Source organism: Petromyzon marinus, unplaced genomic scaffold (genome assembly GCF_048934315.1).
Source record: "Petromyzon marinus isolate PM22_M1 ecotype Great Lakes invasive population unplaced genomic scaffold, UKy_Petmar_22M1.pri1.0 PM_G_Scaffold_25, whole genome shotgun sequence".
NCBI classification, from domain to species: Eukaryota; Metazoa; Chordata; class Hyperoartia; order Petromyzontiformes; family Petromyzontidae; genus Petromyzon; species Petromyzon marinus.
Genome location: NW_027422817.1, coordinates 1,403,126 through 1,686,247, shown reverse-complemented (window position 1 = coordinate 1,686,247; position 283,122 = coordinate 1,403,126). Strand labels below are relative to the sequence as shown.

Genomic DNA, 283,122 nt, shown 5'->3' with positions numbered 1-283,122 from the left:
GCTGGCCAATGTGTACTGACCATACTTCACCACGATGGTCAATGCGTGCTGACCATACTTCACCACGCTGGTCAATGTGTACTGACCATACTTCACCACGCTGGTCAATGTGTACTGACCATACTTCACCACTCTGGTCAATGTGTACTGACCATACTTCACCACCCTGGTCAATGTGTACTGACCATACTTCACAACGCTGGTCAATGTGACCTGACCATACTTCACCACCCTGGTCAATGTGACCTGACCATACTTCACCACCCTGGTCAATGTGTACTCACCATACTTCACCACACTGGTCAATGTGAACTGACCATACTTCACCACGCTGGTCAATGTGTACTGACCATACTTCACCACTCTGGTCAATGTGTACTGACCATACTTCATCACGCTGGTCAATGTGTACTGACCATACTTCACCACGCTGGTCAATGTGTACTGACCATACTTCACCACGCTGGTCAATGTGTACTGACCATACTTCACCACGCTGGTCAATGTGTACTGACCATACTTCACCACGCTGGTCAATGTGTACTGACCATACTTCACCACGCTGGTCAATGTGTACTGACCATACTTCACCACGCTGGTCAATGTGTACTGACCATACTTCGCCACGCTGGTCAATGTGTACTGACCATACTTCACCACTCTGGTCAATGTGTACTGACCATACTTCACCACGCTGGTCAATGTGACCTGACCATACTTCACCACGCTGGTCAATGTGACCTGACCATACTTCACCACGCTGGTCAATGTGAACTGACCATACTTCACCACCCTGGTCAATGTGACCTGACCATACTTCACCACGCTGGTCAATGTGTACTGACCATACTTCACCACCCTGGTCAATGTGTACTCACCATACTTCACCACACTGGTCAATGTGAACTGACCATACTTCACCACGCTGGTCAATGTGTACTGACCATACTTCACCACTCTGGTCAATGTGTACTGACCATACTTCATCACGCTGGTCAATGTGTACTGACCATACTTCACCACGCTGGTCAATGTGTACTGACCATACTTCACCACGCTGGTCAATGTGTACTGACCATACTTCACCACGCTGGTCAATGTGTACTGACCATACTTCACCACGCTGGTCAATGTGTACTGACCATACTTCACCACGCTGGTCAATGTGTACTGACCATACTTCACCACGCTGGTCAATGTGTACTGACCATACTTCGCCACGCTGGTCAATGTGTACTGACCATACTTCACCACTCTGGTCAATGTGTACTGACCATACTTCACCACGCTGGTCAATGTGACCTGACCATACTTCACCACGCTGGTCAATGTGACCTGACCATACTTCACCACGCTGGTCAATGTGAACTGACCATACTTCACCACCCTGGTCAATGTGACCTGACCATACTTCACCACGCTGGTCAATGTGTACTGACCATACTTCACCACCCTGGTCAATGTGACCTGACCATACTTCACCACGCTGGTCAATGTGTACTGACCATACTTCACCATGCTGGTCAATGTGTACTGACCATACTTCACCACGCTGGTCAATGTGTACTGACCATACTTCACCACGCTGGTCAATGTGTACTGACCATACTTCACCACGCTGGTAAATGTGGACTGACCATACTTCACCACGCTGGTCAATGTGTACTGACCATACTTCACCACCCTGGTCGATGTGTACTGACCATACTTCACCACCCTGGTCAATGTGTACTGACCATACTTCACCACCCTGGTCAATGTGTACTGACCATACTTCACCACGCTGGTCAATGTGTACTGACCATACTTCACCACCCTGGTCAATGTGTACTGACCATACTTCACCACTCTGGTCAATGTGTACTGACCATACTTCACCACGCTGGTCAATGTGCACTGACCATACTTCACCACCCTGGTCAATGTGACCTGACCATACTTCACCACGCTGGTCAATGTGGACTGACCATACTTCACCACCCTGGTCAATGTGTACTGACCATACTTCACCACCCTGGTCAATGTGTACTGACCCTACTTCACCACTCTGGTCAATGTGTACTGACCATACTTCACCACTCTGGTCAATGTGACCTGACCATACTTCACCACGCTGGTCAATGTGTACTGACCATACTTCACCACCCTGGTCAATGTGGACTGACCATACTTCACCACTCTGGTCAATGTGTACTGACCATACTTCACCACCCTGGTCAATGTGTACTGACCATACTTCACCATGCTGGTCAATGTGTACTGACCATACTTCACCACGATGGTCAATGCGTGCTGACCATACTTCACCACGCCGGTCAATGTGGACTGACCATACTTCACCACCCTGGTCAATGTGTACTGACCATACTTCACCACGCTGGTCAATGTGGACTGACCATACTTCACCACCCTGGTCAATGTGTACTGACCATACTTCACCACCCTGGTCAATGTGTACTGACCATACTTCACCACTCTGGTCAATGTGTACTGACCATACTTCACCACTCTGGTCAATGTGACCTGACCATACTTCACCACGCTTGTCAATGTGTACTGACCATACTTCACCACCCTGGTCAATGTGTACTGACCATACTTCACCACGCTGGTCAATGTGTACTGACCATACTTCACCACGCTGGTCAATGTGTACTGACCATACTTCACCACTCTGGTCAATGTGTACTGACCATACTTCACCACCCTGGTCAATGTGTACTGACCATACTTCACAACGCTGGTCAATGTGACCTGACCATACTTCACCACCCTGGTCAATGTGACCTGACCATACTTCACCACCCTGGTCAATGTGTACTCACCATACTTCACCACACTGGTCAATGTGAACTGACCATACTTCACCACGCTGGTCAATGTGTACTGACCATACTTCACCACTCTGGTCAATGTGTACTGACCATACTTCACCACGCTGGTCAATGTGTACTGACCATACTTCACCACGCTGGTCAATGTGTACTGACCATACTTCACCACGCTGGTCAATGTGTACTGACCATACTTCACCACGCTGGTCAATGTGGACTGACCATACTTCACCACGCTGGTCAATGTGTACTGACCATACTTCACCACACTGGTCAATGTGTACTGACCATACTTCACCACGCTGGTCAATGTGTACTGACCATACTTCACCACTCTGGTCAATGTGTACTGACCATACTTCACCACGCTGGTTAATGTGACCTGACCATACTTCACCACGCTGGTCAATGTGTACTGACCATACTTCACCACGCTGGTCAATGTGACCTGACCATACTTCACCACGCTGGTCAATGTGAAATGACCATACTTCACTACCCTGGTCAATGTGACCTGACCATACTTCACCACGCTGGTCAATGTGTACTGACCATACTTCACCACCCTGGTCAATGTGACCTGACCATACTTCACCACGCTGGTCAATGTGTACTGACCATACTTCACCACCCTGGTCAATGTGACCTGACCATACTTCACCACGCTGGTCAATGTGGACTGACCATACTTCACCACGCTGGTCAATGTGTACTGACCATACTTCACCACCCTGGTCAATGTGGACTGACCATACTTCACCACTCTGGTCAATGTGTACTGACCATACTTCACCACCCTGGTCAATGTGTACTGACCATACTTCACCATGCTGGTCAATGTGTACTGACCATACTTCACCACGATGGTCAATGCGTGCTGACCATACTTCACAACGCTGGTCAATGTGTACTGACCATACTTCACCACCCTGGTCAATGTGACCTGACCATACTTCACCACGCTGGTCAATGTGGACTGACCATACTTCACCACGCTGGTCAATGTGTACTGACCATACTTCACCACCCTGGTCAATGTGGACTGACCATACTTCACCACTCTGGTCAATGTGTACTGACCATACTTCACCACCCTGGTCAATGTGTACTGACCATACTTCACCATGCTGGTCAATGTGTACTGACCATACTTCACCACGATGGTCAATGCGTGCTGACCATACTTCACCACGCCGGTCAATGTGGACTGACCATACTTCACCACCCTGGTCAATGTGACCTGACCATACTTCACCACGCTGGTCAATGTGTACTGACCATACTTCACCACGCTGGCCAATGTGTACTGACCATACTTCACCACGATGGTCAATGCGTGCTGACCATACTTCACCACGCTGGTCAATGTGTACTGACCATACTTCACCACGCTGGTCAATGTGTACTGACCATACTTCACCACTCTGGTCAATGTGTACTGACCATACTTCACCACCCTGGTCAATGTGTACTGACCATACTTCACCACTCTGGTCAATGTGTACTGACCATACTTCACCACTCTGGTCAATGTGTACTGACCATACTTCACCACGCTGGTCAATGTGCACTGACCATACTTCACCACGCTGGTCAATGTGTACTGACCATACTTCACCACTCTGGTCAATGTGTACTGACCATACTTCACCACGCTGGTCAATGTGCACTGACCATACTTCACCACCCTGGTCAATGTGACCTGACCATACTTCACCACGCTGGTCAATGTGGACTGACCATACTTCACCACCCTGGTCAATGTGTACTGACCATACTTCACCACCCTGGTCAATGTGTACTGACCATACTTCACCACTCTGGTCAATGTGTACTGACCATACTTCACCACTCTGGTCAATGTGACCTGACCATACTTCACCACGCTGGTCAATGTGTACTGACCATACTTCACCACCCTGGTCAATGTGTACTGACCATACTTCACCAGGCTGGTCAATGTGTACTGACCATACTTCACCACGCTGGTCAATGTGTACTGACCATACTTCACCACGCTGGTCAATGTGTACTGACCATACTTCACCACTCTGGTCAATGTGTACTGACCATACTTCACCACTCTGGTCAATGTGTACTGACCATACTTCACCACGCTGGTCAATGTGACCTGACCATACTTCACCACGCTGATCAATGTGTACTGACCATACTTCACCACGCTGGTCAATGTGACCTGACCATACTTCACCACGCTGGTCAATGTGAACTGACCATACTTCACCACCCTGGTCAATGTGACCTGACCATACTTCACCACGCTGGTCAATGTGTACTGACCATACTTCACCACCCTGGTCAATGTGACCTGACCATACTTCACCACGCTGGTCAATGTGTACTGACCATACTTCACCATGCTGGTCAATGTGTACTGACCATACTTCACCACGCTGGTCAATGTGTACTGACCATACTTCACCACGCTGGTCAATGTGTACTGACCATACTTCACCACGCTGGTCAATGTGACCTGACCATACTTCACCACGCTGGTCAATGTGGACTGACCATACTTCACCACGCTGGTCAATGTGTACTGACCATACTTCACCACCCTGGTCGATGTGTACTGACCATACTTCACCACCCTGGTCAATGTGACCTGACCATACTTCACCACGCTGGTCAATGTGGACTGACCATACTTCACCACCCTGGTCAATGTGTACTGACCATACTTCACCACCCTGGTCAATGTGTACTGACCATACTTCACCACTCTGGTCAATGTGTACTGACCATACTTCCCCACTCTGGTCAATGTGACCTGACCATACTTCACCACGCTGGTCAATGTGTACTGACCATACTTCACCACCCTGGTCAATGTGGACTGACCATACTTCACCACTCTGGTCAATGTGTACTGACCATACTTCACCACCCTGGTCAATGTGTACTGACCATACTTCACCATGCTGGTCAATGTGTACTGACCATACTTCACCACGATGGTCAATGCGTGCTGACCATACTTCACCACGCCGGTCAATGTGGACTGACCATACTTCACCACCCTGGTCAATGTGTACTGACCATACTTCACCACTCTGGTCAATGTGTACTGACCATACTTCACCACGCTGGTCAATGTGCACTGACCATACTTCACCACGCTGGTCAATGTGTACTGACCATACTTCACCACTCTGGTCAATGTGTACTGACCATACTTCACCACGCTGGTCAATGTGCACTGACCATACTTCACCACTCTGGTCAATGTGACCTGACCATACTTCACCACGCTGGTCAATGTGTACTGACCATACTTCACCACCCTGGTCAATGTGGACTGACCATACTTCACCACTCTGGTCAATGTGTACTGACCATACTTCACCACCCTGGTCAATGTGGACTGACCATACTTCACCACGCTGGTCAATGTGTACTGACCATACTTCACCACACTGGTCAATGTGTACTGACCATACTTCACCACTCTGGTCAATGTGTACTGACCATAGTTCACCACTCTGGTCAATGTGACCTGACCATACTTCACCACGCTGGTCAATGTGTACTGACCATACTTCACCACCCTGGTCAATGTGGACTGACCATACTTCACCACTCTGGTCAATGTGTACTGACCATACTTCACCACCCTGGTCAATGTGTACTGACCATACTTCACCATGCTGGTCAATGTGTACTGACCATACTTCACCACGATGGTCAATGCGTGCTGACCATACTTCACCACGCTGGTCAATGTGTACTGACCATACTTCACCACGCTGGTCAATGTGTACTGACCATACTTCACCACTCTGGTCAATGTGTACTGACCATACTTCACCACGCTGGTTAATGTGACCTGACCATACTTCACCACGCTGGTCAATGTGTACTGACCATACTTCACCACGCTGGTCAATGTGACCTGACCATACTTCACCACGCTGGTCAATGTGAAATGACCATACTTCACTACCCTGGTCAATGTGACCTGACCATACTTCACCACGCTGGTCAATGTGTACTGACCATACTTCACCACCCTGGTCAATGTGACCTGACCATACTTCACCACGCTGGTCAATGTGTACTGACCATACTTCACCACCCTGGTCAATGTGACCTGACCATACTTCACCACGCTGGTCAATGTGGACTGACCATACTTCACCACGCTGGTCAATGTGTACTGACCATACTTCACCACCCTGGTCAATGTGGACTGACCATACTTCACCACTCTGGTCAATGTGTACTGACCATACTTCACCACCCTGGTCAATGTGTACTGACCATACTTCACCATGCTGGTCAATGTGTACTGACCATACTTCACCACGATGGTCAATGCGTGCTGACCATACTTCACAACGCTGGTCAATGTGTACTGACCATACTTCACCACCCTGGTCAATGTGACCTGACCATACTTCACCACGCTGGTCAATGTGGACTGACCATACTTCACCACGCTGGTCAATGTGTACTGACCATACTTCATCACGCTGGTCAATGTGTACTGACCATACTTCACCACGCTGGTCAATGTGTACTGACCATACTTCACCACGCTGGTCAATGTGTACTGACCATACTTCACCACGCTGGTCAATGTGTACTGACCATACTTCACCACGCTGGTCAATGTGTACTGACCATACTTCACCACGCTGGTCAATGTGTACTGACCATACTTCACCACGCTGGTCAATGTGTACTGACCATACTTCGCCACGCTGGTCAATGTGTACTGACCATACTTCACCACTCTGGTCAATGTGTACTGACCATACTTCACCACGCTGGTCAATGTGACCTGACCATACTTCACCACGCTGGTCAATGTGACCTGACCATACTTCACCACGCTGGTCAATGTGAACTGACCATACTTCACCACCCTGGTCAATGTGACCTGACCATACTTCACCACGCTGGTCAATGTGTACTGACCATACTTCACCACCCTGGTCAATGTGACCTGACCATACTTCACCACGCTGGTCAATGTGTACTGACCATACTTCACCATGCTGGTCAATGTGTACTGACCATACTTCACCACGCTGGTCAATGTGTACTGACCATACTTCACCACGCTGGTCAATGTGTACTGACCATACTTCACCACGCTGGTAAATGTGGACTGACCATACTTCACCACGCTGGTCAATGTGTACTGACCATACTTCACCACCCTGGTCGATGTGTACTGACCATACTTCACCACCCTGGTCAATGTGTACTGACCATACTTCACCACCCTGGTCAATGTGTACTGACCATACTTCACCACGCTGGTCAATGTGTACTGACCATACTTCACCACCCTGGTCAATGTGTACTGACCATACTTCACCACTCTGGTCAATGTGTACTGACCATACTTCACCACGCTGGTCAATGTGCACTGACCATACTTCACCACCCTGGTCAATGTGACCTGACCATACTTCACCACGCTGGTCAATGTGGACTGACCATACTTCACCACCCTGGTCAATGTGTACTGACCATACTTCACCACCCTGGTCAATGTGTACTGACCCTACTTCACCACTCTGGTCAATGTGTACTGACCATACTTCACCACTCTGGTCAATGTGACCTGACCATACTTCACCACGCTGGTCAATGTGTACTGACCATACTTCACCACCCTGGTCAATGTGGACTGACCATACTTCACCACTCTGGTCAATGTGTACTGACCATACTTCACCACCCTGGTCAATGTGTACTGACCATACTTCACCATGCTGGTCAATGTGTACTGACCATACTTCACCACGATGGTCAATGCGTGCTGACCATACTTCACCACGCCGGTCAATGTGGACTGACCATACTTCACCACCCTGGTCAATGTGTACTGACCATACTTCACCACGCTGGTCAATGTGGACTGACCATACTTCACCACCCTGGTCAATGTGTACTGACCATACTTCACCACCCTGGTCAATGTGTACTGACCATACTTCACCACTCTGGTCAATGTGTACTGACCATACTTCACCACTCTGGTCAATGTGACCTGACCATACTTCACCACGCTTGTCAATGTGTACTGACCATACTTCACCACCCTGGTCAATGTGTACTGACCATACTTCACCACGCTGGTCAATGTGTACTGACCATACTTCACCACGCTGGTCAATGTGTACTGACCATACTTCACCACTCTGGTCAATGTGTACTGACCATACTTCACCACCCTGGTCAATGTGTACTGACCATACTTCACAACGCTGGTCAATGTGACCTGACCATACTTCACCACCCTGGTCAATGTGACCTGACCATACTTCACCACCCTGGTCAATGTGTACTCACCATACTTCACCACACTGGTCAATGTGAACTGACCATACTTCACCACGCTGGTCAATGTGTACTGACCATACTTCACCACTCTGGTCAATGTGTACTGACCATACTTCACCACGCTGGTCAATGTGTACTGACCATACTTCACCACGCTGGTCAATGTGTACTGACCATACTTCACCACGCTGGTCAATGTGTACTGACCATACTTCACCACGCTGGTCAATGTGGACTGACCATACTTCACCACGCTGGTCAATGTGTACTGACCATACTTCACCACACTGGTCAATGTGTACTGACCATACTTCACCACGCTGGTCAATGTGTACTGACCATACTTCACCACTCTGGTCAATGTGTACTGACCATACTTCACCACGCTGGTTAATGTGACCTGACCATACTTCACCACGCTGGTCAATGTGTACTGACCATACTTCACCACGCTGGTCAATGTGACCTGACCATACTTCACCACGCTGGTCAATGTGAAATGACCATACTTCACTACCCTGGTCAATGTGACCTGACCATACTTCACCACGCTGGTCAATGTGTACTGACCATACTTCACCACCCTGGTCAATGTGACCTGACCATACTTCACCACGCTGGTCAATGTGTACTGACCATACTTCACCACCCTGGTCAATGTGACCTGACCATACTTCACCACGCTGGTCAATGTGGACTGACCATACTTCACCACGCTGGTCAATGTGTACTGACCATACTTCACCACCCTGGTCAATGTGGACTGACCATACTTCACCACTCTGGTCAATGTGTACTGACCATACTTCACCACCCTGGTCAATGTGTACTGACCATACTTCACCATGCTGGTCAATGTGTACTGACCATACTTCACCACGATGGTCAATGCGTGCTGACCATACTTCACAACACTGGTCAATGTGTACTGACCATACTTCACCACCCTGGTCAATGTGACCTGACCATACTTCACCACGCTGGTCAATGTGGACTGACCATACTTCACCACGCTGGTCAATGTGTACTGACCATACTTCACCACCCTGGTCAATGTGGACTGACCATACTTCACCACTCTGGTCAATGTGTACTGACCATACTTCACCACCCTGGTCAATGTGTACTGACCATACTTCACCATGCTGGTCAATGTGTACTGACCATACTTCACCACGATGGTCAATGCGTGCTGACCATACTTCACCACGCCGGTCAATGTGGACTGACCATACTTCACCACCCTGGTCAATGTGACCTGACCATACTTCACCACGCTGGTCAATGTGTACTGACCATACTTCACCACGCTGGCCAATGTGTACTGACCATACTTCACCACGATGGTCAATGCGTGCTGACCATACTTCACCACGCTGGTCAATGTGTACTGACCATACTTCACCACGCTGGTCAATGTGTACTGACCATACTTCACCACTCTGGTCAATGTGTACTGACCATACTTCACCACCCTGGTCAATGTGTACTGACCATACTTCACCACTCTGGTCAATGTGTACTGACCATACTTCACCACTCTGGTCAATGTGTACTGACCATACTTCACCACGCTGGTCAATGTGCACTGACCATACTTCACCACGCTGGTCAATGTGTACTGACCATACTTCACCACTCTGGTCAATGTGTACTGACCATACTTCACCACGCTGGTCAATGTGCACTGACCATACTTCACCACCCTGGTCAATGTGACCTGACCATACTTCACCACGCTGGTCAATGTGGACTGACCATACTTCACCACCCTGGTCAATGTGTACTGACCATACTTCACCACCCTGGTCAATGTGTACTGACCATACTTCACCACTCTGGTCAATGTGTACTGACCATACTTCACCACTCTGGTCAATGTGACCTGACCATACTTCACCACGCTGGTCAATGTGTACTGACCATACTTCACCACCCTGGTCAATGTGTACTGACCATACTTCACCAGGCTGGTCAATGTGTACTGACCATACTTCACCACGCTGGTCAATGTGTACTGACCATACTTCACCACGCTGGTCAATGTGTACTGACCATACTTCACCACTCTGGTCAATGTGTACTGACCATACTTCACCACTCTGGTCAATGTGTACTGACCATACTTCACCACGCTGGTCAATGTGACCTGACCATACTTCACCACGCTGATCAATGTGTACTGACCATACTTCACCACGCTGGTCAATGTGACCTGACCATACTTCACCACGCTGGTCAATGTGAACTGACCATACTTCACCACCCTGGTCAATGTGACCTGACCATACTTCACCACGCTGGTCAATGTGTACTGACCATACTTCACCACCCTGGTCAATGTGACCTGACCATACTTCACCACGCTGGTCAATGTGTACTGACCATACTTCACCATGCTGGTCAATGTGTACTGACCATACTTCACCACGCTGGTCAATGTGTACTGACCATACTTCACCACGCTGGTCAATGTGTACTGACCATACTTCACCACGCTGGTCAATGTGACCTGACCATACTTCACCACGCTGGTCAATGTGGACTGACCATACTTCACCACGCTGGTCAATGTGTACTGACCATACTTCACCACCCTGGTCGATGTGTACTGACCATACTTCACCACCCTGGTCAATGTGACCTGACCATACTTCACCACGCTGGTCAATGTGGACTGACCATACTTCACCACCCTGGTCAATGTGTACTGACCATACTTCACCACCCTGGTCAATGTGTACTGACCATACTTCACCACTCTGGTCAATGTGTACTGACCATACTTCCCCACTCTGGTCAATGTGACCTGACCATACTTCACCACGCTGGTCAATGTGTACTGACCATACTTCACCACCCTGGTCAATGTGGACTGACCATACTTCACCACTCTGGTCAATGTGTACTGACCATACTTCACCACCCTGGTCAATGTGTACTGACCATACTTCACCATGCTGGTCAATGTGTACTGACCATACTTCACCACGATGGTCAATGCGTGCTGACCATACTTCACCACGCCGGTCAATGTGGACTGACCATACTTCACCACCCTGGTCAATGTGTACTGACCATACTTCACCACTCTGGTCAATGTGTACTGACCATACTTCACCACGCTGGTCAATGTGCACTGACCATACTTCACCACGCTGGTCAATGTGTACTGACCATACTTCACCACTCTGGTCAATGTGTACTGACCATACTTCACCACGCTGGTCAATGTGCACTGACCATACTTCACCACTCTGGTCAATGTGACCTGACCATACTTCACCACGCTGGTCAATGTGTACTGACCATACTTCACCACCCTGGTCAATGTGGACTGACCATACTTCACCACTCTGGTCAATGTGTACTGACCATACTTCACCACCCTGGTCAATGTGGACTGACCATACTTCACCACGCTGGTCAATGTGTACTGACCATACTTCACCACACTGGTCAATGTGTACTGACCATACTTCACCACTCTGGTCAATGTGTACTGACCATAGTTCACCACTCTGGTCAATGTGACCTGACCATACTTCACCACGCTGGTCAATGTGTACTGACCATACTTCACCACCCTGGTCAATGTGGACTGACCATACTTCACCACTCTGGTCAATGTGTACTGACCATACTTCACCACCCTGGTCAATGTGTACTGACCATACTTCACCATGCTGGTCAATGTGTACTGACCATACTTCACCACGATGGTCAATGCGTGCTGACCATACTTCACCACGCTGGTCAATGTGTACTGACCATACTTCACCACGCTGGTCAATGTGTACTGACCATACTTCACCACTCTGGTCAATGTGTACTGACCATACTTCACCACGCTGGTTAATGTGACCTGACCATACTTCACCACGCTGGTCAATGTGTACTGACCATACTTCACCACGCTGGTCAATGTGACCTGACCATACTTCACCACGCTGGTCAATGTGAAATGACCATACTTCACTACCCTGGTCAATGTGACCTGACCATACTTCACCACGCTGGTCAATGTGTACTGACCATACTTCACCACCCTGGTCAATGTGACCTGACCATACTTCACCACGCTGGTCAATGTGTACTGACCATACTTCACCACCCTGGTCAATGTGACCTGACCATACTTCACCACGCTGGTCAATGTGGACTGACCATACTTCACCACGCTGGTCAATGTGTACTGACCATACTTCACCACCCTGGTCAATGTGGACTGACCATACTTCACCACTCTGGTCAATGTGTACTGACCATACTTCACCACCCTGGTCAATGTGTACTGACCATACTTCACCATGCTGGTCAATGTGTACTGACCATACTTCACCACGATGGTCAATGCGTGCTGACCATACTTCACAACGCTGGTCAATGTGTACTGACCATACTTCACCACCCTGGTCAATGTGACCTGACCATACTTCACCACGCTGGTCAATGTGGACTGACCATACTTCACCACGCTGGTCAATGTGTACTGACCATACTTCACCACCCTGGTCAATGTGGACTGACCATACTTCACCACTCTGGTCAATGTGTACTGACCATACTTCACCACCCTGGTCAATGTGTACTGACCATACTTCACCATGCTGGTCAATGTGTACTGACCATACTTCACCACGATGGTCAATGCGTGCTGACCATACTTCACCACGCCGGTCAATGTGGACTGACCATACTTCACCACCCTGGTCAATGTGACCTGACCATACTTCACCACGCTGGTCAATGTGTACTGACCATACTTCACCACGCTGGCCAATGTGTACTGACCATACTTCACCACGATGGTCAATGCGTGCTGACCATACTTCACCACGCTGGTCAATGTGTACTGACCATACTTCACCACGCTGGTCAATGTGTACTGACCATACTTCACCACTCTGGTCAATGTGTACTGACCATACTTCACCACCCTGGTCAATGTGTACTGACCATACTTCACCACTCTGGTCAATGTGTACTGACCATACTTCACCACTCTGGTCAATGTGTACTGACCATACTTCACCACGCTGGTCAATGTGCACTGACCATACTTCACCACGCTGGTCAATGTGTACTGACCATACTTCACCACTCTGGTCAATGTGTACTGACCATACTTCACCACGCTGGTCAATGTGCACTGACCATACTTCACCACCCTGGTCAATGTGACCTGACCATACTTCACCACGCTGGTCAATGTGGACTGACCATACTTCACCACCCTGGTCAATGTGTACTGACCATACTTCACCACCCTGGTCAATGTGTACTGACCATACTTCACCACTCTGGTCAATGTGTACTGACCATACTTCACCACTCTGGTCAATGTGACCTGACCATACTTCACCACGCTGGTCAATGTGTACTGACCATACTTCACCACCCTCGTCAATGTGTACTGACCATACTTCACCAGGCTGGTCAATGTGTACTGACCATACTTCACCACGCTGGTCAATGTGTACTGACCATACTTCACCACGCTGGTCAATGTGTACTGACCATACTTCACCACTCTGGTCAATGTGTACTGACCATACTTCACCACTCTGGTCAATGTGTACTGACCATACTTCACCACGCTGGTCAATGTGACCTGACCATACTTCACCACGCTGATCAATGTGTACTGACCATACTTCACCACGCTGGTCAATGTGACCTGACCATACTTCACCACGCTGGTCAATGTGAACTGACCATACTTCACCACCCTGGTCAATGTGACCTGACCATACTTCACCACGCTGGTCAATGTGTACTGACCATACTTCACCACCCTGGTCAATGTGACCTGACCATACTTCACCACGCTGGTCAATGTGTACTGACCATACTTCACCATGCTGGTCAATGTGTACTGACCATACTTCACCACGCTGGTCAATGTGTACTGACCATACTTCACCACGCTGGTCAATGTGTACTGACCATACTTCACCACGCTGGTCAATGTGACCTGACCATACTTCACCACGCTGGTCAATGTGGACTGACCATACTTCACCACGCTGGTCAATGTGTACTGACCATACTTCACCACCCTGGTCGATGTGTACTGACCATACTTCACCACCCTGGTCAATGTGACCTGACCATACTTCACCACGCTGGTCAATGTGGACTGACCATACTTCACCACCCTGGTCAATGTGTACTGACCATACTTCACCACCCTGGTCAATGTGTACTGACCATACTTCACCACTCTGGTCAATGTGTACTGACCATACTTCCCCACTCTGGTCAATGTGACCTGACCATACTTCACCACGCTGGTCAATGTGTACTGACCATACTTCACCACCCTGGTCAATGTGGACTGACCATACTTCACCAATCTGGTCAATGTGTACTGACCATACTTCACCACCCTGGTCAATGTGTACTGACCATACTTCACCATGCTGGTCAATGTGTACTGACCATACTTCACCACGATGGTCAATGCTTGCTGACCATACTTCACCACGCCGGTCAATGTGGACTGACCATACTTCACCACCCTGGTCAATGTGTACTGACCATACTTCACCACTCTGGTCAATGTGTACTGACCATACTTCACCACGCTGGTCAATGTGCACTGACCATACTTCACCACGCTGGTCAATGTGTACTGACCATACTTCACCACTCTGGTCAATGTGTACTGACCATACTTCACCACGCTGGTCAATGTGCACTGACCATACTTCACCACTCTGGTCAATGTGACCTGACCATACTTCACCACGCTGGTCAATGTGTACTGACCATACTTCACCACCCTGGTCAATGTGGACTGACCATACTTCACCACTCTGGTCAATGTGTACTGACCATACTTCACCACCCTGGTCAATGTGGACTGACCATACTTCACCACGCTGGTCAATGTGTACTGACCATACTTCACCACACTGGTCAATGTGTACTGACCATACTTCACCACTCTGGTCAATGTGTACTGACCATACTTCACCACTCTGGTCAATGTGACCTGACCATACTTCACCACGCTGGTCAATGTGTACTGACCATACTTCACCACCCTGGTCAATGTGGACTGACCATACTTCACCACTCTGGTCAATGTGTACTGACCATACTTCACCACCCTGGTCAATGTGTACTGACCATACTTCACCATGCTGGTCAATGTGTACTGACCATACTTCACCACGATGGTCAATGCGTGCTGACCATACTTCACCACGCCGGTCAATGTGGACTGACCATACTTCACCACCCTGGTCAATGTGTACTGACCATACTTCACCACTCTGGTCAATGTGTACTGACCATACTTCACCACGCTGGTCAATGTGCACTGACCATACTTCACCACGCTGGTCAATGTGTACTGACCATACTTCACCACTCTGGTCAATGTGTACTGACCATACTTCACCACGCTGGTCAATGTGCACTGACCATACTTCACCACGCTGGTCAATGTGTACTGACCATACTTCACCACTCTGGTCAATGTGTACTGACCATACTTCACCACGCTGGTCAATGTGCACTGACCATACTTAACCACCCTGGTCAATGTGACCTGACCATACTTCACCACGCTGGTCAATGTGGACTGACCATACTTCACCACCCTGGTCAATGTGTACTGACCATACTTCACCACCCTGGTCAATGTGTACTGACCATACTTCACCACTCTGGTCAATGTGTACTGACCATACTTCACCACTCTGGTCAATGTGACCTGACCATACTTCACCACGCTGGTCAATGTGTACTGACCATACTTCACCACCCTGGTCAATGTGTACTGACCATACTTCACCAGGCTGGTCAATGTGTACTGACCATACTTCACCACGCTGGTCAATGTGTACTGACCATACTTCACCACGCTGGTCAATGTGTACTGACCATACTTCACCACTCTGGTCAATGTGTACTGACCATACTTCACCACTCTGGTCAATGTGTACTGACCATACTTCACCACCCTGGTCAATGTGTACTGACCATACTTCACAACGCTGGTCAATGTGACCTGACCATACTTCACCACCCTGGTCAATGTGACCTGACCATACTTCACCACCCTGGTCAATGTGTACTCACCATACTTCACCACACTGGTCAATGTGAACTGACCATACTTCACCACGCTGGTCAATGTGTACTGACCATACTTCACCACTCTGGTCAATGTGTACTGACCATACTTCACCACGCTGGTCAATGTGTACTGACCACACTTCACCACGCTGGTCAATGTGTACTGACCATACTTCACCACGCTGGTCAATGTGTACTGACCATACTTCACCACGCTGGTCAATGTGGACGAACCATACTTCACCACGCTGGTCAATGTGTAGTGACCATACTTCACCACGCTGGTCAATGTGTACTGACCATACTTCGCCACGCTGGTCAATGTGTACTGACCATACTTCACCACTCTGGTCAATGTGTACTGACCATACTTCACCACGCTGGTCAATGTGACCTGACCATACTTCACCACGCTGGTCAATGTGTACTGACCATACTTCACCACGCTGGTCAATGTGACCTGACCATACTTCACCACGCTGGTCAATGTGAACTGACCATACTTCACCACCCTGGTCAATGTGACCTGACCATACTTCACCACGCTGGTCAATGTGTACTGACCATACTTCACCACCCTGGTCAATGTGACCTGACCATACTTCACCACGCTGGTCAATGTGTACTGACCATACTTCACCATGCTGGTCAATGTGTACTGACCATACTTCACCACGCTGGTCAATGTGTACTGACCATACTTCACCACGCTGGTCAATGTGTACTGACCATACTTCACCACGCTGGTCAATGTGTACTGACCATACTTCACCACGCTGGTCAATGTGACCTGACCATACTTCACCACGCTGGTCAATGTGGACTGACCATACTTCACCACGCTGGTCAATGTGTACTGACCATACTTCACCACCCTGGTCGATGTGTACTGACCATACTTCACCACCCTGGTCAATGTGTACTGACCATACTTCACCACCCTGGTCAATGTGTACTGACCATACTTCACCACGCTGGTCAATGTGTACTGACCATACTTCACCACCCTGGTCAATGTGTACTGACCATACTTCACCACTCTGGTCAATGTGTACTGACCATACTTCACCACGCTGGTCAATGTGCACTGACCATACTTCACCACCCTGGTCAATGTGACCTGACCATACTTCACCACGCTGGTCAATGTGTACTGACCATACTTCACAACGCTGGTCAATGTGACCTGACCATACTTCACAACGCTGGTCAATGTGACCTGACCATACTTCACCACCCTGGTCAATGTGACCTGACCATACTTCACCACGCTGGTCAATGTGTACTGACCATACTTCACCACTCTGGTCAATGTGTACTGACCATACTTCACCACGCTGGTCAATGTGTACTGACCATACCATACTTCACCACGCTGGTCAATGTGTACTGACCATACTTCACCACGCTGGTCAATGTGTACTGACCATACTTCACCACGCTGGTCAATGTGGACTGACCATACTTCACCACGCTGGTCAATGTGTACTGACCATACTTCACCACGCTGGTCAATGTGTACTGACCATACTTCGCCACGCTGGTCAATGTGTACTGACCATACTTCACCACTCTGGTCAATGTGTACTGACCATACTTCACCATGCTGGTCAATGTGTACTGACCATACTTCACCACGCTGGTCAATGTGTACTGACCATACTTCACCACGCTGGTCAATGTGACCTGACCATACTTCACCACGCTGGTCAATGTGAACTGACCATACTTCACCACCCTGGTCAATGTGACCTGACCATACTTCACCACGCTGGTCAATGTGTACTGACCATACTTCACCACCCTGGTCAATGTGACCTGACCATACTTCACCACGCTGGTCAATGTGTACTGACCATACTTCACCATGCTGGTCAATGTGTACTGACCATACTTCACCACGCTGGTCAATGTGTACTGACCATACTTCACCACGCTGGTCAATGTGACCTGACCATACTTCACCACGCTGGTCAATGTGGACTGACCATACTTCACCACGCTGGTCAATGTGCACTGACCATACTTCACCACCCTGGTCAATGTGACCTGACCATACTTCACCACGCTGGTCAATGTGGACTGACCATACTTCACCACCCTGGTCAATGTGTACTGACCATACTTCACCACCCTGGTCAATGTGTACTGACCATACTTCACCACTCTGGTCAATGTGTACTGACCATACTTCACCACTCTGGTCAATGTGACCTGACCATACTTCACCACGCTGGTCAATGTGTACTGACCATACTTCACCACCCTGGTCAATGTGTACTGACCACACTTCACCACGCTGGTCAATGTGTACTGACCATACTTCACCACCCTGGTCAATGTGTACTGACCATACTTCACCACTCTGGTCAATGTGTACTGACCATACTTCACCACGCTGGTCAATGTGCACTGACCATACTTCACCACCCTGGTCAATGTGACCTGACCATACTTCACCACGCTGGTCAATGTGTACTGACCATACTTCACAACGCTGGTCAATGTGACCTGACCATACTTCACCACCCTGGTCAATGTGACCTGACCATACTTCACCACCCTGGTCAATGTGTACTCACCATACTTTACCACACTGGTCAATGTGAACTGACCATACTTCACCACGCTGGTCAATGTGTACTGACCATACTTCACCACTCTGGTCAATGTGTACTGACCATACTTCACCACGCTGGTCAATGTGTACTGACCATACTTCACCACGCTGGTCAATGTGTACTGACCATACTTCACCACGCTGGTCAATGTGTACTGACCATACTTCACCACGCTGGTCAATGTGGACTGACCATACTTCACCACGCTGGTCAATGTGTACTGACCATACTTCACCACGCTGGTCAATGTGTACTGACCATACTTCGCCACGCTGGTCAATGTGTACTGACCATACTTCACCACTCTGGTCAATGTGTACTGACCATACTTCACCACGCTGGTCAATGTGACCTGACCATACTTCACCACGCTGGTCAATGTGTACTGACCATACTTCACCACGCTGGTCAATGTGACCTGACCATACTTCACCACGCTGGTCAATGTGAACTGACCATACTTCACCACCCTGGTCAATGTGACCTGACCATACTTCACCACGCTGGTCAATGTGTACTGACCATACTTCACCACCCTGGTCAATGTGACCTGACCATACTTCACCACGCTGGTCAATGTGTACTGACCATACTTCACCATGCTGGTCAATGTGTACTGACCATACTTCACCACGCTGGTCAATGTGTACTGACCATACTTCACCACGCTGGTCAATGTGACCTGACCATACTTCACCACGCTGGTCAATGTGGACTGACCATACTTCACCACGCTGGTCAATGTGCACTGACCATACTTCACCACCCTGGTCAATGTGACCTGACCATACTTCACCACGCTGGTCAATGTGGACTGACCATACTTCACCACCCTGGTCAATGTGTACTGACCATACTTCACCACCCTGGTCAATGTGTACTGACCATACTTCACCACTCTGGTCAATGTGTACTGACCATACTTCACCACTCTGGTCAATGTGACCTGACCATACTTCACCACGTTGGTCAATGTGTACTGACCATACTTCACCACCCTGGTCAATGTGTACTGACCATACTTCACCAGGCTGGTCAATGTGTACTGACCATACTTCACCACGCTGGTCAATGTGTACTGACCATACTTCACCACGCTGGTCAATGTGTACTGACCATACTTCACCACTCTGGTCAATGTGTACTGACCATACTTCACCACTCTGGTCAATGTGTACTGACCATACTTCACCACCCTGGTCAATGTGTACTGACCATACTTCACAACGCTGGTCAATGTGACCTGACCATACTTCACCACCCTGGTCAATGTGACCTGACCATACTTCACCACCCTGGTCAATGTGTACTCACCATACTTCACCACACTGGTCAATGTGAACTGACCATACTTCACCACGCTGGTCAATGTGTACTGACCATACTTCACCACTCTGGTCAATGTGTACTGACCATACTTCACCACGCTGGTCAATGTGTACTGACCATACTTCACCACGCTGGTCAATGTGTACTGACCATACTTCACCACGCTGGTCAATGTGTACTGACCATACTTCACCACGCTGGTCAATGTGGACTGACCATACTTCACCACGCTGGTCAATGTGTACCGACCATACTTCACCACGCTGGTCAATGTGTACTGACCATACTTCGCCACGCTGGTCAATGTGTACTGACCATACTTCACCACTCTGGTCAATGTGTACTGACCATACTTCACCACGCTGGTCAATGTGACCTGACCATACTTCACCACGCTGGTCAATGTTTACTGACCATACTTCACCACGCTGGTCAATGTGACCTGACCATACTTCAGCACGCTGGTCAATGTGAACTGACCATACTTCACCACCCTGGTCAATGTGACCTGACCATACTTCACCACGCTGGTCAATGTGTACTGACCATACTTCACCACCCTGGTCAATGTGACCTGACCATACTTCACCACGCTGGTCAATGTGTACTACATACTTCACCACGCTGGTCAATGTGTACTGACCATACTTCACCACGCTGGTCAATGTGTACTGACCATACTTCACCATGCTGGTCAATGTGTACTGACCATACTTCACCACGCTGGTCAATGTGTACTACATACTTCACCACGCTGGTCAATGTGTACTGACCATACTTCACCACGCTGGTCAATGTGTACTGACCATACTTCACCACGCTGGTCAATGTGTACTGACCATACTTCACCACGCTGGTCAATGTGTACTGACCATACTTCACCACGCTGGTCAATGTGACCTGACCATACTTCACCACGCTGGTCAATGTGGACTGACCATACTTCACCACGCTGGTCAATGTGTACTGACCATACTTCACCACCCTGGTCGATGTGTACTGACCATACTTCACCACCCTGGTCAATGTGTACTGACCATACTTCACCACCCTGGTCAATGTGTACTGACCATACTTCACCAGGCTGGTCAATGTGTACTGACCATACTTCACCACCCTGGTCAATGTGTACTGACCATACTTCACCACTCTGGTCAATGTGTACTGACCATACTTCACCACGCTGGTCAATGTGCACTGACCATACTTCACCACCCTGGTCAATGTGACCTGACCATACTTCACCACGCTGGTCAATGTGGACTGACCATACTTCACCACCCTGGTCAATGTGTACTGACCAAACTTCACCACCCTGGTCAATGTGTACTGACCATACTTCACCACTCTGGTCAATGTGTACTGACCATACTTCACCACTCTGGTCAATGTGACCTGACCATACTTCACCACGCTGGTCAATGTGTACTGACCATACTTCACCACCCTGGTCAATGTGTACTGACCATACTTCACCAGGCTGGTCAATGTGTACTGACCATACTTCACCACGCTGGTCAATGTGTACTGACCATACTTCACCACGCTGGTCAATGTGTACTGACCATACTTCACCACGCTGGTCAATGTGTACTGACCATACTTCACCACTCTGGTCAATGTGTACTGACCATACTTCACCACGCTGGTCAATGTGTACTGACCATACTTCACCACGCTGGTCAATGTGTACTGACCATACTTCACCACGCTGGTCAATGTGTACTGACCATACTTCACCACGCTGGTCAATGTGTACTGACCATACTTCACCACCCTGGTCAATGTGTACTGACCATACTTCACCACCCTGGTCAATGTGTACTGACCATACTTCACCACCCTGGTCAATGTGTACTGACCATACTTCACCACGCTGGTCAATGTGTACTGACCATACTTCACCACCCTGGTCAATGTGTACTGACCATACTTCACCACTCTGGTCAATGTGTACTGACCATACTTCACCACGCTGGTCAATGTGCACTGACCATACTTCACCACCCTGGTCAATGTGACCTGACCATACTTCACCACGCTGGTCAATTTGGACTGACCATACTTCACCACCCTGGTCAATGTGTACTGACCATACTTCACCACTCTGGTCAATGTGTACTGACCATACTTCACCACTCTGGTCAATGTGACCTGACCATACTTCACCACGCTGGTCAATGTGTACTGACCATACTTCACCACCCTGGTCAATGTGTACTGACCATACTTCACCAGGCTGGTCAATGTGTACTGACCATACTTCACCACGCTGGTCAATGTGTACTGACCATACTTCACCACGCTGGTCAATGTGTACTGACCATACTTCACCACTCTGGTCAATGTGTACTGACCATACTTCACCACCCTGGTCAATGTGACCTGACCATACTTCACCACGCTGGTCAATGTGGACTGACCATACTTCACCACGCTGGTCAATGTGTACTGACCATACTTCACCACCCTGGTCAATGTGGACTGACCATACTTCACCACTCTGGTCAATGTGTACTGACCATACTTCACCACCCTGGTCAATGTGTACTGACCATACTTCACCACTCTGGTCAATGTGTACTGACCATACTTCACCACTCTGGTCAATGTGACCTGACCATACTTCACCACGTTGGTCAATGTGTACTGACCATACTTCACCACCCTGGTCAATGTGTACTGACCATACTTCACCAGGCTGGTCAATGTGTACTGACCATACTTCACCACGCTGGTCAATGTGTACTGACCATACTTCACCACGCTGGTCAATGTGTACTGACCATACTTCACCACTCTGGTCAATGTGTACTGACCATACTTCACCACTCTGGTCAATGTGTACTGACCATACTTCACCACCCTGGTCAATGTGACCTGACCATACTTCACCACCCTGGTCAATGTGTACTCACCATACTTCACCACACTGGTCAATGTGAACTGACCATACTTCACCACGCTGGTCAATGTGTACTGACCATACTTCACCACTCTGGTCAATGTGTACTGACCATACTTCACCACGCTGGTCAATGTGTACTGACCATACTTCACCACGCTGGTCAATGTGTACTGACCATACTTCACCACGCTGGTCAATGTGTACTGACCATACTTCACCACGCTGGTCAATGTGGACTGACCATACTTCACCACGCTGGTCAATGTGTACCGACCATACTTCACCACGCTGGTCAATGTGTACTGACCATACTTCGCCACGCTGGTCAATGTGTACTGACCATACTTCACCACTCTGGTCAATGTGTACTGACCATACTTCACCACGCTGGTCAATGTGACCTGACCATACTTCACCACGCTGGTCAATGTGTACTGACCATACTTCACCACGCTGGTCAATGTGAACTGACCATACTTCACCACCCTGGTCAATGTGAACTGACCATACTTCACCACCCTGGTCAATGTGACCTGACCATACTTCACCACGCTGGTCAATGTGTACTGACCATACTTCACCACCCTGGTCAATGTGACCTGACCATACTTCACCACGCTGGTCAATGTGTACTACATACTTCACCACGCTGGTCAATGTGTACTGACCATACTTCACCACGCTGGTCAATGTGTACTGACCATACTTCACCATGCTGGTCAATGTGTACTGACCATACTTCACCACGCTGGTCAATGTGTACTACATACTTCACCACGCTGGTCAATGTGTACTGACCATACTTCACCACGCTGGTCAATGTGTACTGACCATACTTCACCACGCTGGTCAATGTGTACTGACCATACTTCACCACGCTGGTCAATGTGACCTGACCATACTTCACCACGCTGGTCAATGTGGACTGACCATACTTCACCACGCTGGTCAATGTGTACTGACCATACTTCACCACCCTGGTCGATGTGTACTGACCATACTTCACCACCCTGATCAATGTGTACTGACCATACTTCACCACCCTGGTCAATGTGTACTGACCATACTTCACCAGGCTGGTCAATGTGTACTGACCATACTTCACCACCCTGGTCAATGTGTACTGACCATACTTCACCACTCTGGTCAATGTGTACTGACCATACTTCACCACGCTGGTCAATGTGCACTGACCATACTTCACCACCCTGGTCAATGTGACCTGACCATACTTCACCACGCTGGTCAATGTGGACTGACCATACTTCACCACCCTGGTCAATGTGTACTGACCATACTTCACCACCCTGGTCAATGTGTACTGACCATACTTCACCACTCTGGTCAATGTGTACTGACCATACTTCACCACTCTGGTCAATGTGACCTGACCATACTTCACCACGCTGGTCAATGTGTACTGACCATACTTCACCACCCTGGTCAATGTGTACTGACCATACTTCACCAGGCTGGTCAATGTGTACTGACCATACTTCACCACGCTGGTCAATGTGTACTGACCATACTTCACCACGCTGGTCAATGTGTACTGACCATACTTCACCACGCTGGTCAATGTGTACTGACCATACTTCACCACTCTGGTCAATGTGTACTGACCATACTTCACCACGCTGGTCAATGTGTACTGACCATACTTCACCACGCTGGTCAATGTGTACTGACCATACTTCACCACGCTGGTCAATGTGTACTGACCATACTTCACCACGCTGGTCAATGTGTACTGACCATACTTCACCACCCTGGTCGATGTGTACTGACCATACTTCACCACCCTGGTCAATGTGTACTGACCATACTTCACCACCCTGGTCAATGTGTACTGACCATACTTCACCACGCTGGTCAATGTGTACTGACCATACTTCACCACCCTGGTCAATGTGTACTGACCATACTTCACCACTCTGGTCAATGTGTACTGACCATACTTCACCACGCTGGTCAATGTGCACTGACCATACTTCACCACCCTGGTCAATGTGACCTGACCATACTTCACCACGCTGGTCAATGTGGACTGACCATACTTCACCACCCTGGTCAATGTGTACTGACCATACTTCACCACTCTGGTCAATGTGTACTGACCATACTTCACCACTCTGGTCAATGTGACCTGACCATACTTCACCACTCTGGTCAATGTGTACTGACCATACTTCACCACCCTGGTCAATGTGTACTGACCATACTTCACCAGGCTGGTCAATGTGTACTGACCATACTTCACCACGCTGGTCAATGTGTACTGACCATACTTCACCACGCTGGTCAATGTGTACTGACCATACTTCACCACTCTGGTCAATGTGTACTGACCATACTTCACCACCCTGGTCAATGTGACCTGACCATACTTCACCACGCTGGTCAATGTGGACTGACCATACTTCACCACGCTGGTCAATGTGTACTGACCATACTTCACCACCCTGGTCAATGTGGACTGACCATACTTCACCACTCTGGTCAATGTGTACTGACCATACTTCACCACCCTGGTCAATGTGTACTGACCATACTTCACCATGCTGGTCAATGTGTACTGACCATACTTCACCACGATGGTCAATGCGTGCTGACCATACTTCACCACGCCGGTCAATGTGGACTGACCATACTTCACCACCCTGGTCAATGTGACCTGACCATACTTCACCACGCTGGTCAATGTGTACTGACCATACTTCACCACGCTGGCCAATGTGTACTGACCATACTTCACCACGATGGTCAATGCGTGCTGACCATACTTCACCACGCTGGTCAATGTGTACTGACCATACTTCACCACGCTGGTCAATGTGTACTGACCATACTTCACCACTCTGGTCAATGTGTACTGACCATACTTCACCACCCTGGTCAATGTGTACTGACCATACTTCACCACTCTGGTCAATGTGTACTGACCATACTTCACCACTCTGGTCAATGTGTACTGACCATACTTCACCACGCTGGTCAATGTGCACTGACCATACTTCACCACGCTGGTCAATGTGTACTGACCATACTTCACCACTCTGGTCAATGTGTACTGACCATACTTCACCACGCTGGTCAATGTGCACTGACCATACTTCACCACCCTGGTCAATGTGACCTGACCATACTTCACCACGCTGGTCAATGTGGACTGACCATACTTCACCACCCTGGTCAATGTGTACTGACCATACTTCACCACCCTGGTCAATGTGTACTGACCATACTTCACCACTCTGGTCAATGTGTACTGACCATACTTCACCACTCTGGTCAATGTGACCTGACCATACTTCACCACGCTGGTCAATGTGTACTGACCATACTTCACCACCCTGGTCAATGTGTACTGACCATACTTCACCAGGCTGGTCAATGTGTACTGACCATACTTCACCACGCTGGTCAATGTGTACTGACCATACTTCACCACGCTGGTCAATGTGTACTGACCATACTTCACCACTCTGGTCAATGTGTACTGACCATACTTCACCACTCTGGTCAATGTGTACTGACCATACTTCACCACCCTGGTCAATGTGTACTGACCATACTTCACAACGCTGGTCAATGTGACCTGACCATACTTCACCACCCTGGTCAATGTGACCTGACCATACTTCACCACCCTGGTCAATGTGTACTCACCATACTTCACCACACTGGTCAATGTGAACTGACCATACTTCACCACGCTGGTCAATGTGTACTGACCATACTTCACCACTCTGGTCAATGTGTACTGACCATACTTCACCACGCTGGTCAATGTGTACTGACCATACTTCACCACGCTGGTCAATGTGTACTGACCATACTTCACCACGCTGGTCAATGTGTACTGACCATACTTCACCACGCTGGTCAATGTGTACTGACCATACTTCACCACGCTGGTCAATGTGTACTGACCATACTTCACCACGCTGGTCAATGTGTACTGACCATACTTCGCCACGCTGGTCAATGTGTACTGACCATACTTCACCACTCTGGTCAATGTGTACTGACCATACTTCACCACGCTGGTCAATGTGACCTGACCATACTTCACCACGCTGATCAATGTGTACTGACCATACTTCACCACGCTGGTCAATGTGACCTGACCATACTTCACACTGACCATACTTCACCACCCTGGTCAATGTGACCTGACCATACTTCACCACGCTGGTCAATGTGTACTGACCATACTTCACCACCCTGGTCAATGTGACCTGACCATACTTCACCACGCTGGTCAATGTGTACTGACCATACTTCACCATGCTGGTCAATGTGTACTGACCATACTTCACCACGCTGGTCAATGTGTACTGACCATACTTCACCACGCTGGTCAATGTGTACTGACCATACTTCACCACGCTGGTCAATGTGACCTGACCATACTTCACCACGCTGGTCAATGTGGACTGACCATACTTCACCACGCTGGTCAATGTGTACTGACCATACTTCACCACCCTGGTCAATGTGTACTGACCATACTTCACCAGGCTGGTCAATGTGTACTGACCATACTTCACCACGCTGGTCAATGTGTACTGACCATACTTCACCACGCTGGTCAATGTGTACTGACCATACTTCACCACTCTGGTCAATGTGTACTGACCATACTTCACCACCCTGGTCAATGTGACCTGACCATACTTCACCACGCTGGTCAATGTGGACTGACCATACTTCACCACGCTGGTCAATGTGTACTGACCATACTTCACCACCCTGGTCAATGTGGACTGACCATACTTCACCACTCTGGTCAATGTGTACTGACCATACTTCACCACCCTGGTCAATGTGTACTGACCATACTTCACCACTCTGGTCAATGTGTACTGACCATACTTCACCACTCTGGTCAATGTGACCTGACCATACTTCACCACGCTGGTCAATGTGTACTGACCATACTTCACCACCCTGGTCAATGTGTACTGACCATACTTCACCAGGCTGGTCAATGTGTACTGACCATACTTCACCACGCTGGTCAATGTGTACTGACCATACTTCACCACGCTGGTCAATGTGTACTGACCATACTTCACCACTCTGGTCAATGTGTACTGACCATACTTCACCACTCTGGTCAATGTGTACTGACCATACTTCACCACCCTGGTCAATGTGTACTGACCATACTTCACAACGCTGGTCAATGTGACCTGACCATACTTCACCACCCTGGTCAATGTGACCTGACCATACTTCACCACCCTGGTCAATGTGTACTCACCATACTTCACCACACTGGTCAATGTGAACTGACCATACTTCACCACGCTGGTCAATGTGTACTGACCATACTTCACCACTCTGGTCAATGTGTACTGACCATACTTCACCACGCTGGTCAATGTGTACTGACCATACTTCACCACGCTGGTCAATGTGTACTGACCATACTTCACCACGCTGGTCAATGTGTACTGACCATACTTCACCACGCTGGTCAATGTGTACTGACCATACTTCACCACGCTGGTCAATGTGTACTGACCATACTTCACCACGCTGGTCAATGTGTACTGACCATACTTCGCCACGCTGGTCAATGTGTACTGACCATACTTCACCACTCTGGTCAATGTGTACTGACCATACTTCACCACGCTGGTCAATGTGACCTGACCATACTTCACCACGCTGATCAATGTGTACTGACCATACTTCACCACGCTGGTCAATGTGACCTGACCATACTTCACCACGCTGGTCAATGTGAACTGACCATACTTCACCACCCTGGTCAATGTGACCTGACCATACTTCACCACGCTGGTCAATGTGTACTGACCATACTTCACCACCCTGGTCAATGTGACCTGACCATACTTCACCACGCTGGTCAATGTGTACTGACCATACTTCACCATGCTGGTCAATGTGTACTGACCATACTTCACCACGCTGGTCAATGTGTACTGACCATACTTCACCACGCTGGTCAATGTGTACTGACCATACTTCACCACGCTGGTCAATGTGACCTGACCATACTTCACCACGCTGGTCAATGTGGACTGACCATACTTCACCACGCTGGTCAATGTGTACTGACCATACTTCACCACCCTGGTCGATGTGTACTGACCATACTTCACCACCCTGGTCAATGTGTACTGACCATACTTCACCACCCTGGTCAATGTGTACTGACCATACTTCACCACGCTGGTCAATGTGTACTGACCATACTTCACCACCCTGGTCAATGTGTACTGACCATACTTCACCACTCTGGTCAATGTGTACTGACCATACTTCACCACGCTGGTCAATGTGCACTGACCATACTTCACCACCCTGGTCAATGTGACCTGACCATACTTCACCACGCTGGTCAATGTGGACTGACCATACTTCACCACCCTGGTCAATGTGTACTGACCATACTTCACCACCCTGGTCAATGTGTACTGACCATACTTCACCACTCTGCTCAATGTGTACTGACCATACTTCACCACTCTGGTCAATGTGACCTGACCATACTTCACCACGCTGGTCAATGTGTACTGACCATACTTCACCACCCTGGTCAATGTGGACTGACCATACTTCACCACTCTGGTCAATGTGTACTGACCATACTTCACCACCCTGGTCAATGTGTACTGACCATACTTCACCATGCTGGTCAATGTGTACTGACCATACTTCACCACGATGGTCAATGCGTGCTGACCATACTTCACCACGCCGGTCAATGTGGACTGACCATACTTCACCACCCTGGTCAATGTGTACTGACCATACTTCACCACTCTGGTCAATGTGTACTGACCATACTTCACCACGCTGGTCAATGTGCACTGACCATACTTCACCACGCTGGTCAATGTGTACTGACCATACTTCACCACTCTGGTCAATGTGGACTGACCATACTTCACCACGCTGGTCAATGTGTACTGACCATACTTCACCACCCTGGTCAATGTGTACTGACCATACTTCACCACTCTGGTCAATGTGTACTGACCATACTTCACCACTCTGGTCAATGTGACCTGACCATACTTCACCACGCTGGTCAATGTGTACTGACCATACTTCACCACCCTGGTCAATGTGGACTGACCATACTTCACCACTCTGGTCAATGTGTACTGACCATACTTCACCACCCTGGTCAATGTGTACTGACCATACTTCACCATGCTGGTCAATGTGTACTGACCATACTTCACCACGATGGTCAATGCGTGCTGACCATACTTCACCACGCCGGTCAATGTGGACTGACCATACTTCACCACCCTGGTCAATGTGTACTGACCATACTTCACCACTCTGGTCAATGTGTACTGACCATACTTCACCACGCTGGTCAATGTGCACTGACCATACTTCACCACGCTGGTCAATGTGTACTGACCATACTTCACCACTCTGGTCAATGTGTACTGACCATACTTCACCACGCTGGTCAATGTGCACTGACCATACTTCACCACGCTGGTCAATGTGTACTGACCATACTTCACCACTCTGGTCAATGTGTACTGACCATACTTCACCACGCTGGTCAATGTGCACTGACCATACTTAACCACCCTGGTCAATGTGACCTGACCATACTTCACCACGCTGGTCAATGTGGACTGACCATACTTCACCACCCTGGTCAATGTGTACTGACCATACTTCACCACCCTGGTCAATGTGTACTGACCATACTTCACCACTCTGGTCAATGTGTACTGACCATACTTCACCACTCTGGTCAATGTGACCTGACCATACTTCACCACGCTGGTCAATGTGTACTGACCATACTTCACCACCCTGGTCAATGTGTACTGACCATACTTCACCAGGCTGGTCAATGTGTACTGACCATACTTCACCACGCTGGTCAATGTGTACTGACCATACTTCACCACGCTGGTCAATGTGTACTGACCATACTTCACCACTCTGGTCAATGTGTACTGACCATACTTCACCACTCTGGTCAATGTGTACTGACCATACTTCACCACCCTGGTCAATGTGTACTGACCATACTTCACAACGCTGGTCAATGTGACCTGACCATACTTCACCACCCTGGTCAATGTGACCTGACCATACTTCACCACCCTGGTCAATGTGTACTCACCATACTTCACCACACTGGTCAATGTGAACTGACCATACTTCACCACGCTGGTCAATGTGTACTGACCATACTTCACCACTCTGGTCAATGTGTACTGACCATACTTCACCACGCTGGTCAATGTGTACTGACCACACTTCACCATGCTGGTCAATGTGTACTGACCATACTTCACCACGCTGGTCAATGTGTACTGACCATACTTCACCACGCTGGTCAATGTGGACGAACCATACTTCACCACGCTGGTCAATGTGTACTGACCATACTTCACCACGCTGGTCAATGTGTACTGACCATACTTCGCCACGCTGGTCAATGTGTACTGACCATACTTCACCACTCTGGTCAATGTGTACTGACCATACTTCACCACGCTGGTCAATGTGACCTGACCATACTTCACCACGCTGGTCAATGTGTACTGACCATACTTCACCACGCTGGTCAATGTGACCTGACCATACTTCACCACGCTGGTCAATGTGAACTGACCATACTTCACCACCCTGGTCAATGTGACCTGACCATACTTCACCACGCTGGTCAATGTGTACTGACCATACTTCACCACCCTGGTCAATGTGACCTGACCATACTTCACCACGCTGGTCAATGTGTACTGACCATACTTCACCATGCTGGTCAATGTGTACTGACCATACTTCACCACGCTGGTCAATGTGTACTGACCATACTTCACCACGCTGGTCAATGTGTACTGACCATACTTCACCACGCTGGTCAATGTGACCTGACCATACTTCACCACGCTGGTCAATGTGGACTGACCATACTTCACCACGCTGGTCAATGTGTACTGACCATACTTCACCACCCTGGTCGATGTGTACTGACCATACTTCACCACCCTGGTCAATGTGTACTGACCATACTTCACCACCCTGGTCAATGTGTACTGACCATACTTCACCACGCTGGTCAATGTGTACTGACCATACTTCACCACCCTGGTCAATGTGTACTGACCATACTTCACCACTCTGGTCAATGTGTACTGACCATACTTCACCACGCTGGTCAATGTGCACTGACCATACTTCACCACCCTGGTCAATGTGACCTGACCATACTTCACCACGCTGGTCAATGTGTACTGACCATACTTCACAACGCTGGTCAATGTGACCTGACCATACTTCACCACCCTGGTCAATGTGACCTGACCATACTTCACCACCCTGGTCAATGTGTACTCACCATACTTTACCACACTGGTCAATGTGAACTGACCATACTTCACCACGCTGGTCAATGTGTACTGACCATACTTCACCACTCTGGTCAATGTGTACTGACCATACTTCACCACGCTGGTCAATGTGTACTGACCATACTTCACCACGCTGGTCAATGTGTACTGACCATACTTCACCACGCTGGTCAATGTGTACTGACCATACTTCACCACGCTGGTCAATGTGGACTGACCATACTTCACCACGCTGGTCAATGTGTACTGACCATACTTCACCACGCTGGTCAATGTGTACTGACCATACTTCGCCACGCTGGTCAATGTGTACTGACCATACTTCACCACTCTGGTCAATGTGTACTGACCATACTTCACCATGCTGGTCAATGTGTACTGACCATACTTCACCACGCTGGTCAATGTGTACTGACCATACTTCACCACGCTGGTCAATGTGACCTGACCATACTTCACCACGCTGGTCAATGTGAACTGACCATACTTCACCACCCTGGTCAATGTGACCTGACCATACTTCACCACGCTGGTCAATGTGTACTGACCATACTTCACCACCCTGGTCAATGTGACCTGACCATACTTCACCACACTGGTCAATGTGTACTGACCATACTTCACCATGCTGGTCAATGTGTACTGACCATACTTCACCACGCTGGTCAATGTGTACTGACCATACTTCACCACGCTGGTCAATGTGACCTGACCATACTTCACCACGCTGGTCAATGTGGACTGACCATACTTCACCACGCTGGTCAATGTGCACTGACCATACTTCACCACCCTGGTCAATGTGACCTGACCATACTTCACCACGCTGGTCAATGTGGACTGACCATACTTCACCACCCTGGTCAATGTGTACTGACCATACTTCACCACCCTGGTCAATGTGTACTGACCATACTTCACCACTCTGGTCAATGTGTACTGACCATACTTCACCACTCTGGTCAATGTGACCTGACCATACTTCACCACGCTGGTCAATGTGTACTGACCATACTTCACCACCCTGGTCAATGTGTACTGACCAAACTTCACCACGCTGGTCAATGTGTACTGACCATACTTCACCACCCTGGTCAATGTGTACTGACCATACTTCACCACTCTGGTCAATGTGTACTGACCATACTTCACCACGCTGGTCAATGTGCACTGACCATACTTCACCACCCTGGTCAATGTGTACTGACCATACTTCACCACGCTGGTCAATGTGTACTGACCATACTTCACCACGCTGGTCAATGTGTACTGACCATACTTCACCACGCTGGTCAATGTGTACTGACCATACTTCACCACGCTGGTCAATGTGTACTGACCATACTTCACCACGCTGGTCAATGTGTACTGACCATACTTCACCACCCTGGTCAATGTGTACTGACCATACTTCACCAGGCTGGTCAATGTGTACTGACCATACTTCACCACGCTGGTCAATGTGTACTGACCATACTTCACCACGCTGGTCAATGTGTACTGACCATACTTCACCACTCTGGTCAATGTGTACTGACCATACTTCACCACTCTGGTCAATGTGTACTGACCATACTTCACCACCCTGGTCAATGTGTACTGACCATACTTCACAACGCTGGTCAATGTGACCTGACCATACTTCACCACCCTGGTCAATGTGACCTGACCATACTTCACCACCCTGGTCAATGTGTACTCACCATACTTCACCACACTGGTCAATGTGAACTGACCATACTTCACCACGCTGGTCAATGTGTACTGACCATACTTCACCACTCTGGTCAATGTGTACTGACCATACTTCACCACGCTGGTCAATGTGTACTGACCACACTTCACCACGCTGGTCAATGTGTACTGACCATACTTCACCACGCTGGTCAATGTGTACTGACCATACTTCACCACGCTGGTCAATGTGGACGAACCATACTTCACCACGCTGGTCAATGTGTACTGACCATACTTCACCACGCTGGTCAATGTGTACTGACCATACTTCGCCACGCTGGTCAATGTGTACTGACCATACTTCACCACTCTGGTCAATGTGTACTGACCATACTTCACCACGCTGGTCAATGTGACCTGACCATACTTCACCACGCTGGTCAATGTGTACTGACCATACTTCACCACGCTGGTCAATGTGACCTGACCATACTTCACCACGCTGGTCAATGTGAACTGACCATACTTCACCACCCTGGTCAATGTGACCTGACCATACTTCACCACGCTGGTCAATGTGTACTGACCATACTTCACCACCCTGGTCAATGTGACCTGACCATACTTCACCACGCTGGTCAATGTGTACTGACCATACTTCACCATGCTGGTCAATGTGTACTGACCATACTTCACCACGCTGGTCAATGTGTACTGACCATACTTCACCACGCTGGTCAATGTGTACTGACCATACTTCACCACGCTGGTCAATGTGACCTGACCATACTTCACCACGCTGGTCAATGTGGACTGACCATACTTCACCACGCTGGTCAATGTGTACTGACCATACTTCACCACCCTGGTCGATGTGTACTGACCATACTTCACCACCCTGGTCAATGTGTACTGACCATACTTCACCACCCTGGTCAATGTGTACTGACCATACTTCACCACGCTGGTCAATGTGTACTGACCATACTTCACCACCCTGGTCAATGTGTACTGACCATACTTCACCACTCTGGTCAATGTGTACTGACCATACTTCACCACGCTGGTCAATGTGCACTGACCATACTTCACCACCCTGGTCAATGTGACCTGACCATACTTCACCACGCTGGTCAATGTGTACTGACCATACTTCACAACGCTGGTCAATGTGACCTGACCATACTTCACCACCCTGGTCAATATGACCTGACCATACTTCACCACCCTGGTCAATGTGTACTCACCATACTTTACCACACTGGTCAATGTGAACTGACCATACTTCACCACGCTGGTCAATGTGTACTGACCATACTTCACCACTCTGGTCAATGTGTACTGACCATACTTCACCACGCTGGTCAATGTGTACTGACCATACTTCACCACGCTGGTCAATGTGTACTGACCATACTTCACCACGCTGGTCAATGTGTACTGACCATACTTCACCACGCTGGTCAATGTGGACTGACCATACTTCACCACGCTGGTCAATGTGTACTGACCATACTTCACCACGCTGGTCAATGTGTACTGACCATACTTCGCCACGCTGGTCAATGTGTACTGACCATACTTCACCACTCTGGTCAATGTGTACTGACCATACTTCACCATGCTGGTCAATGTGTACTGACCATACTTCACCACGCTGGTCAATGTGTACTGACCATACTTCACCACGCTCGTCAATGTGACCTGACCATACTTCACCACGCTGGTCAATGTGAACTGACCATACTTCACCACCCTGGTCAATGTGACCTGACCATACTTCACCACGCTGGTCAATGTGTACTGACCATACTTCACCACCCTGGTCAATGTGACCTGACCATACTTCACCACGCTGGTCAATGTGTACTGACCATACTTCACCATGCTGGTCAATGTGTACTGACCATACTTCACCACGCTGGTCAATGTGTACTGACCATACTTCACCACGCTGGTCAATGTGACCTGACCATACTTCACCACGCTGGTCAATGTGGACTGACCATACTTCACCACGCTGGTCAATGTGTACTGACCATACTTCACCACCCTGGTCAATGTGTACTGACCATACTTCACCACTCTGGTCAATGTGTACTGACCATACTTCACCACTCTGGTCAATGTGACCTGACCATACTTCACCACGCTGGTCAATGTGTACTGACCATACTTCACCACCCTGGTCAATGTGTACTGACCATACTTCACCAGGCTGGTCAATGTGTACTGACCATACTTCACCACGCTGGTCAATGTGTACTGACCATACTTCACCACGCTGGTCAATGTGTACTGACCATACTTCACCACGCTGGTCAATGTGTACTGACCATACTTCACCACTCTGGTCAATGTGTACTGACCATACTTCACCAGGCTGGTCAATGTGTACTGACCATACTTCACCAGGCTGGTCAATGTGTACTGACCATACTTCACCACGCTGGTCAATGTGTACTGACCATACTTCACCACGCTGGTCAATGTGTACTGACCATACTTCACCACCCTGGTCAATGTGTACTGACCATACTTCACCAGGCTGGTCAATGTGTACTGACCATACTTCACCACGCTGGTCAATGTGTACTGACCATACTTCACCACGCTGGTCAATGTGTACTGACCATACTTCACCACGCTGGTCAATGTGTACTGACCATACTTCACCACTCTGGTCAATGTGTACTGACCATACTTCACCAGGCTGGTCAATGTGTACTGACCATACTTCACCAGGCTGGTCAATGTGTACTGACCATACTTCACCACGCTGGTCAATGTGTACTGACCATACTTCACCACGCTGGTCAATGTGTACTGACCATACTTCACCACGCTGGTCAATGTGTACTGACCATACTTCACCACTCTGGTCAATGTGTACTGACCATACTTCACCACGCTGGTCAATGTGTACTGACCATACTTCACCACGCTGGTCAATGTGTACTGACCATACTTCACCACGCTGGTCAATGTGTACTGACCATACTTCACCACCCTGGTCAATGTGACCTGACCATACTTCACCACGCTGGTCAATGTGTACTGACCATACTTCACCACCCTGGTCGATGTGTACTGACCATACTTCACCACCCTGGTCAATGTGTACTGACCATACTTCACCACCCTGGTCAATGTGTACTGACCATACTTCACCACGCTGGTCAATGTGCACTGACCATACTTCACCACCCTGGTCAATGTGACCTGACCATACTTCACCACGCTGGTCAATGTGGACTGACCATACTTCACCACCCTGGTCAATGTGTACTGACCATACTTCACCACCCTGGTCAATGTGTACTGACCATACTTCACCACTCTGGTCAATGTGTACTGACCATACTTCACCACTCTGGTCAATGTGACCTGACCATACTTCACCACGCTGGTCAATGTGTACTGACCATACTTCACCACCCTGGTCAATGTGTACTGACCATACTTCACCAGGCTGGTCAATGTGTACTGACCATACTTCACCACGCTGGTCAATGTGTACTGACCATACTTCACCAGGCTGGTCAATGTGTACTGACCATACTTCACCACGCTGGTCAATGTGTACTGACCATACTTCACCACGCTGGTCAATGTGTACTGACCATACTTCACCACGCTGGTCAATGTGTACTGACCATACTTCACCACGCTGGTCAATGTGTACTGACCATACTTCACCACTCTGGTCAATGTGTACTGACCATACTTCACCACTCTGGTCAATGTGTACTGACCATACTTCACCAGGCTGGTCAATGTGTACTGACCATACTTCACCAGGCTGGTCAATGTGTACTGACCATACTTCACCACGCTGGTCAATGTGTACTGACCATACTTCACCACGCTGGTCAATGTGTACTGACCATACTTCACCACGCTGGTCAATGTGTACTGACCATACTTCACCACTCTGGTCAATGTGTACTGACCATACTTCACCACCCTGGTCAATGTGTACTGACCATACTTCACCACCCTGGTCAATGTGTACTGACCATACTTCACCACGCTGGTCAATGTGTACTGACCATACTTCACCACCCTGGTCAATGTGTACTGACCATACTTCACCACTCTGGTCAATGTGTACTGACCATACTTCACCACGCTGGTCAATGTGCACTGACCATACTTCACCACCCTGGTCAATGTGACCTGACCATACTTCACCACGCTGGTCAATGTGGACTGACCATACTTCACCACCCTGGTCAATGTGTACTGACCATACTTCACCACCCTGGTCAATGTGTACTGACCATACTTCACCACTCTGGTCAATGTGTACTGACCATACTTCACCACTCTGGTCAATGTGACCTGACCATACTTCACCACGCTGGTCAATGTGTACTGACCATACTTCACCACCCTGGTCAATGTGTACTGACCATACTTCACCAGGCTGGTCAATGTGTACTGACCATACTTCACCACGCTGGTCAATGTGTACTGACCATACTTCACCACGCTGGTCAATGTGTACTGACCATACTTCACCACGCTGGTCAATGTGTACTGACCATACTTCACCACTCTGGTCAATGTGTACTGACCATACTTCACCAGGCTGGTCAATGTGTACTGACCATACTTCACCAGGCTGGTCAATGTGTACTGACCATACTTCACCACGCTGGTCAATGTGTACTGACCATACTTCACCACGCTGGTCAATGTGTACTGACCATACTTCACCACCCTGGTCAATGTGTACTGACCATACTTCACCAGGCTGGTCAATGTGTACTGACCATACTTCACCACGCTGGTCAATGTGTACTGACCATACTTCACCACGCTGGTCAATGTGTACTGACCATACTTCACCACGCTGGTCAATGTGTACTGACCATACTTCACCACTCTGGTCAATGTGTACTGACCATACTTCACCAGGCTGGTCAATGTGTACTGACCATACTTCACCAGGCTGGTCAATGTGTACTGACCATACTTCACCACGCTGGTCAATGTGTACTGACCATACTTCACCACGCTGGTCAATGTGTACTGACCATACTTCACCACGCTGGTCAATGTGTACTGACCATACTTCACCACTCTGGTCAATGTGTACTGACCATACTTCACCACGCTGGTCAATGTGTACTGACCATACTTCACCACGCTGGTCAATGTGTACTGACCATACTTCACCACGCTGGTCAATGTGTACTGACCATACTTCACCACCCTGGTCAATGTGACCTGACCATACTTCACCACGCTGGTCAATGTGTACTGACCATACTTCACCACCCTGGTCAATGTGTACTGACCATACTTCACCAGGCTGGTCAATGTGTACTGACCATACTTCACCACGCTGGTCAATGTGTACTGACCATACTTCACCACGCTGGTCAATGTGTACTGACCATACTTCACCACGCTGGTCAATGTGTACTGACCATACTTCACCACTCTGGTCAATGTGTACTGACCATACTTCACCAGGCTGGTCAATGTGTACTGACCATACTTCACCAGGCTGGTCAATGTGTACTGACCATACTTCACCACGCTGGTCAATGTGTACTGACCATACTTCACCACCCTGGTCAATGTGTACTGACCATACTTCACCACTCTGGTCAATGTGTACTGACCATACTTCACCACTCTGGTCAATGTGACCTGACCATACTTCACCACGCTGGTCAATGTGTACTGACCATACTTCACCACCCTGGTCAATGTGTACTGACCATACTTCACCAGGCTGGTCAATGTGTACTGACCATACTTCACCACGCTGGTCAATGTGTACTGACCATACTTCACCACGCTGGTCAATGTGTACTGACCATACTTCACCACGCTGGTCAATGTGTACTGACCATACTTCACCACTCTGGTCAATGTGTACTGACCATACTTCACCAGGCTGGTCAATGTGTACTGACCATACTTCACCAGGCTGGTCAATGTGTACTGACCATACTTCACCACGCTGGTCAATGTGTACTGACCATACTTCACCACGCTGGTCAATGTGTACTGACCATACTTCACCACCCTGGTCAATGTGTACTGACCATACTTCACCAGGCTGGTCAATGTGTACTGACCATACTTCACCACGCTGGTCAATGTGTACTGACCATACTTCACCACGCTGGTCAATGTGTACTGACCATACTTCACCACCCTGGTCAATGTGACCTGACCATACTTCACCACGCTGGTCAATGTGTACTGACCATACTTCACCACCCTGGTCGATGTGTACTGACCATACTTCACCACCCTGGTCAATGTGTACTGACCATACTTCACCACCCTGGTCAATGTGTACTGACCATACTTCACCACGCTGGTCAATGTGTACTGACCATACTTCACCACCCTGGTCAATGTGTACTGACCATACTTCACCACTCTGGTCAATGTGTACTGACCATACTTCACCACGCTGGTCAATGTGCACTGACCATACTTCACCACCCTGGTCAATGTGACCTGACCATACTTCACCACGCTGGTCAATGTGGACTGACCATACTTCACCACCCTGGTCAATGTGTACTGACCATACTTCACCACCCTGGTCAATGTGTACTGACCATACTTCACCACTCTGGTCAATGTGTACTGACCATACTTCACCACTCTGGTCAATGTGACCTGACCATACTTCACCACGCTGGTCAATGTGTACTGACCATACTTCACCACCCTGGTCAATGTGTACTGACCATACTTCACCAGGCTGGTCAATGTGTACTGACCATACTTCACCACGCTGGTCAATGTGTACTGACCATACTTCACCACGCTGGTCAATGTGTACTGACCATACTTCACCACGCTGGTCAATGTGTACTGACCATACTTCACCACTCTGGTCAATGTGTACTGACCATACTTCACCAGGCTGGTCAATGTGTACTGACCATACTTCACCAGGCTGGTCAATGTGTACTGACCATACTTCACCACGCTGATCAATGTGTACTGACCATACTTCACCACGCTGGTCAATGTGACCTGACCATACTTCACCACGCTGGTCAATGTGAACTGACCATACTTCACCACCCTGGTCAATGTGACCTGACCATACTTCACCACGCTGGTCAATGTGTACTGACCATACTTCACCACCCTGGTCAATGTGACCTGACCATACTTCACCACGCTGGTCAATGTGTACTGACCATACTTCACCACCCTGGTCGATGTGTACTGACCATACTTCACCACCCTGGTCAATGTGTACTGACCATACTTCACCACCCTGGTCAATGTGTACTGACCATACTTCACCACGCTGGTCAATGTGTACTGACCATACTTCACCACCCTGGTCAATGTGTACTGACCATACTTCACCACTCTGGTCAATGTGTACTGACCATACTTCACCACGCTGGTCAATGTGCACTGACCATACTTCACCACCCTGGTCAATGTGACCTGACCATACTTCACCACGCTGGTCAATGTGGACTGACCATACTTCACCACCCTGGTCAATGTGTACTGACCATACTTCACCACCCTGGTCAATGTGTACTGACCATACTTCACCACTCTGGTCAATGTGTACTGACCATACTTCACCACTCTGGTCAATGTGACATGACCATACTTCACCACGCTGGTCAATGTGTACTGACCATACTTCACCACCCTGGTCAATGTGTACTGACCATACTTCACCAGGCTGGTCAATGTGTACTGACCATACTTCACCACGCTGGTCAATGTGTACTGACCATACTTCACCACGCTGGTCAATGTGTACTGACCATACTTCACCACGCTGGTCAATGTGTACTGACCATACTTCACCACTCTGGTCAATGTGTACTGACCATACTTCACCACTCTGGTCAATGTGTACTGACCATACTTCACCACGCTGGTCAATGTGTACTGACCATACTTCACCACGCTGGTCAATGTGTACTGACCATACTTCACCACGCTGGTCAATGTGTACTGACCATACTTCACCACGCTGGTCAATGTGTACTGACCATACTTCACCACCCTGGTCGATGTGTACTGACCATACTTCACCACCCTGGTCAATGTGTACTGACCATACTTCACCACCCTGGTCAATGTGTACTGACCATACTTCACCACGCTGGTCAATGTGTACTGACCATACTTCACCACCCTGGTCAATGTGTACTGACCATACTTCACCACTCTGGTCAATGTGTACTGACCATACTTCACCACGCTGGTCAATGTGCACTGACCATACTTCACCACCCTGGTCAATGTGACCTGACCATACTTCACCACGCTGGTCAATGTGTACTGACCATACTTCACCACCCTGGTCAATGTGTACTGACCATACTTCACCAGGCTGGTCAATGTGTACTGACCATACTTCACCACGCTGGTCAATGTGTACTGACCATACTTCACCACGCTGGTCAATGTGTACTGACCATACTTCACCACTCTGGTCAATGTGTACTGACCATACTTCACCACTCTGGTCAATGTGTACTGACCATACTTCACCACCCTGGTCAATGTGTACTGACCATACTTCACAACGCTGGTCAATGTGACCTGGCCATACTTCACCACCCTGGTCAATGTGACCTGACCATACTTCACCACCCTGGTCAATGTGTACTCACCATACTTCACCACGCTGGTCAATGTGTACTGACCATACTTCACCACTCTGGTCAATGTGTACTGACCATACTTCACCACGCTGGTCAATGTGTACTGACCATACTTCACCACGCTGGTCAATGTGTACTGACCATACTTCACCACGCTGGTCAATGTGGACTGACCATACTTCACCACGCTGGTCAATGTGTACTGACCATACTTCACCACGCTGGTCAATGTGTACTGACCATACTTCGCCACGCTGGTCAATGTGTACTGACCATACTTCACCACTCTGGTCAATGTGTACTGACCATACTTCACCACGCTGGTCAATGTGACCTGACCATACTTCACCACGCTGGTCAATGTGTACTGACCATACTTCACCACGCTGGTCAATGTGACCTGACCATACTTCACCACGCTGGTCAATGTGAACTGACCATACTTCACCACCCTGGTCAATGTGACCTGGCCATACTTCACCACGCTGGTCAATGTGTACTGACCATACTTCACCACCCTGGTCAATGTGACCTGACCATACTTCACCACGCTGGTCAATGTGTACTGACCATACTTCACTACGCTGGTCAATGTGTACTGACCATACTTCACCACGCTGGTCAATTTGTACTGACCATACTTCACCACGCTGGTCAATGTGTACTGACCATACTTCACCACGCTGGTCAATGTGACCTGACCATACTTCACCACGCTGGTCAATGTGGACTGACCATACTTCACCACGCTGGTCAATGTGTACTGACCATACTTCACCACCCTGGTCGATGTGTACTGACCATACTTCACCACCCTGGTCAATGTGTACTGACCATACTTCACCACCCTGGTCAATGTGACCTGACCATACTTCACCACGCTGGTCAATGTGGACTGACCATACTTCACCACCCTGGTCAATGTGTACTGACCATACTTCACCACCCTGGTCAATGTGTACTGACCATACTTCACCACTCTGGTCAATGTGTACTGACCATACTTGACCACTCTGGTCAATGTGACCTGACCATACTTCACCACGCTGGTCAATGTGTACTGACCATACTTCACCACCCTGGTCAATGTGTACTGACCATACTTCACCAGGCTGGTCAATGTGTACTGACCATACTTCACCACGCTGGTCAATGTGTACTGACCATACTTCACCACGCTGGTCAATGTGTACTGACCATACTTCACCACTCTGGTCAATGTGTACTGACCATACTTCACCACTCTGGTCAATGTGTACTGACCATACTTCACCACCCTGGTCAATGTGTACTGACCATACTTCACAACGCTGGTCAATGTGACCTGACCATACTTCACCACCCTGGTCAATGTGACCTGACCATACTTCACCACCCTGGTCAATGTGTACTCACCATACTTCACCACACTGGTCAATGTGAACTGACCATACTTCACCACGCTGGTCAATGTGTACTGACCATACTTCACCACTCTGGTCAATGTGTACTGACCATACTTCACCACGCTGGTCAATGTGTACTGACCATACTTCACCACGCTGGTCAATGTGTACTGACCATACTTCACCACGCTGGTCAATGTGTACTGACCATACTTCACCACGCTGGTCAATGTGGACTGACCATACTTCACCACGCTGGTCAATGTGTACTGACCATACTTCACCACGCTGGTCAATGTGTACTGACCATACTTCGCCACGCTGGTCAATGTGTACTGACCATACTTCACCACTCTGGTCAATGTGTACTGACCATACTTCACCACACTGGTCAATGTGACCTGACCATACTTCACCACGCTGGTCAATGTGTACTGACCATACTTCACCACGCTGGTCAATGTGACCTGACCATACTTCACCACGCTGGTCAATGTGAACTGACCATACTTCACCACCCTGGTCAATGTGACCTGACCATACTTCACCACGCTGGTCAATGTGTACTGACCATACTTCACCACCCTGGTCAATGTGACCTGACCATACTTCACCACGCTGGTCAATGTGTACTGACCATACTTCACCACGCTGGTCAATGTGTACTGACCATACTTCACCACGCTGGTCAATGTGTACTGACCATACTTCACCACGCTGGTCAATGTGTACTGACCATACTTCACCACCCTGGTCAATGTGTACTGACCATACTTCACCACGCTGGTCAATGTGTACTGACCATACTTCACCACGCTGGTCAATGTGACCTGACCATACTTCACCACGCTGGTCAATGTGTACTGACCATACTTCACCACCCTGGTCAATGTGTACTGACCATACTTCACCACCCTGGTCAATGTGTACTGACCATACTTCACCACGCTGGTCAATGTGTACTGACCATACTTCACCACCCTGGTCAATGTGTACTGACCATACTTCACCACGCTGGTCAATGTGACCTGACCATACTTCACCACGCTGGTCAATGTGTACTGACCATACTTCACCACGCTGGTCAATGTGTACTGACCATACTTCACCACCCTGGTCAATGTGTACTGACCATACTTCACCACTCTGGTCAATGTGTACTGACCATACTTCACCACGCTGGTCAATGTAGACTGACCATACTTAACCACCCTGGTCAATGTGTACTGACCATACTTCACCACGCTGGTCAATGTGTACTGACCATACTTCACCACCCTGGTCAATGTGACCTGACCATACTTCACCACTCTGGTCAATGTGTACTGACCATACTTCACCACCCTGGTCAATGTGACCTGACCATACTTCACCACGCTGGTCAATGTGACCTGACCATACTTCACCACTCTGGTCAATGTGGACTGACCATGCTTCACCACGCTGGTCAATGTGTACTGACCATACTTCACCACCCTGGTCGATGTGTACTGACCATACTTCACCACCCTGGTCAATGTGTACTGACCATACTTCACCACCCTGGTCAATGTGTACTGACCATACTTCACCACCCTGGTCAATGTGTACTGACCATACTTCACCACTCTGGTCAATGTGTACTGACCATACTTCACCACGCTGGTCAATGTGACCTGACCATACTTCACCACCCTGGTCAATGTGTACTGACCATACTTCACCACGCTGGTCAATGTGACCTGACCATACTTCACCACCCTGGTCAATGTGACCTGACCATACTTCACCACGCTGGTCAATGTGTACTGACCATACTTCACCACGCTGGTCAATGTGTACTGACCATACTTCACCACCCTGGTCAATGTGTACTGACCATACTTCACCACGCTGGTCAATGTGTACTGACCATACTTCACCACGCTGGTCAATGTGACCTGACCATACTTCACCACGCTGGTCAATGTGAACTGACCATACTTCACCACCCTGGTCAATGTGACCTGACCATACTTCACCACGCTGGTCAATGTGTACTGACCATACTTCACCACCCTGGTCAATGTGACCTGACCATACTTCACCACGCTGGTCAATGTGTACTGACCATACTTCACCACGCTGGTCAATGTGTACTGACCATACTTCACCACGCTGGTCAATGTGTACTGACCATACTTCACCACGCTGGTCAATGTGTACTGACCATACTTCACCACCCTGGTCAATGTGTACTGACCATACTTCACCACGCTGGTCAATGTGTACTGACCATACTTCACCACGCTGGTCAATGTGACCTGACCATACTTCACCACGCTGGTCAATGTGTACTGACCATACTTCACCACCCTGGTCAATGTGTACTGACCATACTTCACCACCCTGGTCAATGTGTACTGACCATACTTCACCACGCTGGTCAATGTGTACTGACCATACTTCACCACCCTGGTCAATGTGTACTGACCATACTTCACCACGCTGGTCAATGTGACCTGACCATACTTCACCACGCTGGTCAATGTGTACTGACCATACTTCACCACGCTGGTCAATGTGTACTGACCATACTTCACCACCCTGGTCAATGTGTACTGACCATACTTCACCACTCTGGTCAATGTGTACTGACCATACTTCACCACGCTGGTCAATGTAGACTGACCATACTTAACCACCCTGGTCAATGTGTACTGACCATACTTCACCACGCTGGTCAATGTGTACTGACCATACTTCACCACCCTGGTCAATGTGACCTGACCATACTTCACCACTCTGGTCAATGTGTACTGACCATACTTCACCACCCTGGTCAATGTGACCTGACCATACTTCACCACGCTGGTCAATGTGACCTGACCATACTTCACCACTCTGGTCAATGTGGACTGACCATACTTCACCACGCTGGTCAATGTGTACTGACCATACTTCACCACCCTGGTCGATGTGTACTGACCATACTTCACCACCCTGGTCAATGTGTACTGACCATACTTCACCACGCTGGTCAATGTGACCTGACCATACTTCACCACGCTGTTCAATGTGTACCGACCATACTTCACCACGCTGGTCAATGTGTACTGACCATACTTCACCACGCTGGTCAATGTGACCTGACCATACTTCACCACGCTGGTCAATGTGGACTGACCATACTTCACCACGCTGGTCAATGTATACTGACCATACTTCACCACCCTGGTCAATGTGACCTGACCATACTTCACCACGCTGGTCAATGTGTACTGACCATACTTCACCACGCTGGTCAATGTGTACTGACCATACTTCACCACGCTGGTCAATGTGTACTGACCATACTTCACCACGCTGGTCAATGTGTACTGACCATACTTCACCATGCTGGTCAATGTGACCTGACCATACTTCACCACGCTGGTCAATGTGGACTGACCATACTTCACCACGCTGGTCAATGTGTACTGACCATACTTCACCACCCTGGTCGATGTGTACTGACCATACTTCACCACCCTGGTCAATGTGTACTGACCATACTTCACCACCCTGGTCAATGTGTACTGACCATACTTCACCACCCTGGTCAATGTGTACTGACCATACTTCACCACCCTGGTCAATGTGTACTGACCATACTTCACCACTCTGGTCAATGTGTACTGACCATACTTCACCACGCTGGTCAATGTGCACTGACCATACTTCACCACCCTGGTCAATGTGACCTGACCATACTTCACCACGCTGGTCAATGTGGACTGACCATACTTCACCACCCTGGTCAATGTGTACTGACCATACTTCACCACCCTGGTCAATGTGTACTGACCATACTTCACCAGGCTGGTCAATGTGTACTGACCATACTTCACCACGCTGGTCAATGTGTACTGACCATACTTCACCACGCTGGTCAATGTGTACTGACCATACTTCACCACTCTGGTCAATGTGTACTGACCATACTTCACCACTCTGGTCAATGTGTACTGACCATACTTCACCACGCTGGTCAATGTGTACTGACCATACTTCACCACGCTGGTCAATGTGTACTGACCATACTTCACCACCCTGGTCAATGCGTGCTAACCATACTTCACCACGCTGGTCAATGTGACCTGACCATACTTCACCACGCTGGTCAATGCGTGCTAACCATTGTGCCACCGCTCCCCCCGTTGCCCTAAACGTGCTCAACCTGCGCAAATATTAAACGCCGTGTATATTACGATGATAAAATAAACATTAGGCGAGTAATTTAAGAGTTGTGTTTAATTAAAAGTTTACCTCACGCGAGCCCCCAGCGCAGCCGTTTCCACTTTTCCCGCCAAAAACAAACCGTCACCAAAACCAACACAGCAAACTCTTCACGTTCCCACTTGGACGACTAACTTCAGCTTAATTATTAATTATCTATCACTCGTGACTCACTCTCTCTATACACACGCGCGCGTGTGTACATTTACACGATGAGGAGATTATTTACTTTGTTAACAAAACAACCTCGCGGTGGCCTTCAGGGACTGAGAGGCGCTGCCGAGGGCGCGAGGGTGGGGGGAGGCAGCCGGGGCCATGTGACCCGGAGTCACAAAAAGCGCGGGAAATTTGAAAAACCTCGCCTGGTCTACAGGAGGTCGTAGTTCATAGTTTAATTTACTTGGTATAGCCCTGTGAGCCATTCGGCTCTTGAATCGGGTGCAACCACAACAAACGAAAAAACATGAACAAGAAAACATCTTAAAGTGATTATGTGACTGTGCAAACAGAAAATCCAGGGAAAAAAACATAAAAAATATTCCTGAAATAGCACCGTACACCAACGCTGTGTGCAAAAAATCCCAGTGGGATGCAAGTCAAAATAACAACAACAACAACCACAGGACAACTAAGATTAAGGATATCAGTCTAATTCCGTACTACAATAAACAAAAACATGGCCAAAACAAAAAAACTTTTCGAAATCACCAAAATAAAAGCCATACATGCAATGTAACAGTGATCATAGGGACTGTGACCGAATTTTTAACAATAAACTACATAAATAAATTATAACACCAAAATCTAGAGCCATATTTTAGGCCACTGAATAGCAGTGGCAGCTAGGGGTGTACAACTCCTCTAGAGCAGTTTTGATCTCATAGGTAGTGATTCAAGTTGCAGTTTATTGGCAATAGCATTCCAAACCCTGGGGGCATCAATAGCAAAGGCCCTTCCTCCGGTTTTTGTACGGCAATAGGGAATGTGAAGCTGGTAAATGAGCGACGACCTGAGGTCAAATTTGTTCTTTGAAACAGAGAGGAGATCCAGTAGGTAGTCTGCAGATTTTTTTGTAAGTACATCGTGAATAAATAAGATCTGGTGCACAAGCTGTCAAACATTAAGAGATGTTAAGTTTGACCCAATGTAGAGATCACAGTGGTGAGTCCTATATGGGCAGTTCAATGTAAATCTTAAGGCCGAGTGATAGATGGAATCAAGCTTCTTCAGTACAGTACTTGGGGCTGATTTATACACGATGTCACAGTAGTCAAGTAGAGGCAGTATGGTAGCTTTTATCAATTCCAAACGGAACATTGGGGGGAAGCAGTGCTTGTGTCGATACAGAAAACCAATTTTTACTTGTGTCTTTTTACCAATATAATCAATGTGATCTTCAAAACTAAGTTTTGAATCCAGGATGACCCCAAGATACTTATAGATATTAACATGCTCTATTTGATAATTATTCAAGGAATGTAATTGGGGAAAAATAACTTCCTGCTTTAGTCCCGGAGAGAAGCATAGCACCTTGGTTTTGGAGGTATTCAGGACTAGTTTAAGAGAAACTAGCTGATGTTGTAGTTTGTTGAAATCACCCTGGAGCTTAGCAATCACGTCATCCGGAGATGCCAGCAGTAATCAGTATCGTGTCATCTGCAAAAAGATTTACCCTGGAATTATCCAGTTCAGTGGCCAAGTCATTGACATACATACATACACACACAGATACACACACAGATACACACACACAGAGACACAGATACACACATACACACACATACACACAGATACACACACTATTACACTATTCAACTACAGACGAGAGACCTTCTGCAGTGATCTGTCAGTGCAGGAGCGGAGCTGCTGTGAGGCGAGGCGCTTGGAGCTCTCTGATTGGTCCAAGCGGCGACTTGGAGCCAATCAGATTTGGTTCCTCCCTAGCCACGTGACGCGGGATTTTTTTTTCCCGCCAAATTTTTGAGGCTCCTCCTCGGCCAGGCGCCATTTTGAGAGTCGTGAGGTGCGGATTTGAATTTTTTTTTTATTTCGGAGCAGAAATTAACGACGATGACGACCCCCCAGGGGTGCGAGATCGCCTCTCGTGAGGGAAAACGTGAGGTAAAAAGTGGCCTCAAATGTCCAGCCCGTGATTCGCAGATAGTTTAAATATGCACTGTTGAATTTATGGGCAGTGTTGGGTCTATGGGGCGGTGCTGAATCTATGGGGCAGTGTTGAGTCTATGGGCAGTGCTGAGTTTTTGGGGCAGTGCTGAGTCTATGGGGCAGTGTTGAGTCTATGGTGCAGTGCTGAGTCTATGGGACAGTGCTGAGTCTATGGGGCAGTGTTGAGTTTATGGGGCAGTGCTGAGTCTATGGGGCAGTGTTGAGTCTATGGGGCAGTGCTGAGTCTATGGGGCAGTGCTGAGTCTATGGGGCAGTGCTGAGTCTATGGTGTAGTGTTGAGTCTATGGGACAGTGCTGAGTCTATGGGACAGTGCTGAGTCTATGGGGCAGTGCTGAGTCTATGGGGCAGTGTTGTGTCTATGAGACAGTGCTGAGTCTATGGGGCGGTGCTGAGTCTATGGGACAGTGCTGAGTCTATGGTGCAGTGTTGAGTCTATGGTGCAGTGTTGAGTCTATGGGACAGTGCTGAGTCTATTGGGCAGTGCTGAGTTTATGGGGCAGTGCTGAGTCTATGGGGCAGTGCTGAGTCTATGGGGCAGTGTTGAGTTTATGGGGCAGTGCTGAGTCTATGGGGCAGTGCTGAGTCTATGGGACAGTGCTGAGTCTATGGGCAGTGCTGAGTCTATGGGGCAGTGCTGAGTCTATGGGACAGTGCTGAGTCTATGGGGCAGTGCTGAGTCTATGGGGCAGTGTTGAGTCTATGGGGCAGGGCTGAGTCTATGAGACAGTGCTGAGTCTATGGACAGTGCTGAGTCTATGGGGCAGTGCTGAGTCTATAGGACAGTGCTGAGTCTATGGGGCAGTGCTGAGTCTATGGGGCAGTGCTGAGTCTATGGGGCAGTGCTGAGTCTATGGGGCAGTGCTGAGTCTATGGGGCAGTGTTGAGTCTATGGCCATTGACAAAATACAAACGATTCAATTTGTGAATAATAATGTAGCCTGGTTATTAAGTATGGTGAGTGTACTGACAGTCTATAATGTAGACTGTAGTAATGGTTATTAAGCTGGGTGAGTGTACTGACAGTCTATAATGTAGACTGTAGTAATGGTTATTAAGTATGCTGAGTGTACTGACAGTCTATAATGTAGACTGTAGCCTGGTTATTAAGTATGGTGAGTGTACTGACAGTCTATAATGTAGACTGTAGTAATGGTTATTAAGTACGGTGAGTGTACTGACAGTCTATAATGTAGACTGTAGTAATGGTTATTAAGTATGGTGAGTGTACTGACAGTCTATAATGTAGACTGTAGTAATGGTTATTAAGTATGGTGAGTGTACTGACAGTCTATAATGTAGACTGTAGTAATGGTTATTAAGTATGGTGAGTGTACTGACAGTCTATAATGTAGATTGTAGTAATGGTTAAGTATGGTGAGTGTACTGACAGTCTATAATGTAGACTGTAGTAATGATTATTTAGTATGGCGAGTGTACTGACAGTCTATAATGTAGACTGTAGTAATGGTTATTAAGCTGAGTGAGTGTACTGACAGTCTATAATGTAGACTGTAGTAATGGTTATTAAGCTGAGTGAGTGTACTGACAGTCTATAATGTAGACTGTAGTAATGGTTATTAAGTATGGTGAGTGTACTGACAGTCTATAATGTAGACTGTAGTAATGGTTATTAAGTATGGTGAGTGTACTGACAGTCTATAATGTAGACTGTAGTAATGGTTAAGTATGGTGAGTGTACTGACAGTCTATAATGTAGACTGTAGTAATGGTTATTAAGTATGGTGAGTGTACTGACAGTCTATAATGTAGACTGTAGCCTGGTTATTAAGTATGGTGAGTGTACTGACAGTCTATAATGTAGACTGTAGTAATGGTTATTAAGTATGGTGAGTGTACTGACAGTCTATAATGTAGACTGTAGTAATGGTTATTAAGTATGGTGAGTGTACTGACAGTCTATAATGTAGACTGTAGTAATGGTTATTAAGTATGGTGAGTGTACTGACAGTCTATAATGTAGACTGTAGTAATTGTTATTAAGTATGGTGAGTGTACTGACAGTCTATAATGTAGACTGTAGTAATGGTTAAGTATGGTGAGTGTACTGACAGTCTATAATGTAGACTGTAGTAATGGTTATTAAGTATGGTGAGTGTACTGACAGTCTATAATGTAGACTGTAGCCTGGTTATTAAGTATGGTGAGTGTACTGACAGTCTATAATGTAGACTGTAGTAATGGTTATTAAGTATGGTGAGTGTACTGGCAGTCTATAATGTAGACTGTAGTAATGGTTATTAAGTATGGTGAGTGTACTGACAGTCTATAATGTAGACTGTAGTAATGGTTATTAAGTATGGTGAGTGTACTGACAGTCTATAATGTAGACTGTAGTAATGGTTAAGTATGGTGAGTGTACTGACAGTCTATAATGTAGACTGTAGTAATGGTTATTAAGTATGGTGAGTGTACTGACAGTCTATAATGTAGACTGTAGCCTGGTTATTAAGTATGGTGAGTGTACTGACAGTCTATAATGTAGACTGTAGTAATGGTTATTAAGTATGGTGAGTGTACTGACAGTCTATAATGTAGACTGTAGTAATGGTTATTAAGTATGGTGAGTGTACTGACAGTCTATAATGTAGACTGTAGTAATGGTTATTAAGTATGGTGAGTGTACTGACAGTCTATAATGTAGACTGTAGTAATTGTTATTAAGTATGGTGAGTGTACTGACAGTCTATAATGTAGACTGTAGTAATGGTTAAGTATGGTGAGTGTACTGACAGTCTATAATGTAGACTGTAGTAATGGTTATTAAGTATGGTGAGTGTACTGACAGTCTATAATGTAGACTGTAGCCTGGTTATTAAGTATGGTGAGTGTACTGACAGTCTATAATGTAGACTGTAGTAATGGTTATTAAGTATGGTGAGTGTACTGGCAGTCTATAATGTAGACTGTAGTAATGGTTATTAAGTATGGTGAGTGTACTGACAGTCTATAATGTAGACTGTAGTAATGGTTATTAAGTATGGTGAGTGTACTGACAGTCTATAATGTAGACTGTAGTAATGGTTAAGTATGGTGAGTGTACTGACAGTCTATAATGTAGACTGTAGTAATGGTTATTAAGTATGGTGAGTGTACTGACAGTCTATAATGTAGACTGTAGCCTGGTTATTAAGTATGGTGAGTGTACTGACAGTCTATAATGTAGACTGTAGCCTGGTTATTAAGCTGAGTGAGTGTACTGACAGTCTATAATGTAGACTGTAGTAATGGTTATTAAGTATGGTGAGTGTACTGACAGTCTATAATGTAGACTGTAGTAATGGTTAAGTATGGTGAGTGTACTGACAGTCTATAATGTAGACTGTAGTAATTGTTATTAAGTATGGTGAGTGTACTGACAGTCTATAATGTAGACTGTAGTAATGGTTAAGTATGGTGAGTGTACTGACAGTCTATAATGTAGACTGTAGTAATGGTTATTAAGTATGGTGAGTGTACTGACAGTCTATAATGTAGACTGTAGCCTGGTTATTAAGTATGGTGAGTGTACTGACAGTCTATAATGTAGACTGTAGTAATGGTTATTAAGTATGGTGAGTGTACTGGCAGTCTATAATGTAGACTGTAGTAATGGTTATTAAGTATGGTGAGTGTACTGACAGTCTATAATGTAGACTGTAGTAATGGTTATTAAGTATGGTGAGTGTACTGACAGTCTATAATGTAGACTGTAGTAATGGTTAAGTATGGTGAGTGTACTGACAGTCTATAATGTAGACTGTAGTAATGGTTATTAAGTATGGTGAGTGTACTGACAGTCTATAATGTAGACTGTAGCCTGGTTATTAAGTATGGTGAGTGTACTGACAGTCTATAATGTAGACTGTAGTAATGGTTATTAAGTATGGTGAGTGTACTGACAGTCTATAATGTAGACTGTAGTAATGGTTATTAAGTATGGTGAGTGTACTGACAGTCTATAATGTAGACTGTAGTAATGGTTATTAAGTATGGTGAGTGTACTGACAGTCTATAATGTAGACTGTAGTAATGGTTAAGTATGGTGAGTGTACTGACAGTCTATAATGTAGACTGTAGTAATGGTTATTAAGTATGGTGAGTGTACTGACAGTCTATAATGTAGACTGTAGCCTGGTTATTAAGTATGGTGAGTGTACTGACAGTCTATAATGTAGACTGTAGCCTGGTTATTAAGTATGGTGAGTGTACTGACAGTCTATAATGTAGACTGTAGTAATGGTTATTAAGTATAGTGAGTGTACTGACAGTCTATAATGTAGACTGTAGCCTGGTTATTAAGTATGGTGAGTGTACTGACAGTCTATAATGTAGACTGTAGCCTGGTTATTAAGCTGAGTGAGTGTACTGACAGTCTATAATGTAGACTGTAGTAATGGTTATTAAGTATGGTGAGTGTACTGACAGTCTATAATGTAGACTGTAGTAATGGTTAAGTATGGTGAGTGTACTGACAGTCTATAATGTAGACTGTAGTAATGATTATTTAGTATGGTGAGTGTACTGACAGTCTATAATGTAGACTGTAGTAATGGTTATTAAGCTGAGTGAGTGTACTGACAGTCTATAATGTAGACTGTAGTAATGGTTATTAAGTATGGTGAGTGTACTGACAGTCTATAATGTAGACTGTAGTAATGGTTATTAAGCTGAGTGAGTGTACTGACAGTCTATAATGTAGACTGTAGTAATGGTTATTAAGTATGGTGAGTGTACTGGCAGTCTATAATGTAGACTGTAGCCTGGTTATTAAGCTGAGTGAGTGTACTGACAGTCTATAATGTAGACTGTAGCGGTACGTAGCTAATCGTGCTAATTGTGTTCTGGTTGCATTTTGCACAATTATAATCGTACAATATGGCACCAATCTTTAGCACGAATGTTCAGTTTTATCCTGAACATTCATCTCTGACACTTTCAGTGAATACCTGAAATGATTTCCATGAGAATGTCAATCTCTTGACGCGTAAGGGGAAAATATCCCGGTGGGTTATGACCACGCGATGCCTCGCATTCACCAAGACAATGCAGTGAATGTGACCATAACGTACTCTTTGGCTTTTTCGGTGAAGTCACATAACGGCCAGCATGTTTTTTTCCCCTCCAAATGTTATTGTAATCTGTGCACATGACCTGATGAAACGAATAACCTTTTTTTTTAATAACCCACGTGACAGATCTAACTCATCTCTCTTCTTAAACTATAAACTAGTTTTTCTATTTTATTGTACAGCGTTGCCCGTCCGGCACCACAAGGAGGTAGGGGGTTGTTTTGCCGGACACCACCACCATTACCACCACTACTACCACCAACACTACCACCACCACTAGCATCATCACCACCACCACCACTTCCACCATTACCACCACTACCATACACTACCAACACTACCACCACCACCATTACCACCACCATTACCACCACTACCATACACTGCCATCACTACCACCACCACCACTACTACTATACACTACCATCACCATTACACCACCACTACTACCACCACCACTAGCACCATCACCACCATTACCACCACTACCATACACTGCCATCACTACCACCACCACCACTACTACTATACACTACCATCACTACCACCACCATTACCAACATCACTACAATCACTACCACCACCGCTACCACCAATACCACTACCGGGACGTTTGCGTGCTGAATGCTGGAATCTGATCCCGCGTCTCCTCCCTCTCCTCCGGCCCTCCCCCCTCACCAGCGGCCTCCCAGACGGCCTCCCCCAACCCGGGCCCCGACCCCGACCACGACCACGGCCACGGCCGCCCCCTCCTCGAGGGCTTGCTCCGCGGACGCCGGAGGAGAAGGAGCCGAGTCCCACGCGGCGCCCTCCAAGGTCGCTCGCCCGCTCAACGCCGGCGGCGGCGGCGATGACGACGCCGGGGGGCCGGGGCTCGCGCCGGGGCCTCCCCGCCGCGGCCGTCGTCTTCGTCGCCCCGTGACGTTCCGGGCTCTCGAGGGGGGGGGGCGGTGTCGCCGGGAGACTCCGGCGACGGCGCCCCCCCAGGAGAGCTCCCGCGGCAGCGGCGGCGGCGCCCGGCCGACGCCGCCGCCGGGAATCGGCCCGAAGGTCGCCCCGGAGCGTGGAGACGGCGGCGGAGAGTCGGGGCCGGCGCTCGGCGCCGACGAGGCGGCGGGCGCGGCGGAGGCGGATGCGGAGGAGGCGGAGAGACGCAGGGAGGCCGCGGTTGGACCGCGTGCGGTGCGGAAGAGACACTTCGACTTTTGGTGGCAGGGCATGGGCAGGAGGGGGAGCAGCAGGAGGGGCGGAGGAGGAGGAGGAGCGAGAGGAGGAGGAGGGGAAGAGGAGGCCGAGGCAGCGATGAAGGCGGAGGAGGAAGAGGAGGAGGAGGTTTTGGCCGGGCGGTCGCCGCTAAGCAAGCGGCGGGAGGCGGCGGCGGCGGATTGCCCGGCGGGACCGAATCCCGATCCCTGCCCGGGCTCCTCTACCTGCCGCGCTCCTCCGTCTCCTCCGTCTCCTCCGCCGCCGCTGGCGGCGGAGGAGACGGAGGAGACGGCCCCGCGTGGGGCGACGTTCCACTTCTGCTCGCTGATGCCGCGGCCGCTGGCTGAGCCGCCACCACCGCCCACCGGGAGGCGCCGGGGTTGCGCTCTGGAGAAGCAGCGGCAGCGACGGAGACAAATTCAGCAACAATACCGGCAGCAGAGAGCGTTGTCATCGTCGTCCAGCTGTTGGTCGTTCTCGGACGCATCGTCGTCATCGTCTTCATCGCCGGAGGAGGTGGTGGAGGGTGACGAGGCGAAGGAGCGGAGGGGCGAGGAGGAGGTGGTGGAGGGTAACGAGGTGAAGGAGCGGAGGGGCGAGAAGGAGGAGGTGGTGGAGTCTACGGGGGGCGTCCGCAGGCTGCTGCTGAAGTTTCGCGCCAGCCGCCTGCAGCCGAGCGTCGACAGAGCACGAGACGAGGAGGAGGCGGCGGACAACGAGGAGGAGGAGAACGAGGAGGAGGAGAGGAAGACGAGGAGGAGGAAGAAGAAGAAGAAGAGGACGAGGAGGAGGAGGAGGAGGGGACTACGGAGATCACGCAGTGCAGTCGATGATGGCGACTACAAGTCGGGCGACGAGGTGGAGGAGAAGGAGGAGGAGGAGGAGAGGGTGGCGAGTCTCAAGAGGGTGGAGGAGTGCCGGATTCTCAAGCAGATAGACGACATCATGGCTGAGATACCCCAGCTGGAGGGGAGATGCAGGGTGAGGAGGAGGAGATGAGGTGTAGGGTGGTGAGGAGGGGCTGGGTGGTGAGGTGTAGGGTGGTGAGGAGGGGCTGGGTGGTGAGGTGTAGGGTGGAGAGGAGGAGGGTGAGGAGACTACCGGGCAGCGGGTGAGGGCGTTGGGAGTGGCTCACTCAGTCACTCACTCACTCAGTCACTCACTCAGACACTCACTCAGTCACTCACTCAGTCACTCACTCAGACACTCACTCAGACACTCAGTCGCTCACTCAGTCACTCACTCAGTCACTCACTCAGTCACTCACTCAGACACTCACTCGCTCACTCAGTCACTCACTTAGACACTCACTCAGTCACTCACTCGCTCACTCGAACACTCAGTCACTCACTCAGTCACTCACTCAGTCACTCACTCATACACTTACTCAGTCACTCACTCAGTCACTCACTCAGACACTTACTTAGACACTCACTCAGACAGTCACTCACTCAGTCACTCACTCAGACACTCAGTCACTCACTCAGTCACTCACTCAGACACTCAGTCACTCACTCAGACACTCAGTCACTCACTTAGTCACTCACTCAGACACTCACTCAGACACTCAGTCACTCACTCAGTCACTCACTCAGACACTTACTCAGACAGTCACTCACTCAGTCACTCAGACACTCACTCAGATACTCAGTCACTCAGACACATACTCTGACACTCAGTCACTCACTCAGACATTCAGTCACTCACTCAGACACTCAGTCACTCACTCAGTCACTCACTCAGACACTCACTCAGACACTCACTCAGTCACTCACTCACTCAGACACTTACTTAGACACTCACTCAGTCACTCACTCAGTCACTCACTCAGACACTCAGTCACTCACTCAGTCACTCACTCAGACACGTACTCAGACACTCAGTCACTCACTCAGTCACTCAGTCACTCACTCAGACACTCAGTCACTCAGACACGTACTCAGACACTCAGTCACTCACTCAGACAGTCACTCAGTCACTCACTCAGACAATCAGTCACTCAGACACACACTGACACACTGACACACACACACTGACACACACACTGACACACACTGACAAAGCAAAAAACAAAGATCCCCCGTATAGCCTTAACAGACTGTAGGGGCAAGTGCTGTTAGCGAGCACCTACACACACTGACACACACACTGACACACACACCATGATACACACACTGACTGGAGGAGGTGGAGCGTGGTCAACACATCTACGCCTGAAACATTTTAGTAAGAAGCGGAGAATACGGAACAACCCACCTGTTGTCCATTTCGATTTCCGTGTTGCCTCTAATCTTCAGTCTTGCTGTGTATCCACCGTCTGCTGGAGCTCACCTTCTATAGCGAGGATATCCATCATCTCCAGTTTGTGTGTCTTTAATAAATTGTCTCGGATATTTCTTGCTGCTCTCTATGTCCTTCATACATGCTGCTGCATTGACATTAAGGTTTCCGCATGGTCCATGAATCATATTTGCGGTCACTACTGCAAACAGATTTTGGGTCTTCCTCTGGATTTGGAAACTCGGCAGATATAACATCGATTTGGATTGGATGATTTTATTCTTTCAGCCAGATTAAAATATGAGCGTGGGGAAGTCATCTACATCATTAGACCACCTTTGGCGGTACCAAAATATAATAATAGGGGTTTTTCCCCTTTTTTCTGGCAACAAAACTGAAACCTTTTTACAAGGATTCATGTTACTGCATTAACCACAATACCTGCAGTCAAAATGCAAACAAAACACACGCACTATGATAATATGTGGCATTGTCCTTGAAACCGATTGGTCCACACCAAGGGACGGCTTTCTTGAGAGCCTCGACCCAATTGGTGCTCGAGCAGAGGACGCCAAAAGGTTTCAGTTTTGTGGCCAGAAAAAATGGGGAAACCCCTATGATGTGTAAGTCCTCGTTTCTGCCACTCAGTTGAGTACATCCAGCATCTTGTTTCTCCAAAAAACACGACTCTCAGTGAATGCTCTCGATGAATTTGACTTGCTTTCGTCTGAACACCCTGGCTGTGAAGTCGTATCGACGGCTGGGTGTCTGGCCGAATGAAAGTTATTACTTTTTTGTTTTATCTGAGGCCAAGTTGGATTACATGTAAAGGTAATAAATAAGTCGGGGACATCCCTACGCTCGAACGTATGACATGGCACCTTGAGCATATTCGTGCATGCGTCTAGGGCTTCCTGTGAACGTAGCAGACGCCTGGATGCTACAAGGGGGGGGGGGGGATGATGTAGTGCCATTGTTGGGCTGTATGCGTATTACCACGGGAGCTGACCTGTAATAGCGGACATGCGTCAACGGGGTGGTATACAGACCAGGTGGGACTAACAGGGCCCCCAGACCCCAAGACCGTGGGGGGGGGGGGGGCGGGGCTGGGGGATGTTCCTGGGCCCCCTAGAGAGTTCCAGAAGGCTTGGCCAGGGGCGGAGAGACCCTGGAACAGGGATAAAAGCCGGACCCCTGAACGGGTTTGGTGGTCCTCGTCCACCTGAAGCTCTGAAGAAGACTCTGAGCGCTACCCTGAAGACCCTGAAGACCCTGAAGCGAAGAGCCCAGTGACCCTGGCTAGGGTCGAGTTCAGACATAACCAGTGTAGGGTTAGCGCTCGAACCAGAGTAAGGGCACCGTAGTGTGGAGGGACTGCCTCCTGAGGTTATCGGCTGTGAGGGGTCATCACCCCTCTGTGCTGTGGTTCCCTTGTTGAATAAACGTGTTTCCTCTAGCGAACCGTCTCGCCTCGTCTTGGACCCACTGCACGTGTCACCTATGGTAATGAAACCTCTTGTCGCAAAAAATTAGCGGCGTGCGAAAGTGAAAGGTGTTAACGAAGTAATAATCAATTTTGATTTAAAGCTTTCGTGACTGCGAGGAATTAATGTTCTTGGTTCTTTCGGTAAAGTCACCACCACGTAGAAGGGAAACAATAAAATAATAAAAATATAAAACAATAAAATTCTCACGACGTTTCGACTGCAACACGAGCAATCGTCATCAGGTGTGAAAACCACAGCAAGAAATTTTGAAAAAATTGGCGGGTTTTTTTTAACGTTAGCACCACGGAGAGCGATTTGACAGTTTGTTCAGATGGACGAGTCCATCTAAGTTCGGAATAGAGGAGGGGGGAGACGAAAATAATGGATGGTGTCTGAAAGCCACCATAAGCGTGAACAATCAATTAAGACCTGAAATGGTTTATCAAATCTTTCCAATGATTGCTAAGCCAGAATCCATCTTCCCAGCTGAAATTGTCTCTGTATATGTGGATAGCCTCATGAACGAATCTCTCATGGTAGCCAGATGGCTTACAAACAACCTCTGTCTTGGAGAAGTCAATGTCATGTAAGCCTACTGAATTATAACAATAATCTGCCACGGCCGGGGTGTTGGTTCTACAGTGTTTCAGGTCTGCTTTGTGTTCACGAATGCGGTCCGAGACATGGCGTTTGGTTTCTCCAATGTAACTACTACCACAGAGGCAACTTAGTTTGTAGACACCAGGGTACTGTATGTCCGGAATCACATCTTTTACAGACGGAACCAGATCACGGAGTTTATGTAATGTGTTGAATCGGACCTGGATCTTGTGTTTATTCAAGATTTTGGAGATCTTTTTTGTGATCCCCGCAATGTAGGGCAAAGTGATGGTTTTGAAAGGCTCCTCAAGAGGGTCCTTCATGGTTGGAGTGATAGCTTTGCGGATTGTAGTCGGAGTAACCATTAGCCTTAAGAGCTTGGTGTACGTGCTTGAGTTCACTGGCTATGTGTTCCTGGTCGGATATGTATTGGGCTCTATGGTTTAGAGTCTTGATGAGGGAATTCTGGGATGGATGGTGGTGGGAATCCGGTTTCAGCTAAGCATCCATATGGGTAGCTTTCCCGTAGACAGAGTGGCTCATTGAACCATCATTTTTTTTTACCAATTCCACTTTACAATAAAATTGTAGACACGGCACAATATATATTTCTGAATCTTTATTTTTACCAACATTAAAAAAAATATTCTCCGTTAAGGCAAAATTCTAAAATATTGGATTTTTTACAAAGCCTTGTGAATTCACCTTGTATCTGAACAAGTTAAATTTGTGCAAATATTTTTTTCCAAACGTAAAAATAAAAAAGACATTGCTTACAAATATCAGCTCTATGTTTTCAAGTCAATACAGTTTGGGTAGTGAATAAATTAGTCTAAATAAGCTACACATGACGAATTGTAGGCAATTATAGTTATAATCAAATACATTTTTAAACAATCACGTGGTCCCTGTAGTCGCCGTTAGAGACAAAATCTGCTTGAAAACAGTTTATCAACATATATGAATACATTGATTCGAATAAGCAGAGTTAATTTCCTATTTATGGCATGCCGGTTATGTGTCAGTTTTCCATATCAACATCACCTTATAAAAGAATAACATTTAAAATACGCACAGACAAGTATTCATTCGGAATTATTGACAGGCATATTAACAAAAATTACTGCAGTGAAATATACTGCATCAGGTTACATCGTATTAACAAGAAGCTATTTTTAAAATACGCACCGCCTGCTTAACAGTGTATGTACAACGTACTATTGTAGTGTCATTCAAAAGGAGTAGGCCATTGCATGCTGGCGTCCTGGTCAAAATGTAGCAAATTCTAAACATTAGCTACAAATAATAGATCACGGAGTTTAGATCGCAACACAAGCAATCGACATCAGGTGGGACAACCACAGCAGCAAGAAGACAAAACTGCTGGAGTAGGCGCCTACTTCAGCATCTTCTTGCTGTGGTTGTCCCACCTGATGACGATTGCTTGTGTTGTGATCTAAACGCCGTGGTCTGTTATGTTTCTACCCACGTGATGACTTTACCGAAATAACTAGACAGTGTGGATTCCTGCAGTCACAAAAGCTTCGAATCAAGATTGCCTACAAACTACACAACCGAGATGACGCATCAATCATCGCCCCCTACTGACAGGCTCTTGTCCACATGCAAGCTGGTGCAGGGCCACCACCTTGTGTCACACAGGAGCAGCTGCTACTTTGGGATGCTCTTCGAGTGTCTCAGACGAGATACGACACAAAACTCCGAGTTGCCGAGGCGATTAAGCGAGCAAAGCGTAAAAGCAATTATCATGAGAACATCGTGAATGCTTGGGAGCTTATTGGCTCTCGCTCCTGGTGAGAGATTGACCCAACCCACAGGTCCACAAAGACTGGCCGCTCTTACTCTGCAGGTTGAACCTAAGAACTGAGTGTTCAACTTCACATTCTTGTCATTAAAGGCCTGTGACAAAGGTGCATCTATTGTAGCGACATCGTCTCTGGCTTACACATCTACCGGTTCTCCACTTCACTTTGTATTGTCTAGGAAGTCCACCCACACCCCCACTTCCACAAACTGCTGGGAGTTGTCTCGCTCTGCCTCACAGTCAGAATTCTCCTCCTGCTTCACGTTGCCTCCATCGATGTGAAGGTCCGATTTTGGAGTTGAATCTTCATCTTCACATTTCACCTTCACTTCTTCGCTATTCACCATCACTTCTTCACATTTCACCTTCACTTCTTCGCTCTTCACCATCACTTCTTCCCTCTTCACCATCACCTCTTCATATTTCACCCCGATACCTTTAAAAGTGTCCAAGCTGGGATTTTCTTCCGATTCTTGTTTCATGAGGGATGGGCTCATGGTGGCACTTTGACTTTCACAAGCTGATTTCAGACTCCACTCCTTGTGGATCTTCTGATGCTTTTGTGTTCTCTGGTGTACTTGAAGTTGTTGTTGCTGTGCAAATGCTATCCCGCACGGAGTGCACCTGAAGGGTTTCTCTCCCGTGTGTGTTCTCCGGTGTGTTACAAGAGGAGATGACTGTGCAAACGCCTTCCCACACACACTGCACTTGAAGGGTTTCTCTCCTGTGTGAGTTCTCTGGTGTATTTTAAGAGCAGATGACTGTGCAAACGCCTTCCCACACACACTGCACTTGAAGGGTTTCTCTCCCGTGTGTGTTCTCTGGTATACTTGAAGATGTTATGAAAGTGCAAACGCCTTCACGCACACACTGCACTTGAAGGGTTTCTCTCCCGTGTGTGTTCTCTGGTGTTCTACAAGAGTAGATTAATGTGGAAACGCCTTCCCACACACACTGCACTTGAAGGGTTTCTCTCCCGTGTGTGTTCTCTGGTGTATTACAAGAGTAGATGAACGTGCAAACACCTTCCCACACACAGTGCACTTGAAGGGTTTCTCTCCCGTGTGTGTTCTATGGTGTATTTTAAGAGCAAATGACCGTGCAAATGCCTTGTTACACACACTGCACTTGAAGGGTTTCTCTCCTGTGTGTGTTCTCTGGTGCTGTGTCAAATTTCCAGTCCGATCCGTGCTGTATGCACGCTGGTCGCAATGTTGACTTGTCGTACCGAGCTGCGCTGAGTGCATTTGCTCCATCAGACCAATTCTGCAGAGGAAGCGTCAGAGGAAGCATCAGCTGCAGAGAGAAAAAAATAATATCCACATCATCTACACGTCAGTATCGAGGCACAGAGGAATGCATATATACAGTCACATGTGACTTACACGTCTATACTTATTCATATATTCATAAATTCATCACAGGGTTGTTATGGCACACAATGAGAGGGCAAATGTCATAAATATGCCTGGAAGTCCTCGTATCCTCAAAATGAATGTTCACCCAAAACTCTAAGCACACAATTTCGGCTGTCTGGCTACAAAAGGAATATTTATGAGAGCTAAATTCAGCTGACATAGCAAAGGGTGTTGAAAACAAAACTATTTGTGTTATGCAGAAATGCATAAATTAATGTTCAATCGCAACTTAGAGGTGTGAATCCAGGCTCAGATGTCCTTGAATGCTGGGGATGAACTGTTCCGACTTCAGCTGAATGTGTGTGCTGTGTTCACCTCCTGTTTCCATTCATATAAAGAGTTCCATAGGAAAACTAAAATAAACTATTGTTTTGATATAACCTCCGTGTTCAATAGAGTTGATAGACTTTACTGCAAATACAAACTTTGTCACTGTCACACACTGGCGGTGGCGTGTCTAGAATCATGCCTGGCCACCTTCATCTGCTTGGCATGAATGCTTCCTCACTACACCAAGTAATTAATTGAGGATCAACGAACATAGCCGAGGCTAACTGGAGTTTGCGTATCTCTCTCCGTGGTGAGATGTTAACTACCTCACCTGGTATACAGGAAGTTGTGGGTTCGATCCCGACCCTGACGCCTGCTGTATATTTGGAGTTTGCGCGTTTCTCCGTTTAGCGTCTTTGACCGATAGACATTGACACACGTATTCTTGTTTCTTTCGGTAAAGTTACGTAGATAGAAAATAACAATAACTGATAATACAATTACATTAAATAAAGACCATTTGTGTTGCGATCAAAACGACGTTTTTTTGCTTTATTTGGAATTATTCATTTATTTTATTGTTATTTTCATTTAATTTTCTATCTACGTGACTTTACCGAAAGAACCAAGAATATTAATTCCTGCAGTCACCAAAATTTTAAGTCAAAACATTCACACACACAGCCTCACCTTGTGTTGTTGTGGGCAGGTCGCTTCTGATAACAAGAGCGGTATAGCAGCTCAAGCGGGCTTGGCCTGGTGAAAGAAATAAAAACTGCGTGAATATTGACAATAAAACAAAGTTACAAAGTGGCGAGCCGGGTGAAGACAAATTAAACTTAAGCGAGATAATTAAAGTAAACGCAATCAGGCGAGGGCAAGAGGCAAGGCCCCATGTGGCTAGGCCCCGCGTTGTAAAGTTCCAACCTGGACATCGATTCCCATGCTCGCTGCTACTCAACTGACATCCCTACGAGAGAGAGGCTCTACCTTGGTAAACAACAACCACCACTACCACCACCACCATGAGAATTTCTCACCTCGGATTTCAGTGCAAGCGCGGATCGGCAGCCTCCTGTTACCTCGCGACGTCACGCGCGTAAATCAGGTAACATGACGTCACTTCCGGGTTAAGAGACACGCCCCTCCCATAAGGAGCGGCTCTGTAACAGAATAAATTATGTTAATGAGTTCGGGCCATATGTCCATGGGATGGGGCGTGGCTGCTGAACCCGTCGCAATGAACACTCGACGGTTTCAACGAATACATTATGTTAATGACCGCCAGTCACTGGGCGTACCTTTGGCCAAATAAGGATTGCCACTGGATTGATATCGGCAGTGACCCAAGCGGAGGTGACGTCACGCTCAAGAGCGCTGTGGACGGGGTTGGGGGTAGTGTGAATACCTTGGTGACATGACGTCACTAGCGAGGTACACCTCCCGCTAACACTTCATGGCGATGAGGTCATGCTGAGTGGTGACGTCACAGAGCGGGGATGGAGTTTAAGTTGATTTAGATTCATTTTCCATTGCCCCCTCCCTTGGGTGTGTGATCTCAGCAACCTGGACATTATTGTGTATACGTACACACTCACAGTGTGTACATACACACACAGTGTATGTACACACACACACAGTGTGTGTACGTACACACTGTGTGTGTGTAGTGGAGGGCAAAGGCGGAGCATTGGCCAGTCATCTCAGTCATTCGACCCATGGCATCTTCTCATCAATTTATTTTTTAAAATGTATTATTTTTATTTATTTGCATCTTTTTAATCTTTTATTGTTTATTTTTTGTATTCTCTTTACGTGGCTCTACCGAAAGAACCAGGAATATGGTAGCGCATTCTCTATTTGTTGCAGAGGTTCAAAGTTCAAATCCGACAGGCACACCTGGCTACCCCTGTAACATTCACCACAATATGCGCTGTTCTGCTTCACGGCGGATGTAAAACAGAGTATTGTGTCACTCACAACGCACAGGTCATTGCATGCTGGTGTCACAGTCAAAATTGTGGTTAATTCCAGACATTATCCAGAAACTCTACAACGGAAATGTTTGGCTACGTAAGGTTTGAAAGAAGTGTTAGTCAAACAGAATGTGTATTTGCGTGCGCGTGTTTAAACGTATCTTTGTACGAGCAGTAGGGCAGCGGTTAGCGCTACGCTGCGCTACGAACCCGGAGACCCGGGTTCGTTTCCCGCTCACGGCCAACACCGCCAGTGACGATTATCTGAACCGGTCCTGGGCCTTCCCTAGGTCGTCTCAGCCTAAAAATGAGTACTTCGTGTGATGTGAGCATCGCCACTCGGGATACAAAGGCGGCCGGGCGCGGTGCTGGCTACCCACCCCCCACGTGTGCCGTGCCATCCTTCATAGGTGCTCGCTAACAGCACTTGCCCCTAGAGTCTGCTAATGCTCTACCGGGGATCTTTGTTCTTGTCGTTGTGTACGAGTGGGGAGCGGTAATTTAGTGGCTATCGCACTGCACTCCGAAACTCGGTGACCCAAATTGGATTCCTGCTCATGACACACAACAGTGGCAGATATTTAAACCAGTCCTGGGTTTTCCCTACATCGATGTAGTCTTGAATGACTTCCTAGTGTGCTGTGTAAATATCAGGGGAGACAAAGGCGGCCCGGTGCGGTGTTGGCCACCCTCCCCCTCGAGTGCCGTGCGTGCCGGCGTTTATAGGAGCTCACCAACAGCACTTGCCCCAGCAGTCTGTTGAAGGCTGTACGGGGGCTCTTTGTGTGTGTGTGTGAGTACCTGGTACAGTGTAAACATTGCCACTAGGGAGAAAAGGCGGTCGGGCGTGGTGCTGGCCACCCACCACCTCGTGTACCGTTCTGGCCTTCATAGGTGCTCGCTAACAGCACTTGCTCCTACTGTCTGTTAAGGCTATATGGGGGATCTTTGTCTTTGTGTGAGTGCAAAAAGATCAGGCAACATGACTGGCAGAGAAAATTGCTTGAGAATGTTTTAAAAGCATGGGTTTAGGAAAGAGAACAAAGCATGTCTCTATTATGTGCATTACCATTGAAGGGTGCATTGGGTTCAAAACCATCCGCATAGCCTCAAATCTGCATTAATGCCAATTTGTCTCCGTATCTGGTAAGATCATAGTATTACAGGTCCTCTCACGCGCTAACCCAGACTGATGTGAGTGCACGATCTCTGTATTAGTTTTTTTATTGTCCTTAACTCAAATCAAACAATATGCAGTTCAGGTCAAATAAGACATTCCTTTTTAACGCTTTCCAACCAAGGTTGAGATGTTCATGCATTAGCTCTGTTCGTTCATATCTGCCCATCTGTCTGTTGCATGGCATTTCGATAACCCTCTTAAAGATGTATGGACTTATGCTGTACATAAAGATGTGGAGCTGAGTGGACTTGCCGATGACCGGTACCAGTGGTGTTAAGATAGGCCTCTGTGGAGGAGGCTCGTGAAGCACGCTGCTGGGCAGTTGGAGGCAGTCGCCCTCCAGTAACAACGGAGGGCGGATGAGCGACGCTCACGACGAGCGGAGCGTCTACCACACCAAGTCGGTGCAGTGGTGCCTGTCAGTCATCTTATTGAGCACATGGCAACTTGGGTCTGTCCTGTGAGCTGGCAGAGAGCCTTCGACATATCACGTGGCCTCAACACGTAAGACAAAACTATAATTCGTGTTGTAGAGAATGTACCTCCTCCTATACGTGTAACTTTCAAGTGGTATGCCTTGTAATTGATGAATGATCCGAGCGTGCTCCCTATTTCAAAGACAATGCGTTGCTCCAGATGCTTCGTGGAACACAAAAACACCGTTTGACCTGTATCACAAGAACAACGGGTCTCACCTGAGTTCTCTGTACAGGTTACTTTCAAACACACGCACACTTTGTCCTAACATCACTTATTCAATGTTTGACCCTTACAGATCAAATGTTACAAGTATGCACAAAATCAAATAAGTATTCATTCTAAATTATTGACAGGCATATTAACAAAATTTGATTACTGCAGTTAAATATACTGCATCACGTTACATCGTATTAACAAGAAGCTTTTAAAAAAAAGTTGCACAGTCTGCTTCAGTGTATGCAAACCATTATTGTGTCATTCAAAACGAGTAGGCCATTGCATGCTGGCATCTGAGTGAAAATGTAGCAAATTCTAAACATTACCTACAAACTACACAACTGAGATAACGCATCAATCATCGCCCCCTACTGACAGGCTCTTGTCCACATGCAAGCTGGTGCAGGGCCACCACCTTGTGCCACACAGGGGCAGCTGCTACTTGGGGTTGCTCTTCGAGTGTTTCAGACGAGACACTAAACTCCGAGTTGCTGAGGCGGTTAAGCAAGTACCGTGTAAATGCAATTATTATAACATAGTTAATGCTTGGGGGCTTATTGTCTCTCGCTCCTGGTTAAAGATCTACCCAACCCACAGGTCCACAAAGACTGGCCGCCCTTATTCTGCAGGTTGAACCTAGCAACTGAGTGTCCAACTTCACGTTCTTGTCATTAAAGGCCTGTGACAAAGGTGCATCCATTGTAGCGACATCATCTCAAGCTTACACATCTACCGGGTCTCCACTTGACTTTGTATTGTCTCGGAGGAAGTCCACCCACACCTCCACTTCCACAAACTGCTGGGAGTTGCCTCGCTCTGCCTCACAGTCAGAATTCTCCTCCTGCTTCACGTTGCCTCCATCGATGTGAAGGTCCCATTTTGGAGTTGAATATTCATCTTCACATTTCACCTTCACTTCTTCCCTCTTCACCATCACTTCTTCACATTTCACCTTCACTTCTTCACATTTCACCTTCACTTCTTCACATTTCACCATCACCTCTTCATATTTCACCTTCACTTCTTCACTCTTCACCGTCACTTCTTCCCTCTTCATCTTCACATCTTCCCTCTTCACCATCACTTCTTCATATTTCACCTCGATACCTTTAAAAGTGTCCAAGCTGGGATTTTCTTCCGGTTCGTGTTTCATGAGGGATGGGCTCATTGCGGCACATTGACTTTCACAAGCTGATTTCAGACTCCGCTCCTTGTGGATCTTCTGATGCTTCTGTGTTCTCTGGTGTACTTTAAGTTGTTGTTGCTGTGCAAACGCCTTCCCGCACGGAGTGCACCTGAAGGGTTTCTCTCCTGTGTGTGTTCTCTGGTGTACTTGAAGATTTGATGAATCTGCAAACGCCTTCCCACACACACTGCACTTGAAGGGTTTCTCTCCCGTGTGTGTTCTCTGGTGTACTTCAAGATTTGATGAACGTGCAAACGCCTTCCCGCACAGAGTGCACGTGAAAGGTTTCTCTCCCGTGTGTGTTCTCTGGTGTTTTTTAAGAGCAGATGACCGTGAAAATGCCTTCCCACAAACACTGCACTTGAAGGGTTTCTCTCCCGTGTGTGTTCTCTGGTGTTTTTTAAGAGCAGATGAATCAGAAAATGTCTTCCCACACACACTGCACAAGAAGGGTTTCTCTCCCGTGTGTGTTCTCTGGTGTTTTTTAAGAGCAGATGACCATGAAAATGTCTTCCCACAAACACTGCACTTGAAGGGTTTCTCTCCCGTGTGTGTTCTCTGGTGTTTTACAAGATCAGATGACTGTGCAAATGCCTTCACGCACACACTGCACTTGAAGGGTTTCTCTCCTGTGTGTGTTCTCTGGTGTTTTTTAAGAGTAGATAAATCTGAAAATGCCTTCCCACACACACTGCACTTGAAGGGTTTCTCTCCCGTGTGTGTTCTCTGGTGTTTTACAAGATCAGATGACTGTGCAAATGCCTTCACGCACACACTGCACTTGAAGGGTTTCTCTCCCGTGTGTGTTCTCTGGTGTGTTACAAGATTACATGACTGTGTAAACGCCATCCCGCACATCGTGCACCTGAAGGGTTTCTCTCCTGTGTGTGTTCTCTGGTGGTTCTGAAAAACTGATGGCAATGCAAATGCCTTGTTACACACAGTACATTTGAAGGGTTTCTCTCCTGTATGAGTTCTCTGGTGCCGTGTCAAATTTCCAGTCCGGTCTGTGCTGTATGCACGCTGGTCGCATTGTTGACTTGTCGTACCGAGCTGCGCTGACTGCCTTTGCTCCATCAGACCAAATCTGCAGAGGAAGCGTCAGCTGCAGACAGAAAAAAAGAATATCCACACCATCTACACGTCAGGCACAGAGGAATGCACACGTGACTTACACGTTTATACTTATTAATATATTCATGATGTAGTGAAAAAGTTTCCCAAATTCATCAGATTTGATGAACGTGCAAACGCCTTCCCACACAGAGTGCACCTGAAGGGTTTCTCTCCACGGGCTGTTATGGGACACAGTGAGAGGGAAAATGTCATGAATATGCCTGGAAGCCTTCATATCTTCAAGATGAATGTTAACCCAAAACTCTAAGCACACAATTTCGGCTGTCTGACTACAAAATGAATATTTATAAAAGCTAAATTCAGCTGACATAGCAAATGGTGTTGAAAACAATACTATTTGTGTTATGCAGAAATGCATAAATTAACGTTCAATCGCAACTTAGAGGTGTGAATCCAGGCTCAGATGTCCTTGAATGCTGGGGATGAACAGTTCCGACTTCAGCTGAATGTGTGTGCTGTGTTCACCTCCTGTTTCCATTCTTATAAAGAGTTCCAGAGGAAAACAAAAATAAACTATTGTTTTGATATAACCTCCGTGTTCAACAGAGTTAATAGACTTTACTGCAAACACAAACTTGACACTGTCACACACTGCCATGGGTAAACAGGTGGCGGTGTGACCAGAACCATGCCTGGCCACCTTCATCTGCTCAGCATTAATTCTTCCTCACTCCACCAAGTAATGAATCGAGGATCAATCAACATAGCCGAGGCTATCCGTGTCTCTGTCTCTCTCTCCCCGTGGTGAAGGTGTTCCCCTCCACACATTCAGAGTCAACAGCGGCACGCGCTTAGCGTCTTTGACCGATAGACATTGACGCACGTATTGTTGGTTCTTTCAGTAAAGTCACGTAGATAGAAAATAAAGATAACAGATCAAATTTAATAAATAAAGACCACTTGTGTTGCGATCAAAACGTCGTGGGTTTATTGCTTTATTTTAAAAAAAATATTTTTCATTTATTTGTATTATTTTATTTTCTATCTACGTGGCTTTACCGAATAAACCATGAATATTAATTAGCGAGTTACACCTCCCGCTGGCACTTCATGCAGTCACGAAAGTTTTAAGTCAAAACATTCACACACGTTGACAAAGCCTCACCTTGTGTTGTTGTGGGCAGGTCGCTTCTGATAACAAGAGCGGTATAGCAGCTCAAGCGGGATTGGCCTGCTAACAAAAGAACGAAAATAAAAACTGCGTGAATATTTACAATAAAACAAAGTTACAAAGTGGCGAGCCGGGTGAATACAAATTAAACTTAAGCGAGATAATTAAAGTGAATGCAATCAGGCGAGGGCAGGAGGCAAGGCCCCGCGTGGCTAGGCCCCGCGTTGTAAAGTTCCAACCTGGACATCGATTCCCATGCTCGCTGCTACTCAACTGACATCCCTGAGAGAGAGAGCGAAGCTCTACCTTGGTAAACAACAACAACCACCACAACCACAACAACCACCACCACAACAACCACAATCGCAATGAGAATTTCTCACCTCAGATTTCAGTGCAGGAAGCGATAGCTTCCTGTTACCTCGTGACGTCACGCGGTAGCAGGTGACGTGACGTCACTTCCGGGTCACGAGACGCGCTCCTCCCATGAGCTGCTCCGTAAATAAATAAATTATAGGGTAAATAAATTATGTTAATGTACCTCCCGTTATGTCGTGGGTGCTGAACCCGTCGCAATAAACTCGCGACGGCTTTAACGGATACATTATGTTAATGAGCCGCCAGTCACTGGGCGTAGCTTTGCCCAAATAAGGATTGGCACTGGACCGATATCGGCAGTGACCCAAGCGGAGGTGACGTCACGTTCAAGAGCGCGATGGACGGATGAATACCTTGGTGACATGACGTCACTAGCGAGGTACACCTCCCCCTGGCCTTTCACGCCGATGAAGTAATGCTGAGTGGTGACGTCACACAGCGGGATTGGAGTTTAAGTTGATTTAGATTCATTTTACATTGCTACCTCCCTTGGGTGCGTGGGCTCAGCTACAACAACGTGGACATTATTGTGTATACACTGTGTGTGTGTACACTGTGTGTGTGTGTACACTGTGTATATACACTGTGTGTGTGTGTACACTGTGTGTACGTATATACACTGTGGACATACACTGTGTATACACTGTGTGTGTGTACACTGTGTGTGTGCACACTGTGTGTGTACACTGTGTGTGTGTGTACACTGTGTACACTGTGTGTGTGTACACTGTGTGTACACTGTGTGTATGTATCTCCTGTACGTGTAACTTTCAAGTGGTATGCCTTGTAACTGATGAATGATCCGAGCGTGCTCCCTATTTCAAAGACAATGAGTTGCTCCAGAGGCAGACGCTTCGTGAAACACAAAAGTACCCTTTGACCTGTATCACAAGAACAACGGGTCTCACCTGAGTTCTCTGTACAGGTTACTTCCAAACACACACACACTTTGTCCTAACATCACTTATTCAATGTTTGACCCTTATAAATAAAATGATGCATGTACACACAAAATCAGACAAGTGTTTAATCGAAATAATTGACAGGCATTTTAACAAAATTTAATTACTGCAGTGAAATATACTGCATCAGATAACATCTGATTAAGAAGCTCTTTAAAAAAATATGCAGCATCTGCTTAACAGTGGATGTAAAACATACTATTGTAGTGTCATTCAAAACGAGTAGGCCATTGCACGCTGGCGAATTCTAAACATTACCGACAAATTACAGAGGGGTCAAATACTTATTTCCCTCATTAAAATGCAAATCAATTTATAACATTTTTAACATGCGTTTTTCCGGATTTTTTTGTTGTCATTCTGTCTCTCACTGTTCAAATAAACCTACCATTAAAATCCTAGACTGATCATTTCTTTGTCTGCGGGAAAACGTACAAAATCAGCAGGGGATCAAATACTTTTTTCCCTCACTGTACATACATACATTCCCTCACTGTACACACAGTGTGCAGGTTGACTGAATGAGGCAGTGTCCAGGTCTGGCTCAGGTGTCACTCTGCCACTTGACAGTTAGCCGTGACGGAGAATCAAACTCGGGCGGTGGAGTTCATCGCGCACCGCGCTCACCGCGGCAACAACCGCTCCACCCCACGCGTTATTGAAAGACGAAATTTTCACCGAAAACTTTCGCGGCTGCAGGAATTAAAATATTCCTCATTTGCCGTCTACGTCTACGTGACTTTACCGAAAGAACCGAGAATATCGATGTGAAACACAACACACGATTCGCAATAGCTAAACGGTTTGCGCCTCGGTACATGCTAATTTGTGTCCCATTGTCTCTGAAACCCAGTCCCTCCATCTCTGGCTATTTAAGGGCTCGGTACAGAGCTGCTTCACCTCTTAACTGTGTGCGTGTCTCCCCCCATAGGTCTCTCTATGGTATGTATTCTATCACTCGTAAATTTCACACTCAACTTACAGTTTAACAATCTTTGAAATAGCGTATTCAACTAGACCATGCGTTGTGTTTTAACTGACCGTCTGTGTTGCTTTACAAAGTTTCCAAATTTTGCTAAACCCTGTTTGATTTAGTGTGATGCTCCGTCTCTCTATATCCCCTGGTATATCTGTGTTAATTCCTTCTCCTTAAGGGCTGTATATATCTGCGGTTACGTGTGTCCTCTACCTAATGATGATTGCTTGTGTTGCAATCGAAAAGTCGTATATTATGTAATTATATTTTTTCTTATTTCTACGTAACTTTACCGAAAAAAACAAAGATTAATTCAGTGGATGTTTGTTCGATGCGACGGCGGTGTTGGCGCGTAGGGGGCTGCGTATTTGTGGAACGTCGTCGGTTCAGACTCAGAGTTTGCTGCCAGCGGTGGAGACCGCTGTGGCTCGCAGCTGTGGGCTTGTCGGAGCAAACCCGAAACTTGGGGGGGCTTGCCCCACTTCCTCCTCCCTCGGTGGCCGTACCAGACGAGAGCCGCTGACTTCTTTGCCAATGGAACCCATTTCAAAGCGTCTCTTCTTCTTCTGCTGCTGCTCACCCAAGCATTGCCGCCACCCTTCCCAGATCGGCAGCTGCGAGCTCGTCGTGAAGATCCCTCATTGCTGCGACGCGAAAGACGACCACGATTACAAACAGCGTCTTACGACGACAATGCAACTGAAGATGTGGACAGCGGCGACTGGACGCATTGGCAGCTCAGGCTGCGGTACGGGAGAGTTTGATGTGTGCACGACCGTAGTCTCGCGTTATATATTAATACACACGCCTACTCGGGATGTGTGTTTTAAGAGAGAAGGGCCTTTGTGGTGCTCGGTTTTTTTGTTATCGCCTCTGACGGATTATGGCCTAAGTCGACCTTCGACTTTCATTTGAATGTTCAACCTCTTGACCCCGAGGAAGGCTATACACAGTTAATACCGCTCAGCTTATACAACAATAGCCTCGCTTTTACAGTTGTGTTTGATCAACCTCTTGACCCCGAGTAAGACTATACGCAGTTAATACCGCTCAGCTTGTATAACAACACCTCGATTTTACAGTTGTATTTGATCAACCTCTTGACCCCGAGTAAGACTATACACAGTTAATCTTGCTCAGCTTAAACAACAACACCTCGCTTTTACAGTTGCATTTGATCAACCTCTTGACCCCGAGTAAGACTATACACAGTTAATCCCGCTCAGCTTAAACAACAATAGCCTCGCTTTTACAGTTGCATTTGATCAACCTCTTGACCCCGAGTAAGACTATACGCAGTTAATACGGCTCAGCTTATACAACAACACCTCGCTTTTACAGTTGTGTTTGATCAACCTCTTGACCCCGAGTAAGACTATACGCAGTTAATACCGCTCAGCTATACAACAACACCTCGCTTTTACATTTGTATTTGATCAACCTCTTGGCCCCGAGTAAGACAATACGAAGTTAATCCTGCTCAGCTTATACAACAATACCTCGCTTTTACAGTTGTATTTGATCAACCTCTGCGCACCTTATTCGTACGTAAATGGAATTGTAAATCCACATGAGGCAGGTAGGACTTGTGACAGCCTTTATTATGAACGAGCTTTACTACCCGGCTTCGCCGGGGACTTGGATTATCGTCTTGGATTAATTTAATATTCCCTTTTATTTCAGTGGAAAACCCTGAAAAAACATTGATGCCTGCAAGAAGGAAAAACATCCGAAACAAATCAATTATGTCTTTCACTCAAGGAAATTGAACCTTAACCAGGCAACTCGGAAGGGGAATGACGTGGCGAGCTGAAAATTGTCGCGTTCCCTTAGAAATTCCAGACGGCGTAAGCTGTGCAAATTTCATGACGATTTAAAGCTTTCGTGACTGCAAGGATTCATCTTCTTTGGTTCTTTCGGTAAAGTCACCACGTAGAATGAGAATAAAATAATAAAAAAATAACAATAAAATTCTCACGACGTTTCGGCCACAACACAAGTGGCCCTCTTCAGGTGAAAGGAACAGACCTGTCGTCCGACCTGAAGAGGGCCACTTGTGTTGTGGCCGAAACGTCGTGAGAATTTTATTGCGTTATTTTATTAATTTATTAATTTATTATCATTCTACGCGGTGACTTTACCGAAAGAACCAAAGAAGAAATTTAATGATGTCGGAGTGTCAGCGTTCGAGAGTTTTTGCCACTTCGCACAAACAGATGAATCTTTATTTTATTTCATGCAGGGCCACCACCTTGTGCCACACAGGGGCAGCTGCTACTTGGGGATGCTCTTCGAGCGTCTCAGACGAGATACAAAACTCCGAGTTGCTGAGGCGATTTATCAAGCACCGTGTAAAAGCAATTATCATGATAACATAGTGAATGCTTGGGGGCGTATTGGCTCTCGCTCCTGGTCAGAGATCTCCCCAACCCACAGGTCCACAAAGACTGGCCGCTCGCTCTTACTCTGCAGGTTGAACCTGTCTCAAGCTCTAGATTTAAAGCTTTCGTGACTGCTAGGATTCATACTCTTTGGTTCTATTGGGTAAAGTCACGTAGGTGAAAATAAAATAACAAAAAATCACGACGTTTCGGCCACAACACAAGCAGCCTTCATCAGGTGAAGGGACGAGACTGTCTGAAGGACAGCGCTGGAGTGGAAGAAGCCACGCTTAGATCACGACCTTTAAGCTATGTGAGAAGAAAAAGACCACGTGCCTTGACAAAGGAATTAGCATATAATTTAGCATTGAAATGGCTCATTGAAATAGCTAAGTTAAAGTATACACATCCGCAGAGGTACCCCTTTTCTCAGACAGGCATTAACATTTTCTCACATTTCTCTCTTATTTAAACACTCTCAAAGTTCAAACTTTTGCAGATTTAAAAAAATAAGTACAATATTAGTAAATGAAACCAAAGATCAAAACCTGTTTTCAAGCCCAAACATTTTTGTAAATCTGGCTAGCCGAACGCATTCTGTACTCCCTTAGCTAATCAGGACGCAGAACACATGTGCGGTTCTCCCTTAGCCAATCAGGACGCCGAACACAATGCGCGTTCATACTGTATGCAGGAAAAGAAAGCATGCAAAATTACACTAAAAAAAATCCGCGAAACAGCGAGGCCGTGAAAGGTGAACCGCGTTATAGTGAGGGACAACTGTACAGTACGATACACTATACACTACACACTATACACTACACGACTATACACTATACACTACACTATACACTACACTATACACTACACACTACATTATACACTATACACTACACTACTATATACTACACTACTATACACTACACTACTCTACACTACACTATACACTACACTACACTACTACACAATATACACTACACTACTATACACTACACTATACACTACTATACACTACACTATACACTACACTATGCACTACACTATACACTACACTACTATACACTACAGTACTATATACTACACTACTATACACTACACTATACACTACACTACTATACTATACACTACTACACTACACTATACACTACACACTATACACTACACTACACACTATACACTACTATACACTACACTACTATACACTACACTATACACTACACTATACACTACACTACTATACACTACACTATACACTACACTACACACTATACACTACACTACTATACACTACACTACTATTTACTACACTACTATACACTACACTATACACTACACACTATACACTACACTACTATACACTACACTACTATTTACTACACTACTATACACTACACTATACACTACACTACACACTATACACTACACTACTATACACTACACTACTATATACTACACTACTATACACTACACTATACACTACACTACTATCCACTACACTACTATACACTACACACTATACACTACTATACACACCACTATACACTACACTACTATCCACTACACTATACACTACACTACTATACACTACACTACACTCTACACTACTATACATGCCACTATACACTACACTATACACTACACTACTATACTCTACACTACTATACACACCACTATACACTAGACTACTATCCACTACACTATACTCTACACTACTATACACTACACTATATACTACACTACTATACACTACACTACTATACACTACACTATACTCTACACTACTATACACGCCACTATACACTACAATACTATACACTACACACTATACACTACACTATACACTACTATACACTACACTACTATATACACTACTATACACTATACATTACACTATACACTACACTATACTCTACACTACTATACGCTACACTACTATACACTACACTATACACTACTATACACTACACTATACACTACACTACACACTATACACTATACTATACACTACTATACACTACACTACTATATACACTACTATACACTATACATTACACTATACGCTACACTACTATACTCGTAACTACTTGGCGCGTTGTTTACGTGACAAACCTTACTGGCTGTGTCGGCTGGTGGAGGGTTATGACACAACATTTATACTTAATGCGCTCTGACCCCAAAAACCTTTGTGACATGTTTATGAACCACACGAGGTTGCACAACTGCACTGCCCCCCCCCGCCCAACCAACCGTGGCAGATACAAATACTTTACACGCGCACAAAATATGAACAGAGAAACATCTTAAAGTGACGACGTGCAACAGAAGCAACCTGGATAAACCCGCAAATCTTACAGAAAAAAACCCCACCGTATTACAACGCTGTGTGTAAAATTCCCAGTGTGATGCAAGTCAAACAATAACAACCATAAGACAATTTAGATTCAAGTTATCAGGCCCAACTCCGCACTTCCGCAAGAAACATGGCTTAACCATGTTTTCAAAATCACCAAAATAAAGATGTAAAATACAATCTAACAACAGCAATCAAAGTAACTGCGATTCAAATGTAACAATAAACGATATACATAACATGTATGTAACGGTCAACCTAGCTAATTGAGTCCTTGACATTTGCAGAGGTATCAAGATATGACATTTATTAGAACTATGGTCCTGGTAATAACTATCCATTATTGATGAGGAAGCCAATGAACGACAGAATGGCTGGCATGAATCAATGATCGTCGCAGCAATCAATTAAATTGCTTCGTGGTGAATCGACTGAGCTAGGTTTGGGGTAGGAATTAGGTTTTCATAGTTTCATAGTTTATTTATTTGGTATAGCCCTGTGAGCCATTCGGCTCTTGAATCGGGAAACCATAACAAAGAAAATTCTAACGTTTACCAAAAGGTATTTTGAACATCGATGCAATCATCGCTTTGCCTGTGTTTACAATACTGACCACTGTCCGTTTAATCTCTCTCCGCTGTCTCCCAGTGTCCCCTAGGAAGCTGTGCACGCAGACCAGCCACGAAAGCTTGAAATCAAAATGTAAATGATCTCTATTGAGATATTTACACGAATGTTAAAAATCCACGGGCGGATTAACAAACACAGTTTAGACCCCCTCAGCTATTCCACAAAGACGACAGGGGAATGGTGGGAGGGAGGGGGGGGTGGTACCAGCCCAGCCCAGCCCAGCCCCGGCAGGCCGGGCCATCTAGCCCAGGCCGGAGACACTCACCAGGACCAGGCCTCACTTACCGGCACAACGCTCCGTAGATGTCTGTGGGGGTGGGGGGGGGGGTCTTCAACTCTTTACCACGTCGTGGCGAGGTTACACACGAAACTATTCCCTCGTGTGGTGGTGAAGGAGGTCCGACGTTTCGTGCCGCTAACACGGGCGGGTGACTTGTCCGCTGTCGCGACCACGTGTGGCTTTAGCAGGGCGCGTTTATAAAACGTAGCGCGGATAGGCGACCACGTGACAGCGAGGCTAAAATTCCGTAGAACTGATAAGCACTGCCCATAGACTCAACACTGCCCATAGCCTCAACGCTGCACCATAGACTCAACACTGCCCATAGACTCAACACTGCCCATAGACTCAACACTGCACCATAGACTCAACACTCATAGTTCATAGTTCATTTATTTGGTATAGCCCTGTGAGCCATTCGGCTCTTGAATTGGGTGCAACCGCAACAAACAAAAAACATGAACAAGAAAACATCTTAAAGTGACTTTGTGTGACTGTGCAAACAGAAAATACAGGAAAAAAATATCAAAATATTCCTGAAATAGCACCGTACACCAACGCTGTGTGCAAAAATCCCAGTGGGATGCAAGCCAAATAACAACAACAACCACAAGACAACTAAGATTAAGGCCATCAGTCTAACTCCGTACTACAATAAACATTAACATGGCCAAAACAAACAAAAAAACTTTTCGAAATCACCAAAATAAAAGCCATAAATCCAATGTAACAGTGATCATATGTAACAGTGATCATAGGGACTGTGACCGAATTTTTAACAATAAACTACATAAATAAATTATAACACCAAAATCTAGAGCCATATTTTAGGCCACTGAATAGCAGTGGCAGTTAGGGTTGTACAACTCCTCTAGAGCAGTTTTGAGTGAAGATCTCATAGGTAGTGATTCAAGTTGCAGTTTATTGGCAATAGCATTCCAGACCCTGGGGGCATCAATAGCAAAGGCCCTTCATCCAGTTTTTGTACGGCAATAGGGAATGTGAAGCTGGTAAATGAGCGAAGACCTGAGGTCAAATTTGTTCTTTGAAACAGAGAGGAGATCCAGTAGGTAGTCTGCGGAATGTTTTGTAAGTACATCGTGAATAAATAAGATCTGGTGCACAAGCCGTCGAACATTAAGATATGTTAAGTTTGACCCAATGTAGAGATCATAGTGGTGAGTCCTATATGGGCAGTTCAATGCAAATCTTAAGGCCGAGTGATAGATGGAATCAAGCTTCTTCAGTACAGTACTTGGGGCTGATTTATACACGATGTCACAGTAGTCAAGTAGAGGCAGTATGGTAGCTTTTATCAATTCCAAACGGAACATTGGGGGGAAGCAATGCTTGTGTCAATACAGAAAAACATTTTTTGTCTTTTTACCAATATAATCAATGTGATCTTCAAAATTAAGTTTTGAATCCAGGATGACCCCAAGATACTTATAGATCTTAACTTGCTCTATTGGATAATTATTCAAGGAATGTAATTGGGGAAAAATAACTTCCTGCTTTAGTTCCGGTGAAAAGCATAGCACCTTGGTTTTGGAGGTATTCAAGACTAGTTTAAGAGAAACTAGCTGATGTTGTAGTTTGTTGAAATCACCCTGGAACTTAGCAATCACGTCATCTGGAGAGCGGCCAGCAATAATCAGTATCGTGTGATCTGCAAAAAGATTTACCCTGGAATGATCCAGGTCAGTGCCCAAGACATTGACATAAAGAGAGAACAAGAGGGGGCCGAGGATGGAACCCTGTGAAACCCCTTTTGTTATCTTAACACTGTTTGACCTCCAACCATCTGTGAATACAGTTTGTGTGCGAGAAAAGAGGTAATTTTTTAACCATTGTACTGTGTTCTCGGAAAAACCGAGGCAACTTAGTTTACTAAGCAGGGTGTTGTGGTCTACTGTATCAAAAGCTTTGGACAGGTCAAGAAAAAGACAGGCACAGTACTGCTTATTATCAAGGCTGTTGTGAATTTTATTCAAAGAGTCTAATGCAGCAGATGTGGTGCTGTATTTTTTTTAGGAACATGGATTGTTTTAGATGTAGTAGATTGTTGGTGGACAGGAAACTGATAATTTGGTAGTTCAATAATTTTTCAAAAATTTTCATCAATGGGGACAAAATTGAGATAGGTCGGTAGTTATTGGGATCATCTTTAGGGCCCCCTTTGTAAAGTGGACGGACATAGGAATCTTTCCATTCTAGAGGAACTGATGCTTATTTGATGGACAGGTTGAAAATATGGGCTATAGGTTTGTATATTAGGTGACCAACATTTAGTTGAGCAAATACGGGAAAAACTATCTGCTCCGGTAGAGGAGGACCCTCGTGGGTTAGATCATGTCTCTGAGAGATGTTAACTACCTCGCCTGGTATACAGGAGGTCGTGGGTTAGATCATGTCTCTGAAAGATGTTAACTACCTCGGCACCCCTCGGCACCCCTCGGCACCGCCCCTGGACCCGCCCCTCGGCATCCCTCGGCACGGCCCCTGGACCCGCCCCTCGGCACCCCTCGGCACCGCCCCTGGACCCGCCCCTCGGCACCCCTCGGCACCGCCCCTGGACCCACCCCTCGGAACCCCTCGGCACCGCCCCTGGACCCACCCCTCGGCACCCCTCGGCACCGCCCCTGGACCTACCCCCCGGCACCCCTCGGCACCGCCCCTGGACCCACCCCTCGGCACCCCTCGGCACCGCCCCTGGACCCACCCTTCGGAACCCCTCGGCACCGCCCCTGGACCCACCCCTCGGAACCCCTCGGCACCGCCCCTGGACCCACCCCTTGGAACCCCTCGGCACCGCCCCTGGACCCACCCCTCGGCACCGCCCCTGGACCCACCCCTCGGCACCCCTCGGCACCGCCCCTGGACCCACCCCTCGGCACCCCTATGCACTGCTCCTGGACCCACCCCTTGGCACCCCTCGGCACCGCCCCTGGACCCACCTCTGGACCCGCCCTGGACCCGCCCCTCGGCACCCCTCGGCACCGCCCCTGGACCCACCCCTCGGCACCCCTCGGCACCGCCCCTGGACCCACCCCTCGGCACCCCTCGGCACCGCCCCTGGACCCACCCCTCGGCACCCCTCGGCACCGCCCCTGGACCTACCCCCCGGCACCCCTCGGCACCGCCCCTGGACCCACCCCTCGGCACCCCTCGGCACCGCCCCTGGACCCACCCTTCGGAACCCCTCGGCACCGCCCCTGGACCCACCCCTCGGAACCCCTCGGCACCGCCCCTGGACCCACCCCTTGGAACCCCTCGGCACCGCCCCTGGACCCACCCCTCGGCACCGCCCCTGGACCCACCCCTCGGCACCCCTCGGCACCGCCCCTGGACCCACCCCTCGGCACCCCTATGCACTGCTCCTGGACCCACCCCTTGGCACCCCTCGGCACCGCCCCTGGACCCACCCCTCGGCACCCCTCGGCACCGCCCCTGGACCCACCCCTTGGCACCCCTCGGCACCGCCCCTGGACCCACCCCTGGACCCACCCCTCAGCACCCCTCGGAACCGCCCCTGGACCCACCCCTCGGCACCACCCCTAGACCCACCCCTCGGCACCGCCCCTGGAGCCACCCCTCGGCACCCCTTGGCACCGCCCCTGGACCCATCCCTCGGCACCCCTCGGCAGCGCCTCTGGACCCACTCCACGACACCGCCCCTGGACCCACCCCTCGGCACCGTCCCTGGACCCGCCCCTCGGCACCCCTCGGCACCGCCCCTGGACCCGCCCCTCGGCACCCCTCGGCACCGCCCCTGGACCCGCCCCTCGGCACCGCTCGGCACCCCTCGGCACCGCCGCTGGACCCGCCCCTCGGCACCCCTCGGCACCGCCCCTGGACCCGCCCCTCGGCACCCTTCGGCACCGCCCCTGGACCCGCCCCTCGGCACCCCTCGGCACCGCCCCTGGACCTCCCCCTCGGCACCCCTCGACACCGCCGCTGGACCCGCCCCTCGGCACCCCTCGGAACCGCCCTTGGACCCGCCCCTCGGCACCCCTCGGCACCGCCCCTGGACCCGCCCCTCGGCACCCCTCGGCACCGGCCCTGGACCTGCCCCTCGGCACCCCTCGGCATCGCCCCTGGACCCGCCCCTCGGCACCCCTCGGCACCGGCCCTGGACCCGCCCCTCGGCACCCCTCGGCACCGCCCCTGGACCGGCCCCTCGGCACCCGTCGGCACCGCCCCTGGACCCGCCCCTCGGCACCGCTCGGCACCCCTCGGCACCGCCGCTGGACCCGCCCCTCGGCACCCCTCGGCACCGCCCCTGGACCCACCCCTCGGCACCGCCCCTGGACCCACCCCTCGGCACCCCTCGACACCGCCCCTGGACCCACCCCTCGGCACCCCTCGGCACCGCCCCTGGACCCACCCCTTGGCACTGCCCCTGGACCCACCCCTCGGCACCCCTCGGCACCGTCCCTGGACCCACTCCTCGGCACCCCTCGGCACCGCCCCTGGACCCACCCCTCGGCACCCCTCGGCACCGCCCCTGGACCCACCCCTCGGCACCCCTCGGCACCGCCCCTGGACCCACCCCTCGGCACCGCCCCTGGACCCACCCCTCGGCACCCCTCGGCACCGCCCCTGGACCCACCCCTCGGCACCCCTCGGCACCGCCCCTGGACCCACCCCTTGGCACCCCTCGGCACTGCCCCTGGACCCACCCCTCGGCACCCCTCGGCACCGTCCCTGGACCCACTCCTCGGCACCCCTCGGCACCGCCCCTGGACCCACCCCTCGGCACCCCTCGGCAGTGCCCCTGGACCCACCCCTCGGCACCCCTCGGCACCTATCGGCACCGCCCCTGGACCCAGCCCTTGGCACCCCTCGGCACCGCCCCTGGACCCACCCCTCGGCACCCCTCGGCACCGCCCCTGGACCCACCCCTCGGCACCCCTCGGCACCGCCCCTGGACCCACCCCTCGGCACCTCTCGGCACCGCCCCTGGATCCACCCCTCGGCACCCCTCGGCACCACCCCTGGACCCACCCCTCGGCACCCCTCGACACCGCCCCTGGACCCACCCCTCGGCACCCCTCGGCACCGCCCCTGGACCCACCCCTCGGCACCCCTCGGCACCGCCCCTGGACCCACCCCTCGGCACCCCTCGGCACCGCCCCTGGACCTACCCCCCGGCACCCCTCGGCACCGCCCCTGTGACAATTATATTTAATTACGTTTATTTAAAGTTGCGCATTTTTACGTGACGTCACATTTCTCAAACCCCCCTCCTCCCGCCACCTCGTCACACATCGTCACAAATGTCTGACCCCCCTCCCCCCCCCCCCCATAGGTGCGTGACGTCATTTATGGACGGCCCCTGAACTTGACTTTCCAACATCGGAGGAAGCCCCCCAAACTCAATTGGGTAGCGCTCTAATCCCGTCGTCTGAAACGTGCCGCTGTTTTGCCGCTTGCACGAAGCTGGCCCGTGGTGAACACCGTGGCTGGACTCACCCACAACAACATTTGGGCTACTCGCGCTGCTAGTGGGGCAACGAGAAAAAGCATGTTGGCGCCAACAAAGTTACAGGCCATTGGCATGTTTGTACATGATGTGTATTTATTTAAAAAAAAAATATTAATATATCGTCGTAGGAAGGAGATATCACTTGATTAAAAACATTGCTCACGTATGTCTGGTAAGTACGCTGACGATGTACGGTGGCAGTTCAGTACTATGTTCTTGTATATATGGCTTCTGGTTCATGTATATATGGCTTCTGGTTCATGTATATATGGCTTCTGGTTCATGTATATATGGCTTCTGGTTCATGTATATATGGCTTCTGGTTCATGTATATATGGCTTCTGGATCATGTATATATGGCTTCTGGTTCATGTATATATGGCTTCTGGTTCATGTATATATATGGCTTCTGGTTCATGTATATATATGGCTTCTGGTTCATGTATATATGGCTTCTGGTTCATGTATATATGGCTTCTGGTTCATGTATATATGGCTTCTGGTTCATGTATATATGGCTTCTGGTTCATGTCTATATGGCTTCTGGTTCATGTCTATATGGCTTCTGGTTCATGTCTATATGGCTTCTGGTTCATGTATATATGGCTTCTGGTTCATGTATATATGGCTTCTGGTTCATGTGTATATGGCTTCTGGTTCATGTTTATATGGCTTCTGGTTCATGTCTATATGGCTTCTGGTTCATGTCTATATGGCTTCTGGTTCATGTATATATGGCTTCTGGTTCATGTATATATGGCTTCTGGTTCATGTCTAGATGGCTTCTGGTTCATGTTTATATGGCTTCTGGTTCATGTATATATGGCTTCTGGATCACGTATATATGGCTTCTGGTTCATGTATTTATGGCTTCTGGTTCATGTATATAAGGCTTCTGGTTCATGTATATATGGCTTCTGGTTCATGTATATTTGGCTTCTGGTTCATGTATATATGGCTTCTGGTTCATGTATATATGGCTTCTGGTTCATGTATATATGGCTTCTGGATCATGCAGAAACGGCGCATAACGAATTTGGTGCCTTCGAGTACTCTAACACGGTAATATGTCACTGCCTTGTGTACTGTATGAAGCACGTGGTTTTTATCCCATGTGGTTTTTAGTAAATGGTTCGCAGAAGCGATTGGTGGCCCGTGGCTGCACGTGCGCGTGGGATGAGGCTGTTGGTGGTACAGTTTTGAGGGGTGTGACCCCCGTTCAAGAGATAACTATACCATCTCCTTCCTCGCCCCAAGCCACGGCTAAACAACGAGTCGAGCCAGAGTCACGATCCAGACTTGGTCCTGCCACGCACCTAGCAGGGCGAAGTTGCACCACAGGTGAGCCTCGGTGCTGTAATCAAACCCTAGCTGCCACTGCTATTCAGTGGCCTAAAATATGGCTCTAGATTTTGGTGCTATAATTTATTTACGTAGTTTATTGTTAAAAATTCGGTCACAGTCCCTATGATCACTGTTACATTGGATTTTTGGATTTTATTTTGGTGATTTCGAAAAGTTTTTTTTTGTTTTGGCCATGTTTTTGTTTATTGTAGTACGGAGTTAGACTGATGGCTTTAATCTTAGTTGTCTTGTGGTTGTTGTTGTTGTTATTTGACTTGCATCCCACTGGGATTTTTTGCGCACAGCGTTGGTGTACGGTGCTATTTCAGGAATATTTTGATATTTTTTCCCTGTATTTTCTGTTTGCACAGTCACATAATCACTTTAAGATGTTTTCTTGTTCATGTATTTTGTTTGTTGCGGTTGCACCCGATTCAAGAGCCGAATGGCTCACAGGGCTATACCTAATAAATGAACTAACTATTAAATGAACTCAGCCCAGACCACTGGCTGCATGCCCAGGGAATCGCCAATCGTCAAGAAAAATGATTTGGGGGCATTGTGTTATGCTGGTGTGTTGGTTTCAGTTACATTTCTTTGGACGATTTACCATAAAAAAAACCATCGTTGTGTAGACTTGCCACTCACTACCAGTCTGAACGGATTGCTCTGCTGTGTTGGTCAACTTTGGTGATTTTATCTCCTGCATAACATTTCAAATGAACGTGTGTAATAAGTATGTTAAGATAAGCATTTACTCCTATGCTTATTTCATTTACTTATTTAGCATGTTGACATTTCTTTACAAACAGATTTTTTTTTAAAATTAATCGACCTATTGCTTATTTGGGTTAATAGTATTTCATTAAAAAGCATACTATTTTTTTTTTGCTGTGAATCACATTTTAAATATATGTATACACAATGCTGGGTATGTTATTGTTAGAATGTTTAATAATTGCACCACACAGTGGAATGCAAACCTATAATTTGTCAATACATAAAAAAAAAATATTTGTTACAAGTTAAAACGGAATGCATTTAAGAAAAAAAACACGAATGTAGTTTGCTTGGTAATAATGAATATTAATATATTTTTTTATTTAAAGCTTTCGTAACTGCAGGGATTCATATTGTTGGTTCTTTCGGTAAAGTCACCACGTAGAAGGGAAACAATAAAAAAATATAAAACAACAAAATTCTCACGACGTTTCGACTGCAACCACAAGCAATCATCATCAAGCGTGAAAAACCACAGCGGGAAAATTTTCATTTTATTGTTTCCCTTCTACGTGACTTTACCCAAAGAACCAAGAACGTGAATATTAATCGTATATTAAGGACACTCTTAATAATGCAGGGCTAGTAGATTAGACATCGCCCTGCATGTCAAACACCCCGTTTGTTGGGCTATGGAGACACCGAGTTAATGGAAGTACATTAAGTAGGTTGGGAGACCTACTATCTATACAGATGTTTGAGTATCAACCCTCTGTGTATTGCAATGGTAGTCTCTGTGTAATGGTTTTGTTTCTCATAAGCAACGAAACTAAGTAAAAAAAAAATTGGACAAATGTCCCAAGGCATTTGATAAAACACTCCCTGAGTGCTTGGGGAAAAGTGATGATGGGAAGGAATTTGAATGCTGACCAGTGTGAAGGAAGAAGCCGACATAGTTGTGTTGTGACTTGCAAAATGTTGGTTGAACGTTGCATGGATTAGACAAAACAGTCTGCTCAACTCAATCTTCCACATTGATGCGGAAACAGAGACAACAACACCAAGTTGGTCCTAAGTAGTTCAAGAAAAAAAACATTCAAGAGCCTTCACTTCAGTTTCATTTCGTTGTAAAGTTTAGTATTAGGTATGAGAAGAGGTTTTCCACTTCTTTTCTGGCAACACAAGATGCAAAGTCTATCGTGGAGGGAGGGGGAAATGGAAAGCTTGCACGCAGTGTACGCTAAGTCGATCCACGTTACGTCCACCCACATTAAACTAATTTCAATGGTACAGTATATTTTTCAAGTAGTGGTACCCCAAACTTTCGCAGCTCTTATAAATTCCCTTTTCACACCATCAATAGGTAAACTCCCCCCCCCCCCCCGCGCCAAACGGCAAGTCCACCGGCACGTACACCACCTCTTTTCTAAAATCGGCCAATCAAATGCTAATTTTTATGCTAATTTCTTTGTCAGGACACCTTGTTTGCTCGCACACAGTTTAAAGGTCCGCGGTCTGAGCGTGGTTGTGTTTCGCTAAATTCTCCTGTTTGATTTGTACTAGGTGCCTCGGTGAATGTATATGCTCTGACTTTAACATAGCTATTTCTGTGACCAATTACAAGCTAATCACTCAGCTATTTCAATGCTAAATTCTATGCTAATTCCTTTGTCAAGGGGTGCCTCTGCGGATGTGTATGCTTTAACTTAGCTATTTCAATGAGCCATTTCAATGCTAAATTCTATGCTAATTCTTTTGTCAAGGCACTTTGTTTCTTCTCACACAGCTTAAAGGTCGTGATCTGAGCGTGGCTTTTTTCACTCCAGCGCTGTCCTCCAGACAGTCTCGTCCCTTCACCTGATGAAGGCCGCTTGTGTTGTGGCCGAAACGTCGTGATTTTTGTTATTTTATTTTTTACCTACGTGACTTTACCAATAGAACCAAAGAGTATCGATCCACGTTGTCCAGAGTGCACACATCAGGTGGGGCTTACATGGTCCACTGAATGCCAATTGTCCATGGAGTTCGCTTTAACTCTTATTAACTACACCGGGGTTTGGCTACTGTGAAAAAAAACATTTTAGAATCGCTTGGCCTGATTGGAATGGACTTAAAATCACTTAGAAAATATAATATACAGTATGCGAAGTTCCCAGCCTAAAACAATATCGTCATCTATTTGTCCGTAGACCTGAAACGTGGATTACGCACGTGGGCAGGCTCAGCATGCGCTTGTTCCGCCCTTGTTTCAATCTAGTGATGGATGAGGGTCTCCTCATGGCATTCAGGGTCGTGGGGGCTTATTTCACTTTACTTCAACGCTGTTCAGCGAATGTTGGTGAAGGCAGGGAGCATAGACGCAGGAGCATAGTGCAGCACAACACTTTTTATGCAGTTGCTAAAACGCAAACCCCCGCATGTGGGGAATATTGACGTGTAAATGCACATTCTTCCGTCTACGTGTGGAGAATATTTATAAAGATTTTGAAAAACCTGATGCTCTATCGATGATCTCCGCGGGTAGGTGTCTACCGAGTTTTGTAAGGACCCAGGTGAGGAATATTTGCGTTTGTAATCTAAAGGTCACGGACTACCACGCACCATAGGTCACCAATTATGATGCTGAAGACGTGAGTATGGTGAGCTTGACGTACTGAGCTTTTAACAATTTCTGGCAAATGTAAAACCTCAGTACGAATTTGTACGAATTTGCATGTTGACATTTCTTGACAAACAGATTTTTTTTGTTAATTAATCGACCTATTGCTTATTTTGATTAATAGTATTTCATTAAAAAAGGAAAACTTTTTGGGGAAATTTTTTGTCGGCTGCGAATCACAATTGAAGTAAATACATGCATACACAATGCCGGACGTGTTATTGTAAGAACGTTAAATAATTGTGTCGTGACATGGGGGCATGTCACACCGCATGGTGCCGGGCCCGTGGCGTGTAGTTTGAACAACGTTACCGTCCTCTTGCCCCGACGTTATCTGCTCGCCACACAGAGTCGTGAGCAGCGATGACACCGGTACGGAGGGATATAAAGGGGGGCACGTCCATAAATGACGTCACACGATTTGGCCGATTTTTGACCCCCCCCCCCTCCTCCTCGTCACACGGCGTCACAAAAAGTCAGACCCCCCTTTCAAATATGACGTCACAAAGCTCTGCCCCTCCCCCCCTAAACCATATTTCCATTTTGAAAATAAAACACGCGGCAAATCACTTTAAACTATTGTCATTGTAGTGCGTATTTAATTATTTTATGGTCTGCCTACCAACGAGACGACTTTACCGACAGAACCAAAGAGTGTGGATTCCTGTAGTCACGAACGCTTCAACTCGAGATTGTTTGCTTCAACATTCTCCCATAGAGAAGCAACTCACTCACTCAACCACCCACTCACTCACCCACCCACTCACTCACCTACCCACTCACCTCACCCACCCACTACTCACCCACTCACTCACCTCACACACCCACTTACCCCACCCACCCACTACTCACTCACTCACCCACCCACTCACTCACCCACTCACTCACCCACCCACTCACCTCACCCACTCACTTACCCCACCCACCCACTACTCACTCACCCACTCACCCACCCACTCATCCACCCACTCATCCACCCACCCACTCAACCACCCACTCACTCAACCACCCACTCACTCAACCACCCACCCACTCACCCATTCACTCACTCACCCACCCACTCACCCACCCACTCACTCAACCACCCACTCAACCACTCACTCACCCATCCACTAAACCACCCACTCACCCATCCACTCACTCAACCACTCACCCACTCACCCATCCACTCACCCACCCACTCAACCACCCACTCACTCAACGACCCACTCACCCATTCTCCCATGGAGAAGCAAAATGCTCCTTCGTGGAAGAAATAAAAGATGGCCTTAGTCAATTTAAATAATCAAATAGTGAATAATGAATCAAAAGTAGCTGTGACAATTCTATTTAATTACGTTTATTTAAAGTTGCGCATTTTTACGTGACGTCACATTTCTCAAACCCCCCTCCTCCCTCCACCTCGTCACACATCGTCACAAATGTCTGACCTCCCCCCCCCCCCCATAGGTGCGTGACGTCATTTATGGACGGCCCCTGAACTTGACTTTCCAACATCGGAGGAAGCCCCCCAAACTCAATTGGGTAGCGCTCTAATCCCGTCGTCTGAAACGTGCCGCTGTTTTGCCGCTTGCACGAAGCTGGCCCGTGGTGAACACCGTGGCTGGACTCACCCACAACAACATTTGGGCTACTCGCGCTGCTAGTGGGGCAACGAGAAAAAGCATGTTGGCGCCAACAAAGTTACAGGCCATTGGCATGTTTGTACATGATGTGTATTTATTTAAAAAAAAAATATTAATATATCGTCGTAGGAAGGAGATATCACTTGATTAAAAACATTGCTCACGTATGTCTGGTAAGTACGCTGACGATGTACGGTGGCAGTTCAGTACTATGTTCTTGTATATATGGCTTCTGGTTCATGTATATATGGCTTCTGGTTCATGTATATATGACACTTTTGTGAGGAGCAATGTGGATGAGGTTGGTCTAGTTAATTGTGTGAACGTAGCTCCTTGAATTTAAACGTGCCCCATTTGTTGCAAAGTGTAAATCTATACAATTAATTGTGCAACCGCCAAAGGTTTTTACAGTGGGGAAAATTACCGGTAAAAACGATGTTGCAGAGTTTCACCCTTACCAAACCCCAACTCCCTGGAATTTTGACAATGCAATAATCTATGTCGCATTTGCATTGTCTGCATTGAATTACATTTTGCCCAAGTACGCAAAATGTATCGGCGTAACATTTGCGCGCATTTCAATTCCCACTGGCGCAATTCTACGCGTGCATTTTACACGTTAGAACTGGTTACAGTAATAATAATAATAATTGCGTTACTTGCTCTCAGTATTGAAAATACAGCGACACGTTCGCCGGCGTTGTTGGCGCTTTCAGCACCAGCTCCACGCCGTGGTTCTCACGGTGAAGTCGCACGGTGGGTAGAAACACAATAATAGATCACGTGACGTTTCCATCGCAACACGAGCAAGCGTCTTGTTCTTACCTGCTGTGCGACGACGTTGCCGAAAGAACCAGACGGCATGGATTCCTGCAGTCACGAAAGCTTAAAATCAAGAGTCATTACACGCTCGTTATGGAGACGCGTGCAATGATACTATTTTGTTCAATGTTTACTTTTCTAAGGCCGCCTTTCAGAACAAATTAACTATATGGATGCCTCTAAATTAAGGGAATATATTTACGTGATCAATAACTTCCCCCCACCCCCCATAAAAAAACGGCGGCCCAAACGGATCCATAGAATGTGGCCAAATTCCCTTTCCAGTTTACTAGACGAACAAATCTTTAATTTTTCCCGGTAATGCCGACCGAGCTAAATGACCGCTTTTTCAGAAGTTGACCGGGCGATCACAAGCGACAGTCTCAGTTCTCATCCTCCTGCTTTACGGCGACTACATCCACCAGGAGGTCGCCACCTGGAGTCGAACCCTGACCTTCACGCTCCACCGTTATCTCCTCTTCACACTCCACCATCACTCCGGGCCACGTAGCGAAGTTGTTATTTTCTTCCGGTTCTTGTTTCATGAGAGATGGGCTCATGGCAGCGGCGCTGTGGCAATCGCTTTTTGTGTGTCAATGAGTGCCGTTCCGTCCACAGGACACCGACTGTTGGGGTACCTCGACACCAAATCGGGCCGCATCTACCGCTTGCCTGTAAATTCCCCGCTTATCTTTAACTAGAATTGTTTAAAAAGACCAGTGGATACCTTCTGCGAGCACAGGCAAAGGTTTGTTAGGTATTGTGTTTACATGATGGATGTATTTGCAATGTTATAATGTGCGCCAGGTGTAAAAGTAATGCATGTTGGGCAATTATTTTTAAAAGTGCATAATTCCGGTGGCTTATCGGAAGTCAGAGCGTTCCAGACGGCCGCAAGGGCCCGCCAGAAGCCGCTGATGTGAGGATGACCACCGGAGTTTGCGTGACGGTGGTTTTTTGCTCTTTGACGAGACCAGCGAGGTTACTGCGGCTAATTCGTGGCAAAGCGCTTTGCGTGTTAAATGAGTGCCGTTCCGTCCACGGGATACCGACTGTCGGGGTAACTCGACACCAAATCGGGTAGCAACTACAGCCCGCGAAACACGGAGGGGATGCCACGGAACCCCCACGCGGAGAGGCGCGCCGGCCGAGCGCTTGGTCCGGGGCCGTGCGAGCGTGGCGTGGCTGGAATCTGGGGTGACCGCTTTGTACCCACGGATAACGCTACGGGTCTTCTCGGTTGACGCTCGCATTCCAACATCTATTTAACTCTTTACGCGCAATCTCTGTAAACTTATTATATATGCAGGGCTTGGTTTCTTTAGAGCGTATATGCTGTCAGTTTCCTGCCAAGTCAACTGCATTTTCATAAGTTTAGAACGGCCAGGTATAATTGTATTGGTATTAGTTTTTTTACAGGATCTGATTGGTTGTTTGTATGCACGTGGTGGATTGTAGAGAAACCTTTCCTAAACCCACTTGCTCACCCTGTGCTTGGTTGACATCTAAATTTACACCAATAAAATATACATGCAGTAAAACCTTGGATTGCGAGCATAATTCGTTCCGGAAACGTGTTTGTAATCCATCAATAAAATATACATATACTCGTATATCAAAGCACTCGTATATCAGTTGTGATCACGTGACGCTCCGCAGACAAAGCGTGTACTGTACGTACTGCTCGTATTGCAAGACCTCGCTCGTTTATCAAATTATTTACTTAAAATTTTTGCTCGTCTTGCAGACCAAGTTACTCGCAATCCAAGGTTTTACTCTGCTGTATGCAAAGGGGAGATAAAGGAGACAGTTTCTCCAACGTCAATCAGTGAAATGAACACGTGTTGCAGAGACAGCAATTCATTTGGTGGCAGATCTGGAGCAACTCTAAAGCAGTGTCTGTTGTGTCAATCAGTGGCCCCTCGCAGATAGAAAAAAAAACGAAATCCAGGCCCTCCATCGTTTCTCCAGGAATTGATCAGAGATCCCTCCAATCACAACTCAAAGCTTTTCATCACATAATAAACAAGGATCTATTTATATTCTTGGTTCTTTCGGTAAAGTCACGTATAAGGGAAACTTCTACGAGACTTTACCAAAAGACCAAGAATATGAATCCCTTCAGTCACGAAAGCTTTAAATCAAAATTTAAAGGCTCTATTTGACAATGTAAATCAAGTAGACGCCTTGTAGGTGCAATGGCCGAAGGGCTTTGTGAACCGATGTTTTTTCAGCAGCAAACTTTGGACCAATTTAGATTTTCGGATTCTCAACTGCAGGACGTGGCCCGTAAAAAAGGTCGCTGGGCTAATCAATGTTATGGGGTCAGCGGCATTCTCGAGCGAACCCCGCGGATGATCGCGGTCAGTGCTCGCTGCATGTCCTCGTGAAATGTTCTCAGGCACAAATCGCCTTGCTGCTCAATCCATCAGCGAGGCGGCGGCAGTAACAGGAGCACTTCACCCCCTACACTAACAAAGGCGGAACAAAGAAGTGGCGAGTAAACTTTGTTTAAATCAAGCCGACGCTTTATTTCTATCTCACCATCGTCGTCATCATCATCAAACAGCAGCAGCGGCCAACGCAAAGATCGTGATCGCAATCATCGCGATCATTTATCAGTCGCCGTATTTCACGTGCGACTGCGGCCTCTTCTGTCAACCCGTCTGTACCGATTTGAGCAACGCGATTTTTTTTGTTGCTCCGAAGTTTTCTGATGATTAAAAAAATGTCCCTGGCACCCCCACCCCCACCTGACAGCGTGAACCACCACCACCACGACAAGACTGCACGGGAGCAACTCCTCAGTGCCCAGGGGCACCGTAGCACTGCGCCCTTTCACCCCGGCCGCTGTGGGCCACCCTCAGTCTGCGGGAGTGAGTAGAGACACTGGAGTGTTCTAGATTTAAAGCTTTCGTGACTGCAAGGACCCACACTCTTTGGTTCTATTGGGTAAAGTCACGTAGGTAACAAAAATAAAATAACAAAAATCACGACGTTTCGGCCACAACACAAGCAGTCTCGTCCCTTCACCTGATGAAGGCCGCTTGTGTTGTGGCCGAAACGTCGTGATTTTTGTTATTTTATTTTTTACCTACGTGACTTTACCCAATAGAACCAAAGAGTTTAGAGACAGAGTGGTTCGATGTTCAATTGCAAATGCGGCCGTCATTCCTGTACAAAGTGGTGGAATGTTGACCACAATCGAAAATGAATTGGACCTTTTAATCGTCTGATTATCTTTTTAATGTAAAACAATTACAATTTTGGCATGACATCATTCACGTGTCTACATTGCTATTGTAAATAAAAGGCTACTCATCTTGTTTCAGAACAATACAGACAAGATGCAAAAAAGTGTTACCAAAACGGAATGCCGAATTTATATTCGTCGCGTTGACAGCTAACAAAATCCATTTAAGATGTTAGAGAAGTAAATTAACGTGTACAGCGGAAGAAATCTGGGATGCGAATCCCATGCGTGAAGATGAATTTCTAAATGATCTACCGTGTTCTTTCGTTGCTGTCATTCTGTCAATCGCAGGAAGCGCCTGCTACGTAAAATGAACGCGTTCGGTGGTTACACAAAACTAGTTAAACCCCACGTAAACTATTACAAACAAACTACATTCACGTCCATCACGCCGACTTTTGGTCAATGATGACCTGGACACAGGCCCAGGCACGGTCCACAAAACTACGATTCAGTTTAGCGGCAAGAGAAGCACGTGCGGGACGCGGCCTGCTCGGCATTCTGGGTAGCTGCGTGAAAAAACGAAGTTGTGCATGTCGCGCGGCGGTCTCTCCGGCACTGCGAGCTCGGCTCGTGATGGTGTCACTGTAGAGAGTGGAGCGTGATGGTGTCGCCGTGGAGGAGAGTGGAGCGTGATGGTGTCGCTGTAGAGAGTGGAGCGTGAGGGTGTCACTGTAGAGAGTGGAGCGTGATGGTGTCACTGTAGAGAGTGGAGCGTGATGGTGTCACTGTAGAGAGTGGAGCGTGAGGGTGTCACTGTAGAGAGTGGAGCGTGATGGTGTCACTGTAGAGAGTGGAGCGTGATGGTGTCACTGTAGAGAGTGGAGCGTGATGGTGTCGCTGTAGAGAGTGGAGCGTGATGGTGTCGCTGTAGGGAGTGGAGCGTGATGGTGTCACTGTAGAGAGTGGAGAGTGATGGTGTCACTGTAGAGAGTGGAGCGTGATGGTGTCGCTGTAGAGAGTGGAGCGTGAGGGTGTCGCTGTAGAGAGTGGAGCGTGATGGTGTCACTGTAGAGAGTGGAGCGTGATGGTGTCGCTGTAGAGAGTGGAGCGTGATGGTGTCACTGTAGAGAGTGGAGCGTGAGGGTGTCACTGTAGAGAGTGGAGCGTGATGGTGTCGCCGTGGAGGAGAGTGGAGCGTGATGGTGTCGCTGTAGAGAGTGGAGCGTGATGGTGTCACTGTAGAGAGTGGAGCGTGATGGTGTCACTGTAGAGAGTGGAGCGTGAGGGTGTCACTGTAGAGAGTGGAGCGTGATGGTGTCACTGTAGAGAGTGGAGTGTGATGGTGTCACTGTAGAGAGTGGAGCGTGATGGTGTCGCTGTAGAGAGTGGAGCGTGATGGTGTCGCTGTAGGGAGTGGAGCGTGATGGTGTCACTGTAGAGAGTGGAGAGTGATGGTGTCACTGTAGAGAGTGGAGCGTGATGGTGTCGCTGTAGAGAGTGGAGCGTGAGGGTGTCGCTGTAGAGAGTGGAGCGTGATGGTGTCACTGTAGAGAGTGGAGCGTGATGGTGTCGCTGTAGAGAGTGGAGCGTGATGGTGTCACTGTAGAGAGTGGAGCGTGATGGTGTCGCTGTAGAGAGTGGAGCGTGATGGTGTCGCTGTAGAGAGTGGAGCGTGATGGTGTCGCTGTAGAGAGTGGAGCGTGGTGGTGTCGCTGTAGAGAGTGGAGCGTGAGGGTGTCACTGTAGAGAGTGGAGCGTGATGGTGTCACTGTAGAGAGTGGAGCGTGATGGTGTCGCCATGGAGGAGAGTGGAGCGTGATGGTGTCGCTGTAGAGAGTGGAGCGTGAGGGTGTCACTGTAGAGAGTGGAGCGTGATGGTGTCGCCGTGGAGGAGAGTGGAGCGCTCGTTGATCACTGCACCGCGACACGAAGGAGATGCACCGTGCACGTTTTTCTCCGTTAGCCTGAATAACAAAAGCCAAACGCATTGGTCCGTACCAACCGTGGCCTTGAAATGCAAAATGTTATAAAGAACAGCTTTAAATTGGCATAGGAACTAGTTGCCTGTTGGTAAATATTAAGGTAACAGACAAACCCTTCAAAACGTACTAACACAAACTAATTTGTATTCAAATGTGAAATGTTGCAGGCACGTGGAATCCACGCACATTGCCTGGTCCGGAAGATGGTGTGTGTGTGTGTTGCGCTGGGGATGGTGTGTGTGTGTAGCTGGGGATAGTGAATGTGTGTAGATCTGGGGATGGTGTGTGTGTGTAGCTGGGGTTAGTGAATGTGTGTAGATCTGGGGATGGTGTGTGTGTGTGTGTAGCTGGGGATAGTGAATGTGTGTAGATCTGGGGATGGTGTGTGTGTGTAGCAGGGGATAGTGAATGTGTGTAGATCTGGGGATTGTGTGTGTGTGTAGCTGGGGTTAGTGAATGTGTGTAGATCTGGGGATGGTGTGTGTGTGTGTGTAGCTGGGGATAGTGAATGTGTGTAGATCTGGGGATGGTGTGTGTGTGTGTGTAGCTGGGGATAGTGAATGTGTGTAGATCTGGGGATGGTGTTTGTGTGTGTGTAGCTGGGGCTAGTGAATGTGTGTAGATCTGGGGATGGTGTGTGTGTGTGTAGCTGGGGTTAGTGAATGTGTGTAGATCTGGGGATGGTGTGTGTGTGTAGCTGGGATTAGTGAATGTGTGTAGATCTGGGGATGGTGTGTGTGTAGCTGGGGTTAGTGAATGTGTGTAGATCTGGGGATGGTGTGTGTGTGTAGCAGGGGTTAGTGAATGTGTGTAGATCTGGGGATGGTGTGTGTGTGTGTGTAGCTGGGGTTAGTGAATGTGTGTAGATCTGGGGATGGTGTGTGTGTGTGTGTAGCTGGGGCTAGTGAATGTGTGTAGATCTGTGGGTGGTGTGTGTGTGTGTGTAGCTGGGGTTAGTGAATGTGTGTAGATCTGGGGATGGTGTGTGTGTGTGTGTGTAGCTGGGGATAGTGAATGTGTGTAGATCTGGGGATGGTGTGTGTGTGTGTGTGTAGCTGGGGTTAGTGAATGTGTGTAGATCTGGGGATGGTGTGTGTGTGTGTGTGTAGCAGGAGTTAGTGAATGTGTGTAGATCTGGGGATGGTGTGTGTGTGTGTGTAGCAGGGGTTAGTGAATGTGTGTAGATCTGGGGATGGTGTGTGTGTGTGTAGCTGGGGTTAGTGAATGTGTGTAGATCTGGGGATGGTGTGTGTGTGTAGCTGGGGCTAGTGAATGTGTGTAGATCTGGGGGTGGTGTGTGTGTGTGTGTAGCTGGGGTTAGTGAATGTGTGTAGATCTGGTGGTGTGTGTGTGTGTGTAGCAGGGGCGGAGTCCCCGTTCAAAGCCTGAGTGCCGGAGCTTGGGGATAGTGAATGTGTGTAGATCTGGGGATGGTGTGTGTGTAGCTGGGGTTAGTGAATGTGTGTAGATCTGGGAATGGTGTGTGTGTGTGTAGCTGGGGTTAGTGAATGTGTGTAGATCTGGGGATGTTGTGTGTGTGTAGCAGGGGTTAGTGAATGTGTGTAGATCTGGTGGTGTGTGTGTGTGTAGCTGGGGTTAGTGAATGTGTGTAGATCTGGGGATGGTGTGTGTGTAGCAGGGGTTAGTGAATGTGTGTAGATCTGGTGGTGTGTGTGTGTGTGTAGCTGGGGTTAGTGAATGTGTGTAGATCTGGTGGTGTGTGTGTGTGTAGCTGGGGTTAGTGAATGTGTGTAGATCTGGGGATGGTGTGTGTGTGTGTGTAGCAGGGGTTAGTGAATGTGTGTAGATCTGGTGGTGTGTGTGTAGCAGGGGTTAGTGAATGTGTGTAGATCTGGTGGTGTGTGTGTGTGTGTAGCTGGGGCTAGTGAATGTGTGTAGATCTGGTGGTGTGTGTGTGTGTGTAGCTGGGGCTAGTGAATGTGTGTAGATCTGGTGGTGTGTGTGTGTGTGTGTATAGCTGGGGTTAGTGAATGTGTGTAGATCTGGTGGTGTGTGTGTGTGTGTGTAGCAGGGGCGGAGTCCCCGTTCAAAGCCCGAGTGCCGGAGCCGGGACTCCTCGGCGTCGCCGTGGCCCCGGCCTGCGCTCCGTCTTGTGCAGCGGGTCGAGCTCCTTGAAGGTCGCCGCCCCCTCTGGCTCTCCTTCATCCTCATGCACCTCGTCTGATGAACACCACCAGGGCCCGGTCAACCGCCCGCAACGGGCAAAACCACAGAGCGCGTCCCGCCAACAACGCAGGGCCCGCCGATCGACGCGCCGCCGAGCACGGGGGGCCCCACTCCTCCACCGGCCGCCTCCGCCGCGCACTCAAAATCCGACGCGGACGCCCCCGCGGGGCGGCCGAACACGAGACGGCGGAGCGAGGAATGTGGACTCAATGGGTCGTACACGGTCGCGCGTTGGCCATCTTTGTCCATGAGGGGTACGGGTGAAAGGAGAAACCCCCCCCCGTACGGCAAAACTGGTTCACGCGAGCTCACTTGGCCGACTCCAGCAGCAGACAGAGAGAGAGAGAGTTGACCGCCGTGAGCTCGTCACTCCGACCGGATGATTAAAAAACGACCTCGGGGTAAAATCGAGCGACAAACCTGCGTCGGCCGCTCCGCGGGCCACGATCGACTCCAGCTCCGTGGTGCACCTGTCCAAATGCTCCACCGCCGATCGCAGCTTCTCGCCGACTGCATGGTGAAATTCCCGACACGCACGCCAACACGCAAACACGCCCAGGCGGGGGATCATCAGGGATGCTCGTGGAATCGTCCTCCGCGGAGCCTGGAAGCCCGGAACGCCGTTTTCCCATCGCGACAAACCACCAATGCACCGGAACGAGACGAATTATTTGGCGATGCTGCGCAGAGCACAGCCTAACAAAGAAAAACCTCGCGTTAGTCACGGCCTCAAAACGTATCTACGTAACGCGACGTTTCAGGCAACGGCCCTCCTTCACAGCGCTGAGAAAGCGCCGGTAGAGGTCGCGTTAACAATTGCACGTCACCCTGCTGCGCACCGTGGCAAACCGGCCGTGTGGCTCAGTGTTGGAGAGAGGGGGGGGAGGCTCGCGATGGCTGCGAGTTCAAATCCTGGTTGGCGCTTCCTCTCCTCTCCCCGCGTGAACCGCCACCTCAAGGTGCTTGCGCCGACCTCTAAGGCCTCATCATTGCAAGCCTCCTCCGCGGAGGCAGAGCCGCGCGCGATGGCCCGCTCGGTCAATCCGAGGCCTCTAAGGTTGCGTTCGCATAAGCGGAGGGGATTGCCGAGAGGCGTCAGGGTCGGGATGTAACCCGCGACCTCCTGTATGCCGGGCGAGGTAGTTCACATCTCAAAGCCACCGAGGCGCCCCATCACGAGGCACCGCGACCGGGTCTGAGTGGCATCGCGGGTTTGGTGTTGCCCTGATGCGGTACTGGAGACCCGGCACCAAGGAGTCCGTGATCCGATGTGAAGATGCGGTGCTCTCACCATCTTCGGATTGACGACCACACGGATTAATTTGCTCTGTAAGGTTCCATCTGCCACAAGATGGGACCGCAAATCGCATTTATGTTAAGGGAGTTAATCAAGTAAACGGTGTTCAAAGTAATCTCTTTAAAAAGGAGTTAGGAGCCTTCACTCTGACAGGATACAGTTTTGATTACAAAGCGACGCTTCTCCAAGATCCATCATCAGCGGATGCGATTAATTAATAAACCGCATCCGCACAGAGCGGGGGCAGAAGCAGATACCTGATGCAGAAATGGAATATTAAAAACTCTCCTGGATGCGACTGTGGACACGTAACGACGCAATTCCCGATCATCCAACAAATACGCAGAAGACATCGTTACAGCGATACACCCGGTGTTCCTGACGCGATTGTCCGGCTTGACCCCCCATGCACGTCAAATTGTGCACGTTGCTCTGCATCCATATCGGCAGCCGTACGAATGGAAAATAAAAGATCGCCGTGATCAATCCACCGCCGAGTGAAGGCCTCCCGGGGCCACTGCCACCGCCCGCGCAATCCCGCGGTGCAACAATCTCGATCTCGTCGCTCCGGTGGACGCGACCTCTCTCTCTCTCTCTCGGACGCAATGTCCCTTCGCCGCTTGCTCCGTTATCGGCGTCGACCATCGGGTAACCGTCGTTCCTCCCGGTCCGTTGACGACGCGTCCTGCCCAAGCCCCCCAAGCTCGCTTCTCCTAGCAGCAGCACTTTGGATGTCTTTTGCTGGTGTTTTTTTAATACTTTGCCCAAGCTTTGATAAATACGAATACAAATCATCACTTTTGATTTAAAGCTTTCGTGATTGCAGGAATTCATATTCTTGGTTCTTTCGGTAAAGTCACCACGTAGAAGGGAAACAATAAAATAATAAAAATATAAAAAAAATATTCTCACGACGTTTCAACTGCAACACAAGCAATCATCGTCAGGTGTGAAAACCACAGCAAGAACATTTGAAAAAAAATTATTGCTGTGGTTTTCACACCTGATGATGATTGCTTCTTGTGTTGCAGTCGAAACGTCGGGAGAATTTTTAAAAAATATATTTTTATTGTTTCCCTTCTATGTGGTGACTTTACCGAAAGAACCAATAATACAAATGATCACTTATTTATATTTAGTGAATTGCTTAACCATCTTCTCAGTGTTGCACTCCTATCGGTTTTTATTGCATTGATTGCTGTTGTAACTGGCTGACCCAGCCCCCCCCCCCCCATTCTGGACATCCGCGGGAAAGAGCTTCACAGCTCACCGGATTCCTCCTTGCAGTCTAAATTAAGATTCCGATCGGACGCGGCGAGCAGGAAACCGAGGAGGACATCTTGGTAAAACAAATCAAGGCGAGCGGATATTTAAACCCCCGATAGCCGTGCACGCGACGAGGAGGAGCAGCGACCCTTACCATCCCAAAGCACGCCGGTGCGCTGCTCGCGCTCCAGCAGCTCCACGCGCTTCATCGCCTCCCTCAGCTCCTCCCGACGCATCTCCAACCGCGCGCCGGCGCGCCCCCGGCGGCGCGGCCCTTCAGACCGCCGGAGCCCCGCCGCCGCCTTCCGCGTCGCCGGATCTACCAGGCGACGGAACTCGACGACGTAGGCGTGATACCGCTCCGTCCCGGACGCGTGGCCCCGGGACCCGTAGTGGCCGCTCGCCGAGACGCCGGACGCGCCGGCGGCGGCGGCGGCGGCGTCGGCGTCGGCGTCCCGCTCCTCGGCGAAGCTCACGCCGCACACGCCGCAGCGCCCCTGGGTCAGCCGCGCGGGTCTGAGGACCGTCTGTCCCGTGGCTTCCTCCCTCAGCCCGGCGCTCAGGGCCACGGCAAACTGCAGGGCCCGCCGTGCCGCTCTCCACCTGCGCCGAGCCTTCAGCCGCGTCCGCTCCTCCGTCTCCCGCCGCGCAGCCAGATGACGCAGCAAGAGCAGCTCGCTCCGCTCCTCGTCCTCGTCCTCCTCCTCCTCCTCCTCCCCCCTCTCCTCGCCGCCGTCGCCGTTCGGGAACCGCCCCGGGCTCGAAGCGGAAATCCCCGGCTCCCCCGGGTCGCGCTCAAATCGCTCGGGGAATCGGGAGGCCGACGACCCGCGGTGGAGGAAGAAGCCGCGCCTCCGCGAGCTCCACACGCAGTCGTAGAGACGATCGCCATCCCTCTGCCGCAGAAGCGCGTCCAGGGCAGCCGCCACGTCGCCGGGTCCTTTGGCCGCGTCGGCCGCTTCCAGGCAGCGCAGGAGACGCGGCGGCAGCCTGTCCCGCCTCTCGGGCGGGAGGCCCTCGCCGGCGTTCCTGACGGCCGCGCGGATGCGGGACTGGAGCTTCGCCCTCCTCAGAATGTGGACGTTAACGAGCATGACCAGGCACAGCACGACCAGGCGCTCCGCTGCCCCCGACTCCACGCAGGGGTCATCGCCGCAGGCGTCGAGTAGGAACTCGTTGCGCTCGCCGCACACCATGAGGGCCAAGTGGTCGACGTGCCTCAGCACTCTGTCGTGGCCGGAAGGTTGCTGCTGGCCTCTGCCGAACTCATTAATAGCCTCGAAGACGTCACGGTGATGTTTCGCCTGAAGGGGGGAACGATGAAACAATCTTGATTTTAAGCTTTCGTGGCTGCAGGAATCCACACTCCTTGATTCTTTCGGTAAAAGCCCACGTGGTAGGTAGAAAATAAGACGAAATAAAACGAATCGCGACAACAGGTGGGACAACCACAGCAAGAAAGAATTGCTGAAGTGGGCGAGAGGTCTTCCGTGACAAGAGGTCATATAGGTAAGAGAGGGGGGAGGAGAGAGAAGCGCTAGGGGAAGAGAGGACCTGAGACCGGGGGGGAAGTGGGCAGGGCTGGGAGTGGGAGGCTGGGGAAGCTGGAGATGCGGATATGAAGGCAACAACCATGAAGCAGTTAAGTTTTTTACCTGGTTAATAACATCCTTCCAATGATTGCTCAATTTGTATCCAAACCTTAACTGCTTTATGGTTGTTGCCTTCATATCCGCATCTCCAGCTTCGCCAGCCTCCCACTCCCAACCCCGCCCACTCACCCCCCCCTCTCTCTCCCCCCTTACTCCTCCCCCCTCTCTTACCTATATAACCTCTTGTCACGGCAGGCCTCTCGCCCACTTCAGCAATTATTTCTTGCTGTGGTTGTCCCACCTGCTGACGGACGCCTGTTGTTGTTGCGCACGAAACGTCGTGATTTAATTTATTTTATTTTCTAACCACCACGTGGACTTTACCGAAAGAGCCACAGAGTGACAATTAAACGGCGTGAGAGAGCGAGCGTCCGGAGCATCGCGCTCACGTGCTCCGTCAGCGTGTGTCACGTTGCGAGAGCCGTACGATGATACAATCGCACCAAAACGCGTCGCCAACTCTGCGCCTGAGTTGCCGTGGCCAATCTCCTCGTTGAGTTTTGGGCTCGGAGGCGGTTGCTGAATTTGGTTGTTGCGGATTGTCCGTCAGCTTACCGGTGAGCCGCAACTTTAAAAGTTTGCGTGCCGCGCCCGACGTTCAATTTGTTTGGCCGTGTGCGGCGGGTGCGGTGTTTCTAATGACACGCAGTTGGCCAGATCAACAATCGATTACGATTCAATACACGCCAAGACTCCGTCCACACACACACACATACACACACACACATACACACACACACGTACACACACGTACACACATACACACACACGCGCCTATCTGCTTGGTGCCGGCTGTTATAGCCACATCGTGGGCGCTTAAACTTTTCGATCAACGGGGACGGTTTTCTCACGATCAAATTCCGTTCGTGTCGGATCATTCTCAGCAGGAGAGAGCCACCGCAACCCCCGCGTTACAGAGAGACGGACGGACGGACGGCCGGACAGAGTTGACGCATGACTAACTTTCACTCTCCGTTGGAAAAGCCTCACGGAAAAACGTCCGGGAGGTAAATATCCGCGAGGCGCCCCCCCCGGTCCGCGCGTGGCGCACCCACCCGCGGGTTGGGCGGATGCATCCAGCTCCACAGGTTCAGCGTGGCGAGGTAGCCCTGCGGCAGGCAGACCGTGTTCACGTCGGGGCGCGCGCTCGCGTGGACCGCGCAGACCAGCACCAACTGCAGCTCCGCCATCGCCGCCGCGTTGGCCACGCTGGGCGCGAGGCCGCCGCCGCCGCCGCGACGCTGCCGCCGCGTCCCGATCAGCTTGCGGAAGCGGCAGAAGGCGTGGATCGAGCCCAGCACGTCTCCCCGCGCGAACGCCTTCTCCGCCGATTCCGCGAAGAGGTTGAAAAAGCTGGCGTAGCGTCCATTGGGCAGGACGAGCATGCCGGTGGCGCCGCCCGGCCCCGACCTCTTCCGCTCGACGCGCCGGCGAAACGCTTCTTCTTCTTCTTCTTCTTCGGCGCGCAGGAGCCTGCCGGGCTCCGTCGGAGAATTGACGGCGCGCGCCGCGCGGTACGCCTCGAGCCAAAGGTCGGTCGATTCCCTCCGGCTCTCCTCGCCGCGGGAGGCGACTTCCCGCGCCACGAGCTCGCGCATCGCGGAGCCGACGTGAGGGTTGCTCCGTATCGGCGCCAGGATGTCCCCGCAGGACGCCGGGCTCTCCGACAGCCCTCGCGGGTGGAAACGGCTGGGGAACAGCAGGGCGAGGAGGTCCTCGCAGTCAGCCAGCTCTGGCTTGGGAAGGAGCGCCTCCACAAATTTTGCCGCTTCGGGGCTCCGGGACTCCAGTTGCGGGATCGCTTCCAGGAGAATTCCGGACAGCGTCACCAGGTGAACTTTGCTCGCCACCAACTTTTTCAATTCCGCCCCGCCGGCCGCGCCGCCGTGCGCGCCGCGGCAATCTCGGAGCGGGCACGCCCCTCCCGTCGGGTGGCGCCCGCAGACCCCCGGCGTCTGGCGCGCGCGGGACTCCGCCGCCCGGGCGAGGCGCTCGCAGCGACCCAGCAGGTGCCGCGCGAGGACGCGGTCCGCCTCGGGCGTGGGCACGCGCGGCGGCTCGCCGTCGCCGTGCCTCGGGCCGCCGGGGACGTCGAGGAACCTGGAGCCCTCCTGCGTCAACACCCTGCAGGTCCCCTCGCTCCGGCTCAAGCCGTAAAACTCGTAGCTCTGCGCCAGCCACTGCTCCCGATGAGCCGCGGCCTCCCCCGATCTCGCGCCGCCGCCGCCGAGGAAGCTCGCCACGAGCCGCAGCAGGGGCTGCAGCACCTCGAGTGTGATGGGGACGACGTGCGGCGACCCCCCGCCCTCGACGTCCAGCAAAGCCGCGGTCGCTTCGGCAGCGCCCACGACCACGTCGGCCTCGAGGAAGAGCGTGATTGCTTCACGCAGGAGGTCTTCGTCGCTTTCCAACTTCCCAAGCATGTAGCAGGCTTCGGCCTTCCCGCTCACAAAGTTGTTATTCTCGCACGTTTCCCTCACGCTCTGGAGTTCTGCTTTTATTTCGCGCAAAGCTTCCTCCTCCTCCGCCTCGTCTCGTCGGCTGGCGCGTGCCCGCAACGCCCGCAACGCCCGCAACGCGGCACGGGCCTTCGCCAGGAGGCACTCGCCAGCGAATTGGCTCCCGGGCCTGGCGAGCCGCAACGCGTCGGTAATCATCCCGTGTTCTCGAAGCATCTTCCCGGCTTCTTCGACCCTGCCCCTCTGCTCGAGGAGGGCGACGGCCTGGGCCAAAAAGTCGTTCATCCTGAGGAAGGCGAGCTGCTCCTCGAAGGCGACGCGGGACAGCGAGCTCATCATCGCGCCCTCGTCGCCCCGCTCCACGTGACGCCTGGCGGCCACGAAGCGGAGCTCGCGCCACTTCCACGGGAAGTCCACGGGGGCGAGGCCTCCGTCGGGGCTCTGCTCGGCCTCACACCTGGGCGCACCGCACCGTGGCACGGGGGGGGGGGGTCCAGAGTGACGGTGGCACCACGCCGTTCAACACTTTTAAACGTATGGCCGATCACGTTTTGATTCCATACAGCCCCTTCGCTAAGGTGCCCAATGGAGAATTGGCAATGATACATACAAGTGTTTTTTTGGGTTAGGTCGCTTAATTATAAACGTGTCCACGTTAAGCCGGCCACCACCTGACACAGCCAATTGGTAATGTTTGGCACGTGAACGGAACGTGGCAATTGGTTACTAGTACAGCACACCGGTGTGTTGGGAGAGTAAATCCAAAACAACATTCATTTACAATCTGACTACGATGTTTCGCCAGCAATTACAACTAGCATCATCAGGCGACAGCCAGATTTATGGAAAAATCCTGCTGTTTCGCCTGATGATGCTAGTTGTAATTAATGGCGAAACGTAATTTGGATTGTAAATGTGGATTTACTCTCCAACACACCACCGGTGTGCTGTACTAGTAACGAATTGGCGTGTTCTGTTTAACGACACATTTATATTTACGCGATTTAACCCCAAAAAACCCCTGTATTATGAACGATATTGGTCGTGAAAGCCTACGTGTTGGAAATCGAACGGTGCGATGAGTAGCCCGTGAATATGATGAGTGCAATAAACGATGATGAAAGTGACAATCAGTAGTTGATGATGAATGAGTGTGATGAATGGGTAGGGAAGTTGGGAAGAGAGATCGTGTAAAAGATGGGGAATGGATGGGGAAGGGGAGTTGAGGGTAAGCAAGGGGCCATTCGTGAGTTTTTAGAGAAGAGTGAAAAATAACGACGCTGATTGTTTGGCGATAATGCGCAAACCGTGGTTTCTCAATCATCCAGCTGTAAAAACACGCCAAACAATCTCTCAGAAACTTCACGAACTGTCTAACCGTTACAACAACTGATGCAGCGCCAAAATCGAAGCGTACCAGATCGCGCAGCGACACACGAGGACGACGACGACGGTGGGTTGTCGTACGACTTTAACATGCGAAGAGGGCAACCTGGTTGAGCGGATGAAAGTCGCGCGATTGAAATGCAACCCGGGGCACGGGCGGAGTACAAACCGTTCAATGAGCCTCGCGGCCTCGTCGTAGCACGAGCTCTTCATGTACCACCCGACTGCCTCTCGCACCTACTCGCACACCACGTGCAGCACGCGAGGTCAACACGAGATCAACACGAGGTCAACGCCGGGTCAACACGAGGCAGTCCGACAGCGCTGCTGCTGCTGCTGCTGTCCTCGCATCGCGACGTCATCGTTCGGTCACTGGGCGACCCATCGGCTCGCTAACACTTGAGAACCCGCATTATTCACAGGTGGCTGCAGCCCGGATTCGAATCCGGTTCTTCTCAGGGGTGGCCATCGCAGCGTTTGGGAACTCTTTGAGCCACCCGGCCACTTGGCCCCTAGCCCTGTATCATTAACGAGGCTCCAGCTCGTGCCAGGCAGCTCGGGATAGGCAACACTCGGTGAGCACGTGACACAAAGCCACGCCGTCCTTCAGGACGTGCCTCCTGCGTCGCTTGGCAATTGTCGCGATATCAATAATGGGGCAGGATCCAATGTCGTGGCTTATAATAACGGGCGACGTACTTAAGATGATGAATAACTTTTGATTTAAAGCTTTCATGACTGCAGGGATTCATATTCTTGGTTCTTTCGGTAAAGTCACCACGTAGAAGGGAAAAAATAAAATAGTAAAAATATAAAACAATAAAATTCTCACGACGTTTCGACTGCAACACAAGCAATCATCATCAGGTGTGAAAACCACAGCAATAATTTTTTTCCAAATTTTCTTGCTGTGGTTTTCACACCTGATGACGATTGCTTGCGTTGCAGTCGAAACGTCGTGAGAATTTTATTGTTTTATATTTTTATCATTTATTGTTTCCCTTCTACGTGGTGACTTTACCAAAAGAACCAAGAATATGATGAATAACGTTTACAGGCGTGGGATGAAAGATGGTAAGGGGGGGGGGGGGGTGGTGGTGGTGATGATGCCGGAGGCTCACCTTGCCGAGACGCTCGCACAGCCTGCCGCAGAGGGGGTAGCTCTTTGCGTTCTGCAGGCACTTGAGCGCCATGTGGGGCAGGCCACACTCGAGGTACGTTTTGGCCAGGGCAAGGTAGTCCTGGGCCTTGCTGCTCGCAACACGCGGGCAGCAGCAACAGCAGCAGAGGGGGAGCGTCGTTGCATACCGAGAAGCGGCGACGTTCTGTGGTGCTCAAGCCTGGCTCGGTATCCTTTAAAGCAGACGTGGGAAAAGTACGGCCCCCGGGCCCTATACGGCCCGTTGGGCTTTTTAATCCGGCCCGCCGAACTTGTCCAAATATTATTATTAAATTAAATTTTACCTTTCTCCTGTAATGCCCCCAGTTTCCCCATTAGATGGCGCACTTTGACCGGGAGTGTGGTGTATAGGCCCTATGTTCGTGCAATTTGTTAAACTGCCTTGCAAATAAATGCTTTGCTACCTGTTAAAGGCCAAATCATTTCACGTAATGATTTTTAACACGTAATTTTTATTCAGTTCACACAAACACTCCATCCATCTGTTCCTGGCCCGGCCCCTCTGTCAAATTTTAGAAACCATCGTGGCCCGCGAGTCAAAAAATTTGCCCACGCCCTGCTTTAAAGTCATGGGCAGTGACAAAGGCTCGTGAGTTAGAGTTACAGTGTTAATGTGCATCCCATTGTTTAAACAAAACTAAATATCATCGCCGGCTGTGTTCTATCAACCGTTAAATGAAGGCCTCCCCGAGCCGCCGCCATTCCTCATTGTCTAACAATTCAGCAATTAAATCAGCTTCTAGCACAAAAAGCCGGTAATCGTGGCTCCGTCTCCCACGGCGGTCGCCCTTCACCGGCGTTGCGTTCTACCCGGGACAATTTACTCTTTTCCGGTCAACTTGACGTCTCTGATTTCTGTCTCTTCTCTGATCCATGCGTTTTACCTTTTAGTCTCTCAGTGTAATTCCCCCCCCCCCCCCCCCCCCCACCCCCCACCCCCATGCACCTCTGCACACTTCTTTGCGCCTTTCGTAACAAAAAACATTCTCGGTCAGCGTCCTAACGACTTCCGATCCACATCACTGCCGCCGGCGATGCGGAGGATTGGGAAGCGTGGAACCGACTCGCGGGTGGCACGGAACCGGCTTTCCCGGGCGCTCTTCCCCCCCAGGCGCCGCCGACGCCGGCTTCCTCACTACCGAGCGCCGACCCCCCGCCCGGCCCTCCGCGAGGGAGCGGCGCAGGTGCGGCCGTACCCGGGGCTCCATCCGTTGCTCTGCACGCGCAGCGCCGCGTCGTGAGCCAGCGCCAGCTTCTCCTTCGCCGCAACCCCACCCTTGTGGTAGCACTTGGCTGCCACCTGGACACAAAGACAAAGATCTGTCGGGGCGAGCGCTGGTTGCGAGCGCGCTACGAAGCTCCGGCACGGCGCACGAGAGGCCGGTTGCCATCGCGCCGCCGTTTCCTTATCCTGGAGGAAACTTCCTTGCGTGGAAGCAAGCGCTTCTGTTTGTTTGCCTGCGTCATCACACGTGTGCGTGTGTGTGCGTGCGATTCCTCGCGTCTTATTTTGCGTTGCAAAATATGAACGCCTCCGGTATAATGCCAGCAAGGGTAAAACCTTTTTTTTTATCATCTCAAAACTGGCAAAAGGGTCGCCGTGGAAATGTTTTAGCTCTGCTATGTTCTGAGTGGGCCACCTCTGCCAAAGGCCTTGGGTTACAAGATGTTAAATACCTCGCCTGGGATACAGGAGGTTGTGGGTTCAATCGCGACCCTGATGCCTGGAGTTTGCATGTCTCCCTCCCTCTATCTCTCTCTCTTCGTGGACGCATGGAGGCACTCCGATTTTTCCCTCCACGTTGATCAATGTGCGTTAACAGGATTTGGCTGCTAGATTAGCCAGCGCATTGAGCTTTGATTTGTGGCCAGGTTGCTTCCAAAAAAGAGCTCTACAACTCAGTGGGCCTTGCCTGGTCAAATAAAAAAGCTCAGTTTAGTGAAATTGGTAACCGTGAATTCAATAACAAGCACTGGCAAGCGACGGCTGGACTGCCACGCTGAGGCCCAGGTGTCCAGACTGAGCTGTCTCGGCACTCACCTTCCAGCGACGATGCTTGAAAAAGAAATCTCCCTGAGCGTTCCACTCCTCCGGCGTGGAAGAGCGCACAAAGACACCATCATCCAGGCCTGCAGGGCATAAGACAAAGGTCTCCCGTATAGCCTTAACAGACTGTTGGGGAAAGTGCTGTTAAGCGAGCTAAATCTTACAATGAGAGGAGAGAGGCAGGAGAGAGCGTGGAGGGTGGTGGGGTGAGATGAGAGGGGAGAGGCGGGAGAGGACATGGAGGTGAGTATAGTGAGATGAGAGGGAGGAGAATGCATGGAGGTGAGTATGGTGAGATGAGAGGGGAGAGGCAGGAGAGGACATGGAGGTGAGTATGGTGAGATGAGAGGGAGAGGCAGGAGAGGACATGGAGGTGAGTATGGTGAGATGAGAGGGAGAGGCAGGAGAGGACATGGAGGTGAGTATGGTGAGATGAGAGGGAGAGGCAGGAGAGGACATGGAGGTGAGTATGGTGAGATGAGAGGGGAGAGGCAGGAGAGGACATGGAGATGATTATGGTGAGATGAGAGGGGAGAGGCAGGAGAGGACATGGAGGTGAGTATGGTGAGATGAGAGGGGAGAGGCAGGAGAGTGCCTGGAGGTGAGTGAGATGAGAGGGGAGAGGCAGGAGAGGACATGGAGGTGAGTATGGTGAGATGAGAGGGGAGAGGCAGGAGAGGACATGGAGGTGAGTATGGTGAGATGAGAGGGGAGAGGCAGGAGAGGACATGGAGGTGAGTATGGTAAGATGAGAGGCAGGAGAGGACATGGAGGTGAGTATGGTGAGATGAGAGGGGAGAGGCAGGAGAGGACATGGAGGTGAGTATGGTGAGATGAGAGGGGAGAGGCAGGAGAGGACATGGAGATGATTATGGTGAGATGAGAGGGAGAGGCAGGAGAGGACATGGAGGTGAGTATGGTGAGATGAGAGGGGAGAGGCAGGAGAGGACATGGAGATGATTATGGTGAGATGAGAGGGGAGAGGCAGGAGAGGACATGGAGGTGAGTATGGTGAGATGAGAGGGGAGAGGCAGGAGAGGACATGGAGATGATTATGGTGAGATGAGAGGGGAGAGGCAGGAGAGGACATGGAGGTGAGTATGGTGAGATGAGAGGGGAGAGGCAGGAGAGTGCCTGGAGGTGAGTGAGATGAGAGGGGAGAGGCAGGAGAGGACATGGAGGTGAGTATGGTGAGATGAGAGGGGAGAGGCAGGAGAATGGAGAGTGCCGTGGAGTGAGACGAGTGCTAGTCAGTGGCTGAATGGAGGCTCTTGGGACAAGCAGGATCGTGCGAGCGCAAGTTGGACGACCGATCGGCTCGGGAGCCGGCGGAGCGTTATCGCCGAAGCGGCGACGCGACTCCGCCACCCACCCTCCTCTTCGCCCGGGGTGGCACGGACGAGCGTGACGAGGTTCCTCCCGACGAGGTAGCGGAACATGGGCGTGCGCTTCTCCTCGTGGTCATCGAACACCCACAGGTTGACCCGGGCGCGCGTCACCGCCGTGTACAGGCGCTTGAGCTCGCCGACAAGCACCTGGGGGAATGGATACGGCGCGGTGAGCCGGCGCGCCGGCGTCGCCGCGTGACCTCGGTAAAACCCCCTTGGCAAGTGGAAACCCTGCCGCTCGGTGTAGCCGCCGCCCTCCGCAGCGTGTGTGTGTGTGTGTGCGTGTCTGTGTGTGTGTGTCTGTGTGTGTGTGTGTCTGTGTGTGTGTCTGTGCGTGTGTCTGTGTGTGTCTGTGTGTCTGTGTGTGTGTGTTTGTGTGTCTGTGTGTGTGTGTCTGTGTGTGTGTGTCTGTGTGTCTGTGTGTCTGTGTGTGTCTGTGTGTGTGTGTCTGTGTGTGTGTGTGTCTGTGTGTGTCTGTATGTGTGTGTCTGTGTGTCTGTGTGTGTGTGTCTGTGTGTGTGTGTGTCTGTGTGTGTGTCTGTGTGTGTGTGTCTGTGCGTGTCTGTGTCTGTCTGTGTGTGTCTGTGTGTGTGTGTCTGTGTGTGTGTGTCTGTGTGTGTGTGTCTGTGTGTGTGTCTGTGTGTCTGTGTGTGTGTGTGTCTGTGTTTGTGTGTCTGTGTGTGTGTGTGTGTCTGTGTGTCTGTGTGTGTGTGTCTGTGTGTGTGTGCGAGAGACGCGCCGAGTGTGCGGAGGCGCCCGGCGCGTAGCGTCGAACGTCTTTCACGCCGTACGTAGCCAACCGACCTTCGTAGGAGGCGCATGGGATGAAGAACAACGAAACTAAACAATGCGAGAAGCGGTCCTGAAGAAGGAGGGGCGTTTCAGAGAGCTGTGGAAGCGCACCCTGAAGGCGCGCGATGCGGCGGCCGTCTTTGTTCAACGGGCCAGCCAAAGGCCGCTGCAAGGGTGGGGCGGAGTTTGCGGCGATGGTTTGCGCTCGGTGACGAGATCAGCGATGGTTTTGACACAAACCGTTCCAGCTTGCCAATTTTCACGAGGGTACAAAAAAATGAAACCCCGCGCCAATTTTCACCCCGGGGGATTCTTCAAATGCCTTTTCATCGAACAATGTCGATGACGGCAACGGTTTGCGTTTGACAGAGTGCCACCTCCCTCCTGTACGCTGGGTCGTCCCAGAGTGCTGTACACCTTACATCTATCTATATTCTTGGTTCTTTCGGTAAAGTCACCACCACGTAGAAGGGAAACAATAAAATTATAAAAAAATAATTAAAATAAAATTCTCATGACGTTTCGACTGCAGCACAAGCAATCATCATCAGGTGTGAAAACCACAGCGAGAAAATTTGAAAAAAAGTGGTGCTAACGTTAAAAATAACCGCCACTTGTTTCAAATTTTCTTGCTGTGGTTTTCACACCTGATGGTGATTGCTTGTGTTGCAGTCGAAACGTCGTGAGAAATTTATTGTTTTATTTTTTTTATTGTTTCCCTTCTACGTGGTGACTTTACCGAAAGAACCAAGAATATGAATCCCTGCAGTCACGAAAGCTTTAAATAAAAAATCTTACATCTAATCTCAGATGAGGTCAAGCGCCAATTCACAAGGTGACTCGGCACTTGACCCGCCAACAGGCATGAGTCTGCCAGTCGCGGGCGATGATTACTGCCACGTGTAATCACCAACTGAGTAATCGCCTGGAATATTTGCTCAATATGCTCATCAGTTCTAAGAAGCTAAGCTGGTATTTGGGCCTGGCTAGTGCTTCCACGCGTGACCGCCATGCATAACACGTGCTGGAGGCCGCAGAGCTCCGTGATGAGCAGCAGTGGGAGAGGTGTAGCAACATCAAATTGTTATACTGCGCTTCCATGCTCACACGTCTAAGCTCCCCGACTTCGTCAACCGACGTTGACCGGCGTGGTGAAGTATGGTCAAATCACCCCCCCCCCCCCCACCACAGCCCGCCTGGCCAATGGGGAGGCCCTCATCCAGCAGCGGAGTGACGAGACGGCCGAATGTGCGCACGGGGTTCAAGCGCTGCTCCGAAGTCGACTCGGGTTTGTGAACGTCAGGTGGAGAGGCCCTGTGGGGGGGCGAGCGCTCGGCACGGTCAGCGGTGTCGGTGGAGCCGGCTTTGTGTGCGGCGGCAACGACGTCAATAACCGGACGACGCGTCCCGTTCAACCAGATCTGTTGCCGCCGTGTGAAAAATAAAGTCGCTTTTAAAAACTTCCTGTCTACCGCAAGGTACTCTGGGAATGCGCGATCTGAGAAGCGTTGCGTGACGAGGAATGTGAGAAGTGCTTTCACGTGGAGGACAGGGATGTGCGGGTGCCACAGTGGCGAGATGTTAACTATCTCGCGTGGTACAGAGAAGGTCACTGGTTCCATCCCCAAGCCTGGCACCTGTGTATTTGGAGTTTGCCTGTTTCTCCCCCGTGGGCACGTGGATTTCTCTCCGTTTCCACATTTAGAAACATGCATTTGGAGTATTTGGCTGAGGAAAAATGAAATCCACATCATAAGTTAATTCACTGAGCTATGATTTGTGGCCAGGCCACTTCTGAAAAAGAGCTGTGTAGCTCAGTGGGCCTTGCCTGGCATGATTTGCCACAAGTACTGTGTGTGGTGGTTAATGCAGACTTGATGCCTTGCAAAATGTTTCTATTTTTAAACCTCCTGTTTAATTTCCCAGAAAGGGTTAAAACCTTTTCTTATTTTTAATTATGTAAAAAAAACATCTTTAAAATATCAACGAAGGAGAGGTATCGTCCGCTTGCTTTGTGTTGTGCAGCGATAGCTGGCCAGACAAGCGAGCGACCGTTAGCGAGGAGCCGACCTTGTGGGCAATGGGGTCAAAGTTGAGAGGGCGGGAGCCGGGCAGCAGCACCTCCTCCTCCAGCAACGTCTCCTCCAGCGGCCGCGGCGAGGGCACGGTGCCGGCGTCGTCGCTGCGGGCAGGCGCCTCGTACGAGTTCACCACCCGCCACTCCTTGGTTGCCTGCGCACGGCCCCCCCCGCGGGCGTAAAGAACGCGACCGGAGCGAGGAGGGTCGGCGGGGACGCGCGCACGCCAGACGCACGAGCGAGAGAACGAGACGAGCGGAAAGAGTTGAGCCGGCGTGACCAGAAGGAGGGCGAAGACGTGCCGCCAGGGCATGATGGCCGCACCGAGGAGTCCCCTGACAAGGAGGGAAAGGTGGCAATATCGGGGACACGTGCAACGGGCACCAAGCGGAGGCCGTGGGGGGGGGGGGAAGCTCGCCTCCGAGTCGGAGAAGAAGTTGTAGAGGAGAATGTCGTCAAACTCCAGCCCCTTGGCCTCGTAGACGGTGAGCACCAGGCCCAGGCTCAGCTCCTCTGGGAGCTGCTCCTTGGCTTTCTCATTACAAACCAGGATCACCTGTCGCGCGCAAGAGGCAAAGGTACCCCCTGTAGCGGCACCACGCAAGACTATTGGGGCGAGTGGCTCTGCTGAGCACGAGGGGGGTGGTGGTGGTGGCCAGCACCACGCCCGGCCGCCTTTGTTTCCCAAGCGCTGAAGTTTACATGCCGCACAAGATGGTCCTTTAAGGCTGAATCGACCAGTAATGGAACCCAGGTTTCCGGCTGATATCCACTACACCATGCGTGTTTACCTGTGTAATGACTCGCGTGTAAGGGGGCATACGTGCACACTCACAAGCAGGCGATAACAATGCGCTACGTGTAGACGAGCCCTAACCTGCACCGAGCACTCCTTACGCTCGAGTACGGGCTCGGCTTGGAACTGCGAGGCTACATCTGAACACTAGCACGGTTGGTTACGTACGGAGGCGAAAGAAGTTCAACGTACGTTACATCCAGAGGTATCTCGGTAACAAATCGTTCGGGCCCATTTCTCAAACGAGGGTGCCATGCGCTTCGTACGCGAGTGGAAAGCTAAGACACGTACAAACCGCTGTTGCTAACTGGTAACTGATCCGATAACCGGCTTGAGCAACGATTACCGGTTATGAAAGTCTAGGAAACGGCAACCGATTCCAGTGGAACTTTTAAGTAACGAATGCACCGATTGGCGCACACGCGGACGTACAAACCTCACGGCGGCCTAGATCACCCCTCGGTTACATTTGTCCTAGTTACTGGGTCGAAAAGAGATAGAGGGGCAAGCCCTGCAATTGATTTATTGCTCATGCCACTTCCGGAAGAAGGGCTTCCAATAGAGGGTATCTGGCATTGTCTCCTAAGCTAACGTCTTGGAAGGAGGAGGCGTACCCTCACTTGATCCCACCACGCGTAACCTGCCAGTCGACTGCGGTGCGCCCGTGTGTATTGCAGAGTGGATAGTGGGGGAGGGGAGGGATTTGAAAAACCTGCTCCATTGTTGCAGCTGCTGTGCCCCGGAATCAACGACCGCTGGATTGCAAGTCCAGCGTGCTGCCTATGACACCCACCGCGGCAGGCAGCTCCCTTCGTTCCCGAGTTTAAAAGGTTACGTTTACTGCTGCAGATATCTACACGTGCCGAAAACCGGTTCAGACCGCTTTATACCGGTTTCATACCGGTTTCCACCAGGTTGTACACGGATTACAGATGACAAAAAAAACAAAGCCGACCTCCGCCGCCCAATGGCAAACAAACCTGGTGCGCCCCGAACTCTATGGGCTGGGCGCGGCGCTGGTGGCCTCGCAGCAGGATGGCCAGGTCCTCGGAGCTGCACGAGTCGAGCAGGACGGGCAGCGGCCCCGCGAACAGCCCCTGGTCCCGTGGCAGCCAGTCCAGCGACTCGGGGAAGAAGTGCTGGAGCAGGTCCACGACGCTGGAGGCGAACGCCAGGATGCCTGGCGCGAAGGGACGCGGGGGGCACGTGGGAGAGGAAGGACCGGCGGTGGTTACGTGGTGGGGGGGGATCGTGCGGAGGCCGCGTGTTAACGGACCAAGTGTTTAAACTCGTGGTCCCGACCTGAGAAGAAGGCGCGGCTTGACTTTGCGCCGAGGTTGTCGCGTTTTTAATAGCATTACGAGAACCGGCGATACTCAGCAGCAGTAACTAATTGGCACGTTTTGATTACGTGACAAACCTTACCAATTTGCTGTGTTGGGTGGTGGTGGGTTTAATGACGCATTTTCACATTTACGCAATCTAATAATGGTTGCGAAAAGCCTCCATGTTAAACTATCTGCTGCAGGCTTCACCGTTCAATGAGCCCGACTAGTTTTGCTCCCGGCTGCATTCACGGAAGGGCGGCGGTGTACGGCAAAAAAGGGCCCTTCCCCAATAACCACAGCGGATTCATTAGATGCCGGTTCAGAGCCCGAGTCCAACCAGCTCGCTCAAGCCGACTCTGCCACACGGAGCCAAGGAGAGTCACCGAACACGGGCGGACGCCCCCCCCAACGCAAGGGCGCGTACCTCGCGCCGGGGACATCCGCAGACCCGGACCTCGGTGGCAGCGACGGCGGCTCGGCGTGCCACCCGCCTGCCCCCCCCCCCCCCGCCCAGGCGCAGGCCTGCACGTGTTCGCAGGCGCTCACCCGAGTGCGAGCGGTAGTTCTGGCAGAGCTCGTACAGACGCTTGGGCTTGCGCACGTCGATGCGCGAGCGACGCGCCGCGCCGCCGCCGCCGCCGCCGCCGCTTGGCGGGAGGCTGGCGAAGTGGAAGAGCGAACGCAGCTCGCTGAAACGGAACGCCACGCCGCGCACGATGCTCTGGGCCGTGTCCCCCGTGAGGAACATGGCGTTGGGGTCGGCGCAGCAGCGCATGAGCAACGCCAGCTCGGCCTGCGCACGGGACACGGTGGAGTGGTGGTGGGTGGAGGGGGCAAAGGGGGGGCGGCGGTCGCAGGTGACGGCGCTCGGTCAGTCGGCACCTACTTTGCCGTCGTCTCTCCACCGTCAACGTCCTCCCGCTGCTGGGCAAACGCCTCCCGGCGGTGTCGGCGGCTCTTCGCCGTCGCTTCTCCGAATCGCGTCGTCTGTCTACACCGCTTTCTCCTTCCTTGGAACCTCTACTCCGCCGTTAGTCTCGCCCGTCAGTCCCCCGACGTCCTAGCCGGATGTCCCGGCCCAGGGTCTATCTCAGCGTTTTTATTTTGTGGGAGACGTTTGTTCTGCTCTTTTTGATTCCCAAGTGTTGCTTCACACTTTGGCCCGTCGCTCCTGGTTATTTTCACCAATGGCGTGCTGTACACCTCCCTAACCTTGCTATTTAGTTATGGACCCGGTTAATGCTCTGTGGGTCACCGTGGTGAAATACAAGAATCCACACGTGCGCAATGCAGTTTAACACGTCACGTAGGCTTTCGCAACCAATATCATCCGTAATAGAGGTTTTTGGGTTAAATCGCGTAAATATATAAATGTGTCGTCAAAACAGCCAACTAGTAAGGATTGTCACGTAAACAGAATGTGGCCAATTCATCACTAGTACAGCACTAGTGTGTAGTGTCATGTATAGTAGTGTAGTGTATAATGTAGTGTATAGTGTAGTGTATAGTAGTGTATAGTGTAGTGTATAGTAGTGTAGTGTATAGTGTTGTGTACTAGTACAGCACACCGGTTGTGCGTTGGAGAGCCAAGCCACAACATTTACAGTCTGAGTACCGTGACGTTTCGCCAGTAATTACAATTAGCTTCATCAGGCAACAGCCAGATATGTGGAAAAGTCTTACTGTTCCGTTCCTTATATAGAGGCATAGATGTGTTGACCACGCAGCTGGGCTCTTGCACAATTGACGGGGGGGGGGGGGGGGGGATTACTGAGGCAACGTACATTATGCATGTGCATTATGCGAGGCCTTTGAACTTGTCCTTCCTCTTTATTATTCATTGTTTATTAAAATAGCCCTACCAATGGCAATCCCTATTGAAGTACGCTGCTCTTTGTAGGCACGCATTTAAATAACGTGTTATTTGATGATTCGCTAACCACGCAGCACTAAGGCAGTAGCGAATCATCAAGCTCGTCCCTTGGTGTGGACCAATCAGTTTCAAGGACAATGCCACATATATTATCATAGTGTGTGTTTTTTGTTTGCATTTTGACTGCAGGTATTGTGGTTAATGCAGTAACATTAATCCTTGTAAAAAGGTTTCAGTTTTGTTGCCAGAAAAAAAAGGGGAAAACCCTATTATTTTATTTTGGTACTGGCAAAGGAGGTCTAATGATGTAAATTCTGATCTCGTCCGAAATTCTTATCTAGGTACCAATTTTCATAATTTTTCAGATGCATCCAAAAATCAGGAACACATCTCCAAATGTGCCCTGAGATCTGGAGATCTGTAAAAAAAAGAGCTTTATAGTTCATATTCTTGGTTCTTTCGGTAAAGTCCTTTCATTTCGGGTCTTAATTGATTGTTCACGCTTACGGTGGCTTTCAGACCGCATCAATTATTTTCGTCTCCCCCCTCCTCTTTTCCAAACATAGATGGACTCGTCCATCTGAACAAACTTGTCAAATCGCTCTGCGTGGTGCTGACGTTAAGAAAAAAACGCCACTTTTTTCAAATTTTCTTGCTGTGGTTTTCACACCTGATGATGATTGCTTGTGTTGCAGTCGAAACGTTGTGATGGTTTTATTTTTATTATTTTATCGTTTCCCTTCAACGTGGTGACTTTATCGAAAGAACCAAGAATATGAATCCCTGCAGTCACGAAAGCTTTAAATCAAAATTTAGCTTCATAGCTCATCGGATTCCTCCAATGCAAATAAACGTTCCGATTCCGACGACTTAACGCGTGCACCGGCACGGTTGATTTTGCACCTGCGTGAAGTCCTGGATCTCGTCCCCGTAGAGCTCATGTATTGACCAAGGCGTGACCTCGAGCCGGCAGAGGCGAGAGTAGATGTGGAACACCAGGTCCTCCTCGTCAAAGAAGCACCTCTGGGACTTGACGTGCTGGTAGGCGCGGAACAGCCGATGCACCTCGCCACGGTCCCCGGTGAAGTTTGGCGCCCGCTTCCGGCCCAGCTCCTCGTAGTGCTCCAAACCGAGGACCCCGTTGGGGCTCTGGAGGGCCTCCACGGAGCCCTTTACGAAAGACTTGATCTCCATCCACACCGTGGCAGGGTTATACGGGCTCTTCCCCTTCACCATGGCGGGCCAGATGTCGCTCGTGAACACTTCGTACGTCACGAACTTCCTGGGGTCCTCTTTTTTGGATTCGTGAAGTTTGCCGATGTCCGCCCGGTGGTCTTCCTCGTCGTCAGGATCCTCTTCCATCGCGTCTTCTGTGTCGCCGAGGCCCAAAATGTCGTCGTCCATGGACCACCCGCGGACGGCTTCCTTTAAGCTCCCGTCTCCGTTCCTGGCAAAGAATGGGTTCGCGAGCGACGCGTCGAGCAGCAGGAGGAGTTGTCGCGAGTTCAAGAAGAGCGGAAAGTTCTCGTCTTTGACGTCCTGGAGCCTGTACACGCCGCTGATGTCAACGGGCGAGTAGTGCCGGGTGCCGGCGGTAGATTTGGACAGTTCCACAAAGTTCCTTTGCGCCTCTCGAGACAGCACGTGGTTCTTGGTGACAAACAGCTGATGAAGATGTTCACAAATTGGAGCGGCGCCTCCCTCGGGCTGGTGACTTGCGAGCCGTGCGGCACCGAGCTCGGCCGCAGGTTCCAAGAAATCATTTCCTCGGTCGACGTCGAAAAGCTCTGAAGCATGGAGGCAAGCTTCTCGTTCCGGCTCGCGCGTTCCCTTTCGGCCGGTATCACCCACACAGCCGTTCTTCACGGGGCAGTCAAACGCAACGTCCTCCCCGACTCCCGCGTCGTCCGGCAACGGAGGCGGCGGAAGCGCGGCCTTCGGGATCCACGGCTCTCCCCGGAGCGCGGTCGTCTGCCAATACCTGTCGAACGTGTTCCACAGCCGGTACATCAGGCACGTGGTCTTGCCGGTGCCCGAGCGGCCAACGAGGATGATGGCTTCCGAGGGCATGGGGTTCAGGTTGATGACCGCGTGCTCCAGCTCTCCCACGCGGAACGGGTATTCGATCGTCTGCTCGGGGCAGCGCAGGACGTTGAGCGCCACGGTCGTGCCGAAGGTGTGGAACTTCTCGATGTTGTACTCGTTCTCCGTCGTGCTCGCCGGAGGAAAGTAATCCCGGGCTTCCGCCGACACGGGCCGGGCACCGGCGGAGCCGCCCGCCTTGACGAAGAGCAGCGGGTACCTCCGCCGCACGTTCTGCTGCGAGGGGAACGATGCTCGCTCGATGCCCTTCAGCTTGCGGCGGAGCGAGCAGGACGTCCCACGGTCGCAGGAGGAAATGATCCTCTTTATTCTGTGGTCGAGTTGCTTGTGATCAAGGACAATGTCCCAAATGCGGATGATCTCGCTGTAGACTTCTCCAGTCGTCTCTCCTCCCGAAGCAGACTCTTCGGAGCCGGTGATTTTCTCGGGCTTGGCACTGCAACGTGGCGAAAAGTCGATCGCCAATTCCCAAAGCAGCCTGGCGGCCCTGTCTACCCTGGCCTCAAACAGCCTGATCTCGCTGGACTCGGCGACGCCTTTCACTTTCTTGATGCGGTGAAGGTGCCAGTCACCGTTGCCCAGCGAGTAAATCACCCTCACGATATTCCTCCTCGCGGCGCGCGGGAGGCTCTTGTCGTTGAGGGTTCTGAGGGCGTCGCGAGTGCACTCGATTTCCCAGGTCAGCGATTCAAAGTCAGGGCCCGCCGTGCCGTCGTCACCGTCGTCGTCGCCGTCCCCGACACCGTCCTCGTCGCGGGCGTCTTCGCCGTCGGACAAACCGTCCGCTTCGTCGGGCGCGTCCGGAGGGCCGCCGCCGCCGCCGCCGCCGGCTTGGCGTTCGGCGACGCTCGGGGGCGGCTCGGCGGCCGTCGGCGCGGGAGACGCCGGCTCCGCGGATCTCGCCGCCCGCGTCTCCGCGGGGTCGTACTCCTCGATGAGCCCTTCGATTTCTCGGGCCAAGGCGTCTCGGGCCAAACTGACCGCATCCTCCTTCGCGGCGTCCACTTTTTCCACGTCGCCGTCGTCGCCGTCGTCGTCCTGCCCCGCCTCCTCGACCGTTTCGCCCACGGGATCGGAGGCGAGCGCCTCGGGCCCGGCCGCCCTCCTGCGCTCCGGCGGGCGCCTGCGTCTCCCGCCGTCGCGTCCGCTCCCGCCGCCGCCGCCGCCGCCGCCGCCGCCTTTCTGCTCGCGGGCGAGGCTGTTCCACGTCCGCACGCGGGGGTCTTTCGGCCCGACGCCCCAGAACGCGCGCCTCCCCGCCTTGTTGCGGCACGCGCCGTCGACGCGGCACGCGGCGAGCAGGCGCAGTATCTCGTCGTGGCGCTTCGAGGGCGGCGAAGAGAAGACGAGGTGCAGCAGGGAGTTGCCGCCCGCGTCCCTCGCGTTGACGTTCGGGGCTTTCTCCAAGAGCAGCTTCAGGACGCGCAGCCCCTCTTCGTCTGGCGACAGATAAAAAAACACGGCGCAAAGCGATAAGCAGCTCCAGAGAAACGCGGCTCTCTGCGCCAATCGCCCGGAGGCGCGCCTCCCGACCCTGTCGGTTCTCGCGAGCTAAGCAGGCGCCGAGCCCGCGACGTGGCCCGGGTGGCGAACCGACGTGCCGGCCAGTTTGCCCGTAGACGGCCGCTCACCGCCACGTGGCGGAGTTAGACTGATGGCCTTAATCTTAGTTGTCTTGTGGTTGTTGTTGTTGTTATTTGACTTGCATCCCACTGGGATTTTTGCACACAGCGTTGGTGTACGGTGCTATTTCAGGAATATTTTGATATTTTTGTTCCTGAATTTTCTGTTTGCACAGTCAACACAAAGTCACTTTAAGATGTTTTCTTGTTCATGTTTTTTGTTTGTTGCGGTTGCACCCGATTCAAGAGCCGAATGGCTCACAGGGCTATACCAAATAAATGAACTATGAACTAACTATGAACTATGTACTGTAATAAAGAAGTTGCCTATCCAAAGTGTCTCCAGAACCCACCACACATAACGGCGCAAAATTAATTAAACATACGTGCAATACAATAGCACCCCTGGGTTAACACACACTCTTACGCGTTTCCCACTTGCGCACCTCGAAGAATCACCGCGCACTTCTTGCTACTTACCATCAATGCCCTTGTGAAGGATGAGGATCATCGCGGCGTGCAAGGGGTTGGCGCCGATGGAGGCGGGCTTCGCGCCGTGGCTGAGGAGCCACGTGACCATAACGGCGATCCACTTCTCTTGACCCGGGGCCAGCAGCTGTGGCAAGATGACACTGGTCAAAAAGTACACAGGAGGGCCCTCCACACGCCAGTTCACCACGGGTCTCCTCCCTTGAAACCGTTCTCGCTTAGGTTAAGTCAAAAGTGATTTGCCTACCCCAAATTAGTTGAAGCGGTGCTCATCTGCTGTTTCACGGCCCTAGCCAGCGGTGTAAACTCTGCGTTTCTACGGTGGGAGGGCGAGTCGATCCACACGCCAACTGCCGCTGACATCCTCACAAAGTGGTTGCTCATTTTAAAGTTTTGATTTAAAGCTTTCGTGACTGCAGAGAGAGATTCATATTCTTGGTTCTTTCGGTAAAGTCACCACCACGTAGAAGGGAAACAATAAAATACGTGACTTTACCGAAAGAACCAAAGAAGATGAATCATTGCAGTCACGAAAGCTTTAAATCGAAATAAAATTCTCACGACGTTTCGACTGCAACACAAGAAGCAATCATCATCAGGTGTGAAAACCACAGCAAGAATTTTTTTTTTCAAATTTTCTTGCTGTGGTTTTCACAGCTGATGATGATTGCTTTGTTATCAAACGGTTGAGGGGTGATGATGATGATGGGTGAAGTGAACTCCCAACCAGGATTAGAACTCACAGCCCTCTAACTGGGAGCCGTTTGCTCTGCCACTGAGCCACCCGGCAGGTTGCTTAGATCACAATCACCGCCTAATAAGACACGGATGAGAAACGCAGAGAGCCGCTGGGAAAACACCGGAAAATAAAAGCTGGAAATTACGCAAAAAATCACGGCGAGACATCCGTTGGAATGCACCGAGAGACAGGGAGAGGGAACAACGTCGATTAGAGAATAATCACGCGTTAGAGGCTGCTGTATATTTGACTTTTCCAAAAAAGAATTTAAAAAATGCGATCTTGTCTGTCCCTTGTAGACATTTGTGTGTTATCTTTGAGTTCCAAGAGTTAAAAAAAACAGATGCAGAAAAAAATAAATTAGCACAGTAGTTGGAAATCGAACAGGCTTGGTGGCTTGGAATGATAACAAGTTCACGTGAACCTGGGAAACTCCTTCCTCGAGCACAGGCATCACCAGAGAGGCCATACCCTGCTGTTTGAACTGTGCCCAAGACAGGGAACTGGCCACACTCAGTATCTGAACATTAATTTAGAATACATCCTGGTGATTGGAGTCGAAACGTTGATAATGACAGCCACCGCATATGAATATTCTTGATCATGGTATTAAACTTAACTTTGACGAGGACATACGACTACATGGCAATGCAGCTCAGGGTAAAAAAGGTTTTGACTATTTTGCATGACCTTATGAACAATCACCGACAGGTTGAGTCAGCCTACAGTGCGAATGCACTAGTGGCCACGGAAGGTAATGACAAGGGTATCAGTTATGAGTGTGAAGGGACTGGTGGCTACAGGAGGTAATGACAGGGGTATCAGTTGTGAGTGTGAAGGGACTGGTGGCTACGGGAGGTAATGACAGGGGTATCAGTTGTGAGTGTGAAGGGACTGGTGGCTACAGGAGGTAATGACAGGGGTATCAGTTGTGAGTGTGAAGGGACTGGTGGCTACGGGAGGTAATGACAGGGGTATCAGTTGTGAGTGTGAAGGGACTGGTGGCTACGGGAGGTAATGGCAGGGGTATCAGTTGTGAGTGTGAAGGGACTGGTGGCTACAGGAGGTAAGGACAGTGGTATCAGTTGTGAGTGTGAAGGGACTGGTGGCTACAGGAGATAATGACAGGGGTATCAGTTATGAGTGTGAAGGGACTGGTGGCTACGGGAGGTAATGACAGGGGTATCAGTTGTGAGTGTGAAGGGACTGGTGGCTACGGGAGGTAACGACAGTAGTATCAGTTGTGAGTGTGAAGGGACTGGTGGCTACAGGAGATAATGACAGGGGTATCAGTTATGAGTGTGAAGGGACTGGTGGCTACGGGAGGTAACGACAGGGGTATCAGTTGTGAGTGTGAAGGGACTGGTGGCTACGGGAGGTAACGACAGGGGGAGTCAGCTGTGAGTGTGAAGGGACTGGTGGCTACGGGAGGTAATGACAGGGGTATCCGTTGTGAGTGTGAAGGGACTGGTGGCTACGGGAGGTAACGACAGGGGTATCAGTTGTGAGTGTGAAGGGACTGGTGGCTACAGGAGGTAACGACAGTGGTATCAGTTGTGAGTGTGAAGGGACTGGTGGCTACAGGAGATAATGACAGGGGTATCAGTTATGAGTGTGAAGGGACTGGTGGCTACGGGAGATAATGACAGGGGTATCAGTTGTGAGTGTGAAGGGACTGGTGGCTACGGGAGGTAACGACAGGGGTATCAGTTGTGAGTGTGAAGGGACTGGTGGCTACGGGAGGTAACGACAGGGGGAGTCAGCTGTGAGTGTGAAGGGACTGGTGGCTACGGGAGGTAATGACAGGGGTATCCGTTGTGAGTGTGAAGGGACTGGTGGCTACGGGAGGTAACGACAGGGGTATCAGTTGTGAGTGTGAAGGGACTGGTGGCTACAGGAGGTAACGACAGTGGTATCAGTTGTGAGTGTGAAAGGACTGGTGGCTACAGGAGATAATGACAGGGGTATCAGTTATGAGTGTGAAGGGACTGGTGGCTACAGGAGATAATGACAGGGGTATCAGTTATGAGTGTGAAGGGACTGGTGGCTACGGGAGGTAATGACAGGGGTATGACCAGAAACATTCTACGGCCACATCGCAAACTCATCGACCCACCTGAAAGAGGGAGTAGAGACTCACTAATGACGCCGGCTCCACTCCCACCACAGAATTTAGGGGTCGGAGGTCATCGGGCGTACACGGCACTATGTACATCTCCTGTTATTTGCACACCGGACACAAATAAAAACCAACATCACCCACACACGTTCCACGACATGAGGGCTATCCCCCCCCCCCCCCCAAGCATTAACGTCAGCCAGGTTAAAACCAGCACGAGTCGTTGGAAAACACCGCCGTTAATTCGAACAGGGCACGATCACTACGGGAACTGCGCGTGCATCGAACGGATCGCGCAACATTAAAACGCCGCTCGTTGAGCATTCGCGCGCGTCCAAGACGGCGCGAACGCTGCGCGTGCCAATTCACACGCGCCAAGCTGACGGCAGAACGGAGCGCCGTAAAACCCCCGTCGTTGTGCCGTACGATGCTCCAGGGTGCCCGCAAACGTCGCCTTGCTCTCAGCAGACGCGTGACACGATCCCACGAGGCCGAGCGGGAGATGCCGCCGCGCCCGTAGGGGCATCAGACACGACTGGCGTGCGCGACTCGCGGTCGGCCGCACGTGCCTTCCAGAGGCCCTGCTCTGCCATCTCGCGCAGCAGCTGTTGCCACACTTTCTCCGTGTGCAGCAGCGGTTCTTCTTGAAGCATGCGGAGAACCCCTACGAACAGGCTCTTGTTGTCGGTCTTGCCTGCGGCCAACACAGACAGAAAGGCCACCAAGTCAAGCGTGGGAGCATACGTAAAAGACAAAAACGTAGCAATGTCACACCGTAGGGTGTAAAAACGAAGGGAACATTTACGTGAAAAAAACTTACCATTTGTGTGTGCGCGTGTGTGCGCGTGTGTAAACGTGCATCAGCTGCTGGTGAGAAAAGTGGCGTTCGTGTGCGTGTTGATCATACGTTCATGTGTGTGTCAGCTTCGAGTGAGGAATGCGGTGTTCGTGTGTGTGCGTTCCCAATGTGTACAAAATAACAACGCGCACCGTCCACTTACAGAACCTTGAGATGAAATCACATTTAGATGCACGCTACACAGATCCACATTATCTAGGAGGTGACCTCTGTGTCTAAAACCACACGTGCCTAAGAGATCAAATCACATTTAGATGCACGCTACAGAGATCCACATTATTTAGGAGGTGACCTCTGTATCTAAAACCACACGTGCCTAAGAGATCAAATCACATTTAGATGCACGCTACACAGATCCACATTATCTAGGAGGTGACCTCTCTGTGTCTAAAACCACACGTGCCTAAGAGATCAAATCACATTTAGATGCACGCTACACAGATCCACATTATCTAGAAGGTGACCTCTGTATATAAAACCACACGTGCCTAAGAGATCAAATCACATTTAGATGCACGCTACACAAATCCACATCATCTAGGAGGTGACCTCTGTATCTAAAACCACACGTGCCTGTGTTGCGGTAAGTGTGCCCACAAACCGTATGACATTGCGCCTAATGATCCCAAGGCATACTAACGGTTCATGGCCTTGAACATTTCCATGAGGAATTCAACGGTGAGGTTGACGGTGTGGCCAGAGGAGACAAGCAGGACAGCCAGGCCATGTTGCAGCGCAGCGACTGCTTCCTTTGCCTCGCCCAGCCCAGCGAGCGCCGTGCCCAGCTGATAGTAACCCTGCACACAAAGACAAAGATCCCCCCTTGGAGCCTCAACAGACTTTTGGGGAAAGTGCTGTTTTGCAAACCACCTATGAAGACCAGCGTGGCACACGAGGGGGTGGGTGGCCAGCACCATGCTGGGCTGCCCGTGTCTCCCTAAGTTGCGATTATTTACACAATGCACCAGGTACTCATTTGAGGTCGAATCGAACTCGGCGGAAGCCCAGGAACGGTTCGGATAATGGTCACTGGTGTTGGCAATGAGTGTGGGATTGTTTCCTGAAAAAAACTTTCTATGAAATTGCAGTTCATGTGGGTAGGCAAAGAATTTACCTTGTTTTTTACTTTTAATTTTACTGTGCAACACAGTATAGTAATTAATAAATACATACACTATATAGTTTATACAGTACGGTACTGTAAATTGCTCTGTTATGCTAAATTATCACCATTTCTTGAGACTCTTGGGTAGGGCTAGGCCATTTTTCGACTTACGATGGGGGGGTCGTCGTAACGCATCTCCGTCGTGAGTCGGGGACTACCCTGTACACCGGGGCAAGGGCCCAGGACAAGTGTGGATATCTCTCACGACAGTTTTAACTGTGGGTGGACGTTGAACACAGGTGGTGGGGTCGTTAAGAGCAACGCGCTAAACCGCTGAGACGCTTACTCCACACGTAACACGATCGCCTTCGCCGGGGCTGTGCCAGCCTTAGAGAAGGTGCTTGGTCGGAGCACGTGCACCAACAGCATATGCAGGTTATCTAGGAAATATTTGATACGTGTCTAGATTTTTGTCTGTCTCTGTGTGTCCCTCCCGTCTCTCTCTCTCTGTGTGTGTGTGTGTGGCTGTGTTTCCCTCAACTCCCCGTCTGCGTGACATCCCACATTGCTGTTGAGTGGGCCTATCTCTCCCTGGGGGCTGTAAAACAAATTCCGTTGGGGGGGGGCACATGATGGCACAACTTCCAAATGCATTTGAAAAGCAGTTGGCAATGCCAAAAGGATTATACCAAATATGAATTAACGTAGCATCTGACCAGCGTACATATTTACACAGACGACAATTCGCGTTGTTGACTATGATGATGACTCGTGCAAAGGTGTGGCTTGCCGCCTGCAATGAATACCTTGCACCATTGCCGGTCAGCGTCGATGGACTTGCACGACATGGTCACAGCATCTTCGAATCTCCCCAACTTGACGTAAGTCATGGCCATGTTGCAGAAGAGCAGGGAAACAACTCTGCCAGGAGTCACACGTCAGCTGTCGCTTAATGCCACGACTCGGGGTTTGTTTCACTGAAATCCACTCGCAGCGATTAATGAATGAATGTCATGATTTACAGCAAAGGTCTCTAGTTTTTTTTTTTAAAGGGCATTTACTGCCAATGCAACAGTTCATCCCACGAAAGCACAAACACCTCCTGGCATAGGCCTGGCCTACAAGGGGAAGCATTATCACCCGTTATTACATCTCGGACCCAGCTGATGCCTGTCTCTATGTGTAGTGGTTGGTGGCACTGTGCCATGAACTCAGTTACCCGGGTTCGATTCCCAGTCACGGCCACCACCAGTGACGATTATCTGAACCGGTCCTGGGCCTCTCCTAGGTCGACTCAGCCTCAAATGAGTACCTGGTGTGGTGTGTAGTAAACATCGCCACTGGGGAGACAAAGGCGGTCGGGCGTGGTGCTGGCCACCCACCCCCTCTTGTGCGGTGCCGGCTTCGTAGGTGCTCGCTAACAGCACTTGCCACTACAGTCTGCTAAGGCTACACGGGGGATCTTTGCCTTTGTATTTTGTCTTGCTGTCTCTCCTGTATCTCTGTATTCCTTTGTCTACCCTCGGTGCCTGTCTCTATTGGTAGTTCTCTTCACTTTAAGTTAATTTCACGAGTTATTTACTGTGGGTACTTTATTTAATGCAATTACACTTTGATTGTTTTTGGTCTCAGCCAAGAATGATCGGTACAAGTCTAGGCCTAGCCTAATGCATGGTAAATAAACAGTCAAAAGTGACTACTTTCTGTTAAAACAATTACTATTAAAATGTTTCGTGGTATTCATAAACAAGACGGAAGCTTGTGTTGCCTCCGAAACGTCGCGATTTCATTTTTAGTCGTTTTCATTATTTTATTTTTTTACCTAACGTGGGACTTTACCGCAAAAAAACAAAGAGCACGAATCCTTGCAGTCACGGAAAGCTTCAAATCAAATTCTAGATTTGAAGCTTTCGTGACTGCAAGGATTCATAACTCTTTTGGTTTCATTCGGTAAAGTCGCGTAGATAAAACGAAATAAGACAAAACAATTAAATCACGGACGTTTCGGAGGCAACACGAGCTTCCGTCTTCGGGTGTAAAAGTCAACGCAGAATATCTGTGTCGGGAGCACAGTTTAGAGACGACCTGGATTATATATACACAGGTTAAGGGAGGGGCTGGGATAAGTTACCCCTTTGATAGCGATCAAAGGAGCACTTGCCCTGAAACGTGAAGCAGGCGTCTTCTTTGGTTCTTTCGGTAAAGTCACGTAGAATGAGAATAAAATAATAAATTGATAAAATAAAATAACACAATAAAATTCTCACGACGTTTCGGCCACAACACAAGCGGCCTTCATCAGGTGAAGGGACGAGACTGTCTGGTAGGACAGCGCTGGAGTGAAAGAGCCACGTTCAGATCACGACTTTTAAGCTGTGTGAGAGGAAACAAAGCGCCCTCAACTTTAGCACCACGGATAGCTACGGGCCCCGTTTAGACGGACGAGTTCATCCATGGTCGGAACAGAGGAGGGGGAGAGAGACAGCTTAGAGTCGCGGCATCTCTTCAGAAAGGTGAGAGACTCGATTAGTTGAGCCTTCTTATCCCAGGCGGTTGAGGGAAGGGGGGGGTGAGGAGTCAGCAAATCAAAGTTCAAATAAAATCCCGACTCGGGATGGTTGCGCAACAAGCGCCGAGTCTCCATCGCACAACGCACAGCAGCTGCTACCTCGCGACCGCGTTCCTTGACCCTGTAACAATCTCACGTTGTGACCTCCAGCCGATCAGCGCCACCACATTGATTATTCTTCTTTGGTTCTTTCGGTAAAGTCACCACCGTCACCACGTAGAATGAGAATGAAATAATAAATTGATAAAATAAAATAACACAATAATAATATTCTAACACGACGTTTCGGCCACAACACAAGCGGCCTTCATCAGGCGAAGGGGACGAGACTGTGTCTGGTAGGACAGCGCTGTAGTGAGAATATTATTATTGTGTTATTTTATTTTATCAATTTATTATTTTATTCTCATTCTACGTGGTGGTGGTGGTGACTTTACCGAAAGAACCAAAGAAGATGAATCCTTGCAGTCACGAAAGCTTCAAATCGAAATTTAACCACGTTGATTATTATTATTGTCAACGCCGGGGCAATCCCGTGACGACGTACGCGTGTGACCAAGCTGAGATGTCACAAATTCCATTTGGAACCTGCCCGTTAGATGTCACGATATGCGTCTGCATTTGACGATACCTGCCGACAGAGGCGGAGTGGCAGAGTTGCAGGGACAGAGCCTCCTCGTAGATTTTGAGGGCTTCAAGGTAGTAGCCCATGTGAAATAAATCCTTCCCCATCCGATTCATTACGATGGAGAGCGCATCCACTTCTTCTACAAATTCAGCCTGCACACATCACCCAACACAACATCAACACATCACCTGCACACATCACCCAACACTACATCAACACATCACCTGCACACAACATCAGCACATCACCGACAAACATCACCCAACACAACATCAACACATCACCTACACACATCACCTGCACACAACATCAGTACATCACCTGCACACATCACCCAACACTACATCCGCACATCACCTGCACACAACATCAACACATCACCTACACACATCACCTGCACACATCAGTACATCACCTGCACACATCACCTGCACACATCAGTACATCACCTGCACACAACATCAACACATCACCTGCACACAACATCAGCACATCACCTACACACATCACCCAACACAACATCAACACATCACCTACACACATCACCTGCACACAACATCAGTACATCACCTGCACACATCACCCAACACTACATCAGTACATCACCTACACACATCACCTGCACACAACATCAACACATCACCTGCACACAACATCAGCACATCACCTACACACATCACCCAACACAACATCAACACATCACCTACACACATCACCTGCACACAACATCAGTACATCACCTGCACACATCACCCAACACTACATCAGTACATCACCTACACACATCACCTGCACACAACATCAACACATCACCTACACACATCACCTGCACACAACATCAGTACATCACCTACACACATCACCCAACACTACATCAGTACATCACCTACACACATCACCTGCACACAACATCAGCACATCACCTACACACATCACCTGCACACAACATCAACACATCACCTACACACATCATCCGCACACATCAGTACATCACCTACACACATCACCTGCACACAACATCAGCACATCACCTGCACACATCACCTGCACACATCAGTACATCACCTACACACATCACCAAACACTACATCACCTGCACACATCACCTGCACACATCACCCAACACAACATCACCTGAACACATCACCTACACACATCACCCAACACAACATCAGCACATCACTTGCACACAACAACATCAGCACATCACCTACACACATCAGCACATCACCTGCACACAACATCAACACATCACCTGCACACATCACCTGCACACAACAACACCAGCACACTACATCACCTACACACATCACCTACACACATCACCTACACACATCACCTACACAAATCACCAGCACACTACATCACCTGCACACTACATCACCTGCACACAACATCACCTGCACACTACATCACCTACACACTACATCACCTACACACTACATCACCTACACACTACATCACCTACACACAACATCACCTACACACAACATCACCTACACTACATCACCTGCACACAACATCACCTGCACACAACATCACCTACACACTACATCACCTACACACAACATCACCTACACACATCACCTACACACTACATCACCTACACACAACATCACCTACACTACATCACCTACACACTACATCACCTACACACATCATCACCTGCACACTACATCACCTACACACTACATCACCTACACACTACATCACCTACACACATCACCTACACACTACATCACCTGCACACTACATCACCTACACAATACATCACCTACACACTACATCACCTACACACTACATCACCTGCACACAACATCACCTGCACACTACATCACCTACACACTACATCACCTACACACAACATCACCTGCACACATCACCTGCACACTACATCACCTACACACTACATCACCTGCACACTACATCACCTGCACACTACATCACCTACACACTACATCACCTGCACACAACATCACCTACACACTACATCACCTGCACACAACATCACCTACACACTACATCACCTACACACTACATCACTACACACAACAACATCAGCACATCACCTACACACTACATCACCTACACACTACATCACCTACACACATCACCTGCACACAACACCTGCACACAACATCAACACATCACCTACACACATCACCTACACACATCACCTGCACACAACATCAACACATCACCTGCACACAACATCATCAGCACACATCACCTGCACTACATCACCTACACACATCACCTACACACTACATCACCTACACACAACATCACCTACACACTACATCACCTACACACTACATCACCTACACACATCACCTGCACACAACATCACCTACACACTACATCACCTACACACAACATCACCTACACACTACATCACCTACACACTACATCACCTACACACTACATCGCCTACACACTACATCACCTACACACAACATCACCTACACAACAACATCACCTACACACTACATCACCTACACACTACATCACCTACACACAACAACATCACCTGCACACTACATCACCTACACACTACATCACCTACACACATCACCTACACACAACATCACCTACACACTACATCACCTACACACTACATCACCTACACACATCACCTGCACACAACATCACCTACACACTACATCACCTACACACTACATCACCTACACACTACATCGCCTACACAGTACATCACCTACACACAACATCACCTACATAACAACATCACCTACACACTACATCACCTACACACTACATCACCTACACACATCACCTGCACACTACATCACCTGCACACTACATCACCTACACTACATCACCTGCACACAACATCACCTACACACTACATCACCTGCACACAACATCACCTACACACTACATCACCTACACACTACATCACTACACACAACAACATCAGCACATCACCTACACACTACATCACCTACACACTACATCACCTACACACATCACCTGCACACAACACCTGCACACAACATCAACACATCACCTACAGACATCACCTACACACATCACCTGCACACAACATCAACACATCACCTGCACACAACATCATCAGCACACATCACCTGCACTACATCACCTACACACATCACCTACACACTACATCACCTACACACAACATCACCTACACACTACATCACCTACACACTACATCACCTACACACATCACCTGCACACAACATCACCTACACACTACATCACCTACACACAACATCACCTACACACTACATCACCTACACACTACATCACCTACACACTACATCGCCTACACACTACATCACCTACACACAACATCACCTACACAACAACATCACCTACACACTACATCACCTACACACTACATCACCTACACACAACAACATCACCTGCACACTACATCACCTACACACTACATCACCTACACACATCACCTACACACAACATCACCTACACACTACATCACCTACACACTACATCACCTACACACATCACCTGCACACAACATCACCTACACACTACATCACCTACACACTACATCACCTACACACTACATCGCCTACACAGTGCATCACCTACACACAACATCACCTACATAACAACATCACCTACACACTACATCACCTACACACTACATCACCTACACACATCACCTGCACACTACATCACCTACACACATCACCTACACACAACATCACCTACACACAACATCACCTACACAACAACATCACCTACACACTACATCACCTACACACAACATCACCTACACACTACATCACCTACACACTACATCACCTACACACTACATCACCTACACACTACATCACCTACACTACATCACCTACACACTACATCGCCTACACACAACATCACCTACACACAACATCACCTACACACAACATCACCTACACACTACATCACCTACACACTACATCACCTACACACTACATCACCTACACACAACATCACCTACACACAACATCACCTACACACTACATCACCTACACACTACATCACCTACACACTACATCACCTACACACTACATCACCTACACTACATCACCTACACACTACATCGCCTACACACAACATCACCTACACACAACATCACCTACACACAACATCACCTACACACTACATCACCTACACACTACATCACCTACACACAACAACATCACCTGCACACTACATCACCTACACACTACACCTACACACTACATCACCTACACACTACATCACCTACACAATACATCACCTACACACTACATCACCTACACACTACATCACCTGCACACAACATCACCTGCACACTACATCACCTACACACTACATCACCTACACACATCACCTGCACACAACATCACCTGCACACTACATCACCTACACACTACATCACCTGCACACTACATCACCTGCACACTACATCACCTACACACTACATCACCTGCACACAACATCACCTACACACTACATCACCTGCACACAACATCACCTACACACTACATCACCTACACACTACATCACTACACCAAACAACATCAGCACATCACCTACACACTACATCACCTACACACTACATCACCTACACACATCACCTGCACACAACACCTGCACACAACATCAACACATCACCTACACACATCACCTGCACACAACATCAACACATCACCTGCACACAACATCATCAGCACACATCACCTGCACACTACATCACCTACACACATCACCTACACACATCACCTGCACACTACATCACCTACACACATTACCTACACACATCAACTACACACTACATCACCTACACACTACATCACCTGCACAATACATCACCTACACAATACATCACCTGCACACTACATCACCTACACACTACATCACCTACACACAACATCACCTACACACAACATCACCTACACTACATCACCTACACAACAACATCACCTACACAACAACATCACCTACACACAACATCACCTACACTACATCACCTACACTACATCACCTACACAACAACATCACCTACACACATCACCTACACTACATCACCTACACACTACATCACCTACACACTACATCACCTACACTACATCACCTACACAACAACATCACCTACACAACAACATCACCTACACACAACATCACCTACACTACATCACCTACACAACAACATCACCTACACAACAACATCACCTACACACAACATCACCTACACTACATCACCCACACAACAACATCACCCACACACCACACCACCGTGTGAACCACGTGGTGCACCACCACCACCCCCTCTCCTCTCTCCCCGTGTGCGCCCTCCTACCTGGCTCATCGTTGCCTGCTGACGGGTTCCGCCGATGCCAGCCATTGGCGAGGTTACACGCGAAAAACTATTCCCTCGCGTGGCGGTGCCGGCGGGCTGATAGGAGGGGGAGGTCCGACGTTTCGCGCCGCCGGGCCCGGGGTGACGCGACCCCCACGCTCGTTTGCGACCACGTGCGAGGCCTTAGCAGGGCACGTTTAGAAAACGTAGCGCGGATAAGGCGACCACGTGACAGCGAGGCTAGAATTCCGTAGAACTGATAAGCGCTGCCCCTCCCCCCGTAGACTCCTGTTAATACGCACTGTACTTTAACACGCGCAAGAGTACTGTACCTGCCCCCCTGTTACAGTCGTCCACAAACCCCCCCCAGCTTATAACCAATTTGGTTTCGCCCTCCCCCCCAGCTTGTAACCAATTTGGTTTCGCCCACCCCCCCGGCTTGAAACCAATTTGGTTTCGCCCACCCCTTAGCTAGTAACCAATTTGGTTTCGCCCACCCCCTTAGCTAGTAACCAATTTGGTTTCGCCCACCCCCTTAGCTTGTAATCAATTTGGTTTCGCCCACCCCCTCAGCTTGTAACCAATTTGGTTTCGCCCACCCCCCCTCAGCTTGTAACCAATTTGGTTTCGTCCACCCCCTCAGCTAGTAACCAATTTGGTTTCGCCCACCCCCTCAGCTAGTAACCAATTTGGTTTCGCCCACCCCCCCAGCTAGTAACCAATTTGGTTTCGCCCACACCCCTCAACTTGTCACCAAGTTGGTTTCGCCCACCCCCCCAGCTTGTAACCAATTTGGTTTCGCCCACCCCCCCAGCTTGTAACCAATTTGGTTTCGCCCACACCCCTCAACTTGTAACCAATTTGGTTTCGCCCTCCCCCCCAGCTTGTAACCAATTTGGTTTCGCCCACACCCCTCAGCTTGACACCAATTTGGTTTCGCCCACACCCCTCAGCTTGACACCAATTTGGTTTCGCCCTCCCCCCCTCAGCTTGACACCAATTTGGTTTCGCCCGTCAGCGTCACGATTTTGGTTCCACTTCACTTTGTAAGATCTCGGCTGGCCTTGGGAGTTTGCGGCTGAGGGAGTTTGCGACTGAGTGAGTTTTTTTTTAAACTTCCATCTTAATCCACCCGCACTTTTAAACATTTAAAACAAACAAAATACAAAATGTACCGACCGAGATTAATCGATTAACCCCTCGTTTTAAAAAGCGATCGAAACTAAAAAAAAAGCCGGCTTCGGGGCCTGCAAGTCTGGGGGCCTTTCGCCGATTTCTTCCCTTCAATCGATCGAATGATCGATCGATCGAACTCGTGGTGGTGGTGGTGTTTAACGTCGTTCGCGTGGACATCGTGAAACAACACGCCACGTGAACACAAAGACAAAGATCCCCCGTGTAGCCTTAGCAGGCTGTAGGGGGCAAGTGGTGTTAGTGACCCCCTTTCACATTCTAAAGATAAACACGTGTATACACACACAGTGTACACACACACACAGTGTACACACACACGTGTACACACACACAGTACACACACACGTGTACACACACACGTGTACACACACACACACGTGTATACACACAGTGTACACACACAGTGTACACACACGTGTACACACACACACGTGTACACACACACGTGTACACACACACACGTGTACACACACACGTGTACACACACACAGTACACACACACACGTGTACACACACACGTGTACACACACACACGTGTACACACACACGTGTACACACACGTCTACACACACACAGTGTACACACGTGTACACACACAGTGTACACACACACAGTGTACACACACACACACGTGTACACACACGTGTACACACACACATGTGTACACACACACACAGTGTACACACACACACAGGTGTACACACACACACACGTGTACACACACAGTGTACACACACACAGTGTACACACACACACACGTGTACACACACACGTGTACACACACGTGTACACACACACAGTGTACACACACAGTGTACACACACACGTGTACACACACAGTGTACACACACACACGTGTACACACACACAGTGTACACACACACATGTGTACACACACGTGTATACACACACGTGTACACACACACAGTGTACACACAGTGTACACACACACGTGTACACACACACGTGTACACACACACGTGTACACACACGTGTACACACACACGTGGCAAGAATAACAACAACACTTATTTGCCCTTGCTCGTCTCGTTGTGATTGTGCATGTGTCCGGTTTGCTTGTGTTCACCGCTTTTGTATTCCTCAACTGTGTTGCTTAATTTTATTTTACGGGAAGCATATTAAGATATATTCTTAGTTCTTTCGGTAAAGTCACCACGTTGAAGGGAAACAATAAAATAATAAAATATATAACAATAAAAAGAATATGAATTACTGCAGTCACGAAAGCTTTAAATCAAAATTTAAGCATATTAAGAGTTTACATTTTAACGTAAAGTAACAAGAAAATGTTGACACTCGTGAGAATTTTCAACGAGAAACGTGGCTCTGGGGAAGGATTCCAGAGGCACGCGCTGACCAACGAAGGCGGACAAGTGGGGAGGAGAGATAATCTTTTTGACTTTGTGAAGATATTAACATCACGTTTGTTATCATGTTGCAAGTGTGTTAACCGTTCATTTATTTGGGTTGATAGTATTTCATTAAAAAGCATACTTAATTTTTTTTTGCTGTGAATCACATTTTAAATATATGTATACACAATGTTGGGCACGTTATTGTTAGAATGTTTAATAATTGCACCACACAGTGGAATTAAAACCTTTAATTTGTCAGTACGTAAAAAAATATTTGTTACAAGTTTAAACGGAATGCATTTAAGAAAAACACACGAATGTAGTTTGCTTGGAAATAATTAATGAATATTGATATATTTTTTATTTAAAGCTTTCGTGACTGCAGGGATTCATATTGTTGGTAATTCGGTAAAGTCACCTGCACGTAGAAGGGAAACAATAAAATAATAAAAATATAAAACAATAAAATTATTGTAAAACAATAAAGTTATTATTCTTGGTTCTTTCGGTAAAGTCACCACCACGTAGAAGGGAAACAATAAAATAATAAAAATATAAAACAATAAAATTATTGTAAAACAATAAAATTATTATTCTTGGTTCTTTCGGTAAAGTCACCACCACGTAGAAGGGAAACAATAAAATAATAAAAATAATAAAACAATAAAATTATTGTAAAACAAAATTATTATTCTTGGTTCTTTCGGTAAAGTCACCACCACGTAGAAGGGAAACAATAAAATAATAAAAAATATAAAACAATAAAATTATTGTAAAACAATACAATTATTATTCTTGGTTCTTTTTGTAAAGTCACCTGCACGTAGAAGGGAACCAATAAAATAATACAAAATATAAAACAATAAAATTATTGTAAAACAATAAAATTATTATTCTTGGTTCTTTTTGTAAAGTCACCTGCACGTAGAAGGGAACCAATAAAATAATACAAAATATAAAACAATAAAATTCTCACGACGTTTCGACCGCAACACAAGCAATCATCATCAGATGATTTTATTGTTATTGTGTTATATTTTTATTATTTCATTGTTTCCCTTCTAACGTGGTGGTGACTTTACCAAAAGAACCAAGAATATGAATCCCTGCAGTCACGGAAGCTTTAAATCAAAATTCGTTCTTTTTTTTCTATTAAAAGCGACAGCCCCGTAATGTGTTAACATTTTTGTTGAAGCCCTCTATTGTATATTGTGTGCCGTTGTATTGATATGGGCAAGGATAACTTAGGCGACTATCTCTGCGAGTCTCGGTGAAATCCCCTAACCCCCTTCATCTCGTGAAACGTCGTGGGAATTGTATCGCGTGATTTTATTATTTTATTCTCATTCTCTCACGTGGTGGTGGTGACTTTACCGAGAGAAGCAAAGAAGACGAATCCTGTATCATTATCACTTAGGGGCCGCCCATAAATGACGTCACGCACCTATGGAGGGCGTCAGACGTTTGTGACGATGTGTGACGTAGGGGGGGAGGAGGGGTTGAGAAATGTGACGTCACATCAAAATGCGCAACTTTAAATATCTATATTCTTAGCTCTTTCGGTAAAGTCACGTTGAAGGGAAACAATAAAATAATAAAAATATATAAAACAATAAAAATTCTCACGACGTTTCGACCATAACACAAACGGTCGTCATCAGGCGTTATGGTCGAAACGTCGTGAGAATTTTTATTGTTTTATATATATTGTTATTTTATTGTTTCCCTTCAACGTGACTTTACCGAAAGAGCTAAGAATATGAATTACTGCAGTCACGAAAGCTTTAAATCAAAATTTAAATATCTACTTAATTAAATAGAATTGTTATAACGGCACTAATTTTGAATAATTTTCATTATTAACTATTTGATGTTTTAAATTTACTAAGGTCACCTTTTATTTATTCCATGAAGGAGCATTTCGCTTCTCCGTGGGAGAATGGTGATGCATACATTTAGTAAAAAACATTTTGAATGATTGTTATTAAACATTTTGATTTTAATGATTCTACCAGGGCTTTTCATTCTGTGGAATGAATATGTAATTGATATTATTGTACTCTCCATTTTGCTTCGTTCTACTGCAAAGTTTCAAGTATTTTTTTAATAGAATTACTTTTAATATTTTATAATTCTACAAATGTTTTCTCCTACAACATCAGAGTGCAGCGCCACATTAAATACGCACTACAATGACAATAGTGTAAAGCGATTTGAAGCGTGTTTCATTTTAAAAATGGAAATATGGTTTGGGGGGTGTGGGGGGCAGAACTTTGTGACGTCATATTTCAGGGGCGTCTGACTTTGTGACGCTGTGTGACGAGGGGGGCAGGGGGGGGGGGTCAAAAATCGGCCAAACTCGTGTGACGTCATTTATGGACGGCCCCTTATGGGAACATTGCTTTTGACATACACGATTTTGAGATAGGCGTGCTTTTCGCGTATGCCAAGGAGTGCCTGTGGGGAGCGGTTAGTGTAGCGGTTAGTGCGCCGAGCTACAAACCTGGCGACCCGGGTTCGATTCCCACTCACGGCCAACACCAGTGACGATTGTCTGAACTGCTCCCGGGCCTCCCCTAGGTCGACTCAGCCTCAAATGAGTACCTGGTGCGATGCGGAAACATTGCCACGAAGGAGACAAAGGGTGGCCGGGCGTGGTGTTGGCCACCCACCCCCCTTGTTTGCTGTGCCGGCCTTCATAGGTGCTTCCCTAACAGCACTTGCCCCGACAGTCTGTTACAGGCTACACGGGGAGGGGGTCTTTGTAATGGAACAAATTCTGAATTAAACTCTAAGAGACAGGGACAGGAGCGTGTGTATGTTGAGCGTCTTTCGCACCGTACGTAGCCAAACCGTGCTGACCAGAGGCGTGGGGGAAGGGCAACGAACTTCAACGCAAAATCAGCTTCAAAGAAGTTTGTTTTCGGCATAGAGAAAGCACATTGATTAGAGAACGTACGAAAAGGTAAGAGACACATTGTCAAGAGAGAGGCGAGCGGGATTGTGCGGGGCGTTGGCGTTCTAAGGCACGGCCAAGGGCAGTGTCAGAGAATGTAAGTGTGTGGGCACGTCTAGTAGAACCTCTTTTGCACTGCACGTAGCCACCCGTGCTAATCGGGACAGCGGCCCAGCCAAGAGGAGAAAACGTGCCTGAGACCATCCCACTGCCGAGTTGGGAGCGATGAAAATCGGCTCATTCATTGGTTACGTTTTTTTGAAGCCAGCTGGCCAGGCGTTAGGGCAAAACGGAGCCCAACCTTTCACCCAGGCAACTGGCGAGCACGGACTAAGCTTGTGATTCGCATGCACTAACCTACGTACCCGCTCACCTACCCACCCAACCTATACAAGACAAAGATCCCCCGTGTAGTCTTAACAGGCTGTTGGAGGAGGTGCCGTTAGCGAGCACCTATGAGGGCCGGCACGGGTGGGTGGCCGGCACCACGCCTGATCGCCTTCGTCTCCCGAGTGGCGATGTTTACATACTACATTCGGTAATCATTTGAGGCTGAGTCGACCTAGGAGAGGCATATGATCGGTTCAGATAATTGTCACTGGTGTTGGCCGTCAGCGGGAATCGGGTTCGTAGCGCAGCAGCGTGCTAACCGCTACAGTACCGGTCCCCATATCTACCTGTGCACCTGCCTGCCCACATGCATGTCCACCTACATGCCTACCTACCTGCCTGCCTGCCTCGTCACGCACTCGCAAACCCACTCATATACTTGCCCACCTACACGCCTACCCGTGCGCCTGCATGCACACCTATCCGTCTACCCGCTCGCCCACCCACCCACCCACCCACACACCCACACGCCCACACACCCACCCACCCACCCACCTAACCCGCCCACCCACCGGTAAATTAACGCTGCCCCCCACGTTCCTCGCTGCGTTTCGGTAGCAAGGGGGGGGCCGATGCAGCGCCTCACCGTGCGCAAGAAGGAGACAGCGGAGGTGGCGGGCGCCGAGATGTCATTTGCGCTGTCGCAACGGGCGCGCCACGCCGCCCGTGTGCTTCTGCAGCGCTTCCCCGACACTGGCTCTGACCCAGGTTCGTTCCCGCTTTGGAGTTGCCGGCGACGTTTTTTTTTTCCGTGGTGCTCCATTGGTGCCCTCTATCAACTAATCTATTCAGGCATTATTTTACCGGGTAAGGCTGCGCTGAGCTGCGTAGCCATTTATCAGCAGCGACCTGGCCACAAAATGATTGCTCGAATGAAGTGGCTTATCACGTGGACGTTCGCAGCAGCCAAATACGCTCAACGCACGTCGATTCGAGAGAGACACCGCAAACTCCAAATATACAGCAGCAGATGTCGTGGTTGGGATCGAACCCACGACCTCCTGTATACCAGGCGAGGGAGTTAACATCTCCTAGCCACCATGATGATGATGAGGGAGAGAGACACAGACTCCAAATATACAGCAGCAGATATCGGGGTTGGGATCGAACCCACGACCTCCTGTATACCAGGTGAGGGAGTTAACATCTAGCCACCATGATGATGACGAGGGAGAGAGACACAGACTCCAAATATACAGCAGATGTCGGGGTTGGGATCGAACCCACGACATCCTGTATACCAGGCGAGGGAGTTAACATCTAGCCACCATGATGATGATGAGGGAGAGAGACACAGACTCCAAATATACAGCAGCATATGTCGGGGTTGGGATCGAACCCACGACCTCCTGTACACCAGGCGACGGAGTCAACATCTAGCCACCGTGGCACCCGTGACGCTGATGCAATTCGACGCGTGTCACTCACAGGGGCGAGACGCGAGGCGAGCAGGCCGAGCGGACGGCTCAACGACGGGATCGCTCAGGTCCCGCCACCGCGGGGGCGATCGGAGCTGGAGGCGTTCCGCCAGACCCTCCCCGTGGCCGCGTTCCGGGAGCAGTTGCTGGGCACCATCGCCAAGTCCAACATCCTGCTGGTGCTGGGCGAGACCGGCTCCGGCAAAACCACGCAGGTGCTCGCAGCACAGTCCTAGAACTCGGCGCTCCTTCATTCAGCATGTCGGGCTCATTTCCCCAGGACCACCACCACGACGAGCGGGGTGAACGTGGATTATTATTTTATTTTTTACCCCCGAATTGCGATCTTGAGGACTGCCTCCGATCACCGCTTAACACTCGGCGCGCGCCGCCGCCCGTGTCGTCCCCCACCCCCCCGGCAGATCCCTCAGTACATCCTGGACGAGGGCAGCCGCCTGGGGTCGCCGTGCCGCGTGATTTGCGCGCAGCCGCGCCGAATCTCTGCCGTCGCCGCGGCCGAGAGGGTGGCGGAGGAGCGAGGGGAGGGCGTCGGCCAGACCGTCGGCTACCAGATCCGGTTGGAGAGCAAGTGCGTGTACGCGTGTTGGCGCTTCCGTTGTGCGCGCGTGCGCGTGTGTGTGTGTTCTGTTGTTTTTGTTGTTGTTGTTGTGTTTTCCCTCTGGGCCGTGTGCTATTGTAATTTTTCTCGTCGTTTCATTCCAACTGTGCTAGTCGCGCCCCCACGATTAGCGCGGTCGGCTGCGTACGGTGTGAAAGACGTTCAACGTACACACGCGCACATGCACACATACGTTTGTTATTGTGTACTTTTACCGCTGTGTCCTGTCGTGTTTCTCCCTGCCCTGCGCCGTGTCCTTTCGTTGAGTTGTGTGATTTTTAGGGTTGTGTTCGGTTTGCGTTTCTCCGTCCTGTCTGAGCTCTGCAGTGACACAACTCTACGAAAACCGAGCCGGTGCAACAATATTTACGGCACATTTATTTTTGGTTAGGCAACGAAGAAATTATCTTGACAAAAACAGCTGTCGTGAAATCCTTCCTCTGCACGATGCAAGCCAAACAACAATTTGCCATGGGTATGGGTGGGGGTGCAGAACAATTGTCACAAGGAAATTTAGCATATCGCTTTATAGGCATTGTATACGATTGCTGAATTTGTGTTGATGGAATTGTTCTTCAACTCAACTGTCGGTGGTGAGCTGAAACAATCTTGTTGGGCGCACAGTGAAACACTTTTACCACCATGTGGTAATTTAATTGGTTTGGCTGTGTCGGCTGGTGGGGGGAGGACTTCACACACGTTGGACCATTGAGCACGGTTGGCTACGTACGGTGGTGCGAAAGAAGTTCAACTTGCATACCTACGTTAAATTTACGAATCGTAATATTGACTGACAACCTAGATGTTAGGTTAACAGGAAAACACCATGTATGTATTTGAGATCCCTTATACCTCAGCTTATCACTCAGCTATTTCAATGCTAAATTCTATGCTAATTCCTTTGTCAAGGGGTGCCTCTGCGGATGTGTATACTTTAACTTAGCTATTTCAATGAGCCATTTCAATGCTAAATTCTATGCTAATTCCTTTGTCAAGGGGTGCCTCTGCGGATGTGTATACTTTAACTTAGCTATTTCAATGAGCCATTTCAATGCTAAATTCTATGCTAATTCCTTTGTCAAGGGGTGCCTCTGCGGATGTGTATACTTTAACTTAGCTATTTCAATGAGCCATTTCAATGCTAAATTATATGCTAATTCCTTTGTCAAGGGGTACCTCTGCGGATGTGTATACTTTAACTTAGCTATTTCAATGAGCCATTTCAATGCTAAATTCTATGCTAATTCCTTTGTCAAGGGGTGCCTCTGCGGATGTGTACACTTTAACTTAGCTATTTCAATGAGCCATTTCAATGCTAAATTCTATGCTAATTCCTTTGTCAAGGGGTGCCTCTGCAGATGTGTATACTTTAACTTAGCTATTTCAATGAGCCATTTCAATGCTAAATTATATGATAATTCCTTTGTCAAGGCGCTTAGTGTTTTTCTTCTCACACAGCTTAAAGGTCGTGATCTGAGCGTGGCTTTTTTCACTCCAGCGCTGTCCTACCAGACAGTCTCGTCCCTTCACCTGATGAAGGCCGCTTGTGTTGTGGCCGAAACGTCGTGATTTTTGTTATTTTATTTTTTACCTACGTGGTGACTTTACCCAATAGAACCAAAGAGTATCCCTCATTAAAGGTCGTGATCTCAGCGTGGCTTCTCTCACTCCAGCGCTGTCCTCCAGACAGTCTCGTCCCTTCACCTGATGAAGGCCGCTTGTGTTGTGGCCGAAACGTCGTGATTTTTGTTATTTTATTTTTAACCTGCTACGTGGTGACTTTACCCAATAGAACCAAAGAGTATCCCTCATACCGTCGCGTTCCGCACGCGGCGTTGCGCGCAGGGTCTCGCCAAAGACGCTCCTCACGTTCTGCACCAACGACGTGCTGCTGAGGACCCTCATGGCCGGAGACAGCGCCACGTCTACCGTCGTGACGCACATCATCGTGGTACGTGCCGAGCTACAGTCGATCCACCACACACCGGTGCTCAAAAGTTTTCTTTTCAGTCTAATCTAGATTTGAAGTTTTCGTGACTGCAGGGGTCCACGCCCCTGGGTTCTCTCGGTAAAGTCACCGTGGTAGGTAGAAAATGAAATGAATTAAATCACGGCGTTTCGGGCGCGCGCACACGCAAGCGTCAGTCAGCAGGTGGAACAACCACAGCAAGAAAGAATTGCTGAAGTGGGCAAAAGGGCTGCTGCTGCTGTCACAAGAGGCTATCGAGGCCTGTAGATGTGGTTGTCCCACCTGCTGACGGACCCTTGTGTGTGCGCTCGCTCGAAACGTCGTGATTTTAATTTATTTTATTTTATTCGGTCTAACCCAAGATGTGGCCAGTTCCGGTTTCTGAGTTTTTGTTCGGTTTTAGTGTCTCAATCATTGGATTGACAACGGACTGTATGTACATGGTGAAGTTTAATTATTGTTATGAAGCTGGTGCTGATGCTGTTGCTACTGGTTGGTTAAAGGTGATGATGGTGGTGATGCTGGTAGTGTTGTTGCTGCTGCTAAGGGTGGTGGTTATTGATGGTTCTGCTGGTGGTGGTGATGGTTAAGGGTGGTGATGATGGTAGTGATAATTGTGGTGGTGGTGGTGATTACGGGTGGTGATGATGATGGTGGTAGTGCTGGTGTTGGTTCTGGTGGTGGTATTGGTGGTGGTTCTTAAAGAGTGGTGCTTGCCACCCACCCCCTTGTGTACCGTGCCTGCCTTCATAGGAGCTACTCGCTTACAGCACTTGCCCCAACGAGTCTGTTAAGGCTATACGGGGGATCTTTGTCTTGTCAGTTGGTCATGATAGATTTTTGTTAACTGGTGGTGGCGAAATTGGCAATGGTGATGATGGCGGTGGTGGTGGTGGTTACATTGACGATGATGATGATGATGGCAGCGTTGGCGGTGATGTATCCACTAGGACGAGATCCATGAACGCGACCGCTTCTGCGACATCCTGCTCATCAAGCTGCGCGACATTCTGGAGCGGCAGTGCAACCTCCGCGTCGTGCTGATGAGCGCCCCCCTCAACGTCTCACTCTTTTCAGAGTACTTCGGCGGCTGCCCCGTCGTCAGACGTGAGAGACGGCTAAATCCATCCGTCGGTTGAACACGTAGCGGTAGGCTTTCGCGACCAATATTATCGATAATGTATTAGAGGTTTTTTTGGGTTTGATCGCGTCAATGTAAATGTGTTGTTAAACCCGACGGCCAATTTGTAAGATTTTGTCACGTAAAACAAAATATCGTTACTAGCACGGCGCACCGTTGTGTTGGAGGAGTAAACCCACAACATTTACCATTGGAGTGCGACATTTGCCGGTTGTAATTACCGAACGGTAAATGTTGTGGGTTTACTCCTCCAGCACACCGGTGTGTGCCGAATTAGCAACTCGTTGGCCACGTTTTGTTTACTTGACAAACCTCGCTAACCGGCTGCTGCGTCGGGTGGTGGCAGGTTTAACGACACAACATTTATATTCACTCGATCTAACCGTGCGTCGGCGGCGGCGGTGGCGGCGGCGGGCCAAACGCAACGGCGATGTTGGACGTGGCGGTGTGCACGCCGTGTTGCCTCTCGTCCGTGGGCCAGTGCCTGGGAGGCTTTTCGAGGTGAAGCGGTTCTTTCTGGAGGACATCCTGCCCACCACTGGTTACAAGTCTAAGGAGATGGAGAGACGCCAGAAGGAGAAAGATCAACGTACGTACAGCCGGCAAAAACCACCCCCCCCCACCACCCACCCGCCCCCCGCATTGCTTGAGAGAGCCTCCCATTGTGTTGAGGCGGCGATCTCCAACTGTATCGGAATCAGGAGAATATTGATAGCGGTAGGAACCTCCTGGTTACACCACCAGCCCACACGGGGATTATTGTTGTTGTGTCCGTCCGTCGTGCATCCAAAAATGGGAGAGGTGGGGCTGGGTGGAGAGGGGAGGGTGGGGAGGGGCTGGGTAGGGAGGGAGGGGCTGGGTAGGGAGGGGAGGGTGGGGAGGGGCTGGGTGGGGAGGAAGGGGCTGGGTGGGGAGGGTGGGGAGGGTGGGGAGGGTGGGGCTGGGTGGGGAGGGGAGGGTGGGGCTGGGTGGGGAGGGGAGGGTGGGGAGGGGCTGGGTGGGGAGGGTGGGGCTGGGGGTGGGGGTGGGAGGGGTGGGGCCGGGGGGGCAGGGGCTGGTCACCCCGTGGTGCCCTTATAAAACTCAACGTTTAACCTACTCACGCCGGCTTGTGCCCGCCCTCACAGTCGGGCATATTTGCGGAATACACCACGGAGCCGCCGTTGACCCTGGTCGTTGACCAAGCAACCCAACGTTCCTACCGGCTCCCTCCGCAGGAGAATGTGTTTGTTCATATTGGAGGAATCCAATCAGCCAATGTCAACTGGGCTCTTCCGTCGCTCTTCTTCTTCATCATGATTGTGCAATCGCATCGCCACAGTAGCCGTGTTGTTATTATTAACACTGTGAATGTTGTCGTTATTGTTGTGTGTTGTTGTTGTTTTATAAACTGTCGTCCGTGTCGTTATTATTATTATTATTAACACTGTGAATGTTGTCGTTATTGTTGTGTGTTGTTGTTGTTGTATAAACTGTCGTCCGTGTCGTTATTATTATTAACACTGTGAATGTTGTCGTTATTGTTGTGTGTTGTTGTTGTTTTATAAACTGTCGTCCGTGTCGTTATTATTATTAACACTGTGAATGTTGTCGTTATTGTTGTGTGTTGTTGTTTTATAAACTGTCGTCCGTGTTGTTATTATTATTAACACTGTGAATGTTATCGTTATTGTTGTGTGTTGTTGTTTTATAAACTGTCGTCCGTGTTGTTATTATTATTAACACTGTGAATGTTATCGTTATTGTTGTGTGTTGTTGTTTTATAAACTGTCGTCCGTGTTGTTGTTATTATTATTAACACTGTGAATGTTGTCGTTATTGTTGTGTGTTGTTGTTGTTTTATAAACTGTCGTCCGTGTTGTTGTTATTATTATTAACACTGTGAATGTTGTCGTTATTGTTGTGTGTTGTTGTTTTATAAACTGTCGTCCGTGTTGTTGTTATTATTATTAACACTGTGAATGTTATCGTTATTGTAGTATGTTGTTGTTGTTTTATAAACTGTCGTCCGTGTTGTTGTTATTATTATTAACACTGTGAATGTTGTCGTTATTGTTGTGTGTTGTTGTTTTATAAACTGTCGTCCGTGTTGTTATTATTATTAACACTGTGAATGTTGTCGTTATTGTTGTGTGTTGTTGTTTTATAAACTGTCGTCCGTGTTGTTGTTATTATTATTAACACTGTGAATGTTGTCGTTATTGTTGTGTGTTGTTGTTGTTTTATAAACTGTCGTCCGTGTTGTTGTTATTATTATTAACACTGTGAATGTTGTCGTTATTGTTGTGTGTTGTTTTATAAACTGTCGTCCGTGTTGTTGTTATTATTATTAACACTGTGAATGTTATAGTTATTGTTGTGTGTTGTTGTTTTATAAACTGTCGTCCGTGTTGTGCATCCACAAGTACAGGTGTGTGTGTCACAGACTTAGTGCATCCACAAGTACAGGTGTGTGTGTGTGTCGGACTTAGTGCATCCACAAGTACAGGTGGGTCGGTGTGTGTGTGTGTCGGACTTAGTGCATCCACCAGTACAGATGGGTCGGTGTGTGTGTGTCGGACTTCACGCATCCACAAGTACAGGTGTGTGTGTGTGTCGGACTTAGTGCATCCACAAGTACAGGTGGGTGTGTGTGTGTTGGCTTAGTGCATCCACAAGTACAGGTGTGTGTGTGTGTCGGCTTAGTGCATCCACAAGTACAGGTGTGTGTGTGTGTGTCGGACTTAGTGCATTCACAAGTACAGGTGTGTGTGTGTGTGTCGGACTTAGTGCATCCACAAGTACAGGTGGGTGTGTGTGTGTTGGCTTAGTGCATCCACAAGTACAGGTGTGTGTGTGTGTCGGCTTAGTGCATCCACAAATACACGTGGGTGTGTGTGTGTCGGCGGTGGGTGGCTTACTGCAGCTACCATATCATGCGTCCTGTGCTGGAAGAAATAAAGCCTCCAGTTAAATTTTTGACTTGTTACACTGGTCTACAGACAAAATGCTTTCGAGAAATAAACATGTAGTCCAACTTTACTAATTCTGTGTCACTGAGCTGTCCACTTGACACTGATGTTCCGCTGTGTCTGTTCCACCTGAAGAAGGAGACTTGTGTTGCCTCCGAAACGTCGTGATTTAATTGTTTTCTTTTGTTTTATTTTATTTTACCTCCGTGACTCCACCGTACAAATTGATTCTCATTCTTTCGTGAGGAGTCGACTCCTTTTTAATCGCATTAAGAATCGACTCCCATTGACTTGCACGGGGAATCGGATTGTAGAGTTGTATTAGAAATCGATTGCTCATTGAATTGCATGAGCAATCGACTTAGCGTCTGAATCAATACCTTGTCGACTTGTGTTTGGAACCGGTTCGTCGTGTGGAGTTGGATCCGGGTCTGGGGGGTTCAGCATCGCCTGGTGAGTTTACACTCAACACTCACCACTACTCACCACTCACCACTAGTACACTCACCACTAGTACACTCACCACTCACCACTACTCACCACTAGTACACTCACCACTAGTACACTCACCACTCACCACTAGTACACTCACCCCTAGCACACTTACCACTCACCACTAGTACACTCACCACTACTCAACACTCACCACTAGCACACTCACCACTACTCACCACCACTCACCACTAGTACACTCACCACTACTCACCACTAGTACACTCACCACTAGTACACTCACCACTCACCACTAGTACACTCACCACTAGTACACTCACCACTACTCACCACTCACCACTACTCACCACTCGCCACTAGTACACTCACCACTACTCACCACTACTCACCACTAGTACACTCACCACTCACCACTAGTACACTCACCACTAGTACACTCACCACTACTCACCACTACTCAACACTCACCACTAGTACACTCACCACTAGTACACTCACCACTAGTACACCCACCACTAGTACACTCACCACTACTCACCACTAGTACACTCACCACTAGTACACTCACCACTAGTACACCTACCACTCACCACTACTCACCACTAGTACACTCACCACTAGTACACTCACCACTCACCACTAGTACACTCACTACTCACCACTACTCACCACTAGTACACTCACCACTAGTACACTCACCACTAGTACACTCACCACTCACCACTACTCACCACTCACCACTACTCACCACTAGTACACTCACCACTAGTACACTCACCACTACTCACCACTCACCACTACTCACCACTAGTACACTCACCACTAGTACACTCACCACTCACCACTACTCACCACTCACCACTACTCACCACTAGTACACTCACCACTAGTACACTCACCACTCACCACTACTCACCACTCACCACTAGTACACTCACCACTAGTACACTCACCACTACTCACCACTAGTACACTCACCACTAGTACACTCACCACTAGTACACCCACCACTCACCACTACTCACCACTAGTACACTCACCACTCACCACTACTCACCACTCACCACTACTCACCACTACTCACCACTAGTACACTCACCACTAGTACACTCACCACTAGTACACTCACCACTCACCACTACTCACCACTACTCACCACTACTCACCACTCACCACTAGTACACCGCTGTGTCTGTTCCACCTGAAGAAGGAGACTTGTGTTGCCTCCGAAACGTCGTGATTTAATTGTTTATTTTATTTTGTTTTATTTTACCTCCGTGACGCCACCGTATAAATTGATTCTCAACATTGTTTCGTGAGGAGTCGACTCCTTTTTAAACGCATTAAGAATCGACTCCTATTGACTTGCACGGGGAATCGGATTGAAGAGTTGTATTAGAATTCGATTGCTCATTGAATTGCATGAGAAATCGACTTAGAGTCTGAATCAATACCTTGTCGACTTGTGTTTGGAACCGGTTCGTCGTGTGGAGTTGGATCCGGGTTTGGGGGGTTCAGCATCGCCTGGTGAGTTTACACTCAACACTCACCACTACTTACCACTAGTACACTCACCACTAGTACACTCACCACTAGTACACTCACCACTAGTACACCCACCACTCACCACTACTCACCACTAGTACACTCACCACTAGTACACTCACCACTCACCACTACTCACCACTCACCACTACTCACCACTACTCACCACTAGTACACTCACCACTAGTACACTCACCACTAGTACACTCACCACTCACCACTACTCACCACTACTCACCACTCACCACTAGTACACCGCTGTGTCTGTTCCACCTGAAGAAGGAGACTTGTGTTGCCTCCGAAACGTCGTGATTTAATTGTTTATTTTATTTTGTTTTATTTTACCTCCGTGACGCCACCGTATAAATTGATTCTCAACATTGTTTCGTGAGGAGTCGACTCCTTTTTAAACGCATTAAGAATCGACTCCTATTGACTTGCACGGGGAATCGGATTGAAGAGTTGTATTAGAATTCGATTGCTCATTGAATTGCATGAGAAATCGACTTAGAGTCTGAATCAATACCTTGTCGACTTGTGTTTGGAACCGGTTCGTCGTGTGGAGTTGGATCCGGGTTTGGGGGGTTCAGCATCGCCTGGTGAGTTTACACTCAACACTCACCACTACTTACCACTAGTACACTCACCACTAGTACACTCACCACTAGTACACTCACCACTACTCACCACTAGTACACTCACCACTACTCACCACTAGTACACTCACCACTAGTACACTCACCACTCACCACTAGTACACTCACCACTCACCACTACTCACCACTCACCACTACTCACCACTAGTACACTCACCACTAGTACACTCACCACTAGTACACTCACCACTAGTACACTCACCACTCACCACTAGTACACTCACCACTACTCACCACTAGTACACTCACCACTCACCACTAGTACACTCACCACTACTCACCACTAGTACACTCACCACTACTCACCACTCACCACTAGTACACTCACCACTAGTACACTCACCACTACTCTCCACTCACCACTACCCACCACTAGTACACTCACCACTAGTACACTCAACACTCACCACTACTCACCACTCACCACTAGTACACTCACCACTACTCACCACTACTCACCACTCACCACTAGTACACTCACCACTAATACATTCACCACTACTCACCACTAGTACACTCACCACTAGTACACTCACCACTAGTACACTCACCACTACTCACCACTAGTACACTCACCACTAGTACACTCACCACTACTCAACACTCACCACTACTCACCACTCACCACTAGTACACTCACCACTACTCACCACTAGTACACTCACCACTCACCATTACTCACCACTAGTACACTCACCACTAGTATACTCACCACTAGTACACCCACCACTCACCACTACTCACCACTCACCACTAGTACACTCACCACTAGTACACTCACCACTCACCACTACTCACCACTAGTACACTCACCACTAGTACTCTCACCACTCACCACTACTCACCACTAGTACACTTACCACTAGTACACTCACCACTAGTACACTCACCACTAGTACACTCACCACTCACCACTAGCACACTCACCACTAGTACACTCACCACTAGTACACTCACCACTCACCACTACTCACCACTAGTACACCCACCACTCACCACTAGTACACTGACCACTAGTACACTCACCACTCACCACTACTCACCACTAGTACACTCACCACTCACCACTAGTACACTCACCACTAGTACACTCACCACTACTCACCACTAGTACACTCACCACTAGTACACTCACCACTAGTACACTCACCACTCCCCCACTCCCCCTCCCTCCCCCCCAGGACGAGGACTTTGTCACCACCATGGCCAACGCGGCCTTCCTGTCTCACGCTCTGCGCCCTGACCCTTCTGCTGTCCCTGCTGCTGTTGCTGCCCCTGCTGTCCCTGCTGCTGCTGCCCCTGCTGTCCCTGCTGCCCCCGCTGTCCCTGCTGCCCCTGTTGCTGCCCCTGCTGTCCCTGCTGCTGCTGCCCCTGCTGCTGCTGTCCCTGCTGTCCCTGCTGCCCCTGCTGCTGTCCCTGCTGCTGCTGCTGCCCCTGCTGCCCCCGCTGTCCCTGCTGTTGCTGTCCCTGCTGCTGCTGTCCCTGCTGTCCCTGCTGCTGTCCCTGCTGCTGCTGCCCCTGCTGTTGCTGCCCCTGCTGCTGCTGTCCCTGCTGCTGCTGCCCCTGCCGCCGCTGCCCCTGCTGCCCCTGCCGCCGCTGCCCCTGCTGTCCCTGCTGCTGCTCCTGCTGCTGTCCCTGCTGCTACTGCCGCACTGCCGCTTAGCTCCCCGCTGTGCCGCTGGTGGCTCGGCTTCCTGGGCGCTCTCAGACGCTGCTGCTGCTGCTGCACCACCACCAACACCACCGCCGCTGGCTGTGGTGTTGGTGGTGTTGGTGGTGGTGGGGGTGGTGGTGTTGGTGGCGGTGGTGGCGGTGGTGTTGGTGGTGTTGGTGGTGTTGGTGGGGGTGGTGGCGGTGGTGGTGTTGGTGGTGGTGTTATTGGTGGTGGTGTTGGTGGCGGTGGTGTTGGTGGTGGTGGTGTTGTCGGTGGTGGTGTTGGTGGCGGTGGTGGTGTTGGTGGTGGTGGGGGTGGTGGTGTTGGTGGTGGTGGCGGTGGTGGTGGTGTTGGTGGGGGTGGTGGCCGTGGTGGCAGTGGTGGTTGCGAGCAACCCGAGGAGTGGGCGGTGGCAGTGGTGAGGGCGGCTGGGACGCCGCGCTCACTCCTCACGCTGCTCACTGACCGTGAGGACGACGACCAGGTGAGACCACGGGTGGGGCGCACAAGGATATGTGTCTGTGTGTGTGTAGGTCGACTCAGCCTCAAATGAGTACCTGGAGGGATGTGTAAACATCGCCGCTAGGGAGACAAAGGCGGCCGGGCATGGTGCTGGCCACCCACCCCCTCGTGTGCTGTGCCGGCCTTTAAAGGCGCTCGCTAACAGCACTTGCCCCTACAGTCTGTTAAGGCTATACGGGGTATCTTTGTCTGTGCGCGGCACGGGCTAGAGAAGAGATGGAGTGACGTGGTACAAGAGGATGTGGAGCTGAGTCGACTTCCCGATGACTGGTACCAGCGGTGTAAAAATCGGCCTCTGTGGAGGAGGCTCGTGAAGGACGCTACTGGGCAGTTGGAGGCAGTCGCCCTCCAACAACAACGGAGGGCGGAGGAGCGACGCTCAGAACAACGAGCGGAGCGCCGGGTGGCTAAAGCACAGCAGGTTGGCACAGGAGGGGGCACAGGCGGTGCATCAGCCAGTCATCTCAGTCAGTCGACCCGTGGCACCTGGGTCTGTCCCTTGACCTTCTGCCAGCGGGCGTTCGACACTTCACGTGGCCTCAAGGTGCACATAGCCTGGCACAAGCGTCGTGGTGACATCACCGCCACTTGGTGGCGTATGGCGGTTGTTGTTTGTGCATCTCCTCATCTCCCCGTGCCCCCACAGGTGCGTGCATGTGAGGTGTTGCAAGTCCTCAGCTCCAACCATGTTGGCGCATTGGCCCTCTGCAACAATGGAGGCATCGCGGCCTTCGCCAGCCTGCTGGGACGCACTCACAACCCTCACACCCTGGAGAAGATCACCGGTAGCAACCCACCCACACTCACCACCCACTCTCGCCACCCACACTCACCACTCACCACCCACTCTCGCCACCCACACTCACCACCCACGCTCACCACCCACACTCACCACCCACACTCACCACCCATGCTCGCCACGCTCGTCACGCTCACCACTCTCACCACGCTCACTACTCTCACCAGGCTCACCACTCTCACCAGGCTCACCACTCTCGCCATGCTCACCACCCACACTCACCACTCACACTCACCACCCACCCACCCTCGCCACCCCAGGCACGCTGTGGAACCTGTCGTGCCACGAGCCTCTGAGGGCTGCGCTGGTGGAGCTCTGCCTCCCGGCGCTGGTGGAGCTCGTGCTGGTGCCAGAGAGCGGCTGGAGGAGCAACGTTGGAGACAAACCCTCCTCACCGTCCTCACCTAGCTCGCCCGTCTCACCCTCCTCACTCAGCTCGCCCGCCTCGCCTTCCGCGGCGTTCTGCAACGCCTTGGCGTGCCTGCGGTAAGGCGCGCCGAGACAGACGTGACGGGGACGTTGCGGTGGACGCGACGGGAATGTCGTGGTTGACGTGACGGGGACGTCAGGGTTCACGTCACGGCGGTGACGTTGCAGGGAGTTGAGCTTGGCAGACCCGGACAGGCGGCTGAGCATGCGGCAGTGCGAGGGGCTGGTGGACTGCGTGCTGCACTTCATCCGCTCGGCACTCAAAGGGCACAACATCGAGACTCAGGTGACCCCCACACCAAGATGGGTAGTGGTAAAGTAGTGGTTAGCGCTACGAACCCGGCGACCCGGGTTCAATTCCCGCTCGTGGCCAACACCGGTGAAGATTATCTGAAATGGTCCTGGGCCTCCCCTAGGTGTACTCAGCCTCAATTGAGTACCTGGTGTGGTGTGTAAACATCGCCACTGAGCAGACAAAGGTGGTCGGGCGTTGTGCTTGCCACCAACCCCCTCGTGTGCCGTTCCGGTCTCTTCATAGGTGCTCGCTAACAGCACTTGCCCCTACAGTCTGTTGAGGCTATATGGAGGGTCTTTGTTTATGTATGTGTATGTATGTACACGTGTGTGGATGTATGTGTATGTGTATGTATGTCCGTGTGTGTATTGTCCGGCAAAAACAACCCCCTACCTCCTTGAGGTGCCGGACGGCAAAATTGTGGTGGGCAGTGCCGTGGGGGGAGGGCCAATTTAGATTGGCCTTTCCCTTCATGGCATTTGTTACCACCACAATGGCCAAAAGGGGGCTTTGGACCGGTGCGAGGGACTGGTAACCCCTCCACTTTCAATTAAATACCACTAAAATACGAGGTAATGCATTTATTAAGTTTGTGCCGGAGGCACCAGGGGTACGGGCGTCTATGACGTCTCCTGGCCAAACCCCATTTGGCGGAGCGAGGAGATTGAATCTTTATCCTCGGGGCTTCTTCAGAAACAACAAAAAGCCTCTACGGATGGCCACGTGGAATGTTCGAACGCTCATTGCGGAGGAGAGGCTTCCATTCTTTTGTTGGGAGCTGGACCGGTACCGCCTGCATCTCTATGGTATTCAGGAGGTCCAGGGGACCGGCTCTGGCTCCTGCCACCATGAGGGGTGGACAGTCCTTTACTCGGGGCAGGAGACTGCCAAACAACAGGGAGTGGCTCTTCTTCTGAACAAAAGAATGAAGGGGGCGTGGGAGTGTGGCGGTCAGGTGTGGGATGCTGTAATCCCCAGGCTACTTTGGGCTCGCCTTCCCATCAACCAGAGGCAAGGAGTGGTGGTCGTGGTTATGTATGCCCCCACTGAAGACGAACATCTGGAAGGATGCAGGCAAGGCCGATGAGTCAGATGGCTTCTATGACCTCCTGTCAAAGATACTGGCTAAAGTGGCCCCTCGGGATAGAGTCATCTTGTTGGGTGACTTCAATGCCCGAGTTGGTCATGATGCTAGCACCTGGTCTGAAGTGATTGGAGGGCATGGGCCAGATCAGCTCAATAACAACGGTAAGAGGCTGATAGATTTTTGTGCAGCCCATGGGCTTGTAATTACCAACACGCTGTTCCGGCATCGGCACATCCACACAACATCATGGATGCATGCCAGGTCCAAGTGTAACGAGTTCAACTGAGTCGCAGACGTTGTCTTGGGAGCAACACTTTATTCAGAAACTCAACGTAACATAACACAACCTACACTTGGGTGTTGAATGCTCATCTAGCCACGCTACGGCAGAACTAGACACGGTTCGCTATCCCGGCCCAGACCACAAGCTGGGTCCCGGACCACGTGGCTAGAGGCTTCTTCAACCCGACGTGGATCTTCATCACCAGTAACACGAAGAACCCCGAGCCCCTCCTGGGGCCCCCATTATATCGGCCTGGGCTGGGGTTGGCTCCGCCCCTCGCCCCGCCCACCTTCCAGATCTCTCCGGCTCTTTCCCGAAGGCTCCCCGAGAGCTCTGCTATACCACGTGACCGCCCAGCGGCCCCCGTCCACCGGAGGCCCCCCTCCAATATCATCCGGTTACGTGTCGGCAGGCCAACCAGCGTATCATGCCCCAACGTAACCCTGGCTGGCTGACACTCCCTCTCGCTCCCTCACCGGGAGCCCGCACCGCACACCGCACATGGTGCCTCCACGCTGCACAGCGCTCACCCAAGCCCCGTGAGGGCTGGTACTTCGCCCAGTAAGCGGACTACACATAATGCCAAGACATTATCCGCTGTGGTTTCGTAAGCCCGGCACCACACAGTGACAATCACAGTCACTACACAAGCAAGACCATCTGCTGGACTACATTGTGATGGAACAGTGGATGCGGGCCCATGTCCTTGACACCAGGAGCTGATCTGCCCACTGACCATCGACTTGGCATCTTTAAGATGTGCCTGCCATTCTTCCACTCCGGTGGTGGGTGTACACCCAGGACCCCATTCAAACCCATAGTGGCATGGTCTCAGCTAGCTGATTAAAATTTCAAGCGAGAATTTAATCATCGCTTGCAGCTGGGGTTGGCATCATCCCAAACCTCCTCATGTCGAGGGGAAATGGGCGAGGTTTAGGACTGTGGCTTATGCAGCTGCAATGGCTTCTTTGGGTACACGGTCCAGACCTCCTCAGAGACCCTGGCTGACAAAGGAGGTGTTCAGGCTGGCTGAGAAAAAGCGACAGGCCCACTCTCATCATCTACAACATCCCATGTCAGAGAATGAGGAGGCTTACCGAAGCCTTCGCTCGGAGGTTCGTAGAGCCGTGAGGCGCCTTAAGGATGGTTGGTGGTTGCAGGTTGCTGAGGAGATGGAGTCTGCCCCAATGGCCTGTGATCACAAATTCCTATTTAACTCCATCAAAAAAGTAACCTGCAGCGCCACACCTATTACCATCATTAGGAGAAAGAACGGTGATCCAATCTCCGACCCCCAGGAACAGGTTTGCAGATTTGCTGAGCATTTTTGGGAGGTCCTGGGGGAGGGGAAATCCCCCAACCTGGAAAACATCGTGGCACAAAGTGAGGATGACCCTGTTGAGGCTGCGGTGCCTCATAGAAGAGGAAGTCACCCCCTGTGAGTGGCTGGCTGAGGTGCCATCTGTTGAAGAAGTACTGAAGGCGATCCGGAGTCTGAGACCAGGAAAGGCACTGGGTAGAGATGATCTCCCAAGCAAAATGCTGAGGGAGGGTGGCGTTTGTGCACAGACTGCCCTATATGACATCATAACAGCAGTCTGGACCACTGGACGGGTTCCGCAGGATTGGAAGGATGCCCTGGTGGTCCCCCTCTTTAAGAAGGGGGAACGCACAGACTGTAACAACTACAGGGGCATCTCATGCCTCAGTGTGCCGGGAAAGGTCCTGGCAAGGATTATTCAACATCGCCTTGCCAGGCACGCTGAGGCGAGGCTTGCAGAGCCCCATTGCGGTTTCAGGAAAGGGCGGTCCTGCAAAGATGCCATATTTTCTATCGGTCTGCTACAGCAGAAGTGTAGGAAATTCCACATCTCCGCTTTTTTGACCTGCTCAAGGCCTATGATACCATCAGTAGGCCTGGGCTCTGGGTTGTTCTTAGTGCTTTCAGAGTCCCTAACGCTCTGCTTATGATCATTAAGGACCTTCATGATGGTGAGCGGGCCCGGGTAGAACTTTGTGGCCGGGGTGCGACAGTGATGTCCTCTGGCTCCCACATTATTTAACATCTATTTTGACCACGTAGTTCGTGAAGCCTTCAATAGCTGTACTGGGGGAATCTCCATTTGGTACAGATATAAGGGAGGCTGATCGATGCCCAGGTGCAGTCAAGGGATGGCTCTCTATTGCTCAACCACGTTATGTATGCCGATGATTTGGTAATTGCTGCTCATTCAGAGGAGGAATTGGAGATGCTGGCTGCTGAGACTGGAGCGTGCCACTAAGAGATGGGGCCTTACCATCACCCCCACCAAAACTAAGCACCTGCCTGGGTATTTTGTACCATCGGACACTCCACCCCCACAACTCCCAATCGGTGATGGGGCAGTTGTGGAGAGAGTGGAGAGATTCCCATATTTATTTTTTACCTACGTGACTTTACCGAATAGAACCAAAGAGTATGAGTTTCCCATACCTGGGCAGTGTGCTTATGACCGGCTCCATTTTAACAGCAGAGGTCTCACTCCGAATCAGTCGAGCAGCAAAATCTTTTCATCGGTTGCGTGACGCTGTGTGGAAGCTACCTGGTCTATCGCTCCGCACTAAGCTTCAGGTCTTCTCGGCCACGGTCATTCCCTCCCTTCTCTACGCTTGCGAAACGTGGACCCCCCTAATGGAACATCTTCACCGGTTAGAAACAGTTAGGCTGGCCTGCGTACGATCCATCCTGGGTTTAACCAGACTAGATTGTGTGAGGAGCTCACAAATCCTTGAAAGATCTGGGCAAGGTCCCATCGGTGAGCTCCTCCCGCGGGCAAGGCTGCGATGGCTGGGTCATGTAGCCCGCATGCCCAGCCACCGCATGCCGAAACAGCTTTTGTTCGGCCGGATCGAGGGGACTAAACGGGCGCGGCACGGGCTAGAGAAGAGATGGAGTGATGTGGTACAGAAGGACGTGGAGCTGAGTGGACTTGTCGATGACTGGTACCAGCGGTGTCAAGGTTGGTATCTGTGGAGGAGGCTCGTGAAGGACGCTACTGGGCAGTTGGAGGTAGTCGCCCTCCAACAACAACGGAGGGCGGAGGAGCGACGCTCAGAACAACGAGCGGAGCGCCGGGTGGCTAAAGCACAGCAGGTTGGCACAGTAGGGGGCACAGGTGGTGCATCAGCCAGTCATCTCAGTCAGTCGACCCGTGGCACCTGGGTCTGCCCCGTGACCTCCTGCCAGCGGGCGTTCGACACTTCACGTGGCCTCAGGGTGCACATAGCCTGGCACAAGTGTCGTGGTGATGTCACCGCCACTTAGTGGCTAATGGCGGTTGTTGTTGTTGTTGTTGTCTGTGTGTGTGTCTGTGTGTGTGTGTGTCTGTGTGTGTGCCTGTGTGTGTGTCTGTGTGTGTCTGTGTGTGTCTGTGTGTCTGTGTGTGTCTGTGTGTGTCTGTGTGTGTGTCTGTGTGTGTCTGTGTGTGTGTGTCATGATACTGGAACCTGGTCTGGAGTGATTGGAGGGCATGGGCCAGATCAGCTCAATAACAACGGTAGGAGGCTGCTAGATTTTTGTGCAGCCCATGGGCTTGTAATTACCAACACGCTGTTCCGGCATCGGCGCATCCACACAACATCATGGATGCATGCCGGGTCCAAGCAAGAACATCTGCTGGACTACATAGTGACGGACCAGCGGATGCGAGCCTATGTCCTTGACACCAGGACCTACCGTGGAGCTGATCTGCCCTCTGACCATCGACTAGTCATCTGTAAGATGCGCCTGCCATTCTTCCACTCCGGTGGTGGGTGTACACCCAGGACCCCATTCCGACCTAAAGTGGCCTGGTCTCAGTTATCTGATGAAAGTTGCAAGCGAGAATTTCATCATCGCTTGCGGCTGGGATTGGCATCGTCCCCGACTCCTCCTGATGTCGAGGGTAAATGGGCGAGGTTTAGGACTGTGACTCATGCAGCTGCAATGGCTGCTTTGGGTACGCGGTCCAGACCTCCACAGAGACCCTGGCTGACAGAGGAGGTGTTCAGGATGGTTGAGAAAAAGTGACAGGCCCACTGTCATCGGCTACAGAATCCCACGTCAGAGAATGAGGAGGCTTACCGCAGCCTTCGCTCGGAGGTTCGGAGAGCCGTGAGGCGCTGCAAGGATGGGTGGTGGTCGCGGGTTGCTGAGGAGATGGAGTCTGCCTCAGTGGCCCGTGATCACAAATCTCTATTTAACTCCATAAAAAAAGTAACCTGCAGCGCCACACCTATTGCCATCATTAGGGGAAAAAACGGTGATCCAATCTCCGACCCCCAGGAACAGGTTTGCAGATTTGCTGAGCATTTCTGTGAGGTCCTGGGGAAGGGAAAATCCCTCAGCCAGGAAAACATCGTGGCACAAAGTGAGGATGACCCTGCTGAGGCTGTGGTGCCTCAAATATTGGAAGAAGTCACCCCCCGTGAGTGGCTGGCTGAGGTGCCATCTGTTGAGGAAGTACTGAAGGCGATCCGAAGTCTGAGACCAGGAAAGGCAGCGGGCAGAGATGATCTCCCAAGCGAAATGCTGAGGGAGGGTGGCGTTTGTGCACAGACTGCCCTATATGACATCATAACAACGGTCTGGGCCGCTGGACGGGTTCTACAGGATTGGAAGGATGCCCTGGTCGTCCCCCTCTTTAAGAAGGGGGACCGCACAGACTGTAACAACTACAGGGGCATCTCACTCCTCAGTGTGCCGGGAAAGGTCCTGGCAAGGATTATTCAGCATCGCCTTGCCAGGCATGCTGAGGAGAGGCTTGTGGAGCCCCAATGCGGTTTCAGGAAAGGGCGGTCCTGCACAGATGCCATATTTTCTGTCCGTCTGCTACAGCAGAGGTGTAGGGAATTCCAACAAGACCTACATCTCTGCTTTATTGACCTGGTCAAGGCCTATGATACCATCAGTAGGCCTGGGCTCTGGGTTGTTCTTCGTGCTTTTGGAGTACCTGACCGTCTGCTCACGATCATTAAGGACCTTCATGATGGTGAGCGGGCCCGGGTAAAACTACGTGGCCGGGAGTCAGAGCCATTCCCTGTACACCTTGGGGTGCGACAGGGATGTCCTCTGGCTCCCACATTATATAACATCTATTTTGACCACGTAGTTCGTGAAGCCTTCAATAGCTGTACTGGGGGAATCTCCATATGGTACAGATATAATGGGAGGCTGATCGATGCCCGGGTGCGGTCAAGGGATGGCTCCTACAGACACTTACATACAGACACTTACATACAGACACTGAGACACTTACATACAGACACTTACATACAGACACTTACATACAGATACTGAGATATTCACATACAGACATTTACATACAAACACTTAACATACAGACACTTACATACAGACACTTACATACAGACACTTAGACATTTACTTACAGACACTGAGACACGTAAATACAAACACTTACATACAGAAGCTTACATACAGACACTTACATACAGACACTGAGACACTTACATACAGACATTTACATACAGACACTGAGACACTTACATACAGACACTTACATAAAGACATTTACATACAGATACTGAGACACTTACATACAGACACTTACATAAAGACATTTACATACAGATACTGAGACACTTACATACAGACACTTACATACAGACACTTACATACACACACTTACATACACACACTTACATACAGGCACTTACATACAGACACTTACATAGACACTTACATACAGACACTTACATACTGACACAAACAGACACTGAGACACTTACATACAGACACTTACATACAAACACTTACATACACACACTTACATACAGACACTTACATAGAGACACTTACATACAGACCCTTACATACAGACACTTAGACACTTACATACAAACACTGACATACAGACTCTTACATAAAGACACTTACATACAGACACTTAGACACTTACATACAGACTTACATAAGACTCTTACATAAAGACACTTACATACAGACAATTACATACAGACACTTACATACAGACACTAAGACACTTACATACAGACACTTACATACAGACACTTACATACAGACACTGAGACACTTACATAGACACTTACATACAGACGCTTACATACACTTACATACAGACACTGAGACACTTACATACAGACACTTCCATACAGACACTGAGACACTTACATACAGACACTTACATACAGAAACTTACATACAGATACTTCCATACAGACACTGAGACACTTACATACAGACACTTACATACAGAAACTTACATACAGACACTTACATACAGACACTGAGACACTTACATACAGACACTTACATACAGACACTGAGACACTTACATACAGACACTGAGACACTTACATACAGACACTTACATAAAGACACTGAGACACTTACATAGACACTTACATACAGATGCTTACATACAGACACTTACATACAGACACTGAGACACTTACATACAGACACTTACATACAGACACATATAGACGCTGAGACACTTACATACAGACACTTACATACAGCCACTTACATACAGACACGAAGACACTTACATACAGACACTTACATACAGACACTTACATACAGACACTTACATACAGACACGAAGACACTTACATACAGACACTTACATACAGACACTTACATACAGACACTTACATACAGACACTAAGACACTTACATACAGACACTGAGACACTTACATACAGACACTGAGACACTTACATAGACACTTATATCCAGACGCTTACATACACTTACATACAGACACTGAGACATTTACATACAGACACTTACATACAGACACTTACATACAAACACTTACATACAGACACTGAGACACTTACATACAGACACTTACATTCAGACACTGAGACACTTACATACAGACACTTACATACAGACACTTACATACAGACACTTACATACAGACACTGAGACACTTACATACAGACACTTACATACAGACACTTAAATACAGACTCTTACATAAAGACACTTACATACAGACAATTACATACAGACACTTACATACAGACACTAAGACACTTACATACAGACACTTACATACAGACACTTACATACAGACACTTACATACAGACCCTTACATACAGACACTTAGACACTTACATACAGACACTGACATACAGACTCTTACATAAAGACACTTACATACAGACACTTAGACACTTACATACAGACACTTACATAAGACTCTTACATAAAGACACTTACATGCAGACAATTACATACAGACACTTACATACAGACACTAAGACACTTACATACAGACACTTACATACAGACACTTACATAGAGACACTGAGACACTTACATAGACACTTACATACAGATGCTTACATACACTTACATACAGACACTGAGACACTTACATACATACACTTACATACAGACACTTACATACAGACACTTACAAACAGACACTTACATACAGACACTGAGACACTTACATACAGACACTTCCATACAGACACTGAGACACTTACATACAGACACTTACATACAGAAACTTACATACAGACACTTACATACAGACACTGAGACACTTACATACAGACACTTACATACAGACACTGAGACACTTACATACAGACACTGAGACACTTACATACAGACACTTCCATACAGACACTGAGACACTTACATACAGACACTTACATACAGACACTTACAAACAGACACTTACATACAGACACTGAGACACTTACATACAGACACTTCCATACAGACACTGAGACACTTACATACAGACACTTACATACAGAAACTTACATACAGACCCTTACATACACACACTTAGACACTTACATACAGACACTTACATACAGACTCTTACATAAAGACACTTACATACAGACACTTAGACACTTACATACAGATACTTACATACAGACTCTTACATAAAGACACTTACATACAGACAATTACATACAGACACTTACATACAGACACTAAGACACTTACATACAGACACTTACATACAGACACTTACATACAGTCACTTACATACAGACCCTTACATACAGACACTTAGACACTTACATACAGACACTGACATACAGACACTTAGACACTTACATACAGACACTTACATAAGACTCTTACATAAAGACACTTACATACAGACAATTACATACAGACACTTACATACAGACACTAAGACACTTACATACAGACACTTACATACAGACACTTACATAGAGACACTGAGACACTTACATACATACACTTACATACAGACACTTACATACAGACACTTACAAACAGACACTTACATACAGACACTGAGACACTTACATACAGACACTTCCATACAGACACTGAGACACTTACATACAGACACTTACATACAGAAACTTACATACAGACACTTACATACAGACACTGAGACACTTACATACAGACACTTACATACAGACACTGAGACACTTACATACAGACACTGAGACACTTACATACAGACACTTACATAAAGACACTGAGACACTTACATAGACACTTACATACAGACGCTTACATACAGACACTTACATACAGACACTGAGACACTTACATACAGACACTTACATACAGACACATATAGACGCTGAGACACTTACATACAGACACTTACATACAGACACTTACATACAGACACGAAGACACTTACATACAGACACTTACATACAGACACTTACATACAGACAATTACATACAGACACTTACATACAGACACTAAGACACTTACATACAGACACTTACATACAGACACTTACATACAGACACTGAGACACTTACATAGACACTTATATACAGACGCTTACATACACTTACATACAGACACTGAGACATTTACATACAGACACTTACATACAGACACTTACATACAGACACTTACATACAGACACTGAGACACTAACATAAGACACTTACATACAGACACTGAGACACTTACATACAGACACTTACATACAGACACTTACATACAGACACTGAGACACTTACATACAGACACTTACATACAGACACTTACATACAGACACTGAGACACTTACATACAGACACTTACATACAGACACTTACATACAGACACGAAGACACTTACATACAGACACTTACATACAGACACTTACATACAGACAATTACATACAGACACTTACATACAGACACTAAGACACTTACATACAGACACTTACATACAGACACTTACATACAGACACTGAGACACTTACATTGACACTTATATACAGACGCTTACATACACTTACATACAGACACTGAGACATTTACATACAGACACTTACATACAGACACTTACATACAGACCCTTACATACACACACTTAGACACTTACATACAGACACTTACATACAGACTCTTACATAAAGACACTTACATACAGACACTTAGACACTTACATACAGATACTTACATACAGACTCTTACATAAAGACACTTACATACAGACAATTACATACAGACACTTACATACAGACACTTACATACAGAAACTTACATACAGACACTTACATACAAACACTGAGACACTTACATACAGACACTTACATACAGACACTGAGACACTTACATACAGACACTGAGACACTTACATACAGACACTTACATAAAGACACTGAGACACTTACATAGACACTTACATACAAACACTTACATACAGACACTTACATACAGACACTTACATACAGATACTTACATACAGACCCTTACATACACACACTTAGACACTTACATACAGCCACTTACATACAGACTCTTACATAAAGACACTTACATACAGACACTTAGACACTTACATACAGATACTTACATACAGACTCTTACATAAAGACACTTACATACAGACAATTACATAAGACACTTACATACAGACACTAAGACACTTACATACAGACACTTACATACAGACACTAACATACAGTCACTTACATACAGACCCTTACATACAGACACTTAGACACTTACATACAGACACTGACATACAGACACTTAGACACTTACATACAGACACTTACATAAGACTCTTACATAAAGACACTTACATACAGACAATTACATACAGACACTTACATACAGACACTAAGACACTTACATACAGACACTTACATACAGACACTTACATAGAGACACTGAGACACTTACATACATACACTTACATACAGACACTTACATACATACACTTACAAACAGACACTTACATACAGACACTGAGACACTTACATACAGACACTTCCATACAGACACTGAGACACTTACATACAGACACTTACATACAGAAACTTACATACAGACACTTACATACAGACACTGAGACACTTACATACAGACACTTACATACAGACACTGAGACACTTACATACAGACACTGAGACACTTACATACAGACACTTACATAAGGACACTGAGACACTTACATAGACACTTACATACAGACGCTTACATACAGACACTTACATACAGACACTGAGACACTTACATACAGACACTTACATACAGACACATATAGACGCTGAGACACTTACATACAGACACTTACATACAGACACTTACATACAGACACGAAGACACTTATATACAGACACTGAGACACTTACATAGACACTTATATACAGACGCTTACATACACTTACATACAGACACTGAGACATTTACATACAGACACTTATATACAGACACTTACATACAGACACTTACATACAGACACTGAGACACTAACATAAGACACTTACATACAGACACTGAGACACTTACATACAGACACTTACATACAGACACTTACATACAGACACTGAGACACTTACATACAGACACTTACATACAGACACTTACCTACAGACACGAAGACACTTACATACAGACACTTACATACATACACTTACATACAGACACTTACATACAGACACTAAGACACTTACATACAGACACTTACATACAGACACATACAGACACTGAGACACTTACATAGACACTTATATACAGACGCTTACATACACTTACATACAGACACTGAGACATTTACATACAGACACTTACATACAGACACTTACATACAGACCCTTACATACACACACTTAGACACTTACATACAGACACTTACATACAGACTCTTACATAAAGACACTTACATACAGACACTTAGACACTTACATACAGATACTTACATACAGACTCTTACATAAAGACACTTACATACAGACAATTACATACAGACACTTACATACAGACACTAAGACACTTACATACAGACACTTACATACAGACACTGAGACACTTACAGACACTGAGACACTTACATACAGACACTTACATAAAGACACTGAGACACTTACATAGACACTTACATACAAACACTTACATACAGACACTTACATACAGACACTTACATACAGACACTTACATACAGACACTTAGACACTTACATACAGACACTTACATACAGACTCTTACATAAAGACACTTACATACAGACACTTAGACACTTACATACAGATACTTACATATAGACTCTTACATCAAGACACTTACATACAGACAATTACATACAGACACTTACATACAGACACTAAGACACTTACATACAGACACTTACATACAGACACTTACATACAGTCACTTACATACAGACCCTTACATACAGACACTTAGACACTTACATACAGACACTGACATACAGACACTTAGACACTTACATACAGACACTTACATAAGACTCTTACATAAAGACACTTACATACAGACAATTACATACAGACACTTACATACAGACACTAAGACACTTACATACAGACACTTACATACAGACACTTACAAACAGACACTTACATACAGACACTGAGACACTTACATACAGACACTTCCATACAGACACTGAGACACTTACATACAGACACTTACATACAGACACTGAGACACTTACATACAGACACTTACATACAGACACTGAGACACTTACATACAGACACTGAGACACTTACATACAGACACTTACATAAAGACACTGAGACACTTACATAGACACTTACATACAGACGCTTACATACAGACACTTACATACAGACACTGAGACACTTACATACAGACACTTACATACAGACACATATAGACGCTGAGACACTTACATACAGACACTTACATACAGACACTTACATACAGACACGAAGACACTTACATACAGACACTTACATACAGACACTTACATACAGACAATTACATACAGACACTTACATACAGACACTAAGACACTTACATACAGACACTTACATACAGACACTTACATACAGACACTGAGACACTTACATAGACACTTATATACAGACGCTTACATACACTTACATACAGACACTGAGACATTTACATACAGACACTTACATACAGACACTTACATACAGACACTTACATACAGACACTTACATACAGACACTGAGACACTAACATAAGACACTTACATACAGACACTGAGACACTTACATACAGACACTTACATACAACAACAACAACCGCCATTCGCCACTAAGTGGCGGTGACGTCACCACGACGCTTGTGCCAGGCTATGTGCACCCTGAGGCCACGTGAAGTGTCGAACGCCCGCTGGCAGGAGGTCACGGGGCAGACCCAGGTGCCACGGGTCGACTGACTGAGATGACTGGCTGATGCACCACCTGTGCCCCCTACTGTGCCAACCTGCTGTGCTTTAGCCACCCGGCGCTCCGCTCGCTGTTGTGAGCGTCGCTCCTCCGCCCTCCGTTGTTGTTGGAGGGCGACTGCCTCCAACTGCCCAGTAGCATCCTTCACGAGCCTCCTCCACAGAGGCCGATCTTGACACCGCTGGTACCAGTCATCGGCAAGTCCACTCAGCTCCACGTCCTCCTGTACCACATCACTCCATCTCTTCTCTAGCCCGTGCCGCGCCCGCCCAGCCCCCTCAATCCGGCCAAACAAAAGCTGTTTCGGCATGCGGTGGCTGGGCATGCGGGCTACATGACCCAGCCATCGCAGCCTTGCCTGCCGAAGGAGCTCACCGATGGGACCCTGCCCAGATCTTTCAAGGATTTGTGAGCTCCTCACACAATCCAGTCTGGTTAAACCCAGGATGGATCGTAGGCAGGCCAGCCTAAATGTTTCTAACCGGCGAAGATGTTCCATTAGGGGGGTCCACGTTTCGCAAGCGTAGAGAAGGGAGGGAATGACCGTGGCCGAGAAGACCTGAAGCTTAGTGCGGAGCGACAGACCAGGTAGCTTCCACACAGCGTTACGCAACCGATGAAAAGATATTGCCGCTCGACTGATTCGGAGTGAGACCTCTGCTGTTAAACTGGAGCCAGTCATAAGCACACTGCCCCGGTATGGGAAACTCTCCACTCTCTCCACAACTGCCCCATCACCGATTGGGAGTTGTGGGGGTGGAGTGTCCGATGGTACAAAATACCCAGGCAGGTGCTTAGTTTTGGTGGGGCTGATGGTAAGGCCCCACCTCTTAGTGGCACGCTCCAGTCTCAGCAGCAGCGTCTCCAACTCCTCCTCTGACTGAGCAGCTATTACCAAGTCATCAGCATACATAACGTGGTTGAGCAATAGGGAGCCATCCCTTGACCGCACCCGGGCATCGATTAGCCTCCCATTATATCTGTACCATATGGAGATTCCCCCGGTACAGCTATTGAAGGCTTCACGAACTACGTGGTCAAAATAGATGTTAAATAATGTGGGAGCCAGAGGACATCCCTGTCGCACCCCAAGGTGTACAGGGAATGGCTCTGACTCCCGGCCACGTAGTTTTACCCGGGCCCGCTCACCATCATGAAGGTCCTTAATGATCGTGAGCAGAGGGTCAGGTACTCCAAAAGCACGAAGAACGACCCAGAGCCCAGGCCTACTGATGGTATCATAGGCCTTGACCAGGTCAATAAAGCAGAGATGTAGGTCTTGTTGGAATTCCCTACACCTCTGCTGTAGCAGACGGACAGAAAATATGGCATCTGTGCAGGACCGCCCTTTCCTGAAACCACATTGGGGCTCCGCAAGCCTCTCCTCAGCGTGCCTGGCAAGGCGATGCTGAATAATCCTTGCCAGGACCTTTCCCGGCACACTGAGGAGTGAGATGCCCCTGTAGTTGTTACAGTCTGTGCGGTCCCCCTTCTTAAAAAGGCGGACCACCAGGGCATCCTTCCAATCCTGCGGAACCCGTCCCGTGGTCCAGACTGTTGTTATGATGTCATATAGGGCAGTCTGTGCACAAACGCCACCCTCCCTCAGCATTTCGCTTGGGAGATCATCTCTGCCCGCTGCCTTTCCTGGTCTCAGACTCCGGATCGCCTTCAATACTTCCTCAGCAGATGGCACCTCAGCCAGCCACTCACAGGGGGTGACTTCATCCAATATTTGAGGCACCGCAGCCTCAGCAGGGTCATCCTCGCTTTGTGCCACGATGTTTTCCTGGCTGAGGGATTTTCCCTCCCCCAGGACCTCACAGAAATGCTCAGCAAATCTGCGAACCTGTTCCTGGGGGTCGGAAATTGGATCACCGTTTTTTCCCCTAATGATGGTAATAGGTGTGGCGCTGCAGGTTACTTTTTTGATGGAGTTAAATAGAGATTTGTGATCACGGGCCACTGAGGCAGACTCCATCTCCTCAGCAACCCGCGACCACCACCCATCCTTGCAGCGCCTCACGGCTCTCCGAACCTCCGAGCGAAGGCTGCGGTAAGCCTCCTCATTCTCTGACGTGGGATTCTGTAGCCGATGACAGTGGGCCTGTCGCTTTTTCTCAACCATCGTGAACAACTCCTCTGTCATCCAGGGTGTCTGGGGAGGTCTGGACCGCGTACCCAAAGCAGCCATTGCAGCTGCATGAGTCACAGTCCTAAACCTTGCCCATTTACCCTCGACATCAAGAGGAGTCGGGGACGATGCCAATCCCAGCCGCAAGCGATGATGAAATTCTCGCTTGCAACTTTCATCAGATAACTGAGACCAGGCCACTTTAGGTTGGAATGGGGTCCTGGGTGTACACCCACCACCGGAGTGGAAGAATGGCAGGCGCATCTTACAGATGACTAGTCGATGGTCAGAGGGCAGATCAGCTCCACGGTAGGTCCTGGTGTCAAGGACATGGGCTCGCATTCGCTGGTCCGTCACTATGTAGTCCAGCAGATGTTCTTGCTTGGACCCGGCATGCATCCATGATGTTGTGTGGATGCGCCGATGCCGGAACAGCGTGTTGGTAATTACAAGCCCATGGGCTGCACAAAAATCTAGCAGCCTCCTACCGTTGTTATTGAGCTGATCTGGCCCATGCCCTCCAATCACTCCAGACCAGGTGCCAGTATCATGACCAACTCGGGCATTGAAGTCACCCAACATGATGACTCTATCCCGAGGGGCCACTTTAGCCAGCACCTGTGACAGGAGGTCATAGAAGGCATCTGACTCATCGGCTTTGCCTGCATCCCTCCACGGATGTTCATCTTCGGTGGGGGCATAAGTAACCACGACCACCATTCCTCGCCTCCGGTTGATGGGAAGGCGAGCCCAAAGTAGCCTGGGGCTTACAGCTTCCCACACCTCACCGCCACGCTCCCACGCCCCCTTCATTCTTTTGTTCAAAAGAAGACCCACACCCTGTTGTTTGGCAGTCTGCTGCCCCGAGTAGAGGACTGTCCACCCCTCATGGTGGCAGGAGCCAGAGCCGGTCCACCGGACCTCCTGAATGCCGCATAGATCCAGGCGGTACCGGTCCAGCTCCCGACAGAGGAGTGGCAGCCTCTCCTCTGCAGTGAGCGTTCGAACATTCCACGTGGCCAACCGTAGTGGCTTTTCGTTGTTTCTGGAGTAGCCCCGAGGGTAGGTATTCAATCTCCTGGCTCCGCCAATTGGGGTTTACATACAGACACTTACATACAGACACTTACATACAGACACTGAGACACTTACATACAGACACTTACATACAGACACTTACATACAGACACTGAGACACTTACATACAGACACTTACATACAGACACTTACATACAGACACGAAGACACTTACATACAGACACTTACATACAGACACTTACATACAGACAATTACATACAGACACTTACATACAGACACTAAGACACTTACATACAGACACTTACATACAGACACTTACATACAGACACTGAGACACTTACATAGACACTTATATACAGACGCTTACATACACTTACATACAGACACTGAGACATTTACATACAGACACTTACATACAGACACTTACATACAGACCCTTACATACACACACTTAGACACTTACATACAGACACTTACATACAGACTCTTACATAAAGACACTTACATACAGACACTTAGACACTTACATACAGATACTTACATACAGACTCTTACATAAAGACACTTACATACAGACAATTACATACAGACACTTACATACAGACACTTACATACAGAAACTTACATACAGACACTTACATACAGACAATGAGACACTTACATACAGACACTTACATACAGACACTGAGACACTTACATACAGACACTGAGACACTTACATACAGACACTTACATAAAGACACTGAGACACTTACATAGACACTTACATACAAACACTTACATACAGACACTTACATACAGACACTTACATACAGACACTTACATACAGACCCTTACATACACACACTTAGACACTTACATACAGACACTTACATACAGACTCTTACATAAAGACACTTACATACAGACACTTAGACACTTACATACAGATACTTACATACAGACTCTTACATAAAGACACTTACATACAGACAATTACATACAGACACTTACATACAGACACTAAGACACTTACATACAGACACTTACATACAGACACTTACATACAGTCACTTACATACAGACCCTTACATACAGACACTTAGACACTTACATACAGACACTGACATACAGACACTTAGACACTTACATACAGACACTTACATAAGACTCTTACATAAAGACACTTACATACAGACAATTACATACAGACACTTACATACAGACACTAAGACACTTACATACAGACACTTACATACAGACACTTACATAGAGACACTGAGACACTTACATACATACACTTACATACAGACACTTACATACAGACACTTACAAACAGACACTTACATACAGACACTGAGACACTTACATACAGACACTTCCATACAGACACTGAGACACTTACATACAGACACTTACATACAGAAACTTACATACAGACACTTACATACAGACACTGAGACACTTACATACAGACACTTACATACAGACACTGAGACACTTACATACAGACACTGAGACACTTACATACAGACACTTACATAAAGACACTGAGACACTTACATAGACACTTACATACAGACGCTTACATACAGACACTTACATACAGACACTGAGACACTTACATACAGACACTTACATACAGACACATATAGACGCTGAGACACTTACATACAGACACTTACATACAGACACTTACATACAGACACGAAGACACTTACATACAGACACTTACATACAGACACTTACATACAGACAATTACATACAGACACTTACATACAGACACTAAGACACTTACATACAGACACTTACATACAGACACTTACATACAGACACTGAGACACTTTCATAGACACTTATATACAGACGCTTACATACACTTACATACAGACACTGAGACATTTACATACAGACACTTACATACAGACACTTACATACAGACACTTACACACAGACACTGAGACACTAACATAAGACACTTACATACAGACACTGAGACACTTACATTCAGACACTTACATAAGACTCTTACATAAAGACACTTACATACAGACAATTACATACAGACACTTACATACAGACACTAAGACACTTACATACAGACACTTACATACAGACACTTACATAGAGACACTGAGACACTTACATACATACACTTACATACAGACACTTACATACAGACACTTACAAACAGACACTTACATACAGACACTTCCATACAGACACTGAGACACTTACATACAGACACTTACATACAGAAACTTACATACAGACACTTACATACAGACACTGAGACACTTACATACAGACACTTACATACAGACACTGAGACACTTACATACAGACACTGAGACACTTACATACAGACACTTACATAAAGACACTGAGACACTTACATAGACACTTACATACAGACGCTTACATACAGACACTTACATACAGACACTGAGACACTTACATACAGACACTTACATACAGACACATATAGACGCTGAGACACTTACATACAGACACTTACATACAGACACTTACATACAGACACGAAGACACTTACATACAGACACTTACATACAGACACTTACATACAGACAATTACATACAGACACTTACATACAGACACTAAGACACTTACATACAGACACTTACATACAGACACTGAGACACTTTCATAGACACTTATATACAGACGCTTACATACACTTACATACAGACACTGAGACATTTACATACAGACACTTACATACAGACACTTACATACAGACACTTACACACAGACACTGAGACACTAACATAAGACACTTACATACAGACACTGAGACACTTACATTCAGACACTTACATACAGACACTTACATACAGACACTTACATACAGACACTGAGACACTTACATACAGACACTTACATACAGACACTTACATACAGACACTGAGACACTTACATACAGACACTTACATACAGACACTTACATACAGACACGAAGACACTTACATACAGACACTTACATACAGACACTTACATACAGACAATTACATACAGACACTTACATACAGACACTAAGACACTTACATACAGACACTTACAATCAGACACTTACATACAGACACTGAGACACTTACATAGACACTTATATACAGACGCTTACATACACTTACATACAGACACTGAGACATTTACATACAGACACTTACATACAGACACTTACATACAGACCCTTACATACACACACTTAGACACTTACATACAGACACTTACATACAGACTCTTACATAAAGACACTTACATACAGACACTTAGACACTTACATACAGATACTTACATACAGACTCTTACATAAAGACACTTACATACAGACAATTACATACAGACACTTACATACAGACACTTACATACAGAAACTTACATACAGACACTTACATACAGACACTGAGACACTTACATACAGACACTTACATACAGACACTGAGACACTTACATACAGACACTGAGACACTTACATACAGACACTTACATAAAGACACTGAGACACTTACATAGACACTTACATACAAACACTTACATACAGACACTTACATACAGACACTTACATACAGACACTTACATACAGACCCTTACATACACACACTTAGACACTTACATACAGACACTTACATACAGACTCTTACATAAAGACACTTACATACAGACACTTAGACACTTACATACAGATACTTACGTACAGACTCTTACATAAAGACACTTACATACAGACAATTACATACAGACACTTACATACAGACACTAAGACACTTACATACAGACACTTACATACAGACACTTACATACAGTCACTTACATACAGACCCTTACATACAGACACTTAGACACTTACATACAGACACTGACATACAGACACTTAGACACTTACATACAGACACTTACATAAGACTCTTACATAAAGACACTTACATACAGACAATTACATACAGACACTTACATACAGACACTAAGACACTTACATACAGACACTTACATACAGACACTTACATAGAGACACTGAGACACTTACATACATACACTTACATACAGACACTTACATACAGACACTTACATACAGACACTTACAAACAGACACTTACATACAGACACTGAGACACTTACATACAGACACTTCCATACAGACACTGAGACACTTACATACAGACACTTACATACAGAAACTTACATACAGACACTTACATACAGACACTGAGACACTTACATACAGACACTTACATACAGACACTGAGACACTTACATACAGACACTGAGACACTTACATACAGACACTTACATAAAGACGCTGAGACACTTACATAGACACTTACATACAGACGCTTACATACAGACACTTACATACAGACACTGAGACACTTACATACAGACACTTACATACAGACACATATAGACGCTGAGACACTTACATACAGACACTTACATACAGACACTTACATACAGACACGAAGACACTTACATACAGACACTGAGACACTTACATAGACACTTATATACAGACGCTTACATACACTTACATACAGACACTGAGACATTTACATACAGACACTTACATACAGACACTTACATACAGACACTTACATACAGACACTGAGACACTAACATAAGACACTTACATACAGACACTGAGACACTTACATACAGACACTTACATACAGACACTTACATACAGACACTGAGACACTTACATACAGACACTTACATACAGACACTTACATACAGACACTGAGACACTTACATACAGACACTTACATACAGACTCTTACATTAAGACACTTACATACAGACACTTACATACAGACACTTACATACAGACACGAAGACACTTACATACAGACACTTACATACATACACTTACATACAGACAATTACATACAGACACTTACATACAGACACTAAGACACTTACATACAGACACTTACATACAGACACTTACAAACAGACACTGAGACACTTACATACAGACACTTACATACAAACACTTACATACAGACACTTACATACAAACACTTAGACACTTACATACAGACACTTACATACAGACTCTTACATTAAGACACTTACATACAGACACTTACATACAGACACTTACATACAGACACGAAGACACTTACATACAGACACTTACATACATACACTTACATACAGACAATTACATACAGACACTTACATACAGACACTAAGACACTTACATACAGACACTTACATACAGACACTTACATACAGACACTGAGACACTTACATAGACACTTACTTAGACACTTACTTACAGACACTGAGACACTTAAATACAGACACTTACATACAGACACTTACATACAGACACTTACAAACAACAACAACAACAACCGCCCTTCGCCACTAAGTGGCGGTGACGTCACCACGACGCTTGTGCAAGGCTATGTGCACCCTGAGGCCACGTGAAGTGTCGAACGCCCGCTGGCAGGTGGTCACGGGGCAGACCCAGGTGCCACGGGTCGACTGACTGAGATGACTGGCTGATGCACCACCTGTGCCCCCTACTGTGCCAACCTGCTGTGCTTTAGCCACCCGGCGCTCCGCTCGCTGTTGTGAGCGTCGCTCCTCCGCCCTCCGTTGTTGTTGGAGGGCGACTGCCTCCAACTGCCCAGTAGCATCCTTCACGAGCCTCCTCCACAGAGGCCGATCTTGACACCGCTGGTACCAGTCATCGGCAAGTCCACTCAGCTCCACGTCCTCCTGTACCACATCACTCCATCTCTTCTCTAGCCCGTGCCGCGCCCGCTTAGCCCCCTCAATCCGGCCAAACAAAAGCTGTTTCGGCATGCGGTGGCTGGGCATGCGGGCTACATGACCCAGCCATCGCAGCCTTGCCTGCCGGAGGAGCTCACCGATGGGACCCTGCCCAGATCTTTCAAGGATTTGTGAGCTCCTCACACAATCCAGTCTGGTTAAACCCAGGATGGATCGTAGGCAGGCCAGCCTAAATGTTTCCAACCGGCGAAGATGTTCCATTAGGGGGGTCCACGTTTCGCAAGCGTAGAGAAGGGAGGGAATGACCGTGGCCGAGAAGACCTGAAGCTTAGTGCGGAGCGACAGACCAGGTAGCTTCCACACAGCGTTACGCAACCGATGAAAAGATATTGCCGCTCGACTGATTCGGAGTGAGACCTCTGCTGTTAAACTGGAGCCAGTCATAAGCACACTGCCCAGGTATGGGAAACTCTCCACTCTCTCCACAACTGCCCCATCACTGATTGGGAGTTGTGGGGGTGGAGTGTCCGATGGTACAAAATACCCAGGCAGGTGCTTAGTTTTGGTGGGGCTGATGGTAAGGCCCCACCTCTTAGTGGCACGCTCCAGTCTCAGCAGCAGCGTCTCCAACTCCTCCTCTGACTGAGCAGCTATTACCAAGTCATCAGCATACATAACGTGGTTGAGCAATAGGGAGCCATCCCTTGACCGCACCCGGGCATCGATTAGCCTCCCATTATATCTGTACCAAATGGAGATTCCCCCGGTACAGCTATTGAAGGCTTCATGAACCACGTGGTCAAAATAGATGTTAAATAATGTGGGAGCCAGAGGACATCCCTGTCGCACCCCAAGGTGTACAGGGAATGGCTCTGACTCCCGGCCACGTAGTTTTACCCGGGCCCGCTCACCATCATGAAGGTCCTTAATGATCGTGAGCAGAGGGTCAGGTACTCCAAAAGCACGAAGAACGACCCAGAGCCCAGGCCTACTGATGGTATCATAGGCCTTGACCAGGTCAATAAAGCAGAGATGTAGGTCTTGTTGGAATTCCCTACACCTCTGCTGTAGCAGACGGACAGAAAATATGGCATCTGTGCAGGACCGCCCTTTCCTGAAACCGCATTGGGGCTCCGCAAGCCTCTCCTCAGCGTGCCTGGCAAGGCGATGCTGAATAATCCTTGCCAGGACCTTTCCCGGCACACTGAGGAGTGAGATGCCCCTGTAGTTGTTACAGTCTGTGCGGTCCCCCTTCTTAAAAAGGGGGACCACCAGGGCATCCTTCCAATCCTGCGGAACCCGTCCAGTGGTCCAGACTGTTGTTATGATGTCATATAGGGCAGTCTGTGCACAAACGCCACCCTCCCTCAGCATATCGCTTGGGAGATCATCTCTGCCCGCTGCCTTTCCTGGTCTCAGACTCCGGATCGCCTTCAATACTTCCTCAGCAGATGGCACCTCAGCCAGCCACTCACAGGGGGTGACTTCATCCAATATTTGAGGCACCGCAGCCTCAGCAGGGTCATCCTCACTTTGTGCCACGATGTTTTCCTGGCTGAGGGATTTTCCCTCCCCCAGGACCTCACAGAAATGCTCAGCAAATCTGCGAACCTGTTCCTGGGGGTCGGAAATTGGATCACCGTTTTTTCCCCTAATGATGGTAATAGGTGTGGCGCTGCAGGTTACTTTTTTGATGGAGTTAAATAGAGATTTGTGATCACGGGCCACTGAGGCAGACTCCATCTCCTCAGCAACCCGCGACCACCACCCATCCTTGCAGCGCCTCACAGCTCTCCGAACCTCCGAGCGAAGGCTGCGGTAAGCCTCCTCATTCTCTGACGTGGGATTCTGTAGCCGATGACAGTGGGCCTGTCGCTTTTTCTCAACCATCCTGAACAACTCCTCTGTCATCCAGGGTGTCTGGGGAGGTCTGGACCGCGTACCCAAAGCAGCCATTGCAGCTGCATGAGTCACAGTCCTAAACCTCGCCCATTTACCCTCGACATCAGGAGGAGTCGGGGACGATGCCAATCCCAGCCGCAAGCGATGATGAAATTCTCGCTTGCAACTTTCATAAGATAACTGAGACCAGGCCACTTTAGGTCGGAATGGGGTCCTGGGTGTACACCCACCACCGGAGTGGAAGAATGGCAGGCGTATCTTACAGATGACTAGTCGATGGTCAGAGGGCAGATCAGCTCCACGGTAGGTCCTGGTGTCAAGGACATGAGCTCGCATTCGCTGGTCCGTCACTATGTAGTCCAGCAGATGTTCTTGCTTGGACCCGGCATGCATCCATGATGTTGTGTTGATGCGCCGATGCCGGAATAGCGTGTTGGTAATTACAAGCCCATGGGCTGCACAAAAATCTAGCAGCCTCCTACCGTTGTTATTGAGCTGATCTGGCCCATGCCCTCCAATCACTCCAGACCAGGTGCCAGTATCATGACCAACTCGGGCATTGAAGTCACCCAACATGATGACTCTATCCCGAGGGGCCACTTTAGCCAGCACCTGTGACAGGAGGTCATAGAAGGCATCTGACTCATCGGCTTTGCCTGCATCCCTCCACGGATGTTCATCTTCGGTGGGGGCATAAGTAACCACGACCACCATTCCTCGCCTCCTCATACAGACACTTAGACACTTACATACAGACACTTACATACAGACTCTTACATAAAGACACTTACATACAGACAATTACATACAGACACTTACATACAGACACTGAGACACTTACATACAGACACTTACATACAGACACTTACATACAGACACTGAGACACTTACATAGACACTTACATACAGATGCTTACATACACTTACATAGAGACACTGAGACACTTACATACAGACACTTACATACACTTACATACAGACACTGAGACACTTACATACAGACACTTACATACAGACACTTACATACAGACACTGAGACACTTACATAGACACATACAGATGCTTACATACAGACACTTACATACAGACACTGTGACACTTACATACAGACACTTACATACAGACACTGTGACACTGACATACAGACACTTACATACATACACTTACATTGAGACACTTACATACAGACACTTACATACAGACACTGAGACACTTACATAGAGACATTACTTACAGACACTTACATACAGAAGCTTACATACAGACACTTACATACAGACACTGAGACACTTACATACAGACACTTACATACAGACACTGAGACACTTACATACAGACACTTACATACAGGCACTTACATACAGACACTTACTTAGACACTTACTTACAGACACTGAGACACTTAAATACAGACACTTACATACAGATACTTACATACAGACACTTACAAACACACACTGACATACAGACACTGAGACTTACATACAGACACTTACATACAGACACTTACATACAGACATTTACATAAAGACATTTACATACAGATAGTGAGACACTTACATACAGACACTTACATAAGACACTTACATACACACACTTACATACAGACACTTACATACAGACACTTACATACAGACACTTACATACAGGCACTTACATATAGACACTTACATACAGACCCTTACATACAGACACTTAGACACTTACATACAGACACTTACATACAGACTCTTACATAGAGACACTTACATACAGACACTTAGACACTTACATACAGACACTTACATACAGACTCTTACATAGAGACACTTACATACAGACACTTAGACACTTACATACAGACACTTACATACAGACTCTTACATAAAGACACTTACATACAGACAATTACATACAGACACTTACATACAGACACTGAGACACTTACATACAGACACTTACATACAAACACTTACATACAGACACTGAGACACTTACATAGACACTTACATACAGACGCTTACATACACTTACATACAGACACTGAGACACTTACATACAGACACTTACATACACTTACATACAGACACTGAGACACTTACATACAGACACTTACATACAGACACTTATATACAGACACTGAGACACTTACATAGACACATACAGATGCTTACATACAGACACTTACATACAGACACTGAGACACTTACATACAGACACTTACATACAGACACTGTGACACTGACATAGACACTTACATACAGACACTTACATTGAGACACTTACATACAGAAACTTACATACAGACACTGAGACACTTACATAGAGACATTACTTACAGACACTTACATACAGAAGCTTACATACAGACACTTACATACAGACACTGAGACACTTACATACAGACACTTACATACAGAAACTTACATACAGACACTGAGATACTTACATACAGACACTTAACATACAGACACTTACATACAGACACTTCCATACAGACACATACAGACACTTACATACAGACTCTTACATAAAGACACTTACATACGGACACGTACATACAGCCACTTACATACAGACACTTACATACAGACACTTACATACAGACACATACAGATCTGAGACACTTACATACAGACACTTACATACAGACACTTACATACAGACACTGAGACACTTACATACAGACACTTACATACAGACACTTACATACAGACACTTACATACAGACACTGAGACACTTACATAGACACTTACATACAGACGCTTACATACACTTACATACAGACACTGAGACACTTACATACAGACACTTACATACACTTACATACAGAAACTGAGACACTTACATACAGACACTTACATACAGACACTTATATACAGACACTGAGACACTTACATAGACACATACAGATGCTTACATACAGACACTTACATACAGACACTGAGACACTTACATACAGACACTTACATACAGACACTGTGACACTGACATACAGACACTTACATACAGACACTTACATTGAGACACTTACATACAGACACTTACATACAGACACTGAGACACTTACATAGAGACATTACTTACAGACACTTACATACAGAAGCTTACATACAGACACTTACATACAGACACTGAGACACTTACATACAGACACTTACATACAGAAACTTACATACAGACACTGAGATACTTACATACAGACACTTAACATACAGACACTTACATACAGACACTTACATACAGACACATACAGACACTTACATACAGACTCTTACATAAAGACACTTACATACGGACACGTACATACAGCCACTTACATACAGACACTTACATACAGACACTTACATACAGACACATACAGATCTGAGACACTTACATACAGACAATTACATACAGACACTTACATACAGACACTTACATACAGACACTAAGACACGTACATACAGACACTTACATACAGACACTTACATACAGATACTTACATACAGACACTTACATTCAGACACTTACATACAGACACTTACATACAGACACTTACATACAGACCCTTACATACACACACTTAGACACTTACATACAGACACTTACATACAGACACTTATATACAGACACTTATATACAGACACTTACATACAGACACTTACATACAGACACTTACAAACACACACTGACATACAGACACTGAGACTTACATAGAGACACTTACATACAGACACTTACATACAGACACTTACATACAGATACTGACACACTTACATACAGACACTTACATACAGACACTTACATACACACACTTACATACAGTCACTTACATACAGACACTTACATACAGACACTTACATACAGACACTTACATACAGGCACTTACATACAGACACTTACATAGACACTTACATACAGACACTTACATGCTGACACTTACAAACAGACACTGAGACACTTACATACAGACACTTACATACAAACACTTACATACAGACACTTACATACAGACACTTACATACAGACACTTACATATAGACACTTACATACAGACCCTTACATACAGACACTTAGACACTTACATACAGACACTTACATACAGACTCTTACATAGAGACACTTACATACAGACACTTAGACACTTACATACAGACACTTACATACAGACTCTTACATAAAGACACTTACATACAGACAATTACATACAGACACTTACATACAGACACTGAGACACTTACATACAGACACTTACATACAGACACTTACATACAGACACTGAAACACTTACATAGACACTTACATACAGACGCTTACATACACTTACATACAGACACTGAGACACTTACATACAGACACTTACATACAGACACTGAGACACTTACATACAGACACTTACATACAGACACTTACATACAGACACTGAGACACTTACATAGACACATACAGATGCTTACATACAGACACTTACATACAGACACTGAGACACTTACATACAGACACTTACATACAGACACTGTGACACTGACATACAGACACTTACATACAGACACTTACATTGAGACACTTACATACAGACACTTACATATAGACACTGAGACACTTACATAGAGACATTACTTACAGACACTTACATACAGAAGCTTACATACAGACACTTACATACAGACACTTAGACACTTACTTACAGACACTGAGACACTTAAATACAGACACTTACATACAGATACTTACATACAGACACTTACAAACACACACTGACATACAGACACTGAGACTTACATACAGACACTTACATACAGACACTTACATACAGACACTTACATAAAGACATTTACATACAGATAGTGAGACACTTACATACAGACACTTACATACAGACACGTACATACACACACTTACATACAGACACTTACATACAGACACTTACATACAGACACTTACATACTGACACAAACAGACACTGAGACACTTACATACAGACACTTACATACAAACACTTACATACAGACACTTACATACAGATACTTACATGCAGACACTTACATACAGACCCTTACATACACACACTTAGACACTTACATACAGACACTTACATACAGACTCTTACATAAAGACACTTACATACAGACACTTAGACACTTACATACAGATACTTACATACAGACTCTTACATAAAGACACTTACATACAGACAATTACATAGAGACACTTACATACAGACACTAAGACACTTACATACAGACACTTACATACAGACACTTACATACAGACACTGAGACACTTACATAGACACTTACATACAGACACTTACATACAGACACTTACATACTGACACAAACAGACACTGAGACACTTACATACAGACACTTACATAAAGACATTTACATACAGATACTGAGACACTTACATACAAACACTTACATACAGACACTTACATACAGACACTTATATACAGACACTTACATACAGACACTTACATACAGACACTTACATACAGACACTTACATACAAACACTGAGACACTTATATAGACACTTACATACAGACGCTTACATACACTTACATACAGACACTGAGACACGTACATACAGACACTTACATACAGACACTTACATACACTTACATACAGACACTGAGACACTTACATACAGACACTTACATACAGACACTTACATACAGACACTGAGACACTTACATACAGACAATTACATACAGACACTTACATTGAGACACTTACATACAGAAACTTACATACAGACACTGAGACACTTACATAGAGACACTACTTACAGACACTTACATACAGAAGCTTACATACAGACACTTACATACAGACACTGAGACACTTACATACAGACACTGAGACACTTACATACAGACACTTACAAACATACACTTACATAAAGAAACTTACATACAGACACTTACATACAGATACTTACATACAGACACTTACAGACACTTACATACAGCCACTTACATACAGACACTTACATACAACAACAACAACAACCGCCATTTGCCACTAAGTGGCGGTGACGTCACCACGACGCTTGTGCCAGGCTATGTGCACCCTGAGGCCACGTGAAGTGTCGAACGCCCGCTGGCAGGAGGTCACGGGGCAGACCCAGGTGCCACGGGTCGACTGACTGAGATGACTGGCTGATGCACCACCTGTGCCCCCTACTGTGCCAACCTGCTGTGCTTTAGCCACCCGGCGCTCCGCTCGCTGTTGTGAGCGTCTCTCCTCCGCCCTCCGTTGTTGTTGGAGGGCGACTGCCTCCAACTGCCCAGTAGCATCCTTCACGAGCCTCCTCCACAGAGGCCGATCTTGACACCGCTGGTACCAGTCATCGGCAAGTCCACTCAGCTCCACGTCCTCCTGCACCACATCACTCCATCTCTTCTCTAGCCCGTGCCGCGCCCGCTTAGCCCCCCCAAACAAAAGCTGTTTCGGCATGCGGTGGCTGGGCATGTGGGCTACATGACCCAGCCATCGCAGCCTTGCCTGCCGGAGGAGCTCACCGATGGGACCCTGCCCAGATCTTTCAAGGATTTGTGAGCTCCTCACACAATCCAGTCTGGTTAAACCCAGGATGGATCGTAGGCAGGCCAGCCTAAATGTTTCTAACCGGCGAAGATGTTCCATTAGGGGGGTCCACGTTTCGCAAGCGTAGAGAAGGGAGGGAATGACCGTGGCCGAGAAGACCTGAAGCTTAGTGCGGAGCGACTGACCAGGTAGCTTCCACACAGCATTACGCAACCGATGAAAAGATATTGCCGCTCGACTGATTCGGAGTGAGACCTCTGCTGTTAAACTGGAGCCAGTCATAAGCACACTGCCCAGGTATGGGAAACTCTCCACTCTCTCTACAACTGCCCCATCACCGATTGGGAGTTGTGGGGGTGGAGTGTCCGATGGTACAAAATACCCAGGCAGGTGCTTAGTTTTGGTGGGGCTGATGGTAAGGCCCCACCTCTTCGTGGCACTCTCCAGTCTCAGCAGCAGCGTCTCCAACTCCTCCTCTGACTGAGCAGCTATTACCAAGTCATCAGCATACATAACGTGGTTGAGCAATAGGGAGCCATCCCTTGACCGCACCCGGGCATCGATTAGCCTCCCATTATATCTGTACCATATGGAGATTCCCCCGGTACAGCTATTGAAGGCTTCACGAACTACGTGGTCAAAATAAATGTTAAATAATGTGGGAGCCAGAGGACATCCCTGTCGCACCCCAAGGTGTACAGGGAATGGCTCTGACTCCCGGCCACGTAGTTTTACCCGGGCCCGCTCACCATCATGAAGGTCCTTAATAATCGTGAGCAGAGGGTCAGGTACTCCAAAAGCACGAAGAACGACCCAGAGCCCAGGCCTACTGATGGTATCATAGGCCTTGACCAGGTCAATAAAGCAGAGATGTAGGTCTTGTTGGAATTCCCTACACCTCTGCTGTAGCAGACGGACAGAAAATATGGCATCTGTGCAGGACCGCCCTTTCCTGAAACCGCATTGGGGCTCCGCAAGCCTCTCCTCAGCGTGCCTGGCAAGGCGATGCTGAATAATCCTTGCCAGGACCTTTCCCGGCACACTGAGGAGTGAGATGCCCCTGTAGTTGTTACAGTCTGTGCGGTCCCCCTTCTTAAAAAGGGGGACCACCAGGGCATCCTTCCAATCCTGCGGAACCCATCCAGTGGTCCAGACTGTTGTTATGATGTCATATAGGGCAGTCTGTGCACAAACGCCACCCTCCCTCAGCATTTCGCTTGGGAGATCATCTCTGCCCGCTGCCTTTCCTGGTCTCAGACACTCACATACAGACACTTACATACAGACACTTACATACAGACACTTACATACAGACACATACAGACACTTACATACAGACACTTATATACAGACACTAAGACACTTACATACAGACACTTACACACAGACATTTACATACAGATACTTACATACAGACACTTACATACAGACACTTACATACAGACACTGAGACACTTACATACAGTCACTTACATACAGACACTTACATACAGACACTGAGATATTCACATACAGACACTTACATACAAACACTTAACATACAGACACTTACATACAGACACTTACATACAGACACTTACTTAGACACTTACAGACACTGAGACACTTACATACAGACACTTACATACAGACACTTACAAACACACACTGACATACAGACACTGATACTTACATACAGACACTTACATACAGACACTTACATACAGACACTTACATAAAGACATTTGCATACAGATACTGAGACACTTACATACAGACACTTACATACAGACACTTACATACACACACTTACATACAGACACTTACATACAGAAACTTACATACAGGCACTTACATACAGACACTTACATAGACACTTACATACAGACACTTACATACTGACACAAACAGACACTGAGACACTTACATACAGACACTTACATACAAACACTTACATACAGACACTTACATACAGAAACTTACATACAGACACTTACATACAGACCCTTACATACACACACTTAGACACTTACATACAGACACTTACATACAGACTCTTACATAAAGACACTTACATACAGACACTTAGACACTTACATACAGACACTTACATACAGACTCTTACATAAAGACACTTACATACAGACAATTACATACAGACACTTACATACAGACACTAAGACACTTACATACAGACACTTACATACAGACACTTACATACAGACACTGAGACACTTACATATACACTTACATAAAGACGCATACATACACTTACATACAGACACTGAGACATTTACATACAGACACTTACATACAGACACTTACATTCAGACACTTACATACAGACACTGAGACACTTACATACAGACACTTACATACAGACACTTACATACAGACACTGAGACACTTACATACAGACAATTACATACAGACACTTACATTGAGACACTTACATACAGAAACTTACATACAGACACTGAGACACTTACATAGAGACACTACTTACAGACACTTACATACAGAAGCTTACATACAGACACTTACATACAGACACTGAGACACTTACATACAGACACTGAGACACTTACATACAGACACTTACAAACATACACTTACATAAAGAAACTTACATACAGACACTTACATACAGATACTTACATACAGACACTTACAGACACTTACATACAGCCACTTACATACAGACACTTACATACAACAACAACAACCGCCATTTGCCACTAAGTGGCGGTGACGTCACCACGACGCTTGTGCCAGGCTATGTGCACCCTGAGGCCACGTGAAGTGTCGAACGCCCGCTGGCAGGAGGTCACGGGGCAGACCCAGGTGCCACGGGTCGACTGACTGAGATGACTGGCTGATGCACCACCTGTGCCCCCTACTGTACCAACCTGCTGTGCTTTAGCCACCCGGCGCTCCGCTCGCTGTTGTGAGCGTCTCTCCTCCGCCCTCCGTTGTTGTTGGAGGGCGACTGCCTCCAACTGCCCAGTAGCATCCTTCACGAGCCTCCTCCACAGAGGCCGATCTTGACACCGCTGGTACCAGTCATCGGCAAGTCCACTCAGCTCCACGTCCTCCTGCACCACATCACTCCATCTCTTCTCTAGCCCGTGCCGCGCCCGCTTAGCCCCCCCAAACAAAAGCTGTTTCGGCATGTGGTGGCTGGGCATGTGGGCTACATGACCCAGCCATCGCAGCCTTGCCTGCCGGAGGAGCTCACCGATGGGACCCTGCCCAGATCTTTCAAGGATTTGTGAGCTCCTCACACAATCCAGTCTGGTTAAACCCAGGATGGATCGTAGGCAGGCCAGCCTAAATGTTTCTAACCGGCGAAGATGTTCCATTAGGGGGGTCCACGTTTCGCAAGCGTAGAGAAGGGAGGGAATGACCGTGGCCGAGAAGACCTGAAGCTTAGTGCGGAGCGACTGACCAGGTAGCTTCCACACAGCATTACGCAACCGATGAAAAGATATTGCCGCTCGACTGATTCGGAGTGAGACCTCTGCTGTTAAACTGGAGCCAGTCATAAGCACACTGCCCAGGTATGGGAAACTCTCCACTCTCTCTACAACTGCCCCATCACCGATTGGGAGTTGTGGGGGTGGAGTGTCCGATGGTACAAAATACCCAGGCAGGTGCTTAGTTTTGGTGGGGCTGATGGTAAGGCCCCACCTCTTCGTGGCACTCTCCAGTCTCAGCAGCAGCGTCTCCAACTCCTCCTCTGACTGAGCAGCTATTACCAAGTCATCAGCATACATAACGTGGTTGAGCAATAGGGAGCCATCCCTTGACCGCACCCGGGCATCGATTAGCCTCCCATTATATCTGTACCATATGGAGATTCCCCCGGTACAGCTATTGAAGGCTTCACGAACTACGTGGTCAAAATAAATGTTAAATAATGTGGGAGCCAGAGGACATCCCTGTCGCACCCCAAGGTGTACAGGGAATGGCTCTGACTCCCGGCCACGTAGTTTTACCCGGGCCCGCTCACCATCATGAAGGTCCTTAATAATCGTGAGCAGAGGGTCAGGTACTCCAAAAGCACGAAGAACGACCCAGAGCCCAGGCCTACTGATGGTATCATAGGCCTTGACCAGGTCAATAAAGCAGAGATGTAGGTCTTGTTGGAATTCCCTACACCTCTGCTGTAGCAGACGGACAGAAAATATGGCATCTGTGCAGGACCGCCCTTTCCTGAAACCGCATTGGGGCTCCGCAAGCCTCTCCTCAGCGTGCCTGGCAAGGCGATGCTGAATAATCCTTGCCAGGACCTTTCCCGGCACACTGAGGAGTGAGATGCCCCTGTAGTTGTTACAGTCTGTGCGGTCCCCCTTCTTAAAAAGGGGGACCACCAGGGCATCCTTCCAATCCTGCGGAACCCATCCAGTGGTCCAGACTGTTGTTATGATGTCATATAGGGCAGTCTGTGCACAAACGCCACCCTCCCTCAGCATTTCGCTTGGGAGATCATCTCTGCCCGCTGCCTTTCCTGGTCTCAGACACTCACATACAGACACTTACATACAGACACTTACATACAGACACTTACATACAGACACATACAGACACTTACATACAGACACTTATATACAGACACTAAGACACTTACATACAGACACTTACACACAGACATTTACATACAGATACTTACATACAGACACTTACATACAGACACTTACATACAGACACTGAGACACTTACATACAGTCACTTACATACAGACACTTACATACAGACACTGAGATATTCACATACAGACACTTACATACAAACACTTAACATACAGACACTTACATACAGACACTTACATACAGACACTTACTTAGACACTTACTTACAGACACTGAGACACTTACATACAGACACTTACATACAGACACTTACAAACACACACTGACATACAGACACTGATACTTACATACAGACACTTACATACAGACACTTACATACAGACACTTACATAAAGACATTTGCATACAGATACTGAGACACTTACATACAGACACTTACATACAGACACTTACATACACACACTTACATACAGACACTTACATACAGAAACTTACATACAGGCACTTACATACAGACACTTACATAGACACTTACATACAGACACTTACATACTGACACAAACAGACACTGAGACACTTACATACAGACACTTACATACAAACACTTACATACAGACACTTACATACAGACACTTACATACAGACACTTACATACAGACCCTTACATACACACACTTAGACACTTACATACAGACACTTACATACAGACTCTTACATAAAGACACTTACATACAGACACTTAGACACTTACATACAGACACTTACATACAGACTCTTACATAAAGACACTTACATACAGACAATTACATACAGACACTTACATACAGACACTAAGACACTTACATACAGACACTTACATACAGACACTTACATACAGACACTGAGACACTTACATATACACTTACATAAAGACGCATACATACACTTACATACAGACACTGAGACATTTACATACAGACACTTACATACAGACACTTACATTCAGACACTTACATACAGACACTGAGACACTTACATACAGACACTTACATACAGACACTTACATACAGACACTGAGACACTTACATACAGACAATTACATACAGACACTTACATTGAGACACTTACATACAGAAACTTACATACAGACACTGAGACACTTACATAGAGACACTACTTACAGACACTTACATACAGAAGCTTACATACAGACACTTACATACAGACACTGAGACACTTACATACAGACACTGAGACACTTACATACAGACACTTACAAACATACACTTACATAAAGAAACTTACATACAGACACTTACATACAGATACTTACATACAGACACTTACAGACACTTACATACAGCCACTTACATACAGACACTTACATACAACAACAACAACCGCCATTTGCCACTAAGTGGCGGTGACGTCACCACGACGCTTGTGCCAGGCTATGTGCACCCTGAGGCCACGTGAAGTGTCGAACGCCCGCTGGCAGGAGGTCACGGGGCAGACCCAGGTGCCACGGGTCGACTGACTGAGATGACTGGCTGATGCACCACCTGTGCCCCCTACTGTACCAACCTGCTGTGCTTTAGCCACCCGGCGCTCCGCTCGCTGTTGTGAGCGTCTCTCCTCCGCCCTCCGTTGTTGTTGGAGGGCGACTGCCTCCAACTGCCCAGTAGCATCCTTCACGAGCCTCCTCCACAGAGGCCGATCTTGACACCGCTGGTACCAGTCATCGGCAAGTCCACTCAGCTCCACGTCCTCCTGCACCACATCACTCCATCTCTTCTCTAGCCCGTGCCGCGCCCGCTTAGCCCCCCCAAACAAAAGCTGTTTCGGCATGTGGTGGCTGGGCATGTGGGCTACATGACCCAGCCATCGCAGCCTTGCCTGCCGGAGGAGCTCACCGATGGGACCCTGCCCAGATCTTTCAAGGATTTGTGAGCTCCTCACACAATCCAGTCTGGTTAAACCCAGGATGGATCGTAGGCAGGCCAGCCTAAATGTTTCTAACCGGCGAAGATGTTCCATTAGGGGGGTCCACGTTTCGCAAGCGTAGAGAAGGGAGGGAATGACCGTGGCCGAGAAGACCTGAAGCTTAGTGCGGAGCGACTGACCAGGTAGCTTCCACACAGCATTACGCAACCGATGAAAAGATATTGCCGCTCGACTGATTCGGAGTGAGACCTCTGCTGTTAAACTGGAGCCAGTCATAAGCACACTGCCCAGGTATGGGAAACTCTCCACTCTCTCTACAACTGCCCCATCACCGATTGGGAGTTGTGGGGGTGGAGTGTCCGATGGTACAAAATACCCAGGCAGGTGCTTAGTTTTGGTGGGGCTGATGGTAAGGCCCCACCTCTTCGTGGCACTCTCCAGTCTCAGCAGCAGCGTCTCCAACTCCTCCTCTGACTGAGCAGCTATTACCAAGTCATCAGCATACATAACGTGGTTGAGCAATAGGGAGCCATCCCTTGACCGCACCCGGGCATCGATTAGCCTCCCATTATATCTGTACCATATGGAGATTCCCCCGGTACAGCTATTGAAGGCTTCACGAACTACGTGGTCAAAATAAATGTTAAATAATGTGGGAGCCAGAGGACATCCCTGTCGCACCCCAAGGTGTACAGGGAATGGCTCTGACTCCCGGCCACGTAGTTTTACCCGGGCCCGCTCACCATCATGAAGGTCCTTAATAATCGTGAGCAGAGGGTCAGGTACTCCAAAAGCACGAAGAACGACCCAGAGCCCAGGCCTACTGATGGTATCATAGGCCTTGACCAGGTCAATAAAGCAGAGATGTAGGTCTTGTTGGAATTCCCTACACCTCTGCTGTAGCAGACGGACAGAAAATATGGCATCTGTGCAGGACCGCCCTTTCCTGAAACCGCATTGGGGCTCCGCAAGCCTCTCCTCAGCGTGCCTGGCAAGGCGATGCTGAATAATCCTTGCCAGGACCTTTCCCGGCACACTGAGGAGTGAGATGCCCCTGTAGTTGTTACAGTCTGTGCGGTCCCCCTTCCTAAAAAGGGGGACCACCAGGGCATCCTTCCAATCCTGCGGAACCCATCCAGTGGTCCAGACTGTTGTTATGATGTCATATAGGGCAGTCTGTGCACAAACGCCACCCTCCCTCAGCATTTCGCTTGGGAGATCATCTCTGCCCGCTGCCTTTCCTGGTCTCAGACACTCACATACAGACACTTACATACAGACACTTACATACAGACACTTACATACAGACACATACAGACACTTACATACAGACACTTATATACAGACACTAAGACACTTACATACAGACACTTACACACAGACATTTACATACAGATACTTACATACAGACACTTACATACAGACACTTACATACAGACACTGAGACACTTACATACAGTCACTTACATACAGACACTTACATACAGACACTGAGATATTCACATACAGACACTTACATACAAACACTTAACATACAGACACTTACATACAGACACTTACATACAGACACTTACTTAGACACTTACTTACAGACACTGAGACACTTACATACAGACACTTACATACAGACACTTACAAACACACACTGACATACAGACACTGATACTTACATACAGACACTTACATACAGACACTTACATACAGACAATTACATAAAGACATTTGCATACAGATACTGAGACACTTACATACAGACACTTACATACAGACACTTACATACACACACTTACATACAGACACTTACATACAGAAACTTACATACAGGCACTTACATACAGACACTTACATAGACACTTACATACAGACACTTACATACTGACACAAACAGACACTGAGACACTTACATACAGACACTTACATACAAACACTTACATACAGACACTTACATACAGACACTTACATACAGACACTTACATACAGACCCTTACATACACACACTTAGACACTTACATACAGACACTTACATACAGACTCTTACATAAAGACACTTACATACAGACACTTAGACACTTACATACAGACACTTACATACAGACTCTTACATAAAGACACTTACATACAGACAATTACATACAGACACTTACATACAGACACTAAGACACTTACATACAGACACTTACATACAGACACTTACATACAGACACTGAGACACTTACATATACACTTACATAAAGACGCATACATACACTTACATACAGACACTGAGACATTTACATACAGACACTTACATACAGACACTTACATTCAGACACTTACATACAGACACTGAGACACTTACATACAGACACTTACATACACTTACATACAGACACTGAGACACTTACATACAGACAATTACATACAGACACTTACATACAGACACTGAGACACTTACATACAGACAATTACATACAGACACTTACATTGAGACACTTACATACAGAAACTTACATACAGACACTGAGACACTTACATAGAGACACTACTTACAGACACTTACATACAGAAGCTTACATACAGACACTTACATACAGACACTTAGATACAGACACTGAGACACTAACATACAGACACTTACATACAGACACTGAGACACTCACATACAGACACTTACATACAGACACTTACATACAGACACTTACATACAGACACTGAGACACTTACATACAGACACTTACATACAGACACTGAGACACTTACATACAGACACTGAGACACTTACATACAGACACTTACATAAAGACACTGAGACACTTACATAGACACTTACATACAGACGCTTACATACAGACACTTACATACCGACACTGAGACACTTACATACAGACACTTACATACAGACACTTACATACAGACACTGAGACACTTACATACAGATGCTTGCATACAGACACTTATATACAGACACTGAGACACTTACATACAGACACTTACATAGACACTTACATACAGACACTTACATAAAGACATTTACATACAGATACTGAGACACTTACATACAGACACTTACATACAGACACTTACATACACACACTTACATACAGACACTTACATACAGACACTTACATACAGACACTTACATACAGGCACTTACATACAGACACTTACATAGACACTTACATACAGACACTTACATACTGACACAAACAGACACTGAGACACTTACATAAAGACACTTACATACAGACACTTACATACAGACACTTACAAACATACACTTACATACAGAAACTTACATACAGACACTTACATACAGATACTTACATACAGACACTTACAGACACATACAGCCACTTACATACAGACACTTACATACAGACACTTACATACAGACACTAAGACACTTACATACAGACACTTACACACAGACATTTACATACAGATACTTACATACAGAAACTTACAAACAGACACTTACATACAGACACTGAGACACTTACATACAGACACTTACAAACACACACTGACATACAGACACTGAGACTTACATACAGACACTTACATACAGACACTTACATACAGACACTTACATAAAGACATTTACATACAGATACTGAGACACTTTATTACAGACACTTACATACAGACACTTACATACACACACTTACATACAGACACTTACATACAGACACTTACATACAGGCACTTACATACAGACACTTACATAGACACTTACATACAGACACTTACATACTGACACAAACAGACACTGAGACACTTACTTACAGACACTTACATACAAACACTTACATACAGACACTTACATACAGACACTTACATACAGACACTTACATACAGACCCTTACATACACACACTTAGACACTTACATACAGACACTTACACATACTGACACAAACAGACACTGAGACACTTACTTACAGACACTTACATACAAACACTTACATACAGACTCTTACATAAAGACACTTACATACAGACACTTTGACACTTACATACAGACCCTTACATACAGACTCTTACATAAAGACACTTACATACAGACAATTACATACAGACACTTACATACAGACACTAAGACACTTACATACAGACACTTACATACATACACTTACATACAGACACTGAGACATTTACATCCAGACACTTACATACAGACACTTACATACAGACACTTACATACAGACACTGAGACACTTACATACAGACACTTACATACAGAAACTTACATACAGGCACTTACATACAGACACTTACATAGACACTTACATACAGACACTTACATACTGACACAAACAGACACTGAGACACTTACATACAGACACTTACATACAAACACTTACATACAGACACTTACATACAGACACTTACATACAGACACTTACATACAGACCCTTACATACACACACTTAGACACTTACATACAGACACTTACATACAGACTCTTACATAAAGACACTTACATACAGAAACTGAGACACTTACATATACACTTACATAAAGACGCTTACATACACTTACATACAGACACTGAGACATTTACATACAGACACTTACATACAGACACTTACATACAGACACTTAGATACAGACACTGAGACACTAACATACAAACACTTACATACAGACACTGAGACACTTATATACAGACACTTACATACAGACACTTACATTCAGACACTTACATACAGACACTGAGACACTTACATACAGACACTTACATACAGACACTGAGACACTTACATACAGACACTGAGACACTTACATAAGACACTTACATAAAGACACTGAGACACTTACATAGACACTTACATACAGACGCTTACATACAGACACTTACATACAGACACTGAGACACTTACATACAGACACTTACATAAAGACACTTACATACAGACACTGAGACACTTACATACAGATGCTTGCATACAGACACTTATATACAGACACCGAGACACTTACATACAGACACTTACATAGACACTTACATACAGACACTTACATAAAGACATTTACATACAGATACTGAGACACTTACATACAGACACTTACATACAGACACTTACATACACACACTTACATACAGACACTTACATACAGACACTTACATACAGATGCTTACATACAGGCACTTACATACAGACACTTACATAGACACTTACATACAGACACTTACATACTGACACAAACAGACACTGGGACACTTACATACAGACACTTACATAAAAACACTTACATACAGACACTTACATACAGACACTTACATACAGACACTTACATACAGACCCTTACATACACACACTTAGACACTTACATACAGACACTTACATACAGACTCTTACATAAAGACACTTACACACAGACAATTACATACAGACACTTACATACAGACACTAAGACACTTACATACAGACACTTACATACAGACACTTACATACAGACACTGAGACACTTACATAGACACTTACATACAGACGCTTACATACACTTACATACAGACACTGAGACATTTACATACAGACACTTACATACAGACACTTACATACAGACACTGAGACACTTACATAGAGACACTACTTACAGACACTTACATACAGAAGCTTACATACAGACACTTACAGACACTGAGACACTTACATACAGACACTTACATACAGACACTGAGACACTTACATACAGACACTTACATACAGGCACTTATATACAGACACTTACATACAGACAATTACAAACAGGCACTTACATACAGACACTTACATACAGACACTTACAAACATACGCTTACATACAGAAACTTACATACAGACACTTACATACAGATACTTACATACAGACACTTACAGACACATACAGCCACTTACATACAGACACTTACATACAGACACTTACATACAGACACTAAGACACTTACATACAGACACTTACACACAGACATTTACATACAGATACTTACATACAGAAACTTACAAACAGACACTTACATACAGACACTGAGACACTTACATACAGACACTTACAAACACACACTGACATACAGACACTGAGACTTACATACAGACACTTACATACAGACACTTACATACAGACACTTACATAAAGACATTTACATACAGATACTGAGACACTTACATACAGACACTTACATACAGACACTTACATACAGACACTTACATACAGACACTTACATACAGACACTTACATACAGGCACTTACATACAGACACTTACATACAGACACTTACATACTGACACAAACAGACACTGAGACACTTACTTACAGACACTTACATACAAACACTTACATACAGACACTTACATACAGACACTTACATACAGACACTTACATACAGACCCTTACATACACACACTTAGACACTTACATACAGACACTTACATACAGACTCTTACATAAAGACACTTACATACAGACACTTTGACACTTACATACAGACCCTTACATACAGACTCTTACATAAAGACACTTACATACAGACAATTACATACAGACACTTACATACAGACACTAAGACACTTACATACAGACACTTACATACATACACTTACATACAGACACTGAGACATTTACATCCAGACACTTACATACAGACACTTACATACAGACACTTACATACAGACACTGAGACACTTACATACAGACACTTACATACAGACACTTACATACTGACACAAACAGACACTGAGACACTTACATACAGACACTTACATACAACACTTACATACAGACACTTACATACAGACACTTACATACAGACCCTTACATACACACACTTAGACACTTACATACAGACACTTACATACAGACTCTTACATAAAGACACTTACATACAGACACTTAGACACTTACATACAGACACTTACATACAGACTCTTACATAAAGACACTTACATACAGACAATTACATACAGACACTTACATACAGACACTAAGACACTTACATACAGACACTTACATACAGACACTTACATACAGACACTGAGACACTTACATAGACACTTACATAAAGACGCTTACATACACTTACATACAGACACTGAGACATTTACATACAGACACTTACATACAGACACTTACATACAGACACTTAGATACAGACACTGAGACATTTACATACAGACACTTACATACAGACACTAACATACAGACACTTACATACAGACACTGAGACACTCACATACAGACACTTACATACAGACACTTACATACAGACACTTACATACAGACACTGAGACACTTACATACAGACACTTACATACAGACACTGAGACACTTACATACAGACACTGAGACACTTACATACAGACACTTACATAAAGACACTGAGACACTTACATAGACACTTACATACAGACGCTTACATACAGACACTTACATACAGACACTGAGACACTTACATACAGACACTTACATACAGACACTTACATACAGACACTGAGACACTTACATACAGATGCTTGCATACAGACACTTATATACAGACACTGAGAGACTTACATACAGACACTTACATAGACACTTACATACAGACACGTACATAAAGACATTTACATACAGATACTGAGACACTTACATACAGACACTTACATACAGACACTTACATACACACACTTACATACAGACACTTACATACAGACACTTACATACAGACACTTACATACAGGCACTTACATACAGACACTTACATAGACACTTACATACAGACACTTACATACTGACACAAACAGACACTGAGACACTTACATACAGACACTTACATACAGACACTTACATACAGACACTTACAAACATACACTTACATACAGAAACTTACATACAGACACTTACATACAGATACTTACATACAGACACTTACAGACACATACAGCCACTTACATACAGACACTTACATACAGACACTTACATACAGACACTAAGACACTTACATACAGACACTTACACACAGACATTTACATACAGATACTTACATACAGAAACTTACAAACAGACACTTACATACAGACACTGAGACACTTACATACAGACACTTACAAACACACACTGACATACAGACACTGAGACTTACATACAGACACTTACATACAGACACTTACATACAGACACTTACATAAAGACATTTACATACAGATACTGAGACACTTACATACAGACACTTACATACAGACACTTACATACACACACTTACATACAGACACTTACATACAGCCACTTACATACAGGCACTTACATACAGACACTTACATAGACACTTACATACAGACACTTACATACTGACACAAACAGACACTGAGACACTTACTTACAGACACTTACATACAAACACTTACATACAGACACTTACATACAGACACTTACATACAGACACTTACATACAGACCCTTACATACACACACTTAGACACTTACATACAGACACTTACATACAGACTCTTACATAAAGACACTTACATACAGACACTTTGACACTTACATACAGACCCTTACATACAGACTCTTACATAAAGACACTTACATACAGACAATTACATACAGACACTTACATACAGACACTAAGACACTTACATACAGACACTTACATACATACACTTACATACAGACACTGAGACATTTACATCCAGACACTTACATACAGACACTTACATACAGACACTGAGATACTTACATACAGACACTTAACATACAGACACTTACATACAGACACTTACATACAGACACTTACATACAGACACTTACATACAGACACTGAGACACTTACATACAGACACTTACATACAGACACTTACATACAGACACTGAGATATTCACATACAGACACTTATTTACAAACACTTAACATACAGACACTTACATACAGACAATTACATACAGACTCTTACATAAAGACACTTACATACAGACACTTACATACAGAAACTTACATACAGACACTGAGATACTTACATACAGACACTTACATACAGACACTTACATACAGACACTTACATACAGACACTTACATACAGACACTTACATACAGACACTGAGACACTTACATACAGACACTTACATACAGACACTTACATACAGACACTGAGATATTCACATACAGACACTTACATACAAACACTTAACATACAGACACTTACATACAGACACTTACATACAGACACTTACTTAGACACTTACTTACAGACACTGAGACACTTAAATACAAACAAAGACAAAGACAAAGATCCCCCGTATAGCCTTAACAGACTGTAGGGGCAAGTGCTGTTAGCGAGCACCTATGAAGGCCGGATCGGTACACGAGGGGGTGGGTGGCCAGCACCACGCCCGACCGCCTTTGTCTCCCTAGTAGCGATGTTTACACACCGCACCAGGTACTCATTTGAGGCTGAGTCGACCTAGGGGAGGCCCGGGACCGGTTCAGATAATCGTCACTGGTGTTGGCCGTGAGCGGGAATCGAACCCGGGTCGCCAAGTTCATAGCGCAGCGCGCTAACCGCTACACTACCGCTCCCCCTTAACATAGACACTTAACATACAGGCACTTACATACAGACACTTACATACAGACACTTACATACAGACACTTACATACAGACACTGAGATATTCACATACAGACACTTACATACAAACACTTAACATACAGACACTTACATACAGACACTTACATACAGACACTTACTTAGACACTTACTTACAGACACTGAGACACTTAAATACAGACACTTACATACAGACACTTACAAACACACACTGACATACAGACACTGAGACTTACATACAGACACTTACATACAGACACTTACATACAGACACTTACATAAAGACATTTACATACAGATACTGAGACACTTACATACAGACACTTACATACAGACACTTACATACACACACTTACATACAGACACTTACATACAGACACTTACATACAGGCACTTACATACAGACACTTACATAGACACTTACATACAGACACTTACATACTGACACAAACAGACACTGAGACACTTACATACAGACACTTACATACAAACACTTACATACAGACACTTACATACAGACACTGAGACACTTACATAGAGACACTACTTACAGACACTTACATACAGAAGCTTACATACAGACACTTACATACAGACACTGAGACACTTACATACAGATACTTACATACAGACACTGAGACACTTACATACAGACACTTACATACAGGCACTTATATACAGACACTTACATACAGACACTTACAAACAGGCACTTACATACAGACACTTACATACAGACACTTACAAACATACACTTACATACAGAAACTTACATACAGACACTTACATACAGATACTTACATACAGACACTTGCAGACACTTACATACAGCCACTTACATACAGACACTTACATACAGACACTTACATACAGACACTAAGACACTTACATACAGACACTTACACACAGACATTTACATACAGATACTTACATACAGAAACTTACAAACAGACACTTACATACAGACACTGAGACACTTACATATAGACACTTACATACAGAAACTTACATACAGACACTGAGATACTTACATACAGACACTTACATACAGACACTTAACATACAGACACTTACATACAGACACTTACATACAGACACTTACATACAGACACTTACATACAGACACTGAGACACTTACATACAGACACTTACATACAGACACTTACATACAGACACTGAGATATTCACATACAGACACTTATTTACAAACACTTAACATACAGACACTTACATACAGACACTTACATACAGACTCTTACATACAGACACTTACATACAGACACTTAACATACAGACACTTACATACAGACACTTACATACAGACACTTACATACAGACACTTACATACAGACACTGAGACACTTATATACAGACACTTACATTCAGACACTTACATACAGACACTGAGATATTCACATATAGACACTTACATACAAACACTTAACATACAGACACTTACATACAGACACTTACATACAGACACTTACTTAGACACTTACTTACAGACACTGAGACACTTAAATACAGACACTTACATACAGACACTTACAAACACACACTGACATACAGACACTGAGACATTTACATCCAGACACTTACATCCAGACACTTACATACAGACACTGAGATACTTACATACAGACACTTACATACAGACACTTAACATACAGGCACTTACATGCAGACACTTACATACAGACACTTACATACAGACACTTACATACAGACACTGAGACACTTACATACAGACACTTACATACAGACACTTACATACAGACACTGAGATATTCACATACAGACACTTATTTACAAACACTTAACATACAGACACTTACATACAGACACTTACATACAGACTCTTACATAAAGACACTTACATACAGACACTTACATACAGAAACTTACATACAGACACTGAGATACTTACATACAGACACTTACATACAGACACTTACATACAGACACTTACATACAGACACTTACATACAGACACTTACATACAGACACTGAGACACTTACATACAGACACTTACATACAGACACTTACATACAGACACTGAGATATTCACATACAGACACTTACATACAAACACTTAACATACAGACACTTACATACAGACACTTACATACGGACACTTACTTAGACACTTACTTACAGACACTGAGACACTTAAATACAGACACTTACATACAGACACTTACAAACACACACTGACATACAGACACTGAGACTTACATACAGACACTTACATACAGACACTTACATACAGACACTTACATAAAGACATTTACATACAGATACTGAGACACTTACATACAGACACTTACATACAGACACTTACATACACACACTTACATACAGACACTTACATACATACACTTACATACAGGCACTTACATACAGACACTTACATAGACACTTACATACAGACACTTACATACTGACACAAACAGACACTGAGACACTTACATACAGACACTTACATACAAACACTTACATACAGACACTTACATACAGACACTGAGACACTTACATAGAGACACTACTTACAGACACTTACATACAGAAGCTTACATACAGACACTTACATACAGACACTGAGACACTTACATACAGACACTTACATACAGACACTGAGACACTTACATACAGACACTTACATACAGGCACTTATATACAGACACTTACATACAGACACTTACAAACAGGCACTTACATACAGACACTTACATACAGACACTTACAAACATACACTTACATACAGAAACTTACATACAGACACTTACATACAGATACTTACATACAGACACTTGCAGACACTTACATACAGCCACTTACATACAGACACTTACATACAGACACTTACATACAGACACTAAGACACTTACATACAGACACTTACACACAGACATTTACATACAGATACTTACATACAGAAACTTACAAACAGACACTTACATACAGACACTGAGACACTTACATATAGACACTTACATACAGAAACTTACATACAGACACTGAGATACTTACATACAGACACTTACATACAGACACTTAACATACAGACACTTACATACAGACACTTACATACAGACACTTACATACAGACACTTACATACAGACACTGAGACACTTACATACAGACACTTACATACAGACACTTACATACAGACACTGAGATATTCACATACAGACACTTATTTACAAACACTTAACATACAGACACTTACATACAGACACTTACATACAGACTCTTACATACAGACACTTACATACAGAAACTTACAAACAGACACTTACATACAGACACTGAGACACTTACATATAGACACTTACATACAGAAACTTACATACAGACACTGAGATACTTACATACAGACACTTACATACAGACACTTAACATACAGACACTTACATACAGACACTTACATACAGACACTTACATACAGACACTTACATACAGACACTGAGACACTTACATACAGACACTTACATACAGACACTTACACACAGACATTTACATACAGATACTTACATACAGAAACTTACAAACAGACACTTACATACAGACACTGAGACACTTACATATAGACACTTACATACAGAAACTTACATACAGACACTGAGATACTTACATACAGACACTTACATACAGACACTTAACATACAGACACTTACATACAGACACTTACATACAGACACTTACATACAGACACTTACATACAGACACTGAGACACTTACATACAGACACTTACATACAGACACTTACATACAGACACTGAGACACTTATATACAGACACTTACATTCAGACACTTACATACAGACACTGAGATATTCACATATAGACACTTACATACAAACACTTAACATACAGACACTTACATACAGACACTTACATACAGACACTTACTTAGACACTTACTTACAGACACTGAGACACTTAAATACAGACACTTACATACAGACACTTACAAACACACACTGACATACAGACACTGAGACATTTACATCCAGACACTTACATCCAGACACTTACATACAGACACTGAGATACTTACATACAGACACTTACATACAGACACTTAACATACAGGCACTTACATACAGACACTTACATACAGACACTTACATACAGACACTTACATACAGACACTGAGACACTTACATACAGACACTTACATACAGACACTTACATACAGACACTGAGATATTCACATACAGACACTTATTTACAAACACTTAACATACAGACACTTACATACAGACACTTACATACAGACTCTTACATAAAGACACTTACATACAGACACTTACATACAGAAACTTACATACAGACACTGAGATACTTACATACAGACACTTACATACAGACACTTACATACAGACACTTACATACAGACACTTACATACAGACACTTACATACAGACACTGAGACACTTACATACAGACACTTACATACAGACACTTACATACAGACACTGAGATATTCACATACAGACACTTACATACAAACACTTAACATACAGACACTTACATACAGACACTTACATACAGACACTTACTTAGACACTTACTTACAGACACTGAGACACTTAAATACAGACACTTACATACAGACACTTACAAACACACACTGACATACAGACACTGAGACTTACATACAGACACTTACATACAGACACTTACATACAGACACTTACATAAAGACATTTACATACAGATACTGAGACACTTACATACAGACACTTACATACAGACACTTACATACACACACTTACATACAGACACTTACATACATACACTTACATACAGGCACTTACATACAGACACTTACATAGACACTTACATACAGACACTTACATACTGACACAAACAGACACTGAGACACTTACATACAGACACTTACATACAAACACTTACATACAGACACTTACATACAGACACTGAGACACTTACATAGAGACACTACTTACAGACACTTACATACAGAAGCTTACATACAGACACTTACATACAGACACTGAGACACTTACATACAGACACTTACATACAGACACTGAGACACTTACATACAGACACTTACATACAGGCACTTATATACAGACACTTACATACAGACACTTACAAACAGGCACTTACATACAGACACTTACATACAGACACTTACAAACATACACTTACATACAGAAACTTACATACAGACACTTACATACAGATACTTACATACAGACACTTGCAGACACTTACATACAGCCACTTACATACAGACACTTACATACAGACACTTACATACAGACACTAAGACACTTACATACAGACACTTACACACAGACATTTACATACAGATACTTACATACAGAAACTTACAAACAGACACTTACATACAGACACTGAGACACTTACATATAGACACTTACATACAGAAACTTACATACAGACACTGAGATACTTACATACAGACACTTACATACAGACACTTAACATACAGACACTTACATACAGACACTTACATACAGACACTTACATACAGACACTTACATACAGACACTGAGACACTTACATACAGACACTTACATACAGACACTTACATACAGACACTGAGATATTCACATACAGACACTTATTTACAAACACTTAACATACAGACACTTACATACAGACACTTACATACAGACTCTTACATACAGACACTTACATACAGACACTTAACATACAGACACTTACATACAGACACTTACATACAGACACTTACATACAGACACTTACATACAGACACTGAGACACTTATATACAGACACTTACATTCAGACACTTACATACAGACGCTGAGATATTCACATATAGACACTTACATACAAACACTTAACATACAGACACTTACATACAGACACTTACATACAGACACTTACTTAGACACTTACTTACAGACACTGAGACACTTAAATACAGACATTTACATCCAGACACTTACATACAGACACTTACACACAGACATTTACATACAGATACTTACATACAGAAACTTACAAACAGACACTTACATACAGACACTGAGACTCTTACATATAGACACTTACATACAGAAACTTACATACAGACACTGAGATACTTACATACAGACACTTACATACAGACACTTAACATACAGACACTTACATACAGACACTTACATACAGACACTTACATACAGACACTTACATACAGACACTGAGACACTTACATACAGACACTTACATACAGACACTTACATACAGACACTGAGATATTCACATACAGACACTTATTTACAAACACTTAACATACATACACTTACATACAGACACTTACATACAGACTCTTACATAAAGACACTTACATACAGACACTTACATACAGAAACTTACATACAGACACTGAGATATTTACATACAGACACTTACATACAGACACTTAACATACAGACACTTACATACAGACACTTACATACAGACACTGAGATATTCACATACAGACACTTACATACAAACACTTAACATACAGACACTTACATACAGACACTTACATACAGACACTTACATACAGACACTTACTTAGACACTTACTTACAGACACTGAGACACTTAAATACACACACTTACATACAGACACTTACAAACACACACTGACATACAGACACTGAGACTTACATACAGACACTTACATACAGACACTTACATACAGACACTTACATAAAGACATTTACATACAGATACTGAGACACTTACATACAGACACTTACATACAGACACTTACATACACACACTTACATACAGACACTTACATACAGACACTTACATACAGGCACTTACATACAGACACTTACATAGACACTTACATACAGACACTTACATACTGACACAAACAGACACTGAGACACTTACATACAGACACTTACATACAGAAGCTTACATACAGACACTTACATACAGACACTGAGACACTTACATACAGACACTTACATACAGACACTGAGACACTTACATACAGACACTTACATACAGGCACTTATATAAAGACACTTACATACAGACACTTACAAACAGGCACTTACATACAGACACTTACATACAGACACTTACAAACATACACTTACATACAGAAACTTACATACAGACACTTACATACAGATACTTACAGACAGACACTTACAGACACTTACATACAGCCACTTACATACAGACACTTACATACAGACACTTACATAGAGACACTAAGACACTTGCATACAGACACTTACACACAGATATTTACATACAGATACTTACATACAGAAACTTACAAACAGACACTTACATACAGACACTGAGCCACTTACATACAGACACTTACATACAGAAACTTACATACAGACACTGAGATACTTACATACAGACACTTACATACAGACACTTAACATACAGACACTTACATACAGACACTTACATACAGACACTTACATACAGACACTGAGACACTTACATACAGACACTTACATACAGACACTTACATACAGACACTGAGATATTCACATACAGACACTTACTTACAAACACTTAACATACAGACACTTACATACAGACACTTACATACAGACTCTTACATAAAGACACTTACATACAGTCACTTACATACAGAAACTTACATACAGACACTGAGATACTTACATACAGACACTTACATACAGACACTTAACATACAGACACTTACATACAGACACTTCCATACAGACACTTACATACAGACACTTACATACAGACACTGAGACACTTACATACAGACACTTACATACAGACACTGAGATATTCACATACAGACACTTACATACAAACACTTAACATACAGACACTTACATACAGACACTTACATACAGACACTTACTTAGACACTTACTTACAGACACTGAGACACTTAAATACAGACACTTACATACAGACACTTACAAACACACACTGACATACAGACACTAAGACTTACATACAGACACTTACATACAGACACTTACATACAGACACTTACATAAAGACATTTACATACAGATACTGAGACACTTACATACAGACACTTACATACAGACACTTACATACAGACACTTACTTAGACACTTACTTACAGACACTGAGACACTTAAATACAGACACTTACATACAGACACTTACAAACACACACTGACATACAGACACTAAGACTTACATACAGACACTTACATACAGGCACTTACATACAGACACTTACATAGACACTTACATACAGACACTTACATACTGACACAAACAGACACTGAGACACTTACATACAGACACTTACATACAAACACTTACATACAGACACTTACATACAGACACTTACATACAGACACTTACATACACACACTTAGACACTTACATACAGACACTTACTTACAGACTCTTACATAAAGACACTTACATACAGACACTTAGACACTTACATACAGACCCTTAGACACTTACATACAGACCCTTACATACAGACTCTTACATAAAGACACTTACATACAGACAATTACATACAGACACTTACATACAGACACTAAGACACTTACATACAGACACTTGCATACATACACTTACATACAGACACTGAGACATTTACATACAGACACTTACATACAGACACTTACATACATACACTGAGACACTTACATACAGACACTTACATACAGACACTGAGACACTTACATACAGACACTTACATACAGACACTTACATACAGACACTTACATGCAGACACTGAGACACTTACATACAGACACTTACATACAGACACTGAGACACTTACATACAGACACTGAGACACTTACATACAGACACTTACATAAAGACACTGAGACACTTACATAGACACTTACATACAAACGCTTACATACAGACACTTACATACAGACACTGAGACACTTACATACAGACACTTACATACAGACACTTACATAGAGACACTGAGACACTTACATACAGATGCTTACATAGAGACACTTATATACAGACACTGAGACACTTACATACAGACACTTACATACAGACACTTACATACAGACACTTACATACAGACACTTACATACTGACACTGTGACACTGACATACAGACACTTACATACAGATACTTACATAGAGACAGTTACATACAGAAACTTACATACAGACACTTACATACAGATACTTACATACAGGCACTTACATACAGACACTTACATAGACACTTACATACAGACACTTACATACTGACAAAAACAGACACTGAGACACTTACATACAGACACTTACATACAGACCCTTACATACACACACTTAGACACTTACATACAGACACTTACATACAGACTCTTACATAAAGACACTTACATACAAACACTTAGACACTTACATACAGACACTTACATACAGACTCTTACATTAAGACACTTACATACAGACAATTACATACAGACACTTACATACAGACACTAAGACACTTACATACAGACACTTACATACAGACACTTACATACAGACACTGAGACACTTACATAGACACTTACATACAGACGCTTACATACACTTACATACAGACACTGAGACATTTACATACAAACACTTACATACAGACACTTACATACAGACACTTACATACAGACACTGAGACACTAACATACAGACACTTACATACAGACACTGAGACACTTACATACAGACACTTACATACAGCCACTTACATACAGACACTTACATACAGACACTGAGACACTTACATACAGACACTTACAAACAGACACTGAGACACTTACATACAGACACTGAGACACTTACATACAGACACTTACATAAAGACACTGAGACACTTACATAGACACTTACATACAGATGCTTACATACAGACACTTACATACAGACACTGAGACACTTACATACAGACACTTACATACAGACCCTTACATACACACACTTAGACACTTACATAGAGACACATACAGACTCTTACATAAAGACACTTACATACAGACACTTAGACACTTACATACAGACACTTACATACAGACTCTTACATAAAAACACTTACACACAGACAATTACATACAGACACTTACATACAGACACTAAGACACTTACATACAGACACTTACATACAGACACTTACATACAGACACTTACATACAGACACTTACAAACATACACTTACATACAGAAACTTACATATAGACACTTACATACAGACACTGAGACACTTACATACAGACACTTACATACAGACACTGAGACACTTACATAGAGACACTACTTACAGACACTTACATACAGAAGCTTACATACAGACACTTACATACAGACACTGAGACACTTACATACATACACTTACATACAGACACTGAGGCACTTACATACAGACACTTACATACAGGCACTTACAAACAGGCACTTACATACAGACACTTACATACAGACACTTACAAACATACACTTACATACAGAAACTTACATATAGACACTTACATACAGATACTTACATATAGACACTTACAGACACTTACATACAGCCACTTACATACAGACACTTACATACAGACACTTACATACAGACACTTACATACAGACACATACAGACACTTACATACAGACACTTACATACAGACACTAAGACACTTACATACAGACACTTACACACAGACATTTACATACAGATACTTACATACAGACACTTACATACAGACACTTACATACAGACACTGAGACACTTACATACAGACACTTACATACAGAAACTTACATACAGACACTGAGATACTTACATACAGACACTTACATACAGACACTTACATACAGAAACTTACATACAGACACTTACATACAGACACTGAGACAATTACATACAGACACTTACATACAGACACTTACATACAGACACTGAGATATTCAGATACAGACACTTACATATAAACACTTAACATACAGACACTTACATACAGACACTTACAACCACACACTGACATACAGACACTGAGACTTACATACAGACACTTACATACAGACACTTACATACAGACACTTACATAAAGACATTTACATACAGACACTGAGACACTTACATACAGACACATACAGACACTTACATACACACACTTACATACAGACACTTACATACAGACACTTACATACTGACACAAACAGACACTGAGACACTTACATACAGACACTTACATACAAACACTTACATACAGACACTTACATACAGACACCTACATACAGACACTTACATACAGACCCTTACATACAGACACTTAGACACTTACATACAGACACTTACATACAGACTCTTACATAAAGACACTTACATACAGACACTTAGACACTTACATACAGACACTTACATACAGACTATTACATAAAGACACTTACATACAGACAATTACATACAGACACTTACATACAGACACTAAGACACTTACATACAGACACTTACATACAGACATTCACATACAGACACTGAGACACTTACATACAGACACTTACATACAGACACTGAGACACTTACATACAGACACTTACATACACACACTTACATACAGACACTTACATACAGACACTTACATACAGACACTGAGACACTTACATACAGACACTTACATACAGACACTGAGACACATACAGACACTGAGACACTTACATACAGACATTTACATAAAGACACTGAGACACTTACATAGACACTTACATACAGATGCTTACATACAGACACTTACATACAGACACTGAGACACTTACATACAGACGCTTACATACAGACACTTACATACAGACACTGAGACATTTACATACAGACACTTACATACAGACACTTACATACAGACAATTACATACAGACACTTACATACAGACAGTTACATACTGACACTGTGACACTGACATACAGACACTTACATACAGATACTTACATAGAAACACTTACATACAGAAACTTACATACAGACACTTACATACAGATACTTACATACAGACACTTACAGACACTTACATACAGCCACTTACATACAGACACTTACATACAGACACTTACATACAGACACTTACATACAGACACATACAGACACTTACATACAGACACTTACATACAGACATTTACATAGAGATACTTACATACAGACACTTACATACAGACACTTACATACACACACTTACATACAGACACTTACATACAGGCACTTACATACATACACTTACATAGACACTTACATACAGACACTTACATACTGACACAAACAGACACTGAGACACTTACATACAGACACTTACATACAAACACTTACATATAGACCCTTACACACAGACACTTACATACAGACACTTACATACAGACCCTTACATACAGACACTTAGACACTTACATACAGACACTTACATACAGACTCTTACATAAAGACACTTACATACAGACACTTAGACACTTACATACAGACACTTACATACAGACTCTTACATAAAGACACTTACATACAGACAATTACATACAGACACTTACATACAGACACTAAGACACTTACATACAGACACTTACATACAGACATTTACATACAGACACTGAGACACTTACATGCAGACACTTACATACACTTACATACAGACACTGAGACACTTACATACAGACACTTACTTACAGACTCTTACATAAAGACACTTACATACAGACACTTAGACACTTACATACAGACCCTTAGACACTTACATACAGACCCTTACATACAGACTCTTACATAAAGACACTTACATACAGACAATTACATACAGACACTTACATACAGACACTAAGACACTTACATACAGACACTTACATACATACACTTACATACAGACACTGAGACATTTACATACAGACACTTACATACAGACACTTACATACAGACACTGAGACACTTACATACAGACACTTACATACAGACACTGAGACACTTACATACAGACACTTACATACAGACACTTACATACAGACACTTACATGCAGACACTGAGACACTTACATACAGACACTTACATACAGACACTGAGACACTTACATACAGACACTGAGACACTTACATACAGACACTTACATACAGACACTTACATACTGACACTGTGACACTGACATACAGACACTTACATACAGATACTTACATAGAGACAGTTACATACAGAAACTTACATACAGACACTTACATACAGATACTTACATACAGGCACTTACATACAGACACTTACATAGACACTTACATACAGACACTTACATACTGACACAAACAGACACTGAGACACTTACATACAGACACTTACATACAGACCCTTACATACACACACTTAGACACTTACATACAGACACTTACATACAGACTCTTACATAAAGACACTTACATACAAACACTTAGACACTTACATACAGACACTTACATACAGACTCTTACATTAAGACACTTACATACAGACAATTACATACAGACACTTACATACAGACACTAAGACACTTACATACAGACACTTACATACAGACACTTACATACAGACACTGAGACACTTACATAGACACTTACATACAGACGCTTACATACACTTACATACAGACACTGAGACATTTACATACAAACACTTACATACAGACACTTACATACAGACACTTACATACAGACACTGAGACACTAACATACAGACACTTACATACAGACACTGAGACACTTACATACAGACACTTACATACAGCCACTTACATACAGACACTTACATACAGACACTGAGACACTTACATACAGACACTTACAAACAGACACTGAGACACTTACATACAGACACTGAGACACTTACATACAGACACTTACATAAAGACACTGAGACACTTACATAGACACTTACATACAGATGCTTACATACAGACACTTACATACAGACACTGAGACACTTACATACAGACACTTACATACAGACCCTTACATACACACACTTAGACACTTACATAGAGACACATACAGACTTTTACATAAAGACACTTACATACAGACACTTAGACACTTACATACAGACACTTACATACAGACTCTTACATAAAAACACTTACACACAGACAATTACATACAGACACTTACATACAGACACTAAGACACTTACATACAGACACTTACATACAGACACTTACATACAGACACTGAGACACTTACATAGACACTGACATACAAACGCTTACATACACTTACATACAGACACTGAGACATTTACATACAGACACTTACATACAGACACTTACATACAGACACTTACATACAGACACTGAGACACTTACATACAGACACTTACATACAGACACTGAGACACTTACATAGAGACACTACTTACAGACACTTACATACAGAAGCTTACATACAGACACTTACATACAGACACTGAGACACTTACATACATACACTTACATACAGACACTGAGGCACTTACATACAGACACTTACATACAGGCACTTACAAACAGGCACTTACATACAGACACTTACATACAGACACTTACAAACATACACTTACATACAGAAGCTTACATATAGACACTTACATACAGATACTTACATATAGACACTTACAGACACTTACATACAGCCACTTACATACAGACACTTACATACAGACACTTACATACAGACACTTACATACAGACACATACAGACACTTACATACAGACACTTACATACAGACACTAAGACACTTACATACAGACACTTACACACAGACATTTACATACAGATACTTACATACAGACACTTACATACAGACACTTACATACAGACACTGAGACACTTACATACAGACACTTACATACAGAAACTTACATACAGACACTGAGATACTTACATACAGACACTTACATACAGACACTTAAAATACAGACACTTACATACAGACACTTACATACAGAAACTTACATACAGACACTTACATACAGACACTGAGACAATTACATACAGACACTTACATACAGACACTTACATACAGACACTGAGATATTCAGATACAGACACTTACATATAAACAATTAACATACAGACACTTACATACAGACACTTACAACCACACACTGACATACAGACACTGAGACTTACATACAGACACTTACATACAGACACTTACATACAGACACTTACATAAAGACATTTACATACAGACACTGAGACACTTACATACAGACACATACAGACACTTACATACACACACTTACATACAGACACTTACATACAGACACTTACATACTGACACAAACAGACACTGAGACACTTACATACAGACACTTACATACAAACACTTACATACAGACACTTACATACAGACACTTACATACAGACACTTACATACAGACCCTTACATACAGACACTTAGACACTTACATACAGACACTTACATACAGACTCTTACATAAAGACACTTACATACAGACACTTAGACACTTACATACAGACACTTACATACAGACTATTACATAAAGACACTTACATACAGACAATTACATACAGACACTTACATACAGACACTAAGACACTTACATACAGACACTTACATACAGACATTTACATACAGACACTGAGACACTTACATACAGACACTTACATACAGACACTGAGACACTTACATACAGACACTTACATACACACACACTTACATACAGACACTTACATACAGACACTTACATACAGACACTGAGACACTTACATACAGACACTTACATACAGACACTGAGACACATACAGACACTGAGACACTTACATACAGACATTTACATAAAGACACTGAGACACTTACATAGACACTTACATACAGACGCTTACATACAGACACTTACATACAGACACTGAGACACTTACATACAGACGCTTACATACAGACACTTACATACAGACACTGAGACATTTACATACAGACACTTACATACAGACACTTACATACAGACAATTACATACAGACACTTACATACAGACAGTTACATACTGACACTGTGACACTGACATACAGACACTTACATACAGATTTTTACATAGAAACACTTACATACAGAAACTTACATACAGACACTTACATACAGATACTTACATACAGACACTTACAGACACTTACATACAGCCACTTACATACAGACACTTACATACAGACACTTACATACAGACACTTACATACAGACACTTACATACAGACACATACAGACACTTACATACAGACACTTACATACAGACACTAAGACACTTACATACAACAACAACCGCCATTCGCCACTAAGTGGCGGTGACGTCACCACGACGCTTGTGCCAGGCTATGTGCACCCTGAGGCCACGTGAAGTGTCGAACGCCCGCTGGCAGGAGGTCACGGGGCAGACCCAGGTGCCACGGGTCGACTGACTGAGATGACTGGCTGATGCACCACCTGTGCCCCCTACTGTGCCAACCTGCTGTGCTTTAGCCACCCGGCGCTCCGCTCGCTGTTGTGAGCGTCGCTCCTCCGCCCTCCGTTGTTGTTGGAGGGCGACTGCCTCCAACTGCCCAGTAGCATCCTTCACGAGCCTCCTCCACAGAGGCCGATCTTGACACCGCTGGTACCAGTCATCGGCAAGTCCACTCAGCTCCACGTCCTCCTGTACCACATCACTCCATCTCTTCTCTAGCCCGTGCCGCGCCCGCTTAGCCCCCTCAATCCGGCCAAACAAAAGCTGTTTCGGCATGCGGTGGCTGGGCATGCGGGCTACATGACCCAGCCATCGCAGCCTTGCCTGCCGGAGGAGCTCACCGATGGGACCCTGCCCAGATCTTTCAAGGATTTGTGAGCTCCTCACACAATCCAGTCTGGTTAAACCCAGGATGGATCGTAGGCAGGTCAGCCTAAATGTTTCTAACCGGCGAAGATGTTCCATTAGGGGGGTCCACGTTTCGCAAGCGTAGAGAAGGGAGGGAATGACCGTGGCCGAGAAGACCTGAAGCTTAGTGCGGAGCGACAGACCAGGTAGCTTCCACACAGCGTTACGCAACCGATGAAAAGATATTGCCGCTCGACTGATTCGGAGTGAGACCTCTGCTGTTAAACTGGAGCCAGTCATAAGCACACTGCCCAGGTATGGGAAACTCTCCACTCTCTCCACAACTGCCCCATCACCGATTGGGAGTTGTGGGGGTGGAGTGTCCGATGGTACAAAATACCCAGGCAGGTGCTTAGTTTTGGTGGGGCTGATGGTAAGGCCCCACCTCTTAGTGGCACGCTCCAGTCTCAGCAGCAGCGTCTCCAACTCCTCCTCTGACTGAGCAGCTATTACCAAGTCATCAGCATACATAACGTGGTTGAGCAATAGGGAGCCATCCCTTGACCGCACCCGGGCATCGATTAGCCTCCCATTATATCTGTACCATATGGAGATTCCCCCGGTACAGCTATTGAAGGCTTCACGAACTACGTGGTCAAAATAGATGTTAAATAATGTGGGAGCCAGAGGACATCCCTGTCGCACCCCAAGGTGTACAGGGAATGGCTCTGACTCCCGGCCACGTAGTTTTACCCGGGCCCGCTCACCATCATGAAGGTCCTTAATGATCGTGAGCAGAGGGTCAGGTACTCCAAAAGCACGAAGAACGACCCAGAGCCCAGGCCTACTGATGGTATCATAGGCCTTGACCAGGTCAATAAAGCAGAGATGTAGGTCTTGTTGGAATTCCCTACACCTCTGCTGTAGCAGACGGACAGAAAATATGGCATCTGTGCAGGACCGCCCTTTCCTGAAACCGCATTGGGGCTCCGCAAGCCTCTCCTCAGCGTGCCTGGCAAGGCGATGCTGAATAATCCTTGCCAGGACCTTTCCCGGCACACTGAGTAGTGAGATGCCCCTGTAGTTGTTACAGTCTGTGCGGTCCCCCTTCTTAAAAAGGGGGACCACCAGGGCATCCTTCCAATCCTGCGGAACCCGTCCAGTGGTCCAGACTGTTGTTATGATGTCATATAGGGCAGTCTGTGCACAAACGCCACCCTCCCTCAGCATTTCGCTTGGGAGATCATCTCTGCCCGCTGCCTTTCCTGGTCTCAGACTCCGGATCGCCTTCAATACTTCCTCAGCAGATGGCACCTCAGCCAGCCACTCACAGGGGGTGACTTCATCCAATATTTGAGGCACCGCAGCCTCAGCAGGGTCATCCTCACTTTGTGCCACGATGTTTTCCTGGCTGTGGGATTTTCCCTCCCCCAGGACCTCACAGAAATGCTCAGCAAATCTGCGAACCTGTTCCTGGGGGTCGGAAATTGGATCACCGTTTTTTCCCCTAATGATGGTAATAGGTGTGGCGCTGCAGGTTACTTTTTTGATGGAGTTAAATAGCGATTTGTGATCACGGGCCACTGAGGCAGACTCCATCTCCTCAGCAACCCGCGACCACCACCCATCCTTGCAGCGCCTCACGGCTCTCCGAACCTCCGAGCGAAGGCTGCGGTAAGCCTCCTCATTCTCTGACGTGGGATTCTGTAGCCGATGACAGTGGGCCTGTCGCTTTTTCTCAACCATCCTGAACAACTCCTCTGTCATCCAGGGTGTCTGGGGAGGTCTGGACCGCGTACCCAAAGCAGCCATTGCAGCTGCATGAGTCACAGTCCTAAACCTCGCCCATTTTCCCTCGACATCAGGAGGAGTCGGGGACGATGCCAATCCCAGCCGCAAGCGATGATGAAATTCTCGCTTGCAACTTTCATCAGATAACTGAGACCAGGCCACTTTAGGTTGGAATGGGGTCCTGGGTGTACACCCACCACCGGAGTGGAAGAATGGCAGGCGCATCTTACAGATGACTAGTCGATGGTCAGAGGGCAGATCAGCTCCACGGTAGGTCCTGGTGTCAAGGACATGGGCTCGCATTCGCTGGTCCGTCACTATGTAGTCCAGCAGATGTTCTTGCTTGGACCCGGCATGCATCCATGATGTTGTGTGGATGCGCCGATGCCGGAACAGCGTGTTGGTAATTACAAGCCCATGGGCTGCACAAAAATCTAGCAGCCTCCTACCGTTGTTATTGAGCTGATCTGGCCCATGCCCTCCAATCACTCCAGACCAGGTGCCAGTATCATGACCAACTCGGGCATTGAAGTCACCCAGCATGATGACTCTATCCCGAGGGGCCACTTTAGCCAGCACCTGTGACAGGAGGTCATAGAAGGCATCTGACTCATCGGCTTTGCCTGCATCCCTCCACGGATGTTCATCTTCGGTGGGGGCATAAGTAACCACGACCACCATTCCTCGCCTCCGGTTGATGGGAAGGCGAGCCCAAAGTAGCCTGGGGCTTACAGCTTCCCACACCTCACCGCCACGCTCCCACGCCCCCTTCATTCTTTTGTTCAAAAGAAGACCCACACCCTGTTGTTTGGCAGTCTGCTGCCCCGAGTAGAGGACTGTCCACCCCTCATGGTGGCAGGAGCCAGAGCCGGTCCACCGGACCTCCTGAATGCCGCATAGATCCAGGCGGTACCGGTCCAGCTCCCGACAGAGGAGTGGCAGCCTCTCCTCTGCAGTGAGCGTTCGAACATTCCACGTGGCCACCCGTAGTGGCTTTTCGTTGTTTCTGGAGTAGCCCCGAGGGTAGGTATTCAATCTCCTGGCTCCGCCAATTAGGGTTTGGCCAGGAGACGTCATAGACGCCTGGCCCCCCGGGGCCTCCGGCACAAGCTTAGTTGTTACATATTTCACTTTAATTCGTGGTTTTGTGGTAATTAATTGAAGGTGGAGGGGTTACCAGCCCCTCGCGCCCGTCCAGAGCCCCCGTTTAGCCCCTGTGGTGGACACATATGCCATGAGGGGAGGAGCCAATCAAAATTGGAACTCCCCCCACAGCACTGTCCACGACAGAGTTGCCCGTCCGGCACCGCGAGGAGGTAGGGGGTTGTTTTGCCGGACATACATACAGACACTTACACACAGACATTTACATAGAGATACTTACATACAGACACTTACATACAGACACTTACATACACACACTTACATACAGACACTTACATACAGGCACTTACATACATACACTTACATAGACACTTACATACAGACACTTACATACTGACACAAACAGACACTGAGACACTTACATACAGACACTTACATACAAACACTTACATATAGACCCTTACACACAGACACTTACATACAGACACTTACATACAGACCCTTACATACAGACACTTAGACACTTACATACAGACACTTACATACAGACTCTTACATAAAGACACTTACATACAGACACTTAGACACTTACATACAGACACTTACATACAGACTCTTACATAAAGACACTTACATACAGACAATTACATACAGACACTTACATACAGACACTAAGACACTTACATACAGACACTTACATACAGACATTTACATACAGACACTGAGACACTTACATGCAGACACTTACATACACTTACATACAGACACTGAGACACTTACATACAGACACTTACTTACAGACTCTTACATAAAGACACTTACATACAGACACTTAGACACTTACATACAGACCCTTAGACACTTACATACAGACCCTTACATACAGACTCTTACATAAAGACACTTACATACAGACAATTACATACAGACACTTACATACAGACACTAAGACACTTACATACAGACACTTACATACATACACTTACATACAGACACTGAGACATTTACATACAGACACTTACATACAGACACTTACATACAGACACTGAGACACTTACATACAGACACTTACATACAGACACTGAGACACTTACATACAGACACTTACATACAGACACTTACATACAGACACTGAGACACTTACATACAGACACTTACATACAGACACTGAGACACTTACATACAGACACTGAGACACTTACATACAGACACTTACATACAGACACTTACATACTGACACTGTGACACTGACATACAGACACTTACATACAGATACTTACATAGAGACAGTTACATACAGAAACTTACATACAGACACTTACATACAGATACTTACATACAGGCACTTACATACAGACACTTACATAGACACTTACATACAGACACTTACATACTGACACAGACACTGAGACACTTACATACAGACACTTACATACAGACCCTTACATACACACACTTAGACACTTACATACAGACACTTACATACAGACTCTTACATAAAGACACTTACATACAAACACTTAGACACTTACATACAGACACTTACATACAGACTCTTACATTAAGACACTTACATACAGACAATTACATACAGACACTTACATACAGACACTAAGACACTTACATACAGACACTTACATACAGACACTTACATACAGACACTGAGACACTTACATAGACACTTACATACAGACGCTTACATACACTTACATACAGACACTGAGACATTTACATACAAACACTTACATACAGACACTTACATACAGACACTTACATACAGACACTGAGACACTAACATACAGACACTTACATACAGACACTGAGACACTTACATACAGACACTTACATACAGCCACTTACATACAGACACTTACATACAGACACTGAGACACTTACATACAGACACTTACAAACAGACACTGAGACACTTACATACAGACACTGAGACACTTACATACAGACACTTACATAAAGACACTGAGACACTTACATAGACACTTACATACAGATGCTTACATACAGACACTTACATACAGACACTGAGACACTTACATACAGACACTTACATACAGACCCTTACATACACACACTTAGACACTTACATAGAGACACATACAGACTCTTACATAAAGACACTTACATACAGACACTTAGACACTTACATACAGACACTTACATACAGACTCTTACTTAAAAACACTTACACACAGACAATTACATACAGACACTTACATACAGACACTAAGACACTTACATACAGACACTTACATACAGACACTTACATACAGACACTGAGACACTTACATAGACACTGACATACAAACGCTTACATACACTTACATACAGACACTGAGACATTTACATACAGACACTTACATACAGACACTTACATACAGACACTTACATACAGACACTGAGACACTTACATACAGACACTTACATACAGACACTGAGACACTTATATAGAGACACTACTTACAGACACTTACATACAGAAGCTTACATACAGACACTTACATACAGACACTGAGACACTTACATACATACACTTACATACAGACACTGAGGCACTTACATACAGACACTTACATACAGGCACTTACAAACAGGCACTTACATACAGACACTTACATACAGACACTTACAAACATACACTTACATACAGAAACTTACATATAGACACTTACATACAGATACTTACATATAAACACTTACAGACACTTACATACAGCCACTTACATACAGACACTTACATACAGACACTTACATACAGACACTTACATACAGACACATACAGACACTTACATACAGACACTTACATACAGACACTAAGACACTTACATACAGACACTTACACACAGACATTTACATACAGATACTTACATACAGACACTTACATACAGACACTTACATACAGACACTGAGACACTTACATACAGACACTTACATACAGAAACTTACATACAGACACTGAGATACTTACATACAGACACTTACATACAGACACTGAGACAATTACATACAGACACTTACATACAGACACTTACATACAGACACTGAGTTATTCAGATACAGACACTTACATATAAACACTTAACATACAGACACTTACATACAGACACTTACAACCACACACTGACATACAGACACTGAGACTTACATACAGACACTTACATACAGACACTTACATACAGACATTTACATACAGACACTGAGACACTTACATACAGACACATACAGACACTTACATACACACACTTACATACAGACACTTACATACAGACACTTACATACTGACACAAACAGACACTGAGACACTTACATACAGACACTTACATACAAACACTTACATACAGACACTTACATACAGACACTTACATACAGACACTTACATACAGACCCTTACATACAGACACTTAGACACTTACATACAGACACTTACATACAGACTCTTACATAAAGACACTTACATACAGACACTTAGACACTTACATACAGACACTTACATACAGACTATTACATAAAGACACTTACATACAGACAATTACATACAGACACTTACATACAGACACTAAGACACTTACATACAGACACTTACATACAGAAACTTACATATAGACACTTACATACAGATACTTACATATAGACACTTACAGACACTTACATACAGCCACTTACATACAGACACTTACATACAGACACTTACATACAGACACTTACATACAGACACATACAGACACTTACATACAGACACTTACATACAGACACTAAGACACTTACATACAGACACTTACACACAGACATTTACATACAGAAACTTACATACAGACACTTACATACAGACACTTACATACAGACACTGAGACACTTACATACAGACACTTACATACAGAAACTTACATACAGACACTGAGATACTTACATACAGACACTTACATACAGACACTTAACATACAGACACTTACATACAGACACTTACATACAGAAACTTACATACAGACACTTACATACAGACACTGAGACAATTACATACAGACACTTACATACAGACACTTACATACAGACACTGAGATATTCAGATACAGACACTTACATATAAACACTTAACATACAGACACTTACATACAGACACTTACAACCACACACTGACATACAGACACTGAGACTTACATACAGACACTTACATACAGACACTTACATACAGACACTTACATAAAGACATTTACATACAGACACTGAGACACTTACATACAGACACATACAGACACTTACATACACACACTTACATACAGACACTTACATACAGACACTTACATACTGACACAAACAGACACTGAGACACTTACATACAGACACTTACATACAAACACTTACATACAGACACTTACATACAGACACTTACATACAGACACTTACATACAGACCCTTACATACAGACACTTAGACACTTACATACAGACACTTACATACAGACTCTTACATAAAGACACTTACATACAGACACTTAGACACTTACATACAGACACTTACATACAGACTATTACATAAAGACACTTACATACAGACAATTACATACAGACACTTACATACAGACACTAAGACACTTACATACAGACACTTACATACAGACATTTACATACAGACACTGAGACACTTACATACAGACACTTACATACAGACACTGAGACACTTACATACAGACACTTACATACACACACACTTACATACAGACACTTACATACAGACACTTACATACAGACACTGAGACACTTACATACAGACACTTACATACAGACACTGAGACACATACAGACACTGAGACACTTACATACAGACATTTACATAAAGACACTGAGACACTTACATAGACACTTACATACAGACGCTTACATACAGACACTGAGACACTTACATACAGACGCTTACATACAGACACTTACATACAGACACTGAGACATTTACATACAGACACTTACATACAGACACTTACATACAGACAATTACATACAGACACTTACATACAGACAGTTACATACTGACACTGTGACACTGACATACAGACACTTACATACAGATACTTACATAGAAACACTTACATACAGAAACTTACATACAGACACTTACATACAGATACTTACATACAGACACTTACAGACACTTACATACAGCCACTTACATACAGACACTTACATACAGACACTTACATACAGACACTTACATACAGACACTTACATACAGACACATACAGACACTTACATACAGACACTTACATACAGACACTAAGACACTTACATACAGACACTTACACACAGACATTTACATAGAGATACTTACATACAGACACTTACATACAGACACTTACATACACACACTTACATACAGACACTTACATACAGGCACTTACATACATACACTTACATAGACACTTACATACAGACACTTACATACTGACACAAACAGACACTGAGACACTTACATACAGACACTTACATACAAACACTTACATATAGACCCTTACACACAGACACTTACATACAGACACTTACATACAGACCCTTACATACAGACACTTAGACACTTACATACAGACACTTACATACAGACTCTTACATAAAGACACTTACATACAGACACTTAGACACTTACATACAGACACTTACATACAGACTCTTACATAAAGACACTTACATACAGACAATTACATACAGACACTTACATACAGACACTAAGACACTTACATACAGACACTTACATACAGACATTTACATACAGACACTGAGACACTTACATGCAGACACTTACATACACTTACATACAGACACTGAGACACTTACATACAGACACTTACTTACAGACTCTTACATAAAGACACTTACATACAGACACTTAGACACTTACATACAGACCCTTAGACACTTACATACAGACCCTTACATACAGACTCTTACATAAAGACACTTACATACAGACAATTACATACAGACACTTACATACAGACACTAAGACACTTACATACAGACACTTACATACATACACTTACATACAGACACTGAGACATTTACATACAGACACTTACATACAGACACTTACATACAGACACTCAGACACTTACATACAGACACTGAGACACTTACATACAGACACTTACATACAGACACTTACATACAGACACTTACATGCAGACACTGAGACACTTACATACAGACACTTACATACAGACACTGAGACACTTACATACAGACACTTACATACAGACACTTACATAGAGACACTGAGACACTTACATACAGATGCTTACATAGAGACACTTATATACAGACACTGAGACACTTACATACAGACACTTACATACAGACACTTACATACAGACACTTACATACAGACACTTACATACTGACACTGTGACACTGACATACAGACACTTACATACAGATACTTACATAGAGACAGTTACATACAGAAACTTACATACAGACACTTACATACAGATACTTACATACAGGCACTTACATACAGACACTTACATAGACACTTACATACAGACACTTACATACTGACACAAACAGACACTGAGACACTTACATACAGACACTTACATACAGACCCTTACATACACACACTTAGACACTTACATACAGACACTTACATACAGACTCTTACATAAAGACACTTACATACAAACACTTAGACACTTACATACAGACACTTACATACAGACTCTTACATTAAGACACTTACATACAGACAATTACATACAGACACTTACATACAGACACTAAGACACTTACATACAGACACTTACATACAGACACTTACATACAGACACTGAGACACTTACATAGACACTTACATACAGACGCTTACATACACTTACATACAGACACTGAGACATTTACATACAGACACTTACATACAGACACTTACATACAGACACTTACATACAGACACTGAGACACTAACATACAGACACTTACATACAGACACTGAGACACTTACATACAGACACTTACATACAGCCACTTACATACAGACACTTACATACAGACACTGAGACACTTACATACAGACACTTACAAACAGACACTGAGACACTTACATACAGACACTGAGACACTTACATACAGACACTTACATAGACACTTACATACAGACACTTACATACTGACACAAACAGACACTGAGACACTTACATACAGACACTTACATACAGACCCTTACATACACACACTTAGACACTTACATACAGACACTTACATACAGACTCTTACATAAAGACACTTACATACAAACACTTAGACACTTACATACAGACACTTACATACAGACTCTTACATTAAGACACTTACATACAGACAATTACATACACACTTACATACAGACACTAAGACACTTACATACAGACACTTACATACAGACACTTACATACAGACACTGAGACACTTACATAGACACTTACATACAGACGCTTACATACACTTACATACAGACACTGAGACATTTACATACAGACACTTACATACAGACACTTACATACGGACACTTACATACAGACACTGAGACACTAACATACAGACACTTACATACAGACACTGAGACACTTACATTCAGACACTTACATACAGCCACTTACATACAGACACTTACATACAGACACTGAGACACTTACATACAGACACTTACAAACAGACACTGAGACACTTACATACAGACACTGAGACACTTACATACAGACACTTACATAAAGACACTGAGACACTTACATAGACACTTACATACAGATGCTTACATACAGACACTTACATACAGACACTGAGACACTTACATACAGACACTTACATACAGACCCTTACATACACACACTTAGACACTTACATAGAGACACATACAGACTCTTACATAAAGACACTTACATACAGACACTTAGACACTTACATACAGACACTTACATACAGACTCTTACATAAAAACACTTACACACAGACAATTACATACAGACACTTACATACAGACACTAAGACACTTACATACAGACACTTACATACAGACACTTACATACAGACACTGAGACACTTACATAGACACTGACATACAAACGCTTACATACACTTACATACAGACACTGAGACATTTACATACAGACACTTACATACAGACACTTACATACAGACACTTACATACAGACACTGAGACACTTACATACAGACACTTACATACAGACACTGAGACACTTACATACAGACACTTACATACAGACACTGAGGCACTTACATACAGACACTTACATACAGGCACTTACAAACAGGCACTTACATACAGACACTTACATACAGACACTTACATACAGACACTTACATACAGACACATACAGACACTTACATACAGACACTTACATACAGACACTAAGACACTTACATACAGACACTTACACACAGACATTTACATAGAGATACTTACATACAGACACTTACATACAGACACTTACATACACACACATACAGACACTTACATACAGGCACTTACATACATACACTTACATATACACTTACATACAGACACTTACATACTGACACAAACAGACACTGAGACACTTACATACAGACACTTACATACAAACACTTACATATAGACCCTTACACACAGACACTTACATACAGACACTTACATACAGACCCTTACATACAGACACTTAGACACTTACATACAGACACTTACATACAGACTCTTACATAAAGACACTTACATACAGACACTTAGACACTTACATACAGACACTTACATACAGACTCTTACATAAAGACACTTACATACAGACAATTACATACAGACACTTACATACAGACACTAAGACACTTACATACAGACACTTACATACAGACATTTACATACAGACACTGAGACACTTACATGCAGACACTTACATACACTTACATACAGACACTGAGACACTTACATACAGACACTTACTTACAGACTCTTACATAAAGACACTTACATACAGACACTTAGACACTTACATACAGACCCTTAGACACTTACATACAGACCCTTACATACAGACTCTTACATAAAGACACTTACATACAGACAATTACATACAGACACTTACATACAGACACTAAGACACTTACATACAGACACTTACATACATACACTTACATACAGACACTGAGACATTTACATACAGACACTTACATACAGACACTTACATACAGACACTGAGACACTTACATACAGACACTTACATACAGACACTGAGACACTTACATACAGACACTTACATACAGACACTTACATACAGACACTTACATGCAGACACTGAGACACTTACATACGGACACTTACATACAGACACTTACATACAGACACTTAGACACTTACATACAGACACTTACATACAGACTCTTACATAAAAACACTTACACACAGACAATTACATACAGACACTTACATACAGACACTAAGACACTTACATACAGACATTTACATACAGACACTTACATACAGACACTGAGACACTTACATAGACACTGACATACAAACGCTTACATACACTTACATACAGACACTGAGACATTTACATACAGACACTTACATACAGACACTTACATACAGACACTTACATACAGACACTGAGACACTTACATACAGACACTTACATACAGACACTGAGACACTTACATACAGACACTTACATACAGACACTGAGGCACTTACATACAGACACTTACATACAGGCACTTACAAACAGGCACTTACGTACAGACACTTACATACAGACACTTACATACAGACACTTACATACAGACACATACAGACACTTAAATACAGACACTTACATACAGACACTAAGACACTTACATACAGACACTTACACACAGACATTTACATAGAGATACTTACATACAGACACTTACATACAGACACTTACATACACACACTTACATACAGACACTTACATACAGGCACTTACATACATACACTTACATAGACACTTACATACAGACACTTACATACTGACACAAACAGACACTGAGACACTTACATACAGACACTTACATACAAACACTTACATATAGACCCTTACACACAGACACTTACATACAGACACTTACATACAGACCCTTACATACAGACACTTAGACACTTACATACAGACACTTACATACAGACTCTTACATAAAGACACTTACATACAGACACTTAGACACTTACATACAGACACTTACATACAGACTCTTACATAAAGACACTTACATACAGACAATTACATACAGACACTTACATACAGACACTAAGACACTTACATACAGACACTTACATACAGACATTTACATACAGACATTGAGACACTTACATGCAGACACTTACATACACTTACATTCAGACACTGAGACACTTACATACAGACACTTACTTACAGACTCTTACATAAAGACACTTACATACAGACACTTAGACACTTACATACAGACCCTTAGACACTTACATACAGACCCTTACATACAGACTCTTACATAAAGACACTTACATACAGACAATTACATACAGACACTTACATACAGACACTAAGACACTTACATACAGACACTTACATACATACACTTACATACAGACACTGAGACATTTACATACAGACACTTACATACAGACACTTACATACAGACACTGAGACACTTACATACAGACACTTACATACAGACACTGAGACACTTACATACAGACACTTACATACAGACACTTACATACAGACACTTACATGCAGACACTGAGACACTTACATACGGACACTTACATACAGACACTTACATACAGACACTTAGACACTTACATACAGACACTTACATACAGACTCTTACATAAAAACACTTACACACAGACAATTACATACAGACACTTACATACAGACACTAAGACACTTACATACAGACATTTACATACAGACACTTACATACAGACACTGAGACACTTACATAGACACTGACATACAAACGCTTACATACACTTACATACAGACACTGAGACATTTACATACAGACACTTACATACAGACACTTACATACAGACACTTACATACAGACACTGAGACACTTACATACAGACACTTACATACAGACACTGAGACACTTACATACAGACACTTACATACAGACACTGAGGCACTTACATACAGACACTTACATACAGGCACTTACAAACAGGCACTTACGTACAGACACTTACATACAGACACTTACATACAGACACTTACATACAGACACATACAGACACTTAAATACAGACACTTACATACAGACACTAAGACACTTACATACAGACACTTACACACAGACATTTACATAGAGATACTTACATACAGACACTTACATACAGACACTTACATACACACACTTACATACAGACACTTACATACAGGCACTTACATACATACACTTACATAGACACTTACATACAGACACTTACATACTGACACAAACAGACACTGAGACACTTACATACAGACACTTACATACAAACACTTACATATAGACCCTTACACACAGACACTTACATACAGACACTTACATACAGACCCTTACATACAGACACTTAGACACTTACATACAGACACTTACATACAGACTCTTACATAAAGACACTTACATACAGACACTTAGACACTTACATACAGACACTTACATACAGACTCTTACATAAAGACACTTACATACAGACAATTACATACAGACACTTACATACAGACACTAAGACACTTACATACAGACACTTACATACAGACATTTACATACAGACATTGAGACACTTACATGCAGACACTTACATACACTTACATTCAGACACTGAGACACTTACATACAGACACTTACTTACAGACTCTTACATAAAGACACTTACATACAGACACTTAGACACTTACATACAGACCCTTAGACACTTACATACAGACCCTTACATACAGACTCTTACATAAAGACACTTACATACAGACAATTACATACAGACACTTACATACAGACACTAAGACACTTACATACAGACACTTACATACATACACTTACATACAGACACTGAGACATTTACATACAGACACTTACATACAGACACTTACATACAGACACTGAGACACTTACATACAGACACTTACATACAGACACTGAGAAACTTACATACAGACACTTACATACAGACACTTACATACAGACACTTACATGCAGACACTGAGACACTTACATGCAGACACTTACATACAGACACTTACATACAGACACTTAGACACTTACATACAGACACTTACATACAGACTCTTACATAAAAACACTTACACACAGACAATTACATACAGACACTTACATACAGACACTAAGACACTTACATACAGACACTTACATACAGACACTTACATACAGACACTGAGACACTTACATAGACACTGACATACAAACGCTTACATACACTTACATACAGACACTGAGACATTTACATACAGACACTTACATACAGACACTTACATACAGACACTTACATACAGACACTGAGACACTTACATACAGACACTTACATACAGACACTGAGACACTTACATACAGACACTTACATACAGACACTGAGGCACTTACATACAGACACTTACATACAGGCACTTACAAACAGGCACTTACATACAGACACTTACATACAGACACTTACATACAGACACTTACATACAGACACATACAGACACTTAAATACAGACACTTACATACAGACACTAAGACACTTACATACAGACACTTACACACAGACATTTACATAGAGATACTTACATACAGACACTTACATACAGACACTTACATACACACACTTACATACAGACACTTACATACAGACTCTTACATAAAGACACTTACATACAAACACTTAGACACTTACATACAGACACTTACATACAGACTCTTACATTAAGACACTTACATACAGACAATTACATACAGACACTTACATACAGACACTAAGACACTTACATACAGACACTTACATACAGACACTTACATACAGACACTGAGACACTTACATAGACACTTACATACAGACGCTTACATACACTTACATACAGACACTGAGACATTTACATACAGACACTTACATACAGACACTTACATACAGACACTTACATACAGACACTGAGACACTAACATACAGACACTTACATACAGACACTGAGACACTTACATACAGACACTTACATACAGCCACTTACATACAGACACTTACATACAGACACTGAGACACTTACATACAGACACTTACAAACAGACACTGAGACACTTACATACAGACACTGAGACACTTACATACAGACACTTACATAAAGACACTGAGACACTTACATAGACACTTACATACAGATGCTTACATACAGACACTTACATACAGACACTGAGACACTTACATACAGACACTTACATACAGACCCTTACATACACACACTTAGACACTTACATAGAGACACATACAGACTCTTACATAAAGACACTTACATACAGACACTTAGACACTTACATACAGACACTTACATACAGACTCTTACGTAAAAACACTTACACACAGCAAATTACATACAGACACTTACATACAGACACTAAGACACTTACATACAGACACTTACATACAGACACTTACATACAGACACTAAGACACTTACATACACACACTTACATACAGACACTTACATACAGACACTTACATACAGACACTTACATACAGACACTGAGACACTTACATACAGACACTTACATACAGACACTGAGACACTTACATACAGACACTTACATACAGACACTGAGGCACTTACATACAGACACTTACATACAGGCACTTACAAACAGGCACTTACATACAGACACTTACATACAGACACTTACATACAGACACTTACATACAGACACATACAGACACTTACATACAGACACTAAGACACTTACATACAGACACTTACACACAGACATTTACATAGAGATACTTACATACAGACACTTACATACAGACACTTACATACACACACTTACATACAGACACTTACATACAGGCACTTACATACATACACTTACATATACACTTACATACAGACACTTACATACTGACACAAACAGACACTGAGACACTTACATACAGACACTTACATACAAACACTTACATATAGACCCTTACACACAGACACTTACATACAGACACTTACATACAGACCCTTACATACAGACACTTAGACACTTACATACAGACACTTACATACAGACTCTTACATAAAGACACTTACATACAGACACTTACATACAGGCACTTACATACATACACTTACATATACACTTACATACAGACACTTACATACTGACACAAACAGACACTGAGACACTTACATACAGACACTTACATACAGACTCTTACATAAAGACACTTACATACAGACATTTACATACAGACACTTACATACAGACACTAAGACACTTACATACAGACACTTACATACAGACATGTACATACAGACACTGAGACACTTACATGCAGACACTTACATACACTTACATACAGACACTGAGACACTTACATACAGACACTTACTTACAGACTCTTACATAAAGATACTTACATACAGACACTTAGACACTTACATACAGACCCTTAGACACTTACATACAGACCCTTACATACAGACTCTTACATAAAGACACTTACATACAGACAATTACATACAGACACTTACATACAGACACTAAGACACTTACATACAGACACTTACATACATACACTTACATACAGACACTGAGACATTTACATACAGACACTTACATACAGACACTTACATACAGACACTGAGACACTTACATACAGACACTTACATACAGACACTGAGACACTTACATACAGACACTTACATACAGACACTTACATACAGACACTTACATGCAGACACTGAGACACTTACATACAGACACTTACATACAGACACTTACATACAGACACTTAGACACTTACATACAGACACTTACATACAGACTCTTACATAAAAACACTTACACACAGACAATTACATACAGACACTTACATACAGACACTAAGACACTTACATACAGACACTTACATACAGACATTTACATACAGACACTGAGACACTTACATACAGACACTTACATACAGACACTGAGACACTTACATACAGACACTTAAATACACACACTTACATACAGACAATTACATACAGACACTTACATACAGACACTGAGACACTTACATACAGACACTTACATACAGACACTGAGACACATACAGACACTGAGACACTTACATACAGACATTTACATAAAGACACTGAGACACTTACATAGACACTTACATACAGATGCTTACATACAGACACTTACATACAGACACTGAGACACTTACATACAGACGCTTACATACAGACACTTACATACAGACACTGAGACATTTACATACAGACACTTACATACAGACAATTACATACAGACACTTACATACAGACAGTTACATACTGACACTGTGACACTGACATACAGACACTTACATACAGATACTTACATAGAGACACTTACATACAGAAACTTACATACAGACACTTACATACAGATACTTACATACAGACACTTACAGACACTTACATACAGCCACTTACATACAGACACTTACATACAGACACTTACATACAGACACTTACATACAGACACTTACATACAGACACATACAGACACTTACATACAGACACTTACATACAGACACTAAGACACTTACATACAGACACTTACACACAGACATTTACATAGAGATACTTACATACAGACACTTACATACAGACACTTACATACACACACTTACATACAGACACTTACATACAGGCACTTACATACATACACTTACATAGACACTTACATACAGACACTTACATACTGACACAAACAGACACTGAGACACTTACATACAGACACTTACATACAAACACTTACATATAGACCCTTACACACAGACACTTACATACAGACACTTACATACAGACCCTTACATACAGACACTTAGACACTTACATACAGACACTTACATACAGACTCTTACATAAAGACACTTACATACAGACACTTAGAAACTTACATACAGACACTTACATACAGACTCTTACATAAAGACACTTACATACAGACAATTACATACAGACACTTACATACAGACACTAAGACACTTACATACAGACACTTACATACAGACATTTACATACAGACACTGAGACACTTACATGCAGACACTTACATACAGACACTGAGACACTTACATACACACACTTACATACAAAGACAAAGATCCCCCATATAGCCTTAACAGACTGTAGGGGCAAGTGCTGTTAGCGAGCACCTATGAAGGCCGGAACGGTACACGAGGGGGTGGGTGGCCAGCACCACGCCCGACCGCCTTTGTCTCCCTAGTGGCAATGTTTACACACCGCACCAGGTACTCATTTGAGGCTGAGTCGACCTAGGGGAGGCCCGGGACCGGTTCAGATAATCGTCACTGGTGTTGGCCCTGAGCGGGAATCGAACGCGGGTCGCCAGGTTCATAGCGCAGCGCGCTAACCGCTACACTATTGCTCCCCATACACTTACATACAGACACTTACATACAGACACTTACATACAGACACTGAGACACTTACATACAGACACTTACATACAGACACTGAGACACTTACATACAGACACTGAGACACTTACATACAGACATTTACATAAAGACACTGAGACACTTACATAGACACTTACATACAGACGCTTACATACAGACACTTACATACAGACACTGAGACACTTACATACAGACACTTACATACAGACACTTACATACAGACACTGAGACACTTACATACAGACACTGAGACACTTACATACAGACATTTACATAAAGACACTGAGACACTTACATAGACACTTACATACAGACGCTTACATAAAGACACTTACATACAGACACTGAGACACTTACATACAGACACTTACATACAGACACTTACATACAGACACTGAGACACTTACATACAGACACTTACATACAGACACTGAGACACTTACATACAGACGCTTACATAAAGACACTTACATACAGACACTGAGACACTTACATACAGACACTTACATACAGACACTTACATACAGACACTGAGACACTTACATACAGACACTTACATACAGACACTGAGACACTTACATACAGACACTTACATAGACACTTATATACAGACACTGAGACACTTACATACAGACACTTACACACAGACACTTCCAAACACACACTGACATACAGACACTGAGACTTACATAGAGACACTTACATACAGACACTTACATACAGACATTTACATACAGATACTGAGACACTTACATACAGACACTTACATACAGACACTTACATACAGACACTTACATACAGACACTTACATACAGGCACTTAAATACAGACACTTACATAGACACTTACATACAGACACTTGCATACTGACACTTAAAAACAGACACTGAGACACTTACATACGTACACTTACATACAAACACTTACATACAGACACTTACATACAGACACTTACATACAGACACTTACATATAGACACTTACATACAGACCCTTACATACAGACACTTAGACACTTACATACAGACACTTACATACAGACTCTTACATAGAGACACTTACATACAGACACTTAGACACTTACATACATACACTTACATACAGACTCTTACATAAAGACACTTACATACAGACAATTACATACAGACACTTACATACAGACACTGAGACACTTACATAGACACTTACATACAGACGCTTACATACACTTACATACAGACACTGAGACACTTACATACAGACACTTACATACACTTACATACAGACACTGAGACACTTACATACAGACACTTACATACAGACACTTACATACAGACACTGAGACACTTACATAGACACATACAGATGCTTACATACAGACACTTACATACAGACACTGAGACACTTACATACAGACATTTACATACAGACACTGTGACACTGACATACAGACACTTACATACAGACACTTACATTGAGACACTTACATACAGACACTTACATACAGACACTGAGACACTTACATAGAGACACTACTTACAGACACTTACATACAGAAGCTTGCATACAGACACTTACATACAGACACTGAGACACTTACATACAGACACTTACATACAGACACCGAGACACTTACATACAGACACTTACATACAGGCACTTACATACAGACAATTACTTAGACACTTACTTACAGACACTGAGACACTTAAATACAGACACTTACATACAGACACTTACAAACACACACTGACATACAGACACTGAGACTTACATACAGACACTTACATACAGACACTTACATACAGACACTTACATAAAGACATTTACATACAGATAGTGAGACACTTACATACAGACACTTACATACAGACACTTACATACACACACTTACATAGAGACACTTACATACAGACACTTACATACAGACACTTACATACAGGCACTTACATACAGACACTAAGACACTTACATACAGACACTTACATACAGACATTTACATACAGACACTGAGACACTTACATGCAGACACTTACATACACTTACATACAGACACTGAGACACTTACATACAGACACTTACTTACAGACTCTTACATAAAGACACTTACATACAGACACTTAGACACTTACATACAGACCCTTAGACACTTACATACAGACCCTTACATACAGACTCTTACATAAAGACACTTACATACAGACAATTACATACAGACACTTACATACAGACACTAAGACACTTACATACAGACACTTACATACATACACTTACATACAGACACTGAGACATTTACATACAGACACTTACATACAGACACTTACATACAGACACTGAGGCACTTACATACAGACACTTACATACAGACACTGAGACACTTACATACAGACACTTACATACAGACACTTACATACAGACACTTACATGCAGACACTGAGACACTTACATACAGACACTTACATACAGACACTGAGACACTTACATACAGACACTGAGACACTTACATACAGACACTTACATAAAGACACTGAGACACTTACATAGACACTTACATACAAACGCTTACATACAGACACTGAGACACTTACATACAGACACTTACATACAGACACTTACATAGAGACACTGAGATACTTACATACAGATGCTTACATAGAGACACTTATATACAGACACTGAGACACTTACATACAGACACTTACATACAGACACTTACATACAGACACTTACATACAGACACTTACATACTGACACTGTGACACTGACATACAGACACTTACATACAGATACTTACATAGAGACAGTTACATACAGAAACTTACATACAGACACTTACATACAGATACTTACATACAGGCACTTACATACAGACACTTACATAGACACTTACATACAGACACTTACATACTGACACAAACAGACACTGAAACACTTACATACAGACACTTACATACAGACCCTTACATACACACACTTAGACACTTACATACAGACACTTACATACAGACTCTTACATAAAGACACTTACATACAAACACTTAGACACTTACATACAGACACTTACATACAGACTCTTACATTAAGACACTTACATACAGACAATTACATACAGACACTTACATACAGACACTAAGACACTTACATACAGACACTTACATACAGACACTTACATACAGACACTGAGACACTTACATAGACACTTACATACAGACGCTTACATACACTTACATACAGACACTGAGACATTTACATACAGACACTTACATACAGACACTTACATACAGACACTTACATACAGACACTGAGACACTAACATACAGACACTTACATACAGACACTGAGACACTTACATACAGACACTTACATACAGCCACTTACATACAGACACTTACATACAGACACTGAGACACTTACATACAGACACTTACAAACAGACACTGAGACACTTACATACAGACACTTACATAAAGACACTGAGACACTTACATAGACACTTACATACAGATGCTTACATACAGACACTTACATACAGACACTGAGACACTTACATACAGACACTTACATACAGACCCTTACATACACACACTTAGACACTTACATAGAGACACATACAGACTCTTACATAAAGACACTTACATACAGACACTTAGACACTTACATACAGACACTTACATACAGACTCTTACTTAAAAACACTTACACACAGACAATTACATACAGACACTTACATACAGACACTAAGACACTTACATACAGACACTTACATACAGACACTTACATACAGACACTGAGACACTTACATAGACACTGACATACAAACGCTTACATACACTTACATACAGACACTGAGACATTTACATACAGACACTTACATACAGACACTTACATACAGACACTTACATACAGACACTGAGACACTTACATACAGACACTTACATACAGACACTGAGACACTTACATAGAGACACTACTTACAGACACTTACATACAGAAGCTTACATACAGACACTTACATACAGACACTGAGACACTTACATACAGACACTTACATACAGACACTGAGGCACTTACATACAGACACTTACATACAGGCACTTACAAACAGGCACTTACATACAGACACTTACATACAGACACTTACAAACATACACTTACATACAGAAACTTACATACAGACACTTACATACAGATACTTACATATAGACACTTACAGACACTTACATACAGCCACTTACATACAGACACTTACATACAGACACTTACATACAGACACTTACATACAGACACATACAGACACTTACATACAGACACTTACATACAGACACTAAGACACTTACATACAGACACTTACACACAGACATTTACATACAGATACTTACATACAGACACTTACATACAGACACTTACATACAGACACTGAGACACTTACATACAGACACTTACATACAGAAACTTACATACAGACACTGAGATACTTACATACAGACACTTACATACAGACACTTAACATACAGACACTTACATACAGACACTTACATACAGACACTTACAAACACACACTGACATACAGACACTGAGACTTACATACAGACACTTACATACAGACACTTACATAAATACATTTACATACAGACACTGAGACACTTACATACAGACACATACAGACACTTACATACACACACTTACATACAGACACTTACATACAGACACTTACATACTGACACAAACAGACACTGAGACACTTACATACAGACACTTACATACAAACACTTACATACAGACACTTACATACAGACACTTACATACATACACTTACATACAGACACTGAGACACTTACATACAGACACTTACATACAGACACTTACATACAGACACTGAGACACTTACATAGACACATACAGATGCTTACATGCAGACACTTACATACAGACACTGAGACACTTACATACAGACATTTACATACAGACACTGTGACACTGACATACAGACACTTACATACAGACACTTACATTGAGACACTTACATACAGACACTTACATACAGACACTGAGACACTTACATAGAGACACTACTTACAGACACTTACATACAGAAGCTTGCATACAGACACTTACATACAGACACTGAGACACTTACATACAGACACTTACATACAGACACCGAGACACTTACATACAGACACTTACATACAGGCACTTACATACAGACAATTACTTAGACACTTACTTACAGACACTGAGACACTTAAATACAGACACTTACATACAGACACTTACAAACACACACTGACATACAGACACTGAGACTTACATACAGACACTTACATACAGACACTTACATACAGACACTTACATAAAGACATTTACATACAGATAGTGAGACACTTACATACAGACACTTACATACAGACACTTACATACACACACTTACATAGAGACACTTACATACAGACACTTACATACAGACACTTACATACAGGCACTTACATACAGACACTAAGACACTTACATACAGACACTTACATACAGACATTTACATACAGACACTGAGACACTTACATGCAGACACTTACATACACTTACATACAGACACTGAGACACTTACATACAGACACTTACTTACAGACTCTTACATAAAGACACTTACATACAGACACTTAGACACTTACATACAGACCCTTAGACACTTACATACAGACCCTTACATACAGACTCTTACATAAAGACACTTACATACAGACAATTACATACAGACACTTACATACAGACACTAAGACACTTACATACAGACACTTACATACATACACTTACATACAGACACTGAGACATTTACATACAGACACTTACATACAGACACTTACATACAGACACTGAGGCACTTACATACAGACACTTACATACAGACACTGAGACACTTACATACAGACACTTACATACAGACACTTACATACAGACACTTACATGCAGACACTGAGACACTTACATACAGACTCTTACATACAGACACTGAGACACTTACATACAGACACTGAGACACTTACATACAGACACTTACATAAAGACACTGAGACACTTACATAGACACTTACATACAAACGCTTACATACAGACACTGAGACACTTACATACAGACACTTACATACAGACACTTACATAGAGACACTGAGACACTTACATACAGATGCTTACATAGAGACACTTATATACAGACACTGAGACACTTACATACAGACACTTACATACAGACACTTACATACTGACACTGTGACACTGACATACAGACACTTACATACAGATACTTACATAGAGACAGTTACATACAGAAACTTACATACAGACACTTACATACAGATACTTACATACAGGCACTTACATACAGACACTTACATAGACACTTACATACAGACACTTACATACTGACACAAACAGACACTGAAACACTTACATACAGACACTTACATACAGACCCTTACATACACACACTTAGACACTTACATACAGACACTTACATACAGACTCTTACATAAAGACACTTACATACAAACACTTAGACACTTACATACAGACACTTACATACAGACTCTTACATTAAGACACTTACATACAGACAATTACATACAGACACTTACATACAGACACTAAGACACTTACATACAGACACTTACATACAGACACTTACATACAGACACTGAGACACTTACATAGACACTTACATACAGACGCTTACATACACTTACATACAGACACTGAGACATTTACATACAGACACTTACATACAGACACTTACATACAGACACTTACATACAGACACTGAGACACTAACATACAGACACTTACATACAGACACTGAGACACTTACATACAGACACTTACATACAGCCACTTACATACAGACACTTACATACAGACACTGAGACACTTACATACAGACACTTACAAACAGACACTGAGACACTTACATACAGACACTGAGACACTTACATACAGACACTTACATAAAGACACTGAGACACTTACATAGACACTTACATACAGATGCTTACATACAGACACTTACATACAGACACTGAGACACTTACATACAGACACTTACATACAGACCCTTACATACACACACTTAGACACTTACATAGAGACACATACAGACTCTTACATAAAGACACTTACATACAGACACTTAGACACTTACATACAGACACTTACATACAGACTCTTACTTAAAAACACTTACACACAGACAATTACATACAGACACTTACATACAGACACTAAGACACTTACATACAGACACTTACATACAGACACTTACATACAGACACTGAGACACTTACATAGACACTGACATACAAACGCTTACATACACTTACATACAGACACTGAGACATTTACATACAGACACTTACATACAGACACTTACATACAGACACTTACATACAGACACTGAGACACTTACATACAGACACTTACATACAGACACTGAGACACTTACATAGAGACACTACTTACAGACACTTACATACAGAAGCTTACATACAGACACTTACATACAGACACTGAGACACTTACATACAGACACTTACATACAGACACTGAGGCACTTACATACAGACACTTACATACAGGCACTTACAAACAGGCACTTACATACAGACACTTACATACAGACACTTACAAACATACACTTACATACAGAAACTTACATACAGACACTTACATACAGATACTTACATATAGACACTTACAGACACTTACATACAGCCACTTACATACAGACACTTACATACAGACACTTACATACAGACACTTACATACAGACACATACAGACACTTACATACAGACACTTACATACAGACACTAAGACACTTACATACAGACACTTACACACAGACATTTACATACAGATACTTACATACAGACACTTACATACAGACACTTACATACAGACACTGAGACACTTACATACAGACACTTACATACAGAAACTTACATACAGACACTGAGATACTTACATACAGACACTTACATACAGACACTTAACATACAGACACTTACATACAGACACTTACATACAGACACTTACAAACACACACTGACATACAGACACTGAGACTTACATACAGTCACTTACATACAGACACTTACATACAGACACTTACATAAATACATTTACATACAGACACTGAGACACTTACATACAGACACATACAGACACTTACATACACACACTTACATACAGACACTTACATACAGACACTTACATACTGACACAAACAGACACTGAGACACTTACATACAGACACTTACATACAAACACTTACATACAGACACTTACATACAGACACTTACATACAGACACTTACATACAGACCCTTACATACAGACACTTAGACACTTACATACAGACACTTACATACAGACTCTTACATAAAGACACTTACATACAGACACTTAGACACTTACATACAGACACTTACATACAGACTCTTACATAAAGACACTTACATACAGACAATTACATACAGACACTTACATACAGACACTAAGACACTTACATACAGACATTTACATACAGACACTGAGACACTTACATACAGACACTTACATACAGACACTGAGACACTTACATACAGACACTTACATACACACACTTACATACAGACACTTACATACAGACACTTACATACAGACACTGAGACACTTACATACAGACACTTACATACAGACACTGAGACACATACAGACACTGAGACACTTACATACAGACATTTACATAAAGACACTGAGACACTTACATAGACACTTACATACAGACGCTTACATACAGACACTTACATACAGACACTGAGACACTTACATACAGACGCTTACATACAGACACTTACATACAGACACTGAGACATTTACATACAGACACTTACATACAGACACTTACATACAGACAATTACATACAGACACTTACATACAGATAGTTACATACTGACACTGTGACACTGACATACAGACACTTACATACAGATACTTACATAGAGACACTTACATACAGAAACTTACATACAGACACTTACATACAGATACTTACATACAGACACTTACAGACACTTACATACAGACACTTACATACAGACACTTACATACAGACACTTACATACAGACACTTACATACAGACACTTACAGACACTTACATACAGCCACTTACATACAGACACTTACATACAGACACTTACATACAGACACTTACATAAAGACACTTACATACAGACACATACAGACACTTACATACAGACACTTACATACAGACACTAAGACACTTACATACAGACACTTACACACAGACATTTACATAGAGATACTTACATACAGACACTTACATACAGACACTTACATACACACACTTACATACAGACACATACAGGCACTTACATACATACACTTACATAGACACTTACATACAGACACTTACATACTGACACAAACAGACACTGAGACACTTACATACAGACACTTACATACAAACACTTACATATAGACCCTTACACACAGACACTTACATACAGACACTTACATACAGACCCTTACATACAGACACTTAGACACTTACATACAGACACTTACATACAGACTCTTACATAAAGACACTTACATACAGACACTTAGAAACTTACATACAGACACTTACATACAGACTCTTACATAAAGACACTTACATACAGACAATTACATACAGACACTTACATACAGACACTAAGACACTTACATACAGACACTTACATACAGACATTTACATACAGACACTGAGACACTTACATGCAGACACTTACATACAGACACTGAGACACTTACATACAGACACTTACATACACACACTTACATACAGACACTTACATACAGACACTTACATACAGACACTGAGACACTTACATACAGACACTTACATACAGACACTGAGACACTTACATACAGACACTGAGACACTTACATAGACACTTACATACAGACGCTTACATACAGACACTTACATACAGACACTGAGACACTTACATACAGACACTTACATACAGACACTGAGACACTTACATACAGACACTGAGACACTTACATACAGACATTTACATAAAGACACTGAGACACTTACATAGACACTTACATACAGACGCTTACATAAAGACACTTACATACAGACACTGAGACACTTACATACAGACACTTACATACAGACACTTACATACAGACACTGAGACACTTACATACAGACACTTACATACAGACACTGAGACACTTACATACAGACGCTTACATAAAGACACTTACATACAGACACTGAGACACTTACATACAGACACTTACATACAGACACTTACATACAGACACTGAGACACTTACATACAGACACTTACATACAGACACTGAGACACTTACATACAGACACTTACATAGACACTTATATACAGACACTGAGACACTTACATACAGACACTTACACACAGACACTTCCAAACACACACTGACATACAGACACTGAGACTTACATAGAGACACTTACATACAGACACTTACATACAGACATTTACATACAGATACTGAGACACTTACATACAGACACTTACATACAGACACTTACATACAGACACTTACATACAGACACTTACATACAGGCACTTAAATACAGACACTTACATAGACACTTACATACAGACACTTGCATACTGACACTTAAAAACAGACACTGAGACACTTACATACGTACACTTACATACAAACACTTACATACAGACACTTACATACAGACACTTACATACAGACACTTACATATAGACACTTACATACAGACCCTTACATACAGACACTTAGACACTTACATACAGACACTTACATACAGACTCTTACATAGAGACACTTACATACAGACACTTAGACACTTACATACATACACTTACATACAGACTCTTACATAAAGACACTTACATACAGACAATTACATACAGACACTTACATACAGACACTGAGACACTTACATAGACACTTACATACAGACGCTTACATACACTTACATACAGACACTGAGACACTTACATACAGACACTTACATACAGACACTTACATACACTTACATACAGACACTGAGACACTTACATACAGACACTTACATACAGACATTTACATAAAGACACTGAGACACTTACATAGACACTTACATACAGACGCTTACATAAAGACACTTACATACAGACACTGAGACACTTACATACAGACACTTACATACAGACACTTACATACAGACACTGAGACACTTACATACAGACACTTACATACAGACACTGAGACACTTACATACAGACGCTTACATAAAGACACTTACATACAGACACTGAGACACTTACATACAGACACTTACATACAGACACTTACATACAGACACTGAGACACTTACATACAGACACTGAGACACTTACATACAGACACTTACATAGACACTTATATACAGACACTGAGACACTTACATACAGACACTTACACACAGACACTTCCAAACACACACTGACATACAGACACTGAGACTTACATAGAGACACTTACATACAGACACTTACATACAGACATTTACATACAGATACTGAGACACTTACATACAGACACTTACATACAGACACTTACATACAGACACTTACATACAGACACTTACATACAGGCACTTAAATACAGACACTTACATAGACACTTACATACAGACACTTGCATACTGACACTTAAAAACAGACACTGAGACACTTACATACGTACACTTACATACAAACACTTACATACAGACACTTACATACAGACACTTACATACAGACACTTACATATAGACACTTACATACAGACCCTTACATACAGACACTTAGACACTTACATACAGACACTTACATACAGACTCTTACATAGAGACACTTACATACAGACACTTAGACACTTACATACATACACTTACATACAGACTCTTACATAAAGACACTTACATACAGACAATTACATACAGACACTTACATACAGACACTGAGACACTTACATAGACACTTACATACAGACGCTTACATACACTTACATACAGACACTGAGACACTTACATACAGACACTTACATACAGACACTTACATACACTTACATACAGACACTGAGACACTTACATACAGACACTTACATACAGACACTTACATACAGACACTGAGACACTTACATAGACACATACATACAGACACTTACATACAGAAACTTACATACAGACACTGAGATACTTACATACAGACACTTACATACAGACACTTAACATACAGACACTTACATACAGACACTTACATACAGACACTTACAAACACACACTGACATACAGACACTGAGACTTACATACAGACACTTACATACAGACACTTACATACAGACACTTACATAAATACATTTACATACAGACACTGAGACACTTACATACAGACACATACAGACACTTACATACACACACTTACATACAGACACTTACATACAGACACTTACATACTGACACAAACAGACACTGAGACACTTACATACAGACACTTACATACAAACACTTACATACAGACACTTACATACAGACACTTACATACAGACACTTACATACAGACCCTTACATACAGACACTTAGACACTTACATACAGACACTTACATACAGACTCTTACATAAAGACACTTACATACAGACACTTAGACACTTACATACAGACACTTACATACAGACTCTTACATAAAGACACTTACATACAGACAATTACATACAGACACTTACATACAGACACTAAGACACTTACATACAGACATTTACATACAGACACTGAGACACTTACATACAGACACTTACATACAGACACTGAGACACTTACATACAGACACTTACATACACACACTTACATACAGACACTTACATACAGACACTTACATACAGACACTGAGACACTTACATACAGACACTTACATACAGACACTGAGACACATACAGACACTGAGACACTTACATACAGACATTTACATAAAGACACTGAGACACTTACATAGACACTTACATACAGACGCTTACATACAGACACTTACATACAGACACTGAGACACTTACATACAGACGCTTACATACAGACACTTACATACAGACACTGAGACATTTACATACAGACACTTACATACAGACACTTACATACAGACAATTACATACAGACACTTACATACAGATAGTTACATACTGACACTGTGACACTGACATACAGACACTTACATACAGATACTTACATAGAGACACTTACATACAGAAACTTACATACAGACACTTACATACAGATACTTACATACAGACACTTACAGACACTTACATACAGCCACTTACATACAGACACTTACATACAGACACTTACATACAGACACTTACATACAGACACTTACAGACACTTACATACAGCCACTTACATACAGACACTTACATACAGACACTTACATACAGACACTTACATAAAGACACTTACATACAGACACATACAGACACTTACATACAGACACTTACATACAGACACTAAGACACTTACATACAGACACTTACACACAGACATTTACATAGAGATACTTACATACAGACACTTACATACAGACACTTACATACACACACTTACATACAGACACTTACATACAGGCACTTACATACATACACTTACATAGACACTTACATACAGACACTTACATACTGACACAAACAGACACTGAGACACTTACATACAGACACTTACATACAAACACTTACATATAGACCCTTACACACAGACACTTACATACAGACACTTACATACAGACCCTTACATACAGACACTTAGACACTTACATACAGACACTTACATACAGACACTTACATAAAGACATTTGCATACAGATACTGAGACACTTACATACAGACACTTACATACAGACACTTAACATACAGACACTTACATACAGACACTTACATACAGACACTTACAAACACACACTGACATACAGACACTGAGACTTACATACAGACACTTACATACAGACACTTACATACAGACACTTACATAAATACATTTACATACAGACACTGAGACACTTACATACAGACACATACAGACACTTACATACACACACTTACATACAGACACTTACATACAGACACTTACATACTGACACAAACAGACACTGAGACACTTACATACAGACACTTACATACAAACACTTACATACAGACACTTACATACAGACACTTACATACAGACACTTACATACAGACCCTTACATACAGACACTTAGACACTTACATACAGACACTTACATACAGACTCTTACATAAAGACACTTACATACAGACACTTAGACACTTACATACAGACACTTACATACAGACTCTTACATAAAGACACTTACATACAGACAATTACATACAGACACTTACATACAGACACTAAGACACTTACATACAGACATTTACATACAGACACTGAGACACTTACATACAGACACTTACATACAGACACTGAGACACTTACATACAGACACTTACATACACACACTTACATACAGACACTTACATACAGACACTTACATACAGACACTGAGACACTTACATACAGACACTTACATACAGACACTGAGACACATACAGACACTGAGACACTTACATACAGACATTTACATAAAGACACTGAGACACTTACATAGACACTTACATACAGATGCTTACATACAGACACTTACATACAGACACTGAGACACTTACATACAGACGCTTACATACAGACACTTACATACAGACACTGAGACATTTACATACAGACACTTACATACAGACACTTACATACAGACAATTACATACAGACACTTACATACAGATAGTTACATACTGACACTGTGACACTGACATACAGACACTTACATACAGATACTTACATAGAGACACTTACATACAGAAACTTACATACAGACACTTACATACAGATACTTACATACAGACACTTACAGACACTTACATACAGCCACTTACATACAGACACTTACATACAGACACTTACATACAGACACTTACATACAGACACTTACATACAGACACTTACAGACACTTACATACAGCCACTTACATACAGACACTTACATACAGACACTTACATACAGACACTTACATAAAGACACTTACATACAGACACATACAGACACTTACATACAGACACTTACATACAGACACTAAGACACTTACATACAGACACTTACACACAGACATTTACATAGAGATACTTACATACAGACACTTACATACAGACACTTACATACACACACTTACATACAGACACTTACATACAGGCACTTACATACATACACTTACATAGACACTTACATACAGACACTTACATACTGACACAAACAGACACTGAGACACTTACATACAGACACTTACATACAAACACTTACATATAGACCCTTACACACAGACACTTACATACAGACACTTACATACAGACCCTTACATACAGACACTTAGACACTTACATACAGACACTTACATACAGACTCTTACATAAAGACACTTACATACAGACACTTAGAAACTTACATACAGACACTTACATACAGACTCTTACATAAAGACACTTACATACAGACAATTACATACAGACACTTACATACAGACACTAAGACACTTACATACAGACACTTACATACAGACATTTACATACAGACACTGAGACACTTACATGCAGACACTTACATACAGACACTGAGACACTTACATACAGACACTTACATACACACACTTACATACAGACACTTACATACAGACACTTACATACAGACACTGAGACACTTACATACAGACACTTACATACAGACACTGAGACACTTACATACAGACACTGAGACACTTACATAGACACTTACATACAGACGCTTACATACAGACACTTACATACAGACACTGAGACACTTACATACAGACACTTACATACAGACACTTACATACAGACACTGAGACACTTACATACAGACACTTACATACAGACACTGAGACACTTACATACAGACACTGAGACACTTACATACAGACATTTACATAAAGACACTGAGACACTTACATAGACACTTACATACAGACGCTTACATAAAGACACTTACATACAGACACTGAGACACTTACATACAGACACTTACATACAGACACTTACATACAGACACTGAGACACTTACATACAGACACTTACATACAGACACTGAGACACTTACATACAGACGCTTACATAAAGACACTTACATACAGACACTGAGACACTTACATACAGACATTTACATACAGACACTTACATACAGACACTGAGACACTTACATACAGACACTTACATACAGACACTGAGACACTTACATACAGACACTTACATAGACACTTATATACAGACACTGAGACACTTACATACAGACACTTACACACAGACACTTCCAAACACACACTGACATACAGACACTGAGACTTACATAGAGACACTTACATACAGACACTTACATACAGACATTTACATACAGATACTGAGACACTTACATACAGACACTTACATACAGACACTTACATACAGACACTTACATACAGACACTTACATACAGGCACTTAAATACAGACACTTACATAGACACTTACATACAGACACTTGCATACTGACACTTAAAAACAGACACTGAGACACTTACATACGTACACTTACATACAAACACTTACATACAGACACTTACATACAGACACTTACATACAGACACTTACATATAGACACTTACATACAGACCCTTACATACAGACACTTAGACACTTACATACAGACACTTACATACAGACTCTTACATAGAGACACTTACATACAGACACTTAGACACTTACATACATACACTTACATACAGACTCTTACATAAAGACACTTACATACAGACAATTACATACAGACACTTACATACAGACACTGAGACACTTACATAGACACTTACATACAGACGCTTACATACACTTACATACAGACACTGAGACACTTACATACAGACACTTACATACAGACACTTACATACACTTACATACAGACACTGAGACACTTACATACAGACACTTACATACAGACACTTACATACAGACACTGAGACACTTACATAGACACATACAGATGCTTACATACAGACACTTACATACAGACACTGAGACACTTACATACAGACATTTACATACAGACACTGTGACACTGACATACAGACACTTACATACAGACACTTACATTGAGACACTTACATACAGACACTTACATACAGACACTGAGACACTTACATAGAGACACTACTTACAGACACTTACATACAGAAGCTTGCATACAGACACTTACATACAGACACTGAGACACTTACATACAGACACTTACATACAGACACCGAGACACTTACATACAGACACTTACATACAGGCACTTACATACAGACAATTACTTAGACACTTACTTACAGACACTGAGACACTTAAATACAGACACTTACATACAGACACTTACAAACACACACTGACATACAGACACTGAGACTTACATACAGACACTTACATACAGACACTTACATACAGACACTTACATAAAGACATTTACATACAGATAGTGAGACACTTACATACAGACACTTACATACAGACACTTACATACACACACTTACATAGAGACACTTACATACAGACACTTACATACAGACACTTACATACAGGCACTTACATACAGACACTAAGACACTTACATACAGACACTTACATACAGACATTTACATACAGACACTGAGACACTTACATGCAGACACTTACATACACTTACATACAGACACTGAGACACTTACATACAGACACTTACTTACAGACTCTTACATAAAGACACTTACATACAGACACTTAGACACTTACATACAGACCCTTAGACACTTACATACAGACCCTTACATACAGACTCTTACATAAAGACACTTACATACAGACAATTACATACAGACACTTACATACAGACACTAAGACACTTACATACAGACACTTACATACATACACTTACATACAGACACTGAGACATTTACATACAGACACTTACATACAGACACTTACATACAGACACTGAGGCACTTACATACAGACACTTACATACAGACACTGAGACACTTACATACAGACACTTACATACAGACACTTACATACAGACACTTACATGCAGACACTGAGACACTTACATACAGACACTTACATACAGACACTGAGACACTTACAGACACTGAGACACTTACATACAGACACTTACATAAAGACACTGAGACACTTACATAGACACTTACATACAAACGCTTACATACAGACACTGAGACACTTACATACAGACACTTACATACAGACACTTACATAGAGACACTGAGACACTTACATACAGATGCTTACATAGAGACACTTATATACAGACACTGAGACACTTACATACAGACACTTACATACAGACACTTACATACAGACACTTACATACAGACACTTACATACTGACACTGTGACACTGACATACAGACACTTACATACAGATACTTACATAGAGACAGTTACATACAGAAACTTACATACAGACACTTACATACAGATACTTACATACAGGCACTTACATACAGACACTTACATAGACACTTACATACAGACACTTACATACTGACACAAACAGACACTGAAACACTTACATACAGACACTTACATACAGACCCTTACATACACACACTTAGACACTTACATACAGACACTTACATACAGACTCTTACATAAAGACACTTACATACAAACACTTAGACACTTACATACAGACACTTACATACAGACTCTTACATACAGACACTGAGACACTTACATACAGACAATTACATACAGACACTTACATACAGACACTAAGACACTTACATACAGACACTTACATACAGACACTTACATACAGACACTGAGACACTTACATAGACACTTACATACAGACGCTTACATACACTTACATACAGACACTGAGACATTTACATACAGACACTTACATACAGACACTTACATACAGACACTTACATACAGACACTGAGACACTAACATACAGACACTTACATACAGACACTGAGACACTTACATACAGACACTTACATACAGCCACTTACATACAGACACTTACATACAGACACTGATACACTTACATACAGACACTTACAAACAGACACTGAGACACTTACATACAGACACTGAGACACTTACATACAGACACTTACATAAAGACACTGAGACACTTACATAGACACTTACATACAGATGCTTACATACAGACACTTACATACAGACACTGAGACACTTACATACAGACACTTACATACAGACCCTTACATACACACACTTAGACACTTACATAGAGACACATACAGACTCTTACATAAAGACACTTACATACAGACACTTAGACACTTACATACAGACACTTACATAGAGACTCTTACATAAAAACACTTACACACAGACAATTACATACAGACACTTACATACAGACACTAAGACACTTACATACAGACACTTACATACAGACACTTACATACAGACACTGAGACACTTACATAGACACTGACATACAAACGCTTACATACACTTACATACAGACACTGAGACATTTACATACAGACACTTACATACAGACACTTACATACAGACACTTACATACAGACACTGAGACACTTACATACAGACACTTACATACAGACACTGAGACACTTACATAGAGACACTACTTACAGACACTTACATACAGAAGCTTACATACAGACACTTACATACAGACACTGAGACACTTACATACAGACACTTACATACAGACACTGAGGCACTTACATACAGACACTTACATACAGGCACTTACAAACAGGCACTTACATACAGACACTTACATACAGACACTTACAAACATACACTTACATACAGAAACTTACATACAGACACTTACATACAGATACTTACATATAGACACTTACAGACACTTACATACAGCCACTTACATACAGACACTTACATACAGACACTTACATACAGACACTTACATACAGACACATACAGACACTTACATACAGACACTAAGACACTTACATACAGACACTTACACACAGACATTTACATACAGATACTTACATACAGACACTTACATACAGACACTTACATACAGACACTGAGACACTTACATACAGACACTTACATACAGAAACTTACATACAGACACTGAGATACTTACATACAGACACTTACATACAGACACTTAACATACAGACACTTACATACAGACACTTACATACAGACACTTACAAACACACACTGACATACAGACACTGAGACTTACATACAGACACTTACATACAGACACTTACATACAGACACTTACATAAAGACATTTACATACAGACACTGAGACACTTACATACAGACACATACAGACACTTACATACACACACTTACATACAGACACTTACATACAGACACTTACATACTGACACAAACAGACACTGAGACACTTACATACAGACACTTACATACAAACACTTACATACAGACACTTACATACAGACACTTACATACAGACACTTACATACAGACCCTTACATACAGACACTTAGACACTTACATACAGACACTTACATACAGACTCTTACATAAAGACACTTACATACAGACACTTAGACACTTACATACAGACACTTACATACAGACTCTTACATAAAGACACTTACATACAGACAATTACATACAGACACTTACATACAGACACTAAGACACTTACATACAGACATTTACATACAGACACTGAGACACTTACATACAGACACTTACATACAGACACTGAGACACTTACATACAGACACTTACATACACACACTTACATACAGACACTTACATACAGACACTTACATACAGACACTGAGACACTTACATACAGACACTTACATACAGACACTGAGACACATACAGACACTGAGACACTTACATACAGACATTTACATAAAGACACTGAGACACTTACATAGACACTTACATACAGACGCTTACATACAGACACTTACATACAGACACTGAGACACTTACATACAGACGCTTACATACAGACACTTACATACAGACACTGAGACATTTACATACAGACACTTACATACAGACACTTACATACAGACAATTACATACAGACACTTACATACAGACAGTTACATACTGACACTGTGACACTGACATACAGACACTTACATACAGATACTTACATAGAGACACTTACATACAGAAACTTACATACAGACACTTACATACAGATACTTACATACAGACACTTACAGACACTTACATACAGCCACTTACATACAGACACTTACATACAGACACTTACATACAGACACTTACATACAGACACTTACATACAGACACATACAGACACTTACATACAGACACTTACATACAGACACTAAGACACTTACATACAGACACTTACACACAGACATTTACATAGAGATACTTACATACAGACACTTACATACAGACACTTACATACACACACTTACATACAGACACTTACATACAGGCACTTACATACATACACTTACATAGACACTTACATACAGACACTTACATACTGACACAAACAGACACTGAGACACTTACATACAGACACTTACATACAAACACTTACATATAGACCCTTACACACAGACACTTACATACAGACACTTACATACAGACCCTTACATACAGACACTTAGACACTTACATACAGACACTTACATACAGACTCTTACATAAAGACACTTACATACAGACACTTAGACACTTACATACAGACACTTACATACAGACTCTTACATAAAGACACTTACATACAGACAATTACATACAGACACTTACATACAGACACTAAGACACTTACATACAGACACTTACATACAGACATTTACATACAGACACTGAGACACTTACATGCAGACACTTACATACAGACACTGAGACACTTACATACAGACACTTACATACACACACTTACATACAGACACTTACATACAGACACTTACATACAGACACTGAGACACTTACATACAGACACTTACATACAGACACTGAGACACTTACATACAGACACTGAGACACTTACATACAGACATTTACATAAAGACACTGAGACACTTACATAGACACTTACATACAGACGCTTACATACAGACACTTACATACAGACACTGAGACACTTACATACAGACACTTACATACAGACACTTACATACAGACACTGAGACACTTACATACAGACACTTACATACAGACACTGAGACACTTACATACAGACACTGAGACACTTACATACAGACACTTACATAAAGACACTGAGACACTTACATAGACACTTACATACAGACACTGAGACACTTACATACAGACACTTACATACAGACACTTACATACAGACACTGAGACACTTACATACAGACGCTTACATACAGACACTTATATACAGACACTGAGACACTTACATACAGACACTTACACACAGACACTTCCAAACACACACTGACATACAGACACTGAGACTTACATAGAGACACTTACATACAGACACTTACATACAGACATTTACATTCAGATACTGAGACACTTACATACAGACACTTACATACAGACACTTACATACAGACACTTACATACAGACACTTACATACAGGCACTTAAATACAGACACTTACATAGACACTTACATACAGACACTTGCATACTGACACTTACAAACAGACACTGAGACACTTACATACGTACACTTACATACAAACACTTTCATACAGACACTTACATATAGACACTTACATACAGACCCTTACATACAGACACTTAGACACTTACATACAGACACTTACATACAGACTCTTACATAGAGACACTTACATACAGACACTTAGACACATACATACACTTACATACAGACTCTTACATAAAGACACTTACATACAGACAATTACATACAGACACTTACATACAGACACTGAGACACTTACATACAGACACTTACATACAAACAATTACATACAGACACTGAGACACTTACATAGACACTTACATACAGACGCTTACATACACTTACATACAGACACTGAGACACTTACATACAGACACTTACATACAGACACTTACATACACTTACATACAGACACTGAGACACTTACATACAGACACTTACATACAGACACTTACATACAGACACTGAGACACTTACATAGACACATACAGATGCTTACATACAGACACTTACATACAGACACTGAGACACTTACATACAGACATTTACATACAGACACTGTGACACTGACATACAGACACTTACATACAGACACTTACATTGAGACACTTACATACAGACACTTACATACAGACACTGAGACACTTACATAGAGACACTACTTACAGACACTTACATACAGAAGCTTGCATACAGACACTTACATACAGACACTGAGACACTTACATACAGACACTTACATACAGACACCGAGACACTTACATACAGACACTTACATACAGGCACTTACATACAGACAATTACTTAGACACTTACTTACAGACACTGAGACACTTAAATACAGACACTTACATACAGACACTTACAAACACACACTGACATACAGACACTGAGACTTACATACAGACACTTACATACAGACACTTACATACAGACACTTACATAAAGACATTTATATACAGATAGTGAGACACTTACATACAGACACTTACATACAGACACTTACATACACACACTTACATAGAGACACTTACATACAGACACTTACATACAGACACTTACATACAGGCACTTACATACAGACACTTACATAGACACTTACATACAGACACTTACATACTGACACAAACAGACACTGAGACACTTACATACAGACACTTACATACAAACACTTACATACAGACACTTACATACAGACACTTACATACAGACACTTACATACAGACCCTTACATACACACACTTAGACACTTACATACAGACACTTACATACAGACTCTTACATAAAGACACTTACATACAGACACTTAGACACTTACATACAGACACTTACATACAGACTCTTACATAAAGACACTTACATACAGACAATTACATACAGACACTTACATACAGACACTAAGACACTTACATACAGACACTTACATATATACACTTACATACAGACACTGAGACACTTACATAGACACTTACATACAGACACTTACATACAGACACTTACATACTGACACAAACAGACACTGAGACACTTACATACAGACTCTTACATAAAGACACTTACATACAGACTCTTACATAAAGACACTTACATACAGACAATTACATACAGACACTTACATACAGACACTAAGACACTTACATACAGACACTTACATACAGACATTTACATACAGACACTGAGACACTTACATGCAGACACTTACATACAGACACTGAGACACTTACATACAGACACTTACATACACACACTTACATACAGACACTTACATACAGACACTTACATACAGACACTGAGACACTTACATACAGACACTTACATACAGACACTGAGACACTTACATACAGACACTGAGACACTTACATACAGACATTTACATAAAGACACTGAGACACTTACATAGACACTTACATACAGACGCTTACATACAGACACTTACATACAGACACTGAGACACTTACATACAGACACTTACATACAGACACTTACATACAGACACTGAGACACTTACATACAGACACTTACATACAGACACTTACATACAGACACTGAGACACTTACATACAGACGCTTACATACAGACACTTATATACAGACACTGAGACACTTACATACAGACACTTACACACAGACACTTCCAATCACACACTGACATACAGACACTGAGACTTACATAGAGACACTTACATACAGACACTTACATACAGACATTTACATACAGATACTGAGACACTTACATACAGACACTTACATACAGACACTTACATACAGACACTTACATACAGACACTTACATACAGGCACTTAAATACAGACACTTACATAGACACTTACATACAGACACTTGCATACTGACACTTACAAACAGACACTGAGACACTTACATACGTACACTTACATACAAACACTTACATACAGACACTTACATACAGACACTTACATACAGACACTTACATATAGACACTTACATACAGACCCTTACATACAGACACTTAGACACTTACATACAGACACTTACATACAGACTCTTACATAGAGACACTTACATACAGACACTTAGACACATACATACACTTACATACAGACTCTTACATAAACAAAGACAAAGACAAATACATACAGACACTTACATACAGACACTGAGACACTTACATACAGACACTTACATACAAACACTTACATATAGACCCTTACACACAGACACTTACATACAGACACTTACATACAGACCCTTACATACAGACACTTAAACACTTACATACAGACACTTACATACAGACTCTTACATAAAGACACTTACATACAGACACTTAGACACTTACATACAGACACTTACATACAGACTCTTACATAAAGACACTTACATACAGACAATTACATACAGACACTTACATACAGACACTAAGACACTTACATACAGACACTTACATACAGACATTTACATACAGACACTGAGACACTTACATGCAGACACTTACATACAGACACTGAGACACTTACATACAGACACTTACATACACACACTTACATACAGACACTTACATACAGACACTTACATACAGACACTGAGACACTTACATACAGACACTTACATACAGACACTGAGACACTTACATACAGACACTGAAACACTTACATACAGACATTTACATAAAGACACTGAGACACTTACATAGACACTTACATACAGACGCTTACATACAGACACTTACATACAGACACTGAGACACTTACATACAGACACTTACATACAGACACTGAGACACTTACATACAGACACTGAGACACTTACATACAGACACTTACATAAAGACACTGAGACACTTACATAGACACTTACATACAGACACTGAGACACTTACATACAGACACTTACATACAGACACTTACATACAGACACTGAGACACTTACATACAGACGCTTACATACAGACACTTATATACAGACACTGAGACACTTACATACAGACACTTACACACAGACACTTCCAAACCCACACTGACATACAGACACTGAGACTTACATAGAGACACTTACATACAGACACTTACATACAGACATTTACATACAGATACTGAGACACTTACATACAGACACTTACATACAGACACTTACATACAGACACTTACATACAGACACTTACATACAGGCACTTAAATACAGACACTTACATAGACACTTACATACAGACACTTGCATACTGACACTTACAAACAGACACTGAGACACTTACATACGTACACTTACATACAAACACTTACATACAGACACTTACATACAGACACTTACATACAGACACTTACATATAGACACTTACATACAGACCCTTACATACAGACACTTAGACACTTACATACAGACACTTACATACAGACTCTTACATAGAGACACTTACATACAGACACTTAGACACATACATACACTTACATACAGACTCTTACATAAAGACACTTACATACAGACAATTACATACAGACACTTACATACAGACACTGAGACACTTACATACAGACACTTACATACAAACAATTACATACAGACACTGAGACACTTACATAGACACTTACATACAGACGCTTACATACACTTACATACAGACACTGAGACACTTACATACAGACACTTACATACAGACACTTACATACACTTACATACAGACACTGAGACACTTACATACAGACACTTACATACAGCCACTTACATACAGACACTGAGACACTTACATAGACACATACAGATGCTTACATACAGACACTTACATACAGACACTGAGACACTTACATACAGACATTTACATACAGACACTGTGACACTGACATACAGACACTTACATACAGACACTTACATTGAGACACTTACATACAGACACTTACATACAGACACTGAGACACTTACATAGAGACACTACTTACAGACACTTACATACAGAAGCTTGCATACAGACACTTACATACAGACACTGAGACACTTACATACAGACACTTACATACAGACACCGAGACACTTACATACAGACACTTACATACAGGCACTTACATACAGACAATTACTTAGACACTTACTTACAGACACTGAGACACTTAAATACAGACACTTACATACAGACACTTACAAACACACACTGACATACAGACACTGAGACTTACATACAGACACTTACATACAGACACTTACATACAGACACTTACATAAAGACATTTATATACAGATAGTGAGACACTTACATACAGACACTTACATACAGACACTTACATACACACACTTACATAGAGACACTTACATACAGACACTTACATACAGACACTTACATACAGGCACTTACATACAGACACTTACATAGACACTTACATACAGACACTTACATACTGACACAAACAGACACTGAGACACTTACATACAGACACTTACATACAAACACTTACATACAGACACTTACATACAGACACTTACATACAGACACTTACATACAGACCCTTACATACACACACTTAGACACTTACATACAGACACTTACATACAGACTCTTACATAAAGACACTTACATACAGACACTTAGACACTTACATACAGACACTTACATACAGACTCTTACATAAAGACACTTACATACAGACAATTACATACAGACACTTACATACAGACACTAAGACACTTACATACAGACACTTACATATATACACTTACATACAGACACTGAGACACTTACATAGACACTTACATACAGACACTTACATACAGACACTTACATACTGACACAAACAGACACTGAGACACTTACATACAGACTCTTACATAAAGACACTTACATAAGACTCTTACATAAAGACACTTACATACAGACAATTACATACAGACACTTACATACAGACACTAAGACACTTACATACAGACACTTACATACAGACATTTACATACAGACACTGAGACACTTACATGCAGACACTTACATACAGACACTGAGACACTTACATACAGACACTTACATACACACACTTACATACAGACACTTACATACAGACACTTACATACAGACACTGAGACACTTACATACAGACACTTACATACAGACACTGAGACACTTACATACAGACACTGAGACACTTACATACAGACATTTACATAAAGACACTGAGACACTTACATAGACACTTACATACAGACGCTTACATACAGACACTTACATACAGACACTGAGACACTTACATACAGACACTTACATACAGACACTTACATACAGACACTGAGACACTTACATACAGACACTTACATACAGACACTGAGACACTTACATACAGACACTGAGACACTTACATACAGACACTTACATAAAGACACTGAGACACTTACATAGACACTTACATACAGACACTGAGACACTTACATACAGACACTTACATACAGACACTTACATACAGACACTGAGACACTTACATACAGACGCTTACATACAGACACTTATATACAGACACTGAGACACTTACATACAGACACTTACACACAGACACTTCCAAACACACACTGACATACAGACACTGAGACTTACATAGAGACACTTACATACAGACACTTACATACAGACATTTACATACAGATACTGAGACACTTACATACAGACACTTACATACAGACACTTACATACAGACACTTACATACAGACACTTACATACAGGCACTTAAATACAGACACTTACATAGACACTTACATACAGACACTTGCATACTGACACTTACAAACAGACACTGAGACACTTACATACGTACACTTACATACAAACACTTACATACAGACACTTACATACAGACACTTACATACAGACACTTACATATAGACACTTACATACAGACCCTTACATACAGACACTTAGACACTTACATACAGACACTTACATACAGACTCTTACATAGAGACACTTACATACAGACACTTAGACACATACATACACTTACATACAGACTCTTACATAAAGACACTTACATACAGACAATTACATACAGACACTTACATACAGACACTGAGACACTTACATACAGACACTTACATACAAACAATTACATACAGACACTGAGACACTTACATAGACACTTACATACAGACGCTTACATACACTTACATACAGACACTGAGACACTTACATACAGACACTTACATACAGACACTTACATACACTTACATACAGACACTGAGACACTTACATACAGACACTTACATACAGACACTTACATACAGACACTGAGACACTTACATAGACACATACAGATGCTTACATACAGACACTTACATACAGACACTGAGACACTTACATACAGACATTTACATACAGACACTGTGACACTGACATACAGACACTTACATACAGACACTTACATTGAGACACTTACATACAGACACTTACATACAGACACTGAGACACTTACATAGAGACACTACTTACAGACACTTACATACAGAAGCTTGCATACAGACACTTACATACAGACACTGAGACACTTACATACAGACACTTACATACAGACACCGAGACACTTACATACAGACACTTACATACAGGCACTTACATACAGACAATTACTTAGACACTTACTTACAGACACTGAGACACTTAAATACAGACACTTACATACAGACACTTACAAACACACACTGACATACAGACACTGAGACTTACATACAGACACTTACATACAGACACTTACATACAGACACTTACATAAAGACATTTATATACAGATAGTGAGACACTTACATACAGACACTTACATACAGACACTTACATACACACACTTACATAGAGACACTTACATACAGACACTTACATACAGACACTTACATACAGGCACTTACATACAGACACTTACATAGACACTTACATACAGACACTTACATACTGACACAAACAGACACTGAGACACTTACATACAGACACTTACATACAAACACTTACATACAGACACTTACATACAGACACTTACATACAGACACTTACATACAGACCCTTACATACACACACTTAGACACTTACATACAGACACTTACATACAGACTCTTACATAAAGACACTTACATACAGACACTTAGACACTTACATACAGACACTTACATACAGACTCTTACATAAACACACTTACATACAGACAATTACATACAGACACTTACATACAGACACTAAGACACTTACATACAGACACTTACATATATACACTTACATACAGACACTGAGACACTTACATAGACACTTACATACAGACACTTACATACAGACACTTACATACTGACACAAACAGACACTGAGACACTTACATACAGACTCTTACATAAAGACACTTACATACAGACACTTAGACACTTACATACAGACACTTACATACAGACTCTTACATAAAGACACTTACATACAGACAATTACATACAGACACTTACATACAGACACTAAGACACTTACATACAGACACTTACATACATACACTTACATACAGACACTGAGACACTTACATAGACACTTACATACAGACACTTACATACAGACACTTACATACTGACACAAACAGACACTGAGACACTTACATACAGACACTTACATAAAGACATTTACATACAGATACTGAGACACTTACATACAAACACTTACATACAGACACTTACATACAGACGCTTACATACACTTACATACAGACACTGAGACACTTACATACAGACACTTACATACAGACACTTACATACACTTACATACAGACACTGAGACACTTACATACAGACACTTACATACAGACACTTACAAACATACACTTACATACAGAAACGTACATACAGACACTTACATACAGATACTTACATATAGACACTTACAGACACTTACATACAGCCACTTACATACAGACACTTACATACAGACACTTACATACAGACACTTACATACAGACACATACAGACACTTACATACAGACACTTACATACAGACACTAAGACACTTACATACAGACACTTACACACAGATATTTACATACAGATACTTACATACAGACACTTACATACAGACACTTACATACAGACACTGAGACACTTACATACAGACACTTACATACAGAAACTTACATACAGACACTGAGATACTTACATACAGACACTTACATACAGACACTTAACATACAGACACTTACATATAGACACTTACATACAGAAACTTACATACAGACACTTACATACAGACACTGAGACAATTACATACAGACACTTACATACAGACACTTACATACAGACACTGAGATATTCAGATACAGACACTTACATATAAACACTTAACATACAGACACTTACATACAGACACTTACAAACACACACTGACATACAGACACTGAGACTTACATACAGACACTTACATACAGACACTTACATACAGACACTTACATAAAGACATTTACATACAGACACTGAGACACTTACATACAGACACATACAGACACTTACATACACACACTTACATACAGACACTTACATACAGACACTTACATACTGACACAAACAGACACTGAGACACTTACATACAGACACTTACATACAAACACTTACATACAGACACTTACATACAGACACTTACATACAGACACTTACATACAGACCCTTACATACAGACACTTAGACACTTACATACAGACACTTACATACAGACTCTTACATAAAGACACTTACATACAGACACTGAGACACTTACATACAGACACTTACATACAGACTCTTACTTAAAGACACTTACATACAGACAATTACATACAGACACTTACATACAGACACTAAGACACTTACATACAGACACTTACATACAGACATTTACATACAGACACTGAGACACTGACATACAGACACTTACATACAGACACTGAGACACTTACATACAGACACTTACATACACACACTTACATACAGACACTTACATACAGACACTTACATACAGACACTGAGACATTTACATACAGACACTTACATACAGACACTGAGACACATACAGACACTGAGACACTTACATACAGACATTTACATAAAGACACTGAGACACTTACATAGACACTTACATACAGACGCTTACATACAGACACTTACATACAGACACTGAGACACTTACATACAGACGCTTACATACAGACACTTACATACAGACACTGAGACATTTACATACAGACACTTACATACAGACACTTACATACAGACAATTACATACAGACACTTACATACAGACAGTTACATACTGACACTGTGACACTGACATACAGACACTTACATACAGATACCTACATAGAGACACTTACATACAGAAACTTACATACAGACACTTACATACAGATACTTACATACAGACACTTACAGACACTTACATACAGCCACTTACATACAGACACTTACATACAGACACTTACATACAGACACTTACATACAGACACTTACATACAGACACATACAGACACTTACATACAGACACTTACATACAGACACTAAGACACTTACATACAGACACTTACACACAGACATTTACATAGAGATACTTACATACAGACACTTACATACAGACACTTACATACACACACTTACATACATACACTTACATACAGGCACTTACATACATACACTTACATAGACACTTACATACAGACACTTACATACTGACACAAACAGACACTGAGACACTTACATACAGACACTTACATACAAACACTTACATATAGACCCTTACACACAGACACTTACATACAGACACTTACATACAGACCCTTACATACAGACACTTAGACACTTACATACAGACACTTACATACAGACTCTTACATAAAGACACTTACATACAGACACTTAGACACTTACATACAGACACTTACATACAGACTCTTACATAAAGACACTTACATACAGACAATTACATACAGACACTTACATACAGACATTTACATACAGACACTGAGACACTTACATGCAGACACTTACATACAGACACTGAGACACTTACATACAGACACTTACATACACACACTTACATACAGACACTTACATACAGACACTTACATACAGACAATGAGACACTTACATACAGACACTTACATACAGACACTGAGACACTTACATACAGACACTGAGACACTTACATACAGACATTTACATAAAGACACTGAGACACTTACATAGACACTTACATACAGACGCTTACATACAGAAACTTACATACAGACACTGAGACACTTACATACAGACACTTACATACAGACACTTACATACAGACACTGAGACACTTACATACAGACACTTACATACAGACACTGAGACACTTACATACAGACACTGAGACACTTACATACAGACACTTACATAAAGACACTGAGACACTTACATAGACACTTACATACAGACACTGAGACACTTACATACAGACACTTACATACAGACACTGAGACACTTACATACAGACACTGAGACACTTACATACAGACATTTACATAAAGACACTGAGACACTTACATAGACACTTACATACAGACGCTTACATACAGACACTTACATACAGACACTGAGACACTTACATACAGACACTTACATACAGACACTTACATACAGACACTGAGACACTTACATACAGACACTTACATACAGACACTGAGACACTTACATACAGACACTGAGACACTTACATACAGACACTTACATAAAGACACTGAGACACTTACATAGACACTTACATACAGACACTGAGACACTTACATACAGACACTTACATACAGACACTTACATACAGACACTGAGACACTTACATACAGACGCTTACATACAGACACTTATATACAGACACTGAGACACTTACATACAGACACTTACACACAGACACTTCCAAACACACACTGACATACAGACACTGAGACTTACATAGAGACACTTACATACAGACACTTACATACAGACATTTACATACAGATACTGAGACACTTACATACAGACACTTACATACAGACACTTACATACAGTAACTTACATACAGACACTTACATACAGGCACTTAAATACAGACACTTACATAGACACTTACATACAGACACTTGCATACTGACACAAACAGACACTGAGACACTTACATACGTACACTTACATACAAACACTTACATACAGACACTTACATACAGACACTTACATACAGACACTTACATATAGACACTTACATACAGACCCTTACATACAGACACTTAGACACTTACATACATACACTTACATACAGACTCTTACATAAAGACACTTACATACAGACAATTACATACAGACACTTACATACAGACACTGAGACACTTACATACAGACACTTACATACAAACAATTACATACAGACACTGAGACACTTACATAGACACTTACATACAGACGCTTACATACACTTACATACAGACACTGAGACACTTACATACAGACACTTACATACAGACACTTACATACACTTACATACAGACACTGAGACACTTACATACAGACACTTACATACAGACACTTACCTACAGACACTTACATACAGACACTGAGACACTTACATACAGACACTTACATACAGACACTGAGACACTTACATAGAGGCACTACTTACAGACACTTACATACAGAAGCTTACATACAGACACTTACATACAGACACTGAGACACTTACATACAGACACTTACATACAGACACTGAGACACTTACATACAGACACTTACATACATGCACTTATATACACGCACTTACATACAGACACTTACAAACAGGCACTTACATATAGACACTTACATACAGACACTTACAAACATACACTTACATACAGAAACTTACATACAGACACTTACATACAGATACTTACATACAGACACTTACAGACACTTACATACAGCCACTTACATACAGACACTTACATACAGACACTTGCATACAGACACTTACATACAGACACATACAGACACTTACATACAGACACTTACATACAGACACTAAGACACTTACATACAGACACTTACACACAGACATTTACATACAGATACTTACATACAGACACTTACATACAGACACTGAGACACTTACATACAGACACTTACATACAGAAACTTACATACAGACACTGAGATACTTACATACAGACACTTACATACAGACACTTAACATACAGACACTTACATACAGACACTTACATACAGACACTTACATACAGACACTTACATACAGACACTTACATACAGACACATACAGACACTTACATACAGACACTTACATACGGACACTTACATACAGCCACTTACATACAGACACTTACATACAGACACTTACATACAGACACTTACATACAGACACTTACATACAGACACTTACATACAGACACATACAGACACTTACATACAGACACTTACATACGGACACTTACATACAGCCACTTACATACAGACACTTACATACAGACACTTACATACAGACACTTACATACAGACACTTACATACAGACACTGAGACACTTACATACAGACACTTACATACAGACACTGAGACACTTACATACAGACACTGAGACACTTACATACAGACACTTACATAAAGACACTGAGACACTTAAATAGACACTTACATACAGACGCTTACATACAGACACTTACATACAAACACTGAGACACTTACATACAGACACTTACATACAGACACTTACATACAGACACTGAGACACTTACATACAGCCGCTTACATACAGACACTTATATACAGACACTGAGACACTTACATACAGACACTTACACACAGACACTTACATACAGACACTTACATACAGGCACTTATATACAGACACTTACATATTGACACTGTGACACTGACATACAGCCACTTACATACAGACACTTACATACAGACACTTACATACAGACACTTACATACAGACACTTACATACAGACACATACAGACACTTACATATAGACACTAAGACACTTACACACAGACATTTACATACAGATACTTACATACAGAAACTTACATACAGACACTTACATACAGACACTGAGACACTTACATACAGACACTTACATACAGAAACTTACATACAGACACTGAGATACTTACATACAGACACTTACAAACAGACACTTAACATACAGACGCTTACATACAGACACTTACATACAGAAACTTACATACAGACACTTACATACAGACACTGAGACACTTACATACAGACACTTACATACAGACACTTACATACAGACACTGAGATATTCACATACAGACACTTACATATAAACACTTAACATACAGACACTTACATACAGACACTTACATACAGACACTTACTTAGACACTTACTTACAGACACTGAGACACTTAAATACAGACACTTACATACAGACACTTACATACAGACACTTACAAACACACACTGACATACAGACACTGAGACTTACATACAGACACTTACATACAGACACTTACATACTGACACAAACAGACACTGAGACACTTACATACAGACACTTACATACAAACACTTACATACAGACACTTACATACAGACACTTACATACAGACACTTACATACAGACCCTTACATACAGACACTTAGACACTTACATACAGACACTTACATACAGACTCTTACATAAAGACACTTACATACAGACAATTACATACAGACACTTACATACAGACACTAAGACACTTACATACAGACACCTACATACAGACATTTACATACAGACACTGAGACACTTACATACAGACACTTACATACAGACACTGAGACACTTACATACAGACACTTACATACACACACTTACATACAGACACTTACATACAGACACTTACATACAGACACTGAGACACTTACATACAGACACTTACATACAGACACTGAGACACATACAGACACTGAGACACTTACATACAGACATTTACATAAAGACACTGAGACACTTACATAGACACTTACATACAGACGCTTACATACAGACACTTACATACAGACACTGAGACACTTACATACAGACGCTTACATACAGACACTTACATACAGACACTGAGACATTTACATACAGACACTTACATACAGACACTTACATACAGACAATTACATACAGACACTTACATACAGACAGTTACATACTGACACTGTGACACTGACATACAGACACTTACATACAGATACTTACATAGAGACACTTACATACAGAAACTTACATACAGACACTTACATACAGATACTTACATACAGACACTTACAGACACTTACATACAGCCACTTACATACAGACACTTACATACAGACCCTTACATACACACACTTAGACACTTACATACAGACACTTACATACAGACTCTTACATAAAGACACTTACATACAGACACTTAGACACTTACATACAGACACTTACATACAGACTCTTACATAAAAACACTTACACACAGACAATTACATACAGACACTTACATACAGACACTAAGACACTTACATACAGACACTTACATACAGACACTTACATACAGACACTGAGACACTTACATAGACACTTACATACAGACGCTTACATACACTTACATACAGACACTGAGACATTTACATACAGACACTTACATACAGACACTTACATACAGACACTTACATACAGACACTGAGACACTTACATACAGACACTTACATACAGACACTGAGACACTTACATAGAGCCACTACTTACAGACACTTACATACAGACACTTACATACAGACACTTACTTAGACACTTACTTACAGACACTGAGACACTTAAATACAGACACTTACATACAGACACTTACATACAGACACTTACAAACACACACTGACATACAGACACTGAGACTTACATACAGACACTTACATACAGACACTTACATACTGACACAAACAGACACTGAGACACTTACATACAGACACTTACATACAAACACTTACATACAGACACTTACATACAGACACTTACATACAGACACTTACATACAGACCCTTACATACAGACACTTAGACACTTACATACAGACACTTACATACAGACTCTTACATAAAGACACTTACATACAGACACTTAGACACTTACATACAGACACTTACATACAGACTCTTACATAAAGACACTTACATACAGACAATTACATACAGACACTTACATACAGACACTAAGACACTTACATACAGACACCTACATACAGACATTTACATACAGACACTGAGACACTTACATACAGACACTTATATGCAGACACTGAGACACTTACATACAGACACTTACATACACACACTTACATACAGACACTTACATACAGACACTTACATACAGACACTGAGACACTTACATACAGACACTTACATACAGACACTGAGACACATACAGACACTGAGACACTTACATACAGACATTTACATAAAGACACTGAGACACTTACATAGACACTTACATACAGACGCTTACATACAGACACTTACATACAGACACTGAGACACTTACATACAGACGCTTACATACAGACACTTACATACAGACACTGAGACATTTACATACAGACACTTACATACAGACACTTACATACAGACAATTACATACAGACACTTACATACAGACAGTTACATACTGACACTGTGACACTGACATACAGACACTTACATACAGATACTTACATAGAGACACTTACATACAGAAACTTACATACAGACACTTACATACAGATACTTACATACAGACACTTACAGACACTTACATACAGCCACTTACATACAGACACTTACATACAGACCCTTACATACACACACTTAGACACTTACATACAGACACTTACATACAGACTCTTACATAAAGACACTTACATACAGACACTTAGACACTTACATACAGACACTTACATACAGACTCTTACATAAAGACACTTACACACAGACAATTACATACAGACACTTACATACAGACACTAAGACACTTACATACAGACACTTACATACAGACACTTACATACAGACACTGAGACACTTACATAGACACTTACATACAGACGCTTACATACACTTACATACAGACACTGAGACATTTACATACAGACACTTACATACAGACACTTACATACAGACACTTACATACAGACACTGAGACACTTACATACAGACACTTACATACAGACACTGAGACACTTACATAGAGCCACTACTTACAGACACTTACATACAGAAGCTTACATACAGACACTTACATACAGACACTGAGACACTTACATACATCCGCTTACATACAGACACTTATATACAGACACTGAGACACTTACATACAGACACTTACACACAGACACTTACATACAGACACTTACATACAGGCACTTATATACAGACACTTACATACAGACACTGAGACACTTACATACAGACACTTACACACAGACACTTACATACAGACACTTACATACAGGCACTTATATACAGACACTTACATATTGACACTGTGACACTGACATACAGACACTTACATACAGATACTTACATAGAGACAGTTACATACAGAAACTTACATACAGACACTTACATACAGATACTTATATACAGACACTTACAGACACTTACATACAGCCACTTACATACAGACACTTACATACAGACACTTACATACAGACACTTACATACAGACACTTACATACAGACACATACAGACACTTACATACAGACACTAAGACACTTACACACAGACATTTACATACAGATACTTACATACAGAAACTTACATACAGACACTTACATACAGACACTGAGACACTTACATACAGACACTTACATACAGAAACTTACATACAGACACTGAGATACTTACATACAGACACTTACATACAGACACTTAACATACAGACGCTTACATACAGACACTTACATACAGAAACTTACATACAGACACTTACATACAGACACTGAGACACTTACATACAGACACTTACATACAGACACTTACATACAGACACTGAGATATTCACATACAGACACTTACATACAGACACTTACATACAGACACTTACTTAGACACTTACTTACAGACACTGAGACACTTAAATACAGACACTTACATACAGACACTTACATACAGACACTTACAAACACACACTGACATACAGACACTGAGACTTACATACAGACACTTACATACAGACACTTACATACTGACACAAACAGACACTGAGACACTTACATACAGACACTTACATACAAACACTTTCATACAGACACTTACATACAGACACTTACATACAGACACTTACATACAGACCCTTACATACAGACACTTAGACACTTACATACAGACACTTACATACAGACTCTTACATAAAGACACTTACATACAGACACTTAGACACTTACATACAGACACTTACATACAGACTCTTACATAAAGACACTTACATACAGACAATTACATACAGACACTTACATACAGACACTAAGACACTTACATACAGACACCTACATACAGACATTTACATACAGAAACTGAGACACTTACATACAGACACTTACATACAGACACTGAGACACTTACATACAGACACTTACATACACACACTTACATACAGACACTTACATACA

General features: G+C 45.1%; 5 protein-coding genes across 5 annotated transcripts; 3 read left to right on the top strand and 2 right to left on the bottom strand.

Annotated features, from left to right (window-relative positions):
• The first annotated feature begins 51,436 nt into the window (after positions 1-51,436).
• On the top strand, positions 51,437-94,348 carry LOC142913402 (uncharacterized). Its single transcript, XM_076060943.1, has 4 exons — positions 51,437-51,524; positions 57,342-57,992; positions 93,542-93,581; positions 94,266-94,348. Exons 1-4 carry the CDS (start codon positions 51,474-51,476, stop codon positions 94,346-94,348), a joined length of 825 nt encoding a protein of 274 aa, XP_075917058.1. The 5' UTR covers positions 51,437-51,473.
• A 6,131-nt stretch (positions 94,349-100,479) lies between these two features.
• LOC142913401 (TPR and ankyrin repeat-containing protein 1-like) lies at positions 100,480-127,709 on the bottom strand. The gene is made up of 16 exons (XM_076060942.1): positions 127,624-127,709; positions 124,760-124,895; positions 121,458-124,096; positions 119,228-119,474; positions 118,334-118,533; positions 116,976-117,113; positions 116,550-116,711; positions 113,672-113,834; positions 112,294-112,382; positions 111,449-111,552; positions 110,194-110,323; positions 109,242-109,309; positions 106,283-108,143; positions 103,730-104,879; positions 101,433-101,522; positions 100,480-101,006 (listed from the first exon to the last, which is right to left on the bottom strand). Exons 2-16 carry the CDS (start codon positions 124,857-124,859, stop codon positions 100,873-100,875), a joined length of 7,275 nt encoding a protein of 2,424 aa, XP_075917057.1. The 5' UTR covers positions 124,860-124,895; positions 127,624-127,709; the 3' UTR covers positions 100,480-100,872.
• A 378-nt stretch (positions 127,710-128,087) lies between these two features.
• Positions 128,088-138,354, bottom strand: LOC142913400 (uncharacterized). Its single transcript, XM_076060941.1, has 5 exons — positions 138,123-138,354; positions 132,791-132,939; positions 130,397-130,511; positions 129,126-129,282; positions 128,088-128,320 (listed from the first exon to the last, which is right to left on the bottom strand). Exons 1-5 carry the CDS (start codon positions 138,165-138,167, stop codon positions 128,088-128,090), a joined length of 699 nt encoding a protein of 232 aa, XP_075917056.1. The 5' UTR covers positions 138,168-138,354.
• Positions 138,355-139,131: 777 nt separating this feature from the next.
• On the top strand, positions 139,132-156,925 carry LOC142913399 (uncharacterized). Its single transcript, XM_076060939.1, has 9 exons — positions 139,132-139,220; positions 144,597-144,746; positions 145,469-145,671; positions 145,879-146,045; positions 147,921-148,026; positions 148,995-149,151; positions 149,667-149,996; positions 152,502-152,589; positions 155,972-156,925. The coding sequence occupies exons 2-9, from the start codon at positions 144,611-144,613 to the stop codon at positions 156,864-156,866; spliced, it is 2,082 nt and encodes a 693-aa protein (XP_075917054.1). The 5' UTR covers positions 139,132-139,220; positions 144,597-144,610; the 3' UTR covers positions 156,867-156,925.
• A 639-nt stretch (positions 156,926-157,564) lies between these two features.
• LOC142913398 (catenin delta-2-like) lies at positions 157,565-160,424 on the top strand. The gene is made up of 4 exons (XM_076060938.1): positions 157,565-157,751; positions 158,026-158,251; positions 158,363-158,480; positions 160,383-160,424. The coding sequence occupies exons 1-4, from the start codon at positions 157,565-157,567 to the stop codon at positions 160,422-160,424; spliced, it is 573 nt and encodes a 190-aa protein (XP_075917053.1).
• The last annotated feature ends 122,698 nt before the right edge of the window (positions 160,425-283,122 follow it).

What these genes read in the sequence shown, in the direction of transcription:
- LOC142913402 (XM_076060943.1), top strand. Translation starts at nt 51,474, where the DNA reads ATGACGACCCCCCAGGGGTGCGAGATCGCCTCTCGTGAGGGAAAACGT. An exon ending in CTCGTGAGGGAAAACGTGAG is followed by an intron (nt 51,525 to 57,341) that starts GTAAAAAGTGGC and finishes CCCCCTCACCAG; the next exon opens with CGGCCTCCCAGACGGCCTCC. An exon ending in AGGAGGAAGAGGAGGAGGAG is followed by an intron (nt 57,993 to 93,541) that starts GTTTTGGCCGGG and finishes TGGCGCTTTCAG; the next exon opens with CACCAGCTCCACGCCGTGGT.
- LOC142913401 (XM_076060942.1), bottom strand. Translation starts at nt 124,859, where the DNA reads ATGGTCACGTGGCTCCTCAGCCACGGCGCGAAGCCCGCCTCCATCGGC. An exon ending in ACTTCTTCTCCGACTCGGAG is followed by an intron (nt 116,712 to 116,975) that starts GCGAGCTTCCCC and finishes GGCCGTGCGCAG; the next exon opens with GCAACCAAGGAGTGGCGGGT. An exon ending in GCCGCGAGGCTCATTGAACG is followed by an intron (nt 108,144 to 109,241) that starts GTTTGTACTCCG and finishes CGGTGCGCCCAG; the next exon opens with GTGTGAGGCCGAGCAGAGCC.
- LOC142913400 (XM_076060941.1), bottom strand. Translation starts at nt 138,167, where the DNA reads ATGGCTGGCATCGGCGGAACCCGTCAGCAGGCAACGATGAGCCAG. An exon ending in CACTCCGCCTCTGTCGGCAG is followed by an intron (nt 130,512 to 132,790) that starts GTATCGTCAAAT and finishes GACTCCTGGCAG; the next exon opens with AGTTGTTTCCCTGCTCTTCT. An exon ending in AATGTTCAAGGCCATGAACC is followed by an intron (nt 128,321 to 129,125) that starts GTTAGTATGCCT and finishes TGTTGGCCGCAG; the next exon opens with GCAAGACCGACAACAAGAGC.
- LOC142913399 (XM_076060939.1), top strand. Translation starts at nt 144,611, where the DNA reads ATGCAGCGCCTCACCGTGCGCAAGAAGGAGACAGCGGAGGTGGCGGGC. An exon ending in GCTCCGGCAAAACCACGCAG is followed by an intron (nt 145,672 to 145,878) that starts GTGCTCGCAGCA and finishes CCCCCCCGGCAG; the next exon opens with ATCCCTCAGTACATCCTGGA. An exon ending in GGGGGGTTCAGCATCGCCTG is followed by an intron (nt 152,590 to 155,971) that starts GTGAGTTTACAC and finishes CCTCCCCCCCAG; the next exon opens with GACGAGGACTTTGTCACCAC.
- LOC142913398 (XM_076060938.1), top strand. Translation starts at nt 157,565, where the DNA reads ATGGCGGTTGTTGTTTGTGCATCTCCTCATCTCCCCGTGCCCCCACAG. An exon ending in CACCCTGGAGAAGATCACCG is followed by an intron (nt 157,752 to 158,025) that starts GTAGCAACCCAC and finishes TCGCCACCCCAG; the next exon opens with GCACGCTGTGGAACCTGTCG. An exon ending in GGCACAACATCGAGACTCAG is followed by an intron (nt 158,481 to 160,382) that starts GTGACCCCCACA and finishes CACGCTGCACAG; the next exon opens with CGCTCACCCAAGCCCCGTGA.